Source organism: Lethenteron reissneri, chromosome 36, assembly GCF_015708825.2.
Source record: "Lethenteron reissneri isolate LAM-NWPU_2019-01 chromosome 36, ASM1570882v1, whole genome shotgun sequence".
Classification (NCBI taxonomy): Eukaryota; Metazoa; Chordata; class Hyperoartia; order Petromyzontiformes; family Petromyzontidae; genus Lethenteron; species Lethenteron reissneri.
In genome coordinates this window covers 3,220,631-3,508,988 of record NC_083814.1, presented here as the reverse complement: position 1 = coordinate 3,508,988, position 288,358 = coordinate 3,220,631, and the positions used below count along the sequence as shown (strand labels likewise).

Genomic DNA, 288,358 nt, shown 5'->3' with positions numbered 1-288,358 from the left:
AAATTCCCCCTGGATCCCGCCCACAAGGCGGGGCTTCTTTTCGATTTTTGCTGTGTCAGGATCTGTCCGTAGGCAGGTGTGTCCATGTGTGTGTTCGTACGTCCGTATGTCCTTGTGTGCATCACTCACGGTATTCCGTTGTCCCACTCCCTCCATAAAACCCACGAGCAAACAATCAGGTGTTACAAATTGCCTCGAGGTCGTCTCTCTGTCTGGGTGCAATATTATCTCTTGTCTGGCCTTCTTCATGAACCCAAAACACAGACGTTACAAATCGTCTCATAGGCGTCTTTGTTCGTGTTGCACAACCTGGAGGGAGGGGCAACACTCTCTCCGACCCGGCGCACAAAGAAATGGTTAAAAAGTTTTAAGTTAACATTTGTCCCTTACTATTTCACAGCCATGATTCTGTATGTAACCTAAGGTCTGTCGTTTCCCATCGTGGTGCTTGACTCAAGTGGGGGTGTTTCCCCGAGCGTATACACACTCCCATCCCGCGCTGCGGGGATACAAAGACGGCCGGGATCTCCCTTTCTCTCCGACCCTGGGTTTAACATCGTTTTTTATTATGTATTTATATTCGACCTGGTGGTGATTCATCCCGTTATCCTGGCTTTTCATAAGTTTTACTTTTGTCTTTTCATGCATATGCTTCGGGTCGAGTTGTATAGAAAGCATTAAAGTATGGAAATAACATTTCATATTGACTTAATGATGGTGATGGTTCAGTAGGCGTACTTGTGACCTGGTTTAATTGGAGTGGGTGTGAATATCAATAACTTTAGCCTACCCTGTTGTTAGGTTCCGACTTTAACGTTACTTTAATAGCAATACAGAATAATTGAGCTTTTTGTCTTAACTAGGCGAACGCGAACTTCTGGTGACCCCCGCAGCCGTGTTATTTAGCTGGGTCTGCCCGCCTTGAGAGATATACAACACTTTTTTTATCAGCTCTCCCCTGTCCCTCCAACCTTCTGCTCTGGGAATGTTATTCTTAATTTCAGGTCCAAGGCCTCTTTGGGTTTATCTTTGTTTCCTCAGCTGCAGGAGAACAAGGCGTGCTTCTACCTCCCTTTCTGTGTGCACGTGTTCTAATTAGCTCGGAATCCCTAAACACACAATCAGTGATGATTCCTGGCTTTCTGTGGTTGTGACTTAGACAAAGGCGCCTCTGCTTCCTTTCACTGCCTTTGCCTTGAAGCAAGGTTGCAAATTCTGTCATCCTAGCCCTCCTCTCGTTCATTACTTAACAACACCTGGTGTTTTGCAGTTTGGTGCGCTTTGGTGTGTTTCACTCATTAAAAAAAAACAAGTAAAAAGATAATATATAAAAATCATCAAATATTATTAATCTCAATTATGGAAGAAGGGTTAGGATACAACAATCCTAATGTGAAGCCTAACAATGGGACCTGGATGAGGTCACGTAATTGAATATTGCAGTCATTTTAAATATTGGTATCACTGTTTTGAAGCTTTCGTGACTGCAGGAATCCACACTCGTTGGTTCTTTCGGTAAAGTCACGTTTTTATTTGGTTTAATTTTTCTACCTACGTGATTTTACCGAAAGAACCAAAGTGTATTTGGTATCACTATTTCAGAAACCAAAATGCATTAAAAGTATGTACTTTAATACATTTGGGAGGTCCTTTGTGGTGATTTTCAGCAAATGTACGGTTCTTTGTATTTGTATTTCATTACACTCTTCTGTTTTGTGTGCGAGACTCTACAACCATGTTCGGTAAACAGGCCGTTATGGTGAAACGGTCATGTAGGGCAATTGGCAAACTTGCTACAGTATAAGCAATATACTATAAAACCAGGATTCAAATAAATAATGTTTTTGTTAAACAAACCACATTATATAGCTTTTGCAACAAAAAGGGGTCTGTGGGGGGCACGGCGGGGTCACTGTAAGTCGTGGGCTCGAACCGAACCCTAACGCCTGCTGCATATTTAGAGTTTCCATGTTCTCACCGTGGTTGCGTGGATTTTTCTCCGGATCCTCCGGTTTTTCCCTCCACATTTAGAAACATGCGTTTGGAGTATTCGGGGGTTTTAAATGACACGTGAAACGTCTCTTCGGTGACCTATCATTTGTGGCCAGGTCGCTTCTGAAAAATAAGCTTATTGCTCAGTGGGCCTTATCTGATCAAATAAAACATCTTTAAATAGTTTATGTGCTGCCATTGTACCGTTATTACTATTTTTTAAGAGGGTCCTGTCTAGTTTTTTGCATTAAGGAGAGGGTGGGTTATTTTTTTATTTTCCAAATTAAGCAAACTTGGACCATGACGCCAGCACACGATGCCCTGTTCACGTATTTCTGCGGTAAGACACCGGCAGTAATAACCAGGGCGGCCGTTGTATTAGAACGGTGACCTCTGCAACAAGCGAGTGATTCATCGAGTGATTCATCGTCGTCCGGCAATCATGCGCAACGGATGTAGAAGGCTTGCAAGTGCATAGACGATGTATTTACACTGCTGCAGTCTTTCACGTCATATGATCGTGGGTACAATTAGTTGATAATGTTATCACCTGAGATTATTTGTGTATGTTTTTATCCCCTTCCTTTCATGGCAAGTGCAGAGGTCAAACTGTAGATTTGTACTAACACGATAGTCAGGGATTTGTTACGGGGGGTTATCATACTAAGTAGTGCAGCGCCCTTCAAAACATTTGCAGTCCTTGGCAAGGTGAACAAGTGTGGATTAATTAGGTGCAATATATGTGAAACGAGTCATGTTCAGTGCGGTTTTATTGTGAACAAGGGCTCCAGAGATACCTTGCTTCTGATGCGAGTGGAATCGCCCCCCCCCCCCCCCGTGCCTCTAATTAACACGGTTGGCTACGTATGGTGCGAAATAAAGTAAGCATACATACGCAAACAATAACCGAAAAAACTCCAACCACCCCCCCCCCCCCCAAAAAACACAAAAAAAAACCGACAAAAAACACTAAACATCGAAAAACAAAGAAAACACAAAAAATCCCAAAAGAAACAAAAACCACTAAAAACCGAAATAAATCGACACCCCCCGCCCCAAAAAACTTTAAAAACAAACAAATATGAGCCTACGTTTGGTTCGTTGCAATTCCCATAGACAACCCACAAAGAGGCTGGATACAATACGCCTCACCCATTGTTTAATGCATTACTGGTAGTACAGTAATAATAACCGCATGTGCGTCATTGGGCGTGTCATTGCCAAACGAGTCGCCATTTGTAAATAAACCACTTGTGTACATAATGCTATTAAAAAGGCAATGGTGCAACCCTTTAATTGCTTACACCGCTGCTGGTAGAGGGACCTCCACACTAGAGGAAGCTCTCTAGAGGGTAGTTGGCCTATTCTTCTACACTGGCTAGATGTCCTGAAAGTGGTGGGAATGCTACACCTTACCCCACAAATGTGGTCTTGTATGTACGTTGAACTTCTTTCACACCGTACCTAGCCAACCGGGCTTATCGGAGGTGCGGGGAAGGACAACAAACTAAACACAAAAAGCAGTTCTAAGAAACGAGTTAGCAATCTAGATTAAAAGTGCCTAGCTCCAGTGGCTTCCTAATAGGAAGAGCATTCGAGATGGCCGCAGAAACGCATCTGAAAACGCGCGACGCGGTGACCGCCTTTGTTCGATGGAGAACCAAAAGCCACTGCGAGGATGACCGGAGTTCGTGTGATGGTTTATGCTCCTTGACGACATCAGCAAGGTATTGTGGTTCATTTGTGAAAAGCAATTGAACCACACTTACCATTTATACTGCTGGGATGTCAGAAGCGTGGGATAGGGGAAGTTAAGAAACATGCACTGTCGTTTTAGCCGCTGCGATGGGAGCCAAAGCATTGTACACGTGCAAATTTATCATGCATGTAAACTGTGTGCTGAGACATCTGTTCTTCAGGATGCCAGTTGGTGTCATGTGGCCCTTGTCACATTTTGATATTCGCAATGCCCCTTCACCACGCACACCAATATAAAACAACTATTTTCCGTTGTGTTACATTCATGGATCTAAATATCTACTTGATAGATGCAACATCCCTTTGTAACAATATTATCCTACACGATTGATTTAAAAATAAACCCATGTCCCATTGTTGACGTTACGACCTATTTTAATGGCAATTTGTTTAAGTTTTGAATTTGTGAGTTTTATATATATTGTCGATGTGCTGAGATAGTGCAGTTGTAGTCATATTTTATTTGAGCGATCAAATTCCTATAAGCAGCGCTGGTGCTGGGTGGATTTTTGCATCTCAGGATCATGAGAGATGGTGGCAGCAGTGGATTGACCATCGCTGCTAATGATTGATAATAAATGTGGTAATTTACAATGAAAGGGGGATATGGACTAAAATCCAATGCAGCATGACGTGCTCGGAGATATTTGCTTTTTTGGAAAAATACAGGTCCAAAGGTTACGTGTTGTAAAATGCGAAAGAGGCTGTTTGAATTTCACATCGGTAAATATGCTAATTATATCCACTCACAACAGTCATTGTTGATTTTAGGAATCCAGTAAACTTAGGGCACCACCTATGTGGGAGTGGGGCACCCACAATTTACTCTGAAAGTCACACGGTGGCGAGATGTTAACTACCTCACCTGAGATACAGGAGGTCGTGGGTTTGATCCTGACCCTGACGCCTGCTGTATATTTGGAGTTTACACATCTCTCTCCTCGTGGCCGCGTGTAGTTTTTTTCCGGGTCCTGTGTTTTTCCCTCCACATTTAGAATCAACGTCCGTTGAGAGTATATGGCTGCTCTAAATGTCTACGTGCTCAGCCGCATCGTTGATCTATCGCTTCTGCAAAGATTGTTATGCAGCTCAGTAGGTCTTATCCGATCAAATAAAATTGAGTTTAGTTTTATTTTAGTTTAAAGAGGGCCCAACAACGAGCCCGGTTTTTTTTGTCCCTCATGAATAAGAGGGCCCCCATGTGGCACTCTGCCCAGGGATTCCATCCCTGAGCCTCCAGAAATCTCTGGACAGCCCTGGGCACCCACACCAATATCTGTACCCTCATTGTAAAGCTCCTGTGTACTATACTCTTTGGTTCTTTCGGTAAAGTCACGTAGGTATAAAATAAAATAAATCACGACGTTTCGGGCTCAACACAAGCGTCCATCATCAGGTGTTTAATGTCACGTATAACCAAATATTCGTTGATTAAATGCAATTTTGTGTGTGTGTGGTGTCCACCTTCATGAAGTCCTGTCATGCCGAACCCGGGCTGTTGTTCCCGGGTTTTTTTGTTCACCACACCGTTCTGTGATGCGCGCTCTGTTCCGGGCTCACGTTGATTTGTAATAATAATAAAAAATAAATTGTGTAGATTCATTTTTGTGCGTGGAACTGTTTTAGTTTACAAATTATTTATTTATGAGGATCGTTATTCAGCAAATCTACGTAAAAAATTGTTGCAACAATGGTATTAAGCAGCAGTGTTGCTACTGTGTTGAATAATATGTTTTTCACATTGTTTGTAACTGGAATTGGAACCCGTAACTAATCTCGGTTCTTAAATGTAATGAGTTGATGGCCTCAGCCTGGTCACCGATAACTGCAAGATAAATAATATAAAAAATCGTCGTTACGTTTATTTTCGGTTACATTTCAGTTTGTAAAACACAAACAATTCCTTTGGTATTCGATTAAAGTGACTGTATATGCACTGCATTGAGTGACGAAGTACTGCCCCCTACTGCGCGTGGACCAGAAGTCACTTGAAGGAGATATCCGAAGTAGGTCTGTGATAGCCACTTTTGTGGGTAATTTTAATTCATGGAGTGAGTGCAGCTCCCTACACAAGTTCTCAATCGATTGTCTCATGATATGCCATCCACTAGCACAATCGCGATAATATTATGAGGGAAAGCACACAAAAAAGTTTCACACATACGTTGTGTGAATTAACTCACTATACATACTGTGAATCGGTGTTCATAGGTTAAGGCATGGAAAATCCCATGTAAGGAAATAATTTGCATATTTAAATATAATTCCCATAGGATATGCGCCTGACATGATCGAGATCCATGGAATACCAACGGAAGGTTTTGGAGAGTCGCTTAGCTTGAACGGAACTTCCATTGAACATTTTTGTAAGAGTACACAGCACCGTTTATATATCAATGGTGGCCAAACTTCTTGACCCGACTGTGCCATATCCCACAATGTCCACGTGGCCCAGCGCTACAAGACACACGTGCGGTAGGTCATGCGACCGGTTCGCTCGTGCTGGTTGGCTGTGGAATTTTTCATTTGGATAAACGTCGGGAGTGCCCCTGTGAGTACTCGTGCATTAACTCCGCTCAGATTCCTCCAGTTTCAAATCAAATCCGGCTTTGAAAGGGTTACAAATTAGCTGCGTCTCTTACTGGTAGGAATCTCCTGGTTCCACCAGCCCACAGGGGATTATTGTGTCCGTCCGTCCGTCGTGCATCCAAAAATGGGAGAGGTGGGGCTGGGTGGAGAGGGGAGGGTGGGGAGGGGCTGGGTGGGGAGGGTGGGGAGGGGCTGGGTGGGGAGGGGAGGGTGGGGAGGGGAGGGTGGGGAGGGTGGGGCTGGGTGGGAGGGGTGGGGCTGGTCACCCCGTGGTGCCCTTATAAAACTCAACGTTTAACCTACTCACGCCGGCTTGTGCCCGCCCTCACAGTCGGGCATATTTGCGGAATACACCACGCCGCCGTTGACCCTGGCCATTGACCGAGCAACCCAACGTTCCTACCAGCTCCCTCCGCAGGAATCTGTTTATCTTCACTTTGTCTGGGAGCTGCAGTTTTGGTTCACTTCCCGCATGCAGCATAGATGCACGTGAAGCGATATCAATGCTGGCAATGTTGTCCAAATTTGCTACCTTGTGTTTGGAAATGGTACTGTAAGGTCGTTGTTTTATTTTTCGATCAGCGTTCGCGTAACCGCCGGGCCACTCGGTAGCGTCCTCGGTTGGCCATATGGAGTTCTCGTCCAATTCCGCTGAAGCCAGTGGATAGCCATCACCAATACAGGTGACATTGTAGCGTGCCACAGCTGCGATTTGGATTTTGTCGCGATGACCCCATCGGTGGCGATTGCGATTGGCTGCACAGAGACCTTGCCCTGTCTGGGACCTGTCCAGCAAGGTCCACTGACGGGCATGGCAAACAGGCAGGTGAACAGACTCCAGGATCTGCGGTGCTTTACTGGTTTGGTGCCGATTTAGCTTTCCGTTCATCCCGCCAGCCGGTTCTCTGTCGAGCAGTCCTCGCGTCGCTGCTTGGACCGCAGTGGGTGTCGTGATGATTTAGCACGGTTTCGTTACGTACGGTGCGAAAGAAGTTCAACATACATGGTGGAAGACGTTGCGGCAAGGTGATTTTGGAGATCATCGTGTAGCGGGGGGGGGGGGCTTCGTTTGCCATTGCTCTTCTCCAGTAGCTCGCTAGTTGCAACTTCCCGTCCGATGTGACGGGGGAGAGCAATGTTGCCTCAGGACGTGAAGCCATGGAGAAGAGGAGTCGTCGGGTCGAAGAGTTCCCTAGATGATGCGCATCATCGTCGAGTGCAGCTGCACATTGAGTGCGATGAATCCCAAGTGCAGTTTCTACAACTCTCCAGCTCACTCCAGCCATCCCCACAGTGGGATTGTGAGTAATGTGGCCCGTACACGAAACAAAACTAAAATCCGAGTCACCTGCACGAGTGTACCTCGGAGCGCCTGTGTTTCACCCTGTTTGGCAATGATATCTCGCCACCTCGCCGCACAAAGAGATATCCAAGAGTCGTTGTCGGCACCGCGGAGTGATGATGCCTTTTTATTTTCGCACCAACAAAGGCCTACAACGTGATTCCACCAAGTCACGAGTCAGCACGCTCAGCTGCGCCCCTTCCCAGCATGCCACATGGGTTCTCACGTACATGTCAACTATAACCCCATATAAAATATCACTTAACACTCATTATTGTACGTAACCCATTTACCCATGAATTTACTGATTGTGCATCGCCTACGAGCGGATTATGAGCTACCAATTATACGAAGTTGTATCACCTCGTCCAGGTGGCTGCTGATCTTGTGTGCAACGATTATATCGTTTTTACAAGTTCATCTTGCGCCACTAATTTGACTTGTGCGTAAGAAGGACCTTCACTAGAGAGGGGCTTTAGAGAGTCCCTCTAGATCAGGAGTCGGGAGACATATTAACAAGAGCCATTTTTTTATTCGGTAAAAAATATATATATTTCAAGCGTGGCAATGCATCATTCGCTAAAGTCACGTAGATAAAATAATAATAAAAAAGTAAATAAAAATAATAAAATAAAAACCACGACGTTTCGATCACAGCACAAGCGCTCGTCATCAGGATGACGACCCCTTGTGTTGCGATCGAAACGTCAATCTACGTGACTTTCACCGAAATAACCAAATCATATTAATTTCTGCTGTCACGAAAGTTAAGTGGAGACGGTGGCTCTTAAATAAATAACGTCACGAAGCAGTCGTTAAGGAGCTGCATGCGGCTCTAGTGCCTCAGGTTGCCGACCCCTGCTTTCGATGGTATTTTGGCCTACTCTTCTACGCTGCCCAGACATCGTCAAAGAGGTTGGTGGCCGTCCATAAATGACGTCACGCGATTTTGGACGATTTTTGACACCCCCCACCCCCTTCGTCACACGACGTCACAAAAAGTCAGACCCCCCTCAAATATGACGTCACAAAGCTCTGCACCCCCCCCCACCCCAAAACAATAAAACCTGCTTCAAATCGCTTTCAACTATTGTCATTGTAGTGCGTATTTAATGTAGCGCTGCACTCTAATGTTGTAGGAGAAAACATTTATTAAAAAGTCTATTTAATTAAGTAGAACGTGTTGTCAATATTTATTTAAAGTTGCGCATTTCGATGTGACGTCACATTTCTCAAACCCTCCGCCCTCGTCACACATCGTCACAAATATCTGACCCCCCCCCCCCCCCCCCCAGGTGCGTGAGGTCATTTATGGACGGCCCCTTGAAGTACCCATAATTTTAACGAAATATTTAATAGCTTTGTTTTTATTTTACCAGGTAAGGCCCACTGAGCCATATGGCTCTTTTTCAGAAACGACATGACCACAAATGATAGTTAAACGAAGTGGCTTATCACGTGGAAATTTCTCGCAGCTAAATACTCCAAACGCGTGTTTCTAAATGTAGAGAGAAAAACCGAAGGACCCGGATAAAAATCCACACGACCACAGAGAGAACAGACAAACTCCAAATATACAGCAGGCGTCAGGGTCGGGCGAGGTAGTTAACATCTCTATACTAGGCGAGGTAGTTAACATCTCTATACTAGGCGAGGTAGTTAACATCTCTATACCAGGCGAGGTAGTTAACATCTCTATACTAGGCGAGGTAGTCAACATCTCTATACTAGGCGAGGTAGTTAACATCTCTATACCGGGCGAGGTAGTCAACATCTCTATACTAGGCGAGGTAGTTAACATCTCTATACTAGGCGAGGTAGTTAACATCTCTATACTAGGCGAGGTAGTTAACATCTCTATACTAGGCGAGGTAGTTAACATCTCTATACCGGGGGAGGTAGTTAACATCTCTATACTAGGCGAGGTAGTTAACATCTCTATACCGGGGGAGGTAGTTAACATCTCTATACTAGGCGAGGTAGTTAACATCTCTATACTAGGCGAGGTAGTCAACATCTCTATACTAGGCGAGGTAGTTAACATCTCTATATTAGGCGAGGTAGTCGACATCTCTATACTAGGCGAGGTAGTTAACATCTCTATACCGGGCGAGGTAGTTAACATCTCTATACCGGGGGAGGTAGTTAACATCTCTATACTAGGCGAGGTAGTTAACATCTCTATACCGGGGGAGGTAGTTAACATCTCTATACTAGGCGAGGTAGTTAACATCTCTATACCAGGCGAGGTAGTTAACATCTCTATACTAGGCGAGGTAGTTAACATCTCTATACTAGGCGAGGTAGTTAACATCTCTATACCGGGGGAGGTAGTTAACATCTCTATACCAGGCGAGGTAGTTAACATCTCTATACTAGGCGAGGTAGTTAACATCTCTATACTAGGCGAGGTAGTTAACATCTCTATACCGGGGGAGGTAGTTAACATCTCTATACTAGGCGAGGTAGTTAACATCTCTATACCGGGGGAGGTAGTTAACATCTCTATACTAGGCGAGGTAGTTAACATCTCTATACCAGGCGAGGTAGTTAACATCTCTATACTAGGCGAGGTAGTTAACATCTCTATACTAGGCGAGGTAGTTAACATCTCTATACTAGGCGAGGTAGTTAACATCTCTATACTAGGCGAGGTAGTTAACATCTCTATACCGGGGGAGGTAGTTAACATCTCTATACTAGGCGAGGTAGTTAACATCTCTATACTAGGCGAGGTAGTTAACATCTCTATACTAGGCGAGGTAGTTAACATCTCTATACCGGGCGAGGTAGTTAACATCTCTATACTAGGCGAGGTAGTTAACATCTCTATACCAGGCGAGGTAGTTAACATCTCTATACTAGGCGAGGTAGTCAACATCTCTATACTAGGCGAGGTAGTTAACATCTCTATACCGGGCGAGGTAGTTAACATCTCTATACCGGGCGAGGTAGTTAACATCTCTATACTAGGCGAGGTAGTCAACATCTCTATACCGGGCGAGGTAGTTAACATCTCTATACTAGGCGAGGTAGTTAACATCTCTATACCAGGCGAGGTAGTTAACATCTCTATACTAGGCGAGGTAGTCAACATCTCTATACTAGGCGAGGTAGTTAACATCTCTATACCGGGCGAGGTAGTTAACATCTCTATACTAGGCGAGGTAGTTAACATCTCTATACTAGGCGAGGTAGTTAACATCTCTATACCGGGGAGGTAGGTTAACATCTCTATACTAGGCGAGGTAGTTAACATCTCTATACTAGGCGAGGTAGTTAACATCTCTATACTAGGCGAGGTAGTTAACATCTCTATACTAGGCGAGGTAGTTAACATCTCTATACCGGGGGAGGTAGTTAACATCTCTATACTAGGCGAGGTAGTTAACATCTCTATACCGGGGGAGGTAGTTAACATCTCTATACCGGGCGAGGTAGTTAACATCTCTATACCAGGCGAGGTAGTTAACATCTCTATACCAGGCGAGGTAGTTAACATCTCTATACTAGGCGAGGTAGTTAACATCTCTATACTAGGCAAGGTAGTTAACATCTCTATACTAGGCGAGGTAGTTAACATCTCTATACTAGGCGAGGTAGTGAACATCTCTATACCGGGCGAGGTAGTTAACATCTCTATACCGGGCGAGGTAGTTAACATCTCTATACTAGGCGAGGTAGTTAACATCTCTATACCGGGCGAGGTAGTTAACATCTCGCCACCGTGGCACCCACGGTGCCCGTCGACTAGCTGTGGTGCAACCATTTATACTGCGAGATCGACAGAGACGGCGGGGATGTGTTAATAAACTTTCCCAATTGTTTCGACGACCGCACCAAGAGGTTGAACTGGTGACCTCTTGGATTGGAAGTCCGGTGCGCTAACTATTACACCATTGTGGCAGCAACTTTATATTGCTTGCAAAATTGCCATCAAATAATATTTTACATACCTCCTTTATCTTTATAATTAATTATGTGTTATTGGATAAAATATTGCATACCAGAGCTTCAAACCCATATGCACTGTTTATAAATCGTTTTTTATATCTCTGGTTGAGGAAAGACACTGAACAAAATGCACAACCTGGCCAGAGTATGCAAAATTATCTTCAAAAAATAAATAAAAATAAAAACCTGGCATAGAACGTGTTGATTCAAATGTGACATTTCAATTGAAATCATACAAACTTTATGCAACATATTATATAAGCATGAGGCTGAGTAAATGCTGTGCCCTAAACTAGAGCTGGGTTCATCTGATTTCGGTGAGAAAGATATTCAACAGACATAAATACACGACGTTTTAAAGTAATCGACTATAGGGACTCCTCTACTTACGATTCAGTTAGGTTCCAGAGGTCTGTTTGTAAGTCTATTTGTTCGTAAGTCCAACTTACTTCTGTCGATTCCAAACATGGTGTACGGCATGTACATTAAACACGGGGAATGGCTTTAGAAATTGTATAATCTCCTGTAGGTGCATATGGCACTGGTTCTTCATGCTCTGCAGATGTAGATGCCACCACCGCCATCGATTGCATGGCGGTTGAACGTACGTAAGTCGGTCCGAACAGGCAACTGGACATACGGACAGGGTTGTTCGGAAGTAGAGGAGTCCCTTACACTGTCGCCTCGACAGACCTGGTTTTCACCTGAAGACGGCTGCTTGCGTTGTGGCCGAAACGTCGTGAAAATTATTTTATTATGTTTTATTTTTATTATTTTATTACTTCCCTTCTACGTGACTTTACCGAAAGAACCAAGAAGATGAATCCCTTACACTATTCATCGAATTGCACAATGATAGTTGGGAGAACACGTGTCTCCACCTCTTCCCAACATTTTTTTAAAGGGTCCGAGTAAGATTATATAAAAAAAATTGCTTAATTGACAATGCACCCTAGCTCTGCACCGAACACAATATTAACAATAACATCACCACTCTACCTTGTTTTAAAACACTGGAGGGCACTCTTTACACACACGCCAATCATGTCAGCAGCGAGGACCAGCCCACCACTGTGAATCTTCTTTAATGGTTAACTTTGTGCCAAAGGGCTTCTCCCTGAGATGGAATGGCCCAACCATCATTGGACACAGAGACCGTCAATATAGCACTGATAAACAATGCCCGTTCAAAGTTAACACGAGGTTGCATAACACGACGAGTCAAAGATCGCAAGTCAAGTTTGACACTTTGTAAAGGTATTACTCTGCTTAATTCTGTCTGTGACTTTCACCAGATGAGGTTACTTCCACAACCAATAAAACATGTATTGCATTGATAAATTATTAATTTACGAACCCGATTACAAATAAATTGTGAAATGTATTGCGTTGCATTGAAACGTGGGATGTTTTAATATCCTAGTCCCACAGTTGAAACAATTGAGCAAGTTTGTGAAATCTGTACACTTGTGTCCACCCAACAGTATAAATTAGCACAACACGGTTAGCCGATCGGTAGATTGTGTGGGACGAGGTAAAGTGTGGGACTCCACCGAAGCTAATGATCAATTTTAGTTTTATGATTAATTTTATATGGAGTCGTTCGTGCAAATTACATCTCACAATCGATGTGGAACAACAGACAAGCTGGAATACTGCCAGGTGGTGAGCTGGCCATCACCAAAAGTTGCTCTGCCTTTTCTCTATACTGTATGCTGGAATAAGATATTTCATCCATTTAATGTTTATACATCTGGGAGGAAATCGAAGCACCCCTTAAGAAAAACCCATGCATGCGCGCAGAGCAACACTCTATCCCGTACAGGGAGAGACGACATGAGTCCACACTTTTACTACAATGCATTCAGTATGCATTCTCGCTGCAGTAGCAAGATGTGAACTCCCTCGCCTGGCATTGCATGGAGGTCGCGGATTCGATCTCGACCCTGACGATGCCTGTATATTTGGAGTTTGCATGTTCTTCCCGTGGTCGCGTGGACTTTTCTCCAGGTCCTCCGTTTTTTTCCCTCTAAATTTAGAAACATGCATTTAGTGTATTTGGCTGCTATAAATATCCACATCACAAGCCACTTCGTTTAGCTATCATTTGTGGCCAGGTCGCTTCTGCAAAGAGAGCTAAAAAGCTCAATGGCCTTGACCAGTAAAATAAGAATACTTGTATACTTTAGTTTATAGCTGGCACGCCAGGGTATTGCACCTTCATGACTATGGAAAGAAACCCTCAAAACATTTTGTCCAACCCACCAAACCTCGTCTCCACAAGTGTTTGGACTACTGGCGGGCGCCACCAACGCCCAGTCGTCTTCCAAAACATCTGGCCAGTGTGGAGGAGTAGGCCAAAATTTAACGAGGGCTCTCCGGAGCCTTCTGGCAGCAGTGGTGGAGGGTCTTGTGTGAGCAACGGTAGGAAACATACATTGAAGAGCAACGCCTTTTGTGCTCCATTAACTGAAATGCGCATGAATGAATTTTTTTCGAAGAGTCTGTTTACACTAACATTGTTGAGTTTCCTTTACAGCCACACAATTTTGCCCAATCTGGATCTCCGTTTCCATCGACTAGCATCTCACATGCCGATAATTGTGTCATTGTCAGAGGGAGGGGGTGTTGTTGAGACAGTGGTTGGGTGAAATGGAGTCCTATTTTGTGCATGGTGATGATCATTCCAAGTAAAATGTGAGTAACTTATTTTCTAATCTGGTGTAGGAAAACTGAAAAATGTAAAAAGAAACGTGGAGATGCGCGTGCTTGGTATCACAACACCGAATAGAAATATGGGTGCATGGCTTTGGGAAGATACGCAGGTCTAAGACATTATTCAAACTGCCAAAAAATCTGCGTGGCCTTGGGCAGGATACGCCGCTGGAATGAATGATGGCCGATGGTCAAGAATAGTGGCAGAGCGGTGGCCAAGGAACGGCGCGTGTTCGAGAGGACGTCTGCCGAGGAGATGGCGCGATGAAATTGTCTCGTTAACAGGCGCTCGGTGGATCACTACGGCGCGGCATAGCCAACAGATGGCGGTAGCTTGCGATCTTCATCGCAGCTGTGGATTATCCATTGCTGATGATGATGGTGTGGGACGATTATACATTTGCTACGGTATTGGTGATACGGTATTAGCATTGTTAATGAGCCACGAATGTAAGAACATTGTTTTATTCCTACATAATTAGAAAGCTTAATTATACAATGATTAAGAGAACATTGTATAACACACAGTACATTATGTGATGTTTTAAAAATCTATTTTTATTAGCCATGGACTATCCACTGCTGGTTGAAGGGCTCTACAATCCTCCAACATATCCCCAGAGCAGCCTCCACCCTCTCTCCCAATCCCGTGATGCAACAATCCAAGTCAGCCGCTGCACACGAGTTGATTTCATTGTAATTTCCTCATTTTCTGCCCTCTTGGGCCGTATTACTTCCTTGGTTTTCCCATCTCCATCGTTAGCATCGACCACCCGGGAATCCCATCTAGCGACGTGTCTTGCCCCAGCCCACTTACTATATTATTTATATAATAGTGTTTTTTTTTAAGAGCACGGTACAGAGCGTGAGCAACGGGGAGATGTGTGTGGGCGGGAGGGGGTGGGGTACAGATATTCCGCGAACGACAAGACCCAATCCACGTGCCCTTGGAGTAGGGGAAAGGTGTTTGGGAACGTGGTAGGGGAGGCGAAGATGAGGCAAGTGAGGCGGGGGCGGGGGGGAGTATAGAAAAATACCGAAAACAGAACCGAAAAATAAGATAGCATACACGCGCCGAGTGAGCCTGTCATGACCGTGGATCCTCTGGGTCCACTTTCTTTAAGCGTCAATACGACGCGTCTGGCTCGCGTTTGACCTACGATCCATTTGTTCCGATTCTTATCGGTGGAAATGCGAAGCCAGGATATCTTTTTCTGCACAATTTGCTTCTTTGCAATGCTTTTCCGTTTTCTTTGAGCGGTGGTCCACGTGCCTCACCCATACGTCGTAGCAGAGAATACGCGTAAAAAAATAAAGATTCACGGTTGAAATGGAACAAATGTTTAGCGTGAAAAGTGGCTTGGACAAAAAGGAAGGCGGCCAAATAAATGGAGAAAATTTTAACCATCTCAGATTTTGATCATAGCAAGTTGAGATCAAGATAAATCTGAGCAGAACAAGAGCCACGCCCACCAACGTTTTCTAAAGAGTTGAAGGCACCTCTTGGGAGGTAAGCGAGTGGAACACGGTATGAATACCTCTGTCATTATTGTAGGCATGTTCAGGGATCATGCCTACCATAGAGAGGAGGACGAGAGCGAGTTGGAATGCGTTTGGAAAACCGACTTTGGTGACGAAGAGCAAACGTGCCAGTGGATTATATTCACGAGGAATACTCATTTTCATTTCCTTTGTCAATCCACCGGCAAGATGAAGGGATATCTCTCGCTGTGTCGGGGGGTAGGAGGTTGCCCATAATTCACATGTTTTAGTCTGTGCGGGTTGGTGTTGGGTAGTGGTTCTTAACCTGGTGTGCACACACCCCCTGGGGGTGCGAGATGCCCTTCCTGGGGGTGCGAGGCATGGCCAGATGTTTTTTAAGGTAAATAATCGAAAACACATATTAAGCACGGGCACGTGAGTACAACTACAGTACTTTGTTTCAAGAAACCTATGTAGGTATTAACGTTATACAAAATGTTAACGATTGAGAACCAAAGGGGTGCAGGCTGCAGTAAAATGTTAAGAACCACTGGTGTCGAGGAAGAGGGGGCCCAAGACCGGTTCAGATTAAAATCACTCGCCACCGATGTTTGCCGTGGCTAAGGAAAAACAACACGTTACTGGGACTGGGTTCATTGCCGCGCACTGACAATTGCGCTGGCTCCGCCCCCTCCCCAACCACCCTCCACCCCAGCCGTTGATCCCGTGCACATGCGATAGAGGAGAGATATCGAGGAGGGAGGTGAGCGAGAGAGATAGAGAGAGATAGAGGAGAGATATCGAGGAGGGAGGTGAGCGAGAGAGATAGAGAGAGAGATAGAGGAGAGATATCGAGGAGAGAGGTGAGTGAGAGAGATAGAGACTTTTAACTTTAAAACAACTTTTATTGCCGCCAGCAGCAACAGCACTGGAGGGCAATTCGATACGAAACACACAGTCGCCAGCAACAAATAACACAAACACAATAAAAACACGCGCTGTGGTGCTAGATACGCCGTGCACAGCACAAAAAAGTCACGTGATCGTTGCGCTCGCCACGCAGACGAGCGAGCGCTTTAGAAAGTAAACATGAGGGTGCCGTTCATGCTGGTACAGAGAGAGGGCTTTTCCGGCCCCACAGTGTTCGAAGAAGACACGCACATGACCGGCATGTGTGTGGTATGCGTGCTCCAGCCGGAGCTGCGCCTTGAGCAGGCCCCTGAACACTGGAAGTACAGAGCAGCCGTCAGTGTCACCTTGCAGCATCTTTTTCCTCGTCTTGTACACCGCCAAAGTCACGTGGTGGTGGTCATCGTGCGCTCTTCAAGGGCACGTTCCTGCAGCCTCGGAGCTGTGGCCAAGGGGCTGGGCGCAGGAGACGCACAACTCCGGGAAGGAGGAGCAGGGGGGGGGGGAAGGCCGCCACCGTCCCCCAGCGCCTCCAGCTTCAGGCGCAACTCCTTCATGGCACGGAGCACGTCCCAACAGCTACTCCCTGGCGAGCATGGAGCGGAGTCCCGCGGTGCTGGCGATCTCAGCTGCAGTCTTCCACTTGCACTGATGCGCCTGCACGAGGTCGAAGACTGTCCGCAGCCCTGCTGATGTGATGCGTAGAGCCAGGGTCCTCTCTCCTCTGATCCCCTGGAAGAGGCCGTTGCAGAACAGGGGCTCATTCAGGAACTGCGCGAGGTCGTAGGGCGCACGCGTTCTCTCCACTCGAAGCTCCGCTACGCGTCCAAAAGACTCTGATGATAACCTGGCAGCCTCGTGTAGTCGACCAAGCTCAGGTCCATCAGGAAGAGCTCCTTTCCTTACACCTTCATTTTTCAGCAGGGCGAGGGCCGGCAACTTCCAGGGTAGCTCCTCCCGGTCGTACAGCAGCCGCCTGACGGCCATGAGCATTAAACTCATGACCCTGGCGGCGACGTCCACCAGGCCCTGGCCGCCCTCGCCCACCGGCAGGCAGAGAATGCCCGGCCTGAACCAGTGCATCCCATGCCAGACGAAGTTGCGCGTGTGAACGGTTGACTGGTGAAAAGCCAAATAGGAGGCTGGAGGGCCTTGGTCTTGTGCCACAGTACGGATGCTGCCAGGGTGTTAGCGACAAGCACTCGGCCCCTGAAGAACATCTGTGGAGCAAGGAGAAGTAGAGGGAGGGACACGGAAAGGAACATAGAGAAGAGGAGAGGTGAGAGAGGAAAATAGTGTGAAACAGAGATTAAAAAGAGCAAAACGGAAAGAGGCAAAACAGCTAGCAGTGGAGGGAGAGGGCAAGAGAGATGGAGACAGGAAGAAGCAGATCGAGGGTGAGAGGCGAGAGATAGAAGCAGGGAGAGATGGGACGGGAGGGGGGATGTGAGTAGGATACAGTGGAGGGAAAGAGAGGTTGAAGTGGGGACAAGAAGAGAGAAACAGGAACAATATCAGAAATATAGATGCATTGCGATATACAGCACATAGAAGGCAATGTGGTAAGAGGCAGGGCTCTATTTAAGTTTAATAGTCTTACTGGCTGGCTATCTAAGCTAATCTACTTTATCTAGTTTTATTTTACCAGGAAAGGCCATCTGAGCTATTTCGCAATTTTTCAGGAGCGACCTGGCCATTAATGACAGCCCAATGAAAAGTGGCCTATCAAGTGAAAATGTATAGCATCCAAATACTCGAAACACGTGTTTATAAATGTGGAGGAAAAAATCAGAGGACCCAGAGAAAAATCCACGTGATCACGGGGAGAACTTGCAAACTCCAAATATACGGATATCAGAGTCAGGATCGAACCCACTACCGCTTGTATATCAGGCGAGGTAGTTGACATCTCGCCACCACGGTACTTCATCTAGGGTGGATAAACGGACGAACGGACGGATGAGCGAGCGAATGGGAGGACAGTAACGTCAAAAGGTAAGGTGGGTTGCTAATCTGTAATAAATGCATAAAAAACGACTGCAAAAATGCTCACAAATATTCTGGTGTCATTTATTTTAACAATTAGGTTTATTTTTGGTCTGTTTAAATATTAAATTTTCTTTTTAGTGCAAACGCAAGGGTCATACTACACAGGCGTGACACGGACTTAAGTCGCCATAAATGTAGTCGTGCGTCACAGTGGAGTGCCATATATAAGCAGAAGAATTTCAATACACCACACAAATATCGTGGAGACCACCTAGCAGGAGAAGAGTGACCGTTGGCACACACTGAGAAGTGGAACATTTGAAAAGGAAAAATGTATGGTGACTTGAATTTTCATTCATTTTCAATTGACCGCATCTGTCAAGCAATGAAGACTCAACGAACAATTGCTGTGCTCTTGATGACAGTTGCAGTCGTATCTGCGGCTGGCAGTAAGTCTCACCACCATTATACCTATATTTTGTTATAATTTACACTACAATACTCAGCAGCATACACTGACGGCTCAGATTGCATTAAACGATGTATTGCTTAGGGATGCCTCATTTACAAAACAGTTTTTACATATTCCTCTCTTTTTTTTACCTTTTTTGTTGAAATATATTTTCGAAACTTTAAGGACAAATCGAAAACTGTACATTGTGAAGAGTATGATCAAAGAAAATAGCCATACAAATAATTTGAGATCTTAAATAAATAGCGAGGGGAGTGGTTATAAGGAATGCTTGCAGCAGCATCTTTTCTTGATTAGGGATTTACGCAGGTATTGTGTACAGATATGCAAGTGTATGTAATTGCATAGAAATGTTGAATTAAACAGGATGATTGAAATACATTATCTACAACTCCAGAAATTCACGTATCAACGAATTTAGTCACCTATTTTGCAAATAGCATCAATCTTCTTCTTCTTCTTCCTAGCCTTGTTCCCGCTGTGGCGCAGGGTCCGCTTTTCGGCATTGTCTTCTCCATTTGGCTCGGTCCAGGGCATCTTCAGGGGATGCGTTGACCGTCTTCATGTCTTCCTTTATTCGATCCATCCATCGCTTCTTCGGACGTCCGCGTGGACTGCGGCCCTCTGGCTCAATACGCATAGCATCAATCGTGGGAAAATATTTCACTTTGTTTTATTGTTGCACCTACATTTTATGTATCCAAGTAAATACGCAGAGAGTGGAAATTGAAAGTTGCGTTGTGTTTTAACGAGATTTTAAGGTTTTGCAAAGCGTTGGTTTAATGCTAAAATGCGTAAGATCCTTGGACCCGTGTCACGTTATCGTGGCTTTTATAAAAGTGATAAAACACGGAGCGGTCATTATTCCGGCAATTACCGGTGCTAAAGTTTATTGGCTTCATTTAAAGTAGAGAGCGGGATGGCAAAATTAAGGATATTTCACATTTCATAGAATCTACAATTACCCTTTGCTTTCCTTTCTTTTCATGACCAGGAAATTAGAGTTTGTTACTATTCAAATGCACTCGGATAAAGTACGATGCGCGATATTATGCATTGCAGTATGCTATAGGTTTATGTAAAATTATGTTTTGTACCTTGGTAAAAACTTACTTTTAGAGCCTTTGCCGTTATCCACTGGTTGCCAGTTACGACTGGGAGTTATGACGGCGGCATAGATGATGAAAAATACCTTGTTCACATAAATATTTATTGCGACGGTGGAGAAAGACTCACGTTGATAAGAAAGAGGGATAAGGAAAGCTGTGCTGCCACCAGAGGTGTCAAGTAAAAACAAAACATATATCTCCATAGAAATAAAAGGCAAAGTTGTGAATATGTGTGTCTGTTCAAAATGTTTAGCGTACTTCCCGACATGCAACAAACTGCAAATTTGCCATGCGGGTACTTTCCAGACTGTACACCATGCAAAAATTATAAGAATGCATATATTTTTTGCACGGCAAGTGAGCTGTGACGACACGTGACCCGCGCATGTGGAAGCGTAACGCATTGTAGTGTAGCGGTTAGCCCGCTGCACTACGAACCTGGCGACCCGAGTTCGATTCCCGCTCACGGCGACCACCACCACCACCGGTGACGATTATTTGAACCGGTCCTGGGCCTCCCCTAGGAAGGCTCAACCTCAAACGAGTAATTGGTGTGGTGTGTGAACATCGCCACTGTGGAGACAAAGGCGGCCGGGCGTGCTGGATCCAAGTCCCAGGCGAAGCCGGGGAGTACAGCTAGTATAATACTGTATAAAGTATATAATATATCCTTCTTTCATCATAAAGCAATATTTATTTACAAAAGTTGCTCATATTTGGCCATTATACCTTGCATCCATACTTTTATTGGTCACAAAGACGAATATGTTTAAGCCTGTGCTTCTCCTCGGTGTGTTTGCTGTTGTGTTAACGGTGCGTTCATGACATGCACATTGCGTATGTTTAGAATACATAGACCAATCGCTCTTCATTGCAAGGCCCGCGGGCCACTTGCGGCCCCTGGTGGCCTTTAGTGCGGCCCCTGACGTGCGGCCCCCAACAATACACAACACGTGTGAAAACACTGCTGGTATCACATTTACATGTACACTATATATGTATTACTCGACACTGGACAGATGTTCCATCTCAAGGGATTATACAGGTTTTTTTCTACAGTCTGTTCTCCTATAACACGGTAGTTGCGTTCCTGAAGAACACCGCGTTATGGAAAAATAAATACTATATAATATAGGGCTAAAGAACAGTCCGCAAAAATACATGAGATGCGCACGCAGGCTGAAAAAAATTAACCCGTAAAAACAAAGTTTTTCACTATAAATCCTTTATATGGGTGGCATCGGTTTTATTTTATTGTTCATTTCTGTTTTTCTTGAGTAAGAGTTTAATTTTTATCACATTAGTATTTTAAATTACATATAAGGAAAGTCGTATATAAGGATTATAAGGTTTTCAGTTTTTGTATGATTGTTTATATTGTACATTTTGTTGTTTTCTTGAATAATTTTCTGTGTTTAGGAAAAATATATGATTGTGCTAGTGACGTTTTTTTTTCCTTAAAAGTGGAAAATCTTGGAAAAAAAATTTCACGAAAATAAATTGTCACGCACAACGAGTCTGTGTGCAAAATGTCAGGTCGATTGGATCACGGGAAGTGGGTTAAAAAAACGACCGAAAGATTTGCACGGTCGTAAGCGCGCAAGCAAGCAAGTGAACTTAATATAAAGGATTTAAAAAGACTGAGGTGCGTGGGTAGCATCTAGAGGCACCCAGCAGCATCCCAATGCCTTGTGTGACCGTTTATTCCTACTCGCGCTGCAACGGAGTTCCATTCATTCAATCGCATTATATCCAATTCACATCCGCGCTATAAAAATGTGTTCCCGAATACATTCATCGCGTTATATCCAATTCGCGTTATGAAAGCACGCGGCGTTATAGAAGAACAGACTATCTTGATTTGAAGCTTTCGTGACTGCAGGAATCCATACTCTTTGGTTCTTTCGGTAAAGTCACGTAGGTATAAAATAAAATAAATCACGACATTTCGGGCGCTTTGAAAGCATGCTTTCCCAACTGATGACGGACGCTTGTGTTGCACCCGAAACATCGTGATTTATTTTATTTTATACCTAGGTGACTTTACCGAAAAAAAAATAGTAGAGAAGAACAAACTGTTTGTAAATAAAATAAATATGTTAAAATAAAATATGACTATAACTTGCGATAAACAATTTTAGTTTCTAATGGGATGATAAAATGGCACTATTCACACTTAGTATTTTCTCTCCCAAGCAGGGCTGTATACTGTAATATCAGTGTGCAGTCTGTTTTATTTCTGCTGTCATTCTTTAGGTATCTGGTTTATGCAAAAGTTACCCCTGAAGATATTTGACCAAACATCCCAATCAAAACTGAATTAAAACTGTATTGCTTACAATTAAGATCATTACATCACGCGCATCATTGTTTCCGGGCATCCCCTTTCCACCTTCGCCACCCTGCGCTGTCCAGAATGGTGACGTATGTTCATACAGCTTCCCATGACAGCTGTAGCATGGGGTGGCCTTCATCCAGTCAGTGGGCTGACAAAGGAGGGGGCAGTTTTAATATTTTCATATTAAGTCTCCTGATGGTAAAAGGGACATTCAAGACTTGGGACACATTTTGTAAAATGATCTCCTTATGAGTCATTAATTTAGCATGTGCGCTGGGGGCCAGAATTCGTCGAGTTGGAGCTCCCAGAATGCTGTCACCTTTGATTGGTACATTTAGCTACCCCAGCGGGGGTGGAGGGGGATACTGACTAGGGACGCGACATGGATGCTTATCCACAGCCCCCCTGGATATGATTACCGCTGCTCTATATCGGGAGTATAAAAGGTGATCTGGATTTGTTTTAGCAAAATAAAAATTGCAATGGACACAATGCCTGATATTTTTCTACACACTTGTATTTAACTTGCCCTGTTGTCTGTTTAAAGCAGGGGTCCTCAAACTTTTTAAACAGGGGGCCAGTTCACTGTCCCTCAGACCGTTGGAGGGCCGGACTATAGTTAAAAAAAACTATGAACAAATTCCTATGCACACTGCATATATCTTATTTTGAAGTGAAGAAACAAAACGGGAACAAATACAATATTTAAAATGAAGAACAAGTAAAGTTAAATCAACAAACTTGCCAGTATTTCAATGGGAACTATGGACCTGCTTTTGGCTAATGAGATGGTCAATGTCCGGTTCCATATTTGTCACTGCAAGTCGTAACAAGTGATGCAAGTGTGCATCCGTTAATCTAGATCTGGTTGGAGATTTCAAATGTTTCATTCTGGAAAAAGTCTGTTCACAGACATAAGTGCTGCCAAAGATGGTTGCCATTTTGAGTGCATGGTTCTTGAGATGAGGATATGTCTCAGGGGGGAGAGATGCATAGAAATTATGAAGGCTGCTTGACTTGAATGCGTCTTTCAGAGAGTCACAATTCTGCAGTTCAGCCAGTTCCATTTGGTAAATTGTATCCACATTTTCAATGTCAATAGAAAATGGGTTACGGAAAAGCTGTATGTCCTGTTCATGGAGATGAAGCTCTTTAAATCTAAATTGGAACTCCTTTTGCAATTTTTCCAGTGAATCCACACATGTTTTGTTTGGGAATGCAACCAATGGTTTTTCCGCTAACAGATTTTGAGTTGTGGGGAGATGGCAGAAGTTTTCCTCCTTCACTTGTTTGATGAGGAGGCCTAATTTTACTTCAAATGCTTTGACATGTGATTGCATATCACAGATGAGTTTCCCCTTTCCTTGAAGTTGCACATTGAAACTGTTGAGTAGCTCTGTTACATCTGTCAGAAAGGCAAGGTGCCATTTCCATTCTGCATCATTGAGCTCTGGTACTTCTTTGCTTTTTGAAAACAGAAAAGCTGTAATCTGTGGAAGTCATAGAAATGTTTCAAAACTCTCCCTCGACTCAGCCAACTGACTTCTGTGTGGTACAGAACATCTTCATAGTCAACATTTAGCTCAGACAGAAATTCCTGAAATTGTCTGTGGTTTAGTGCATGAGCTCTAATGAAGTTAACACAAGATTGCACAATTTTCATAACAGAGTCCCACTTCAGTGATTTACTACACAGCGCTTGTTGGTGGATGAGGCAGTGTATGGCTATTGGATGAGAATGGTTATGTTTGTCCATCTCTTGGTTAATGCGAGCAATTACTCCTTTCTTAGACCCCACCATGCTAGGAGCACCATCAGTTGTCACACTGGCTAGTTTAGCCCAGTTCAGCTCCAAACCATTCACAGTTTGGCAAACCTTTTCATAGATATCCTCTCCTGTAGTTGTTCCTTTGATGCTTTGCAGTGCAGCAAGCTCTTCTGTGACTTCGAAATAGTCATTCGTCCCACGAATAAAAATTAGAAGTTGTGCAGAATCACGAACATCATTGCTTTCGTCGAGTGCCAAGGAAAAATAGGAAAGTTTTTTTGTGGAGTTTTGCAAATGCTGATGCAAATTGTCTCCCATTTCTTCAATCCTCCGTGTAATTGTAGGTCCTGAAAGACTCACTGTACTAAATAAATCAGCCTTCTCTGGACACATCTCTTTGGCAACATAAAGAAGGCATTCTTTGACAAATTCTCCCTCCACGAATGGTCTGCCAGTGCACGCTATTAGCTTGGCAACTTGAAAACTTGCTCGCAGTGATGACATATTAAGCTGCTTCTGCTTCACAAAAGTATTTTGCTGAGTTGTTAATGTATTTTTCAGTTTAAATATTTTATCTTTTCTCACTTCTCCGACCAAACAATCATATTTATCTTTATGTTGAGTTTCATAGTGTCGACGTAAATTGTATTCTTTGAACACAGACACTATATTCTGGCATATCAGACACACAGCTCTTTCCTTGTACTGCATGAAAAAGTAATCACAAGTCCACTGTTCTTTGAATATCCTACACTCCGAGTCAACTTTTCTCTTTCTTGACATCATTGTTTCCTAGGGAGTCAAAATTGCTATTAGTAAAATACCAATATATATACAGCGCTACAAAAACAATATACCAGCAATAACTTTGCCCACACAGAGACATACAGATTGCACTGCCCATCAATGCAGTCTGATTGGGGGAACTCCGCTTTTACCCCAGGCTCACACTGGTGCGGGTGCCATTAAAAAGTTAATTACACCTGCAGTTTTGTTCACAGATCGCAGTGCGATCTGCGAACTCGCATAGGAATCTGATCGCGTAGGGGAGAAGACCCATGCGATCCGATTCCACTGCAGGAAAAAAGAAGGCACATGTGCCTTTTTTTTCAAATCTAATGCAAGTTCAGCCATACAAGCATATGGCTGAACTCGCACTGCTCAGAGATCGCAACAGTATGAACCGGGGCTTACACAACATACAACATATAACCTCATACAACTGAATAGCAATCAGAATATAAATGCACTTACTGTCATTTAAATTTGGTTTCCTACTCCTCGGCTGTCTGTCACTGACCAGCACGGGAAAACAGCAGGCAGCCCCTCCAGAGATCAGAGATCACTCTGTTATTACCCCTCTATCATTTACTCAGCGGTGCGTGTGCTGGGGATCTACATCCCCAGCACACAGGAATATCATTGGGAGTGGAGCCGAGGGACAAGTGAGGGAGCTGAGGGAGGGAGAGCCAGTCTAGCGCAGCCAGGGGAGGGCTGGCAGCCTTAGGCCTGGGGGGCAAGTCCAGTCAATTGGCCCATTGAACCATTCACCAGCGCAGCCCAATGAGTGCCCACCGCCGCAGCTCAATCAGTGCTCACCAGCGCAGCTCAATCAGTGCCCACCGCCGCAGCCAAATCAGTGCCCACCACCGCAGCTCAATCAGTGCCCACCGCCGCAGCTCAATCAGTGCCCACCACCGCAGCCCAATCAGTGCCCACCGCCGCAGCTCAATCAGTGCCCACCACCGCAGCTCAATCAGTGCCCACCACCGCAGCTCAATCAGTGCCCACCGCCGCAGCCCAATCAGTGCCCACCAGCGCAGCCCAATCAGTGCCCACCACCGCAGCTCAATCAGTGCCCACCACCGCAGCTCAATCAGTGCCCACCGCCGCAGCCCAATCAGTGCCCACCAGCGCAGCCCAATCAGTGCCCACCACCGCAGCTCAATCAGTGCCCACCGCCGCAGCCCAATCAGTGCCCACCAGCGCAGCCCAATCAGTGCCCACCACCGCAGCTCAATCAGTGCCCACCGCCGCAGCCCAATCAGTGCCCACCACCGCAGCCCAATCAGTGCCCACCGCCGCAGCTCAATCAGTGCCCACCACCGCAGCCCAATCAGTGCCCACCACCGCAGCTCAATCAGTGCCCACCAGCGCAGCTCAATCAGTGCCCACCGCCGCAGCTCAATCAGTGCCCACCACCGCAGCCCAATCAGTGCCCACCACCGCAGCCCAATCAGTGCCCACCGCCGCAGCTCAATCAGTGCCCACCACCGCAGCCCAATCAGTGCCCACCAGCGCAGCCCAATCAGTGCCCACCACCGCAGCTCAATCAGTGCCCACCGCCGCAGCCCAATCAGTGCCCACCAGCGCAGCCCAATCAGTGCCCACCACCGCAGCTCAGTCAGTGCCCACCGCCGCAGCTCAATCAGTGCCCACCAGCGCAGCCCAATCAGTGCCCACCACCGCAGCCCAATGAGTGCTCACAAGCGCAGCACAATTAGTGCTCACAAGCGCAGCCCAATCAGTGCCCACCACCGCAGCCCAATCAGTGCCCACCACCGCAGCTCAATCAGTGCCCACCACCGCAGCCCAATCAGTGCCCACCAGCGCAGCCCAATCAGTGCCCACCACCGCAGCCCAATGAGTGCTCACAAGCGCAGCACAATTAGTGCTCACAAGCGCAGCCCAATCAGTGCTCACAAGCGCAGCCCAATCAGTGCTCATCAGCGCAGCCCAATCAGTGCTCATCAGCGCAGCTCAATCAGTGCTCACCAGCGCAGCACAATTAGTGCTCACAAGCGCAGCCCAATTAGTGCTCACAAGCGCAGCCCAATTAGTGCTCACAAGCGCAGCCCAATCAGTGCTCATCAGCGCAGCCCAATCAGTGCTCATCAGCGCAGCCCAATGAGTGCTCATCAGCGCAGCCCTATGAGTGCTCACCAGCGCAGCACAATTAGTGCTCACATGCGCAGCCCAATTAGTGCTCACAAGCGCAGCCCAATTAGTGCTCACAAGCGCAGCCCAATCAGTGCTCATCAGCACAGCTCAATCAGTGCTCACCAGCGCAGCCCAATCAGTGCTCACCAGCGCAGCCCAATCAGTGCTCACAAGCGCAGCTCAATCAGTGCTCATCAGCGCAGCCCAATGAGTGCTCATCAGCGCAGCCCAATGAGTGCTCACCAGCGCAGCCCAATCAGTGCCCACCACCGCAGCCCAATGAGTGCTCACCAGCGCAGCACAATTAGTGCTCACAAGCGCAGCCCAATTAGTGCTCACAAGCGCAGCCCAATTAGTGCTCACAAGCGCAGCCCAATCAGTGCTCATCAGCGCAGCTCAATCAGTGCCCACCGCCGCAGCCCAATCAGTGCCCACCAGCGCAGCTCAATCAGTGCCCACCACCGCAGCTCAGTCAGTGCCCACCGCCGCAGCTCAATCAGTGCCCACCAGCGCAGCCCAATCAGTGCCCACCACCGCAGCCCAATGAGTGCTCACAAGCGCAGCACAATTAGTGCTCACAAGCGCAGCCCAATCAGTGCCCACCACCGCAGCCCAATCAGTGCCCACCACCGCAGCTCAATCAGTGCCCACCACCGCAGCCCAATCAGTGCCCACCAGCGCAGCCCAATCAGTGCCCACCACCGCAGCCCAATGAGTGCTCACAAGCGCAGCACAATTAGTGCTCACAAGCGCAGCCCAATTAGTGCTCACAAGCGCAGCCCAATCAGTGCTCATCAGCGCAGCCCAATCAGTGCTCATCAGCGCAGCTCAATCAGTGCTCACCAGCGCAGCACAATTAGTGCTCACAAGCGCAGCCCAATTAGTGCTCACAAGCGCAGCCCAATTAGTGCTCACAAGCGCAGCCCAATCAGTGCTCATCAGCGCAGCCCAATCAGTGCTCATCAGCGCAGCCCAATGAGTGCTCATCAGCGCAGCCCAATGAGTGCTCACCAGCGCAGCACAATTAGTGCTCACATGCGCAGCCCAATTAGTGCTCACAAGCGCAGCCCAATTAGTGCTCACAAGCGCAGCCCAATCAGTGCTCATCAGCGCAGCTCAATCAGTGCTCACCAGCGCAGCCCAATCAGTGCTCACCAGCGCAGCCCAATCAGTGCTCACAAGCGCAGCTCAATCAGTGCTCATCAGCGCAGCCCAATGAGTGCTCATCAGCGCAGCCCAATGAGTGCTCACCAGCGCAGCCCAATCAGTGCCCACCACCGCAGCCCAATCAGTGCCCACCACCGCAGCCCAATGAGTGCTCACCAGCGCAGCACAATTAGTGCTCACAAGCGCAGCCCAATTAGTGCTCACAAGCGCAGCCCAATTAGTGCTCACAAGCGCAGCCCAATCAGTGCTCATCAGCGCAGCCCAATCAGTGCTCATCAGCGCAGCCCAATGAGTGCTCACAAGCGCAGCTCAATCAGTGCTCACCAGCGCAGCCCAATCAGTGCTCATCAGCGCAGCCCAATCAGTGCTCACAAGCGCAGCTCAATCAGTGCTCACCAGCGCAGCCCAATCAGTGCTCATCAGCGCAGCCCAATGAGTGCTCACCAGCGCAGCTCAATTAGTGCTCATCAGCGCAGCCCAATGAGTGCTCACCAGCGCAGCACAATTAGTGCTCACAAGCGCAGCCCAATTAGTGCTCACAAGCGCAGCCCAATTAGTGACCATGGGCCGGATAAATGTCCTCGGCGGGCCGCATGTGGCCCGCGGGCCGTAGTTTGAGGACCCCTGGTTTAAAGTCTTTCAAATCTATGACGCTTATGTCTTCGGATCTACGGAGCCTAACGGGCTGAAATATTGTACACAGACTTCGTCTCGCGTAACAATTCAATATTTTATTTAAAGAACCGGTCCATGTCCCGCCGATCCTGGGCCTCTTCGTGTTTTTTGCTTAATTTTTTTTTATATATGAGAATTATCCGGACAATAATTAGCTATTATTATTGTCTGGATTGAGATCTTAGAATGAATATGTACAAATACAAATAATTTTTACAAGATTAAAATAAATTGTATAAAAACACTTAAACTATAAGTAAAGTAAATTTACAAAATACATTTTAAAGTTTTTTACAAATACATTTTAATTAATTCTGTGGTCAAAATTATTTAGATGCAATTGATTTTACAGATATTGGAATTCAAAGCATTCTTTCAACTCCGTTAAATCTGATATTAAATTTGGATATGGATAAATACATAAATAAAAGGACCAATGCTACTTTTATTTCTTTGATGGACTTAACATTGCACAAGCTTACCGTATGAAAATGACCAGAATTTACGTGCAAGTCTTATTTAAGTAAATGACAATGAGACTAAAACTTAAACATAAAATAATAATGTCTAACAAAATATTTTTAAAAGTATTTAACAAAAACGCTACAACTGCCTCCGCTCTCCCCCAACTAGATTGCCAATTTGAAAATATTAACAATTTTCAAAAATGTCTCCGTTGGCAACCAATTTCTTTCTTTTTCAATATTATTTTGAAATAACCATTAAAATAACAAATTTTAATAATTTTTTTCCGAAAATTAATTAGGTCGAAATATGTGTGTCAATGCAGCACATCAAATTGTATTAATTTATGTGGTCATAATAAAGTATTTTCTACGTTTGAGTGCAAATAAAAGTGTGTGTGCATTGAAACACTAGTTTTTTACCTAATTTATTTTGTTTTATCACGTAATCAATGCGGGGTCTTTGCACCATTGCCATCACCACCACGGTTCAATCATTTCTCCCACATTATTCCAGCAAATTTAGACGTTAAACCAAATTATTTGGTGATACTGCGTTGGCAGTGGTGCACAAAGCACACATAAAAGGCGCTTTTGATGAATGGCCTTTGCCACAAACGTCGCCTGCTATCCAATTTTCCTTTTCAAGCGGTAGTGTTATGGGCAAATGTTTTTTTTCTTTCACAGGTGTTAATAGTAACATCAGTACTGATTAAAAGTTGGCCCAAGGCCAACATCTGCACGACATCAACTGTTAAATCAATCAAAGCTTTGAAAGGCGTGAGGGATGTCAAATGGAAAACATAACATACACAAATAATGCAGCAACCCTATACAGTCCCTCCAGAAAAACGCGATTATGCGATCGCAAGATTCCATGCAAAATCAGCCAAAGTCCGCATATTTATGCTGGGGGCGCGTTTTTTCAAATACGCCGCACTTTCGCCGCATAAATTGCAGATTTCCGCGCGCAAAATATGCGGGCTTGCATGATTTCATAATCCCCGCATTTTCGTTGCAAAAAGTCGCATTTGAGAGGGAGGAGATGGTGGAGGGGGAGGAGATGGACACTGAGGGAGAGGGGATGGAGGATGAGGATGGTAAATGATTGGCCAGTGTTAGAGGCTACGTAGTTAGTTTTATTCAGGAGTTTATGCAACTTTACAGTTGTAAGATTGCACTTTATTGTTAGTAGTATGTAAATTTACATTACTGTAAGACTGTACTGTTACTGTATTGCTTACGTTACTGTGCACTGAAAACACTTATTTTAACAGAAGATGTCTGTTTTGTATAGCTACCTCTGTAAAACAGGAAGCACACATTTTATTTTTTAATATTTTATTTATTCATTTTTACAGAAGTTGTAGCATATTCATTTTGTAAAGCTACAGAACTTGTTCGACTCAATGTTTTGTAAGTTTGAGCCATCTGTTTGTTAAGGTCTGAAATAAAACAAGATGAGAACTTAAATATTCCCAGCACTTTCTGTGATGTAGTATGCTTGCTTATCATAGGAAGTAATAAGAAATGACTCTTTACATTAAAGTAGTAGCCTAGTGAATAGGGTGTTGGGGGAATCACTTTTTTTTCTCTTTTTCATCAAACCGCAGTTTTTGCAAGTTCCCGGAATTTTTGCAAGTTCCCGGAATTTTTGCAAGTTCCCGCAATTTAATCGCATAAAATTGCATAAATATCCCGCATATTCCATCGCATTTTTTAAGAAAACGTGCCGCATAATCAACGATTTTTGCCCGCAACAATCACCAAAAAACTCCGCGTTTTTCTGGAGGGACTGCCTATATGTATTATATGTTAAAAGTACTCTATATTTAGATCATAACACCTTGTTGATAAGTGTTTGAGAATGGGAAGGAATGTAATTACAAACCGATAATGCTGTAATGCAACAAACACGTCCATTTGTTAAATTTTACAAAAATATATTTATTTCAGAAGTTTGTTTTAGGAAAAACAAAAAGTATTTCGTCGTCATTTAACAATGCCTTGCTGATGAGTGTGTTTTAGCTGAGCATGGAATTCGAAGAGACGTCTTCATGTCAAATCGACTCAGTGACGCACACACGAGTTGCAAGTGCGGCCAATAGGACGGTTTTACTGTGTCTGTGTTAGGGGAATCGTAGAATTTTCGGCATTGACATTCACACTATCAGACAAGCATCTCTATGAGTGCAAAGGTGATGAGAAGAATAAAGCTAAGCCTACAAATGACTGAAAAAGGTTAATATTTGAGGTTTTTATTGGCACACTTATCCTTTACGATGACAGATAGTATGGTAAATTGTGTGGGTGAATGATAACCGTCATTGCAGAGAGGACTTATAAAAAATACTTTCCACGTAGCTTTAGCGCAAGATGAAAGTTGTATGTTTGTGTAAAGGAGAGCGCTCCATGCAATATGGGCAAAACTCAAATATATTAGGTATACAATCCCATTGCTTCGGATAAACTTAAGATTAATTAAACATCTGGGGATGGAGCACTGATAGCCTGTGCCGTAGCAAGGGCAGAGACGGTAAAGGGGCGTTACTGAATGTGAAGACACATTTTTGAAAAGGAAGCAAAGCAGTAGCGACTGGTAACTCAAACATTTGGTGGGAGAGTGTTGGCACCGCAGCAATAGCAGTGGGAAGGAAGGTGGGAAGGCAGGTAAGGACATTTATAAACCACACCCTTAAACCAGGTTCTCAAGTGCATCGGGTTGATATCTGGTCACCAATGATTTACAAGCAGAGTTTAATCTAGGGACATGCCGTGTTTTACTACGAATGTGTAATGTGACACTTTAATTTAATACATGGCACCACAGGTACTCTAAACTTCCAATTCATGTGCACGTATAAAGGTGTAGTGTAATAGCGCCGGCTGCTGGACAGCAGTGGCAACTGTGCGGACAGATGTATACTATAGTACACACGCCGGTGAGCGTGTGCTCGGGTGTGTTGGCAGGGCAGAGGAACTGGGGCAAGGGTCACGGAGGACCCTATCTGGAATCCCCTGGAACCCGCTTGTGGGTTCAAGAAGGGAGGCATGGCCAGGGCGGAGTTAGGCCACGTTGGGAGGATAAAAGGAGCCGAGAGCGGGAGCTCGAGGCTGCCGGTTCTGGGATTGGATTTGTCTCATCGTTGCTTACACTTACACCTCCGATTAGCACGGTTGGCTACACGCGGTGCAAATGAAGTTCAACATACATGCATGTCTACATGCCACTCAGTCTACATGCCACTCGGCATACATGCCACTTGATCTACATGCCACACAGTCTACATGCCATTCGGTCTACATGCCACTCACTCTACATACTGGTTGGTACATTATACATGCCGCACAGTCTACATGATAAACTTCAGCCCTGTCCAGTCTGCATTTCGAGCTATCCACTCCACTGAGACCATGGTCGTGGCTTGTATCAACAACCTCTGGACAGCTTACAATTCTGAATTGGCAGTAGCACTGGTCAGACTGGACATTTTTGCTGCTTTTTACACCATCAATCCACTGGCTTTTCTAGCGTTATCAAACATGAACAAGATATATCCGGCGTCATTCGGTCTCTGATCGGCATCCCACACGTAGCAATCTCAAGTTGCTGGGTATTGCATTCAACAAACACCTCACCTTTGAATCACATATCAACGAATTCATCTGATCATGCACTCACCACACCCAAGGTGTACGCGACATCAGAAATTGCATAGACTACTACGTCGCAACACCATAGCACGTAGTCCAGTTGTCACACGCCTTGACTATTGCAACTCTCTGCTGTAAATGATGGTCTAAGAAAACGTCTCCAGCGTCTCCAGAACATGATCGCTGGAGTCCTTTGCCTGGCCCCACCTCTCGTGAGCTCTTCAAACCTTTCGAAGGAGCTATACTGGTTATCAGTATATTAGAGAGTCAAGTTCAACGTTACCGGACCATCATTAATTCTATGCACATCTGGTATGGACCTGCTTCTGTGTGAAACAGACTCGGCTTAGGGCAGCAGAACGGAGATTTTCATTGGTAGCAATGGTGGTCTGGAATGGCCTGCCGACTGAAGTCTGCTCAGCCGTAAAATCGGTGCTTTAAAGATTAGACTAAAAACATGTATTTTCTCTTCTTCTTTGCTTAAATTAGTTTAATTTTCTCAGTGCCATTCGTGCTTCCGTCTCAGCTTTTTGTTGCATAAATCTTGGATTGTGCCATCAATCAATCTTGAATTGATCGATGCCACAATGCCACTCAATCCCAATGCGACTCAGTCGGCATGCCACTCAGTCGGCATGCCACTCAGTCTACCCAAAGTAATGTTAGCAAGTGACTGTAGAGAGAAAAAAAATTCGGGTACCATACACAAATTAATTATCAAAAATATTATTCTTAATTTACACGTGGAGACAAAACAGAGTTCGCTTACATATGCTCTTATGGTACTGTTTAAGACTCGCAGTGTTATGAACTATTTGTAAGACATTACAATGTTAGCGCTTTATTTTGGAGTACAACCACAAACACAACAGCTGCAATGTAGCTACAACCGTAACCACCACATTATAACCACAACCATAACCACAGCCACGGGCGCGTGCAAAGGGAAGCCGGCACGATCACGCGATTCCCACCAAACCAGAACGTTCCAAATGAGCCCGAGCCCCAAGTGAGGTTGACGCAACCATTGACAAACACAAAAACAAGTTTTGCCTCGTGCAGTACGTACATTGACAATAATAATAATAATCAGTAGCGGCTCGTGACATTTACAGTAGGAGGGACTGTTGTGAGTGACCTCTGAAAATTATGTGTTCTAATTAAGAAAAACCTCGTCTTGTTATTGGCCTTCCTGTGAAAGTGATATAACTGTCTTATCTACCAACGGTAGGCATTTATAAACAATGCGAACAAAACAACAAAGCACTAAAATGGTGTCCCCATGACCCTCAAGTCCACACTACACAACCACTTTGGCATTGCCAACAGCCTAAAGAAAAACCTCGTCTTGTTATAATGATCAGCTGACACGACTCAACAAATTAGCCAAGGCAACCAAGACACCGCATACTGTACAATAACAGCCACACACGTCGTACACCCACCTACACAAAAATATTCTGTTGCTTGATATTCAACTTCTCCTGCATAGTCATCCTTTCAAATTGAATATTCAGGAGTGACTCCACAGTGTTCGTTGCTAATTAATCGCTCGCTGCACCTGCTGCCATCGCCATTGCTGTTGTTTCCTCCTAGAGGGTGTAGGCCGTGGCCTGCTGTATTTTGCAGTGCAACCTCGCGTTGTGACGAACACATTACTGCCATGGGCACCTTTTTCACCGCCCTGAATGAGTCTCAAACGGCGTGGCAAAAATGCTAGAAGCAAATCGCAATGAAGGCAAATATCTCACTCGGACGCCTCCACAGCCGCCCCGAGACCTCCCCGAGGCATAAGTCAGACTGTGGTGTTGCAGCGGTTTCTAATATGAACAACTTAAAATGTTATCTTCATTAGGCAATTCACGTTGAAAGTATTGTTTTTTTCAACCCAACAAGACAATTTAGAGAAAAGTATTTTTGTAATGAGAAAAATAATTTCTCATCTCCAGCTGCTTCGTGGGGCGGCAACTCAACGCCTCAAGTGGACGAACCGCGCCTGACCACAAGTATTGTGGTTAATGCAGACGTGATTCTTCGTAAAAAGGTTTCAGTTTTGTTGCCAGAAAAAATGGGAAAACCCTTATTCTTATATTATGGTACTGGCAAAGGAGGTCAAATGCTGTAGATGCTTATCCCGAGCCCTCATTACTTTGATTGTGCATTGTCTTTGAGCTGTATGCCTTTTGGCGTCCTCTGGTCTAGCACCGTATGATACGAGGCTCAAATGAAATCTGTCTCTGGTGTGAACCAATCAGATTCAAGGACAATGCATATACCTACGTGACTTTACCGAAAGAACCAAAGAGTATGGATTCCTGCAGTCACGAAAGCTTCAAATCACCACAATGCATATCATATCAGAGTGTGTTTTTGGTTTGCATTCTGACCACAAGTATTGTGGTTAATGCAGACATGATTCCTTGTAAAAGGTATCAGTTTTGTTGCCAGAAAAAAGGGGACAACCCCTATTCTTGCAATGTATATTTGTTTTGTATATATTCGCAGACCTTTTACACAATGTCCTCAGCAGGAGACAGTTTTGGTTGTGTGCATGTTTCCCTCCGATGTACCGTTTGGGAGATCCAGAGAATGACAGATGACCGGAAACTTACGAATTTTATACAAATACTGCCTGCAGTCTATTTGTTTAGCAGTATACAGTCTGTGCACAGTTGTATGTACTAAACAAACGTTATCTACTTACATTTTCGATCAAGAAACGGAAACACCCTGTACTGCACTAACAAAATAACATGTATTTATCTAGGATTGCATCACTGAACCTCAAGAATACTTTTTTCAGGAGGGTCCTGCATTGAGATATTTGGACAATTCCATTAAAAGCAGAAGACTCAAACAAAGAGAAAGCACAAAGTCTCAAGAAATAGCCTGAAAATCCATTTTCTGTACTGTCTTGTCCTGGCAATCTTGAAACCCAGTGGGTTTGACATTTTTCACAAAACTGCGTAATACACCAAACTCATTGCATAAAAAATTCCATAGTGTCTCTAATTTTTATTTGTTCCGTGAGCCATATGTTCATTGTGTTTTTCCATGTTTATTCACATACGTTTTAGGTTTTGTTCAGTTTGCTTTGTCATTGCCCTCATTTCTCATTAATTGGTCATTTTGAATTTTCACTTTGATGTTACATTATTGTTGTGATTGTTTTTTTTTTACAGATACAACATTATCACCAGGATTACCAACAACATTCTCAACATCCCAAGGCTCCACAGTCTCAACATCACAAGGCCCAACAGTCTCAACATCACTCGGTTCAACAGTCTCAACATCACTCGGTTCAACAGTCTCAACATCACAAGGTCCAACAGTCTCAACATCACAAGGCCCAACAATCTCAACATCACAAAGTTCAACATTCTCAACATCACTCGGTTCAACAGTCTCAACATCACAAGGCCCAACAGTCTCAACATCACAAGGCCCAATAATCTCAACATCACAAGGTTCAACATTCTCAACATCACTCGGTTCAACAGTCTCAACATTACAAGGCACAACAGTCTCAACATCACAAGGTTCAACATTCTCAACATCACAAAGCCCAACATTCTCAACATCACAAGGCACAACATTCTCAACATCACTCGGTTCAACAGTCTCAACATCACTCGGCCCAACATTCTCAACATCACAAGGTTCAACATTCTCACCATCACTCGCTTCAACAGTCTCAACATCACAAGGCCCAACAGTCTCAACATCACTCGGTTCAACAGTCTCAACATCACTCGGTTCAACAGTCTCAACATCACAAGGCCCAACATTCTCAACATCACAAGGTTCAACAGTCTCAACATCACTCGGTTCAACAGTCACAACATTACAAGACCCAACAGTCTCAACATCACTTGGTTCAACAGTCTCAACATCACAAGGTTCAACAGTCTCAACATCACTCGGTTCAACATTCTCAACATCACAAGACCCAACATTCTCAACATCACAAGGTTCAACAGTCTCAACATCACTCGGTTCAACAGTCTCAACATCACTCGGTTCAACAGTCTCAACATCACTCGGCCCAACATTCTCAACATCACTCGGTTCAACAGTCTCAACATCACAAAGTCCAACATTCTCAACATCACAAGGTTCGACATTCTCACCATCACTCGGTTCAACAGTCTCAACATCACAAGACCCAACAGTCTCAACATCACTCGGTTCAACATTCTCAACATCACTCGGTTCAACAGTCTCAACATCACAAGGCCCTACATTCTCAACATCACAAGGTTCAACAGTCTCAACATCACTCGGTTCAACAGTCTCAACATCACAAGACCCAACATTCTCAACATCACAAGGTTCAACAGTCTCAACATCACTCGGTTCAACAGTCTCAACATCACTCAGTTCAACAGTCTCATCATCACTCGGTTCAACAATCACAACATTACAAGACCCAACAGTCTCAACATCACTTGGTTCAACAGTCTCAACATCACTCGGTTCAACATTCTCAACATCACAAGACCCAACATTCTCAACATCACAAGGTTCAACAGTCTCAACATCACTCGGTTCAACAGTCTCAACATCACTCAGTTCAACAGTCTCAACATCACTTGGTTCAACAGTCTCAACATCACAAGGCCCAACATTCTCATCATCACTCGGTTCAACAGTCTCAACATCACAAGGCCCAACAGTCTCAACATCACTTGGTTCAACAATCTCAACATCACTTGGTTCAACAATCTCAACATCACAAGGTTCAACAGTCTCAACATCACAAGGCCAAACAATCTCAACATCACAAGGTTCGACAGTCTCAACATCACTCGGTTCAACCTTCTCAACATCACAAGGCCCAACATTCTCAACATCACAAGGTTCAACAGTCTCAACATCACTCGGTTCAACATTCTCAACATCACTCGGTTCAACAATCTCAACATCACTCGGTTCAACAGTCTCAACATCACAAGGTCCAACATTCTCAACATCACAAGGCTCAACAGTCTCAACATCACTCGGTTCAACAGTTTCAACATCACTCGGTTCAACAGTCTCAACATCACAAGGCCCAACAGTCTCAACATCACAAGGCACAACAGTCTCAACATCACTCGGTTCAACAGTTTCAACATCACTTGGTTCAACAGTCTCAACATCACAAGGCCCAACAGTCTCAACATCACTCGGCTCAACAATGTCAACATCACTCGGCTCAACAGTCTCAACATCCCAAGGTTCAACAGTCTCAACATCACTCGGCTCAACAATCTCAACATCACGAGGTTCAACAGTCTCAACATCCCAAGGTTCAACAGTCTCTACATCACTCGGCTCAACAGTCTCAACATCACAAGGTTCAATAGTCTCAACATCACTCGGCTCAACATTCTCAACATCACTCGGTTCAACAGTCTCAACATCCCAAGGTTCAACAGTCTCAACATCACTCGGCTCAACAAGCTCAACATCACGAGGTTCAACAGTCTCAACATCCCAAGGTTCAACAGTCTCTACATCACTCGGCTCAACAGTCTCAACATCACAAGGTTCAATAGTCTCAACATCACTCGGCTCAACATTCTCAACATCACTCGGTTCAACAGTCTCAACATCACAAGGCACAACAGTCTCAACATCACAAGGTTCAACATTCTCAACATCACTCGGCACAACAGTCTCAACATCACAAGGTTCAATAGTTTCAACATCACTCGGTTCAACATTCTCAACATCACTAGGTTCAACATTCTCAACATCCCAAGGTTCAACAGTCTCAACATCACAAGGTTCAACAGTCTCAACATCGTTCGGTTCAACAGTCTCAACATCACAAGGCCCAACAGTCTCAACATCACTCGGCTCAACAATCTCAACATCACTCGGCTCAACAGTCTCAACATCCCAAGGTTCAACAGTCTCAACATCACTCGGCTCAACAAGCTCAACATCACTCGGCTCAACAAGCTCAACATCACTAGGTTCAACAGTCTCAACATCCCAAGGTTCAACAGTCTCAACATCACTCGGCTCAACAGTTTCAACATCACAAGGTTCAATAGTCTCAACATCACTCGGCTCAACATTCTCAACATCACTCGGTTCAACAGTCTCAACATCACAAGGCACAACAGTCTTAACATCACAAGGTTCAACATTCTCAACATCACTCGGCACAACAGTCTCAACATCACAAGGTTCAATAGTTTCAACATCACTCGGTTCAACATTCTCAACATCACTAGGTTCAACATTCTCAACATCCCAAGGCTCAACCATCTCAACATCACAAGGTCCAACATTCTCAACATCACAAGGCCCAACAGTCTCAACATCACTCGCACCATCACATGGGAGTACAAGTCAAGTTTCTTCAACAAAACCACCTGAAATAACATTTCCAGGTATAGCAATACAATACAGCACAGTATAGTCTTAACAGCAAGCTTATTAGCAGCACTTTAAAGCATTTCATAATCCCTTTTCAAACCTGAAGATTACCTCATAAAGTGAATGTGATTGAAAAAAAAGATCAAGTACCTTTTTGTATGGCTAAGGTGGCAATTCAAGAGCCAGGCAAACATGTGTGCAAATCAAAAATAAGATACAATATGTTCGCTAAAGAACTGTCTTGAACAGAAAATTATAGCAGGGATCCCACCTTACTTTGCCTGTCAACATGACATCACCATTCTTGCACACATTCTGTAGATTGTGGCATTTTTTTGTATCATCTAGGCAGCAAAAGCACAACAAAGGCATGCTGTTCAGACACCTCTTCCGAGATGTCTGAACAGCATGGAAGCATAGGTCAAATAACCCCCTCGAGGGGCCCTCTATATATACATATCTCCTTCTCCTGGAGGCCCTTCCGCCAGCCCTAGCCTGAGCAAGAAATTGCAGGGCTGCACATTTTCCGAAAATACTGCTCTAAAAGGGAATTGCAGGCACTATTCAAATTTAGGCTTTCAGCAAAGACACAACCCCACTGTAACCGATCTCGAGAATCAATGAAGTATTTAAAATTCCCACTGATCGTAATTTGATATATATTTAAACATGTTGCATTGTAGTATGTATTGCATATATGGTATAGGTTTATATCCCATTTCTCAGGGCACCCTAGGTATTTGTGTAGTTTTATTTTTTAAAGAACGAATGACTTTGAAAGAGGCATGGCAAGATGTTTTTCAAAACAGAGATGTTTTAAATACTGCAGGAAGTAACTGTAGTACATCAGCTTGGGGTATTCCCTCTTACTGAGCTGCATAAATGCCCAGATGTTGCAATAAGCACACATGGAACGTAAATATACTACAACTGTGGATAAGTACAATGTAATTTTTATACCTAATGTGCATAATCACATTGTGTTTTCTTGTTTTACCAGTGACATGTCCGAACATAGAATGTGTAAATGGAGGAACGGCGGATTGTAACACTGGTCAGTGCAAATGTTCAAATCAATTTAGTGGCCCAACATGTGAGGTTTACCAGAATGCATTTCAGGCCGGTAAGTCTCATGAGTGATTCATGTAATTTTACTTTAATAGAGCACCTACCTTCACTTTACTGATAAAGTCTGACAGCGAATAAACACTTACTATTTTTAAACGTATCCAACTTCAATAAAGTGGAACTCCTATTATCCATGGTGGTGATGTGGATCCTATTTTCTGCAAATTTAGGCCACTTGAATGCGGGATGGGGGGAAAAACCATGAATTGAGAATTAGGAGAATAGAACCATGGATAATAGGAGTTTCCATGGACCCTACCAATGACACGGATACTAGGGCGGATGAGTTTTACTGCAGCGGTGGCCGACCTGTAACAGATCAAGAGCCAAAAGGACCCATTAGTTCTGCAAAAAGCCAAGTGTACATTTATAATGGTATATATATTGCTTTCCCACCTGATGACGGACGCTTGTGTTGCGCCCGAAACGTCGTGATTTATTTTATTTTATACCTACGTGACTTTACCGAACCAAAGAGTATGGATTCCTGCAGTCTCGAAAGCTTGAAATCAACATTATATTGGCAGTTTTTGGCACAGCACGGGACACATTTATTATTTTTTGCTACGACTGTGATAGTACGTTCTACGTTGTGCTCATTTGATAGGGCCGCACGTGGTGGATTAAAGAGCCGCATGCGACTCGGGAGACGCCAGTTGGCCACCGCTGTTCTACTGTATTGCTTTAATATGATATCCTCATAGTAAAAATATATATGTTATTAAATGAAATGCGTATGTCATCATTGGAAAGTAAAATGTTTAAATTAGCCGTCTGTTTCAACCAAAAACATCGTTGAGACATGTTGCAATAAAAATACAATTATTCGTTCCTACTCCACAATGAACTTCGAACTTTTCTAACTTGACATCCTGCTTTAAAATATTACAATGTAAATATTACTAAGTAAATCACAGAGCTGAGTATTTAGCACTTGCAAAATTAAATAATAATATCCACACCTTCAACATAAATTATTATTATTTACCTTTAAGGTGTTTTAGTCCACGTTTGATATTTTGTTGGTTTTTATATGGAATTGGTCAAACACACCAATGTAGGATCCTCTTCAAAGAATCTTAAAGACTCAATGTTGATTTTTCTGGACAATTACTTTGGAAATCATTTAACCAATCAGGATTTCACCGACGTCATCGTTGCTTATCCTTGAAGAATCGTGCTATAGTTTGATTGGCAAAGTAATTTCAATCAAAGTTTTTTGCATACGCATGAAAGCAGCGAAGATTGGTAGTCTTCCAAGTTTGTACGGACATAAAGGGTGTGTGTATCATGAATGTGTGGTTATATATAATTTTACTTCATCGGCTTTTCACACTTACAGAGGGACCACTAAAATCTGCAAATATTACCATTCGAATAACAAATGAAGAATTTTCCATGGACTTGAAAAATAAAACACATCCTGTATACAAGGCATTTGAGAGAAAGTTTCTGAATTATGTAAGTACACATAGTTATTGCAAAGTTCAGTCAACAATATAAATCGTTTAATTGGTCCGATAAATATTTTAAACTCTCATTAATGATAGTAGCTTACGAACTTTTTAAAAATCACGAAATGCTTGAATTTGTACGTAACTAATCATTTGTTGTTGGTTTATTTGTAGATGAAAAACATTTATTCGCAGATTTTTGGATTCCAAAGGACAGAAATTATTGAAATTACGTAAGTTTGCTTTTTTTGCATACATCATGAGTTTCATATTTTCGGGCAGGAATGGGTATGTCCATAAAAATATCATCCATTATTAAATAATACATTGCAATCGGTGTGTGCTCGGTCTTTAAAGCCACATGCACACGGTGGGATACAGATGTTATGACACGAGTCTAATCTCTATAAACCTGAGAGCACGAGAGCGTTCCTGGTGTTCGCAAGAAAGAAAACAATGAGATGAAACTTCAGAGTGGTCGAGATAATTAAATAAAAAAATTTGATGCTGGAGCATACTTTTTATGGGTTATTACCACCCACAGCCAGCATTCATGTGCTAAGTGATGTCGACGTCACCGTGGGGCTTGTGCCAGGCTAAGTGCACTATGAGATTACGCGGTGCGTCGAAGGCACGCTGGCAGGATGCGGGACAAGGACCAGGTGATATGGGTGATGTCCTGTCTTTTGATGCCCTGTCCTGGCCCACGTTAGGGCTAACACGCACGCATAACTCTTTGTGCTACGGGGCCGTCCATAAATGACGTCACGCATCTGGAGGGGCGGGGTCAGACATTTGTGACGATGTGTGACGAGGGGGGGGGGGGTTGAGAAATATGACGTCACATCAAAATGCGCAACTTTAAATAAATACTGTATAAACAACACGTTCTACTTAATTAAATAGACTTTTTAATAAATGTTTTCTCCTACAACATCAGAGTGCAGCGCCACATTAAATACGCACTACAATGACAATAGTTTAAAGCGATTTGAAGCATGTTTTATTTGGGGGGGGGGGCAGAGCTTTGTGACGTCATATTTCAGGGGGGGTCTGACTTTTTGTGACGCCGTGTGACGAGGGGGGGGGTAAAAAATCGTCCAAAATCGCGTGACGTCATTTATGGACGGCCTCTACGGCGCTACAGCAGAGCGCCATAGCCGCTGCTTATGTGTTACAGAGGGGGGTCGCGTACATTCACATAGGGGTTAGAGGATCACAAAGGGATCATGTGTCGTACCGTACTGCATTTGTATGCAGTAACTGCAAGTAAGTCATTGCATGCTATCTATAATTTCCTGAGTGCACTCAATACACTTCCCACGCAGATGAAAAGGTCAAACATCCCAATAATGAACAGTTTATACAGTGATATTTAATCAACCTACTTATTATTACTGATGTTAATGATACGAAATAGGTTAACGGGTTCATTATTGTTGCTGCTCTATTCGTAAATAATATGGCCATTTTCTTCAAATACATTTATTTCCACTGGTATGTGTGTTTAATGCACTTGTTACAAATAAAAAAGGCCAACAGTATTAATGCTGCTATAATGCAGCATTAAATTACCACACTCGTATTGTATTTCATTGGTGCAATTGCGTTTTTACGAAGTTAATTATTCCTAGAAATTCTGCAGGCTAATCCGTGCTGTAAAAGTTAGATTTGTTCGTGCTGAAAACCATATTAACTTTGAATTTACTTACTGTATGTTGAAATGTCGTTGATGCAATATAATCTTAAGACACTTGTGGTATAAACTTTGGTTGTAAACTATACAACCTAACAATTGAATTGTGTTTGTGATGCTCACAGTAATGGAAGTACAGTGGTGGATCACAGAGTCACTTTTCAGTACTCTCACAGTCCTGATAACTCCCCGGTCCTGAACGACTTGCAAAACAGTATAGAAAAAGCATTCAGCAATACGACATGCATTCTCCAGGACAGCATTACAACTTCACCAGGTAAGCTGTGCATAGCATGTGTGCCTTATTTATGGACACGTGCAAAAACAACTTTTAAATAGTGTTCCATCATCTCAAAAGGGAAATTAGAGTGAGAGCAGAGCGTTGACTAGGACAATATCCTAAGAAGAGTGTCCCTTGCTTTTAGCATGGAATTAAGTGAGCCTGACTCTGCTGATGAGACACTTAATGTTGAAGCTAGTCCTTCCACATAAACATCTGGCAGTTCACCGGCAATGAGTCAAGCAAGCTTGACTGCTGATGATATAGTGAATATTGAAACTGGTCCAGAGTTTGTTTGTACTAAATTGATGCTCTTAAAAGTATTCGCTTCCAGAATGCCGTGGGGTCGATGGGTTGTGTAATTTTTTCGTGACGTGGCGAGGCAGATCTATAAAGTATAATAACACATACATTACATTTATAAAGAGTATTTCTACAAGGAAAAAAAATTGCTAGAGAAGACATTGTCTGCTTATCTAGGAGTATATGGAGTGGAGTGGTGTGTTTATTTATCAACTTATTTATTTATTTACTTTTTGCTTGAGAAAGGGAAACGGAAGAAAACTGGAAAGTCTTGAGATGTGGGCTGTGGCGTGAAATGGAGAAAATCATTTGGACTGAGAAAAAGAGTAATGAGGAAGTTCTAGAGTAGGTTAGGTCGGAGAGACATTTGTTTCAAACAATTAAAAAAAACATTCATTATTTGCATTGGACACGTTCTCAGAGGTGAGAGGTTGATGAAGGAGGTTGGAGAAGGATGTAGTAAACCATCTTCTTGGTTCTTTCGGTAAAGTCACGTAGAAGGGAAATAATAAAAATAACACATAATCAAATACAATTATCACGACGTTTCGGCCACAACACAAGCAGCCGTCCTTGTGTCGTGGCCGAAACGTCGTGACAATTTTATTTTATTATGATTTATTTTTATTATTCTATTATTTCCCTTCTACGTGAATTTACCGAAAGAACCAAGAAGATGAATCCCTGCAGTCACGAAAGCTTTAAATCGAGATGTAGTAAACGTCAAATACTGCTCGACAGCTTGAAGGCAGCAGGGGTAACGCACAGTGACGTGAGGAAGGAACCTCAAAATCAACCAGGTTGGAGTGTGAGACAGATACCTGTCACTGGGCATTGTCGAAGCAAATGGCAGTTTTCTTGGGCTCACACAAAACAGTGCATTGTGTAGAGTACTCTACAGTATGCGTAATTATTTTCACAGTGTTTGTTCTGTTTTTTATATGATTACTTCAATTGGCTACTTATTACTTTAATACAAGCACTGTCAATTACATTTCGCTGCATTAGATTGCACATGATTATTCTTGATGTGCTATGGCCAAACAAGGAAGCAATTGCACTGCTATACTTGTATCAATGATGCATTAAGGTATTGGAGTTTAGTTTTAACTATTCAGAAAAATAAGTCTTTATGCCAATATAGTTTTTACACAAGTTGATATTGTGTCAACTTTTCCGCCGAGGATCTTATCCCGAGTGTGCCATCAGTGCCATGACACTGGACGCAGAATCCATTGGGAACTCTCGCAGACCAATGCGAGCATTCGCGTTCATCGCACGACAAATAAGAATCAGTATTTTAAAATCTCAGAACTGAAATGTTGCCCAATTAAGTGCAGAAACAACATTTCAGTTTGAGCAATCAATGGAGAACTTGTGACCGACCACACAAACAGCTGTCTGATAGAGCGTGTGATTTTTACTTTTTATCAAGATTATTAATACTCCAATGTTGTCCACAACTTATTGTCGCAGGGGGGTTTTCACGTAATTGTCATTCATATGGCTGTAAGGATTTGGGAGAGTGGGCTGGTCATTGGTGACCTGGCTGAGACACACAACTCACCATTGCACAGGCGCTGTGCCTGGGGGTCAAAGCCAGGATCTCAGCGGCGCCATCTCGGCTCCTCGTGACCTCTGAATTATCTCACGCAAAGTTTAATTACATTTGAATAAGTGAACCAGATATTTTTTTATGCAGAAAAATTATAACTGATTGGCAAAAAAGCCAAATGTCAATCACATCATTCAAAGAACATTTTTGATTTTTTTTTATTAATAACAAAAAAACATAATTCCTTAAATTATAACATTTCAATGCAATTTATTAAATTATACCATAAGCTCCAAACTGGTTTTACTGCTATAATGTTGATGTTTTTACACGCGTTGTGAATGCATGTTATATCTTACAGAGGAAAACTGCATGGGATTTTATTTGGACGTAAATAAGACAGTTATAGCTGCAGACAATACAGTTGTCAACGGTAAGTCAATTTCTTCCTTTTTATGACTGAATGTGGCGACTGTTTTGTGGTTGTGATGCTCATGTCAGTGATAAAGAAATGCAATCTCGATCATATTGTTGACAGGTTTTCATGTTCAAACACCTGATGATGATTGCTTGTGTTGCAGTCGAAACGTCGTGAGAATTGTATTGTTTTATATTTGTATAATTTTATTATTTCCCTTCTACGTGACTTTATCGAAAGAAACAAGAATATGAATCCCTGCAGTCACGAAAGCTTTATATAAAAATTTAACAGTGTGGCTGTAAACCAAAAAACCACGTAATCAGTGACGTTGTGGGCAATGTCCCTTTTTCACAGTACATAGAGCCCAGTGAGATAGAGTGGATTATAACAGTTACAGACTGCACTTAACACCATGGGGCCTAATAAGAGTACTTTTTTAATGTTTTCTGATGACCACAACTTTTAAAATAGGCATATGAATAGTTACCTAATAGTAGCTATTGAGTCACAGACAAACCCTTCAATAATTTAAAGCATTACTACATATACTCATTGAATAAATTATAAAATGTTGCTGGAAACAAAGCATTATGGGCATATCCTCTGAATATATTTAAAGTCACACTTAAAACTTTTAATAAAATCAGGGAAAACAGTGCGGGGTGGTGCCTGTGGGTGGATGAACAATACATATTATCTCTTGCGATGTCCTTTGCATATTACCTTATCCCAGAAATAACCTAAGACGATTATGCGTACGCTCTCCTTGACGACTGATGTTCGTGTTGGGTCATTTCTAGGTGTGGCAGATTGGTGTCAATATGTTCAAATCAGTCAATACTATGAGTATTTTGCAAACGGCAACACTTCAGAGTGTATTTCTGAATGTATTGTAAACAACTCAAAATATCACACGTGTGGGCCTGGAACGTGCCAAATGCATGCAACTGGACCGGTGTGTGAGTAAGTATTCATGATTCCTTTAAGGCGAAGTGAAGCAGCAGAGACAGAAACGTAACTGCAACAAAAAAAACAGTCGTAAATGCTACGTACAACTTCACATGGATATTATGTACAACACCAACTCTTTGTCATCGCTTTCAACATCACACTTCCGATTAACACGCTTGGCAATGTACGGTACGAAAGAAATTCAACATATATACATTACGGCCTACTGAATAAACTATTTTTATATAATATGCAGTAGGGGGAATGTGACCTCGTGTATATTTTAGTTTAATCTTCCATATTTTTGTTCCATTAATAGTACACGTGTACTCCAACACATCTCCAAAGACTATTCAGGGCAACTGAATAACCTTTAAAAGCACTAATTAATTAAAAGCTATGTTAATACGATTTTAATTTATTAAAACATCTACGTGTTTAAAACGTGGGCTTTCGTGACCAACACTATGACTCATAAATGGTTTATTTAGAATTAGATCGTGTAGGTATAGTGTCAATGTGAGCTGATGATGCTGGCTGTAATAGCCAGCAAAACGCCGTTTAACCTTGTCAGAACTTTGTTTTCTTTTCAACACAACCGGTATGAATTTCGATTTAAAGATTTTGTGACTGCAGGGATTCATCTTCTTGGTTCTTTCGGTAAAGTCACGTAGAAGGGAAATAATAAAATAATAAAAATAAAACATAATAAAACAATGCTCACGACGTTTCGGCCACAACGCAAGCAGCCGTCCTCAGGTGAAGAACAGGTCTGTCGGAAAGACAGCGTCTGAATGAAACGCCACAAGGCTTGGAGCGTATATTTAAGCTGGGTTGGAGGGGGAAGAGCGCCTTGACAAAAGAATTTGCATATGCGTACGCTCTCCAACCCAGCTTAAATATACGCTCCAAGCCTGGTGGTGTTTTATTCAGACGCTGTCTTTCCGACAGACCTGTTCTTCACCTGAGGACGGCTGCTTGCGTTGTGGCCGAAACGTCGTGAGCATTGTTTTATTATGTTTTATTTTTATTATTTTATTATTTCCCTTCTACGTGACTTTACCGAAAGAACCAAGAAGAAGAAAAAAACAACCGGTATGCTGAAAGACAGAATCAATGTTGCACGTTTGCCCCCCCACACCCCCGTGAAAACTTCATTTGTTGGCTTAGTCAGGTGATACAGGGTTATACCTAAACGATCTAACTCAACAATGCAGACTTGATGCCTTGCAAAATCTATCCACTTGGTGTTTGAACATCTTAACACCTCCTCCTTTATTGCCAGAGAGGGTAAAATCTATTCTTATTATGAATCATCTAACTGTGACCATCTCAAGATATCGTACAAAATACCACCACGAGACACGCGATTACATCATGGGGAAGGACAATAAAAATAGGAAAATAATTATTTATTTAAGAATAGGTTTTTTTTATGGCCTTTGGACACATGAACAGAGGAGGAAGGTCTTCACCCTGGGCTGGAAGAGAGGGATCGAGTTAGCAGTGCGGGTGGCCAGAGCGAGAGAGTTCGAGACTGTGGGAACATCGTTTATAGTTTTGTAGTTTATCAGGGATAGAGAAATAAAAGCAAGAACGGAGCCTTGAAGACAGCCAGGGCATAGGGGATTCTCAGAAGAACCGCCTGTGAAGGATGAACATTTCGTTGGTGTGAAGTTGATCTGAGTTTTAATGGTTATCTTCTGTAAGTGTTATTTTACAAGCAATGGTTTTGGTTGATTGTCAATTCATTGCCATATTGTACTGCCTCCGTTAATTATTTGAACATCACTTGAATGCGTGAACTCTGTTTATTTCAGGTGTCCGGATGATTTTAAAGGAGCCCATTGTGAAGAGCCCGTAGATTCCACTACTATTCTTTTAATAATTGGCCTCGTCGTGCCACTCATTCTGCTGCTCATGGTCATCGTCACCATCATAGTCGTGGTCGTCAAGAGACGCAAACGCAGGAGGTCCCGTGCTTCTGGGTAAGGCGCCTTGTGTAACCACTTGCACGCACAAACACATTCCTGCGGAGGGAGCTGGTAGGAACGTTGGGTTGCTCGGTCAATGGCCAGGGTCAACGGCGGCGTGGTGTATTCCGCAAATATGCCCGACTGTGAGGGCGGGCACAAGCCGGCGTGAGTATGTTAAACGTTGAGTTTTATAAGGCACCACGGGGTGACCAGCCCCTCCCCACTCGGCCCCACCCCTCCCACCCCCCCCACCCAGCCCCCAGCCCCTCCCCACCCCCCACCCAGCCCCCCCCTCCCCACCCTCCCCACCCAGCCCCTCCCTCCCCACCCCACCCAGCCCCTCCCTTCACGACGGACGGACACAATAATCCCCTGTGGGCTGGTGTAACCAGGAGGTTCCAACCAGTATAACATTGGTGTTCACTTAAAAGTCATGACCCTGGGCTAAAATGTCTGGCATATGCACCTGGCTCTAATGAATTACCCAGTTGCAATCTCCAGAACTGTGCTGATTGATTAAATGCATACCCTGTGCAGGACAGGTGATACAGATTACAATTTTACACAGCCAAATGGAAAATCAGGCAGCGTTGCATCCTTCTGCAACCCAGCAGTATGAGTATGAAGAGAAAGAGAGATTTTTTAAAACGTTTCTTTTAAATGTAGTGCTTGGTGTGGATTTAATTTAATATGCAATGGTAATATAATTCCCTAAAAACTTGGATAAAACTGCATCTTTTTTAATTTGGTTACCTTAATTAATTAAAAATAATAACATGAATTATATGCTTACATTTTCAACATAACTCATTGGCAAAGCTGCAGATACAATTTACACGTTTCCAAAAATCCAGATAAGATTAATGTATGCCAGTAAGCACTTGGGCAGTTCCACATATTACACGAGCCAACCTCACAGGAAAAATCTACTAAATCATCCTAAAAATGCATATAGGGTGTTATGTTCAAGGTAATTATCTATAGTTTTGTCAAATATGGCTCGTTTATGGAAAAAAACAACGGTGTTTACACATGAACACGAAATGTAATGCACCATCCCAGAATGGGTGAAAAAGTCGGTTTATCTGAGTACGTCTGACACCACGGATTTTTACGAGCTGTTTTTTGTTTGCATTTTGACCACAAGTATTGTGGTTAATGTAGACATGATTCTTCGTAAAAAAAATTTCAGTTTTGTTGGCAGAAAAAAGGGGAAAACCCTATTCTCAGACATTTGGATGTAAAGACACACACATTTGCGATAAATATTAAAATCATACATGCTGTAATAAAATTTGGAAAATGTATTTCATTTGCTTATGAAATGTCATCAAATGCCGATGACCTTTGAGATAAATAGCGGAATCATGTAAATTGCAGACAATGTTCAACGACTCGGATAACTTCAAAATCATAACTTTGCATGCCTTTGGATTTATTACATTTTCAATAAATATACTATATTGATAAATAATTACTGTTTTTTTTTGTACTAAAGATCAGGACATGAAAAGTATAGTGAAGGACGTGACAACCCAAACTACATGGCGGATGATATCAACGGTACGTGTTACAGTGACACATGTTACAGTGACACATGTTAAAGTGTACTGTGTTACAGTGGTACGTGTTAAAGTGTACTGTGTCACAGTGGTACGTGTTAAAGTGTACTGTGTTACAGTGGTACGTGTTAAAGTGTACTGTGTTACAGTGGTACGTGTTAAAGTGTACTGTGTCACAGTGGTGCGTGTTAAAGTGTACTGTGTTAGTGGTACGTGTTAAAGTGTACTGTGTTACAGTGGTACGTGTTAAAGTGTACTGTGTCACAGTGGTGCGTGTTAAAGTGTAGTGTGTCACAGTGGTACGTGTTAAGGTGTGCTGTGTTACAGTGATACGTGTTCAAGTGTTATGTTAAAGTGGCAATGCAATCAACACAACCTGCTGACAATACCCGACCACACCAAATGCTGTTAAGATTAAGAAATTTAAAAAATCATAAAAGCAAAGTGGTTGTGACAATATCACCCCCTATTCTCTTTACAACTCCGTGGTGGTGTATGCTGGCTTAAGTACGGGCAGTGGGGTGCAGTTCATCATGTTAATTTCACAAATTTTCATGATATTTCTCTAAAACATAAATATATATTCGTTACATATTTGTTCCATTGCATTTAATGCTATCAACAATAATTATGGGAATGTCATCCAAGCAATGGAATTGACCTAAGAGGATGTCAAACCATAGAGACGGAGTGATGAAATCAGCTCGTGTGCAGGTGCTAGGTGGATCATCAGAGGATCAGGAGAGATGGTGACAGTGGTGGGGGCTTCATCTAACTGTGGCTTGATCATGACAGATGATGATGTTGAGCTTAAACTTTTTTTTATATATGTAACAATGTATTTGTCCGATCTGGTTCTGCAATACAGGGAGTCAGGGTGACATTGTTTTTTTTTGTATCGTCAATAATGCCCACCGCCCTCTACAAGCAGCCTAGTTGATAGTAGAGGATGTTGGGGAGCCGTCGTGCCGAGGTTAGCGCACCGCTCGACGAACGCGACGGGCCGAGTTCGATTCCCTGCTCGCGGCCAACGTTGTGGGCTTCAACTCAGCCTCAAATGAGTAGCTGGTGGGATTTGGTGCTGGCCACCCAACCCCATGGCGTGCCAAAACATCCGTTTATGTTTGCACCAGTCAGCTTTCATTAACCTGCTTACAAGCCCACACCAAAATATTCTTGGTTCTTTCGGTAAAGTCACGTAGAAGGGAAATAATAAAATTATAAAAATAAAACAATACAATTCTCACGACGTTTCGATTGCAACACAAGCAATCATCAGGTGTGAAAACCACAGCAAGAACATTTTTTTTTAGAATCAAAATTTTCTTACTGTGGTTTTCACACAAAAATAGTTGCGTGTAAGAATATCAATACTGGACTGAACTCCACTCGTCCGTGATGATGCGGGGGGCCAGTATTACGGATCCTATTATCCATGGGGTTATTTGCGATTTTACCCCACTCTTCTGCACGCGGGGGGGCGGGGGTACTCACAGATTCTCGCGGATAATAGGAAGAATAGGGCCGCTGAGTGTTTGCGAATAATATGAGTCGTGGGGTAATAGACTAAAGTATACGAGTTTTGTTCTAACAGGGTTATTCTCTACTCATGCATCACATTTCTTTCAAACAGATGATTTCGATTATCCGCTCGGAGCACTCCACCCCAGACTTACGGAGGTTAGCCAGGAAGAGGTAAGAAACAATCTGTGCATAACGTAACAATGCGCCGTGTATTTTTCCAGCGACTTCACCAATGGCTTTGTCGAAATACTTCTAATACAGACGCAATGCCAAAATTGCAGACAAAAGCAACAAATACACGTGCACTGTTTGACCAATCCTGTTGAGTCACATTTGTCTTAGCCATTACATTTATTGTGATTTGTTTGTGAATACTCCACTGTCCCATTCAACAATGGAGTGTATTTTCATGTAGAATATTGTGTTTTCACTGTGCCATGAGCTTACACTGCCTGCCCCCCTTCTCTATCAATGTATTGCTATCATCAAGGTCAGATGTAATTGTATTCGTACGTGGTGCATTGGTCACTTGGAAAAACCTGTGCCAGACTGGAGGCGACAAAGAAAACAGCACAATATCTTCCGTGACTCACTCAGTGTTAGTTTTTCAAGAAGGCCTCAATACATGCGGATGTGCATGTGAATCGTTATATCTTCAACATACAAACTATGTATAATAGATCATTGGCAGTGGGGCACAAGCACATAAAAATTCAACATTTACACTACTGCCTGATCAGGCTTCTGAGCATGAGATCAGTGGCTGCCCATCATTCTCGTCAAGGAGCATAAACCAAACTCCGGTCATTCTCACAGCAGCGGCTTCTGGCTGGCCATCGAACAAAGATGGTCATTGCATCGCACAGCACTTTCAGATGCGCTTCTGTGGCCGTCTGGAACGCACTTCCCTCCGATATTAGGAAGCGACTAAAGCTATGTACTTTTAAATCTTGATTTAAAATAATTTATTTAGAACTGCGTTTTGTGTTTATTTTGTTATCCTTCCCTCGCACCTCCGATTCGCACAGTTGGTTATGTATGGTGCGAAAGAAGTTCAACATATATACATCACAAAACGTCAACACATTCATCAGTAACACTGTCCTGCAAAGAACAGCATATAGGTGACATTTCTGGCAATGGACTTTCATAAATCTCACTCTGGTATGGGAGAAGGGCCATTGATTATTGGCGAATAGATGTATAACTGTCTTTCAGAAATACTAAATACACTATGCGTTATTGTGTATGTACGTATGCTCATGGTAGAGCATATAAGCGTGATCATGATTTTGGTATTGTAAACAACAGTGTTCTTAATGTTCCTTTACTATTTTTTTTTCTCAGATAATATTCAAGAGGCCTCAAGTGATTGAGGTGGCATTTTAGGGTGACATTTAACACACAGACAAACTTTGCGCGGCTTATAAAGTCCATTCCAATAGGAACTGATAATCACAACAGCTGAGACAATTTTACATCAAGAGATATACTTTGTAGTGAACTGTCAGTAGTCGACCTCATTAGAGTCTGCGATTGCATAACTCACACTCCTTACAGACATGAAAAATGGCAAAGCTCGATAATACATAACATTGATTTTTGGACTTAAGACATCTTTGTCATCATAAGACTTGATTGTTTAATCTACATTACCTCATGGTTTTATATTTCAACATGCAACGGAATATCTCATTATTTAATACGAACATTAGTTCAGTGCATTTGCCAATTGCTATTCAAAGAATTACTTCCAAACGGAAAACTTTTAGCATTTCTAATTACTTTCAAACATTCAATATATGACCGCAACATTAAGCCGGGATTATGGCAAATTCTTTGTCAGTAATTACAATCCAAATTCCTCTCACACTAATAATGTTACATAACAAAAGACTAACATCACGGGACAACAGTATACAACCAGTAAAATATACAAAACAAATGTTTAAATAGACAATTATTTATAGTACGAACAGTCCTCGACTTACGGACACAATTCGTACCTGGGACCCGTTTGTAAGTCGAACGGTTTGTAAGTCGAAAACACAGTATTCTACTTATTTAAATGCCCATACACACGCTCACTCCCAGCACACGCCTGACTCATTTACATCTCGCGTAAGATTACTCAGCTGAACAGAATAGTTCAATTTGTAAGTGAGAGTCCACGTTTTAAGTCATTGTTAAAAAAAAAAAACATGTCATGGAAGCTAGTTCGTAAGTGTGGGTGTTCGTAAGTCGATGACGGTATTACCTGCATATAAATTGATTAATCACGGTTCATATATCGGCAGTTCCCATATAGTGGGGTAAAGTTTGGGCAATCCAACCTCTTTCAACACATCTGGCCAGCGTGTAACTGGAAAAGAGTGAAATAACTCAGTGGGCTTTACCTGGCAAATAAAAGCTCTGTTCAGTTTTAGTTTAGGGAGGAATCCCTCCAGAGCTCCCTCGAATGGAGGCACCCTTTCCACCAGCAGAGCATATACTTGAGTCCAGGAAGCTGTCCCCCCACCTGGACGTATGTTGAACTTCTTTCGCAAGCAATCGCACAGGCCTGCGCCCCGACCTGCTGACGCACACGCTCTGTCGCGATTCACGTGGACAAGTGGGATTCATTCCGGACACTCCCGTGACACGTCCGGACGGCACCCACGTGGTCTGGTCAATGCGCCGAGTGACACCGATTTCCATTAAAAGTTCAGACGCGTCTTTTGCTGTAAGTCTTCATTCGCTCACGATATTTTTTGGGGGGGCGAGGGGGGGAATTGTATTTGATGTTTGTTTCTGATGTAATTGTCAAATTAAATGCTGACAGTACTTTAATATACCACCTGCAGGCAGGTATTGTGCGTGGTCGATGCAGTGCTTGATTGTTCAATGTATTTTTTGTAAGTCAGTGCACCTTTATAATTGATAACAATTTCGCTGGCATGTACGCTATTAAAATAACACCTGATATCAATGTGCACCGTTGTTTAAATCCCAGCAGTAAATGTGTAATAGGGCTACCGGAATATCACTTAACGTTTAACTCGCCAAAAGTTTACTTTATTTGTTTTATATATCGACTAAACATACGTTATTCTGTAAAACCACTTCGAACCAATCTATAAGTTTAGTTAATAAATAAACTGAACACATTTGTCAGTAGCACTGTAGACTTAAATGTATAATAATAGCGGATGTTCCAGACAACAGCCCTCCTTCATAGCACATGTTTACATGAATGTGCTGTGAATAAGGGCCGTTGCCTTCAATACAATTAACGGTGCTTGTGTGTGCACAACTTGCCAACGCATGCATCCCTAAATAATGTGTACATTTCGTTAACTTTATGTTACAGGATGTCGTTTTATCCCAATTATACTTTAAACTAAAACGGGACGGATTTATGTGTTGGGGCAGCAGGAACAACGCGTATTCTTGAGTCCAGAAAGTTGCCTCCCTCCCCCCCATCTCTACGTATCTTTAACTTCTTTCGCACCGTACATAACCAACTGTCCTCATCGGAGGTACGACCTCTCCCCCAAAGTTATTCTCCAATCCACTAAAATAATATCTCATTTTTGCGAGTTCCTATACATTGTCATTCAATGACCTAATAAAATGCAGCAGTAAATTACTGTGGCATGTAATTTATTTAATAAATAATATGGATTTAGGAAATCGTGCGGACTGCAATACGTAACCACTCCGTGCCCGATTGGCTGATAAGAACACTTTAATATATAGAGGACCGTTAGAGCTTTGGCAATTGTTGCTGCTACTTTTTGGCATTCGTCTGTGGTTCCTCCTCGCGCATCCGAGTTATTCCCTCTCGACGAGAGTGAGGGATAACCGTGCGTGTTCTAAATTGAAATGTAGTATCATCATTATTATTACCCCAGCTCATGCCACAACCAGAAGATCTCACGCACAGGTATGACAGTAGATCCTACACCCTCCCTCCCCCCACTCAATATTGTCTGTAATTAATCGTTAGTTGGGGGGGACATGCATCATGTTGTTAATTTTCAGTGTCAAAAGCTATAAAATATTTGGAATTTGTCTGTTTTCCCACCAAATATTTGACAAAAAACTGCCTTTTCTCCAACACGTAAATTCGTCTCAATAGGTTAAGATTTTTATTTTATCACAGTACACTGTTGATTCGTGTAGTAAAATATGCACTTTCCTCTTTTTTGTATGCTGTACGTAAATAAATAAACACGTGATCCTAAAAACAAGTCTCGCATATATTCATGTATACAAAGACAAAGGTTCCCCGTATAGCCTAGAAAAGATTGTTTGGACAAGTGTTGTAAGTTCGCACATGTTAAGCTCGGCACGGCACAACGAGGGAGTGGTTGGTCAGCACCATGCCTGGCCATCTTTGTCTCCCCAAGGCTGAAGTTTACACACTGTGCCGGGTACTCGTTTAAGGCTGAGTCTACCTAAGGGAGGCCCAAGACCAGGTCAGATATTTGTCACCAATGTTGGCTTTTGAGCGGAAAGTGAATTCCGGTCGCGGATTCATAGCGCGGTACACTGATCACTACCGCTCCCCACTTCGTAAGTGCAGTATGCACACACGCATATTCTCGATATGTTGGTCTCCTAGATGATGTACACTTCCTATACTTCATTGGGATGTAATGTATAGGTATATAAACACGTATTTTCTATGTTAAAGCTGGTAAAAAAAATACATCAATATGGAATACATATTGGTCAATGTAGTGTTTTGATACATGTTAACTCCACATTTACAGATTCCAGCTAATATGACAGTTAATGCACATCTTATCACAACAACCTCGGAAGTATGACACGGCAAATTGACAATCACATAGTGTTATTTGTCGACAGCATGCTTGGCAGTGATGGATATGTCAATGCAACTGCAATAACAATGAAGCCCAACATTAATCACATCTATCGAGTCTCTCTCGAGTTACCCCGAGTGGACGCCGTTCTGCCAGCAGTGGTATAAGCCAGCAATTGCAGCATGTACACTTGCCTCTTTATTTACTGTGTCACTGTGTCGGCGAGATGTTAACTCCCTCGCCTGGTACGGAGGTGGTTGTGGCTTCGTTCCCAATCCCGACCCTGACGCCTGTATATTTGGAATGTGCGTATTCTCTCCTCGTGGTCGCATTGATTTCTCTCTGGCTGCTGTACTTTTCCACATGATAAGCTATCACTTCGTGGTCGGGTGGCTTCTGAAAAAGAGCTTCATAATCTTTGGTTATTTCGGTAAAGTCACGTAGATGAAAAATATAAATATATATTTTTTCATCTACGTGACTTTACCGAAAGAACCAAAGAGTTTGCAGTCACGAAAACTTCAAATCTAGAATTAAGAGCTACATAGCTCGGTGGGCCTTAACATGGTCAATTAAACCATAGTTTAGTTTTACTTGCTGCAATTCTGCAAAGGTGAGCATGTTAGTGATTTAACAATGGTACTTATGTACATTATGCATAGTGTATGACTCTGATGGTTGTGGTTGTTCAATGACAATGACGTACTGATGTGTTTTTTTCAAGTCCAATCATCCGGCTGTGGCTAGCTACGTCAACAGGATTGCTCAGCGCGTCTCTGTTGAACTTGGGACAACCGCCACGTGGTGTAGTAATCTCCGTGCGTGATCTTCGATATTTGCTGGTGGTGGTGTCGAGGTCATATGAGGCCTGTTTGTTGTTGCCTTTTCATCTCAGTTAACCTTCAAACACAATGCACTTGCTAACATCGTATTGCTGTTAAACTCAGGGACTGGTTGGTCCGAGAGTGAGTCTCTGTGTGGTGTATAGTTGTCACCATTAATTCCGGCCATGATCAATCCACTGCTGAATTAAGTCCCCACCGTGTCATCGTCATCTCCATTCTGCATGGTCCAGTGAGGCAACAACCGATCTCCGTGGTGGTCATCCTCTTGAGGTGCGTTTTCTCATTTGGCGGTGAATAGTTACATCATATATTCTTAACACACGTAAAAATATATATTTCCTCTCAGGGTCAGAAGAATAAGAAAAAACCCAGTTATTAATCTTAGTTATCTTTTTTAAATTAATTGTAATTGTTTTGTAATTAATTAGACAAGTGTTTATGTAATAATGTAAGTGCTGAAATGCATTTCACTGCTGTTCATGATTTTTGACCTATGGCCTATATATGTGAGGGTTTCCCAGGATCACCCCCTGTAGCCAAGCTGTGAAATCTGGAAGTCTTCCCAGGAAGTAAAAGTCGTGATTTCTGTCATTTTCTTAAAAATACACCACTCACAGCAATACGCGCATTTACATGCAGCTCTTCCCTCCAATTATTGTAAGATACTCGTATTACCGTGATACGTACTGGTTTTATGTACTTTAGAGGTTTCAATCATAACATGGGCCATGTGTCCAATTGCTGGTGGTCTATACCTCAGACAGCGGCACAGAGGGATGACAAATGATATGTGTTACTTATCTTTTAATCTTTCTTTCTTTCGTATGGTTGATGTCGATGCAGAGACGACGACTACAATTTCACATCCAGGGTGGTCAAGCCCAGACCACGGCGTCAGGAGCAGCGCGGAGTGTTTCGCTGTGATGATGTCTCCTTCATGTTTGTGGATGGGGGCATTGCGTCGTTATATGTTGTTACGGTCTCTTCTGGATGGCCGCGTTCGCACACTGGAGAGTTTAAATTTTCCATTTGTGCATCAGGTATCTTTTAATAACAGGCCTATGTGACAGATGTATACGTCCGTTGGTTACATTCCACATCTAACTTCATTTGTCAGTTTCAAGGTAAAACTATCGTGTTTCTGTATTGTTTGTTGTTGTAACGTTATTGCCCCGTGCATTAACATACCGGACAGAACGCCAATGGTAAGATTGTGTTTCAGAGTGTTTGCTTTGCACAATTTACTTTACACGCAACAAAAAGGTTACTTACTCGACAGGATGAACGCCCTCCAAAATGTTCTTCTTTTTCTTTGTCGTAAAGGTATAAATAATCATTGCGCATTCACGGTTAACGATAAAAATTAGTCGCGTTACCTCTCACCAGCCATCCACTTGGACACCTGAGTACGGTAATACTATTAATAATATTACGGTGTTGCTCAGGGGAAGAAAACACACAAGGGTGTCACTTGTTGTCATGTCCGATGCCAGGCAGCTGTAAAACAATGACTGGTGTTTGTTTATGGTGCGTCGCTGCATTCTTAATTATTCCGGGTTTTTTCAAACCCCGAGATGTCTCCGTACCCAGCCGGCATTGCCGAGATTCTGAATTCGAGTCCAGCTCAACCCTGCCCGAGGTGTAGAGGATTGTGCATCACACTATGAACCTGGTTTTCCTGGGTTCGATTCCTGGCAATGGCCAACATCAGTGGTAAGTGACATCTGGATCAGTCCTGCGCAACCCCTTCACCAACCCGTACTGACCATTGTGGTGAAGTATGGTCAAACAACTCCAATGGCAGACATAGCCAGGGAATGTCTTCATCCAGAAGTGCATTGACAGAGGGCTGTAAAATGATGGTGTTATCATTAATATAATAATTAATCACTAAATCATATTTTAGATCAGTGGATTACATAAAACTAATATTGTTTCAACAACCGCATATAACTGCACACCCGTGTGCTATAGATATGTGTTCAATCAGTAGCACATAAACTGAATTAAATTGTCGCTTCACTTCACCAACTATTTGCCGGTTGATTAAATAAAACAATTTAAGCCGATATAATTGTTGCTGAGGCAAAGACTCAGCTGAATGGAAGGCCAGCCATTTGGAACATGTTTACATTGTTATCTTGGAAAGACTGCACAATACAGTTTGGGATGCAAATAGTAATAACATAATAATTCAAATTTATAAAGCGCATTCCATCCTAGGATCCCAATGCGCAATTCACGCAGGAAACAAAACAGAACCAGGGCAACCAACCAAACTAAAGAGGGAAGGCCACTTTAAAGAGATGGGGTTTCAAAGGATACTTAAGTATATCTAACGACTCTAATTTCCTGATTTCAAGTGGCAAGGCGTTCCATATCTTGGGCGCCACGCTAACAAAAGCCCCACAAAAAGAGCGCAACCTAGACCAATGACATAGATCATTGCAATGAAAATAGGATGTTGAATATCCATAATCTCTGGGCACGGCAATTGAAACAATGTGGACAAGTTTCTTAAATCCACCCCTCCACCCATCACCTCTGTCCACCCAGCAGTATTAATGGGTCCATAATTTAATCAATCGGCAGGTCACGTGTGGTGAGGTAAAGTGTGGGTTCTCCCACTTATTCTAAAACGTCTGCCCAGCGTTAAAAAGTAGGCCACATAACCCTCCAGAGGAGTTATCCAGAGCTCCCTCTTATTGCAGGCCCTTCCACACAATTAATTGTAAGGTTATATTCAGCTTTTTGGGAATAACAAACGCCAGTGTGCATTTGTAATGCGTTATTAATTATTATTATTTTTTTATGAAGATTGTGTTTCAATCAGCAGAGGGGTCCTGTCTCCAGATGTCCTCCGATGAAGACAAAGCTGAAGCTCCCTCGGACATGGAATCCACTGCCCTCTTCCTTTCACCACAGAGAAAAGGTGGTCACCTAAGCCACGACCGCCACGCAAGGGCCAAGCGCCGTCACAGCAAGTGGGTTACAATGGCAGCTGCTCACTGGAAACCTGTCCCACAGTTATCACCACAGCCACTCGAATTGATTGCGATGGCCCCATCAGAGTTGGCATAGCCAGAAATTTTACGTAAAAGCTAAGGACTCGTCAAACTGGAACACGGTGAATAATTCATCCGCGCCTCTGAAATGTGTTAGAAATTCACTGCACGATTGTGTGCGCTGCGTTATATTATTATAAGTAGTATGCATCTGTTAATTGAATCTGAGTGAGGCTGTGTGTCGGACATTTCTTGTCTGAGATGATACCTGCGGTCGTGCGTGGCGAAAGCTGAAAAGAGAAATGCTCAACACGCAGTCTGGCCCAGAAAGCCACACTTTGATTACATGCGGCCTAATTTAAGAATGTTTCGATCATACTTTACGTCGTCAAAATAATGTTTAGGTTATAGTATAACTTATATAGAGCAACCACACCCAGCAACATCACTGTGTTTAGTGGAGAAGCTGAAATGAGAATGGTTGTATGTATGTTTTATTCTTTATGAACCAATAGTGATATAGTCAAGGTCCATGTTTTGCCATTTCTTTGTCCTGTTATTTTAGTGGGCACTATTTTTGTCAATGGGCGTGCACATTTGAAATGTTATTGATGGTTTAAATTGGTGGACTTCTCCACAGATGTGGCTGTCGCCTGATTAAGCTGGTTGTAATTACTGGTGAAACGTCGTACTCAGTTTGTAAATGTTGTGGATTGGCTCTCTTAACACACCGGTGTGCTGTACTAGTGACGAATTGGCATGTTCTGTTTACGTGACAACCCTTACTAGTTGGCTGTGTCAGGTGGTGGCGTGTTTAACGACACATTTATGTATTTACACGACCTAACCCAAAAATCTCTATTCTGGGTTTAAATTGAGTTACAGGAATTTTGATTTGTTTTAGTTTTAAATACGGTAATACCTTTATATTCAAAGAACTAAAACATGTAACATTTGTATATTTAATTTAAAATGTTTGTGGTATAAATTTCTAACTATTTCACACTTTCTGTATTCGACGACTTAACCAAGATAGCCTTTTTAAACACGAGGAAATACTATTATATGGCCTTTTTCAGAGTCTTTAAAAGTTATATCATACGGTAATTTCTATTCTATTTGTCTTTTATCACCATCATCATGGCAGTACTTCCAGCATATCTATTGTTTTACTATTCTCTTCTCTATCCATATTATCATGTTCCACAGCTATTATGGATAAAAGAGATATCCTATATGTTCAAGTTTTATCTTTTTACATGATCTTAAGAGCAATAAAATAAACACATATCATGATGGCATTATTGCTGGACTTCTCTAACAAATACATTAATATGCATTGAATACTGGAAGATACAAGTCATTATAAGTTAGAGTTAGTGGCCGGTAATTGACTGTCCAGTGACACAAGATGGACAATGACTTAATTTAACAGCCGTGTTTTTGTGAAGGTGGTACACACGCAATCATTGGTTGTCTTTAATTCCGGGAATTATCTCAGCACACGCAATCAAAGGATTGTCGTCCTACGGTTATCCGTATCACCGGCATGATTGCGGTGGCACAGATGTCTGTGCGCGTTTACTGCACGGCTTTATAAAGAGCTGTAAAATAAAACAAAATAATTGGAAGGTCGAAACGGCGTTGGCAGTGGCGCGCAAGAGCAAAAAACGAAAACTAAGCGCGAAAACTCAGCACGTTCGTTGGGAGCAAGTGAAGAAGGGCCAACAGTAACAAAAAAATAGATAAAGTAACGTAATTTAGAAAATTATCAGCGTTTGCTTACACAATATAACGATGTCAAGAAACATCAAAATGTCGCCCTTTGCTAAGGAATCGTGGCACACTTGCCCATCTCCATTGGCAGCCCTGAGCCAGTGGTGGAAATTCCACAACCCCATGGCAGGGCCCAGTTGGTCCTAAGGATAACTAACAGTTACTTTTCGAACATCAACTCCCAGCCAGGATTTGGAACTGGCAACCTTCCAAATTTTAGACGATTTGCTCCATAACCACAGCGCCACTTGGCAAAACGTAATTGGAATGTATTACTGTAAGGAGATACATAATCTTCAAAACTGGTATTTTAGAGTTGGTTGACTTTCGTAAAATTTACTTCATGGTTTTTCACTGGTAATGGAACATGGGAGATACTCTGGACTAAATGTATCAATTGGCAGGGAGTTCTGGTAGTGCCTAATTGCTCAAGTAAAATATCCAAACGGCCATTGGTTTTTTTCCTTTCTTTCCATGACAGTTGACATTAACTGCAAATGATTGCATTAACTCATGGACTTGTTGTTTGCTGCTGTTATTAATGCAAGTTTAATTAAGGGGACATTGGTGTGGGGCAGCGATACAAGTTCCCTGTTCTTGTAGAACATTTGTGAAATCATTTAATACGTCTTACATTAATAATAGGGTTTTTCCCCTTTTTCTGGCAACAAAACTGAAACGTTTTTACAAGAATTCATGCCTGCATTAACCACAATACCTGCAGTCATTGTTGTTTAATACCGTTTTAAATACGTAATCAGTCAACATCAAAAGGAGCCTTTTATGTAACAACATTAATACTGCTCACGATGCCGTGGTGGGCGAGGAGTTAAGCATACTGCTCAATAAACCAAGGAATCTAATTTCGTTTCCTGGCCCCTGGTCCTGGCCCCGTTTAAAAAACGCACCCTGAACAAATGTCATGACCAACAGCCTTAGGAGACCTTCATGCAAAGGTGGATTGACAAGGGCTGTAGATTATTGCAATTATTAATTAACACTGCTCAAACACAACCGAGTAAAACTTTTACCTACTGTCTGCCCTGTTAGTTCCTGACTTTCAATTGAACACATACGGCGCACAACATCATTACTGTCTTGCCACGATGTGGGTAGTGGAGACAATGTTTTTTTTAATGTCAGTCCACCAATGCTCACATGAGCACTGGGTATTGTTCATCGTAAATTGTTGTTCACTTCCCACCAAGTCTTACAACATCGTGCGATGGTGCTCATTATACGGACCCCAGAGACTTAATGGTCTGACTCAATCTTTGCTGGGATTTTTACCTCACAATCTCATGATTGGGAGCCCTAAACCAAATTGTATCCTGTAATATAACCAGTCCAGATGAATGCCTTCTGTTAATTGGATGAAAAAAGTAATTTTTTGTCATCATCATCATCGTCATCATTACAAATCTCACAGAATTTAATTATTTTGTCTCGTGAGAAATTATTTTATTTATATGTGGTGATTAGAGATCGTGGTACAGTGTAATATTTTCCATATACGTGCACTGCGCAATAATTGTCGACAAAATGCACACCAAACGCCCAGCACCAGGTATATCACTAAAGGGTTTTCCAGGGCTCTGGCCATTCTGATAACCGTGGCCCACTCCATAACACAAACTTGGTGATATTGGGTGAATTCGGAGTCTTTTCACCCTGATATCTCTCGTTGTTAGTTTACAAAATCATTTTTTGGGGAATGTTTTATTGAAAATGTAGGATTAAGTAAAATTTTAAATGCATAAGCAAATTAAATACCATTGAAAAAGTTTAACTTAGAAAAAGAAACGTTTTGTTGCAGCATGGATTTCATACACGTTGAAGGTTGTTTGACATATTGACTTGATTGAGAATAGTCAATGTTTTTCATTGACAGCAGCAACGTTCTTTGGCTTTAGGCCACAACCCTTGTACCTCTTACTCCCTTCCCTGCCATCTCCACTCCTGATTTGCCTGCCTCTTCAATGTGTTATTTCCTACATTCACACGCTATCTTCTTTCTGAAATGTAGGTATGAATCATGTGCAAATATAGTTTAACACGTAGGCTTTCGCGACCAATGTTATTCATAATCAACGATTTTTGGGTTTAGATCGCGTTTATTTATAAATGTGTCGTAACCCTCCACCACCCGACACGGCCAATCAGTAAAAAATGTGTCACGTTGACAAAGACAAATAGTTCACTGCTTTAGCCCACCGGTGTGTTGAAGCAACAACATTCACAATTTGAGTACGACGTTTCGCTGGTAATTACAACCAGCATCATCGGGCAATTCGCCAGAATGGTGAGGCTCTCCTGTGTCTCCCGTTCTTATATAGAGCAGCAGCAGGATGACGTCATCATTAACTCATTAACTCATCAGGTGCAAAGATTCAAGGGGGGGAGTGATTGTAATTATATACTAGATTAGTAATCAGGCTATTGTTACGATGCGAGTTGTAGATTAGTAATCATTTGGAATGTGTTTTATTGTGATTATGCTACATTAGTAATCAGTTAGTGGTTGTTTCCCTTATAAGTAATTGTAATGTATCTTATTTAATAATACGCTTCCAGGCCGCACTAAGCCTGTAGCTGTCTGAGCGATTGAAGTTATTTCTGTTTCTCTCAATTTCAATCGATTCTCTAATTAGTCTTTGCCAGTAGTAACTAGTTTTACACAACACTTCCACGTTGTCAAAATCAATTGAGTGTCCCTGTTGGCATGCATGTTCTGCTACTGCCGACAGTTGTGTTTGTGATAGTTTAATATTTCTCTGGTGTTCTTTTAGTCTTACACTAACGTTACGCCCTGTCTGTCCAATATAGCATCTGCCACATACACAATTAATCCGATATACACCTTTTGTTGATAATTTAGGTAATTCGTCTTTAGTGCACGTTACTAGTTGTTGAATTTTGTGTACTGTACCAAATCTTACTGTAATGTTTTGCTTTTGCAAAACACGGGCTAATTTATCAGTTACTCCTGAGATAAATGGTATTTTTATTGTTTTAATAATCTGATCGCTTTCAGCAGTGTTGCTTTGCGATCGTGATTTGGCTTTTAGTGCTCTGTTAAACTGACTAACCTCTATGGGGAGGATACTTTTCTTAAAACCAGAAAATTGGAGAAGCTCCGCATTAAGCGGATGAAATTGATATCTTCATTGGCGTTCCTCAAAAGGTGCAGAGATTCGAAGGTAATACCAAACGCAGTTAAAATAACACATCACATAAAGTCTTCTAAGGCTAACAAAATACTACACAAAGCTAGCGAATTATTATTAATAGAGAGAATACAACACAACAGGAGTGAATTATCCAACATTTCTGAATCGCTAAAGCATTTACATTTAAATATAAGCAATAGTGTGTCCATGCATGATTGGAATATAATCGATACTATAACACAACAATCGGCTGATAATGTGTTTAATCTAACAAATGCTAACCAAATTAACAAATTTTCTAGACTTTACAATAAACAAATCCCTATTAAAAACGAACAATTTGAAAACAAAACCGTAATGAACTTGACTAACACTGATTTAACCACTGACATGATTTCTGTCCTTTCTAAAGGCCTTAACTTTGCCGTTACCCCACGCACAATTCCAGTGGATGAGATAATTGCTGAGGTAGAATCAGCAGTAAGACTCCTTCCACATAATGAGGCAGAGATGACTAGACACGAGGTTGCCAAAATTATTGAGAATAGTAAAGTACCTAAAGTAAATATTAGCTCGAACGAGGCAAAAGCCTTAAGAGAGCTTCGTCTAAACAAAGATATTCAAATCCTAGCAGCTGACAAGGGCCGCACTACAGTAGTGATGTCACGAGCCGATTATGATAATAAAATTAAAGATTTATTAGAGGAGAGTACCTACATTAAAATTAAACGAGATCCAACTAATACTTTGGAACGTAAGACTACTGCAATCATTGCAAATTCATTAATCCCAAAAAATGAGCAATTCCTAATGAAGCCAAGGGCTTCAAAACCACCTAGACTGTATGGGCTTCCAAAGATCCATAAAGTCGGCATCCCTTTACGACCTATAGTCAGTACAATTGGCTCTGCCACCTATAAATTAGCAAAATATGTAACTAAACAAATTCAGCCTTACATCGGTAGGACATCATCATTCATAAGAAATTCAGAACATCTTGTGAATATGATCAAAGATATTAAACTTAACCCTAATGATATTTTGGTGAGTTTTGATGTGATTTCGCTATTCACTAAGGTTCCAGTGAGCGAGTCGCTTAAATTACTTGATACACTGGTAAAGAATACAGGTTTACCAAAAGATATTCCGAAACTCGCAGACCATTGTTTAAATAACACTTACTTCTTATGGAGAGGCGAATTCTTTAAACAAAGGGAGGGAGCAGCAATGGGCTCTCCTTTATCTCCTGCTATAGCAAATTTGTACATGGAAAACTTTGAAACCAGAGCACTTGCCTCGAGCACATTAAAACCATCCTTTTGGTTTAGATATGTGGATGACACTTTGGTTGTCTGGCCACATGGTAAAGATACACTTAACGATTTTCTAAATCATCTCAATGCACAAAACCCCGCCATTCAGTTCACCATGGAAATGGAGGTGAATAACACACTCCCGTTCCTGGATATTTTACTTGGGCATGGCCCAAACGGTAAAATAACACACAGCGTTTACAGAAAGCCAACGCACACTGATGCCTATCTGAATGCAGATTCGCATCATCACCCAGCTCAGAAATCCTCTCTTATCAAGACGCTCATACATCGGGCTAAAACAGTGTCAGATGGTGAAAGTCTAGTGAGAGAGATTAAACATGTTAAAGAAGCACTAAGACAGAATGGCTACAATAATGCTCAAATTAACAGAGCACTAAAAGCCAAATCACGATCGCAAAGCAACACTGCTGAAAGCGATCAGATTATTAAAACAATAAAAATACCATTTATCTCAGGAGTAACTGATAAATTAGCCCGTGTTTTGCAAAAGCAAAACATTACAGTAAGATTTGGTACAGTACACAAAATTCAACAACTAGTAACGTGCACTAAAGACGAATTACCTAAATTATCAACAGAATGTGTATATCGGATTAATTGTGTATGTGGCAGATGCTATATTGGACAGACAGGGCGTAACGTTAGTGTAAGACTAAAAGAACACCAGAGAAATATTAAACTATCACAAACACAACTGTCGGCAGTAGCAGAACATGCATGCCAACAGGGACACTCAATTGATTTTGACAACGTGGAAGTGTTGTGTAAAACTAGTTACTACTGGCAAAGACTAATTAGAGAATCGATTGAAATTGAGAGAAACAGAAATAACTTCAATCGCTCAGACAGCTACAGGCTTAGTGCGGCCTGGAAGCGTATTATTAAATAAGATACATTACAATTACTTATAAGGGAAACAACCACTAACTGATTACTAATGTAGCATAATCACAATAAAACACATTCCAAATGATTACTAATCTACAACTCGCATCGTAACAATAGCCTGATTACTAATCTAGTATATAATTACAATCACTCCCCCCCTTGAATCTTTGCACCTGATGAGTTAATGAGTTAATGATGACGTCATCCTGCTGCTGCTCTATATAAGAACGGGAGACACAGGAGAGCCTCACCATTCTGGCGAATTGCCCGATGATGCTGGTTGTAATTACCAGCGAAACGTCGTACTCAAATTGTGAATGTTGTTGCTTCAACACACCGGTGGGCTAAAGCAGTGAACTATTTGTCTTTGTCAACGTGACACATTTTTTACTGATTGGCCGTGTCGGGTGGTGGAGGGTTACGACACATTTATAAATAAACGCGATCTAAACCCAAAAATCGTTGATTATGAATGTGCAAATATACACTGCCAGGTCAAACATCGAGGTGCCTAGCACGACCATTTGAATAATGTTAATGATAGATAGGCAGTATCCGATCAAGTTCGCGTGGTCTTTCCCAGACTCAAATAGAAAGAACTTTACAGCTGTAAATATTTATCCCAAACGTTAAGCCATGACGGGCAGATGCCAGGGTGCCATAAAATGTCCCACTGGCCAATTCAAACATTGCAGCCCATGGTCGTATTAGTTAAGCACAATTATCTTTCCTGCACAATCTGTTCATTCGTTCATGGTGCGCTTTTAAGATGTTTGGAAAGGGGCAATGCTCTGTACTAAAATAGATCAAGCGATGTCTCGTCGTGGCAATAGGGACATATTGCACGCTGGAAGTGGCGCCATTGCTTCGCTTTAAGGTTCTGTCTACTAATGAACATACCATGACCTTAGACAGCCTCTTAGAGGGCCCTCGCAGTACATGCCCCAGGCTGGAAAATATTCATATTGTTTGTAGAGTTTAATACATTTTATTTTCTCAGGTCCTTCAGTGATAAATTACAATCCACAGTGGGACGAAGGCCTCCCCATGACATGTCGGTCGTGGAGGTTGTTTGGCCGAATTTCATGGGGGGTTGGTTGACCCTGGGTGAGTGCCCAGAACTGGTCCAGATATCACGCGTCACTTATGTCAGCCGTGGCCAGGAATCTAACTTGGGTTGGTGGATGGACTGCCTTAAACACAGCGCCACGACTCCACCTCTTTCGGTGATCACAGATTACACTGCGTAACTTTTTTTTTGTTCCTGGGTAGTAAGTGTTATTTCCTAATTGCGTATGCCTCAAAAGTACAGAAAATGGCTATTATTCCACACAAACTTTGCCTTTGTGACCAGGACAGTGATATTTTGAAATTGACTTATTTTCCAGAACATTTCAGATAGATTCAGTGCTGAGTAAACTTGGAGTAACTTCTAGAACATTCTAGAACTTTCCAGTCATATAAATAGTATAAATACAGGGGCCTTAAGCCCACCACTTCAGTTTAGTTCCAGCTGGCTAAGTGGATACATATCTATATATTTCTAAGATGGCATCAAGAGGCTGCAAGCATCCGGCCGACACATTTTGCTGTCTGCGGCCAATTTATCAAGACAAGAGCGAAAAAGTACTCTGTGGAAACATCTGCTAAGATGTATGAGGCCTACAAGGCATATTTTGGCATGCCTGTTGGGGATCAAGACAAACCCTGGTCACCTCATTTCACTTGCGAGCAATGCAAAAAAACTCTGGAAGGTAAGATGGACAATTGTTGCTCGGAATTTTATGTTATAGAACGAGTAAAAAATTGTAAATTTGTAAAAGTTTTTCATTTTAAAATGTTTTACAATTTTCAATTTTATGGAAAACATATCATATATGAAAAATGTTGCGAGAATCTCTTACACATTAGTCATGGGTGAAATAAATATTTTTGTAGGATGGTACAGAGGGGAAAAGAGAGCCATGAAGTTCACTATCCAAATAATTTGGCGGGAACCCACTGACCACTAAAACAACTGCTACTTCTGCATTGTGGACCCTTCCAAACGTTGGACTGGCAAGAATGCACCTGCTATCACGTATCCGGACCTTTCTTCATCCATCGCCCCGGTGCCACACTGCCATGAGCTCCCCGTACCCACTCCTCCGGAGAGAGCAGCCGTCTTTAGAAGTGAGCGGCAAGTCAGAGAGCGAGGAAGACGTTGAAGATCGAGATGACAATTTCAGAGTTGGAGCTGAGGAGAGAAACTCATACTACCCCAACCAATAAGATCTCAACGACTTGATCAGAGATCTTGGTCTCACCAAGTCCAATGCCGAGCTTGTGACGTAGGCGCAAGCAGTGGAACTTGTTGGATGAAAGTGTGTAAGTCGCAGATCAGAGGAAGCGTCACCAACCTTTTTGCAGCTTCTTTACCCATCAAGATGGGCTCTGCTTCTGCCACAATGTGACCAGTCTGTTCGAGGCGATCAGAATTGCCTGTAACCAAAATGAGTGACGCCGCTTCATTGACAGCTCATCCAGGAGCCTCAAAGCCGTTCTGCTCCATAATGGTAACAAGTATCCGTCTCTTCCCCTGGCTCACTCGGTGCATCTCATAGAGGATTACAACAGCATCAAGACCTTGCCTGACGCCTTGAAGTATGATGAGTACGGCTGGGAGGTCATCGGAGACTTCAAAATGGTGAGATTCCTGATGGGTCTCCAAGGCGGTTTTACCATGTTCCCTATCTTTACCTTGGGGACAGCAGGGACACCAAGGCGCAGTACCACAGGAAGGACTGGCCACAGCGGACCGAGTTCTCTGTGGGTAGGAACAACGTAAAGTGGGAGCCACTGGTGGACCCCCGGAAGGTGCTGATGCCACCACTGCACATCAAATTGGGCCTTATGAAACAATTTGTCAGAGCTGTAGATAAGGAGTCAGCAGCCTTCAAGTACCTTCAAGACTTCTTCCCTAAGCTGTCTGAGGCAAAGGTCAAAGCTGGTATCTTCATCGGACCACGGATAAAGAAGATCGTGAAGTGCAATAAATTCCCAAAGAAGCTCACTAGGAAGGAGAAAGTGGCTTGGAACAGCTTTGTCGGAGTGGTTTGTGGTTTCCTGGGCAATCACAAGGTCAAAAACCATGTGGAGCTGGTTGAGACTCTGGTGAAGAACTACGGCACAATGGGATGTCCCTCAAAATCCATATCCTTGATGCTCATCTTGATAAATTCAAGGAGAACGTGGGCGCATACTCGGAGGAGCAAGGCGAGCGCTACCACCAGGATATACTGGACTTTGAACGCCGCTACCAAGGACAGTATAACGAGAACATGATGGGAGACTACATTTGGGGGCTGATTCGTGAAAGTGATTTACAGTATAATCGTAAATCTCGAAAAACGACTCAATTATAAATGTTTTGTGGTCATTTTTTTGTATTACTTTAGTATAAATACATGTTAATTTTGATGCATATGTTCTTTTTTTCTGACTTTATGTGAACGAAAAGACACAAATTCGCCCGTTTTCTCATTGAAAATAGGTAAATTTCAAAATATCACTGTCCTGGTCACAAAAGCAAAATTTGTGGGGAATAATAGCCATTTTCTATACTTTTTAGACATAAGCAATTATGAAATAACACTACCCAGGAACAAAAAATGTGTTAGTGTTATTATACAGTGTGTGTCATCACCATTACATTCATTCAATCACAAAGGCACGACACAAACATTTAGAAGTTAGTAAGGGTTTAAATTATTATATATATATATAAAAATTACCAGGTAAGGCTTACTCAACTATATAGCTCTTTTTCAGAAGCGGTCTGGCTACAGATGATAGCTCAACGAAGTGGCTTACCACGTGGAAATGTATATAGCAGCCTAATACTTTCAAACGCATTTTTATCAATGTGGAGGGGGAAACCCGAGGAAAGATCCATGTGACCACGGGGAGAGAGACATGCAAACTCCAAATATACAGCCTTCAGGGTCGGGATTGAATCCACGACTTTCTGTTTACCAGGTGAGGTAATACACACATCGCCATTGTCAGTACGGAGCAGTCATGAGGCCCCATGTCGAGTAGCCTCGGGATCCCGTAAGGGGAATGCAAAAGGCGTCTTTCCTCCCTTTCCAAAATCTTTGGGGCAGCTGCTACCCCTTCTCACTGTCGTTACGATATTCTTGGCCATCATAAGAGATCTTTACTCTTTGGTGCTTTCGGTAAAATCACGTAGGAATAAAATAAAATAAAATCACGACGTTTCGTGATTAAATTTTATTTAATACCTACGTGACTTTACCGAAAGAACCAAAAAAATCCTGCAGTCACGAAAACTTCAAATCTAGATAAGAGATATTGGAGCACGTACTGGAGGAGATGTGACTCATCGCTTGCTTACCAAGCGTGGTAAAGCAGTGCCCTCCACAGGGCAATGGCAGTTATAGCGACGTCCCACTGCCGGAAACGTTTTCAGTTCTCGCACATCTCGTACTTTTCTTTCAGCCACAGCAAAATGTTTACTTCGGCGTCTTTTTTTAATGGCACTTAGAGCTCTGCCAGTCTGTTCGAGTCTCCAACAAGCTCTCTACGATGCCGAATGTTTACGTTTACATAGAGCCCTGAACTCCGTTTTAAACGCGGTCTTTTCACCAGGGGGAACTCGTCACACACGCTGCCGTGACAAGTTCACAGCGTTAGGATAGCAGTATATTGCTGACCAGCTCTTTTTATCCGTTACCCTTTCATCCGTGACTCGTAATATCTGGGTCTGTGAAAACTGCTGTTGCCCATGTTTCTGCAATTTTCCACGATTACTGAAGTTAATTGAGGAGTGGCGTCATCTCATGCGACAAGTTAATTCCGTTAACTACAATTATCTGTAATGTTTTCCCGCGGATAACTGGACTAAAAACTGCTAATAACCCCATTGATAACTGGATACGTTACATTGGTTCCCAACATCAGAATAGGTGGGAGGTCTTCCCCTGTACAGGGTAGTCCAGATGTCTTGTAACGTCCCCCCCCCCCAATTAATCTACCCCTAACATTTTTTCCTATTACATATTCATTCCATTTAAATAAACCCGACTTTAAAAATACTATATTTTAAAAAATAAAATCGGGGTCACAAGACATCTGGACCCGCCTGAACAAGTACTTATATTTTGCTAATGACACTGAGTACGCCATTCTGGCATTATATATTAATTAAAATAAGTGCTACATAGTAAATATCTCATATTTTTTCACAAATCAATTGCTGTATGATGATGATGATGACAATAATACTAATATGGAATGGCGCTGACTAACATCAGTGAAGAGTGATATCTCAACCGGTATTGAGCGCCCCTTCTATTGTAGTGAAGTATGGTCAAACAAAGCTCAACCCCCCTTGGCTGACATGGTATTGGCGGGTGGGGGGGGGGTCTTCATCCAACAGTGGATTGGCCAGTTAAAGAGTGCCCCAGGATCAATGCAGATGTCACTGACCATTGATGCGAGCTGTGGCCAGGAGTCGAACTCAGGTGATAGAGCATTTGCGTGAACCAATACAGCACGGCCCCCATTAATACATTATCGTGGAACTGTAAGAGTGTTCTTAATGCAGTACAGGGACTCCTCAAACCTGTCCGTTTGTCCAGTTGCCTGTTTGGACCGAGAATCGGAAGTTCAACCGCCGCGCAATAGATGGCGGTGGTGACATCTACATCTGCAGAACGTGAAGAATCAGTGGCATTTTTGATTTGAAGCTTTCGTGACTGCAGGAATCCATACTCTTTGGTTCTTTCGGTAAAGTCACGTAGGTAGAAATTAAACAAAATAAATCACAACATAAATGTGATTTATTTTGTTTCATCAGTGGCATCTACATTTGCAAACACGAAAAACCAGTGGCATCTACAGGAGATTATACAACTTTTAAAGCCATTCCCCGTGTTTAGGGTACATGCCGTACAGCATGTTTGGAATCGACAGGAGTGAAGTTGGACTTACGAATAAATCGACTTATGAACAACCCTCTGGAACATAACTCGTTCGTAAGTAAAGTCTCTGTTCTATGTAGACTTACCACTAGAGGGCAGGATTGTTACATGTTGACTTCTTAAACACGTAGTCTTAGTTCTTTCGGTAAAGTCACGTAGGTAAAAAATGAAATTAAAATTAATAAAAAATAAAAACAATACACGTATCTATGGGACCCTGTTGCCTTTATGAAGCAAGGCTGTAATATAATATATATTGGGGGGGGACACATCCCCCCCCAATATTCAAATATGCTCGAAAATATGCTCAAAATGTCCCCCCCAATATATTGCTATAAAAAATAGTTGCTATGCTATGTAAATAAAAACAACAATTTGCCCAACATTGGCCACAATATCTGGACTTGTTTTCATTTTAATCAATGCATAGATTTCTGTTTATATGATTGTGGTTACTTTATTCATACCTAATCTCTGCCATTACATACAATGAAACAAGAAATGGTAAAAAAAGTTAAAGCAGAGCAATGTAATACAATACACTATTGGACATTATTGTAAAAAAAAAAATGAAAAGTCCATCCCATGTGTTAGTGAATTTTTTAATATTTTAGGCAGGAAATTAATTTTCAAATTCAGATCTTTTTCTGGGTTGGGACCCCCAGACATCCTGTAAGATTTGGTCCCCCCCCAATGTTGACTCCATGGCTACCGCCTTGTTATGAAGACATTGAATGATATTAAAACAAGGCTTTGCCCTTTCTGGCATAAGTACAGATGTTACGATGTTCTTACACCAAATAGGCACATGTTACCAGGCGTTAAGTCATTTGTAAAAATGCAAATAAATAAGAGGGTGGGGAGGGGAGGGGGGGGAGGGGCTGGGTGGGGAGGGGAGGGTGGGGAGGGGCTGGGTGGGGAGGGGAGGGTGGGGAGGGGCTGGGTGGGGAGGGTGGGGCTGGGTGGGGGGTGGGAGGGGTGGGGCTGGGTGGGGAGGGGCTGGTCACCCCGTGGTGCCCTTATAAAACTCAACGTTTAACCTACTCACGCCGGCTTGTGCCCGCCCTCACAGTCGGGCATATTTGCGGAATACACCACGCCGCCGTTGACCCTGGCCATTGACCGAGGAACACAACGTTTCTACCAGTTCCCTCCGCAGGAATGTGTTTCTATGCTCCCCATCTTCACCGTGTAAAAAATACATTAACTGCTAAAACCTGTCGCCTCTACTATTCATTACGAAGTGCGTGTTTATCTGCAGACAATCGCATCATAAAGCAAATGTATCGCATGTTTTATTGCCAAGTGACGAGACGGATGTTCACAATGAACTTAACAGTGATTTAATTGACATGATGATACAGATAAAATCGCACGCGGTAAGTAATCGTTAACATTTCTTGTGTAAATGAAATCTGTTTTAAATACACTTCGTCTCTCAATTCATTAGAATAACTAAAGTTTAACACAAAATCTTTTGCGACCAATATTACAAAGTCTTTCGCGACAAATATTATTCACAATAAAAGGGTTTTTTTTAGGTTAGATCGCGTAAATATAAATTTGTTGTAAACTCACCACCAGCCGACACAGACTATTAGTAAGGGTTGTCGCGTAAACAAGCACACTGCTGTTTTGGCGAGTAAACCCACAACATTTTCAATTTGAGCACGATGTTTCGCTGGTAATTATAACCAGCTTCATCGGGCGATTTGCCAGAATTATGAATAACTTAAAGGGTTACAATCATGCTCACTTTAAATCAATAGTCACGAACAGAGATACATATTAAAAAGTCAGCATATTATGCCCATAATAGTGAACAGTAGCAGGACAGTCAGATAACGTACCGGTTTAATTGTTACTTGGAATAATCAGTAGAGTCACCATTGCCCTCATGCTGCCTTGTGCCTCAGGGTCTTTACGTAGACAAATCCTCCCAAATGTTTCATGCAGGTGTCATGACAAAAAATAACGGCGACAAACCAAGCAACCCCTTAGGACCCCAAGAAGCCCAATGGGAACGGGATTCATTAAAAATAAGGGAGCATCAAATACCAGCTCATACTCAAATCCCAATGAACATAAGCGAATTAACATTTTCAATTCAGCTCTCTCACCTACCGCTTGACTGTATCTCTCATCGTTACCTATATAAAAGACACCTGGGAGCCAGAAATCTTTCTGATTGAGAGGGGGTCAAATACTTATTTCCCTCGTTAAAATGCAAATCAATTTACAACATTTTTGACATGCGTTTTTCTGGATTTTGTTGTTGTTATTCTGTCTTTCACTGTTCAAATAAACCTACCATTAAAATTATAGACTGATAATTTCTTTGTCAGTGGGAAAACGTACAAAATCAGAAGGGGATCAAATACTTTTTTCCCTCACTGTACATTTATCTTATCTCTCTCTATTGTCCAGATATCGTCTGCCATCTCCCGAGGATTTCTCAAATTGAAAGGAGCGGGGGGAGGGGGGTCCCAAATATAATTTCATATGATGGCCCCCATTGGGATAGAACCACCGCTCCAAAAACAACAACAAATGTGTGACGAAATGAAAAGGAGCTGAGAGTCCAGAGATTGAAGTGACTCAGTTATTGAATGGTCTTACAATCATCCAATGTTCCTGTTTAAGATGGATAGTGGTGGTGGTTTTGTCTGAATGATAGTGAAACAATTCGTAATAAAGTTTTGGGTTAGATCGCGTTATTTATAAATTGTCGTAACCCTCCACCACCCGACACGGCCTATCAGCAAAAAAGTGTCACGTTGACAAAAGACAAACAGTTCACTACTTTAGCCCACCGGTGTGTTGAAGAGTGAAACAATTGTCTGACTTTCTAAAGCAGCATATTAGGGAGGGGGCAATCTTGGAGTATATCCAGGAAATGTGATGGACGTTTCCAGATTTTAAAGACAAGTCGCCATCTGCGTCACGAGGTCATTAGGAGGGGTGTTTTATTAAATCTATTTACTCCACCCTGCATATGTGAACAAGGGTCAGTTTAGTTGTAAAACGAGTCATAAACACTTTTATTGTTTGTTTTGTGCAATGACAGTTTTAATAATTCGTACCTGGTTCGGTGAGTGCAACGCAGTTTGGTCAATGCCAAAGGCAAAATTTGCATGCCTCTGTATGCATGTTGACCTCTTCACACGTCATACCATACAATGTCATGAGAGGGAGACCTCAGTCATCATCTGTACAACATTATAATATCGTGCATGTATGTTTCCATACATTTGCCGTTTCTATGACTGGAGTTCTTTTGCACAGACTTCGCCTCGGAAGAGAATGTTTTTATCACACTTGTGTCCACAGCAATACTACTTACTGTCATGCCCTTCAATTGTTTTTTCAGATTTTGTTAACTTTCAATGATCCCTGGAAATTATATATCAGTTTATCATTCATAATAGAGGTTTTTGGGTTAGATCGCGTAAATATATAAATGTGTCGTTAAAACCCGCCACCACCCGACACAGCCAACGAGTAAGGGTTGTCACGTAAACAGAACGTGCCAATTCGTCACTAGTACAGCACACCGGTGTGTTAGAGAGCCAAGCCACAACATTAACAAACTGAGTACGACGTTTCGCCAGTAATTACAACTAGCTTCATCAGGCGATAGCCAAGATTTGTGGATAAGTCTTACTGTTTCGTTCCTGATATCGAGGCGTCGATGTGTTAACCACCCTTCTGCGCTCTTGCACAATGTGGGGGGGGGGGCGGGATTACTGTGATTGTGCATTATGCGAGCCCTTTGAACTGTCTCTAATTAGTCTTGGCCAGCAGTAGCTAGTTTTGCACACAACTTCAACTTTATCAAAATCAATTGAGTGTCCTTGTTGGCACGCGTTTTCTGCTACTGCTGACAGTTGCATTTGGGAGAATTTAATATTCCTCTGATGCTCTTTAAGTCTCGTGCTGATCATTCGTCCTGTTTGGCCAACATAACATTTACCACACGTGCAGTTAATCCTGTACACACCTTCTGTTGATAGCTTCGGATATGCATCTTTTGTACCAGATATTAAATTCTGTATTTTATGTACCGTGCCAAATCTGACTCTGATGTTTTGTTTTTCCAAACATCTGGCTAGTAGTTTATCAGTTACTCCCGCAATGTACGGTATTTTGATCGTTTTAATTACTTGGGCAGTTTCAATGCTCTTATTATTTGATTTGGTTTTGGAATTCAATGCCCTGTTGATTTGTGCATCATTGTAACCGTTCATTTGCAGCGCTTCTTTAACATGTTGAATTTCACTTCTCAGACTGTCACCATCTGACACTTTCTTAGCTCGACGAATGAGCGTCTTGATAAAAACAAATTTCTGTGCGGGGTGATGGTGTGACTGCATTCAGATAGGCGTCAGTATGCGTTTTCTTTCGGTAAACACTTTGTGTTATTTTACCATTTTTACCACCGTCCGAGCAGAATATCAAGAAATGGTAGAGTTCTATCAGCTTCCACTTCCATGGTGAACTGGATGGATGGGTTTTGCGAGTTGAGATTATTTAGAAATGCGTTCAGTCTATCTTTGCCACGTGGCCAGACCACCAATGTTCCATCCACATATCTAAACCAAGCAGATGGTTGTAGTGTGCTTGAAGCTATTGCTTTTGTTTCAAAATCTCCCATGTACAAATTCGCTATCAATGGAGACAAAGGAGAGCCCATTGCTGCCCCTACCTTTTGTTTATAGAAGTCAACTTTGCCACAAGAAGTAGGTGTTCTTTAGACAGTGTTCAGCTCGTCTTGGGATATCTTTGGCTAAACCTTTGTTCGTTACCAGTGTCGAGTAATTTATTTGACTCGTTGACCGGAACCCTGGTGAACAGTGAAGTGAGAATATCATTACGATTAAGCTTAATATATTTAATTATATTTACGAGATGTTCAATGTTTTGATGAATGAAGAGGTCCTACCGATGTAGGGCTGTATTTGTTTCGTTACGTATTGTGCAAATTTGTACGTGGCAGAGCCTATTGTACTAACAATGGGTCTTAATGGGACATCAGGTTTGTGAATTTTTGGTAGCCCATAAAGTCTTGGTGGTTTTGATGCCCTTGGTTTGATCAGGTATTTCTCTTCCTCGGGTTGTGGCAGGTTTTAACGACACATTTATATATGTACGCGCTCTAATCCAAAAACCTCTATTATGGATGATATTGGTTGCGAAAGCCTACGTGTTAAGTTTGTCATTGTTTGCAAATCTGTAGTGAGTTCGACTGAGTCGCAGACAGACTTGGAGGCAACACATTTATTCAACTCGAACACACGGGGTAACTTTCGCCTGAACAACATAACAACCAATGGTGGTGACCACCAGGCTAACTACACTAATTACAACGTAACTGCTACTGCAGACCGGGACCAACAGCTTGGGTCCAGGTCCACGTGTTGGAGACTCGTTGAACGTAGAACGTAGACGAAGGTTTCTTCCAGGATGAACAACAACCCTGGTCCCTCTCGGCACCCGGCTAATATTCTCTGCGGTGTGGCCGACTCCGCCCTTGGCCACGACCACCTTCTAGAATCCTCATGAAAGATCTCGGTCCCAACCACGTGACCACCCCTGGCCCCCATTTGGGGCCCCTTTGTAAACTTAACTGGTCACGTGTCCTCAACCAGAGTGCCATGGCTTCGAGTAACCTCATCCTTCGTCCGGCACCCACACACCCTGTCCTGTAGGGTTGGCACTGCACGCGAAGCGTGGTGCCATCTCGCACTATCAATCAGCACTCACCGGGCCCCTCTAGGGCCGGTACTACACCCACACCATTGTGGTATCCGCGATGTCATTACACCGCATGCCGTGCCTCTCTAGGGTCGGCACTGCACGTTGACATCCCACGATGTCAATACAAATGTTTACAGTATAATCACCGTCGATGTAACCAATTCAAACAGTTGAGAATAGACTATCCTATACTAAACTTTTTTTGTATTTTACCAGGTAAGTCCCACTGAACTACAGGGTGACCCAAAAAAAACGGGCCCCGTGCACACGGGCCTATTAGAGTTGGGGCCCGTTTTTTTTGGGTCACCCTGTATATAGCTCTTTTTCAGAAGTGACCTGGCCACAAATGATAGCGCAACAAAGTGGCTTATCATGTGGAAATTATAACAGCCAAATACTCTACACGCATATTTTTAAATATGGAACACCAGAGGACCCAACGAAAAATCCACGCGACTACGGGGAGAACATGCGAACTCCAAATATATAGCAGGCGTCCTGTATACCGGGAGAGGTAGTTAACATCATACCATCAAGGCTACTTGCCTGTTCTATTGACAGAGAGCAAATACATTGTCTGACGTTTTGTGACGCCGTGTGACGAAGGGGGGGGGGGGGTCAAAAATCGTCCAAAATCGCGTGACGTCATTTATGGACGGCCCCCTATGTGTTCAATCTCAGTGTGACGTTACTTATCTCTATTGTCTGTCCATGTTCCTTTTAATACGAGGAATAATAACAATGCTGGTTAGATGTTACGTGTTTTGGCCTCGACATATAAGTCACTGAAAATTCAACCTTCAAGTTTAATTTCAAATTCTAAGAATTGTTAAACAATTGCAGACTTTACCAATTGCATCCAAGCATACAATTTCATTATCAGCAGCCATTGCCTTTCCACTGCTGGATGAAGGCCCTCCCCGTGCCGTCGCCATCTCTCACGGGCCAGTGCTGCTACCATACATCTCACTCCTGCACATGAAATGACCGTGGTGGCTCTTGGGATGCGTTATCTGCAATTAGTGCTATTCCATCACCAGTCTCATCATTAATCCGCCATCATCTCATCAAGCAGTGCGTCCTGCCCAAGCCAATTGACTTTTATTTGATAATTGTTTTTTTACCCTTCTATCTGGCAACAAAACTGACACCTTTTTACAAGGAGTCATGTTTGCATAGACCACAATACCTGCAGTCATAATGCAAACAAAAAACATAACTCTGATAATGTGCACTGTCCTTGAAGTTGATTGGTCCACACCCGAGACAGCTTTCCTTAGAGCCTAGTCTCTCGGGTGTGGACCAATCAACTTCAAGGACAGTGCACATTATCAGAATTATGTTTTTTGTTTGCATTATGACTGCAGGTATTGTGGTCTATGCAAACATGACTTCTTGTAAAAAGGTGTCAGTTTTGTTGCCAGATAGAAGGGTAAAAAAATAATTATCATATTTTACTGGCAAATGAGGTTCCAAAGGTGACTTTTATTTGTCAACAAAACTTATATCATTTGTGTTTGTTCAATGACCCACATGTTCCTTTTCCTGTCTCTCAGTTTAACTTCAAGCATGCACCCCGCAAGCCAGGATGAACTTTGTGCACTTTTCAGATTTTGTTCCATTTTATTTATCACTATCTATGTTTCTGATCCAAGTCATAGCCAATAGTGCTGATTGAACACATGCAAGATGTCAGGGAAATTAAAGTCCATATGCGAAATATATTTCCCACCGCAAGTCACACTAATCTCTGTGCCATGTTATGACAATTGCATAACAGATCCATCAACTAGACTTTTAAACTCCCTGTGCCCGAGACCCTAATCTTTGGCGATAGTGGTCCAAAACAGCATAATTAATTTGCATAACGTTTCTCCAATAAAATATGATGGTGGACCAGAAAAAGAAAGGTATTTGTCGGTTTTTATCACACGAACCTGTTATACCCGCGAGAGTAACCAATGGTCACTGCAACATTATAAAATTAACATACAAGGCGCTCCACATTTACTCGGAAATACCTGTCAAATGTAACATTGTGTACGATACACTGAGCAGGCGTGCATCAGGCCTCCATTAGCCACGTGTCTGGTGAGCATGCGAGTGAAAGGGGCGTCCACACGAGTCGTGTTTGGTAAGGGAACGCTATTGTTTCATGTCATACAACATAACACTTGTGAATGCTTACTCTTCAGTCCCCTCCAATAGGCCCTGGACATCCATCACACCCCTTTTATATAACCACCTCCTCATTCCTTATGGAGCCTTCCAGATGGTTCTTCAAATCTCCACCATCTCCTCTTCTGCCTCAACTTTCTTCTGCCCGGTTGTGCACAGATGTCATTCATTAATTATTTTACTTCAGGTGTCCTTACGTGACCCCTACGCAAGGTTACTCGACGAATATCATATTTCAATGTGCCATTTTCCGTCAACTGATGTAACCAAGTTTGGACTCAGGCATTCCTTTTTGACCTCAATGTAAAACTAAAACTCTAACCAAAGCCATTAATGGATATGTAACGGACACTCTCCTCACAGGGAAAGGTTTTAGTCAATTTATGCCACCTCCATCACACACAGCTCCCTCTTACATCCGCAGCGCTCTCCTCCAATCACGGTCCCTTCTCCCATTCCCTTCCCTTCCCCTCATGCCTGTAACCTCATTCTCTGCCAGCAATCACAGATTGTCACAACCAATCACAGATCGTCACAACCATTCACAGATTGTCACAACCAATCACAGATCGTCACAACTAATCACAGATTGTCACAACTAGTCACAGATCGTCACAACCAATCACAGAACGTCACAACCAATCACAGATTGTCACAACCAATCACAGATCGTCACAACTAATCACAGATTGTCACAACCAATCACAGATCGTCACAACTAATCACAGATTGTCACAACCAATCACAAATCGTCATACCACGGGGTTACTCCCGATCAAGTAGGTGGCTGCAATGAAGAAAGGGGAGGCTGCCTGCAGAGATGGTACTGCCCCAGAATTCCTCCAGGGCTTAGGCCATCGGGGACTCCAATGGCTGACAAAAACTGTACACAAAAACCATGAAAACTGAATGCAATACAAAAGCATGGCGGGAGGCGATGGTTATTGCCATTCCCAAACTGGAAAGCCAACCAACGACCCAGGAAGCTATAGGCCAATATCACTCCAGTGCACGACTGATAAATTCCTGGAATGCATCATTATCATCATCATCCTCCGGAGAATCAGCCCCCTTGTCGAGTCGGTAATCCGTGAAGAACAAGCGCGGGATTCCAGCCTGGATATAGTTGCTGTGACTAAGTTTTGGCCCCTTGAGACGCACATTGAGGCCAGATTCCAGAAGAAATCCGAGACCGGCGCAGCCTCTGTGGACTTGTCATCAGCCTAAAACTCTCTGGATTGAGGGCTTGATGTTGAAGCTTGCAAGGATCATTTACTGCCTCGAAACAATACGCCTGCAATGGATGGTGAGCAATAGGCGACTGCGTGTCTATATGGGCAACAAATCCAGCTCACCCCGATTCCTCAACAATGGATTGCCCACAAGGCTCAGTGCTCGCGCCAACGCCCTTCAATGTCTATACGACAACATGCCACCAACCCGGTCACACAGATTTGTACGTGCGGATGACATTGCCCTGGCAGCGCAAGCAGCCGCTTTCAACAACATCAAATCCACTCTGAACCAAGACCCTAAACACCATGGGGGAATATATCCGGAAATGTAGGCTCAAGCCACAACCCCAAAGTCACTGCATTTTATCTTGATAATGAGAGCCAAGCACATTCTGAAAGTGACCTTCTGCGGCAAAACTGTGCGACACGCTCCCACTCCAACCTATCTCGGAGTGAAGCTGGACTGTACACTAACCTTCAATGACCACCTGAAAAAGGTAGCTGCCAAGACCAAAACAAGGGTCAACCTGGCCCAGAAACTGGCAAGCACAAGCTGGGGAGCATCAGTACCAGTGCTATGGACATCAACGATGGCCCTTGTATACTCTGTAGCCGAGTACTGTGCACCAGTATGTACCTAATGTAGTCCCACTCGATTTGTTAATGTTCAACTAAACACTGCGATGCGGTGCATCACTGGACCCAAACACCCTGGCTGCCGGTGCTGTCACAAATCTCTCCCCCACCCATCCACTGCAATTCTGCAACCCTCCGAGAAGTTCTGCGAATCGAGGAAAACAATCGACCCCTTCCCAATAAATCAGGACGTCAATAATATCACTCGTCATGGCTTGAAGTCACGCAAGCCCTTTTGGACCCATGCGCTTAACATTCAACAATGCTAATTCAACCCCGATGAAGCTTGGAGAACTGAACAGAGTTCAAAATAACTGACAAATACCCTTTGAAAGACCCATAGCAGAAGATCCCTGGGGTTTGATCTTCCACGAAGCTCATGGTCCACCCTAGACCACATCCACTGCACAAACCATGGCAGATGCGGATACCTGATGCACAAATGGTAAGTAAAAAAAACTCCCAAGTGTGCGACTGTGGTCATCAAGAACAGACCGTACAACATACAGTGATTCAATGCCCCGATCCACAAATACGAAGGAAACGTCACAGCGATGATACACTCCGCTACTCCTGACCCGATTATCTGGCTTGAACACTTGAATGTGAAATTGTAGCTATTGCTCTGCATCAACATCAGCAGCTATACAAAAGAAGAAGAATTAAATTGTGGGATTTTGGGGATTTGACCTATGACACTGGCATATTAGTGATTTCCTGTTATAATTGTTTAATGTCCGCAGCAGCCATTTCTCTAATTGCAAAAATAACTGGTAGGCTGTGGGAACATAACTGTGAGCATTAGGAGGCAAGTACACTCTTATGTAATATATCTGCATTTACAAACTTCCCATAACAGAACAAACAATTTGGCCGAGCCCTATGAATCGTGCTCTTAATAAAAAAAATATTGTGGTAACCGTGTAGAAACCATTTTGTCAATCCACTGCTGGATGAGGGCCTCTCCACACCGTGCTGGCCATGAAAGAATATTTGTCCATACTTCACCACGCTGGTCAGTGCGAGTTAGGGAAATAGGGGGGGTGCGGGCAATGGATTTTATTGCACTGCTCGACTACAGCTGCCTTCTGTGCATGGTGCTCACCTAAAAGAGCATTCTCCAAGCCCCATCCTGCTTAGTTCCTGCATATATAATGAGACCGGGTGCACTCTGGATGATTTGGTTATATGGAATCCATAAACATCTGTAATATCTATAATTTTTTAAAATCTATCGGGCACCTAGAATGGTCTAGATATACAGTATCAGCAATATATTACTTTGGCATAAGGCAAAAGAGTGCTTATTTCACAACTGGAATGAATCAGACTAACATTCGTATTATCTTGTCCTGTACTATTGTTTAAGGTTCGTTGGTTTGTTCCTATTATTGTACAAGTCTGTAACCTATTGACTTAGTTTCATTAATCAGATATGTTACTTCTACAAAGATTTCCACTCAACCATGCGCGGATGCTTTGCATGTCTATAACAATGGCCCGCTGTAGCAGACACATTTAAAAAGTAGACAAACTCTAAATTATATACACCATTTTTATTCAAAACTATTAACTATTTTTTATTGTACCAGATAAGTCCCACTTAGCTTTTTAGCTCTTTTTCAGAAGCGACCTGGCCACAAATGATAACTCAACGAAGTGGCTTATCGTGTGGAAATGTATAGCAGACAAATACTCGAAACGCACGTTTCTAAATGTGAAGGGGAAAAACCGGAGGACCCGGAAAAGAAATTATCTGCGACCACGGGAAGAGAGACACGCAAACTCCAAATATACATCAGGTATCAGGGGCTGGATCGAACCCACGACCTCCTCCATACCAGGCGAGGTAGTTAACATCTCACCACCGTGGCACCCGAGCACAGGAACAGCATTTTACGAAATAGTCGTTTTGAGACAAATACCGTATTCGCAATACTCTTTATGTGAATGTTAACAATTACGCTTCATTAATGGATTTGCCATAGGTATTATTTGTACATATTTACAGAGTATATTTCTATTATGTAATCGCAAATAAAATGTAAGGGTGCAGCCCTGAACTTTCTAGCTCACCGCTCAGGACACCAACTCAAGAAAATGCTAAATAGCTTACAAGTGTTACAATAGTAATCAGATTCATCTACCTGCCAAGGATGGTGTTTTCAGCCCCTGCAGAAGACCGTTTGGTAATTATTATTCACAAAGCTTGGTACAGCCAAACGGTGTGTAACCACCAACTGAGTGTCCCCATATCAGTTATTGGCTTTTTGATGTTAAGGATTTTCATTCTAATAAATAATCTCAAAGCACTCCTTTAAACTCAATGTCTTATTGTACTCTTTTGCAAAAAAAACCTAGAAAATTCAAAACCAATAAAAATGAGTAGCAGAACATTTACAAATGCGCTCTTGTAAGACAGTGTATTACCAAACTCATTACTTTAATATGTATTTCAATTGAGAGTACAGTACTGCATTGATAAGGATGAACAACATTTTGCCATCACGAGACTTAACATCTCGTGTTTAACAAACTCGGGCATCAGAGACAAATGTGTTACGCACTAAATATTTTTGGGATTTATTTGAGTTGAGAGTATAGCTTATTATGACCATGATTGCCATCCTATATATAAAAAACTATATTTCAGTGTTGTGTTGAAAAGCAAGTGAAGAAAATATGCAGGAAAGCCTTTGCGCATAATTGACTGCTTTTTAAAGATGAACCTTGCACTGCAGCACAACGTCATCAACACACGTGGTTGGTGGGCAGGCTATATAAAGCCAGTTGGAATTTGACAATGTAAGAACATTTTACTTGCCCGTGGAATGGTAAACATATTTTTTTAAGGGTACAGGCAAAGAAGCTATGTAACGTTAATACGACTTTACTTGTAAAGTAAAAAACGTATTCTTGGTAAGACGACAATGGAGTTTTATTCTCTTGTTCTCGAACATTATATTATATTGTGCAGTTTTGCATTCTTCTAAGAGTTTGTTTAGCTCAGTTATGTGCAAATGTAAAAAAAAGCAATTCGAAATTAAATGTTCTAACCATTTTTTCCTTCTTGTGATTATTTCATAATACAAAATGGTTAACATTATGTTGTTGTTTCTCGGTGTTATACGATTGTACTTTATCATATGCTATCATTTTAAAATGTTGTTTTGTGTGTGTGGACTAGTTTAACGGGACTTTTCTCACTTTCAGGCATCAAACATGAAGAACCAATGGGCAATGATCGCCATCCTCATCCTGACTGCATATGTCATGAAATCTCAAACTCAAACCAGTGAGTTTCAACATTAGCTGTAGGCAATGTTTGTTTAAAGTTTCAGTCTGCTTTTTTAAGTGCAATGTTATTCAGAACATGTCTATTAGCGCTGGGTCATTTTCACAATTTCTAGCCTGGAGTCACAAATTAATTCTGAAAATGGATGCCGTTCGTGAATATTATTGGTGTAATCTTGACCCTTCTCATCCTCTTTATTCCCAATCTTCTCTCTGGCTCTCTTTCTGTCCATCCATCTCCCTGTGCACAATCCCGTTTTCGGTCTTTCTCCCTCCGTTGCACCCCCTCCACTGGAATCAACTTCCCCTGCACAATGAGCAGTCCTCCCTCCTTAACCTCCTTCCGTCCCTCTCTTAAAGCCTCACCTACTTCTCCGTCGCCCTTTCGCTTCCTCTCCCCTCGCCCCTGCACTCCTTCCCGTCCCTCCCCTACTCTTTCGTGATCCCTTAGCACCCTCTCTATCACGGCCACTCATTCCTCAAGCCCTTGTAAGCCCCTAGCATCTACATAATTCTGTGATGGTCATCGTTTAAAAAAACGATGTCAAGTGCCTCGAGTGAAGGCGCTCTCTAGATAAAAAATTAGATTAGAATCGTGGAATTGTGGACAGGTTTGGGGTGGGGACAGCAGCTTATGTAACCATTTCACTGGTGATTGTGGGCAATACCGACCCACTGATATTGACACCGATTCCAGCTGGCCGACACTCTATCACAGAAATCACCACTAAATTATATGATATGGGTAACGGCCACAGGGAGTAAGAACTGCATCGGCATCAGAATTATTATCAATTTCTCTCAGAGCATCACGGACAGAAAGCTCACCGCCATGATCAGAAATCTTGATTTAAAGCTTTTGTGACTGCAGGAATTCATATTATTTGCGTATTTCGGTAAAGTCACGTAGATAGAATAATAAACAATATATCACGACGTTTCGATCGCAACACAAGCAATCGTCATCAGGTGAAAAAATATAGCGGGAGAGCTGCTGAGGCAGGAAAAAATAAGACCTAAAGAATATGATCAGAAATGTTCTATATTGGTGGAATCTTTCATTGGTGGAATCTTCCCTGTTAGAATTCCGTTAGAATTCCATTAGAATGAATGAAAATGTTAACATGGGGTTTGCCCATATACGAAGCACCATGTATGTATGCTAACCTTATTTTGCACTATACGTAGCCAACGGTGATAATGGGAGGTGTGGGGATCGTGCTGTGTGGAAATCGTAGGAACTGAATATATATCAATCCCGGAGGACTCTCCCAGCCGTATTGTCTATCGTGCAACAGTAGTACAGTTTGAGACAGCTGCTGCGTTATGTCTTAGCTTGTCTGCAATTATATCACTGTTAACAATTGCCATTTCCTCGACAGTAAACTCTGGAGCAGTTTATTTAGCCTGTACATGTAACTATTATACAGATAAGGTTTACGTGGTTATTAGTATACCTGATTCAAAATGTGTCCCTTTTGCCACATGCATCATTTCATTAATGAATACTTTGTTTTAAAATAATATTATAACAGTTTATAAGACAATACTACATACCATTTGTACATATGTTGAACTTCTTTCGCACCGTACGTAGCCAACCGTGCTAATCAGAGGCGCATTTCTCCCATGTTCGTTTATTTTATTTTAACGCCCTACATTTGTTTACGATGACTAAAGTTAGTTTTTTAAATGGTGTGCCAGATGAATTAGTTCTGTCTGCTGGTTTAACATTTACATATTTCTGCAATCTGGCCAAGAGCATCTTGTAAATGATGAGGCGCTCAATGGTTTCCGCTGTTAAATTAAATATACTGGCTTGCAAAAAAAGATCATTACCCTTGATCACTCAAATAGTTTTATATGGTGGAGCAGCAGTGCAGTGGTTAGTGCACTGCGTCATAAACCTGGTTTACTGAGTTCAATTCCCAGCCACAGTAAACTCCATTTGAACCGGTCCTGGACCAAACCACATAATTGATCAACTTGGTAAAGTATGGTCAAACGACGGACACGGTATGGTGAGGCCTCCATTCAGCAGTGGGTTGATAACGACTGAAAATTATTACTCGTAAAAATGTTGAATAGATATTGGTATACATTTTTCGTAATTTTGATTACTGCTTTGGGGCTAGATTTTAATTAAACGTAAGAACAATCGTTGACCGCGAAACGTAAAACGTAGGATTTTTTGTAGAAAATACAACGATCCATATTTGTTTTAGGGGTAGTGCCAAAAGGCTAAATTCTGGTCGGTAACCCTCCACCATCCGACTAGGTTGTCATGTTTACAGTAATATTATTTATATGTGTTAATGAAAAGACTTTTCATTACTGAATTTAACATCAACATAAATCAGCATGGTTTTGAGCTTCATCAGGTAGTTTACTTGGAAATTCAGAGTTATTGGGCTTTAAGTACCTGCTGAGACATCACGAACTGCCAAATAATTGTTATTTGCATCTATTTGTAATCTGTACCTGGCTATCTTTTAAGGTGTGAATTATTTAGAAGACTTTCAAATAAGTACATTTCAAAGCAGTCAATTTCAAAGGACTTAGTATATAACTCTCTGCTCTATCAAAGTTGTTTTATATGAGAATTGCCTCTCTTATTACATGTTGCCCTGATGAGAATGGGTCCGTTCATTGTTTTCGTCATGTTATTTATTTGTGTGACTCATCATAATCTACAGCCCTTTGTAAATCCACTGCTTCATTGACCAAACCTCCCAATTCCCATGCCAGTCAATGGGGATTTTTTTTTAACATTGAGTTTTACCATACTTCACCACGCTGGTCAATGCGGGTTGGTGAAATAGAGGCCCAGGATGAGTCAATATGTCACTCACCACTGAAGTGAGGCATAGGCAGGAATTCAACTCAGGTCATCTCCACGACCTTCATTGTCATTCTAGATTTGAAGTTTTCGTGACTGCAAGGATCCATACTCTTTGGGTTTTTCGGTAAAGTCACGTAGGTGAAAAATAAATGCATTTCATTTAAAATAAATTAAAAAGAAAACAACTAAATTAATTTAATTTAGTTGTTTACTTTTTTATGTATTTTATTTTATTTTTTCCTACGTGACTTACATGTCATGTAAAGGTTTTATTCCGGCAGTGGGTTATAAAACATTGTTTCTGTTAATTTGTTTTTCTAAATGGTAGATTTTGAGAAGCCCATCTGAAAGCTTACCAAATAGTGCGAATATGATTACTTATACAAGATTACTTAATTTATCCATGTTCTTATTCAACAGGCACACCAGCACTGCCCGAAGCTACTGAAGACACAACAGACGAGACATATCCCACAGACGCATCATCAACAGAAGGCTCTTCATCATCAGATGCTATCTCAGACAGTACTGCATTCACATCAGACTTCCAATCGTTTTCCTCAACATCACCTGACATTGGATCAGAAACTACGTTAGATGTCAGCACATCACCAACAGAAAGCACACCATTAAGTGCTTCAGAATCATCACCATCTGCAAACACAGCCACTACTGATTACGTTTCAGCTACATCTCCCCTATCAGATTCCACTGGATCTGTGAGTGCATCAGATCCAAATGCTTCAGAATCATCACCATCTGCAAACACAGCCACTACTGATTACGTTTCAGCTACATCACCACTATCAGATTTCACTGGATCTGTGAGTGCATCAGATCCAAATGCTTCAGAATCATCACCATCAGTAAACACAGCCACTACTGATTACGTTTCAGCTACATCACCACTATCAGATTCCACTGGATCTGTGAGTGCATCAGATCCAAATGCTTCAGAATCATCACCATCTGCAAACACAGCCACTACTGATTACGTTTCAGCTACATCGCCACTATCAGATTCCACTGGATCTGTAAGTACATCAGATCCAAATGCTTCAGAATCATCACCATCTGCAAACACAGCAACTACTGATTACGTTTCAGCTACATCACCACTATCAGATTCCACTGGATCTGTGAGTGCATCAGATCCAAATGCTTCAGAATCATCACCATCTGCAAACACAGCAACTACTGATTACGTTTCAGCTACATCACCACTATCAGATTCCACTGGACCTGTGAGTGCATCAGATCCAAATGCTTCAGAGTCATCACCATCTGCAAACACAGCCACTACTGATTACGTTTCAGCTACATCACCACTATCAGATCCCACTGGATCTGTGAGTGCATCAGATCCAAATGCTTCAGAATCATCACCATCTGCAAACACAGCCACTACTGATTACGTTTCAGCTACATCGCCACTATCAGATTCCACTGGATCTGTGAGTGCATCAGATCCAAATGCTTCAGAATCATCACCATCAGTAAACACAGCCACTACTGATTACGTTTCAGCTACATCACCACTATCAGATCCCACTGGATCTGTGAGTGCATCAGATCCAAATGCTTCAGAATCATCACCATCTGCAAACACAGCCACTACTGATTACGTTTCAGCTACATCACCACTATCAGATCCCACTGGATCTGTAAGTGCATCAGATCCAAATGCTTCAGAATCATCACCATCTGCAAACACAGCAACTACTGATTACGTTTCAGATACATCACCACTATCAGATTCCACTGGATCTGTAAGTGCATCAGATCCAAACGCTTCAGAATCATCACCATCTGCAAACACAGCCACTACTGCTTACGCGTCACCTACATCACCACTGTCAGGGGCCACTCTGCCTGTAGGTCCAGCAGGCCCAAGCACTTCACCATCAGCAAACACGGCACAATCAGCGGCGACAAATGCCTCCTCCCTCACACATACAACATCCCCAACAAATGCACTAAGTACGCCCCCACCGACAGTCCCTTCTACTAAAACGACTGGCGCCACCACACCTACAACTACAAAACAAACCACAGGTAAATGCAATATCTTATTTGACAATGTTAATTCCTCTGGCCTCATTCCACCACACATTTGCAAGAGTTTCTGCTTCAGAAACCAAATTGCCTTTACATTTTGTCCCATCCAAGCCTGTGGCATAACTCACAGACTGTATTAAATTAGTTTTAAAAAACGCATGAATGCTAATAATCAAAGCGAGGTTAAGTTGCTTTTGTAAAAAATGCGGCCACTTTATATGTGAACGATTTCCAAATATATTGATAAAGATGGTTATTCACTGCGATGGTAGAATTTAGAGTAAGTAAAAGCCTACATTCATCACTGCAGAGCAGCAGAGAGGCTGAAAATTGCATTTCAAAGTTACAAAAACTCATTTTGCGTAAATCAACAGTATTCTTAACTGCTTGATTGTTGCAAAATCAATGATTTATATGTTTAAGATATGTTTACGCTCTTTCGTTTATACAGCAATCACTAGATACCTTTGCAATTATTTACATATATTATAAATGCCGTATTTAAATGTGTCATTAAAGAAGTGACAATGGTTTGAACTCACTTATCTATGAGAATTTTTTTTTCCAGACCCGTGCATAGAATGTAAAAATGGAGGAACACCAGAATGTATGACTAACACTTGTCAATGTCAAGCCCCATTTGCTGGAAAATATTGTGAGAACATTCAACCAAGTAAGTAAATAATTTTAGTGATACAGAAAATGAAACAATTTCCAAACAACTTACAGTAATTGTCAGGAAGCACTTGTGTTACAGTAATGTTTTGTTTTGTAATTATTCCTGGTGTTTAAGTATTAACTGGAATAAAGGGTGGCTGCATGAAGTGACCCACTTGTAATAACACAGACCAAAATCACACTTTAGCAGTTCACTTTTTGTATAATTGTGAGGAAAGACAGCTAATCCGGTCATTTCTGATTCTGTGTTTTTATTATCACAGAATATGTAGAGCCTTTGAAATAGAATTTGCGTGTGCTTCAAGTGCTGCATTTAATTATGAATGACTACATGTTGATGTGAACAGTGCAAACGGGATTGTTATTTAGTTTAATATGTAGCCTTTCGCGACCGATATCATCCATTAGAGTTTTTTGGGTTAGACCCAAAAATATATATAACCCAAAAAACCTCTATTAGGAATTGTTATTTATAAGACTGTTGTCCAGAAGCCTAAATGACTGGTGAAGAGTTGTTAGCTAAAACGTAGGGTCTGTTTACTTTCTCGTGTATTGCATACATCACATATGTTTTGTTTATTACAGATATTACCACTGTCAAAACAGCAAATGTCAGCGTACAAATAACTAATTTTAATTATACATCCCAATATGGTAATCAAGATTCATCCGAATATAAAGAATTTGTAGAATTATTTAAAAATTTGGTAAGTATGACATGTAAATGTTTAATATTTGATGTACTATTTAAAGAACATGCACGATTTAAGTGATTCAATAGCTAAATTTTCTGCAAAAATTTATCACTGAGCCTTGTGAGGTTGTACTGAAAATAATGTTGATAAGTGAACGTATTTTTGTATTGTTTTGTATGTGGGAGAAAACCAGTGCTCTTATAATTAATCTAAGCATATTTAATATAAAACACTTTGCATTTATTTACCCTCAGTTTTTAACTTCATGATATACAGTACTTAAGCACCATTGGCCAGTTGCATCGACTACCTTAATTCTGATTTAGATAGGAATCTAAATATATTTTTCACTGAATTTGTTAATTTCATGCACCTGACTACATGTTTCTTGACAAAACTTAAGAAAAGTCCCTAAATAAAAGATGAAATCCTGTCTGGTACGAAATGCTTTCCTTGGGTGTACTATCAGTTAGTCACAGTGGAAGGTGCAGCATGTGCTTCCATAGGAAAATATAAATGATTTGTTATGCTTTGTGTGTTTATGGTATCATGTTTGATACAACAAAAATAACACCCTTTTTGACATACTCTTTGGGTCTTTCGGAAAAAGGCACATAGATAGAAAAATAATAGATCACAACGTTTCGATCCACCACAGGCAATCGTCTTCAGGTGAAATACCCAAAGAGTATGAATTCCTGCAGTCACGAAAGCTTTAAATCAAGACCTTTTTGACATTTAAGAAGTCTTCCTTCGCCCTAAGATAACTTGAAATATTTCCTACAATTTGGTAAAATAATTATCGTGGAAATATATTAACAATAAGGATATATGACGTGAGTTGATTTTGAAAGCAGTCAGAAAAAAAATTTAAACACTGAATTACATTGTCAGTGGGGTGTTTTTATCGTATTTTTGGGGAGTGGTGGCACAGTGGTTAGTGTGCTGTGCTGTGATTGAGCAATCATTGGCAGGATGTTATTAACCAGGTAAAACCTGAACTGTTTATGGTTGTTACATCATATCTGCCGGATACTAGTCTATTTTTCCAAGTTAATTTCCCCCCACATCCCCAGCGTTTGGCATTGTTGCTGCATTGGCACTCGTGCACCGCCCGTGCCTTCTGGTGTTGTTGTTACACTTGGGCTACTCCCATCCCCAAACCCTTATAAACAGTTTGCCTTTAGAGGCTGACTCCTTTGCCTGATAACGACCGCTTGTGTTGCGATCAAAACGTCGTGATTTGTTTTAGTTAATTTTATTTATAATTACGTGACTTTACCGAAAGAACCAAAGAGTATGAGTTTAATTGTTACGACTGAGATCTGTATTGTTGTTTCATATTTTAGATGGAGCCCATCTACAAGGAAATTATTGGATATAAAGACATCAACGTTCTAGATATAAGGTAAATTTTTCTTTTTTAATACGTATACATATTCAGCATTTGCTTATCTTCACAGTAATTGTCAAAACACTGCATTGGCATACATTCACCTTAACTAATCTTTCCCATTCAGAACAAATATTTATACGTGATTCATCTTAATGAACTTCCACGTGTCTGTCAAGGCAATGGCTGCGTACACCATAGCGAGATTTGAGGGAGACCATATTGTCCGGCTTGTCACCTTTGATTATTTCAAACGCTTCTGTTATTTGCTGCTAAAGATCACTCAGGTTTTTCAGGTTTTTTTTACAAATACTTGAATCTTTTCACATAACCCCAACATTCATCCACTCTGCTGTGGAGTTACAATGCTTTTTATAGAGGATGTAGTCCCTCTGGATGCCGCGTGTTGTGCAGTGAACTGATCCTAAATCAAGGGGACACGGTTCTAGGCGGTGTATCACGCCAACAAGCACTCACACATCTTTCGGGTGTCGTTGTCGTTACTTTTATACCCTCATGATTCACATGGAGGTATACATGTGCCAAACAGAGAATTCTTCAAACACATTGCATGCAAATATTGTACATACAAAGCAGTCGTGTCTTGCCACATGAGATGTTTTGGTATCTGTATATCAACATATATGTACAGTATTACGTTGATCTTCATTGAAACCTCCTTTGCCAGTAGTAAAATATGATCATTGGTTTTATACCCTTTTATCTGGCAACAAAACTGACACCTTTTTTACAAGGCGTCATGTTTGCATTGACCACAATACCTGCAGTCGGAATGCAAACAAAAAACACATATCAATTTCAATTATCATATTTTGCTACTGGCAAAGGAGGTTCCAATGGTGTAAATGCTTACCCCGAGCTCTCATACTCTGATGGTGCATTGTCTTTGAGTTGTGCGCCTTTTGGTGTCATCTGGTCCAACCAATGTGAGACTAGGCTCTAAGGAAAGCTGTCTCAGGTGTGGACCAATCAATTTCAAGGACAGTGCACATACATTATCAGAGTTGTGTTTTTTGTTTTCATTCCGACTGCAGGTATTGTGGTCAATGCAAACATGACTCCTTGTAAAAAAAGGTGTCAATTTTGTTGCCAGATAAAAGGGTAAAAAACCAATTATCATATTTTGCTACTGGCAAATGAGGTTCCAATGGTGTAAATGCTTACCCTGAGCTCTCATACTCTGATGGTGCATTGTCTTTGAGTTGTGCGCCTTTTGGCGTCATCTGGTCCAACACCATGTGAGACTAGGCTCTAAGGAAAGCTGTCTCAGGTGTGGACCAATCAATTTCATGGACAGTGCATACATTATCAGAGTTGTGTTTTTGTTTGCATTCCGATTGCAGGTATTGTGGTCAATGCAAACATGACTCCTTGTAAAAAAGGTGTCAGTTTTGTTGCCAGATAGAAGGGTAAAAAAACAATTATCATACGTTGATCTTCTTTTGCAACGTATGTAGCCAACCGTGCTCATCGGAGGTGTGGGGGAAGGACAACAAAATAAACACGAAAAGCAATTATAAAGAAATTAGTTTTCAATCTAAATTTAAAAGTGTATAGCTCCCAGTGTCTCCCAAATATCGGAAAAAGAGCATTCCAGACAGCCACAGAAGCGCATTTGAAAGCACGTGATGCAGTGGTCGTGTTTGTAACATATTCCTGAATGCATTCTAAAAATATGCCGCAATACATATTTACGGTCTGGATGATAGATTTTAAACAAAACTGAGTAAAAACATAATTCTCTTCTGTATAGGCTGACAAGGACTGTGCTGTATTTTACAACATCTTTCGGGAATGTGTGATGATGAGTTATTAATTGTGTCACGTGTGCATTTTGTCCATAATTAATGTTAACAGACCGGGAAGTGTATTTGTGAACCATACAGTGCTATTTCAGTATAGTAATGACGTGGATGTCATTGAAACATTAAACAACGTGGACCTTGAAATCAAAAAATTATTAAGTGAACAAAACTGTATCAGCAATACAAGCACGACTGAAAGAGGTACGTAATAAATACATCTAAAACGCACAAACTAATCCATGAGGCTAAGGCGTATTTCAGCATTGCCAAGGTCCGGGTTCAAAACGTGGACTCCCCACTGAAGGCCAAATTAAACACATTCCTGCGGAGGGAGCTGGTAGGAACGTTGGGTTGCTCGGTCAATGGCCAGGGTCAACGGCGGCGTGGTGTATTCCGCAAATATGGCCAACTGTGAGGGCGGGCACAAGCCGGCGTGAGTAGGTTAAACGTTGAGTTTTATAAGGGCGGACTGGTACCGGTCCGTGGCCTGTTAGGAACTGGGCCGCACAGCAGCAGGAGGCTAGCGGTGAGTCAGCGCGTGGCCTGCCCATTATTTTATTGACCACTTCCGTCCGCGCCTCTTTCCCGCACTGCGCACTTGTCTCTTGCACAGTATTGGTAAGCCCACAAGCTGACCCCTAGTAGCCAGAATAAGTAAAAAACAAACGTCGCTGGAGAACTTCTTTGAGAAGGGGAAAAGACCCAATGATGAACCCCCCCCCCCCCCCCCAGTCCGTGAAAACAATGTTCTTCCACAAAACCGGTCCCTGGTGCCAAAAAGGTTGGGGACCGCTGCTTTATAAGCAGCCTGCATCAGCAGCTTTCCTGCTACCTTATATAACCTCTTGTTGCAGCAGTTCTTTCTCACCTGATGACGGTTGCTTGTGTTGCGATCGAAACGTCGTGATTTATTTTTTTCTACCGATGTGATTTTAGATTTGCAGTTTTCGTGACTGCAAGAATTCATACTCTTTGGTTTTTTCCGTAAAGTCACGTAGGTAAAAAATTAAATAAAAAAACAACTAAATTAAATCACGACGTTTTGGAGGCAACACAAGCTTGCGTCTTCAGGTGGAACCGTCACAGCAAAATTACTGTATCCAGTAATTTGTGACTTTACCGAAAGAACCAAAGAGTATATGTAATGCTCGTAGAATGCATACCTATTAAAATGCTAAATACATCGAATGAGTGATCCAGTTTCTCATGTTGTTTGTTGTAATACACAGCCAACTGCAATGGATTTATATTGAATGCGGAGAATACCACAGTAATAGACGGAGACGACCTTGGTAAGTGTTTTGTTTGGCGAAAATGATTCATTGTAGTTATTAGGCATACAGTATTTGCATTCATTAACGTAATGAACATTAAAAATTTAATTATCGGTCAAATAAAAATGGTACTTTGGCATTTCGCGAATGCACAAGTGTGTACAGTATTCATACATGTCAACCAATTCGGTTTACCCGTATTCTTGTACAAGCAAATTAAGTTTTCAGGTTTCAATACCGGCAATGTTCTTTTCTATTTGTTTGTGTTTCTCCCTTGTGATGGGACTTTGTAGGATGAACGTTGAAATTTATAAGGGCACGGGGTAACGCATAAGGTCTAAGTTGGTCTGTAATAAGGTAGGCACTGATAAGGGGTTGACAGGTGTGAGTATTGTTCATCATATGAACATCACATGATGAAGATACAACTAGTTCACAACGCTTTATAATGTCCACTTTAGTTTCCATCGTAATAGTGTGCCTCTTCTTACTAGCACCCTCAACACTTTCACCACTCTTACGCTTTGGAGACATGATGGGGGTTAGTTTAACACGTAGGCTCTCGCGACCAATATCATCCATAATAGAGTTTTTTTGGGTTAGATCGCGTAAATATATGTGTCGTTAAACCCGCCACCTACAGACACAGCCAAGCAGTAAGGTGTGTCACGTAAACAGAATAGCACACCGGTGTGCTGTACGAGTAACGAATTGGCATGCTCGATTTACGTGACAAACCTTACTAACTCACTTTTTTGCTCGTCCAAGGACGGGTGTATATTGCAGTAAATCAGAAATGTTACATAAAAAAATTGTTCAGCTCATGATTATTAATGAGGGGGGGGGGGGTTGCCCCATGTGGAGTGACGTCACACGCTGATGGTTATTGGGGAGGGGTGCGGCATGTGGAGTGACGTCACTCCCTCATGGTGATTGTGGAGGGGTGCGGCATGTGGAGTGACGTAACCCGCTCATAATTATTAATGAGGGGAGGGGTGCGGCATGTGGAGTACGCGACCCTCTTGTGCGTGATTGTAAATGTCCACTCGGGCATGAAAATTAATGAAGGGGGTGGGGGGCCTCTTTTGTACTGACGTCACGCACGGATGCAGCACTGCGCTGCGTAGATTTATTTTTTACCGTCACTTTCTGTAAAGAAACGTCATTTGAAACGATGTGGGTAATTGGCCGTGTCGGGTGGTGGCGGGTTTAACGACACATTTACATATTTACGCGATCTAACCCAAAAAACCTCTTATGGATGATGGGGGTTGATAATGTTCGTGAAAAGCGCAGAGAACGTCGTAGTGAACCGCAGAGCGGACAACACAACAACAGAGAATGACCGCTGCCTAGGCAGAAATGCTGGAAATTCTGGGTAATGAATGGGAATGCTGGGTAATGAATGGGAATGCTGGGTAATGAATGGGAATGCTGGGTAATTAATGGGAATGATGGGTAATGAATGGGAATGCTGGGTAATGAATGGGAATGATGGGTAATGAATGGGAATTCTGGGAAATTAATGGGAATGCTGGGTAATTAATGGGAATGCTGGGTCATGAATGGGAATCCTTGATTTTCAATGTATCCTCAATTATCCACAATATATTAAATTTAGGATAAACTAAATACAAGTCGTAGATGAATGAGTTTTCACTTAATGCGAATTTTCAGCAACGCATTTACCGTTAAAACAAGGAATTATAAGTAGGCAATTTAGTTGCGTGAATTTTTGAGCATTTTGATTGCGTGACTAATGGCTCTGGTGTGGACCTGACTTAAGAGCGCATGACCCTACTATCAACAGGGGTGGGTGGATTGTTGACAATGTTGTCTCTTGTAGACTAGAACATTTATTTAAAGGATTGAAAATACTACTTTAATATATGCATTCTTATTGTTTATAGACAATGACATATTGGTTTTTGTAATTTTGTTATTCAAATGTTGTTAATCGTAGTGAACTCGTGCATCTGTAAAATACATATTGGATTACTAAAAAAGTGTACTTTATATTAAAAGCATGCTAAAATATTCGTCATCTCCAGATATAAATGGCATTTGTATCAACTTGACTGACTCAAGCAAAATAGATTTTGAAGTTTTCCCCATCAGTGGAAGTTACATTTGTATAAATGAGTGTCACGCGAACTACAGCACATTATTCTGCCAAAATGGTGGACAATGCGAGATCACTGAAGAGAAGCCACGTACTCCAGTATGCTAGTAAGTACACACACATGAAGTTCACAATTACCACGTGCGTATTGTGAGAATACTGTATACATTTTAACTGCTTATCTAATCGGTCATTTTGAGTGGATTGCTATGGTCTTTGATCAAATGAGATACGGTTAGCCTCTATGTATTCACCCTCTTGGTTGCAACTGTTATTAATGTTGTCCATCAGCTGCATTTCTTTCCCTATAATCTAGTATAAAAGCCCGGCGTTCCGTTTGGTCCGTCAACTAAATTATAAGAGAACCGTTCTGAAGGCCTCAGTCGAAAGTGGACCCCCACCCACAGATGTTGGCATACACACCGTACATACAAAAGAGTCCAGTTTTATTTTGTAGGCATATATACCAACATCTGTCCCCCCCCCCCCCCACACTTTTCAGACATGTCTCAGCCTGACTGGTCGATTTGGTTTGGAGACTGACTAATCCCACGACCAATATGATCAATCTAAATTATTGTTTCATCCATTATGCAGATATATATTTTCCATCTATTGAGCATTTATTTAAAGTTTTGATAGTTGCGGTCATGGATGGAGGGTGCAATAAAATAAATGTCTAATGAACTTTGAGGTACAACGCAGTAGTATCTGCACACGTGGTGGTGGGGGGGAAGAGGACGTCAGTGGGGGCGACGGGCTGAGCGCGAAGCACCGACAAAGCCCTCCTCCTGCAGGACAAAAAATCCTACTGTTATATTTTGACCTATTTCGTTAAGATTGCTGTTGTGTGTTACTTTTCTTCTTCTTGTTTCTTTCGGTAAAGTCACGTGACTTTACCGAAAGAAACAAGAAGATGAATCCCTGCAGTCACGAAAGCTTTAAATCGAAATGTGTTACTTTTGTTTTACAAATACTTGTTCTCATACAGTTGGCTGGTAATTGTTTTGTAATTATCAATGCTCATCTTGATAGTCATGGCAATTACCACCAAATGTGGTCAAGTATGATCTTTTTGTATTCATAGGCCATAGGCATCATTTTAGAGACATGAATTCTAGTTATTTTGCCCGATCATGTCACTGTTATTTTAGTAATGTTTAATGTTATTTCAGAATACAAATTTTACGCACTTAATTTTGTAAACACTTTTGAGAAATGTTATCAACTTTGGTAGAGAATGCTGCAATACATTCCTCAAACAAAATTCAACAATGAAACACAGCCACACAGCGCCGGTGTAGCTCACAGCGTAACTTACGAATTATAATGTTTATTTGTGTTTGCGTGACAAAGTGGTCAGAGCACGCAGCTTACAATCAGAAGGCTGTGAATTTATAATCCTTCTGTCCGTGGTGTCAATAAGATTTGCACTCTGTGGGAAGTAGGCAGTGGTTCTTCTATGGAGTGACTCACCCCTGGAAGGATTGTCGAATTTCCACAACGAGATAAAGGCTATAAACATTAGATTAGTACCACCTCACTGCATGTTTGAGGGGAAAACCACCACTATCTTTATGCGTGCAAATGCTTTAAAACCATAGAGATCGTTTGGGAGTCCCTCTGTTCTTCTTGAGATGTCTGCTGCACTGCCAACAGCTATAACGCTATTTCAAGGGCAGTTGTATTCATCAGGTTCACCATATGCCATGATTATTATTATAAGTCAAATGTTTAAAATGTGAATTCATTTTGCATACATTTTTAACAAGGAGAATGGTTTTTATTTCAGTTGCCGAGATTTTTACATTGGTATAAATTGTGAAAAAATTGACGCCGGTCTGGTTGCTGGGATCACCGTACCACTCGTTGTGTTGCTCATGGCCACCATTATTTTGACTGTGGTGATGATCAAGAGAAGCAAGAAAAAAAAAGCTTCTAAAGCCAGGTAAGAAACGAACGCCAGCACTGGCTAGAGCAGTGTTCTTCACTACTTCTCAGAAGGTGGTCCACTTTCACTGACGAGACATCACCACCATTGGAACCTCATTTGCCAGTAGAAAAATATGATAATTGGTTTTTTACCCTTTTATCTGGCAACAAAACTGACACCTTTTTTACGAGGAGTCATGTTTGCATAGACCACAATACCTGCAGTCATAATAACAATCAACTTCAAGGACAGTGCATACATTATCAGAGTTATGTTTTTTTTTGTTTGCATTATGACTGCAGGTAGTGTGGTCTATGCAATGACTCCTCGTAAAAAGGTGTCAGTTTTGTTGCCAGATAAAAGGGTAAAAAACCAATTATCATATGAGACATCACCATGTGTGAGGGCCGCCACACTGCACGTCAAGGGGCGGCAGTGAAGTCAACCAATGGCTGCCAGTGGCCCGCGGGCCTTGGCATTGAAGAACACTGGGCTAGAAGATGACCACGCTCATCGGTTTAAAAAGCAATAAGCACGTTTTATATTTGCTACGTGGTCCATACATATAACTAGGACATAATTCAGGCTTGGTATGTCCAGGTCAGCAATGTCTAAGAAAAGTTTCAACTCCCGGCACACCACATTGATGATTATTATAATACATCTCGCTATGGCTGTGGCTTCAAGTCGCGTGCCTACCACCGACAGCATAACATATTCAGCTAAATAGATTAAGCCCTGCGATAAAAAAAAAACACAAATACATTCTGCACATAATGTCCAAATGCCTCCATAGCAACAAATACACTGACACAGATATTTCAAACATGTCCATGTGACTAGATTGTTGTGATGTTGAATGTGTTGAGTGCCACGGCGTTCTCGCGGTTAGCACAAAGGGTCAGTGGGTGCGTGTGGTGTTTACAAGCATTGTTAACCTTGGTGCATTTGTTTATGATGGCCCTACAAATCGTTCTGCAGTCAGTCGTGCCAATCGCCCATTGATAGAGATGAGATTACTTGCACGACTGGCAACCAATAAACATCAATGGTATAGTGCAAGGCCCTAATCAGGTATATGCCATACATTGGGCTCTTTTGAGCTTTGCCACAATTCTTGAAGCATGATTAGGCATCATATTGGAACTTTGTACGCCAATATTCCTGTTCACGTTTAGTGGCGCAATGAGTTCTACAACGTAATAGAACTTTGAACACTTGCTAATGCAATTTACATTGGGCTGAAAGTTAAAAATAATGTTTATAGGTGTTATTCACCAGCACAGTCATGTACATTTTTTTAAAGGGAAATATAATTCATTTAACATGCTTGAGGGAATATCATGAAAAGAGTCTTCCCTACGAAAACAAGTGCCAAGCTAGAACATGAATGTCTATATATCGATATATTATTCAATACAAAACGTGCTATTCTGAAGAGAGGCATGTTTAACTTTGGCATAGTTCAAATATACTGTGTTATTTTCAATAAACACTCCACAAAAAAAAGGAACAAGATATACATTGTTTCCATGACATCATTTTCTGGTGCCATTCAAGACCTCATGGCCTATAATTCTGAATGCCTAAAGTGTTGTCAAAAGCGACGCATTTCTCACGAGACCTCCCCATTAGATTACCCATTTCCTCATCGTATTCAAGCAACCCACGTGGGTAGTGATTCATTCTGTTTCATGAGGCAAAAACAAAAGTGATTAAATATAACAGGAATATGTATTTGTTTAATTTATATGTAGCTGTAATTGTTAATTTACTAAATAATTTTATCAAAATGTATATTTTACAATGGGGAATATGATTTTGCTTCTTCCTAATTATATGTAAAATCACATTTTACATTGCTACCCTTGGCGAGTTTTATATCATCGGACAAATGTTCAATGTAGTGACACTTACATCTTCTTATGCTGTTCCCTTCCTCATTTGTGAATTAATACAAACACCTACGTGTTCTCTTGTGCGATGCATTACGATGACAACGGGTGTGACACTATGTATGTATGTATGTTGAACGTCCTTTTCACCGTACGTAGCCAACCATGTTTATCGGAGGTGGGGGTGAAGGACAACAAAATAAACACAACAACAAGCAGATATTTACTTATAAAATGTGGTCACGTCTGGTGTTTAGCCGTATTTTGAAAATAACGCTCAGTTCAATTGTGCTAAAAGTACGTCATCGTTGCCTCTGCAATTAATTGTGTTGTTTAACTTCGTTCATAGCGAGTGTGTTTGTAATACTCCGCCGCTTTATATTTTTTGACAGCGTCAGAAACTACGAATACGCTGATGAACATTGGAAAGGAGAAAATGATGACTCGCCAGGTTCCCACGACAACCCACTCTACGATCCCTCCTCAGACAAAATAGGTATGTGGTATGATGGGACCTTCCCTGCCATCACACCTGTTAGCGTGACTGAATGTGATCAGGAGGTGATCGTATTGTTTGTGCTGTACACTCGTTTCTACATCTGCCTGATGCTAGTAACTTTGCAAGTCTTCGTGGATTAGCACGGTTGGCTACGTGTGGTGCGAAAGAAGTTCTACATACATACATGACATCCATCACATCGGTTCAGTTGCTTTTATTTGCAACTGGGTGAGAGCCCTCGGATTGCGTTTTGTGGTATTGTTCGGCATGATGTCTGTGACGTTTGTCTCCACGTGCTGGCAGCTTCGTCACAAAGAGACTTCAGATAATTGGCATCGTGTCATAGCGCACCGACATATCCATTCAGAACATATTTTGGCATTCTTTTTACTTACAATTAATGTTCTCTTAGTAAAAAAAAAATACTGCATATCTCATTTACAGACGGATGGTTAGCATGTATGAGCTGAGGGTACACTTGCTGGTGAATCAGTAACAGTTCTCAAGAAAGCGACTCTTTCTTCCTGTAAATTTATTACGATTTACAACAATCGTAACAAAAATGTAAAGTACACGTAACGCTACTACTTTGCACACGAAAGATGCTAATCGTATAAATAAGGGTTGATTATAAATTGCATATGGTCAATCAGCAGTGTGTGGTGGATTAAAGTGTGGGTAGTCACACTTTTTCCAAGATGTCTGGCCAGCTTAGAAGATTATGCTAAATATTACTGGTAGGGACCCTCCTGGTTACACCAGCCCACATGGGAATTATTGTGTCCGTCGTGCAGGGAGGGGCTGGGTGGGGAGGGAGGGTGGGAGGGCTGGGTGGGGAGGATGGGGCTGGGTGGGGAGGGGAGGGTGGGGCTGGGTGGGCTGGGTGGGAAGGGGCTGGTCACCCCGTGGTGCCCTTATAAAACTCAACGTTTAACCTACTCACGGCCGGCTTGTGCCCACCCTCACAGTCGGGCATATTTGCGGAATACACCACGCCGCCGTTGACCCTGGCCATTGACCGAGCAACCCAACGTTCCTACCAGCTCCCTTCCGCAGGAATGTGTTATCTGTGGGGACACTCAAGAGCTGTCTTTGGTGTAGGCCCTTCCACTAGAAGTGGCATGAGCAAAAAATAGCAGGGCTGCACCTCTACCCTTTACATAGCTCAGTTATGCTTAACTTAATGATGCAGAGGAAGACGTGTCCTACCTTGTTCGTATGTATATATGTTGAACTCATCTCGCACCGTACATCGCCAACCGTGCCAATCGGCAAGGAAAACAAACTCAACACAAAAATCAGTTCTAAAGAAATGAGTTTTCAATCTAGATTGAAAAGTGCATAGCTCCAGTGGCTTCCTAGTATCGGAAGGAAGAGCGTTCCAGACGACCCCAGAAGCGCATCTGAAAAGGCGCGATGCGGTGACCGTCTTTGTTCGATGGCCAGCCAGAAGCTGCTGCTGCGAGGAAGACCGGAGTTCGCGTGACGGTTTATGTTCCTTATTTCCCATAGATATCAAAAGCTGTCCCTTGGGCCTCAAGCTCACATCTATGGATTAAACTCAGTGTTCGTTCCCCAGAGGGGGTACACAATATTTACATGCAGTATGTCCCACCTCCAGTGCCTGTCGAGTTGTTTTAATGGCCACGACAGATGTTCTTAGCGCCCATCCAACTGGCAGGGGATCGCCATGCAGTTGCATTGAAGCCACAATGGTTGAAGTGGCAGCCATTAAACTTCTTTTATTCACTCGTGCCACGTTATTTTTTCTCTCTCTCTGCAACGCTGGGTATGTTATTAAGGCTAATTTTAATAACATAATATACGGGTGGGACATTGAGCTCTGGGTCCGCGAAATATGTGCGTGCTAAAAATTGTGTCATTGATTTTAGTATGATTGGAAGAATAAACTGCTTTTTTTTTACTTGAAAGCTACAACCAACAGTCAGGCACAATGAAATACGTGATGCATGGATATAGGAAAAAAGTTGTAGTATAGCGTACCGTACATGTTTTACATGCAAGCTGTGTCTGTAGAGGTGTATGTCCATCCCTGCCATCGATCGCCTCTCCGTGCCGTTTGGATCCTGAGGGTTATTATTCCATTCTTGGGTTTGACGAGCATAGACGTGGGAGCACATTGCAGTATAATTACACGACAATGACGTTTGCTGCACTATCCTATACTGCCCACAACGTAGTCCTGCAGCAGTCTGTAAGTCCTGTCTCCAGGCTCAGGCCTGCTTAGCTTCCAAGATCCGGCAAGACAGGCACACTCCGGGTGGTTTGATCACAGGCACGCTTTCTGCACAGAATAGCCTACTCTGCTATGACAATATTTCGGAACATATATTTCGCCTTGGGTGACTAAACATTATTTTTAAAGGCAAGCTGACCCACATATCCTTATTGTGCATACCTCTCATGCGCTGCAGTTGTTGATTGGAACTCACAGACTGAATCAATTTGTAAATACACGTCCTCGATAGAGCCCCTATGCAATGCCTTATTTCTTACATGATCTTAAAGGTTGTAAACCTTATTGCATTGTATTGGCCATGCATTCGTGTATATACCATTGTTTATTAGGCTAATATTCTGCTGTAAGAGAATGCATTTGCACACGTAAAGCTTTATTTTGTATATACAATAATAATGCAAATGATTTGCCCTTCTAAATGTCTAAAATAGTGTTTAATAATATCCATAGCAAATTCGTAGTTTCAAGTGTGCACAAATATAATAGTTTTTTTGGTGTTAGATGGCGTAAATATAAATGTGTCGTTAAACGCGCCACCACCCGACACAGCCGATTATTAAGATTTGTCACGTAAACAGAGCATGCCAATTCGTTACTAGTGCAGCAACACCGGTGTGTTGGAGAGCAAATCTACAGCATTTACAATCTGAGTGTACGACGTTTCGCCAGCATCATCAGGCGGCAGCCAAATTTGGTGGTGGCGGGTTTAACGTCACATTCATATTTACGCCATCTAACCCCAAAAACCATGTATTATGGATGATATTGGTCGCGAAAGCCTACGTGTGAAACTGTACACAAATACATTGTGGTTTTAAGTGAACATCACAGAAACCACTAATTTACAATGCTACGGTGACCATCGCATAGTCAAAAGTTTCTCCTCACATTCAACGTGGCAAAATTTAGCTCTAGCACACTTGAAGACGCACTTCGTCATGGATAATGAAACTGCGTGGGTTCATGCCGTCGTGTTGTGGAGCCCTCCGATGCGTTTTCGGGTCTCGTTTGGTGCGGCGTGTCGATGCTCCTTCAGAAAACGTTTTACCTTACGATCTTTTTTGGCCCACATTCCGGGGAGCTACTTAGTTAAGTTCTTGATAACATCATGCCGAACAAAAATACGGTCACAACCTCAAAAAAAATCTGCATGGGTTGTTTATTTGTAAAAAATGCGCGTGGAAAAGTGAAAGGCTAACCATTGCTCGCAAATGGGTTCAGTAGCTCTTGGACACGCAACCCTTTTGTTGTGGCACGCTAATGTTGTTTCTCCAGCATTCAGCGTTCACACTTGTTCTCAAGTTTATATCCAGGTGGAGTTCAAGGCCATAGCCATGCATTGTAAAATGAATGACACTAACAGTCTTTTAACACTGCATTTTATAAGGCAGTCATTTGCGTGATAAAGTCCAGCAACAGATGAAGTCCACATATAATCTTTACTGTTAATAGTCATTGCCCTTCCTAAAGTGGAGGGAAATGCTATTCGAGGTACATTCACTGTGCGTGTCCAAGTACATGTATTGTTTCATGTTGATATGAATCAGGTTACCCGAGTTTGTTTCCCGGCCATAGCTAACATTATCGGTTATATCTGAACCGGCCTGACACCCACCCCCTTTGGTGGACCCACAATGACCACCATGGAGAAGTATGTTTGAACGACCCCCAATCACATGGAGGCCTTTGTCCAGCATTGCATTGACACAAAGATGCAATTTGTTTTGTATAGCTACCTTAACAGAGTCGCGTGCATTTATATCCTCGAGTACAGGGGTTGCAAGTGAGGTTCTTCTCCCGTCATATGGTTCGCTGCAGAAATGGCAAACTTATTGCAGGGTAGCAGCAAGTTGTCAAAGGTGCACAGAAATTTTTCGTTGGGGCCGTACGCCGAGGAGATCGGACATTCTCCTATGGCTCGCTGCTCCGACCAGGGAGGCCGACGAACAGCGTTCGGTCTACCAGCGTGGAAATAATCCAGACAATCGATCGTGTGCATCCGATTCGATAACACTGCCAGATGCACCGTATAGATTGTACAAAAAACACAACTCCTTTTTTTAATGTACAATCACTATGTGATTAAGGCAATACATTCCGCTTCACTTTGTCCATCAAGCACCAAATGCAATGCATAGTTTCGATTATTTTACGCGTTGGGAAACAGAGCTAAACAACACTGCATAGAGTACTGCCCTGTATTTTCTGTCGATATGCAATGAAAGAGTCAGCTTGTGATTTAGATAGGAGAGTAGCCATGGGTGTCTTTGAAGCGTTGGAATTCGAGGTGATTTACCGGAGAATGAATGAGACCCATGCAAGTTTTGTGTTGTAGGTATCTTAAGATTCGAGGATATCGGTCCAACATAAACACTTTGTATAGGTGTGGGACTAAGTTATGTGTGTATGTATTAAATATTAACTTGGCCCACTGAATTGCCCTCCGCGATGGTATGTATGTTAAACTTATTTCGCACTATATGTAGCCAACCGTGCTAATCGGAGGGGGGCAAAAAACTAAAAACAAAAAGCAGTTCTAAAGAAATGAATTTTCAATCTACATGAAAAATGCAATGCTCCAGTGGCTTCCTAATAGCGGAAGGAAGAGCGTTCTAGACGGCCGCAGAAGCGCATTTGAAAGCGCGCGATGCAGTGACCGTCTTTGTTCGATGTTGGCTGAACATCAATCAGTGTCATATATGCTATGGAATGTTATTAATATTGATTTTCTGGTGGTGTTGTAATGCAGAAGACGTCATTCCACCTGGAGTCTTTAAACCCACCCTTGAAAATGTCACCCAAGAAGTGGTAAGTTATGCAGTGTTAATTACCTGTTGAACCCAGGAGTTGGTTTCGTACAAGGAAAACTAGATCAAGTAATTTACTTGTGTTCTATATAAATCTACTTTACTGACTATATTAATCCAGTACTCTGCATTTAAATTGTAGACATAGTAGTATAGTCTTTTTAACACGTGTTGTGATTTTTGTTATTTTTGCAGATAACATTCCAAAGACCTGAGATAACCATACTTTAAAATAGCTGTGGGCAATACGTGGATCGCAAAATACTTTTGTGGCTCTCAGGACAAATCACAACAAACATCTCTCCCATCCAATTACTAACCAGGCTCGGTCCTACTTAGCTTCAGAGATCGGACGAGATCGGGCACATTCAGGGTGATATTGGGTGTGCCCCGGTGGCAAAAAGTTAACTACCTCGCCTGGTATACAAGAGGTCATGGATTTTATTCCAACCCTGACGCCTGCTGAATATTTGGAGTTTGCATGTCTCTCTCCCCGTGGTCGCGTGGATTTTTCTCCTGGTTCCTCCGGTTTTTCCCTCCACATTTAGAAACATGTCTTTAGAGTTCGGTGTCTTGACCATCGTTGCTTGAAATGTAAATGAACACTCAAACACTGACGGCTGTGTTCCATCGATTTGCAATGGCGATTACGTTCGATAGCATAAAGGACAGATACCGCGAGAACAAACCAATAATTGTGCTGTGAAGGGACTACAAAACGAAGAAACATTCCCCAAATGTTATTCACCTTCCATGTGCCCCCCTTAAAGTACAGGGACTCCTCTACTTACGAACGAGTTAGGCTCCAGAGGTCTAAATTTCGATTTAAAGCTTTCGTGACTGCAGGGATTCATCTTCTTGGTTCTTTCGGTAAAATCACGTAGAAGAGAAATAATAAAAATAAAACATAATAAAATACAATTCTCACGACGTTTCGGCCACAACGCAAGCAGAAAGACAGCTGTCTTTCCGACAGACCTGTTCTTCACCTGAGGACGGCTGCTTGCGTTGTGGCCGAAACGTCGTGAGAATTGTATTTTATTATGTTTTATTTTTATTATTTTATTATTTCCCTTCTACGTGACTCCAGAGGTCTGTTCGTAAGTCGATTTGTTCATGAGTCCAACTTCACTCCTGTCGATTCCAAACGTGCTGTATTAGCGTGTACACTAAACACAGGGAATGGCTTTAAAAGTTGCATAATCTTCTGTAGATGCAGATGCCACTGGTTATTCATGTTCTGCAGATGTAGATGCCACCACAGCCATCTATCACGCTGCGGTTGAACTTACTACCCTCTGTCCAAACAGGCAAATGCACATGCGGACAGGTTTATTCGTTCTTGATTTGAAGCTTTAGTGACTGCAGGAATCCATACTCTTTGGTTCTTTCGTATCTCTGAAAGTCGTAAATTGAATGTTCTTAAGCAGAGGAGTCCCTGTACTGTGAAATGTCGGTGGTAAACGGTGGCAATTTATTAACTAAACATTGATTGGTTTACACGGGAGATATTATTTACATAAAAACATGATATGCACTAAAGTGGTTATTTTTCACTTGTCACATTGATGATTTTAACACATAATTTAGAATGGCTGCACTTTTCTGACAACAAGATTTACACTTTAACCAATTCACCGAGTTTACGTCATATATTTTTTTCAATGTAATATATACGTGAATCATAAAGAGTCAATTATTCACATTGTTTTTGTTTCTTCATTTAAAGAAAAAAATATAGTGGTTTACAAAAATCATATTATTTATATATATAGGGTGCTTAACAATGTTAACACTCATATGGGACGATCGTTTTTTATAGAAATATAATGGATAAAACACTCTAGCATGATAACAAATGTATGTTAATAGCTTCAAAAAGTCAAAGAGTCTCCACTCGTTCGCCATCATTGTCAACGCGTGCCTGGAATCTTCTCCACGTGGTCTCCAGAGGCCGGAGGCACATTTCTTGTGATGTTGTTGCAAATTCTCAGAAGTGTTAAAAAAAATTAAGCATCCTGTATTATGTATGTATGTATCGCGTAAATACATTTACATTGGTTTAGGTCTACAATTGACAATAGTTTAGCTCGAGAGGTATATAGAACAATTTGCTTTCTTACTGCTGAGTTAAACCAACTATAAAGACACACTACCACTGCCTAACTGCGTAATGCAACTTGGTTGGTCACTGCAAGCGTGTTGGGAATAACCCATCATGCAACTGTACATGCAATGGATGCTGACAAATGATCTGAGACCTTTGTGCCAGTATCCAAAATGATGAAAAATAAGAATAGGTTTTACAATTTCTGTCAATAAAACAGGTGTTAAGATGTGCAAACAACAAATAGATAGCTTTTGCAAGGCATGAAGTCTGCATTAACCACAGGTACTTGTGGTGAACGTGCAAACAAACATGCTCTGATAACAATATAGGCATTGTCTTTGAAACTGATTGGCCTACACCAGAGACAGCCTTCTTCATGACCTCGTCTCACCACCGGTGTTAGACCAGAGAACGCCAAAAGGCGACCAGTACACAGACAATGCATGCATCAGAACACTCACAGCTATATCAATGGGATAGCTTTTGAAACATGTACCTGCAAACTACTCAATTTGGATTACACACCGCGACGTCGCGCGAACACTTGGCAGGACCCTCCTGAAAAAGTCTTGGGACTCCATGAGGCCTGCCTGGATAAATGCAACCGTAACAATAATAATGATAATGGCTGATAAAGATGTAACCCTACGAACACTGCGCACATGCAGTACAGTAAAAAGGTTACATTGAGTCTCGCATGGCCCTGCTGGAGATGTTTGATGGATCCATAATACAGTTTCTTTGGGTTATCGCGTAAATATATAAATGTGTTGTTACCACCACCACCCGACACAGCCAATTGGTAAGGTTTGTCACGTAAACAGAACATGCCAATTCATTAATTGAGCACTCAAAGCACATTTCCACCTGAGCAGAGAGACACTTTGACATTTTTACTTACCATAATAGTATAAATATGAAGCTGTATTCAACAACTGCACGATGACATGTAATATTTAACATTTTGACTTACAATTTTCGTGACTGCAGGAATTCATATTCTTGGTTCTTTCGGTAAAGTCACGTAGATAGAAAATAAAGTAAAAATAATAAAATAAACATTAAAAATAAAATTCAAATAATAATAAAAGCAAAAGGCGAGGAGCCGGAGGGGGCAGGGGGCAGGTGACTTTACTGAAAGAACCAAGAATATATTTTACATCATTTCAAATTATTTCAAGTCTAGGTTGCAACTTCTGGACCGAAAGAGTGACCAACGTAGAAGTAAGAAAAAGGTTGCCCATAGAAGACAACTTGATGATGATGCAGGCCAGTGGGGGGGGGGGGGGTGGCACGTGCTCCCCTGATGATCTGATCGAATTTAGGGATTTCGATCGGATCATTGGGGTTTATTAGTAATAAATCGGCATTTTGCGACCCCCAGCGCCACTGTGTAGCATATTATTACGTGCCTGGGACTATGAGATGATAGGACAATAGTCTGAGTCCATAATTGGCAATAAGTAACGGCAAAGCGGTTATAAGCGACTCACAGAATTGTGCGTAGTTGCGTATACAGTCCACGACTTCCCTGAAGGCATTCACCTTCAGCGAGCGCTGATGCTGATCACACAACGCGGTTCGAATTCGACCCTCAATCGATGGCTGCGCCATCGCCACACACGCATTAAATAATTAGCAAGGGACAAGTCCTTACTTACTAACAACTCCTCGATAATTTTTCATTGCTGACTCCGCCATTGATGCAGGCAGTGATGAGAAGGAAACTGGCACCATTTGGACACACAAGTAGGATGGACAACAACAAGATCATTCAAAGTGTGTTGTGGTTCGGAAAAATGGAAGGAATCGGAATGAGAAGAAGAGCTAACGGAGAATGGCTTGATGACGACGACAGAGATTGGTGCTCGAAAGATGTGGCAACTACGACTTGAGAATATTGGCACAAGACAGAGGAAAGTGGAAACAAATGACGAAAGCGCAGTGTACACCTACGGGCTATCCGCCCATGGACCGTGATGATGATGAGGTTGCAATTTCACAGGTGGATGATACTGCATATTAGCAGTTGCTCAGCGGTAGAGTGAATGGCTCGCAATCGGAAGGAGGCGAGTTCATATCCTGGTTAGGGGGTTTGACTCACCTCATCATCAACCCTTGGTCCAATAAGATGAGTGCCGCTTCGTGAGGAAGTCAACAGTGGTTGTCCGTGCCATAGGAACGTGGAATTTCCACCAATAACTCAGAGCTGTGAGGGGAAGATGAGCACCAATGTCTAAATGCTCATTTGCACAGAAAGTCACTTTAACGACTTGAACATTCGAGTCACGGTTATTGGATCAGTTGGTCCTTAGACATATTTTTATTATCCCCGTTAAGAAGTCAATTAATAAAAAGGTATTCGCATGGTCACAATATTAATACATTCCGAAGATTGTTCAAACATAGTAAATGCACTAAAGGTTACTTCCACTGCCGTGTACATTGTATGTGTTTGTAGCAGCATTGCATTAATTGCCTAACTGAAACTTTGAACAGTGCACACAGCCGATGGAGTTGCATGCACCCGTCATTTAATGTCATTTGGGGTAAAGTAAAGATCACTAAAATAATGAGCCAAGAATGCCTGTTTGTGTGTAACGCGCGTGACGTCACTCCACGTTGACCAGACCCCCTCAATAATAATCATGAATTGGTCCTATTCTTTGGTTCTTTCGGTAAAGTCACGTAGATAGAAAATAAAATAAAATAAATAATTAAAGCTCACGACGTTTCGATCGCAACACAAGCGGTCGTCATCAGGCGGAGAGAAAAGGGGGGTAAGCAACAAGGGGTGGGGTCCTCCACATGGACCCCCCTCCCCTCATTAATAATCATGAGTGGGTGACGTCACTCCTCATGGATCACCCCCACCCCACTCATTAATAATCATGCGCAGGGGACGTCCTCCAAATGGACCCCCCCCCCTCATTAATACTCATGAGCAGGTGACGTCACTCCACATGGGGGGGCGAGGCGCCTCCTCCCCCCTTCTCGGCGTCAACTTACAACCCTCACTAAAAAGGCAGAACCCTCGCGTCACGTGATCTCCGTAACGCTGTTGAGACATAGAAGTAAAAAGGACGTCGTGATGAACAAGGGATTATAACCTTAAAATGAAATAGGTCTGTGTCACCGCGCCCTTACAAATTGCACACGCATTAATGCAATGAATATCATGTCGCGGTCTGCTTTTCGCTTGCAAGTTTCAGATTAATAGCTGTCGTGGCCAACAGCTTTGTCACTGCTTCCTGTAAACCTGCTCACAATGCTCGTATAAATGTAAGATTGTAGTTGTTGCTCTGCATCTACATCACCCCATACGAAGGAAGAAAAATGCGCAAATGCCTGATGATTGCACTGCAAGTGCCATAGGCCCTGCCCGAGCAGCCTCGGGTGTATATTTGCGATTACTTAGGAATGCGTTAAATTTAACAATCACCAACTTATCGACGGCCAAGATATGCCCCCCATTAGGTGTGCAAAGTCTCATTCCAATTGCACCTATATACAAGTACTTGGATCGAGGATATTCAATCAACGCTAGCCCAACGTTGCCCCAAGTTGGCCCAACGTTTGCATGTTTACTGGGTCGCTAGCTCTGGCTGTGGATGTTGCACCGTTTTGTAGCACCGCAGATCGACACGAAAGAGGAATTATTTTGCCGATTACCTGAGGCGCTCACGTTAGCGATTGCTCTCAGACAAGTGAAACTGCCAGGCTGCTTCTATCTTTTGATTGATCCGATTGCTTTCCTCTGTTGCTGTACTTTGTCTCTTATTTATTTTGTTATGTTTGGTGACAAAGGTCGCTAATATCAACGAGGCTTATCCTGGCCTCTTGAGTTCTCCCACCTGAATAAACAAAATATTCTTAAACACTTGAACTTGTGCATGAGAACACTGATAAAGAATGGTTGTTTTGTCACCTGCAGCAAACTTAACCATAATGTACGATTTATTCGAGGTGACATTTATAACGGCTTTGAAAGTTAAGCTACACTGGGCACGTCTGATTTATAGTGTTTTCAAATTAGTTTTGTTTAGCTCACCGATGTCTTCTCGGGTGTTGTTCGGCACAGTGTCTGACGTTTCTCCCCACGTGCTGGTGCCTTCTTCAGGAACACGAGGTACAGCACAACTGCCAAGCCTCACGCGGTAGCGTTTGTTCAAACAGGCATGAAACCATTCGCCCCCTTTCACGATTAAATGAACTGTCACGAATTAGGGCCATGGCTGAGTTAGAGAACCAATTATTTTGGTTGCCATTATAGTGCATATAGAAGTCGGCATTATGCAAACGGTTACTAACAAGCTCCGTGATAAGAAGGCTCAGCTAATCGAGTTTCTCACCTTTCTGAAGAGATGCCGCGACTCTAAGGTAATACCAAACGCATTTGCACTAACATCTGCTGCTGTAACTTCTTCTAATGCTAAACGAATTCTGTCTAGAACTAGCTTAGCTCTTATCTCAGAGAAAATCAGACTTACGCGCACCGATCTAGATCAGTTAGACAAGACACTCTACAAATCACACTTATCTTTGAGTGCAACAATGTCCACATCGGATTGGGAACATGTAGACAAAATGACTGCCTCCTCTGCTGCCGCTATGTCGACCAAATGTAAGGACAACTTGATTTCCAAATTCAACCGCCTTTCAAACAAGAAACCGGACCCACACATTGAAAAGTTAGACATTAACAAAGTCGTAATTAATCGCAGTAACAGTTCTATTTCTGAAGGTCTGAAATCCGTTTAGCTAAAGGACTAAACTTTGCAGTCACACCTAGACACATACCAGTTAATGATATAATTGCTAGAGTAGATGTAGCTCTCAAGGGCCTGAGTCACATCGCTGCAGACGTAGCAAGATCTGAAATCTCTGCAACCCTCAAAAACGCTAAGCTGCCAGCTAGCAACATCAGCAAAGATGAGCGTTTTGAATTAGCTCAATTGAAAAAGAGGGATGACATTGTCATCCTCTCAGCCGACAAAGGCAATGCCACTGTCATCATGGTCAAAATAGAATACAACAACAAAATTCAAGAACTACTCAACGGTGGTAGCTATACAAAAATAAAAAGAGACCCCACCAACAGCCTCGTCTCTAAAACCAAGCAAATAATTTCTGTTTCAACCGCATTAATTGATCAGACCAAACAGTTCTTGTTGAAACCTTCTGCAGCCAGGCCACCAAGATTATACGGCTTGCCAAAGATACATAAAGAAGATACACCTCTTCGTCCCATTGTCTCTACTATCAACTCCCCCACCTATAAACTGGCTCGTTTTTTGTCTGAAATCCTACGGCCTTTCACTGGAAAAACCACCTCTGCGGTACTAAACTCTACTGACCTGGTATCGACAATCAAGGGGATTGCCCTGTCCCCAGACGACCTGCTTGTCAGTTTTGATGTGGTTTCCTTGTTCACCAAGGTTCCTGTACCTGACACCATCGCAATCATTGAAGACTTGGTTCATCAAGGACTGAATGCTGAGGTACCTCCCCTGGTGAGACACTGCTTAACCAATACATACTTCACCTGGAATGGAACTTTCTACAGGCAAACTGAGGGCACCCCAATGGGCTCCCCCCTATCTCCGGTTGTAGCCAACGTCTTCATGGAGAAATTTGAGACTGACGCCATCCAGACTGCCACTCTACGCCCGACCTTGTGGAAGAGGTACGTAGATGACACTTTTGTCATCTGGCCACATGGCCGGCCTGCTCTAGACCAATTTCTCGACCACATCAATTCCATACATCCAGCCATCAGATTCACCATGGAAGTCGAAAAAGATGGCAAGCTACCCTTTTTGGATGTCCTAATTAAAAGGAGACCTAATGGTTCAATGAGCCACTCTGTCTACAGGAAAGCCACCCATACGGATGCTTACCTGAAACCGGATTCCCACCACCATCCATCCCAGAAGAATTCCCTTATCAAGACTCTATACCATAGAGCCCAATGCATTTCCGACCAGGAACACATTGCCAGTGAACTCAAACATGTACGCCAAGCTCTTAAGGCTAATGGTTACTCCGACTACACAATCCGCAAAGCCATCACTCCAACCATCAAGAAGGATCCTGTTGAGGAGCCTTTCAAGACCATCACCTTACCCTACATTGCTGGGGTCACAAAAAAGATCTCCAAAATCCTGATTAAACACAAGATCCAGGTCCAATTCAACACAGTACATAAAATCCGTGATCTGGTCCCATCTGTAAAAGATGTGGTTCCAGACATACAGTACCCTGGCGTCTACAAACTAAGTTTCCTCTGTGGTAGCAGTTACATTGGAGAAACCAAACGACATGTCTCGGACCGCATCCGTGAACATAAAGCAGACTTGAAACACGGTAGGACAAACACCTCAGCCGTGGCAGATCACTGTTACAATTCAGTGGGCTCACATGACATTGACTTCTCCAAGACAGAGGTTCTCTGCAAGCCATCTGGCTACCATGAGAGATTCATTCATGAGGCGATCCACATATACAAACACAGAGACAATTTCAACCGAGAAGATGGATTCTGGCTTAGCAATCATTGGAAGGACGTAATAAACCATTTCGGATCTTAACTGATTGTGTTCACGTTTACGGTGACTTTCAGACCGCGTTCCACTCACTGGCATTGTATTCTCCGCAGGGAATGGATTCTTTGCTCCGCTGCAAGTTTCCTCCCACTACTCACCCATTGACACGATGGTCAATGGTACAGTGTATAATAACAAATAGTATAACATTTATATGCGTAATACAATGTTCAAAGTAATATATAGTATCGTAATTGTATAGTAAACATATAGCAGTGTGATACACATTAGGGTGGGTAGAATAATACATAGTGTTATATTAAAATGTATAAGGTATAGGGTGGTTTATAGCAATACAGTATATAATTTAATGTTGGGTTTGTCTATGGCAGTATATAGTACGGTGTAGACTCGTGTGATGTAAGAGAATAAAGTTTAGATGGAAGCATATTATATAATTTTTACGACGTAGAATTGTAATGTATTACTTACTGTTAGTAACTCAGCTTATTGTAGAGTATAGTTAGTATACTGATGATGCTGTGTAGTTTATACTTGGGTTGTTTACGTGTTGGTTTTAGTTACTGCAGCTACATACTATTAACACTCCTTTCCTTTATTAATGCTACCCCTATCCCCTCCCTTTGATGCTGCTAATCCTGCATAATGCATGAGCATAATTAGTACTATTCACATACCTGCATTTCCCATATCCCCTCCCTTTGATGCTGCTAGTCCTGCATAATGCACAGGCATATGTAGTACTAATCACATTCCTGCATTTTCCATAAATATGCTAAATTCCTATTGATATGCAAATTATTTTGTCGAAGCGCCCTTTCCCCCCCTTCCAACCCAGCTTATATATATGCTCCAAGCTCGTGTGCTGTTTCATTCAGACGCTGTCTCCCCGACAGACCTGGTTTTCACCTGAGGACGGCTGCTTGCGTTGTGGCCGAAACGTCGTGAGAATTATTTTATTATGTTTTATTTTTATTATTTTATTACTTCCCTTCTACGTGACTTTACCGAAAGAATCAAGAAGACAAACGGTTACTGTGTACTCCCTATATACAAATGTAGATAATGTGTCAATCCACTGCTGGATGAGGACCTCTTCATGCTGGAGATTACTTAACCACACTTCGCCACGATGGCAAGTGCAGCCTAGCGAAGACATGGAGCATATAAATGGGGGTAGAGAAGTGCAGTAAAACTAATGGACCCTGCTGCACTGCCCTCTGCTATGAGCCAATGCCCAACAACGTACCACATATTCAACGAACACGAATATAAATTAGTCAATTCTAACACGGACAATTCAACGCACGGATTGTGAATATAAGAATTAATTTAAAATCGATTAGGCATCGTTACATCCCGAGAGTTTAGGAGGGGGGGGGATTTACCTTTATTTCTATTTTCATTTTACGCGCAATTAATATTTTCAGGAGCAAGCTGGAGTCTCGGTGTTCAATGCTCATACGATCTAAAGCACCCTCCCCCAGTGGCGTGTGGCAATCTAGAAGTAAATTGGTCTCTCAACGTTGACGCCTGCTGCCACGGCTGTCTGCTTGGTGACGATCTTTTTATTTTTTTACGAAGCCCCAGTCCCCAATAAAATTTGCAAAATCGAAATGTAACGCGGTTTGTCCCAAGCGTCGTGCACGCTTAACGTGCTTAGAAGAGTGGCCGGGTGACTCACCGACTCAATGCCACGGTAGAGAGTACACAGGAGAACTCCTCTTATCTGCAACCATATTACCCACGACTCCTTTAGGCCCACTAAAACACCTATTACACGTAATTTTTTTCACAGGTCAGCCTTGTGGAAAATGAATCCTATTCGCGATTTTTACCCCGCAGATGAGAGGAGTAACACTTACAGATAACGGATTCAAGGATCCGCAAAAGTGGTCCCCCCATATCGCCAGCAGATAAGAAGAGTTATCTGTTCTGTCTCCATATAACATTTTCAAATGTTTTAGCACATCAAGCAAGGAAACTCTGGACCGGTTTCGACCTTTTGGATCTCATCAGCAGTCGGGTTTATTAAACAAATGCTGTCTTGGCTATGATATGTTATTGGCAAGAGTCCTTCATTTAAACTACGGGTCCATCTTTAACGAAAAACGCAATGTTATACACAAACTCTTGATTTGAAGCTTTCGTGACTGCTGGAATCCATACTCGTTGGTTCTTTCGGTGGAAAATGTTGGGTTAAAGCATTTACTGCACATGTATAAACAGAACTGTGTTCTGTCTTCAGGTAAAAATAAATGTACGTATTATTCCATCAGCCTGTTGGCTTTCCAGACCAATGATAGCGTGACAGAGCACTGAGTCGCACTTCTGAGATCTTGGGCTCGAACCTAAGTAAGCAAAACATGATTATCCCCATCTTCTCAAGTGTAGTATTCTTTATTTTAATACATTAGGGTATGGCCGTTATCTGCTTCCACCCTCGCACTGCCTGACTGTGAAATTCCCTCCTTATCGTCTCTTTCCCCAAGGGCTTATTCAATTCAAGAACCGTGTTACAACTTGGGGATAGCAGCGCTGTCGCTGCCTGCTTGACATTTTAGGATTTTGGACCTGTGCTCCACAATTTTTGTGTAAAAGAAATAATACCGCGTTGATTATCTCAGGCCAATTACAAATGACAGAAACGACGGCAGGCATACCCTTTTCATTTTGCCTGTGTGCTGTTATGCATCGTTCCCGTGTGACCTCTTGTGGTCTAAAATGAAGTGAAACATCCTACGCATATATTAGTCAAGGTCATAAAGTGTGGACTTGGCCACTGATATGGGTATTAAATATATGAAAAGTTTCGCATTTCTTTTTTGAGAGAAGTCAAGAGACCACGATGAGTCTCATTTGCGAGGGTCACCTGGGTCACCAAAATGAAAATATCAATAAACTAAAAAGTTGACAACAATGATGCGGATACAAGTTAGAGCAAAAAAAAGCAACCGTGTTACAGAATACGTTGACAATAGTTGCTGCGTGCACTGCGTAGCTGACGCGAAGAGAAAATCTTACGAAAGCAATTCAGAGACGATGACTGGATTACCTTCAGAATAAAATTGAGTTGCACATCGAAACTCCAAACGTTGTCATAACAACTTTGTAACCATTCGATGTTTTTCAAAACAGTTGCATTATCTAAACATACAAATGCTCAAGAAAAGGGTAGTGTCACCCACTTATCACCTATCTTAAGATAGTACTATCTCACCTAGAGGTAGTCATCAGCGCATTGACGTCAATGGAGGCGCTGTATACACGACACAATGACCTTGTTATTGCCATAGGCATGGGGTCACTTCTAGGTTTGCTTTCTGGCAAAGTGCATGTTGCATATTCTAAATGAAGATACGAGGGCGATCCATGTCGTTGGCGCCACGCTTATTTTTAAATGCCAGTAAAATGCAACAATTTGTACGTTATACAGGCCTCCTCCATTAGACACATGGCTGGTGGTCAAGCAACCGCAACAAACAAAAAACAAAAACATGAACAAGAAAACATTTTATTTTGATACTGGCAAAAAGGTACCATTTTGTAATGTCAAGCACCTAGTGACCGAACGATACTGTTAAAGTTGTAATGGCTAATTGTTACATATGAAGTATGGGAATTGACGGCAGGAACTTCTTGACGGGTAACACACTTTTATTAAATCCTTTAGGTATCACAATACAACGTGTGGTCTTTCTTCTTCCGACGACACACTCCACTAATCTCGTGTAAGCTCTAGGCCTCTGGCTACACCCGATACACTTGACTCGTGTAGACCCTATGCCTCTGGCTACACACAATATACTCGACTCGTGTAAGCCCTATGCCTCTGGCTACACAATACACTCGACTCGTGTAGACCCTATGCCCTGGCTACACACAATGCATTCGGCTCGTGTAGACCTTATGCCTAAGGCTACACACACTACACTCGCCTCTGGGTTACACAGAGTCCCGGTCCCCTTAGGACAGCGGGGCTAGGTACCGCAGGGCTCTAAGTCTTCATCCCCGTCTTCATTCTTCGCTGGTTACACACTGCCCTTACGCCTGTGTGCATCCCCTTTTATAGCCCCTGCTCACGAGAGACGGAGCTGATGCGGACGTCGACGCGAGCGTCGTTCCTTAATGACCAATCACGACGCACTCTCTCTACGATCCGTTTTCCCCAGCGCGTGTTAACATTACTCTACCAATCACACTGCGCTGCCCCCTGATCACTCCCTCTCAGCGCGTCACCGGCCCACAGCCAATCGGTACCCCGTAACCTACGACCCCGCGCTGACCCCTGATCCTCCACCGTCAGCGCGCGTCACCACCTACACAGCCAATCATTACGCGCTGGCATACGATCCCTAATCCCAGCGCGTATCACCTCTACATCACCCCCTCCCACATAGCTTGCAGCCGGCCCGGCTGTTAACCTACAACACAACATAACGCAACGCAGTAATAAAGAACTCCACATCCCAGTGTGCCCCGTAACACAACAACAACAACATAACACAACCTTAAATACGAAGCAATATACAGCCCGACGAACAACACAATAAAAGCGAACACCGTAAAACGAACGCGCCAAGTGTCACTGTGACCCACGCAGTGCCGAGGCGCTCCGGCTGCCTCGACTCCGCACGTGGTAGGTTACACAAAGTAGCGCGACCTAGCGCGAGTCCGTCTGGCCGGTCCGTCGTATGGAACAGGACGTTGGCGACCGTCCGGTGTCTCCGGCAGCTCTAGACGGCACGAATCGGGCCTGGAAGGACCGGCCCCGCCGTGAAGATCCGGCCGCCGGTGGTCGGCAGCAGTCAGTTCCGAGACACCTGGGAGCGGATCAGGCGGAGACATGTGAGGAGCAGGCAAGGACAATTCCCCCTCAGGGTCGTCGGTCACGTCACATGCTCGGCCCTCACGACACAAGGGGAGGCCATACGGAGGCGAGAACGGTTTCAGTCGGGAGGGGTGGACGTACCAACGGCGTTTCCCCCATTTTATCTGAACGCACTGGGGGCGTGCAACCCGCACGACCTCCACGGGTCCCCGCCACGGCTTCAACAATTTAGGCGACGTGGCCAAAGGTGCCTGAGGGCAATGCAGCCAGGCCTTGTCACCTGGTTCCCAATTGTGCACGGACACCTTCCGTGCCCGCAACCGCTCGTTCGCAATTTGGCGAGCCCGCGAATTAAGCCGTGCGGCCTCCCTTGCCTCTGTCAGTTTATGAATATTAAATTTAATATGCTCTGCCAATTTAGAATTAGTTCGTGGTGCGGGCAGACCCAGCTGCGTTTCCATGGGCGGGTCGGCTTCCCGACCGTACATTAGATAAAACGGGGAAAACCCCGTAGCTGCATGGGGGGCCATTCTATACGCGGCAAGGACCCCAGGGACCTGCAGGTCCCAATCAACATGCGACTCACACACCTGCTGGCACAGCATAGAGGTCAATGTCCTGTTAAGCCTCTCCACCATCCCGTCCGTCTGCGGGTGGTATGGGGAGGTACGCACCTTTTTGGTACCCAACAGGTCGCACACCTCTTGCAGTAATTTACTCGAAAAATTTTTCCCTTGGTCAGTCAGCAAGCGTTCGGGAGCCCCCTTGTCCAGGACGTAGCCCTGGACAAAGGCGTCCGTCACAGCCGCCGCCGACTGGTTGGCGAGTGGCCACGCCATAGGCCACCGGGTAAAATATTCGACCCCCACCAACAGGTACTTATTACCCCTAGGCGTGACCGGAAAGGGCCCCAGAATATCGAGTGCAACGAGCTCATTAGTGCGCGAGACCTGAATAGATTGCAGCGGTGGATTAGCTGCCACGGGCGGTGGTTTCCGTCTGGCGCACTCAACACAACCCTTCAGAATATTCACCACGTCACCCCCCATTCCCGGCCAATAATAGTCACGCTGAAGCAGGGCAAGCGTTTTGTTAACTCCCAAATGCAAGAGGCGTTCGTGTGCGGCCAAGACAACCTTCCCCCTCACAGCAGAAGGCACCACAATCGCATGCCGCCGGGACAAACTGTCCCATCTCATCAACAGGCCCTGCTTAAGCTCGTAGGAGCCAGTTCGGTCGTGGCTACCTTCGGAACCCTCCGTCTTTCGGTGCAATGCCAGCAGGGAGCTGTCCGCCATTTGGAGACGGCCCCACTCAATCAACGACAGTGAGAGCAGCGAGTCCTGACCCCCTGGGGTAGCGGGACCATCCCCAATTGGTGTGCTCGCGGTCGCAACCAACGCCTCCCTACCTTCCGTAACCGGAGGTTTACAGCGCGCCGATCCCGATAAGCACGCACATTTGTGACAAGGCAACAACCGCGACAGGGCATCGGCATTCGTGTGTCGCAACCCTTTACGGTACGTAGTCGTGAACTGATAGTCCTGGAGGACGTCCAACCACCGCGACAATTGGCCCGAGGGCTGGGCAACCCGTAATGAATACTGGAGCGCCGCATGGTCCGTCCGGACCGTGAAATGACGACCATAGAGATATGGCCTGAATTGTTGTACAAAAAAAACAATGGCAAGTAGTTCACGACGGGTGACGCAGTAGCGCTGCTCTGCCGGCGACAACACCCTGCTACCATAGGCGACCACCCGTTCGACCCCTCCAACGACTTGGGACAGCACTCCCCCAATGCCCGTGTTGCTAGCATCCGTGTCTAGCAAGAAGGGACTCTCAAAGTCCGGATAGCGCAAGGGTGGGGCCCTTACCAAGGCGTCCCGGAGGGAGCAGAATGCAGCCTCCTCCTCCGGTCCCCACCGGAACTTCACTCCTTTTGCCGTTAAAGCGTGCAAGGGCTTTGCAATGGTGGCGAAGTGCTCAACGAATCGGCGATAATACGAAGCAAAACCGATGAAACTGCGCACGTCTGACACTGACGTGGGCGTCGGCCACGAACTGACACAGTCCGTCTTCGCAGGATCGGTAGAAATCCCCGAAGAGTCGACAATGTGACCCAAGTACCTCACGGATTTACGAAAAAGATGGCATTTGGCCGGTTTAAACTTTAATTTAGCCGATCGCATTCGCAAGAACACCCCTCTCAATCGCTGGAGGTGTTCTTCGAACGTTTTACCGAAAACAATGACATCGTCAAGGTAAATGAGGCACGTCTCCCACTCCAAGCCCGACAAAACCAATTCCATAAGACGCTGAAACGTCGCAGGAGAGGAGTGAAGTCCCATGGGTAACCGGTTAAACTGAAACAGGCCCCCTGGAGTCCGGAATGCAGTCTTAGGCTTAGACTCCTCGTCGAGTGGCAACTGCCAAAATCCGGACAATAAATCAAGAGTCGAAAAGTATCGCGCACCGGACAATGCGTCGAGAGACTCGTCCATCCTGGGGAGCGGATACGCGTCGGCCACCGAGATCTTATTCAGGCGGCGGAAATCGACGCAAAATCGCAGGGACCCGTCCTGCTTTTTAACGAGCACAATAGGTGCTCCCCAAGGACTGGAAGAAGGCGAAATAATGTCGGCTTCCAGCATATCGTTAACTGCCGACTGAACATGTTCCTTCTCAGCAGGACTCAGTCGGAAGGGATTTTGCCTGACCGGTGCCGCATCGCCCGTTTCAATGTGGTGGCGTAGCAGGTCCGTGCATCCGATATCATACTTATGTTTACTGAAGACATCCGAAAATTCAATCAGCAACCCGCGCAACGCACCCAACTGTACCGCTGACAAATCGTCAGAGTCCGCGCACAGCATATCAATCCAATCTAGGTCCTCCTTCGATGGTACGCTATTCGTGGGGCTCGGATCAGCCTGCGCAACCAGCCTCTCCTCCGCAGGGACCCGTGCCGCGTGAGCCAGCACGGTGCCCTGCTGAATGACGGCCGGCCGCGCCCCAGCGTTTAAAACCATGACAAACGGATCCCTGTCTGCCCCAACCAAAGTGTGAGCCACCGATAAATCGAGACCTCCAACAGCCCTATTAGAAGGACCCAAAAGCATGGCCTGTTCCGAGGCCTCCTTCCCCCATGGCTTCCGTAACCGGAGGGGAATCAACATTTGTGAACCCGGGGGCACGTGCACGGTCTGTGTTGCTAACGCCTGAATGGTAGCGCACGCCGTCCGAATTACATTAGGGCTCGTCAAAAATGAAATACGGCGACCCGATGGTAGTTCAATGCAACGCTGATCAATGAGAATTTTGATGGGCATTTTCGCCAAAAAATCAGTGCCCAATAGGCAAGGAACCGCCAGGGAAGATGAAACGAAAACGGGTCCCGACAATTTGATATCACCAATGCAAATGGACGCCCTAATCTGACCGATAATGCCCAACGATCCCCCGTTAGCGGCGTAAAATGGCACATCCACCGGAAGAAGCGGACGACATTGTACCGGGAGAATATTATAAATGAGATCCGAAATAATAGTCGCCGATGCCCCCGTGTCCACTAACACCCTGACCTCGACCCCATCAATCGATCCGGTAACGACGGATGAACCCGCTGAGGCAGCCACTATTCTGTGCCCCAATTCCGACCATTTAATGTCTCCCCGGTCCCGGCCGAACCCCCCTCTCCGAACTGAATCCCCGAACTCTACTCGGCTCTCCCTCGTCGCAACGCGACGACCCATACGTGTCGAGTATGCGGGCCAAGCATGTGAGGTGCCGCGACTTGCCGGGGTTTGCAGTAATGACTTGGGGCCTTGGTCGTCGTCCAGCCGAGGTCCCATGGCGCGCTGACGTGGGGCGCGGCAACCGGAGGCCACGTGGCCACGAAGGCCGCAGTTATAGCAGGTGATGACAGTAGTCGGAGATCTCGGTTGCTCCAGCTTGCGGGCCGCTCGCAGAGGCGAACGACCCCCCGACCTCCAGTCCCCCGCTCGTCCCGCGATGAACGCGTCCTCTCGTGGGCTGACGACTTGGGGCACGGTGTCAACCGGACCCGGAGTTGAGGCCACGGCAGCGTTGCAGACGACCCCCTGCTTTCGTTGAAGGACCTCGTGCGCTTGCATGCTCGTGGCGACCCGTAATGAAGAAATATCGGTCTCGTCGGCCGTGTTGATGGGGACCCCCAGGTCCTGCGCCAACTTGAGCAGCTGCTCCAAAACCATCGCATCTTGGCCCTCCTCGTCCATACGAGGGAACGCGGCGTCAGCGAGAGCGAGCAACGCCGTGCGGTAGGCGAGCACGGTCTCCGTGTCCGCCTTCCGTCTTGCGTAGAAATGATGGCGGCACGCCGAGGGAGGACCGTAGACTTTGGCCATGAGAGCCAGCGCATCCTTGAGCGTGGAGCGGTCCGACCTGCGTGCGGACGTGAAGGCCGCGAGCGCGTTGTCGTCCAGCATGGCAGGCAGTGCCCGCAGTGCCGTAGCGTCGGACCAGGCGGACATCTCTTGATGCGCCAAAAATCTGCGCTGAAATTGGCTCCAATCCCCGCCTTCCGCCTTGAATGCTGACAACGTGGGAAGGCGCTGCTGAAAGATAAAGTCGTCCTCCTCCTCGTGCTTCCTCTCTGCCCCCCCGTCGGTGTGTAAGATGGCGGCCCCAGTGGCGGGTGTGTGATGGCGGTCCGCCGCGCGCGTTGGTGACGTCAGCGGGCGCGCATGGAGAACCGCTGCCACGTGGTGATGGCCGTTCCCGCCAAAAGTTGGAGCGGATGAAATGGCGGGAATCGCCAAATCGTTTTGGCGGGAATCTGCAGGGCGACCCTGTAGTACGTCGGCCGCCGTCCCCGCTCCTCCCGACGAGCTGATCTCCGCCAAGATGGACGTGGCGGCGAGCAGCAGCTCCGCCAGACGGGAGTGTGCCTCGCGAAGCACGGTGTCAGTCCCCCGTCGCTCGTCCGGCGCCGTCGGTGGATCCTGCCCCGTGGGCAGCTCCTCTTCCTCACCCCCTGATGCCAGCTGGCCCGCGTCGTCGAGGTTGTCCCCGTGGTCAATCCCGTGGGTCCGACGGCTCCTCCTTGTATCCATGCTTGGAGGACCGTTTCACTTCTGACGCCAGTTGAAGTATGGGAATTGACGGCAGGAACTTCTTGACGGGTAACACACTTTTATTAAATCCTTTAGGTATCACAATACAACGTGTGGTCTTTCTTCTTCCGACGACACACTCCACTAATCTCGTGTAAGCTCTAGGCCTCTGGCTACACCCGATACACTTGACTCGTGTAGACCCTATGCCTCTGGCTACACACAATATACTCGACTCGTGTAAGCCCTATGCCTCTGGCTACACAATACACTCGACTCGTGTAGACCCTATGCCCTGGCTACACACAATGCATTCGGCTCGTGTAGACCTTATGCCTAAGGCTACACACACTACACTCGCCTCTGGGTTACACAGAGTCCCGGTCCCCTTAGGACAGCGGGGCTAGGTACCGCAGGGCTCTAAGTCTTCATCCCCGTCTTCATTCTTCGCTGGTTACACACTGCCCTTACGCCTGTGTGCATCCCCTTTTATAGCCCCTGCTCACGAGAGACGGAGCTGATGCGGACGTCGACGCGAGCGTCGTTCCTTAATGACCAATCACGACGCACTCTCTCTACGATCCGTTTTCCCCAGCGCGTGTTAACATTACTCTACCAATCACACTGCGCTGCCCCCTGATCACTCCCTCTCAGCGCGTCACCGGCCCACAGCCAATCGGTACCCCGTAACCTACGACCCCGCGCTGACCCCTGATCCTCCACCGTCAGCGCGCGTCACCACCTACACAGCCAATCATTACGCGCTGGCATACGATCCCTAATCCCAGCGCGTATCACCTCTACACATAAAATACTTTTTTAAATAGGATAAGGAGGAAGTCGAGGGGAAAAGAGATGACGGCTGGGAATTCCGAAGTGGAGTGGTGCCGATGTGAAGACGCAGAGAAGTGTTGTGACGCCGCGGTATGTTGGTTTAACACTGTATGGATTATACAAAAACATTTAGACTTCAACCTGCGTGGAGGAATCAAATTAGTGTTTTGTCTATGCTTCTGCCTTTTCCATTGGCAGTTAAAAAAACACACGTCTTTTATAACTGCTTCGTGTGTTTAGTTTGTTATCCTTTCCCCTGCACCTCCGATTAGCACGGTTGACTACGTACGGTGCGAAACAAGTTCAACATACATACATACATTACACAAACTTGAGCTCATTGCACATTATGCCAGGGCTTTAGTGCAAAAAGCTTCAAATTATTGATTCGTAAAATTATTTATTTACAAACTGATGGGGGGTTTCCTTGCCAAACGCCTGCTGTTTGTCTCAAAACAAGACGTTAAAACCTCTAACTCGTCAAAAACACACATCAAGGCGCTGCATCACAAACAAAAAACGTCATGAAACGCACAAGTCAGGAGTGCCCCCTGCGCAAACAAAGGTGGGGTGGTGTTCATCTCTCCCACTGGTGACGCAGAGTCGATGGTGACGAATCCACATTCTTACGGTGGGGCGCCCAGTCTTGTCTATAAAACAGCCACTGTTGACATACTAAAAAAACCTAGTATTAATTTTAACGACGTCGGAGGGATGATTGGCTGGATTGACTCCCCACCGAAAATCCGAACTTCCAACAGTTCAATTGTGAGTCTATTTCTTAGACAAGGCGCCAGCAGACCAAATATTTATTTGGTGCCAAATAAATATTACATTCTCCTGATTATATCTGGATTCGTATTCACAACCTCCAATTTCAACTAGGCGATGGCATTTGTTCTGTCGAGGTGACGTTCGAAACGTGCGACAGGTGGCCTCATCATAACCGGAACACTCAAACCGACACCAATTCCCTGGTTCCCGGTTCTGACGGGCATCCTGCCACCAAATAGCCACGGAGACGTGAAAAATGCACGGGAGTTTACACGGCGTTTGTTGCGAACGACAACCGCCTACCCATGAATCCAGATCTCAACAATGTACCTCGACCCCGACTACTCAAGTCCCGATCCCACTTCTGGGATCGCGCTTATGCCACCATCGTAGAATCTCGCCCAGATGTGGAAGAACGCTGGCGAGCAGAGTGCAACAATGCAGACGTCCAGAACGAACACGTCATTCGATGACCCAAACATCACCCACTTGCCACTGGTGTAATCAGTAATCGCACCAGAACATCAATGGTGTCAATGGGCACATGTGATTTATAAGTGGAAATATTAAATACAAGCCACCTGCATTATGGATAAAACACTGTAGTTTGTACCCTTGAAGCCCTATCGTAGCTTGCAAATATCGACATTGGCATTAAGCTCCTGAATATATTTTGCAATATGCAATAATATATTTACAATGTTGCACTCGCTACATTGTGCAACAAAATCTCCCCATACAGTATATGTCAAATCCAAATAGGAGATGGTTTATTTATACATTAATACGACAGGAGTGTTTCTCTTACTCCAGCCAAACGAATTCGTTGACCGCCACACTGAAAATCTTCATTTAAACGTTTTAAATACGCAGGCGTGTGCAATTATGTTCCACTGTATCAGAAGGCATCTCATATTTTAACTCAGCTCCGTCTTACATACCACCCCACCCATCATCATTGATGTGAAGCGCCTTGAGATTTTATGAAAGGTATACGGTGGCGAGATGTTAACTACCTCGCCTGGTATACAGAAAGTCGTGGGTCTGATCTCGATCCTGACGCGGGTCTGATCTCGACCCTGACGCCTCTATATTTGGAGTTTGCATGTTCTCCCCGTGGTCTTGTGTATATTTCTCCAGGTCATCCGGTTTTTCGCTCCACATTGAGGAACATGCGCTTAGAGTATTTGGCTGTGTGACATTTCCACGCGATAAACCACTTATTCTTGGTTCTTTCGGTAAAGTCACGTAGAAGAGAAATAATAAAATAACACAAATAAAACATAATAAAGTTCTCACGACGTTTCGGCCACAACGCAAGCAGCCGTCCTCAGGTGAAGAAACAGAGCTGTCGGAAAGACAGCATCCTAAGCTTGGCAGCGTATTTTAAGCTGGGTGTAAGGAGGAGAGCGCCTTGACAAAAAAATTAACTTCGTTGAGCTAGCGTTTGTGGCCAGGTGGTTTCTGAAAAATTAACCCGTAAAAACAAAGTTTTTCACTATAAATCCTTTACATGCGTGGCGGCTAGAGTCCTCTCGTCCTCTGGCTTGAGATGGCTGCCAACCAATGGATCAGATGATTGCCTGCCACCATTAAGCAATTGGTAATTAAATATAATTTATTTTTTCCTAAAAAGTGTAAAAAATGTTAATTTTTTTTTCACGAACAACGAGTCTGTGTGCAAAATGTCAGCTCGATTGGATCACGGGAAGTGGGTTAAAACACGACCGAAAGATTTGCACGGTCGTAAGCGCGCAAGCAAGCAAGTGAACTTAATATAAAGGATTTAAAAAGAACTATACAGCTCAGTCGTCCTTACCTGGTAAAGTAAAAAATAGTTCAATAGTTTAGTTTCAATAAGCTGTAAATATTATGAGTATTATACCTCTGCAATGTGGGTTTGGGCTGCGTTGCACGTTGTTTGGCATGATGCCTCACGTTTTACTCCTGGTCCTGGGAGCTTGTTTAGTTTTAAATGTTTGTATTTTGACTAAATTATTTTATTTTATTTCTAACTACGTGACTTTACCGAAAGAACCAAAGAGTATGGATCCCTGCAATCACGAAAGCTTAAAATCAAGATTTTTACAAAATGTTTATTGCTGTCAAATTGTGTCAAAACAATGTAAACAGATAATAAATGTAAATTAACGGGGATCTTTCTAAATTTTTTACAGGTTTCTTAGGTTTTATTCGAAAATATTCAGTGAAAACCTTTCAGCCATTACCTTTGAAATGGTTCATACAATCAATATCTATAAAAAGCCGTCACTATAAATTGCTTTCACAACACGGTATTTAAGTTATACATGGTTAACATGACATAGTAAAAATAATTTGCCTCCCATTAGAGTAGACCAAGCCTGTGAGATTCCAATGAAATACTGCGGGAACATCGACACATACATTGCATCATCGCAGAAAAAAATAGATTTTTGGATATGTACCATGCAGCAAAAAAATCTGAATAAATAACATGTTTTACTTTGGCTCATCCCGTTCTAAAAATGAATTGTGCTTTAAAAGGAAAGTGTTGCAATGTTGGTCACACCATAAACCTTGATCTTTTATGACGGGTGATAAAAGTATTTTTATGAAACATTAATCAAAATCCACAGACCTTTTAATTGCTTTGATGACGAAATAACCTCACCCTCGTCACAATGTCCAATGGTGGTGTGAAAATAGCAATGCCATGATCCTTGTTCATGTGTGTTGCTATCGACAACAGGATATTTTTGGGATTACGCAGTGCAATAAATTGTCGTGGTCTGGATCGCACCCAAATGCTTACCGCTTGGCCAAATGTTTCATCGACGTGGCTTAACATTTTCACTTTTATGCCGGTTACTCGCAGATGCGTATTTAAACTGACTGATACCATAGTAGCAGTTTCCGTACCATCATGTTATCATGCTGAGGTTCAAGTCGTGGATGCACCTAAATTTTCTTAAATTCAATTGTGATAATAAAAACAAATTTAAACACGCTTTAATTAAATGTACCGTACGAGTAATGGCAGAACTCCACGACTCCAGGAAGTGGCCCAGCAGCTTGTCACAGCGTAAGGGACCGTGGTGATTTAAAGGTAACGTGAGTTGAGCGTGGACAATTAGACCCGTAAAAATTATCGTTTTTTATTTTTAATGATAGAATGTAGTATTGTCATTAGTATGACATACCTATACCAAGTTTGCAGTCGATACGACATTGGGAAGACGGTTGAAATTGAGTTACAAGATTTGAGGATACGACAACAGACAGAGTGAGTTAAATAAAAGCGTGTAAAATGTAAAAAAATATATGTTTTGGATTTTTTTTTATGATAGAATATAGTCTTGTCATCAGTATGACATAAGTATATCAAGTTTGCAGTCGATAGCACATTGGGAAGTGGGTAAAAATTGAGTAACAATATTTTTTGAGGATACGACAGACGGAGTGAGTTAAATAAAAGCGTGTAGTAAAACGAATATTATGGAGTTGGGCTTTTCACATCAAGTGCGTAAATTGGATGCTTCGAGTATGGCCAAAGAGGGGACTCTAATTCGGTATTCCTCTGAGGTCACAAACCCGAGTGTTATCCTCGACTCCCGTTTATCATTTGAGGCCCATGTACACAATGTAACCAAAGTCTCGTTTTTACACTTAAAACTAAACTATAAACTCTTATTTTACCAGATAAGGCCGAGTGAGCTATATAACTCTTCTTTATTAGCGACCTGGCCACAAATGATAGCCCAAAGAAGTGGATTTATCATGTGAACATGTATAGCAGCCAAATACTCTAAACGCATGTTTCTAAATGTGGAGGCGAAAAACGAAGTGCCTGGAAAAATCCAGGCGACCACGGAGGGAATATGCAAACTCAAAATATACAGGGTTCATGGTCGGGATCGCACCCACGACCTCCTGTATACCAAGCAAGGTAGTTAACATGTGGCCACCATGACGCCCAGATATCGACTACGACCTAAGCCGTCCCTTCCTGATCCTGAGAGGCTTGTGCATGCATTTATTTCAAGGCGGGATTACTGTAATGCCTTGCTTGCTGATCTAAATCGTGTCACTATATTACTGCTTTTCTTTCTTTCCTTCCTGTACTATCTCCCTGTAAAGTACAGAATCACGTTTAAAGCCTTGACTTAGTTGTTCTGCCAAACATCTCATCGATCTGCTTATTTTATATTTTCCACTGAAAATCCTCAGATTTTTGATTAATAAAGTCAAACTTATTCTAGGATCATGTTTAGCCTGATGTTACATACTACAACAATACATTGATTAAGTGTGTTTACTTAATCGGACAGGATCAATCCACTGCTGGATGAAGGCCTCCCCAAGCTGTCAAATCACCAATGAATAATTAACCCAATTTATAACACGCGCACATTTCGCAAATCTGATTAAATGTTCGATCGAGAACTCGGAGACAGATCCAGAACTCAAAGTCCCTCTTGTATGGGTGGGAGCCTGAACGGGTGAGAGCCTGGACCAGGTGGGAGCCTGAACCAGGTGAGAGTCTGAACGAGTGAGAGCCTGGACCAGGTGAGAGCCTGAACGGGTGAGAGCCTGAACCAGGTGAGAGCCTGGACCAGGTGAGAGCCTGGACCAGGTGAGAGCCTGAACCAGGTGAGAGCCTGAACCAGGTGAGAGCCTGAACCAGGTGAGAGCCTGGACCAGGTGAGAGCGTGATTGGGTGAGAGCCTGAACGGGTGCGAGCCTGGACCAGGTGAGAGCGTGAACCAAGTGAGAGCCTGGACCAGGTCAGAGCTTGAACCAGGTGAGAGCTTGAACCAGGTGGGAGCCTGAACCGGTGGGGGCCTGAACGGGTGAGGGCCTGAACGGGTGAGGGCCTGGACGGGTGAGAGCCTTGAGCTGTCGCTTGGAGGTGGATGGTGCTTGGATGCTGCGTATGTGCAGCGGAAGAGAGTTCCTGGATGAGGAAGGATGACGACGAAGAAGCAGTGGATGAGGATTGGTTGCCTTCAGGTTGGCAGCTAAAGGTGGCAAGGAACTTACCGCAGGTGATATCTTCCTTGGAGGAGCCGCAGCTGGGGGCTTGGTGCGTGCAAAAAACGGCTGGTGATGGTGGAGCACAGTGGCAGGGGGTTGATGGCGGTGGGTTTCCCCTGGTTGAAGTGGGCATAGACCAGGGGTCAGCAACCTGCAGCTCCGGGAGGCCCATGCGGCTTTCTACGGGCTGCTTCGTGACGTAATATGCTTGTGTATGTTTCTCAGTCATCTCAATCAACCCATGGCATCTGCTGGATCTGTCCTGTGACCTCCAGCGGGTGTTCGACACTTCACGTGACCTTAGTGCCACTTGGCACCGCCACCTCGTGGCGAAAGGCGGTTGATGTCGTCGTTGTCGTCCTTTGTATTCGCATTTATTTACGAACCTTTCGGACCATTAGCATATGAGCTGATTCCTGATGGATATCCAGGATTCATTGCGAAAGGAATTTGACGTTTTAAATATAAAAAAATGTCTATTTTAAGTTAGACTTGTCCAATTACACACTCTACAAATAACATTAAGGCGATAGAAAATAAGGAACGTCTCCCTTGTGTAAAATGATCAAAATTCCGTCGCAATGTCTAAAAGGGTGGGGAACCTTTTTTCTGCCAAGGGCCATTTGGATATTTATATAACATCATTCGCGGGCCATACAAAATTATCAACTTAAAAATGATCCTGTTATATTTGGTCAAACATTTAATCAACTCACCCCTAATGCGATGGCTGGAACTGCTTCTCTTTGGCGAGGCGTGTGATGTTAGCTGGTATTGATGATGTTGCTACTCGCAACTGCTTTTCAAGGTTTGCTCCTAGAGATTTGTTGAATTTCGAGTCCCGCCTGCTGTTGCCTTGGGGGCCGTCCATAAATGACGTCACGCACCTGGGGGGGGGGGGTCAGACATTTGTGATGTGTAACGATGGGGGGGGGGGGGGTTTGAGAAATGTGACGTCACATCAAAATGCGCAACTTTAAATAAATATAGACAACACGTTCTATTTAATTAAATAGACATTTTAGTAAATGTTTTCTCCTACAACATCAGAGTACAGCGCTACATTCAATACGCACTACAATGACAATAGTTTAAAGCGATAGGAAGCATGTTTTATCTTAAAAATGGAAATATGTGTTTTTATGGGGGCAGAGCGTTGTGACGTCATATTTGAGGGGGGAGTCTGACTTTTTTTGACGCCATGTGACGAGGGGGGGGGGGGTCAAAAATCGTCCAAAATCGCGTGATGTCATTTATGGACGGCCCCTTGGCAGGGCCAGACCAAATTATTTCTCGGGCCTTATACGGCCCGCGGGTTGACGTTCCCCACCCCTGTACTAAATAGACCTGAGAACTTCAACATAATACTGACGTCACATTGAATCACCGCTTTGAGCAACATCAGAGTGGCTTCGGATGAGTGGACAAGAAGCGCCACCTTGAGCTGTTTCATCGCAGGTGACACGAATCGGTGGTAATTAATTATAATTATAGAGCAGAGTAGGAAAGGCGGACCAATATATGAACAAACACTTAAATGTGACTATCGTTTTAGTGGGAAAAGAACGGATATTACACAGTAACATGATAACAAATGTTTGTCAATAGCTTCAAAAAGTCTCCACTTGTTCGCCATCATTGTCAACGCGTGCCTGGAATCGTCTACAGGTGGTCTCCAGAGCCCGGAGGCACATTTCTTGTGGTATTGTTACACATTCTCAGAAGTGTTAAAAGCATTTTTAAGGACCCCGTATATCTGGAATCAGGGGCGGCCCGTCCATAGAGGCGAACTCGGTGGTCACCTCGGGCGCCAAGTTAAGTGGGACACCAAATTCGAGGGAAAAAAAACTACAAAATATACAAATAAAATAATGAAGATCTAATTATTTCAATTCCCATGTGCGTACAGAGGGGATATGAATTATAATTAATTTCTCAACATTTCTGAGAATGTTTTGGTTGGACAGACGGAAGGACGGGCGGACAAACCGAATAATTATGCCCCTATTTAAAAAACAAATACGCTTAAAAAAACATAAACGGAACATATGGTCAAAATGTTTCCCAGTTTACCAAAAACCTCAGCCTAGATCTGCCCTTAGGGGTGGGCGGGCGCCGATTGTGTAGTGCGCCAGTTGCTGGAAGCTCGTCTCGAGCCGCCCCTGCCCCGGAATGAGCCCAATATCGTCAGATTTCAGAAGCTAAGCCAGTTTCTTGAATGAGCGACCACGATGCATAAAACAGGTGCTATATGCCGCTGCGGGGCGATGTTGTGAGCAGCAGAGGGCAGCGCAGTAAAATCCATCGTTGTGGTGTACTTCCATGCTCCCGCGTCTCGGCCCCACATCCGCCTGGAGCAAGCCTTGGGGTGGTGCAGTAATTATCACACATGCGCTACGAACCCCCAACAATCTGAGAAAGATTCCCAGCCGTGGATAAAATGTAATCGATGATTTCTGCAACGTAACGCATCTGCGTGGAGGTTTCAGTTGTTACAGTATTCCCCTGTTTGCATGTGCTTTTTTCTGAGTACTCTGCTCCCCCCCCCCCCACAAGCCATTCATGGCACCGAAATGTTCAATCATTCCAATAGAGCACACGCCTGAACAATAGCCTTCAGACTCAATGAGACGTTCCTGGATAAGCACAGGACATTATTAATACCGGATTGTGTCAAGTACACATCCAATAGATTATCACCAACGTTAGTGTTTAAAATAGCTCATAATTTCATAAACACTAATTAGTTGATAATTTGACCTACTTTGCCAGTACCAATATATAAGAATAGGGTTTTTCCCATTTTTTCTGCCAACAAAACTGAAACCTTTTTACGAGGAATCATGTCTGCATTAACCACAATACTTGTGGTCAAAATGGCAAAGGCGGTCTAATGATGTAGATGCTCATCCCGAGCCCTTTTTACTTTGATATTGCATTGTCTTTGAGCTGTACGCCTTTTGGCGTCATCTGGTCTCGCACCAATTGAGGCCAGGCTCAAAGGAAAGCCGTCTCTAGTGTGGACCAATCAGTTTCAAGGACAATGCATATATTATCAGTGTTTTTTTTGCTTTTTGACCACAAGTATTGTGGTTAATGCAGACATGATTCCTCGTAAAAAGGTTTCAGTTTTATTGCCAGAAAAAAGGGGGAAAACCTTATTCTTATAGTTGATAATTGGGTAGCAAAGAAATTATGTAAACAATACAACTAAGCGATTCATAACATATCATACTCTATTATTTAAGCAAAGCGAACCATGAACTTAATCACAGTTTTGACAAGTTCCTTATTACAAGTCTGAAACATAGGCAAATACTGCCCCCTGCCGATAATCTTTTGTAGTGATAATTAACACAATGGACGTCTCTCAGAATAACATATTCCTGCGGAATATGGGTTGCTCGGTCAATGGCCAGGGTCAACGGCGGCGTGGTGTATTCCGCAAATATGCCCGACTGTGAAGGCGGACACAAGCCGGCGTGAGTAGGTTAAACGTTGAGTTTTATAAGGGCACCACGGGGTGACCAGCCCCTCCCCACCCAGCCCCACCCAGCCCCTCCCCACCCTCCTCTCCCCACCCAGCCCCACCCACCCCACCCAGCCCCTCCCTCCCCACCCAGCCCCTCCCTCCCCACCCAGCCCCTCCCTCCCCACCCAGCCCCTCCCTCCCCACCCAGCCCCTCCCTGCACGACGGACGGACGGACACAATAATCCCCTATGGGCTGGTGTAACCAGGAGGTTCCTACCAGTATAAGTAATTCTGTACGTATACAAAAATCATTATATGGAGAGACATATCTGAGAGCATCGGTGTCTCCACGTATTAATGCAATACAACATGCGTTAGTCCATCAGCTTATTGACTTTCCAGACCAATGTTATCAAGTGGCATTTAAGCAGGCATGTTCTGGACCGGTTCTGACCGTGTGGGTCTCATCAGCAGTCCGAAGTGTAATCGAAATTCCGCCAGAATGTCAGATGTTATTGGCAAGCGCACTCAATATGAAATGTGACACCCCTTTAAATGCACAAAAACACCGCCATACACCAACACTTTGCGTTGCTTTGGAGCATTACTGGAGGTCACTTAAAATGGGTTAAACCTCTGACAGAAATGTTCATTCGCGGCAATGGATGACTAATCTGCGGTAGATGGACAGGAAGGGTGAATATGGGATTTGTATGCGTAAAAGTGGGTAAGGGAGACCTAAAAGTTGAAGACGCGAGATCATGGGCCAGATTGTGTTCGGGTTGGAGATTGTAGTGGTTGGCGCTGCAGAGTGTAGCGACAGAGCTGAAAAGTTGGGGTTGCAATAAAAGGTTTCATTGGACAATCATATGAACAAATGAGGTCAGTAAAACAAGTGTCAACAAATGAGTTGAATATCACGTGTAGAGTATGCGAATTCTCAAATGATAACTTAGCATTAAACGCCTCCAATAAAATCGAATCAATATTTATCCGATTCCCCCCCCCCCCCCCTTTTCCCCTGTCATCTTGCCACCGCTCTCCCAGCTGGCCTCAGCTCTCAACAAAAAATATTTTTTTACCAGACACTTGTGACGATGTGTGACGAGTGGGGGGGCGGTTGAGAAATGTGACGTCACATCAAAATGCGCAACTTTAAATACATATGGACAACACGTTCTACTTAATTAAATAGACTTTTTGATAAATGTTTTCTCCTACAACATCACAGTGCAGCGGCACATTAAATACGCACTACAATGACAATAGTTTAAAGCGATTTGAAGAATGTTTTATTCTGGGGGGTGTGGGAGGCAGAGCTTTGTGACGTCATATTTGAGGGGTGTCTGACATTTTGTGACGCCGTGTGACGAGGGGGGTGGGGTCAAAAATCGTCTAAAATCGCGTGACGTCATTTATGGACGGCCTCTAGGTCGACTCAGCCTCAAATTAGTACCTTGTCCGATGTGTAAACATTAGGGAGACAAAGGGGGTCGGGCGTAGGGTTGCCACTTCCCCCAATAGTATGTTAAGGCTATACGGGGGATCTTTGTCTTTGTCCGCGAGTGAGGAGCGTATCAACAATTACATCATCATCATTACACTCACATCACCCCCTCCCCGGCCGTTCAACTCATTCTTGAACGCAGAGCCACGTTAACAACAATACTTGCCACATGTTTATAATCTGTCCTCAATGATCTCTGGTTGGTAATCACTTAATGGGGGTTTCACAGCATGAGCACACGATGGCTTTAAACTGCACTCGCCCTCAGTGGCGTAGTTCCGACATCATCAACTCAGGGGTGCGACAATCGGTAAGGTGGGGACCCCAATATTGTGATTTGTCTCGCACGGCCGCACCCGTGAGGCTTTTCTTACCTAACCACATCATCGTTACGCTCACGGTCTTGGAAATGTAACGCTGCAGCGGCGCTCAGTCGTCGCAAAAATAAGCGTTGTTGTTGTTGTTGTTCTATTACACTGTTGTTGAAACATATACAGGGACTCTTCTACTTACGAACGAGTTAGGTTCCAGACGTCTGTTCGTAAGTCGATTTGTTCGTAAGGCCAACTTTACTCCTGTCGATTCCAAACGTGTTGTACGGCGTGTACACTCAACACGGGGAATGGCTTTAACAGTTGTATAATCTCCTGTAGATGGAGATGTCGCTGGTTCTTCGTGTTTTCCAAGTGTAGATGCCACCGCCGCCATCTATTACGACATACGGGACAGGTTTGTTCGTATCTTTGAATGTTTGTAAGTCGAGTGTTCGTAAGTAGAGGAGTTAATGTATCATGGGAGTTGTCCAGGGGGTCCCGAATTCGTCGCTTTGACCACCAGGATGGAGGGGGTACTAGGCACCCCTGCCCCCACACTCGTTACGCGACTGCTAACCGTGCTTGCAATATTAAAGGACCCAGAGTGTGCTGGTTGAACAGTGTTAGGCTTTAACATTGCGGTGTTTGTATCCGCATGTTCAGATCCTAGGGTTAAACACACAGTAGCAGTTGTAATTGTAATAATGTATGGTCCAGTAAAAGTCAGAGCACACTATTTACAGGCCAAGCAAACAGTGTTGTATTATCAATTAACCCAGGTTGCTCTCTGTGTAGACACATACATTGTGTGTACACACAGGGGTGCCACGGTGGTGAGATGTTTACTACTTCTCCCCGTGGTCGCGTGTATTTTTTCTTGTTCCTCGGGGTTTCCCCTCCACATTTAGAAACACGCGTTTAGAGCTTTAAGCTGCATTAGGCTGCTATTTCCACAGGATATGCCACTCGTTTGTGGTCAGGTCACTTCTGAAAAGAGATCTATAGCTCAGTGGGCCTTATTTGATGAATGGAATATTGAACAAAATTGAATAAGTCACTCCCAACTCCTTCTAGCCACCCTCTGTACCAGCGTGGACGGCACCCTCATGTTTACCTTCTGAAGCGCTCGCTCATCACCGTGGCTCATCACCGTGGCGTGCGCGATGACCACCACAATCATGTGACTTTTCTTTCGTGTTGTGCGCGGTGCTTTTAGCGCCACATCGCGTGCATTTGTAGCATTAAATTTAATTTGTTTACTGGTGACTGTGTATTTCATATCGAAATCGCCTCCAGTGCTGCTGTTGCTGCTGGCGGCAATAAAAGTTGTTTAAAAGTAAAAAGTCTAGCCACTTCTTGTATCCTCTTCACCGTCCTTTCTGGAACTTTCCTGACTCTCCACCAATCCCCTTTCGTGTCTCCAAACCATTTACCAACCGGTAAAATACAAACATAGTTTAGTTTCGAAGTTTAATTGGTTGTTACTGCATTGGTCAGACATCCGAAAGAGACCAGTTTTCAAAGTGCAAACCTAGTAAACATGGAATGGTACAGATACATTGGGAGGCTGATTGATGCCTGTGTGCGGTCAAAGGATGCCTCCCTATTGGTCAACCATATTATGTATGCGGATGATCTGGTAATTGCTGTCCACTCTGAGAAGTAGTTGGAGATGCTACTAATGAACCTGGAACATGCTACTAAGATATGGGGTATTACCATGAGCACCACAAAAACATAGCACCTGCCTGGGTATTTTATCTCATCGAATGCCCCCTCCACTCTCGATTAGTAATTCGATAGTTGTGCAGAAGTTCCTGTACCTAGGCAGTGTGTTTATAATCAGCCCCGGTTTGACAGCCGAGGTCTCTCTGAATCAGTCATACATTTTCATCAGCTGTGTAGCTCACTGGTATATCGTTCCACACGAAGCTCCAGGTCTTCTCCGCCAGTCATGCCCTCCGTTCTCTATGCATGTGGAACGTGAACCCCTCTGGAGAATCCGCGCCGGGTTGAAACATTCAGGCTGGGCTGCCAATGATCCATCCTGGATTGATCCAGGCTCGATTGTGTGAGGAGCTCACAAATCTTTTAACAATCTGGACAATTACCATAGGTGAGCTCCTTCGGCAGGAAAGCCTTTGTTGACTGGGTCTCTGACAATTTATGGCCACATTATTGTGGCTTCGAAGTCTTTGGTGTCTCGTTAATCTTTGAAGTACACATTAACAAGATCGTTTAGGGCTTCCTTTATTTGATCTTGTATAGCCTGGCTACGCCCCCATCCTTTCACCATTGGACACAGAGAAGCTGGTTCGTACATTTTCTTTCTGTCGTATTGAATTTTGTTATTTGCCATTTTTTTCGGCATCCCCACTTCAACTGTTAATTCGCCTAAACCGCGGCTGTCCGAATTCTTACGCGCAGCACGCCTGTTGCTGAACGTACGAACCCCTGTGCTTGCATCTCTCGATCTTTTTTGGCTGCCGGTCGGGTTTCAAGATTATTCTCGTCACCCACAAGGCTCCCAACTGCTCCCTCACACATATATATATACAGCGCCTCCTCCCATATGTTGCAACGAGAGAGTAGTACTTCGGTCTTCTGAGTCTGGTCTGTTGTGTGTGCCGAGATCGCGTCTCTGTACGATGATAGGTGACCGGGCCTTTGTCTCGTGTGGTCCCCAGGCTGTGGAATTCACGTCCACCAGACCTTCGCTCCCTCCCTCACTCGTATTCAAATGATTTTTTTCCTATTACTTGAATCCTTTGTTTTGTAGGGTAGGGTTATTTTGGACAGCGCCTCTTAATCTTTTGGTGAAAGGCGCTTTAGAAGTGTAAATTATTATTGTTAGCCCGCAGGTACAAGCCATCGAATTCCCAAGCAGCTTCTGCTGCTTGGGAATTCGATGGCTGGGGGGGAGGGTCGAAACGAGCATGGCTGGGCTAGAGAAGGGGTGAGATGATGCGGTCCAGGAGGATGTGAAGCCGAGTGGACTTGCCGGTGACTGGTAACAGTGGCGTCAAGACAGGCCTCTGTGGAGGAGCCTCGTGACGGACGACGCTACTGGGCAGCGGGGGGCAGAGGAGCGACGCTCACAATGAGCGGAGCGCCGGGCGGCTTAAACACAGCAAAGTAAAGCCGTTGTTTCTATACACCTTTCTTTTGTGCCGCCTGGCTAGTTGTGAGTTGAAATACGTCTCAGGAGCAAACTCTTCTGGGGTTGACAAATTGAGTACCGTTTTGGGGAAATCAAAAGTAGTCATCTTGAGAATACACTCAGTCCCAGTCATTAAAAAAATTCAACATTTACACTACTACCTGATCAGGCTTCTGAGCATGAGATGAGTGGCTGCCCATCATTCTCGTCAAGGAGCATAAACCATCATCACGCGAACTCCGGCCATCCTCGCACCAGCAACTTTTGGCTATCCATTAAACAAAGATGGTCATTGCATTACGCGCTTTCAGATGTGCTTCTGCGACCGTCTGGGACACTCTTCTCTCCGATATTAAGAAGCCACTAGAACTATGCACTTTTAAATATAGATTGAAAACTAATTTCTTTAGAACTGCTTTTTGTGTTAAGTTTGTTGTCAGTTCCCCCGCACCTCCGATTAGCACGGTTGGCTACGTAAAAGAAGCTCAACATCCATACATCACTGAATTTAACAAAAAACAAGTTTGATTGTTTTACAACCTTTAGATTCTAACCTGAGCCCCACAAGACCAAGGCTGAGGTGGAGACCAGTGTCAAGGTCGGTTCCCTCCAGCCAACTTCTGGTACAGACGCCATATCCCTGAGGCCAAGGTCAAGTACGAGAGCTTGGGGGAAATGTCCTCAAGCTGGCCTCGAGGTGAAGGACTGCGCTCAAAGATCCAAAACTGCTTTCTATGATTATAACGTCCCCGTATATGCCCTGATGCATTGTTTTTCGTTTGACCCTCGGGTATTTGAGCGAGACACTTATGCACGTTTGGATATTGTTGGATACATTTTTAATTATTAACATGACAGTTGCCGCCTATTCCACAGACCAAACCAGGACATATTTATTATCGCCTAGGATCAGGGTTTGGCAAACTTGCGGATGCGTAGCCAGATGCGGCTTTTTGGCTCTTCGGCTGCCGGTTGAGGGCAGCCGTTAAAAAAATAATCTTAAACGTAATTTAACGCAAAAATAATAAGCACCTTAGAAAATGACAGGGAGTAGGTCACTGTGGAATGTCTTTGTGAGGACCAAATTACAACAGTCAAACTGTTGTTGTTAAGGAATAACTAAGGGGGGAGGGGAACTAAATTTCCGCAATTTATTCCATCCCCTATTTTGTTTATTTAAGTCAGAATAAGTTTGTCATCTGCTGTGTACCTGCTGCTGTGTTTGTGTACAAATAGCTCTCTACGTGCGAGGTGGCTCTCGAACAATTTTGGTGAAAGACAAAAATAAATAACTCTCCTACTTCTTTGAAAGGTTGCCAACCCCTGGTCTCGGTCTATCAAAACTGTGGCAGTATAATGTTCTGGAGTTCAACGCAAAACTACGTACCAGTTCTTGGTAAATCACTGCCACCCGAACACAGATGCCAATTTCTGGGCTCTACAGGTCAAACCCTCAAGGTGAGGTCAAAGCCGGACATTTGGCAACCATAATTCAGGTGAAATATTTTTGCTGACATGTGCAACATGAAGTCAGATATTATTAAATTGTAACATAGCTTAGTGAAGCTGAGATTAAAATATCTGATGAATAAACAACATTCCCCTTGATACATGTAAAACATATGGGTACACGACTCACACGTTTTAGTCTATTGTCAGTTCCGTGGTTAAGTTCTCTGGGGAAAATCAACAACGGTGCTTTTCAAGCAAGTCATGTAAACATCACAGAATCTGCCAAGTGTTCTCAATAAATGGCCCAATGTGTGGTGTAGAATTTCTAAAGATGCTAGTCACTAAGCAGGTTTTTACTTCCTCATCCATTGCAGTGGGGCAAACACTCTTTTGTAAAAGGTATAAGCGCAGCCCTGCAATGGTTTGCTCTTGCCATTTGGAGGTGGAACGGTCTCCACTTGAGGAAGCTGTAGAGAGCGCCTTAGAAAAAAAAAATTGCCTACTTTTCCTTTTCTACACTGGCTAGATGTTCCATATGAAGAGGTGGGAGAAACCACAATCTACCTCACCACGAGTAACCTGCTGATCGATGTCTTAACTGTGGTGTGTTCGTTCATACTTCTGGGTGGACCGATGCGGGCAGATGTAAGACACAAGTACATTGTTGCCACAGCCTCGTCGGGAGATTGAACCGACCACCACTGGATTACCAGTCCAGCCCAGTGTGGGAGTCATTGTGCAACATCAGCAGCATCGGGCATGGAGCCTGAGAAAAAAACATCTCTGTTTGTCATCACTTTGTAAAAAAAAAGGTACAGCAGGTTGAAAAAGTTTAAGATTATCTAAAAATGTATCTGCGGTTTAGAGATGTAATGAGGGTTTGTAAAACAGCTCATAGCATGAAAATACCATTTTGACAATAGTTGCATTTTATTGACAAAACCGCAGAAAGGATAAGGATCACAATAATCCATGGTTAATCAGCTGCTGGATGAAGGCCTCTCCAAGACACCACGCCTTTAACGATCCTACGATGTAACAATCCACTTAGCACCTGCACACAAACTGATTATCATTACATTACCATGACATCATATTGCCATACCCAAGAATAGAATACGTGTACAATCATTCGGTATAAACTTTACATACATTTTATGTGAAAATGGGAGCCATGAAAAGACGGGGGAACATTTCATCGAGAATGGACCCATGTGGGATTCAGCTAGAATTTGGCAACAGGCCGACATATTTTTCTGGGAAATTAGATGACCAAGCAAACCGCATCTAACTGGCGTGTGTGGGAAGGTTTTGAAAAATATTCTGTAATAATGTAGTTTTCATGCCAGGATGATTTGAGAAAACAGTACAGGGACTGAATATTCGACTTATGAACTTTCAGAAATACGAACAAACGTGTCCGTATGTCAAGTAGATGCCACATGTAGAACCAGTGACATCTACATCTGCAGAATATGAAGAACCAGTGGTATTTACGGGAGATTCTGCAACGTTTAAAGCCATTATCCGTGTTTAGTGTACATGCCGTACAACATGCTTGGAATCGACAGGAGTAAAGTTAGACTTACGAACAAATCGACTTACGAACATACCTCTACAGAGACTCCTCTACTTACGAACATATTCTTAAGTAGAGGAGTTCATGTAGAGGAAAGAAGTTAAATAAAACAAGTGCGTGTGAGGGTCTGTCTTGGAAAGTGCCTCCTGAATGGAGGGTATTCTTTGCAGTGGTGGTTGGATGCCTGTAACCCAGCACTGTAGAGGTGAAGGGTGGGCATTGAGGTGCCATACAACTGGGTTGCCAAGAGAAGGTGGCACACCAAAAATGTGAACTCCACTTGCTCCATCTGTATGCGATAGAGCAATAGTTCTTAACCTTTGCTGCAGCCTTGCACCCTTTTGGTTCTCAATCGTAAAATAAACTACTTAAAAAAAGTTTTTTTCTAAAACAACTTCGTTTAACTCACGGTCGAGAAATACGTCAATGGCGCCTGAGGCACGCGGCGCCTGCGTTTTGTGCGAGCCGATTCCACAGTTTTGGGACCGCGGCGTTTTTGACCTACACACAAAAATATATAATTAATAAGGCGTCCATACAAAAATTGTAATTGCTTGAAAGGAGGCAATTAATTGATGAATTGATGCCGATTTTCACACAGGCGTGCATTGTCACCGGATCTGAGTACGTGTGCAAAATTTAGAATTGATTTGACAGCAGAAATTAAACTTTTGATTACAATATTTGACCACGACAAACAAGTGAAGTTAAATAAAACCGTTGAAAAATGTACAATGTTAACAAACACATAGGTTTGATGAAACATGGTAGTTGTACTTACGTGCTTAATTTGTGTTTTCGATTATTTACCTTCTAAAAAATAAATCTGGCCATGTCTCGCAACACCAGAGAGGGCATCTCGCACCTCCAGGGGGTGCGTGCACCCCAGGTTAAGAACCACTGCGATAGAGCATTGCACCCTCGCATGTGCGGGGTTTCTCTGCATGCTCTGATCTTTTTACACATGTAAACACTCATTAATTGACTGATTACGCCTTAATATATAGAGGATCACAGAGCTTGGGGTGAAGGGGGGAGAGGATTTTGGCAGTGGCTCATTGCCTGGATGCTTGCCTGTGGTTCCTTTTGCCTCTCGAGTCGTTCTCTTCAAGTGCGAGTGATGCACAAATGGAAAATCGAAAACTTTCCAGCAGTGTGCGACTGTGATCATCTACAGCAGAGCACGCACAATGTCCGATCCACAACTACGAAGGAGACATCAATAACGTTCCTGGACATCGCTTAAAGTCACGCAAGCCCTTTTGGACCGATGCAGTTAGCCTTCATCAATGCGAGTTCAATCCCAATGAATCTCGAAGAGCTGAATGGAGTTCAAAAGAACTCACAAACACCTTGTGAAAGGCCTAATGCAGAATATCCCTGGGTTTGATCTTCCACGAAGCTCATGGTCCACCCTAAACCACATCCATTGCACAAACCATGACAAATGCGGATACCTGATGCCAGGGGCGGTTTCTTCATTAGGGCGATTGGGCGACGCACCACCAATGTCATTCAACCACAGAGTCACGCTAGCCGTCACTGTGCCTCTGGATATAGTCCAATCAGCGTCATGTCACGTTCTGTGGAGTACCACCTCTTTTTGGGCGATTTCACTCCGGCTGAGAATCGCCCCGAGTGGCCCCATAGACTTACATTCAAAGATGTTTTTTTTCGAACGGGGGCGCTGCAATGCATTCTCTATGGCTTCCGGGAGGGCTCGCCCTAACGTGCTTACAGTCATCATACGTATGCACGTTTCATCCAACAATATAATTTGTCGCCACCTAGTGAAATCTTTAATAAAAGAAACTTGAGTGGATTGTATATTAATAGTGAGTATAGAAACAAACAAGATGTATTGTAAGAGTCACTTTATTTTTCATTAATATTAAAGAAGTGAAGTTGCCTTTACATGCTTAAGCTGTTAATTTATCCATTGCATGGGTGGACCTTATCCTTATCAATCATCCAGACATTTGCCCCCCCTGAGAGATTTTGCAGGATCCGCCACTGCCCGATGCACAAATGGAAAATTTAAAACTGCCCTGTGTGCGGCTGTGGTTATCCTGAACAGACCACGTATAACAGTATGATGACACAATGCCCCGATACGCAAATACGAAGGAGACATCATCACAGCGATGCACTCCGTTGCTGCTGACGCGGTTATCTGGTCTTAACAACCTGAATGTGAAATTGTAGTTGTTGTCGCTGCATCTACATCGGCAGCCATACGAAAGAAGAAGAGTGTGAGTGAATGCTGTGCGGTGTGTTACAAGGTTCAATTATTGGTATTGTCATTGAGCCACCTTGACCGAATTTGCTCCAAAGAGAACCACGAGCGCAGGTAAATAGATGGCAACAGTCGCGCTCGAGACAAAACCACGGTCACCTCTAATTTCTGAATGTTTATTTAGCCCTTTCACAATTTCACGGGGCAAATATTCAAGGAAGGCAGAAGAAGAGGTGGGTGGGCGACGTGGTGCGATCGGACACGGTGGCCCGAGGAGCAGAAAGAGAGACGGCGCAGGACAGAGCAGCGTGGAGATGGTTGGCAAGGACAGCGGACCAGCCCACGTGAGTGGGACAGACGCGTGGAAGAAGAAGCAATATTCAAGTCAAGGTAAAACAAAAAACTTTGGACGTGTAAGCTGTTTATTCGGGTTAGGCCATGTAATGATTTCACCAAAATCGTGTCATTAAGACCCTCTACTGCCCGAGCCAGCCAAACAAAATTTAACCTGGCAATTGTTTAATTGATTAACGTGGCAATTGTTTAACCTGACACTTTGTATTGTTTTAGCTCACGGGTAATCTGAAGAACAATTCTTACAACGAAATTATCGCAATTAAAGACGACGTTTCGTTTGAAACTATGTCAACATAAGACTCAGGAAGTTAGGATAACAGTCCAGACAGTCAGAATAACGGCGTTACACGATAATGAAACAGGAGTAACCAATCCGATTTAAACAATATGTTAACGTTACAAATTAATGTATGTACTTTGTCATCATTAATTAGGGACAGTGATTAACATTATATGCATTTTATATAATAACTACTTGTGAATATACTAGCCCACAAGAGGATAGCATTGTTTTGCTCAGTGTCCGGTTCAATTTACCTTTACAACACTTTGCACTCCTAGCGCGGTTTTGCATTGTTTGTTGTTTTAACGTCCTGACCCGCCTCCTTACTGGACACATGTGAAAAGAGCTTTATAGCTCACCGGATTCCTCCAGTATAAAATAACAATTCTAATGATGATGATACTCATACTCTTTGGTTATTTCGGTAAAGTCACGTAGGTATAACATTTATTTTATACTTATAAAATTATAAATTTTACACCTACGTCATGTAGGTATGAAATTTAATTTATTTTATACTTATAAAATTATAAATTTTACACCTACGTGACTTTACCGAAAGAACCAAAGAGTATGGATCCTTGCAGTCACGAAAACTTCAAATCGAGATTGATGATGATATTCCTATAGTAGTAGGTTTTTACCCTTTTAAACTGGTACAAAACTGACACCTATATTCAAGGCATCATGTTTGCAATAACCACAACACTACTTGTGTCAGTTTTGTACCAGTTTAAAATGGTAAAAACCTACTACTATATTTTGCCACTGGTAAAAGAGATCTCATAGTGATGATACTCCTCTGTGCGCGGGGGGGGGGGGCATGATCAATGGGCGTGCTTACCATTCAAGGCGTGGCCACGCGTTAGCTCCCATCAATGCGATTGGTCCAATAAGACGAGGGGGCGGGGCGGTGGGGTGTTTGTAGGCGGGGCAACGAGCCCCCTCCCCCTTCCCGCACGTCACTTGGCGTGGCACCGCTTCAGGTGACCCACAACCGCGTGGAACTTCCAGACAGCTGCGGCTCGCTGCCTCCTGTGCAAGGTGGGTGAGTGAATGAATGGGGACTTGTTCTGTCATTGTGAGTGCCACTCTGCCTGTGGTTGATTTGGAGGGGAATACAACATGGGGGAAAGGGCTCTTCATCCGACAGTGTTTTGCTCATGTCTGTTATTGATGACGGAATAAAAAGCGTGAACTCGAAGGACGCATTTGCGCTGAATGATGTTCGATACGCGCTTTAAACTTCTGCAAATGTTAAGAATAAACAACTTTAAACTGATTGTTTAAGGGTTAGGCACGCGGTATATCTCCGGTGAAGTTTACTTGGGAGTGACTTTAATATAGATTTTTTTTATTTAAACTTTTATATTGAAAGGCAGTGCACTGCCGTCATAGGGATTCTCAATTTAACTTTCAAGTATTTTATTTAATTGAAGCTTCAATCGCGTCTCAGACAGTACAGGGACGTGTGTATGTTTGTTGGACTTATTTTGCACTGTATGTATCCTACCCTGCTAATTAATCGGAGGTGCCTGAAGACAGAGGTGTTGGAAGTAGGGTCATTCATTAAACGTCGCCTATTACGGGCTTTGATTTCTTCTGCAGAGGGCAGTGCTATTGGCGAATGTGTTATTTGTGTATTGTCTTTGCGGATCACTGCCACTTAAGTTGCGTAGGTTCTTTTTATTGAATTTTCGTTCAACATGACTAAGGGTATTACATTGCTTAGACGTGTATGTGGATTCTTAATACTGTGTGCGAGTCTGAGTCTCGTGTGATTTGTACGTGCCCGGTCACAATCAACATATTTAGTGTTGAGTTTAGCTGTCCGTCTCGTGGGTTAAAAAAAAATAATCCACAAGATTTTAATTGTCCAGAAAGTAGACTTTTATTTTGGTTGAGAGTTGGTGTTAAGTTCATTGTGCGACAGTCTGTAGGGAGATGCTGCACAATCACTCGCTCAGAAGTGGAGTGTAAATTAGTCCAGTAAGAAAAGTAGTCCAACAACAACCAATTAAAACATCTAAAATATATACAGAGTATGGGTTAGCATTTACCCAGTCCTGTAACACATTTCGATTATAAATAAATCATGAATAGTTTGCATAAGCAGAGTTAAGCTGGCCCAAACTAATGCCCCTGAACTGCCAAGTGCTCATCCATATAAGCAATGTGATCCCTCTATCTTTCGACATGACACGAAATATGAGCGTCATTGTGGAGCATTTAACAATGTTTAATTAGGCAGAAATACGCGTCCTTCACGTATTTGCCCCTCCACGTTAAAAAAATAAGAGAAGTACAGTATTGTATTACACATCCCCATTAGCCACACAACTATTTTATACTGGTAGGAACCTCCTGGTTACACCAGCTCACAGAGGATAATTATATACCGTCCGTCGTGCATCCAAAAATGGGAGGGGTGGGGCTGGGTGGAGAGGGGAGGGGCTGGGTGGGGAGGGTGGGGCTGGGTGGGGGGTGGGAGGGGTGGGGCTGGGTGGGGAGGGGCTGGTCACCCCGTGGTGCCCTTATAAAACTCAATGTTTAACCTACTCACGCCGGCTTGTGCCCGCCCTCACAGTCGGCCATATTTGCGGAATACACCACGCCGCCGTTGACCCTGGCCATTGACCGAGCAACCCAACGTTCCTACCAGCTCCCTCCGCAGGAATGTGTTTTATATTTTACCAGGTAAGGCCCACTGAACTTTGTAGCTCTCTGTGGTGCCAATGCCTCGCAGCCACTCTGCAAGCACCACGACCCTCCCTGGCCCCCACACTGAGTAGACACACGCAGCGCACACACAGCGCACACACGTAGTGTCCTGTAGGGGAACGTATTCCTGGCACAACGGGTTTTAATCCGAAGGGTCCCTATGAGGAATGTCCCACGGTTTCCCAGTGCCAGGGGATTGGCCGACCCTCGCAGGACAAGTTGCAATGCGATGCCCCTGAGTTGGCTTAATAGTGTATGGGCGCAAAAAGTTTTACCGTGCCAGCCACAATGAATTATTCACGACATCGGAGAAGCTGCCGTTGAATAAGCGAGAAGGGCAGACCATGAGATCAGGGAATCGCAGCTGCCACGACCCTCCCTCCCCCGACCCCCATACCGAATACACACTCACAGAGAGGGCGCTAGCGCGGGGGGCTGTAGTCACTCGGTCGGTGGGGGCCCGGCGGGAGCCAACCGACGCGGTGGAATGGGGAACTGGCGGACGTCGCGCTCCACCTGCCTAGCGAGGGCGGTGGGGTGGACGTCGGGCCCCACATCTCTTTCAGAAACGACCTGGCCACAAATGATAGCTCAATGAAGTGGCTTATCACGTGAAAAATTATAGCAGCCAAATACTCTAATCACACGTTGATTCTAAGCGTGGAGGGAAAAACCGGAGGACCCGGAGATAAATCCACGTGACCACGGGGAGAGAGACATGAAAACTACAAATATATACACGTCAGGGTGGGTTTCAAACCCATGGCCTCTTGTATACTAGGCGATGTAGTTAACATCTCGCTTCCGTGGCGCCCTACACGTTTTTTACACCGGCAGACCCTAGACTCTGCTGGTACAGATGCTGGGTGTTGACACTGGTCGAGGATTTTCTTGTGTTGAACCTATACTGGTGAAATTATGCTCTCTCAGAAGACTGTTGCTGATGGGATGTATAAAAAACACTTTTATTTCCATTGACAGATATGTGAAGGAAAGTGTATTGTCTAATTATTTATTTGGTACATTTTAAAAGTGGGGTTTTGCTGTTCAGCTTTTGTGGATAACCTGATTATGCATTTAAAGCCTTTCTGCTGGTTCTATCAGCTGACAACATTTACAACAAGAATTCCTCTAATTACACTGTAGGGATAAACCCAATTTTATTTTCAATCTTTTTTTTTATTAGAAGAAATACTGTAAATCACCACTTGCAACTGGGAAATAATGGCCAAATCAAAGTGACCTCGCTTCAAACAATGAGCAGCAAATCGCTTCTATCGGTGGCACTGAGCCAGGAATAGACATTCTATATTCCCACTGTGGGGGAGCTCACATTTGCTTAAGATGATCAATGTTTACCTATGGATGAGAGAAACCCCACATTAGAGACATAATTTGACTGTTAAGAAAGTAAGTAGGCTTGGGAAGGAACATGACCCTATAAGTATAAAGGATGATTGCCTGCGCCACGGTGGCGAGATGCTATGTTCCACGCCTGGTATGCAGAAGTTACTCTTTGGTTCTTTCAGTAAAGTCACGTAGAAAGAAAAAATAAATTAAATAATAGCATACGAGGTTTCGATTGCAACGCATGCAATCAACAGGTAAAAATGAAAGAGAACAAACCTAGTAAACTTAGAAATAGAATGAAATACAACACAGAGAGTCGGCTAACATAAGTCAACACCTGACCTGCAGAAGGTCGCTCGTGGGTTCGTTCCCCGACCCTGACGCTTTTATATTTGGAGTTTGAATGCTCACTCCGTGGCCGCGTTGATTTTTTTTCACCGAGTCTTCCAGTTTTCCCCTCCATATTTAGAAACATACATTGAGATTATTTTGCTACTATCAATTTCCACATGATAAGCCACTTTGTTGAGCTGTCATTTGTGGCCAGGTTGCTTCTGAAAAATGAGTAAATACCTGAGTGGGCTTTACTTGGTAAGATTACAAATAGTTTTGTTTTATTTGTATATTGTTAAGTGATTTTTTTTCACCTTTCCTGTACTTTGCACTCTTATCGTGTTTTTGTGTGTTTTTGTATTGTTTGTTGTAACATTCTGAACTGCCCCTACTGGACATCAGTGAAAAGAGCTTTATAGCTCATCGGATTTCTCCAGTATGAATACATATTCTGATTATTCTTTGGTTCTTTCGGTTTAGTCATGTAGACAGAAAAAAATTATAATAAAATAAAGTGAATAAAAATTAAAATTCAAAAAATTCAATTAAAAATGTATAAATACACTAATGTAGACTGTAGCCTGCTTCTTAATTGGAGTGAGTGTACTGGCAGTCTATAATGTAGACTGCAGCCTGGTTCCTAACATCGGTGAGTGTACTGGCAATCTATAATGTGGACTGTAGCCTGGTTATTAAGTTTGGTGAGTGTACTGGCAGGGCTTGATGTGGGACAGCAGTTACATGTATCTTTTGAGCAATCATTGGAAGGACGTTATTAACCAGGTCAAGCCTTAACTGGTTGTTGATGTTTCCATCCTACCTGTTATTTTCATTAGTAATTTCCGACTCTCTGAGTTATGTTACCAATTTACATTACCAACTTTAATGTCTTTACATTAACGGGCTAAATGTCTCACTAACAAAGCCAATGTTGCCCCTTTCCCTCAAAGTGGCGGTGGCTCTCATTTTAGCAGACTATAACTGGCTGTGATGTTGTTGTGTGTATCTCTCTCTATGTGTCTCTCTCTATGTGTCTCTCTGTGTGTGTCTCTCTCTATGTGTCTCTCTGTGTGTGTCTCTCTACATGTGTCTCTCTGTGTGTGTGTCTCTGTGTGTATATCTCTCTGTGTCTCTCTGTGTGTATCTCTCTCTGTGCATGGGTGTGCCTCTCGGTGTGTGTCTCTCTCTCTCTCTCCTTCCCTCCATGTGGTGTTGTCCCCCGTTTGTTTCCCTCGTTTTCTAACGAGCTGGATGTCTCACTAGCACAGCCACCATTGCATTGGTTCGTTTACGTTGACATGCTAATCTCTCACAATACAATGGCCACCCCCCACGTCCACATTTACTAACACAGCCACCGTTAGCTGTGTTAGTAAATGGCGGCTTGCTATTCTTTTCCACCTCCATGTGGCCACTGCGCTGTCCGAGCTCTCGCCGAGCTTCAACTTTCTTACATTGACATGCTAATCTCTCACAATACAATGGTGACCCCCCACCGCTCCGTAGTAACTCCCCCACAGCTCCGTAGTAACTCCCCCACATTGTCATTAGCTGCCCCGCCCATCTCTAAACCATTTGTAAACAGCTCTTTGATTGGTGTAGACCTCCTGCAGGTTATGGTGACCTCTCCAACATTAACATTAGCTGCCCCGCCCATCTCTAAACCTTTATAAACAGCCTGCCTCGGCAGATTTACCCCACTTTTTTCACCTGAAGACGATTGCTTGTGTTGCGATCGAAACGTCGTGATATTGTTTTTATTTTTTTTATTTTTTCTATCTACGTGGCTTTACTGAAAGACCCAAAGAATATTTAGCTTTTTTTTTCGACTGAGTTGAACGTTTGACCAGAAAAGCCTTGTGATTTGTTTGGTGAATTTAGCATAGTTTGGTCGTAGTAAGAAAATTATACGAAGATATATATCATCGCCCCCCAGTAGGCAGACTCGTGCCCCTGTATGCAAGCCAGTGGCCTCCAAGTACAGAAAATGAATTTAAAATCTGACAGGCAGCAATTGTCTTAGTATCCGAAACTGTGTACGTAAAAAGATCAAGTATTCGCGCGTGTTTGAGTAAGATCGCAACTCTGGGTGCACAGCGGTGGGTGTTGGAGGTTACATCATGGCCACCATGATGTCATTGCTGCATGCGCTTCAGCCGCTTTGTGGCTGAGTTAAGTGTGTTTTATTAATTCTCTACGTAGGCTTTCATGGTCAAAGGTATGATTCATCATTTGGGTATTATGAGTCGTTTTTGGTTTCCTTTGGGTTAGGCCAGGGGTCAGTAATCAAAACAAGAAGAAGAGTTATTTTTACATTATGAGACCTCCTTTGCCAGTAGCAAGATACAGTGATCCCTCGTTTATCGCAGTTAATGGGGACCGGAACCCCTCGCGATAGGTTAAAATCCGCCAAGTAGGATTGGCCCCCTAGGAATTTCCGTATATGTGTGTGTGGGTACCAGAATGTTTAGAATATGTATATTTATACTTTATATATATATATATTTTACTTAAATCTATTTAATTATAAAACCTTAATATTATACATTCACTCTCTCTCTCTCATACGATACGTATTATGGTGTTCTACACTCACCAATGACAGTAGTATCTTGAGACTTGACTCCAGTAATGACGTCGACGACGACAACGATGACAATGACGACGATGACAGACCTGTGCAGTTCGATGAATGTGATGATGAATGATGATGATGATGGTGTTACTGCACAGGTATAATGAGGCCTTTAAATCAGTTCGAAAAATCCGCGATGCACTGAGGCCGCGAAACTTGAACCGCGAAGTGGCGAGGGATTACTGTATAGTAATAGGTTTTTACCCTTTTAACTGGCAACAAAACTGACACCTTTATACAAGGGATCATGTTTGCATTAACCACAACACTTGCGGTCAAAATGCAAACAAAAAGACAACTCTGATAATGTATGCACTGTCCTTGAAATTGATTGGTCCACACCCGGAGACAGCTTTTCTTAGAGCCCAGTCTCACATGGTGTTGGACCAGATGACGCCAAAAGGCGCACAACTCAAAGACAATGCAAATAAACCTCTATTTTAAGGGCCACAATGCATGTGCACACGAGACGGTGGTCCTTAATAAATAACGTCACGAAGCAGAACTTAAACAGCCGCATGCGGCCCCAGAGCCGCAGGTTGCTAAGCCCTGGGCTAGGCTGTGTAAAAATGTGCGACGTAAACCGGTGTTCTGAAGCAGTAAGAGATGTGACACGTTTGATTAAAGTGACACTTTTAATAATTGGCTGTTGTCGGGCGGGTCGAACCCAAAAATAAACCAATTGTGAATAATGGCATTGTTGTTCATTATATTTAGAATGAATGTAAACGTTGTCAATGTGGTGTGGTTATTCATTTAAATCATCAACGTTGTTTTTTTTTTACTTTGACAATCGACGTAATAGTGGTCTCGACAACACCTAGATGTGTGCTTTTGCAATTGTGGCACCTAAACTCTGGAACTCGTTGCCATTCGAGGTCAGGACTGCTGAGACACTTTACAAATCTTAAAATTTCGACTAAAAATGTCTGTTTAAATGGCTTTCTCTCTCTTTAGATATTTTCAAACGTCTTTCTCATATCTTATTTCCTTGGTTGATGTTAAACTATTTCTGCCTTTTCATGCATAGCACCCTGAAAAACAATTGTTTAAGGGTGCAGATACATTTAAATTTGTATTATAATTATGATTCTCTGCTAACTTACACAAATCTTATGCGTAACTCTCATATGGAATCGGCGTTAGGACACGTCTGGAATTACGTAATTTCTCGAATTCCGTAAGTGGGCCATCCTGTACTTCACCCACAGGTGCTGTCACATTGTGCCTGCAGGGACAGCTGCCGCCTGGGGTGCACTATCACGTGTTTGAGATGCGATATACAGTCATTATCAGTGTTCTTCTTTAGGCACCTTGGTGTGTGATTTCCATTACATCTTCTCTTCAAGAATCATAAAACCGTCATCATGCAAACTCCGATCATCCTCACAGCGGCTTTTGGCTAACCATCGAACAAAGACGCAGTCACCGCATCGCGGGCTTTCAGGTGCACTTCTGCAGCTGTTTGGAACGCTCTTCCTACCGATATTAGGAAGTCACTGGGAGCTACGCACTTTTAAATCATCTAGATTGGCAAACTAATGTCTTAAGAACTGCTTTTTGTGTTTAGTTTGTCGTGCTTCCCCCGCACCTCCTCTTAGCACGGTTGGCTACGTACGGTGCGAAAGAAGTTCATCATACGTACATACATGCATCATATTCAGCCTTTCAAAAGCACGCCAATCTGCTTTTGCCTGCCTCTTTATTGCTTTGTAAGAATGGTTAATGCAGATATGATTCCTTGTAAAAGGTTTAAGTTTGGTGTTTTAACATCTTAACACCTGTTTTGTTGCCAGAAAAAAAGGGAAAACTTATTCTCATATTTTGATGCTGGCAAAGGAGGTCCCATGATATGTATACCTGTTAAGAGTGGTTATAATGGCTGTTAAGAAAGTGGCGTGGCCTTTGGCAGGTCAGATCGTCGGAAGGGATGATGGCTGCTGCCGAAACTACCGCCAAAGTGCCAGACAAAGTAGGGAACACATCTGAGAAGGACATCCACGATGGAGATGGAGCGATGAAATCGGATTACGCGCCGGAGGACTCGTTTGCACGGGGTAATTAACCCCATTGGAAATGGGGTTCGTTGGTAATATTAAATTTATGGATGTATGTGCGCGTGTTGGGCGCCCCAGTGCGGTAATCTTGGGATTTAACGTAATAACTGATAAACATGTATTTCCAGGAGCAACCATGGAGGTGGAAGAAAGTAAGTGCCATGATTAAAAAAAGAGCTCTTTAATCGGAAAAGCGTCTTAAGTTGCAGCATGGAGTTCTAAGCCATTGAGCAAATTTATCCAAAATTAACCCACTTCACAACGGTGGGCTGCTGCTTGCCTGTTGCACAAGGAGAGATGGAAGAGCAGCATACTTGTAATTACTGTGGGAGACAGGAAGAGCGACGTGTGACTATATGGATCATTGACCCTTAAGAATAGTATGTGGGCCTGGGCAGGACACGTCGTCGCCAACCACAGGGACCACACCTCGCTATCCACCATAGCTCGGGGCAGTAGAAATAGTCTTGGCATTGGTCCTGATACATGGTATGAAACAATTTCGTTACCTCAATACAGAAGAATGCAAAAGTCCCTCATGATAGTCATGTTTAAGGGACTTATGATGATGATAACGATTGGAACCTCATTTGCCAGCAACAAAATATGATAATTGTTTTTTTACCCTTTTATCTGGCAACAAAACTGGCACCTTTTTTTACAAGGAGTCATGTTTGCATTGACCACAATACCTGCAGTCGGAATGCAATGTTAGACCAGATGACGCCAAAATGCGCCTTTTGGCGTCATCTGGTCCAACACAATGTGAGACTAGGTTCTAAAGAAAGCTGTCTCGGGTGTGGACCAATCAATTTCAAGGACAGTGCATACATTATCAGAGTTATGTTTTTTGTTTGCATTCTGACTGCAGGTATTGTGGTCAATGCAAACATGACTCCTTGTAAAAAAAGGTGTCAATTTTGTTGCCAGATAAAAGGGTAAAAAAACAATTATCATGATAACGATTAATAGAATCATGCATCACGATTTCATTTGAGTTAATGATCATGAATTCACAATCTATTGCAAAGTAATCTAAATGGATGCTATCGATGAGGGTGACGGGTTATCATTGCTTATGGGGGAATTTGTTTGCCATTGTTGGTTCTGCCTATTGTCAGCGCGCTGGTTTTCCCCAAATTGTGTTTTGGGCGTCACCGAGAGCCATTTGAACCGGTCTATGGTCACACATTTCAGTCGGCTCAAAATAATGTTTTTAAAGGTTTGGTTCTGGTTAACCGTTTGTGAATACCGGTTTGAACTGGTTTAAATAGCATATCTTTCTCCCGAGTAGCCTGCAATGTAGCATCAGACTACGTGGGAGAGCAGTTGTGCAAATATGCGTGGTAGCTTACATTGCAGACTCCATGGGAGAGGTCTACTTGGCAAAAAAAAATTCCACTCGTAAATTTTAATGCGCGGTGTTGCATGCGATGTGGAGATAACGTAGGATACAATTTTCATTTATAAGAGTCGAAACGTGACCGCATCTCAGGGCACCGTGCAAATAGTACGAACGTGCATGGAGATAATTTAAAGTGTCAAACTTTTTATTGGAGGGGAGGGGGAATGAGGCGTGGAACGCCCCAGGTGAGGACAATGATGGAACGGCTTTTGAAAAGGCGAGACTAGAATAGTTTCATAAAGTTACATACTAAAGGCGGCGGTGGCGGTGGAGAACAAGACAAAGAACAAGACAAAGAAGAAGACGAAGAAGCTGGACTGGAACGTGGGAAGTGAAAAATGGCCGTACGGAGCCGCCAGAGGAGAGGTAATGGGAGACGGCGACAGAAGAGGAGCAATCTCCAATTTAGCGGAATTTGGGGGGTGTCGACAGAAGGCTCCGATTGTTAAAGAAGGACGTGGACGCGAGCAGATTGAGATGAGGTGGGGTCCTTTTTGTTTTTACATCGGACCCTTAACGCTTCGGCCAATTGCACAACGTCGTGTTTTTAGCGAAGGGTTTGAGATGTAAACAAAGGAAACCCGAGTGTCAAAATTTAACCCACTCAGCGACTTGTGTGTTTCACCCTGCAACCTCTTCTCGACAGAATGCAAACGCAATGCTGTACTGTGTATCGTATTTCATACGATGTTGGCAATACTGGCGTGTGTGGCTATGGTATGTTCTTGCAAGAGCAATAATAGCCAAGTACCGTTTAAGACGATAACAGCATAGCTTGGCAGTGAGTGGACTGTCATGCGTTTTGGCCATGAAATGGTGGTTTTAATCTGTTTGCTAAGCGTCCCCAAATAATGTAACGTGTGAAATGTTAATGCATTTTTTATGACTCCCATTCCTCCAAAGCAGGGGGCTAAGCCACTTAACCACGGCGATCGAATCGTATTATTATTATTGTGTTTTAAAAGGTGGCGGTCGCAAATGTCTTGGCGCGGCGAATTTGAGTCTCAGCCTGGATGAACTTTAGGGTGTAATTAACCAATTTAATTAATGCCCGATCCACAAATATGAAGGAGACATCACAGCGATTCACTCCATTGCTGCTGACGCGGTTGTCTGGGCTTGACCACCTGGATGTGACATTGTAGTCGTTGTTCAGCATCTACGTCAGCAGCCGTACGACAATAAGAAGATTAAGGACCTACTTCTTAGAGCGATGGTTCTCAGTGGTGGTCCCCGGCACCACAGGTGGTGGATCCGCGACCCTCCTCCAGGTGGTCCCCGTGGGGCTGTGATCTGGATGAAAGTTGATCCAGACAATTATGACAACGCTTATTATACATTTTGGTTCGGACATTTTTAAAAATTAAATGTCATAAGTAAAATACTAATTAATGAATTTAAGGTAAACTACTCTGATTTAACTACTCTAACCCTAAGATCTAAATGCCCCCCAAACAAATATCCTACGGCGGCATTGAAAAAAAAACATGTTTTCTGTTCCGGTTAATATGAATAATTTCATATTACTGGTATTTGGAGAGATAAGTGATTGCGTTTTTTCACCAGGCGTGTGGGTCTTGGATGGTCCGCGGAATTTTTTTACACCGGCTGAGTGGTCGGCGGGCCGAAAGAGTTTGAAAATCACTGCCGTAGAGGAATGAAATTGCATCCGGGTTGCGGGTTTGTGCTTGGATGTTATCCTGCACGGAGAGGCGTTCAATTCACCCGACGGTAATACACTTCTGCCTAAACAATGAACGAGCAAAGCCGCAGTGCTCCTACCAAATGCTAACCCACGTGGATGAGGGACTGGATTTATTTCAGTAACTAAAGTGCCGTGCGACCCTCCCCCTCCTCCCTCCCCCCCACACTGTTGTGATTTTTTTTTCCTGATGGTAGTGCAGTGGTGATTAATTGGTAATTACTTTGCACACCTTACCATTGTGTGTGGGTAAAGAAAACATTCTCAATCAATATTGTCGGCCACAACGTGCAGAATAGAAACGTAGACAATGAAAGAGAACGTGTAACAAATGCACGGAGAGGTGCACGCTTGGAATTATGATAACACTAAAGTGTAAACATTTTTTATTTTACCAGGTATGTCCCACTGAGCTATTTAGCTCTTTTTCAGAAGCGACCTGGCCACAAATGATACCCAACGAAGTGGCTTATCATGTGAAAACTTTAGCAGCCAAATACTCTAAACGCGTGTTTATTCTAAAATGTGGAGGGAAAAACCAAAGGACGCAGAGAAAAATGTACGAGACCACGGGGAGAACATGCAAACTCCAAATATGCAGGCGTCAGGGTCAGGATCGAACCCACGACTCCCTGTATACCAGGCGCCACTATGGCTACATTTCCTTATAATAACCAGATCCTCTTGTCATCTGTAGCAAGAAGAGCAAGAAGGAAGCTGAACTTTCCGCACGCGATGGATTTGGACCAACTGCCATCTGGTGCCGCCCACCAGAGTCTTATCAGTGCCAGCGACGATGAGAACATGGTGGGTACGACGCACCCAGCATGGTACGGCTGTGAACCTTTGGCAGTGTCTTGATGCGTGAGTGACGTCAGCAAAACCTTGTTCTTACTCCTAATTACCGTCTGCACTGGTCAGTCGGGTAACTTGAACCTGCACTTAAATTGCAAACGTATCAGCAGAGCAATAGACTTTAGTGGCATTGTGCTAATAGACGATTATTGCCAGTCTTTGCAGTGGCTATAGCACTGTTCGGCGAACTGCTTTGTGTGTAGTGCCGTTTTCACATCGACGGCTTCAAACACACGATAATGTCTAATCCCAGCGCTATGTACAAAGTGTTCTATTGTACCTGGTGCTTTTCGTATCCATACCAGGGTGGATGAAACGTGCTTTATGTGGCATAATGAAAAGCTAAGGGTGTGCATTTATTACGTATTCTTATTGTGTACATATCCATCCTTTGATATTTTGTATTGGCAGAGCAGATTGAGTTTTGTTTCATAAAGAGATGAATATAAGTTTGACACATGGGGTGGAGTGGTCAGTGCCACACGCTTTGAACTCGGCGACCTGAGTTTGATTCCCGGCCACGGGTCAACATGTTCCGATAAAATTTGAACAGGTCCTGGGCACCAGTCTTCACCAGCCCTCGCTGACCCACATGGTGAAGTATGGTCAAACAACCCCCCACCCTAATTGCTGATATACATTGGGACCTCCGTTCAGCAGTGCACTGATGAAAAGGGCTGTACAATTATTCGTTAAGTATTTTGAGTGAAAAGTAATGAAGAAAGGTGCAATTTTAGACTCGCCCCCCCCCCCTGCCATAAGAACATGGAACTTTCACTCATGGCTCTGAGCTCTGAATGAGAAGTGAGAACCACCGGCTCAGTGGTCATTTGAGCAGGAAATCACTGTGTTTGATTTTGTAACTGAATGAGCATTATAATAGGGGTTTCCCCTTTTTTCTGGCAACAAAACTGAAACCTTTTTACAAGGAATCGTGTCTGCATTAACCACAATACTTGTGATCAAAATGCAAACAAAAAACACATTCTGATAATATATGCATTGTCCTTAACTGATTGGTCCACACCAGAGACAGCTTTCTTTTGAGCCTCTGAGCCTCGTCTCAGTTGGTGCTAGACCAGAGGACGCGAAAAGGCATACAGCTCAAAGACAATGCACTATCAAAGTAATGAGGGCTCGGGGTAAGCATCCACATCATTAGACCTCCTTTTGCCAGTACCAAAGTATAATAAGGGGAAAATCCTGTTATTATACTTTGGTACTGGCAAAGGAGGTCTAATGATGAATGAGCATTATGGCAGTGGCATCAGAAAGCAAAGACCTTTGTATAAAAAAATATGTGGCTTACATTTTTGCATTCGTGATAATTTCCAATTTATTAATTTTATTATTGAAGAAGTTATCTACACTATGGGGACCTCATTTGCCAGTAAAAATATGATAATTGGTTCTTTACCCTTCTATCTGGCAACAAAACTGACACCTTTTTACAAGGAGTCATGTTTGCATAGACCGCAATACCTGCAGTCATAAATACAAACAAAAGACATAACTCTGATAATGTGCACTGTCCTTGAAGTTGATTGGTCCACACCCGAGACAGCTTTCTTTAGAACCTAGTCTCACATGGTGTTGGACCAGATGACGACCAAAAGACGCATTTTGGCGCCTTTTGGCGTCATCTGGTCTAACATTGCATTCCGACTGCAGGTATTGTGGTCAATGCAAATATGACTCCTTGTAAAAAGGTGTCAGTTTTGTTGCCAGATAGAAGGGTAAAGAACCAATTATCATATTTTTACTGGCAAATGAGGTCCCCATAGTGTAGATGCTTGCCCCGAGCTCTCATACTCTGATGGTGCATTGTCTTTGAGTTGTGCGCCTTTTGGCGTCTTCTGGTCCAACCCATGTGAGACTAGGCTCGAAGGAAAGCTGTCTCGGGTGTGGACCAATCAACTTCAAGGACAGTGCACATTATCAGAGTTATGTCTTTTGTTTGTATTTATGACTGCAGGTATTGCGGTCTATGCAAACATGACTCCTTGTAAAAAGGTGTCAGTTTTGTTGCCAGATAGAAGGGTAAAGAACCAATTATCATATTTTTACTGGCAAATGAGGTCCCCATAGTGTAGATGCTTGCCCCGAGCTCTCATACTCTGATGGTGCATTGTCTTTGAGTTGTGCGCCTTTTGGCGTCTTCTGGTCCAACCCATGTGAGACTAGGCTCGAAGGAAAGCTGTCTCGGGTGTGGACCAATCAACTTCAAGGACAGTGCACATTATCAGAGTTATGTCTTTTGTTTGTATTTATGACTGCAGGTATTGCGGTCTATGCAAACATGACTCCTTGTAAAAAGGTGTCAGTTTTGTTGCCAGATAGAAGGGTAAAGAACCAATTATCATATTTTTACTGGCAAATGAGGTCCCCATAGTGTAGATGCTTGCCCCGAGCTCTCATACTCTGATGGTGCATTGTCTTTGAGTTGTGCGCCTTTTGGCGTCTTCTGGTCCAACCCATGTGAGACTAGGCTCGAAGGAAAGCTGTCTCGGGTGTGGACCAATCAACTTCAAGGACAGTGCACATTATCAGAGTTATGTCTTTTGTTTGTATTTATGACTGCAGGTATTGCGGTCTATGCAAACATGACTCCTTGTAAAAAGGTGTCAGTTTTGTTGCCAGATAGAAGGGTAAAGAACCAATTATCATTGAAGAAGTTTTTCAATAAATGTTTACCCTCCCACTTAAATTCCAATGGTAACATCAGCATCGGTTCAGAAGAATGCTCCAACTTGGGAACTTTCGCAATCGCTGCCTTGTCACCTTGGGTGAGACTTGGCGCTGGAACGTGATGTCACACGGGTGTTTCCGAGGTCTCTTCCAAACGCCTCTCTATCCACGCGCCAGGGGCATTCCTTCGCATGCCCTGCAGCGGGTGTCCATTGCTCAGCAAGCAAAACATCGTAAAGCATTCTCAGAGCTGAATCGAGGCAAGTTAAATAAAAAGGTATTATATATATAATTGTTGTGCAGTCACCGGTGACTGAGCTAAAACCTTCAAAACATTCAATCTTGATTTGAAGCTTTCGTGACTGCAAGAATCCATACTCTTTGGTTCTTTCAGTAAAGTCGCGTAGGTATCACGACGTTTCAAAACATTGCACTGGAGAACCCAGTTTCAACTCTTGTGCCTGAAACACAGGATCACGCGCAGTTGCTGGTGCAGCCCCACTAACTACCAAAACAAATGATTGATTTAAGAATGACGTTAATACAAAAAATGTATTTGCTTTTTAAATGCCGCACCATTTCTTGTTTATAACGGGAGGCACCTGTGACTTAAATTTGACTTTTAACATGCAAAGGTGCATTATAGATATACCATCTACACGGTATATCTACTGTGGAGTGATATTAGTTGTAGGGCTCTTGTCATCTGGCGTTGTCAGAGTTCTGTGGCTGCATTTAATATTGTTCTTGGTAAATAATTAACGCTTGCGTGAGGTTTGGGGGGGCTAGGGGGGGCATATGGGTACATTGCCGGTGAATTGGTGTGCTGATAAAACGTTATTTTAGAAAATATTTTACGGCACATGTTACAGTGTAACGCGGGAGATAGTGCCAACCTCCTCAGATGTTAATGGACTTCAGTCCTTCAGCTGCCCGAGCAGCTGAAGGTTTTTTTGTGATCGGCTGCAAGTAATAACTCATTACGCCTCATGGCCTCATTTAAACTCGGCCACCCTAGTGCATTGGTCCATGGGGTGTGCACAAATGCGCTCATCAGAAGGGAGGGAAATTGATACAAATGTTTTTTTTAAAGCAGAGTTCCTCGGAATTTTTTTTTTGCAAATGTAATCAACTGCCTGACTCAAATTAGAGGGACGAAGTCGGTGTGGCATGGGCTAAAGAAGAGATGGGCTGATGTGTAGGGCAGGAGGACCGGGAGATGTGTAGACCTATTGGAGACTTGTACCCAGGGGTGTTAAGATCACCCTTTGTGTAGGAGGCTTACGGGCAGTTGGAGACAGCCCCCCTTATGATTATACTAGGTACTATATACTTTTTGCTTTTTTCGATAAAGTCACGTAGGTAAAAAATTTAATAAATTTAAATGAAAACAACTAAATTAAATCACGACGTTTCTGAAGCAACACAAGTCTCCGTCTTCAGGTGGAACCGCCACAGCAAAATTGCAGTAGTGAATAAAAACTTCAAATCTAGAAATAAATACGAGGTACTCATTTGAGGCTGAGTCGATCTAGGGGAGGCCCATGACTGGCTCAGATAATCGTAACCGGTATTGGTCGTGAGCGGGAATCGAACTCGAGTCGCCGGGTTCGTAGCGCAGCGCGCTAACCACTACACCACCGCTCCCCCCACACACACATGCGCGCGTCCATAGGTACACATACATGCGCTTGCTGCAGACACACACAACTTTCAGGGTGCGTACGGCAGTAAACGACTCAAATAATAAAGCAGCAATGCTGCGCGAAGAACGCCTTACACCTGCAACACATTTGTATGGCACTTTACTCGCGGAGGGTTGGTGGGGGGGATGCGTGACGTCAGCAGGCACACTGCGTGACGCTTCTGCATGCGGGTCACAAGACAGATGTGACGTCACAGCTCACTTGCGGTGCAAAATATATGCATTCTTGCGCCCCCCCTCCCCCCCAAAAAATACAAAAGTCTATTTTAAGTATTTTTGCATGGTGTAAAGTCTGGAAAGTACCCACATGTCAAATTTCAAGTTTGTTGCATGTCGGTAAGTATGCTAAACATTTAGCATACTTTGAACAGACACACATTCACAAATTTCCCTCATATATATAGAGAGATTACGCAGTATACATTACACGGTTATGATCAGCAACATTATATACTTTTGACACAAATGGCAAAATGCTTCCGTTGTCCCCTCTGTTAGTCACAATTGGCACACGGACACTGCCGCGTGGACAAGTCTAGATTTTAGCAGATTGTCACATTCCTGAGGCTTGCCACACCTCGCTACTGGGCTCCAGAGCAGCCCTGTGCTTAAAGTGAACAACAGTTGAGATCGAGGTGTGCCCACCCACTTTGGGCAACCTGTCAGGAACAGCCAGTTCTATTTGTTTCTTTACATATTTAATTATTTTTATTTTTTTTAACACTACAACTAAATAAAAAAAATATCAGGTAAAGCCCACTGAGCTATCTAGCTTTTTTCATAAGCGACCTGGCCACAATTGATAGCCCAATGAAGTGGCTTATCACGTGGAAATTTACACCAGCCAAATACACGAAACGCACGTTTCTAAATGTGGAGGAAAAACCGGTGGATCTGGAGAAAAATCCACGCGACCACTGAGAGAGAGGCATGCAAACTCGAAATATACAGCAGCAGGCATCAGGGTCGGAATCAAACCCGCAACCTCCTGCATACCAGGCGAGGTAGTTAACATCTTGCCACCATGGCACACTCTCCGCTTGACCGAACGCCATGCACGTAATCACGGTTTGCTCCTCGGCTCTGATCTAGGAAGCAGGGAAAACCAACCAGGCGAGAGTACGAGAAAGAGGGAGGAAGAGGAGGGAAGGAAAGTGAGGATGGCGGAATTAAATCGTGCAATTGAGATAAGGAAAAAAATCCGTTTCTGGAAGGAATTAATGAAAGGGGGGGTGGTGGTGATGCTGGCCGAGCCATCTCTCATTCTTTTTGTTGTATTGTTATTTTCATTTCAACTCAACGTGAACCCCCGGTATAGAGCACCGATCACAACAAGAAGTGGGGGGCTGCGCAAAAATTACACGAACAAAAGCCCCGAGATCTGGCGCGGCAGGGCTTCTCGTGAAGAGGGGGGTAGATTGTGCTGCTCACTGCCTCACTCAGGTTGGGGGGCGCTCTAGGAGAGAAGTGAACATTTATATTGGGGGGGTGGCGGGGGGTGGAAAGGTAAGGAGGGAAATCTGTCGGGCCAGTGGCAACGCAGAAGGCCGTGCTCAGCCCACTTACGAGCTCTCGGATTAGCAGAAGTTGGTGCCCTCATGCATAATGTAAACGTACCACTAAATCAGAATTTTGACATTAGTCAACCACGGGGTCCTATGTGAGACGAAACGTTAACCGAAAAACTGTTAACCGATGTCAATGTTAACCGAGGCATGACTATAATAAAGAAAAATTCGATGGCACACCAAAGGCATCCGTTGTAACACCCGTGCAAGTGCTCGGGTGTGTACGCCCTCTGTTCCTCGAAAAGTTTCTATTTGTTTTTTGTAGCGAGGCGCAATTTTTTTTGCAGGTGAAAGTAATAATACACGCCAGTCAAGAGTTTTGACATCGTCGCCGCATTACTTTAGGCAGCAGCAGGACCTTGACAACGGTATATCTGTTTCATCCTTTGTAGGAGTCATCAGTATAGTATGGCGATGTCATCCAGTCGAACGGAAATTCGGTTTTAACATGAACACAGCACTGACGTTTGGCACAACCCTTGGGCATCGATCGAAACTCCGTTCTCATGTGGCAGAAAAATACTTTGTGACCTGTACCGGGCGTCCGGGTGCATTAGCTAGCTGCTGAAGCGCTTCCTTGGACAAACCCATCAGAGCGCAGTAATAAACCTCTGCTTGGTTCCTGAGCTCTACTGGGATTTTAAGAAAGCACCGCTTTGTGCTGTGGCTCTAAGCCCCGAGGGTCGGCTGGAGTGTCGCGTTGCCTCGAGTGCTCTTAGCAGCCGCAGCCTCTCTGTGTGGTTCTTGTTCTCCACTCGACTCGTCTGAATGTTGACCAACCCCAACTCCCACTCACCGACTCTACTCTGGTGATTTCAGTGACTTGCCATGGCTGGGGGTGATGACTCAATGCCAGAATCGATTCTGCTTTGTCGGGTTTGTCCTGTCCCAGTTGGTCACATATGTTCTTCTGCAGTGTTTTTTTTATTGTTCATAACCTAAAGGTGATGTCTTTTTTTAAATTTAGTTGGCACTCTGTCGTGAATATTTCCGTTGAGTCAAATGATATTTGATCCGTGCCATCAGTACTTCTGTGTCAGCTTGGATTGATTTATTGATTAATTTTCTTTTATTGACACATACACACACAGTTTAATTTACATGCCCAGTATCTGTTGGCACGGTTGGCTACGTACAGTGCGAAAGAAGTTCAACACACATATATTGCAGGTGTTCGATAGAACGTTGCACCTCAAGACCGTGAGAGATGGCGACGGTTTGGGGAGGCCCAAATCCAGCAGTGGATAGATCACTACTGCTGATATGTACGTTGAACTTCTTTCGCGCCATACGTAGCCAACCGCGCTAATGGGAGGTGCTGGAAAATTAAAGAGTAGCATCGGCAAAGGGCTTTGTTTGTATTGTTTGCAGTCGGATAGCATAACCTGCATCTCATTCAACTTAATTTCATTGATGAATGGCTCTTAAAGAACAAAGAGGACATTCATAAGCCTTTAAGGTTTCTATTGATAAAGTCACAACTGAACATTGTTCACATGAAAGGAAACTGTGGGAGATATACTCTCTACTTGATGCAGGCTGACCCCAGCGAAAAGTAGCGATTCATTCCCGCAGACCTTCTGATATTTAACCTGCAGAAAACAACACCGTTTCATCTTCTTGGTTCTTTTGGTAAAGTCACGTAGAAGGGAAATAATAAAATAATAGAAATAAAACATATTAAAATACAATTCTCACGACGTTTCGGCCACAACGCAAGCAGCCGTCCTCAGGTGAATAACAGGGCTGTCAGAAAGACAGCGTCCGGACGCCCTGTTCTTCACCTGAGGACGGCTGCTTGCGTTGTGGCCGAAACGTCGTGAGAATTGTATTTTATGTTTAATTTTTATTATTTTATTATTTCCCTTGTACGTGACTTTACCGAAAGAACCAAGAAGATGAATCCCTGCAGTCACGATAGCTTTAAATCGAAACACTGTTTTAGTTATCATACGCATACCTATCCACAATAGAGGTTTTTTTTTGGGTTAGATCACGTAAATATAAATGCGTCGTTAAACCCGCTACCATCCGACTCGGCAAATTAGTGAGGTTTGTCACGAAAACAAAACGTGCCAATTAGTTACTATTTCAGCACACTGGTGTGTTGGAGGGTAAACCCACAACATAATAACGATTTTTTTGGTTAGATCGCATAAGTATAAATGTGTCGTAATCTTGCACCACCCGACAGAGCCAGTAAGGTTTGTCACGTAAGCGAGTAGCACCCATATCCGGTTCCCCTGAAGCTCGTCTGGTAACCTGCTAGTTAGGAGCTCCCCGATGTTGTTGGTGAAGGTGAGGGTACAAGAGAAGTATAGTACAATAATAGGTGTTTTTACCCTGCCCCCCCCTCTGCCACTCAATAATAAAAGCCAAGACCTGGTGTCACACGTACGTACGTAGATAAGAAAGAAGAAATCGGTTACTGTTTAGAAGTCACAGACGGAAATACGTCCTTTGGGTAATGTGGAGTAAAATGGTGAGCCTGCTGTTTGGCAGTTAAAGTTCACAACAATGTCCTCCTCCAGGTTTCCCAAAAATAAATGTCTAAATTCGTTGAAATCTCTCACCTATCTTCTTCTAACCTATAAAAGTAATTTTTTTGTCTGTCTATCTGTCTGTGTGTGTTCACGCGCTTGCGAGGGATTTGGCTCTCAAACGGTGGGGTTTACGCTTAAATAAAATTTGCCAGGTACCACGCCGTAAGCCCCCCGGTTGGCAAGCGCTATTCCTTTTTCACGTCCGTCACCTTTAAATTAGTTTAATTAGCGATTTTGTGCGATTCATAGTTATTTATTTATAGTTTTGCCGCTCAGCGCGGGGCAAAGCACGCAATTGCGCATGCACTGACCGCTGACAGGAGCTGCCCCGAGCAACACACCATCACTAAAACAAATCATTCACGTTAACAATGCTTAAACAATATACACACAACTGCTGAGGTTAATTCTTCACAGTCTTATGTCCTCTTCTCCCCCCCCACCCCAATGCATGCAGTTACTGATATAAAGTCCGTAGATATTAATATTATAGCGCTTACATAGCATTATTGCAGCGCGGGTGGGGAGAGCGGCTCAGCCCCCAGCCTGGCAATGTGTCACCTCCGGCTGGGCAATCTAGGCGAGGCCGCGGGCTCTGCATGGGACTAGGCCTCACCACGGCAATGTAAAGTACAATTGTATTGAATATTTTGCTAAGAACTCAGGTTCATTGTTTACTATTATGAAACTAATATGTTGGCAAATATTATAATAATAATGTATGTGTGCAGAAAACTAATTTTTCATTATTAGGTTGATAAATATTTTCTTTTTTAGTTGTGTTTTTATGATGCTGTGACGGTGTACTGCCAGTTTGTGCTGTGGCCTGCTGCCTGCTGATTAATTAACGGCAGTGCACTGGCACTCTATTATCTACACTGCTAATTTTGCTTTTGCCCATTATGAGTCAGTCTATAATCTGTTGCTTGCTTCTTTACCTCACTCAGTGTACTGCCAGCCTTTCATGTCGACTGTATCCTGCTTTTTTAGCTGCTGACCGTATTGCCAGCTTTTTATGTGGACTTCAGCAACGCTTTTGTCATTGAGTCGGCGTACTGGCAGTCTATAATCTAGACTGTAGCCTGCTTCTCAACTTACCTGTGCGTACTGCTGCTCTTTAATGTAGACTTATTTAAGCTTATTTCTTCAATGCATTTATATTGTTTCGATTGATCACGTCACGCTATTTACTGATGCGTAGTACTGCAATGCTGATTAATATGTTATACTGCTAAATACGTTGGACTTTCTTAGATACAGCTCATTGCATTTCGTCTATCGTTTTGTTACATTCGTGGGAACATCGCCCATTTACATTTTTCCGTACCGCACCTTTACTTTCCACCAAAGCGGGGAGCACGCAGGGAGGGTCAATGCCCCAAATATTGTTGAAAAATTACAAATCTGCAGAGAGAGAAAATTGCTCGAGCTGTGGCATCATCGGGGATTGCTGTGTAAGTCGATGTGTGTGTGAGTCGACGTGTGTGTGTGTTGGAGTCCATATGTGTGTGTGTTTAGGTCCATGTGTGTGTGTGTTAGTCGATGTGTGTGCATGGCTCCATGTGAGTGTGTAAGTCAATGTGTGTGTGTGTCTATGTGTGTCAGTCGATGTGTGTGTGTGTGCGAGTCCATATGTGTGTGTAAGTCCATATGTGTGTGTGTTTAGGTCCATGTGTGTGTGTGTTAGTCGATGTGTGTGCATGGCTCCATGTGAGTGTGTAAGTCAATGTGTGTGTGTGTCTATGTGTGTCAGTCGATGTGTGTGTGCGAGTCCATATGTGTGTGTGGAAGTCGATGTGTGTGTGTGTGAGTCGATATGTGTGTGTAACTCCATGTGTGTGTATCTAAAGTCTATGTGTGTGTGAGTCCATATGTGTATGTGTGTGTGTCGGCCAATGTGTGTGTGAGTCGATGCATGTGTGTGTGTAAGTTCATGTTTGTGTGCTTAGGTCGATGTGTGTGTATGTGAGTCGCTGTATGTGTGTATGTCGATTTGTTTGTGTAACTCTATGTGTGTGTATCTAAAGTGAATATCTGTGGGTGTGAGTCTATATGTGTGTGTGTGTAAGTCGATGTGTTTGTGTGTGTGGGTCTGTGTGTGTCTTTTTCGCCTGGGCAATGCCGGGTACTTCCCGCTAGTACTAATTATGGGTGTGTTCCTTGCAAATACCCAAGAGATTCAGAGGTGAATAAGGTACCAGTCAATACATTAATTCAAAGGTTGGTGTTTGACATATGAAGCCATCATGGTCAAGCTTTGGGCTTAAATTTACCTTACAATAGGAATACCCCATTTGATAATTGGTTCTTTACCCTTCTATCTGGCAACAAAACTGACACCTTTTTGCAAGGAGTCATGTTTGCATAGACCGCAATACCTGCAGTCATAATACAAACAAAAGAACATAACTCTGATAATGTGCACTGTCCTTGAAGTTGCACATTATCAGAGTTATGTTCTTTTGTTTGTATTATGACTGCAGGTATTGCGGTCTATGCAAACATGACTCCTTGCAAAAAGGTGTCAGTTTTGTTGCCAGATAGAAGGGTAAAGAACCAATTATCATATTTTTACTGGCAAATGAGGTCCCCATAGAATACCCCATTTATTTAGACGGTACTAGCTATGCACGTGGCCTGCAGTCCAGCACCGTAGCAGGTGAGGGTTGGTGCATCCACACAAATGTTGTGAAACCACCTTTCCGTGGGCGTCGAGGTACCATTCACACCTCTGATTAGCACGGTTGGCTATGTATGGTGCGAAACAAGTTCAACACACATACACACATAAGCCTGGCTTTCCAGGAGAAGGGGGTACGGCAAGTGTGGACTTGTGGGAATAGAGCATTGCCCCCTCGCACAACGTGGGTATTCCCCAACAGGTGCTCTGGTTTCCTGCCACCGGAATTAATTGACCATCCCCTTCGCCCTCCCCCCACCCTGTGCCGCGCACAGACCTTGTTCGGCTTCCGCCGCGTGTGCTGGCGGCAGGCGCTGGTGGTACTGGGAGCCGTGCTGTCCTGTGGCTTCCTGTTGCTGCTGCTCTACTGGCACCCGCGCTGGCGCGTGCGCTTGCAGTGCGTGCCCTGCTCGCTGGCCGAGGCCGACGTTCTGCTCCTCCGCACGACCGTGAGCACCGTCGCACGCGTGTCCATCTGTGTCGCGTGTCCGTCCATCTATCTGTCACGTGTCCATCTATCTGTCGTGTGTCCGCCAATCTGTGTTGCGTGTCTGTGTTTCGTGTGTCCATCCGACTCTCTTATCTGTCTGTCCGTCTCGCGTGTTTGTCCGTCTGTTTCGCGTATCTGTCCATCTCAGGTATCTGTCTGTTTCACTTGTCTGGCCGTCTTGCGTGTTCCTCCATCTATTTAACGTGTCTATCCATCTCGCTAGCCTGTCTGGTGGAGCAGCGGGTTTTACACACCACCTTCTGGTAACTCTTCTCGCCCAGCATCTGTTTCTTTACTCCTGAATTGACGTTGCAGTTGGATTTGATGCCTTACCAATTGCCACATTGATTAGAGCGTTTAACACTCAGTCGATTCACGACTGACATCCTGGCCTATCGTCTCACCTGGGTTGATAAAACGAGTACCAATTTGTTTGAAGTCGGCAAGTGGTTAGCTGATAAAGACACTTGGTTTTCTGCCATGGGAATTAGGAATTTCTACCATTGGCTCAGGGCTGCAAATGGAAACGAGTGCTCATTTTCCCAGTCTATAAACACCTTTTAAATTTTGACTTTCAGATTAATGTGAAGAGTCCAACGAATTGGCAGCGTTGGAAAATAAAATATATATGACCTATGTGACTGTGGAAGGTGTATGTTACTTTCATGGATGAAAAGTTTGGCCCCACGTAAAAATAAGTTTGGCTAATAATTTTATATAAATACACGATAGTTTGACAGTTGATCCTTATGGCGGTATCCCGGGGTACCAAATAATACAAAATGGCCGAGGCAATTAAATATTTTATTTCTGGGACACTATTTTTCCTAGGTGTGAACTTAACTCCGTGACTGGGGTACCAATCAATCCAAAGTCAGTGCTACTCCACGATGTCGAAACGCCAAACATTAACATAAAAAAATCCGTTACCGAAAAATTCAACTCTGAATAGTGCATCGTGTTCGGCTCGTCGAGATGAGTCGATTGCCGCATCGCCGACCATCAACAGACTAAAAATGACTGCATCACGGACATTATGCGAGAGCCGGGGTATTGCCATAAGGTTGTTGATTTACAGCCTGGGGTGTCAATAGTGTCGTTTAAAAGAGACGTAAAAATATTATTCTTCCCCTCTGCACAAGTACATAGAAATGATGTCTTGCAGGTGCCATGTTATATATTTTGTTCATGAAAAGTTTGGGGACTGTTTTCGGTGGTCAAACACAAATGAAAGAACTCACCACATTAGCCAAGAAGCAAGACCTTACAGCAGCAAAACGTGGACTGTAATGGGCTGACGTTTCAGGCAATGGCCCTTCTTCAGAGCAGAGGCAGAAAGAGAGGGTAGAGATATTTGACCGACTTGTAGTTGGAGATGGCAGCTTACACTTCGCTGGCCCTGAAACCACGGGGACATTAAAAAAAAAAGCCTAACACATGTAGGCCTTCCAGACCAATGTTGGCTGTCACCTGATGAGGCTGGTTGTAATTAATTATAAATATTGTGGGTTTACTCTCCAATACGCCGGTGTCCTGAACTAGTAACTAATTGGCATGTTTTGGTTATGTAACAAAGCTTACTAATTGGCTGCGTCGGTTGTAGCGGGTTTAACGACACATTTATATTTACGCGATCTAAACCAAAAAAAAAACTTTATTATGGAAAAAAAATACATTTTTAAAACGAAGAACGTTCTGTGTAATCTCGCATTTTACGTGCAGGATGAGTTTCAGACGTGGTCGAGGCAAAAGGTGGATTGGCTGAAGCTGCGTGAGAATTCCCACTTGGGTGGCGGTGGGGATGAGGCCTTGCGTGGCGACTTCGCGTTGGTCGCTAGCGGAAAGTCGCAAATATTCTCGTCCCTGCACCAGCCCGAAATGAAGGTGAGTGCTGATGGTGTCTGTCATGGTGGCGAGATGTTAACTACCACGTCTGGTATACAGGAGGTCATGGGTTCGGTCCCAACCCTTGACGCCTGTATATTTGAAGTTTGCGTGTCTCTCTCCCCTTGGTCGCGTGGATTTTTCTCCGGGTCCTCCGGATTTCCCCTCCACATCAACGAGCCATCATTCAAGTGACACGAGTGGGGCTGCGTGCCGCCCGCAGTGACTTGTGCCCCACGCGTTTCACCGTGTTCCTTCCTCGGTGCTCGCATCACACACCCTCCTGTCTCACTCACTTAGCTTGTGAGTTTTTTTCTAATTTTCCATTTCCGCCCTGCAAATTTCAACTTTCAACCATCTAAATGACAGCGGTTTTCGGCTGGAATATTAAAGGTGTGTGCGTGCGCACGTGCATATTGGGAGCGGTAGTGTGGCGGTTAGCGTGCTACGCTACGAAGTTCGATTCCCGCTCATGGCCACCAACACCAGTGATGATTATTTAAACCGGTCCTGGGCCTCCCTGTTGTCGACTCGGCTTCAAATGAATACCTGGTGTTGTGTGTAATCATTGCCACGAGTCGTACAAAGGCAGCCAGGCGTGATGCTGGCCACCCACCCCCTCGTGCGCCGTGCCGGCCTTCGTAGGTGCTCGCTAACAGCACTTGCCTCAACAGTCTGTTATGGTTACACGGTGGATCTTCGTCCATGTGTGTGATGTACTAAGCCCTCCATTGCAATTGTAATGCAATGTACTATTATACTCCCCGTCTTCAACCAGCACCGACCAGGGTGGTGAAGTATGGTCAAATAACCCCCACGGACCCGCATGCCATGGGGAAGCCCTCATCCAGCAGTGGCTTGACAGAAGGGCTGTACACGTCTGCAAACTCACATCCCAGGAAACAGGGAATGTTGGGCCAACGGTTCCAGCCGCGTGCGAACGTTGACCCAACGTTGCTGAGACGAACGTGACAACATTACCAGGTGGCTCAGCGGTTGAGCGAGCGGTTCGCAATTGGTGGCGAGTTCAACTCCGCATCATCCCTCCGGGGTCAATGTAGTGAGTACCAGTTTGTGGGGAAGACAACCAGTGGCTGTCCTATGGAGAGACTCGCCTCCTCCATAGGAATGTGGAACTTCCACCACCAAGACTGGGCTATGAACAGGGGATGAGCACTGCCTCAGTGTGAGTGTGCGCACCTCATTTAAGCATTGTGGCTTTGTAAACTGGCCTATGAACCCAATGAAGCTGAGTTCGATTGCCGGCCACAGAAAGATGACGTTTGTGGCGAGTGATCTCCGAACCGGTCTCCCCCCTCCCACACCACCTTCACCAAACCTGGTGAAGTATGGTAAAGCAACCCCTGTGACCTTACACGGCGTGGGGAGACCTTCATCCAGTGGTGGATTGGCACCGGTCTGTAAGTCAGAATCTTTATTTATCCTGGAGGAATCCGATGAGATATAAAGCTCTCTTTCACCGATGTCCTATTATATTAATTATTATAAGTCAATATTATTTTAATATTTAATGTGGACATGTAAACACCGCTGGTTGGTGCCGTAAACACAAGGCATGTCGTGGCTGTGACGGCAGAGGAGAACACAAGAAACACCCTTTGCGTGTTTCTTTTGTCAGACGCGAGACCTTGTGTCCAATTTGTGCGATCAAATTCGACTTCCCCCGCCCCCCCGAACCTTCCTCCCCCCCCAGTTCTTGTTAGTTTGGTTTGTTACAGTTTCATTTGGGAGTGTGCTGACAGAGAATAGCTTATTAGGTGCAGTCATTGTGGGTGTGATGACACTGTGGGTGTCATCACACCCGCAAAAGATCCCCGCCCCGTATAGCCTTAACAGACTGTTGGGGCAAGTGCTGTTCGCGAGTAGCACCTGAAGGCCGGCACGGCCCACGAGGGGGTGGGTGGCCAGCACCCCGCCTCGTCAACTTTGTCTCCCCAGTGGCGATGATTACACATCGCACTAGGTAATCATTTTAAGCTGAGTCGACATAGGAGAGGCCCATGACCGGTTCAGATATTTGTCACTGGCCGCCCCCCACTGGGTCTATATAACAAAAACAACAACAACCGCCATTCGCCACTAATTGGCAATGACGTCACCACGGCGCTTGTGCTAGGCTATGTGCACTTAAGGCCACGTGAAGTGGGTCTATACAGGTAGTCCCCGACTTACGATGGAGTTGCGTTACGACGACCCCATCGTAAGTCGAAAATATCGTGAGTCGAAAATGGCCTAGCCTACCCAGGAGTCTTAAAGAATGGTGATAATTTAGCGAAGAAGAGCAATTTACAGTACCGTACTGTATAAACTATATGCATATAGTACATCCCGGCATCGTCCCAACGTACAGTACGCTGCTGCGTTTGCCTGCCGCGCGAAATGTAAATATATAACAATTTTATCATATCGCTATCGCCATCGTAAGATCGAAATATCTTAAGTTGGACCATCGTAAGTCGGGGACTACCTGTATATATACACACACGTGTGCATTTTCTTTGAATGCTTACCATCATGTTATCCACAATTATAGCACTATCAAAGGTAATTTAAGACCGCAAGTCACAGAGAACATTGGTTTGCTTTGCCAGGTGTTACGTTGAGATCACTTGATGTCATTCTCCGTATGTATACAAAAATATGCGTGAGAAAACACTTTGAAACGCGGCAAAGAAAACACGAATATAATTGCAAATGGTGTCATCGTTGCTCAATGTATGAAACTATTTTTATTTTACCAGGTAAGGCCCCACTGGAGCTACGTAGCTCTTTTTCAGAAGTGACCTGGCTACAAATGATAGCTCAACGAAGTGGCTTATCACGTGGAAATTTATAGCAGCCAAATAGTCCAAATGCATGTTGATTCTAAATGTGGAGGGAAAAACCGGAGGACCTGGATAAAAAAAAAACCTACACGACCACGGGGAGAACATGCAAACTCCAAATATACAGCAGGGTTGGGATGGAACCCATGGCCACCTATATACCAGGCGAGGTAGTTAACATCCAGCCACCGTGGCGCCCAATGTATAATTAAGAACATAAAAGCAGTCCATCACATATACGAATGATGAAAGTAGCACTACAAGGCACCACTCCTATTACATTCGTTCAACATAGTCCTATGTATCACTGTCTTAACAAACTGTACGAGCAATGTTAACGTTGTCGGGAAGCAATAAAGAATAATTAATTATGTTAACTTAGCATGGGTTACTATTCTTTACCAGGCGGCAACAATTCATGAATTATTTAGTCTTACCAATACTTCGACACTGGTTCGTGTGCGTCAAAGATGGTAGGACTGTTGGAGGGGTGGGATTAGTTTGGATATCAAACGATGCTGACTGTGGCTGGGAATCGTGGCCAGGAATCATAGCACACTTTACAAAGACAAAGATCACCCAGTATAGCCTTAACAGACTGCTGGGGCAAGTGCTGTTAGTGAGAACATATGAAGGCCGGCATGGCACACGAGAGGGGGTGGGTGGCCAGCGTGTCCTGGGCCAGCCAAGGACACGCTGGCGGGACTATGTCGCTCGGCTGGCCTGGGAACACCTGGGAATTCCCCAGGAAGAGCTAGAGGCTGTCGCCAGGGAAAGGGAGGTCTGGACCGCCTTGCTCGACATGCTGCAGCCGCAACCCTTGCCAGGACAGGCGGATTGAGAAACGAACGAAAGATTGAATACGCATTCTGTTTTAAATTATTGTTTGTGATATTCACGGTGATCCATTTACTTATTTCTAATTACCCTGTGACTTTCTTCTCAACAGGTGATTAAAAATTCTGGAAGGGGTATGGCTTCACATCTTCTAGAGGAGGGAGTTAAAATATGTAATACTTGTATGGAGATTGATGGGAGACGTGTAGAGGTGTTGACATAAAACGTTTTCTCCATAATAACTTCTTCCCGATTATTTTAGCGGGTATCTATAAATCGATTGCCTGGTATTACAATATAGGCTCGTACTAAAACTGCGCCTGTTTTACTGGTGTCTCCACAGATCCGTTACTTTAATCATCAGAAGATTCGCTACGTTTGGAACGTGAAGATGGAGAAATTTGAAAGACTGGGGTAAGGGTCGCGAGATAACCACACGTGCCATTCATGTAATCAGTATACCGCCATTGAGAAAAGTATTCAGAAAATGAACATTGTTTAGAAACGATCCAGGGAATTGTATTGTTGGCATAGAATCATGGCCCTCTATCAATTTGAATGCAAAGAACTACCAGGCCGTACGTCGGCTGCTGCCATGTAGGCAAAGGAGGCCGAGAAGAAGTTGGATTTATTTTCTTTACCAAAGCCTTATTTAACTCTTAACAACTATCACTGATATTATTTCCCGCACCTTCGACTAGGACGGTTAGCTACGTAGGGTGCAAAAGAAGTTCAACATACTAAATTTGCATTCCAGAGGTCACCGCTTCAATTTAGATCGCCCAGCACATGAGTTGAATCAACAGGGCAAGTTTATTATATTCCTTTCCCCAATTGCCTCTGTCCAGCCAGCAGCAGTGTATATGTAAATGGGTGGGATAAAGTGTGGATTCTCTTCCATGCTAACCAGGACATCTGGTTAGCATGGGACAGTAGGTCAAATACTCTCTAAAAGGTCTCTCCAATGCTCGAGACGCCGGTTATTAGCAGCAAGAGCAGTTTATGCAAATGGGAAAATGTCAAAACTGGGTGGTTTTTAACTTTTGCCGACAAAACTGGATCCCAAATGTCAAAACTGGGTGCACCCTGGGTGGCCAAAAACTTGAATTTTGGACACTCAGGGTGCACCCAGTTTTGACATTTGTCAAATACACTTGATAATTGTATACTAGCACAGTGTGCCAGCACCCCATTCATCCAAACACTTGGTATTTGTATACTGGCACACTGTGCCAGCACCCCATTCATCTAAACACTTGGTATTAGTATGCTGGCACAGTGTGCCAGCACCATATAACTACACACACTTGATATTTGTACGCTGGCACAGTGTGCCAGCACCCCAACGACCAACATTTCAAGCTACGGCTCGGACTCGGAAGTGAGCTCGGGGCGGGCTTGCGACCAGGCGGGCGCACTGCCACCTTGCGTGATGACCTAGACTAGTGACTCGCGTCAATACCAAACTTTTGGATTGTTGGTTGATGCTACGCGCTACTGTACATGCAAGCTGGCACACTGTACCAGTATACAAATGGCAAGTTCGTGTATGTTCGCGAGCTGAAAGTGTTACTGTAGTTGCAAGCTGGCACACTGTGCCAGTATACATATGGCAAGTAAGTGTTACTGTAGTAGCGAGCTGGCACACTGTGCCAGTATACAAACGGCAAGTAAGCGAGCTGGGACACTGTGCCAGTATGCAAACGGGAAGTTTGTGGTGCAAGGTATGGAACATGAGCCACGAGAAACATCATTTGGAACGTTCTAAATCTGTGGCGACATATGGATGAATAACGCAAGGACCTAAACGTGTACAAAATGATACATTAAATCGTACACCTTCTTCACCCAGTTTTGACATTTGTCCACATTGAACATCACCCAGTTTTGTCATATCAAAAAGCACCACCCTGTTTTGCCTGTCGTTTTCCAAGACCACCCAGTTTTGACATTTGGGATCCAGTTTTGTCGGCAAAAGTTAAAAACCACCCAGTTTTGACATTTTCCCTTATGCGAATGCTGTCGCAAGAGGCCATACGTTTGGGGCAACGGTCCTTCGCTGACTACGCGTGATGAATGAATGATTGCTCTCCAAGAGCTCCCTATAGTTGGAGGCCCTTTCCTCTCGCAGTGGTGTGAGCAAGCAATTGCAGGGCTGCACCTTGACATTTTTACCTTTTTTATGTACTTGGCCTTGTCTGCCAGGCAAGTGCAGTTGTCATCTGAACTTTCCGCCAAGGAGTCTTTCAAGGTGGAGAATCCCTGCGTGCTATTCGCTCGTCTAAAGTTGTATGATAATTCGTTTGATTCTAAACAACGTTGTAGAAATATGCTTGGTTCTTTCGGTAAAGTCACGTAGAAGGGAAATAATAAAATAATAAAGATATGAAACAATAAAAATTCCCACGATGTTTCGACTGCAACACAAGCAATCATCAGGTGTGAAATCCACAGCAAGAAAATTTGAAAAAAGTGGCGGTTTTTCTTAACGTCAGCACCACGAACAGCGATTTAGCAGTTGGTCAGATGGACGAGTCCATGGAAAAACTGCCACTTTTTTCAAATTTTCTTGCTGTGGATTTCACACCTGATGATGATTGCTTGTGTTGCAGACAAAACGTCGTGAGAATTGTTATTGTTTTATATTTTTATTATTTTATTATTTCCCTTCTACGTGACTTTACCGAAAGAACCAAGAATATGAATCCCTGCAGTCACGAAAGTTTTAAATAAAAATTTAACGTTGTACAATTTACGATGCTCGTGACAAAAGAACACGTGCTTGTCGTTAACATGACTAATAACAGTGGCGAATATTTGAACAGGTCCTGGCCTCCCCTAGGTCAACTCAGCCACAAATGAGTAGCTGGTGCGATGTGTAAACATCACCACTGGCGAGACAAAGGCGGCCGGGCGCGATGCTGGCCACCCACCCTCGTGCGCCGTGCCTGCCTTCATAGGCGCTCGCTAACAGCATTTTCTCTAGCAGTCTATATGGGAAACATTTGTCTTTGTCTGTATATATAATATGTATTTTTATTTACGCAGTGGACTGGAGAATACCCTCACCTGTACAGAGATCCACGATCAATTTGGGAAGGGCCTCGATCAGTCACAAAGAGATTTGAGGTATCTGTTGAATTGCTTTGTATCTGTCACTGAATTCCAGTTAATTTTAACTCACAATAACCATGAGTGTCATTGTGCAGAATATAAAGAACAAAATAAGCAAGCATGATATATCCGCTGCTGAATTGTTAATTGTGAGGTTGCCTAATTTGTGGAACTGTCCCTTTTATTATAAATATCCCTCAGGTCTGCCTTGCAAGGCAAGAGACTTTAGTCTCAATGAACTTTCACTTAGCTATATATTTAAAGGATGTATCGACATGAATGTTACATGTGCCATTTGTTGACTGATGTAAATTACAGTAATACCTCGTTATTTGGGTATTTGATCATTCATAATTGGGGATAATTCGACACGGCTGCAATTTCAGCATATATACAGAAATTCGCCATGAGCCGAATTGTCCTACTGAATGGGCAAATATCGGCATGCACGTGGAGCGACGCCGCACACCACGACCAGAACAACGACTCGGTCTGGTGGCGGCGCGCGTGGTGAGCGTTAGTGCAGACCTGTCGCTTTGGACTTGTTTGTGCACTCTGTGCAAGCCAACCACCTCGGAAATGTCGCCTACACCGATATCAAGAAGTAATAGAAAGGGACTAAAGTATAATTCCCTTAGTCTGCGAGACAAATCTATAGTTGTGGATATAATTGATGCAGGGTGTGTGTCAATGCGTATGGTGCATGAAGAGTTTGAAAAACAAATTTGAAAAAATTGTATTGGGGCAGGAGGCACTGGGCAGTACCGTTGTACACAATTCGGAATATTGGATAATTCGGCAAGGCCAGAGCCCCATATGTGTTCAATTAACAGGGGTTTGCTGTACACATTTGTGATCGTGAAATTGTCTCCCGGGTGCGGTGTGGCGTTGTTGAGGCTGACGTTGCATGTTGCTCTCCATTCCTAGGAAACTTGTCTATGGCCTAAATCTCATCGACATCCCAGTACCCCCCATTTGGAAGTTACTCTTTAAAGAGGCAAGTACTCTCGGCGCATCGGCGAGAGAATTGCACCACCAGAAGAGGTCAATTTCAAGGGAGAAAATTACCGGATTAGTTTTACGTGGTGTTGTAAATTAAAAATACATGATCTTTAAAATAATGTATTCCATCTGAAAAGTAATAAATAAAAGTGTACATTTTTTTGTTAACTACATTTCGGAAGCATTATATCTGGATAAACACGGTGCCAAGGTGGATAATTTGGATGATCGTATATTTTTTCACGTCGTTTGGTTAAGATGGCGATTGTGGCATTGCGACTGAATAGCCTGTGGCTTTCTCCCCAAAGTGTGCGCAGATTGCGAATGATGAGATCTCGCGGTGTTTCCTTTCTGGCCAGGTGCTCAACCCGTTCTACATTTTCCAAGTGTTCAGTGTGTGCCTGTGGTTTGCGGAGTCCTACATGGAGTACTCGTACGCCATCATCGTCATGACTCTCATATCTGTGGGCCTCTCCGTCTACACCGTGCGCAAGGTGACGAGATGGGCAGAGTGGCAACTCTGCTGGGGGAAGGCGGTATGCACGTCAAGTTTGAGGACATTGATGTTTCACATTTATTCCAAAAGAAAAAGTAATGGCCAGTGGAAATGCAAATCCCCACTGCACATTCAGTTATAAATTACGCTTTGTTTACACACGAGAGCCTCGGTGAGTTTTTGCAGTAGGTGCTTGTCAAATTTTTTTTTTTACTTGCAATGATTGCTATGTATCTTCCAACTCAGAACAATTTGAGATACATTTTTCACCTTTGGACCATGACCGCCGGCACACGATGGCCTAGTCTTGCGAACGACAAGCGGCGAACGCGGTACCGCTTGGCCGCATCACTGCCGTGTAATTTGACATATATGTACAGTAAAACCTTGGATTGCGAGTAACTTGGTCTGCGAGTGTTTCGCAAGAAATTTAAATAAATATTCATTTGATAAACGGCTTTGTCTGCCGAGCGTCACGTGATCACAACTCGTATACGAGTGCTTTGATATACGAGCGCTTTGGATTACAAACACGTCTCTGGAACGAATTATGCTCGCAATCCAAGGTTTTACTGTATGTTGAATTTCTTTCGCACCGTACGTAGCCAACCGCGCTCATCGGAGGTGCGGGGGAAGGACAACAAATGGAACACAAAAACCAGTTGTAAAGAAATGAGATTTCAATCTACATTTAAAAATGCAAAGCTCCAGTGGCTTCCTAATATCAGAAGGAAGAGCATTCTAGACGGCCGCAGGAGCGCATCTGAACACGTGCGATGCACTTGGCCGTTTTTGTTCAATGGCCGAAGCAAAAGCCGCTATTTCTCTCCTTCCCCTCCTCCTCCTAGCAAGCAGTGGCACTGAACAAGATGGTCAAAGAGCACAGCAACCTTCCTGTGACGATACTCGGAAGAGACGGAAGTAAGGCCTTGCTTTGTGTGCAGTGCAATGGAACTGAGGTGATTGTTCGTATTTTTTCGTGTGCCGTTTTAAACATAATAATTCTCAGTTTTAAAGTGATCGTGCTGTCGGCATGGTGTTACGAGAAGAGGAATCCATTCGCAGCTTCATCAGAGCAGTGCAAAATATCAACACAGTCTGCAAATTTGTACTTTTTAGCTGGGCAGCGGTGGCGATAATGGGTGCCTGTAAACCCCGCAAGGTGGAGATAGCGAGGAGGGTTTGTGGATCGGACAAATGGGGAAAAAAGTTTGTGAGACTTCCTTCTCTTGGGCATGAAGGTGTAATACCCCCTGGCCTGCCAGCAGAAACATCGTCGTCATCACAATCCATGGGCAGATAGCTCCGTTGGTGTCCACCTGCACATTTCGTCATTTGTTTCCACCCTCCTCCTGTCTTGTGTTAATTAGCTCACGCAGTGCCACATCTTTCTGGCAGGATGCAGTACAGCAAATTGTGGACTGATATGATCTGTCCCTTCTGTATTGGGTGGAATGTTGCCCCCTCGCATGCGCGGGTTTTATGGGGTGCTCTGGTTTCCTCCCACTTGTAGTACTAGCACAAATTGGTGTGAACACATCGTGATGTACCGGAGAACTGCAGAGAACATTGTTTTTGTTGTTGTCAGCTCACTGCCTGGCAGCCTTCCAGCTTGGTCTGTTGTTCCACAGCGATGGTCAGATGAAACCCCGTGTTTTCGATTAGCAAAGAAGTTCAACGTACAGGGACTCCTCTACTTGCGAGCATTCGACTTGTGAACCTTCATAGATACGAACAAACCTGTCCGTATGTCCAGTTGCCTGTTCGGACCGAGAGTTTTAAGTTCAACCACTGCGCAATAGATGATGGTGGTGGCGGCATCTACATCTGCAGAACGTGAAGAACCAGTGGCATCTACATCTACAGGAGATGATGCAACTTTTAAAGCCATTTCCAATGTTTAGTGTACACGCCGTACAACATGTTTGGTAATCGACAAGAGTAAAGTTGAACAAATCGACTTAAGAACAGACCTGGAACCTACCTCGTTCGTAAGTAGAGGAGTCCCTGTACGTACATACTTAGAATTTGTAGATACTTTCAGGTGTATATTTTCGTATTATTTTATTCTTTGTTTCTTTCGGTTAAGTCACGTCAAGAAACAAAGAATAATTCCTGCAGTCACGAAAGCTCCAAAATTAAGATCGTATTATTTTATCCACACACACCCAGGAACACATTTTGCCAACGGGCCCTGCTATGAGAGAAACGTAATTATTAACGTGACAGTCAAGCAGATATTTGACATTCTCAGAGTTGGAAAATAGCCAAACTAAGTGAAATATCAAGATGAAATATGAGCGGGCCTAAGCCCATCAACTCATTGCAGTTGCCAAACCGGTTTGATCGTGGGCTTGCCGCCTGGATTCTCTACATACGGTGCGAAATAAGTTCAACATACATGCATCCACACATACATACGTTGCACGTCTAGTTTTGACACGGTTATAGTGAGACCTTGAGTTGACGTTCCCTGGATAGGCAAGATGGGTACCTCGCCTGGTGTACAGATAGTCGTGGGTTCGACCCTGATGCCTGCTGTATATTTGGAGTTTGCATGTCTCTCTCCCCATGGTCTCATGGATTTTCCTCCGGATCCTCTAGTTTTTTCTCACCACACTTAGAAACAGAGTATTTGGTTGCTTTTAATGTCCACGTGATAAGTCACTTGTTTGAGTTATCATTTGTGGCCAGGTCGCTTCTGAAAAAAAGCTATTAAGCTCAGTCGGCCTTACCTGGTAAAATAAAAAGTTGTTTTGTTTTAGATTCAGGATAGCGCATACTGTTTTATCTATCTGATATTGCCTACAAATGTCAGTTGGCACAATACGTGGACATATAATCTGTTTGGGAACGCACTGGCGAACTAGTTGATGTGTAAATAAATGAATCTGCTTTCACAAAACAGGACGTTGCATGCCCGCCAGGGCAAATATCGTGTTGCTTTTCCCGTCATCAAGAAATAAAATGAGCAATTTCCTTACTATCCGTAGAGATAAGACGATTAAGCTGGTGGAGTCTAGTGCTTTGTTAAATACAAGTAAAATTGTCTCCATGCTCAGAGGGGTATTGGATGGTACTTACCTAATTTGCTTGCCCTGAATTTGTGGTGAACAAAATTTGTATTTGCACCACAAAGTGGTACTTAGACTGTACATTTTTTTATTTTTACCAGATAAGGCCCAATGAGCTATATAAATATTTTTCAGAAACGACCTGGCCACAAATAACAGCTCAACGAAGTGGCTTATCATCATGTGGAAATTTAAAGCAGCCAAATACTCTAAAAACGTGTGATGTTGATTCTCTATGTGGAGGGAGAAACCGGAACGCCCGGAGAAAAATCTGCGCGACCACAGTAAGAGAGGCACGCAAACTCCAAATATACAGCAGACATTAGGGTCGGGATAAAACCCACGATCTCCTGTATACCAGACGAGGGAGTTAACATCTCACCACCGTGGCACCCTTAGGCACCCTTATGTTAATCGAACCTCACGGGATGATGGGCTGAGTAGATTTCTTCTAATTGTGTTTTGAACCGCCAGTCCAAGTACTTAACCTTAAACATAGTTTACGTGGCCAGACAAATAACAAGATAAGATGGGCCCTACTCTGCGGCGCGGGAGTGACCGTAGCTCGTGTGCATGCCTCCCTCAGCCAGCAGAGACACGACCTCCACCGAGGTGGTGCCGGGGGACGTGATAACATTCCCCAGCAACGGGGGGATAATGCCGTGCGACGCCGTCCTCGTGTCCGGCTCCTGCGTCGTCAACGAGAGCATGCTCACAGGTAAAGCTGCGGCGGCCTGGGCCCCTCCGGCCCCGTGCGACTCGGCACAGTCGCGCACCGCCTGCGCACACACGTGTCAGGTCCTTGCAAGGAGGCAAAGCCCCCGTTCCTCGCCGGTTTCCGACGCTTTCAATCGCAGTTACCGCTGCTCGAGAAGGTAGCGATGTTATTTGGCAGTTTGGTAGTCAAGAAACCCTAATCGTGAACTGCCATCCAAAGACTCATTAAGGTCTCCAAATCTGATCACATCATCCGAAACCTCGTTGCCATTGAGCACGTAGAAGTAGAACTCTTGCTGTACCACTCTCTGCCGCATAGCTCGTAACACCCTACGACAATCTGTGCGTGCATGCTGACCTGCCCATCCAAGCACAGTGCAGGCTCGGACCTGCGTAGTATGGTGCGAGATCTGACGAGAGAGCGCCGGGAAGGGCGGGTGGGGCGTGCATGGCTGGGGGGGTGCGGGCAGGGGGGCCGGGGGGGAGGTGCGGCGTTCCCCCCGCGATCGGCTCCCCGCGGAACCCCCCGCGCCCGCCGTGTCGCCGTTCTCTTCCGCTGTCGTCGCCCTGATGACTCCTTTGCCGCGCGCCACCTCCAGGCGAGAGTGTCCCCGTGACCAAGTCGACGCTGCCGCGCCGCGAGGGCGACGCGCCGTGGGTGAGCGCGGGCGCCGAGGATTTCCGCCGCTTCGTTCTCTTCTGCGGCACGCGGCTCATCCAGACGCGCCCCGGCGCCGCCGACAAGGTGCTGGCCGTGGCGGTGCACACAGGTAAAGCCGGCACCAAAATGCTCCTCCGCTCCTTCACCCTATCGGATTAGATTTGTTTTTTTTATCTTAAACCAATGAAAAAAAAAATCGCCAGCGTTATCCTATTGACCGTGTGCCACTCGCGGTTGCTAATCGACGGAGAAAAAAATAAATCCACGTTCCAGGCAGGCTACGCGATGTGTAACCAACTTCATGGGGGGGGGGGGGGGGATTAGAAAGATTTTTTTTGTCGTTGATATTTTTCACCAGTTTTATCCCAATTTGTTACGTCTTGAGATGGAGCCTCCATTCAGACTTCTTGCGGACCAGTGCAGCCCTCTATGTTAGAGAGCAGCTCACGGGAGCGGATATCACACGCGCTACCTCTTGAGATTCCTTAACGGAGGGACGTCTGGCCATTAGAACCTAACCTGCCCTTCGTCGTGTGACGGTCAAACACTGTCTCTGGTGTAGGCCAATCAGTTTCAAAGACGATGCATATATTATCACAGCATGTTTGTTTGCACGTTCACCACAAGTACGTGTGGTTAATGCAGACTTCATGCCTTGCCAAAGCTATCTATTTGAACATTTTAACACCTACTGTTGTATTGCCAGAAAGGGTTTAAACCTGGTCAAACACATACATTTGGTTTTTATTTTCACAGCTGGCATTTATTAAAATTAAGTGCAGGACAAAATTAAATGTGATTTTTTTTTTTTTATCCAATCATTGGGGGGCTGGGATGAGACTACGAGGTGCCTGGTTAATTCATACATTCATACTTGTTCCCGAGGGAGGTACTTGAGTGGTACAGGGGTTCATAAGGGCCATGTCAGAGACACTGAGCTGGTTCTGCTGAGACCCTGGGTTCATATCCATGTGTTGGCCACCTGTGATGGTATAACCAGATTCTTCACTGTAGGGAGTTCATGGTCTCAACGAGCACCTGAAACAAACCAAAACTAAACGGAGTGGTGCACCGCTTGCTAGCCGTGACAATTCTGAGTGGACATGATTGTGTCTCGTGACTTGTCCGCCGATGGAGCGGCTCGGTCACCGTGTAAATTGACCAGACACGTGTAACCCTGTAGATGAGCGTGGATGTGCCGTGCCGGTTCGTGTGGAGTCGTCTGACCCATGCCCTGCCCACCCCCCCCCCCCCCCACAACTCCCTCCTCCCAAGGCTTCTCCACCAGCAAGGGGAAGCTGGTGCGCTCCATTCTCTACCCCAAGCCCACCGACTTCAAGCTCTTCCGCGACGCCTTCCGCTTCCTCATGTCGCTCATCGCCGTAGCGCTCGTGGGAATGATCTACGCCGTGGTCGTCTTCTCGCTCAGTGGGGTGCGCTCGCCGCTCCTGCGTGCACGATAGCCGCTCCTGCGTGCACGATAGCCGCTCCTGCGTGCACCATAGCCACGTCGCGTTGGGGCCGAGTGGGGATAGAGCGCGGTGCTGGGCCCAGTGAGATGTTGCACACTGGGGTGGGATGTCAACTACCTCGCCTGGTATACAAGACATTGTGGGTTCAATCCCAACCCTGACGCTGCTGTATATTTGGAGTTTACATTAATCTCCCCGTAGTAACGTGGATTTTTTTTTTTCCGGCTCCTCTGGTTTTTCCCTCCACATTCAGAATCAAGGTGTGTTTAGAGTATTTGGCGGCCATAAGTTTCCATGTGATAATCCACTTCGTTGAGCTATCATTTGTGTGTATCTTTTTTTTCTATCTACGTGGCTATTTACGTGGATTTACCGAAAGACTCAAGAATATATGTATGTGTGTTGAACTTCTTTCGCACCGTATATAGGCAACCAAACGGAGGTGCAGGGGAAAGACAACAAACTAAACACAAAAAGCAGTTCTAAAGAAATTAGTTTGCAATCCCCGGACTTGCCAACCGCAGATTCCTGTATACACGGTAAATTCTTTGTACACCAATTTACCAACTGCGGCCTGGAAATTTGAGTATCCGCGGGTAAGCACGGGTCCTCAACACGCGTTTCTCCATCGTACCACAGCGCCACCTGTGCTGGTTGTAATTACTGGCGAAACGTTGTACTCGAATTGTAAATGTTGTGGGTTTTACTTTCTAACACATCCGTGTGCTGAACTAGTAACGAATTTGCATGTTTAGTATACGTCATAAACCTTACTCATTGGTTGTGTCGGGTGGTGGCAGGTTTAATGACACATTTATATTTAGACGATCTAACCCAAAAATCTCTTATGGATAATATTGATCGCGAAAGCCTACGTGTTAAGCCAGCGGTCCATCTGTTTTGTTGCTGACCCATGCTTACCCACGGATAATAAACATGTCCAGGCTGTCTAGCTCTTTTTCAGCAGCGACCTGGCCACAAATTGAAAACACATTCCTTTAATTTGCTTTTTGTGTTTAGTTTGTTGTCCTTCCCTCGCACCTCTGATTTTAGCATGGTTTGGCTACGTACGGTACGAAAGAAGTTCAACACCGAGTCTTGAGACTAGGTGAAGCTTTCCTGAGTAAACAAGGTCAATAATAGTACATTGCCAATGAACAATGCCATGTTTTTCCTTTCTTTCATACCGCATTTGAAAAGTAATGGACGAATTTAAAACTCTGTTAGGTTTGAAAAGCCATTGGATGGTTAACCGATGGTTAACATTTGTATCTCCTGCAAAAGAGTGTGTGGGGCAATGATCGGTAATGTGAGTGATAGATCACACATCTACACAGTCACAATAGAGACCCATACACTCGCATGAATACCCGTAGACACACACAGCGATCCGTCGAGTCACACTGGGACCCATTCTATACAATACAATGCGACGCGCGCATCGGATTGCACTTCACCGTGGCCACAATTTGGTGACTCCTGAATTCCCCACTCGTGGTGGAAATATCCGGAACCTCCCCCACGCGCAGGACAATGCCAGCGGTCGTTTCCGATGAACATTTGCCCCACCCGATGATCATCGTTCCCACCGCAGACCGAGGCCGGCGAGGTCGTGAAGAAGGCCCTGGACATCATCACGATCGCGGTGCCTCCCGCGCTGCCGGCCGCCATGACGGCGGGCATCATGTACGCGCAGCGGCGGCTCCGCAAGGTCAACATCTTCTGCATTAGCCCGCAGCGCATCAACGTGTGCGGCCAGATCAACCTCGTCGGCTTTGACAAGGTGCGGCTCCCCGTGGCGCTCAGGGAGTGGGGCGGCACTCGCCCGGTGTACAGGAGGTTGTGGGTACGATCCCGACCCTGACGCCTGTATATTTGGAGTTTGCATGTTATCCCCGTGGTCGTGTGGATTTTTCTCCAGGTCCTCCGGTTTTTCCGCTCCACACTTCTAAACATGTGCTGAGAGCATTTGACTACTATAAATTTCCACATGATGATAAGCCACTTCGTTGAGCTATCATTTGTGGCCAGGTCGCTACGTAGCTCAGTGGTTGTTAATGAATGGAGGTGGTCATGACAATGTTCATGATGCTGGCGAAGATGATCATGGTGGTGGTGATGATGATGATGATGGACCAGTGTATGGTGGTTCTTTCTGTGTATTTTAACACTTTATGATGGAACTTTGTCCTGTGGACGTCTGTGTACTGGCAACATTTTATATTGAGACCCCTGTGGATGGAGATGTATTGGGACTCGTGTGTGTGTGTGTGTGCGTGTGCAATGAAGACAGGGACACTGACGGAGGATGGGCTCGACTTGTGGGGACTTCTCAGGGTCTCCGAGAACAGGCAAGCCCAACTTCGCTCCGTATTCACCATTCGCTATTCAACCTGCCCTCTGACTCGGCTCCCGTGCATTCGCCGGCCATGCTGCTCTCCATGTCTAAGCCGAATTCGAGATAATGAGTGGAGAGCTGTGTCTGGAATTACGCGATGGAGCAGTGGCGTAGTGGTTTGTGCACGGCGCTACGTACCCGGAAAACTGAGTTTGAATTCAAGCCACAGCTAACATCAGCGGGGAGTGACATCTGAACCGGTTCTGAGCCACCGCTTTGCGAACCCGCACACCGACCATCGTGGTGAAGTCTGGTCAAACAGCCCCCCATGGCCGACACGGCATGGGGAGCCCTTCATCCCGTAGTGCATGTGTTGTATCGTAGACGGAGGTACTCGGAGACGGAGGTTGAGTTAGGGGCTTCCGCCAGGGTTTATTAACACTTATCACTATCCCTGGTTCCCTCTTTACCCCTTCCACTATCCCCGTTCCTCCAGTGACCCCGCTTACGTTACGGGGTCTCCCTTATATACCCTCGGAGGGGTGATGTCACGTGCACTGCCCAGCGCGTGCGACCCCACGTCCCGTGAGGTCACCGCACCGGACAGCGCACACGACGCCACCACTCTCCTCTACTCCTCTACATCACCCCCCCCCGTGAAAAAAAAACAGCCGACCCGGCTGCAATCAACCCGCAAGCGGGGCCCCACACCGGACCGAAGACCGAATAATCACGAGTTCGTGTGCCTGAAGGTAAACCCGGCTGCTAGAAAACTCAACCTTAGGGCAGCACGGCCCTTCAAGCAGAACAGTAACAACAAAAAACAAAACAAATAGAGCCCGAAGGCCTCATCCGCCGGATAGCGCCGAACGGGCGCCAGGGGCTAGGCCCGCTGAACGGCCATCAGGGCCGTCACCGGAGCCGCATCCCCCTCGAGCGGGTATGCGCTGCTGGCCCGCTCCCTCGTGCGGTGTCCGCCACCCGTGCAGGTGGGCCGTCAGCGGGCAACAGGCCCACCGCCGTGGCCTCCGGTGCCTGGGGGGTCTCTGTCGGCCTCACTCGGGAGGGGCCTGGGGGCACACACACAGGATCGGACGTCACCTCCGTCAACGAGACCCGGCCGGTCAGGCACGCCGGATACATCATCAGCCGGCCGCTCCGGAATTGGGGGTGGATCCCCCAGGGTAGATGGAACATAACGTTTGAGCCGGGACGGGTGCACTATCCACTGCCTGCGACCGAATCGAATCCGGACGCATTGCGGCCGGCGGACCTCCACAACCTCCACGGGTCCCTGCCAAGGGCGATGCAATTTGGCCAATGTGCCAACGGGGACCTGGGGACAATGCAGCCACGCTTTTTGACCCGCTACCCACGGGAGGCCAGCTGCCTGGTGTTTTGGCAGCCGCTCATTAGCCGCCTGCCGGCTTGCGGAATTCTCGGCAGCGGCCTGTCGCGCCTCGCGCAGCCGGTCAAGTGCGACCTTCAAAGGGGTCGGCACCGCCGACCCCTTCTTGGAGGAGCCAACGTCCATCTGGACGTGCACCGGGGGCTCCGGTTCCCTACCGTACATCAAATAAAAAGGCGAAAATCCCGTGGAGGCATGAGGGGCCAACCGATACGCCGCCAAGACCCCCGGGACGAATAGGTCCCAGTCTGACTGGGACGTGTTCACCTGGTGGCACAGCATGGACGTAAGGGTGCGGTTCAAGCGCTCTACCATCCCGTCTGACTGGGGGTGGTAGGGCGAGGTGCGGACTTTCTTGGTGCCAAGGAGGTCACACACCTCCTTGAGCAACCTAGACGAGAAATTCCGCCCCTGGTCAGTCAACAATTGTTCCGGCGCGCCCTTGTCAAACACGTATCCCTGGACGAAGGCCTCGGTGATAGAAGAGGCCAACTGATCGACCAAAGGCCATGCCATGGGCCAACGTGTGAGGTACTCAACGCCCACCAAGAGGTATTTGTGGCCCCGTTGGGATGCAGGGAATGGCCCCAAAATGTCGAGCGCCACGAGCTCATTAACGCGAGAAACCCGGATGGACTGCAGCGGGGCCCGGTCCTGGACAACTGGGGCCTTCCTCCGCGCGCAGTCGTGGCAACCCTTCAAAATCAGTGCTACCCCTACGGTGCTACCCCTACGGCAGCCCCGCTAGATGCATGATTTTCGCCTTTTTATTTGATGTACGGTAGGGACCTGGAGCCCCCGGTGCACGTCCAGATGGACGTTGGCTCCTCCAAGAAGGGGTCGGCGGTGCCGACCCCTTTGAAGGTCGCACTTGACCGGCTGCGCGAGGCGCGACAGGCCGCTGCCGAGAATTCCGCAAGCCGGCAGGCGGCTAATGAGCGGCTGCCAAAACACCAGGCAGCTGGCCTCCCGTGGGTAGCGGGTCAAAAAGCGTGGCTGCATTGTCCCCAGGTCCCCGTTGGCACATCGGCACTTTCTGACAGGGGAGGCACCATGATCACTTAGGTGGTCCTCCCAGGGCGAGGCTCATCCATTGCACTGCGGGTGGGTTGACCCCTGCGATTTCCCCAAATGCGAGAAACCCGGATGGACTGCAGCGGGGCCCGGTCCTGGACAACTGGGGCCTTCCTCCGCGCGCAGTCGTGGCAACCCTTCAAAATCAGTGCTACGTCACCCTCAACACCCGGCCAGTAATAGTCCCGCTTAAGGGTCAATAAGGTCTTGTGGTAGCCAAGGTGCATAAGCTTCTCGTGAATGGCTCGGGTTAATTTACCACGCAGGCTAGTGGGCACAACCACACAATAGCGTTCCAATTGGGCATCCCAACGCATGAGTAGTCCGTCATGCACGGCGATCGCCGGGGCAGCCGACGAAGCTAAGCTCCGGGCGTTATGTCCGACACGGCGCCGTAGCTTCAGCAGAGAGGAATCCTCCATCTGCAAGCCGGACCATACCTCCCGGGGAAGTCCAAGGCCGAAATCTGCGGTCGACGCCGCACCTGGAGGGGTGTCCGCCTCGGCCGACGCGACCAACTGGGCCGCGGCGTCCCCTGGGGCCTTGCAACGGCTAGAGCCCAGGGCGCAAGCACACCCGCCGCCTGCCGGCAATCGGGATAAACCGTCCGCATTTCCATGCTGTGTCCCCTTCCTATGGATTACATCAAAAGGGTAATCCTGGAGCACTTCGAGCCAGCGAGACAGCTGACCCGAGGGCTGACTAATCTTCAGCGAATATTGCAGGGCCGCGTGGTCGGTTCGGACCGTAAACAGCCTACCGTACAAATATGGTCTATACAACTGAACAAAATAAACTATGGCCAAAAGCTCCCTCCGGGTCACACAATATCGCTGTTCCGTCGAGGACAGAACGCGACTGCCATAGGCTACCACCCTCTCAACCCCGTCGACCACCTGGGCCAGGACAGCCCCAATTCCCGTGTCGCTGGCATCGGTATCGAGCAGGAAGGGTTTCGTAAAATCCGGGTACCCCAAGGGCGGCGCATCCGCCAAGGCCGTGCGAAGCGCCGCAAAAGCCGCATCCTCCTCTGCGCCCCAGTGAAACCTTTGTCCTTTGGCGGAAAGGGCGTGCAGTGGCTTCGCAATTGTCGCAAAATCGCGGACAAACCGGCGATAGTACGATGCGAATCCAACGAAGCTACGCACCTCCGCGACAGATGTGGGAGTCGGCCACGTCCGGACACAAGCCGTTTTATCCGGGTCCGTGGCGACACCTGACGTGCTAACAATGTGTCCCAAATACCTCACCGATGGTTGTAGCAAGTGGCATTTCTGGGGTTTGAATTTCAAGCCAGCAGCACGCACTTTGACGAACACCGCCTCAAGGCGTTGCAAGTGCTCGCCAAACGTACGGCCAAAAACAATAACGTCATCCAAGTAGATTAGACAAGACTCCCACTGCAGCCCCGCCAAGACCATCTCCATGAGACGCTGGAAGGTGGCCGGGGCCGAATGGAGACCCATAGGAAGCCGATTGAACTCGAACAACCCCTGGGGCGTGCGGAACGCTGTTTTGGGTCTAGAGGCCTCATCCAGTGGCAATTGCCAGAAGCCGGAGAGCAAATCTAAAGTCGAAAAGAACCGCGCGCCCGAGAGGGCATCCAAGGAATCATCCATGCGAGGCAATGGATATGCATCAGCCACCGAGATCTTGTTCAATCTACGAAAATCGACGCAGAACCGGAGACTCCCGTCCCGTTTCTTGACTAGCACAATGGGGGCACCCCAAGGGCTAGTAGATGGGGAGATGATGTCCGCCGCCAACATTTCCTCGACAGCCGAGCGGACATGATCTTTTTCCGCTGGGCTAAAGCGGTGGGAATTAAGTCGAATAGGGGCCGCGTCGCCCGTGTCTATGTGGTGGTCCAAAAGAGTAGTGCGACCCAGATCAAACTTACTTTGGCTGAACACATCGGTGAACCGCTCGATGAGGTCGCGGAGTTGCCGACGTTCCCCGAAGGACAACGAGGCATTCTCGTCGCACAACGTGGCAATCCATGATGCGTCGGGGTCCCTCGTGCGCATCACGCCCGCCACGACCCCTCCATCCGGGGCAGCGCTCTCGGGTGGAGGAGCCGGGGTTGCGTGTGCCAGGACGGCGCCGGCCGGGACTACGACCGGCAAGGGTCCCGAATTGAGGACCTGCAAAAAAAGGTCCTGGCCCCCCGACACGGCTGTCAAGGCGCCCACCAACCCCTTCGTTCTTGAAAAGTAGCTTGACGGGGACAGGAGGATACCCGTCTCCGTGGAGCCCATTTCGAGCGGTTTGCGCAACCTAAGGGGTATCAGGATTTGTGACGCCGGTGGTACGGTCACCGGCACTTTATTCAAGGCCCGTACACCGGCGACCAAGGGAGACAGGACGGTAGGTGATTGTAGGAATTGCAGCCGCCTCCCTGACGGCATTTCCACACAGCCCTGGTCAACAAGAATTCGGATGGGCATCCTAGACAAAAAGTCGGTCCCCAAGAGGCATGGCACTGCCAAGGTCCTGGAGACCAAAATCGGCCCGGCCAATTCAATCTCGTCAACCCGAACCGACGCTACAACGTGGCCCAAGATGCCCAAACTGCCGCCGTTCGCGGCGACACAAGCCCCGCGAACCGGCCTTAATGGACCCACGCTGCGGGGTAGCAGCCCAAAAATGGCCTCAGAAATAATGGTGGCCGACGCCCCCGTATCCACCAGGAGGCGAACGTGCACCCCTTGCACATATCCTGCCACCGCTGAGGAGCCGGCAGCTGCCGCCACCATCCTATGCACAAGCGCATCCCAGTGGCGGGTCTGTCTGGGCCATTGAGGGGGTGATGACGATGGTGCACCCGACCCTTCGAGGACAACCCCATGACGATGGGCCCTAGCCCCGCTAGATGCATGAGGTGAAGGGAGCGGCCACGCAGATGATGCGTCGCGACTCGCCTGGGGCCCCGAACCCGATGCCAAGGAGGGTCTGGGAGAAGGTGGAGTCCCTTTTCCAAAGGCCCCCGGGGCATTCCGGCAGCCCCGCTCAATGTGGCCCCGCTGACCACAGCGGAAGCAGGCCACCGTGTCCGCCTCCTGTGGACGGGAAGGTCCCGGCCGCCCCCGCTGCTCCGGACGGCGACCACCCGTCCCCCTTCCCCGACGATCGGGCATCGCCAGGGCCGCGAGGGTGTCCACCCCCTGAGAGGTGGCCCCCCCGTCCGGCGCCAGGACCCCCGCACACGCCGCCATCTGAGGCCGTTGGCGGAGGGAGAGGTGCGCCTGAATGTTTTCTGCGACCGCCAAGGATGTGATCTGCCGATCATTGTTGATCGACAGAGCAATTCCTAGCTCCCTTGCCAGGTCAAGCAGCTTCCCCAAGGCCATAGAATCAAGTGCCCTGCCGTACAGGTCAGGGTATGCAGCCTGCGCCAGGGCCAGGAGCGAGCAGCGGAAGGCCAGCGGCAGTTCCCCCTCCTCCCGCCGCCGCAATGAAAACTTTAGCTGCGCGGTGGACGGCGGCTCAAAAACGTTGGCCATTTGGATATAGGCCGCCGGGAGTGTAGCCCGATTGGCCGGATGGATGGACTTGAAGGCCTGCAGAGCCCTTTCGTCCAAGCAGGTCGGAAGCGCCGGCAAGGCCTCCTCCATGGACCAGCCGACCGACATGTATGCCGCGTCGAACCGGTCCTGGAAGGCCGACCAGTCGCCCCCTTGCGCGACAAACGGCGCAACGTCGGGTAACCTGCGCTGCCATTGGCCGCGCGGCGCCGCGAGGTGTGGAAGCCAAGCGGCACCTGCGGGCCACCCAGCGGATGCGACGTGTTGCGGCGGTGGCAGCATTGCGGCCCCCATGGGCCACGCCGTAGACGCAGCGAAGTGTGGCTGAGTTGCGGCCCCCATGGGCCACGCCGTAGATGCAGCGAGGTGTGAAGGCGCCTGCGCTTTCGCGACCCACTTGTCAGCGGCGACGTACGAAGCCACGGCGTCGTCCCGCGACGCGGCGAGGGACCACGGCGTTGCAGCCTCAACGGGCCACGCCGAAGACGCGGCGGTGTAATTCGGGCCTGCAGCGGCCCCCGCGGCCCACCCCGCCGGCGCAGCGAGGTGCGGGACAGCGGCCGCAGCCGCGGCAACCTCTCGCGACGCGGCGAGGCACCACGGCGTTGCAGCCTCCATGGGCCACGCCGAAGACGCGGCGGAATAACACGCAGCCGCGGCGTCATCCATGAGAAGGGACGCAGGCACGGCGAGGTGCAGAGCCGCGGCATCGCTGGTGTCCGGCCCCGTGAGCGCAGCGACAGGTTGAGCCGCGGCAGCACCCGCGGCCCATTCCGGCGGCACAGCGATGTACGGGGCAGCAGCAGCCGCCGCTGCCCACCCCGGCGGCCCGGCGAGGACGGCACGCGCGTACTTACCCTGGGCCCCCCCGGCGGGCGCCGCTTGATGTAGAGCCGCGTCGTCGCCGGCGGCTGGTCTCGCAGGAGCGGCGTGCCGAGAAATCCCGGCCGCGTCGGTGGAGAGACGCGGCGTCGCGGTCGCCATGGCAGCCGTAGCAGCGGCCGCATATGGCTCCCGAGCCAACATGGCCGCCGCGGATTGCGTCGCAGCCAACATGGCGGCCATTTCCGGTGGAGCGGTCGCTGGGGCCCCCCCGGCGGGCGCAGCTTGATGTAGAGCCGCGTCGTCGCCGGCGGCTGGTCTCGCAGGAGCGGCGTGCCGAGAAATCCCGGCCGCGTCGGTGGAGAGACGCGGCGTCGCGGTCGCCATGGCAGCCGTAGCAGCGGCCGCATATGGCTCCCGAGCCAACATGGCCGCCGCGGATTGCGTCGCAGCCAACATGGCGGCCATTTCTGGTGGAGCGGTCGCTGGGAAAACTGCGGCGCTTTCAACGTTGGCAGTTGACAGTTGCTCCCGTCCTGCGTGCGGGGCGGTTGGCTGCGTCCGCGCCTCCACCTCGGCCAACCTGGCGGTCAGCTGCCCCACCGCCTGCAGGAGCTGCTGCAGCAGAGCTGCGGGGACGCTCTCCGTCTCTGGCGGCGGCGGTGAGCTGGCACTCCCCGCAGCCGACTCCTCCCGCTCCGGCCCGCTCGTCTCCACGGGGACCGTCACCGGGGTCCCGGGCTCCGGGGTCACTGCTGGAGCCTCCTCTCCGCCTTCGGCACCCTCCAAGTCATGTGCCGGTGGGTTCCTACGCCGTGCGCCCGCTTTATACATGTTGGCGACGGTGTAAACTTCTGACACCAGTTGTTGTATCGTAGACGGAGGTACTCGGAGACGGAGGTTGAGTTAGGGGCTTCCGCCAGGGTTTATTAACACTTATCACTATCCCTGGTTCCCTCTTTACCCCTTCCACTATCCCCGTTCCTCCAGTGACCCCGCTTACGTTACGGGGTCTCCCTTATATACCCTCGGAGGGGTGATGTCACGTTCACTGCCCAGCGCGTGCGACCCCACGTCCCGTGAGGTCACCGCACCGGACAGCGCACACGACGCCACCACTCTCCTCTACTCCTCTACACATGGACAAATAATACGTAGCAATTGCATATTACATAGTCATGGCATTCAAATCGTTTTGCGCACTAACTTGGTTTTGTATTACCATTTGCACATGTTAATAACCAATCCACGTTTGCAAATGTTACCAGAGTCATTCACCTAATCACATGGGTAGAGTTTGTGGGGGAGGGGGGTATGGGGGGAGCAAATGCCCCTCCCAAAACTGGACACCTTTATTAATTTATTTTCAGTAGTTTACAATTAAGATAAAAATGATTATATCCATCCGGGATTCTTAATGTGAGGGACAAAGCGAAACCCCTGCCCACCCCCCCCCCCCCCCCAAATATAGAAGTCAAACTCCGCCAATGCATAATCAGTTAACATTTCACCAATTCACATGTACGACATGTTTGAAACTCGTGTAAACTCGCGCTACGAAGAAGGGGCCCCACTGGCCTATCGTGTCCGTTCTCCTATTGAAGGCCACGCGTAGCGCTGCTGTTGGCGAACGCCCGGGTGGTTTTGGCGCAAACTACTCGCACCGACTCTTCGGCACTGGGCACTTGGTTGCGGGACACTGCTTGACAGCCGAAGTCACGTGACGTCGGGGCGGCGTGCCCTCTCTCTCTGTGCACGCGCGCAGCTTCTGCGCCATGGATCCCTACAAACGGGGCCGCGCCCTGCCGCGGGACGCACTCTTCGACGCCATGGCAACGTGCCACTCGCTGGCGCTCATTGACGGAGCAATCCAGGGCGATCCTCTGGACGTGCGCATGTTCGAGGCCACGCAATGGGTATCCCCCCTCCCCACCCTTCATCCCGGGGTCTTTGGGGATCATCATTAACTCTGCCGCTCGGGGTCCCTTTAATCACCGGCACACTGGTCTGTCACACAGTACTAATTGTCCTTTACCTTGCATGCCTCTGCAAATGTGCACACGTTGGTAACATACAACGTTCCAAAATCCATGCAGCAAAAACCCGCCCTTCTGCCAGCCACTTAGCCAAATCCCCCCTTAGCTAATTTACGCATTTAGTTTTCGCATCATTCTGAGCTTGTAGTGTGTGGTAAGTACGTGTCATTTTACATCTAAGTTTAAGTTTGTGAGTCGTGAGATAGCTTCGGGAGTAGAATGACGAATTTATTAAACCATTTTTCTTTTAGCAGGTAAGGCCCCACTGAGCTGTCTAGTTATTTTTACGAAGCGACCTTGGCCACGATTGGTAGCTCAACGAAGTGGCTAATGATTGGGAAATGTATAGAATCCAAACACTCTAAACGCATGTTGATTCTAAATGCGGAGAGAAAAATCTACATGACCACGGAGAGAGAGAGACACGCAAACTCCAAACATACAGGCGTCAAAATTCGGGATCGAACTCATGACCTCCCGTATACCAGGCGAGGTACTTAACATCTGGTGGTCACCACTGGAACGGCGAGTGTCTTGGGACGTCCGGCAAAAGAAGCACTGCAGTGTTTGGAGCGTTTGTCTCGGAAATTCGACGGGCGTCTTAAACCTTCCGTCCGCGTCAAGCGAGCCCATCGTCCAGGATCAATCAAACGATTGTTCGCGAGTCGTCATTTCATGAGAAACCACCACAGTAGTTGCCCTCTGTGAATAGACTGGTACCCTCTGCCTTCGGAATGTGGAGTTTCCATGGCTGGCTCAGGGCCGCCAATGGAGATGAGCTTTGTTATGAGCAGAGAGACTCTTCAACTGTTTGAGATACAACCGTGGTTTAGGCCGTTGCTCCGAATTATACACCTAACCGGGACTTTTGGCAACACCTTTACCACCTCTCTTGCCTACGGGGCCATGCTGATTTGTTGGGAACCTTTGTCAAGTGTCACTGCTGTTGCCCTTCCCCGTCTTCCTCTCAAACAGGTCATGGAGGAGACGGATGAAGAGGTGTCGGTCGGCAAGCTCAAGTTCCGCCCCATTTGTGTCCTGTCTCCACCAGTGGTCGAGACATCGGTGACCATCACACTCACACACTCACTCTCAGCTGGGCTTTGTTAATCGCCCTGAGCCCTCTGCTTGCTCAGTAGGGATGTTCCCCCGAGTTTTTGGATTCATCCGAAGAAATCTTTAAATCAGGCTTAGGTACGATATTTTTAATTATGCGAAAAAATAGATTGTTTTGGATTGATCCGAGAGTATGACGTCACAGGATATGACATCACTCATCGCCCTTGACTATCGTGTTTTCCCCTCCCAAGAGCGTTGTCACATCACACAGTGACGTCACTTTTGTCAGCACAAAGGCTTGTTCAATTAAGAAATTAAAGGATCCGAAAATGCAAAATTTTCCTTATGAATATGAAAATCCAAAACGTGCTTTTTTTTCTTTTAAGTCTGAATACTCATGCCGATTGCTTAGCATCAATAGGTATACTTTTACACAGCGCTCGCTTGTAGTATTCAACAAAAAGCAGTCGGGTTTATTGATGATCCAGCGCTCACTGATTAACCGGCTCACCAGCTGTCAGTCGCCTTGTGATGCTGGGAAACATCCTGCTCCCCAGCGCTGCACCCTCCTCTCCAGCACTGCTCCCTGCTGCCCAGCGCTACACCCTGCTCTCCAGCGCTGCTCCCTGCTCCCCAGCGCTGCACCCTGCTCCCCAGCGCTGCACCCTCCTCCCCAGCGCTGCACCCTGCTGCCCAGTGCTGCACCCTGCTCCCCAGCACTGCACCCTCCTCCCCAGCGCTGCACCCTGCTGCCCAGTGCTGCACCCTGCTCCCCAGCACTGCACCCTCCTCCCCAGCGCTGCACCCTGCTCCCCAGCGCTGCACCCTGCTGCCCAGCGCTGCACCCTCCTCCCCAGCACTGCACTCTCCTCCCCAGCGCTGCACCCTCCTCCTCAGCGCTGCACCCTCCTCCTCAGCGCTGCAGCCTGCTCCTCCACGCTGCACCCTCCTCCCCAGCGCTGCACCCTCCTCCTCAGCGCTGCAGCCTGCTCCTCCACGCTGCACCCTCCTCCCCAGCGCTGCACCCTGCTCCCCAGTGCTGCACCCTCCTCCTCAGCGCTGCAGCCTGCTCCTCCACGCTGCACCCTCCTCCCCAGCGCTGCACCCTGCTCCACAGCGCTGCACCCTGCTCCCCAGCGCTGCACCCTGCTCCTCAGTGCTGCATCCTTTTCCCCAGTGCTGCACCCTGCTCCCCAGCGCTGCGGCACGGTGACGCGTGGCGTGCCCACGTGCCTCCCGCAGGAGCCCGCCACGAGCCTGGCTGTGCTGAAGCAGTTCACCTTCTCCTCGTCGCTGCAGCGCATGTCCGTGATGGCGCGGCTGGCCTCCGGCGAGGCCTGCGCTTTCATGAAGGGCGCTCCCGAGAAGGTGGCCGCCCTGTGCCTCCCCGACACTGGTACGCCACGCGCCAGAGGCATTCCCGCAACAGAATCAGAAAATGTTAATTATCCTGGAGGAATTTGATCAGCTATGAGGCTCTTCTTCACGGATGTCCAGTTGGGGCACGGGGTCAGAACGTGACAACAACAAGCAAATATAAAAACACGATAGGAGTGCAAAGTATGGGAAAGGTAAATAAATCTAATAAAACTCAGCTACTTTATCTTACCAGGTAAAGCCCATTGAGCTATTAACTTATTTTTCAAAAGCGACCTGGCCACAAATGATAGCTCAACAAAGTGGCTTATAACGTGTAAATGTAAATAATAAGCTAAACAACAACCCGGTCACTAAAATTTCGATTTAAAGCTTTTGTGACTGCAGGGATTCATATTCTTGGTTCTTACAGTCACGTAGAAGGGAAACAATAAAATAATAAAAATAAAACAATAAAATTCTCACGACGTTTTGATTACAACACAAGCAATCATCAGCAGGTGTGAAAACCACAACTTTTTAATTTATTTTCTTGCTGTGATTTTCACACCTGATGATGATTGCTTGTGTTGCAATCGAAACCTCGTGAGAATTTTATTGTTATATTTGTATTATTTTATTATTTCCCTTCTACGTGACTTTACCGAAAGAATCAAGAATATGAATCCCTGCAGTCACGAAAGCTTTAAATCAAAATGTAACGTTGTACAATTTACGATGCTCGTGACAAAAGAACACGAGAATATGAATCCGGTCACTGCTGACAGCCTTACAAGCGACCAAACAAACCCCGAAGAATATTCTTCTTCTGTTGATCGGTTTTTATCCGTCATTTATGTTTCTGACGCTCGGATGCGTTTGGTCCGCGTTGCACGCACGCACCGCGTCGTTCGCACACGCACACCGCTAAACCTTGCCGCCCCCCCCCCCCCCCCTCGTGCGCTTCGCAGTGCCATGCGATTTTGAGAAGGAGCTGCACAAATACGCAGCTCAAGGGTACCGCGTCATCGGCTTCGCCTCCCGGCAGCTCGGAGAGAACGAGCTCGGCATGGAGAGGTGAGCCCGGCAAGGATACAGCGGGGTGTTGCGGTGGGACATAGCCACCTATCATCATAAGGCATCAGGTCTGCATTAACCACACTTGCTTTGATAACGTATGCATTGTCCTGGACACTGCTTGGTGTTACAAGAGAGACCACCCTCCTTTCATGGCCTCGTTTCACCAGTGTTGGACCAAAGGATGGCAAAAGGTGAATGGCATAAAGGCAATGAAAATATGAAAGCATGAATAGCTCAGGTCAAGCAGTTAAATATACGGGGGACCCATTTTGCCATCGTCTTGATACTGGAAAAAAGTGTCTCGATAAATTAACTCTCTTACTTTTCTGGGTTTTACGCAGGTACAGCATTGCATTGTGGTGCAGCCCTTGTAGCATTGGCGAAGAGAGGGTGGGGGTCGGCCTGGGGGGGGGCTCAGCCCCCCCCACACACACGAGATATTGGCTTAATCACAGGCGGTTGCCTGGATTCGAAACTGAGATCTCGGTAGTTGACAGCTCGGTGCTCTTGAGCTCTGAGCACCACACAGCCACCTCGGGCAACATCATTATTTTAAACGTGAGTCCGCGTTGTTGCGAGGCGAACCAATCGCATTCGAGGCCTGGCGTTGTGAAACCCGGCGGTGAATCGGTCGCGCGTCCTGACGCGACGTGTCCTCGCTTGGCCATCTCCGGCCGCCCGCAGGGACAAGGTGGAATGTGGCCTCACGTTCCTCGGCCTCATGATCCTGGAGAACAAACTGAAGCCCGAGACGCAGGCCGCCCTGGAGGAGCTGCGGAAGGCACGCATTCGCACTGTCATGATCACAGGTCTGCGCACCGTCGCTCACTCACAGCAGCGTTTGCCGCACGTGGTGTCGATACCGTCGCAAACGAAACCTTGCCACAGCGAGCAAATCGTGGGCTAAAAAAAACGAAACCGAGCCATTTGTATTTGACCAGGTAAGGCCCGCTGAGCAATAGATCTCTTTTTCAGAAGCGACCTGGCCACAAATGATAGCTCAACGAAGTGGCTACTTTGGTGTTGAAACATCTGAACACCTCCTGTTTTATTACCAGAAAGGGTAAAATCCTCTTCTTAATCTTTTTTGTTCACAGGGGATAACATGCTGACTGCCGTGACGGTGGCGCGTACCTGCGGGATGGTGCCACCGCTCCATGACGTTGTCTCGGTGATGGACAGGGAGTCGCCCAAACACCGGCGCCCGGACATTGTCTACGCGAAGATGGAGAAAGCGATCGGCGCTTGGGACACGAACGTACGGGGGGACACCCCATAGCCCCCTGCCACTTGTCGCTCATATTTCAACGCTAACAACTTTCTCATTCTGAATAATACGTCGTTGTCATCGTTGTCGTCGTTGTCAGCTGTTATCTGTCACCTCCTGGATGAGGGGCTCCCAATGCCGTCGTCGTGTTCATCGCTCCGTCTCCGCACGGTTGACGTCCTCTCAGGCGTTGTTCCCTCTCCTGACTGTCTCCAGGTCGTCTCAAACCACCACCCATCGTTCCTTCTAACGACGTCCCCTTTCCCAAGCCCACTCTTTTTTAACAATCCATGCACTCCCTCTCCTGTCTCATAGCAATTCCAAGAACTATTGAGACCACTCACACCACCTTATTAACTGGCCACGCTATCTGTATCAGCACACAGCCTGTTGCAAATACCTGCTCAGATTTACAAATAATAGTGTCATTTTGAACCTGAGCCCCATGTCCTTTTCCTCAACTTTCCTGCCACATTCTATACTGAACTTTCGAGTTGTTTACCATATTCCATGCAATTATTTGATTTCTCCAAACGCGCATAATCCACTCAAAGCCCAGACATGCTTTGTAGCGTTGTGATTAAACTAGAATCTCAAGCGCAGTCACCAATGACTGCACAGAAAAGCAAAAAAAACGTACCACGTTTCATTTGTTTCTGCGAGAAAGTGCTGTCCCTCGACGAGAGGTCCCTTGAAGGGATTTCAGAGGTTCTGGTATCCGCTTCTGCAGCCATTCTTTGACACGGAGGGCTGCGCTGCTCTTTTGCACGAGGTTCGAATGGATTCTCACACCTCGCGACGCCGCGGCGCCAATAGTGCAGTCGGGGGGGATAAAATTGGGGGAGGGGGGACTGATAACAAATGTATTAATTTTACAAGACACAGACTGGACACTTGATCACACGCCGTGACCTCGCTTTCTTGGACCCCCCCCCCCCCCCCCCCCCACTCTGGTCCTCTCACAGGACGTGCATTTGACTGTGAACGAGTCAACCAAGCCGACCGCTACCTTCCACTTTGCCATGACGGGCACCACTTATGCCGTGCTGCTGCAGCACTACCCAGAGCTGCTGCAGAAGGTGAACGCCTACACTCGCCAACAACAACAACAACAGCCGCCAATCGCCACTAAGTGGCGGTGACGTCACCATGGCGTTTGTGCCAGGCTATGTGCACTTTAAAGCCACGTGAAGTGTCGAACGCCCACTGGCAGCAGGTCACGGGACAGACCCAGGTGGCCATGGGTGGACTCGCTGAGATGACTGGCCGATGCCCCAGCTGTGCCCCCTACTGTGCCTACGCTCACCACTACTTCATTCGCCAACGAGTGCGTGGTTCTAATTTTGAAGGTTTCATTGTTAATATTCCGGACGTGGCTTGCTCATCCCTTCATCCTCTCTCCAGGGTAGATGAAAAAATAAGTATCACTTTACACCATTGGAACCTCCTTTGCCAGTAGCAAAATATGATAATTGTTTTTTTACCCTTTTATCTGCAACAAAACTGACACCTTTTTTTACAAGGAGTCATGTTTGCATTGACCACAATACCTGCGGTCGGAATGCAAACAAAAAACACAACTCTGATAATGTATGCACTGTCCTTAAAATTGATTGGTCCACACCCGAGACAGCTTTTCTTAGAGCCTCGTCTCACATGGTGTTGGACCAGTGCATACATTATCAGAGTTGTGTTTTTTGTTTGCAGGTATTGTGGTCAATGCAAACATGACTCCTTGTAAAAAAAGGTGTCAGTTTTGTTACCAGATAAAAGGGTAAAAAAACAATTATCAAGTATAACTTTGTGGGAAGCCGTCGTTTTTCCTGCAATGATGATGTGGCGATGACTTTGATCGATCTGTGCTTCTGCAGATAGTGATGAACGGGACGGTGTTTGCCAGGATGTCTCCTGGCCAGAAGGCGAGCCTTATCGAAGAGCTCCAGAAACTTAAGTGAGTCCCGCAGTTGCCAGCACTAAGACACTGGTGTGCACTTGAGTGTGCTCGTGGGCACGGCGATGCATTGAATCCCTCGAGACGGTGATGGATGGGTCATGGTCGAAGCGTTTATGAAAGTGAATTTCACGCGCGGTATGACCCGAAAACACGTCGGAGAGTCGTGTGTGTCGTCTCGCGCGTGTCGTCTCGCGCCTTGTCGCGCCGTGCTCATGGCCGTTCTCTCTGTTTTCCTGCAGCTACTATGTTGGCATGTGTGGCGACGGAGCAAACGATTGTGGGGTAAGTAATTTTATCTACTTACATGTGTGTGTATATATATTAGAACAGGGGCAATTGCTGCTGGAATCATATTCGATTCTTGTAATTCCACCCTGAATGATTTCTGTAGTCATCGCGATTCTCGTAAGAACGATCCCCATGTGAAAGTCTCATCCATTTGTGTCGGGTTCCGGTTGGCCACTCGGCCGCGGAATAATCTTTCGGTGGAATGGGATTCGACAGCGATTCCAATTGTGGCTTCAGCTTTAGCTAATCCCAGGGTTCACAGAGTCTTGAGACTGTCGTTGATGAGTGAAGCACGTTATTATGAGTAGTATTGTAATTTCACTTCCTCGCTACCCCACTAATAGTACAGGAGAACCCCTCTAAACGACGGTAATTGGTTCCACGAAACCGATCTTTAAGCAAGCATAGGGAATACATGTAAAAGGCTTAATTCGTTCCGATAACAAACTCCTTGGTTCTTTCGGTAAAGTCACGGAGGTATAAATAAAATAAATAATTTCTACCTCCGTGACTTTACCGAAAGAACCAAAGAGTATGGATTCCTGCAGTCACGAAAGCTTCAAATCAAGATCGTTCCGATAACATCGAAAGTTACCTTTTTCACCCCAAAAAAGTACTTTAAACAATGGATATTAATACACGAAGATACTAACAACATAAACATAATATTAAAAGAAACATGGTTAATCAATGCATTAATATTTAGTCTACCTACAACAGCCCGTCATTAACAGCGGAATGTTCGGTAAGTGGACCCATTGGGCTCTATGGAGGCCCGTCGTTAAGCGATTAGTCGTGAACAGCGGTGGTCGTTAAGAGGAGTTCTGCTGCATAAAGGTGCAACCCTGTAATTACTTGCTCATGCTGGCAGAAGCGCTTCCACTAGAGGAAGCTCCGGAGGGAGCTCACGTGTAGCGTCTACCACTTCAGCTCCGTCTAGAGGGATGCTTGGCCTACTCTTCCACACTCGCGAGATGCCTTTGAGGAGGTGCGAGTACCAACACACTACCCCACCACACACGATCTGCCAATGAACAAACTGTGGTGCACCCATTTATACGGCAGGGTGGACAGACACTTTCCCGTTGTTTCAACTGCCACGCCGAGAGGTCAGACTGACGACTTCGGCTGCCTGCTGAAGTCGTGATAGACGCAGCACATGGGGGGGGGGGGGGGCGTGGTAGACACAGCACGTGGGAGGGGGGGAGCGTGGTAGAAGCAGCACGTGGGATAGGAAGCATGGTAACGCAGCACGTGGGACGGGGGGGAGCGTGGTGGACGCAGCACGTGGGGCAGGAAGCGTGGTAGACGCAGCACGTGGGGAGGGGGAGCGTGGTAGATGCAGCACGTGGGAGGGGGAGCGTGGTAGACGCAGCACGTGGGAGGGGGAGCGTGGTAGACGCAGCACGTGGGGCAGGAAGCGTGGTAGACGCAGCACGTGGGGAGGGGGAGCGGGGTAGACGCAGCACGTGGGAGGGGGAGCGTGGTAGACGCAGCACGTGGGAGGGGGAGCGTGGTAGACGCAGCACGTGGGGAGGGGGAAGCGTGGTGGACGCGGCACGTGGGAGGGGGGAGCGTGGTAGACGCAGCACGTGGGATGGGGGGGAGCGTGGTAGACGCAGCACGTGGGAGGGGGAGCGTGGTAGACGCAGCACGTGGGGAGGGGGAGCGTGGTGGACGCAGCACGTGGGAGGGGGGAGCGTGGTGGACGCAGCACGTGGGGCAGGAAGCATGGTAGACGCAGCACGTGGGAGGGGGGAGCGTGGTAGACGCAGCACGTGGGAGGGGGGAGCGTGGTAGACGCAGCACGTGGGGCAGGAAGCGTGGTAGACGCAGCACGTGGGGCAGGAAGCGTGGTAGACGCAGCACGTGGGACAGGGGAAGCGTGGTGGACGCAGCACGTGGGAGGGGGGAGCGTGGTGGACGCAGCACGTGGGACTGTTGTGCACGCAGGCACTGAAGATGGCCCACGCCGGCATCTCGCTGTCGGAGCAGGAGGCCTCGGTGGCGTCCCCCTTCACGTCCAAGATCCCCAACATCGAGTGTGTGCTGCACCTCATCAAGTACGAGCACCACCACCACCACCAGCGGCCGGCGTGCACGCGGGGCTCACGTCGACACTCGCGTGTACATCACATCCCTCCTTCACCACGGCCAGTCTCTCAAGCCTCTGATGCATGTTCAGCTCATGCGGATTCTCGGCCCCAAACACTTGAATCCTTAAGCTCGACGCACAATTACGACTCGGTCACCCACATCCCGACGCACAGTTTGCTTCGTTCATTGTTCACATTGCCGTGCAATAGTTACCCCATGTATCGTGCTCACATTTCGACGGTGTGTGACGGTGTACATTTGTTTGCATTCCGGGCGAACGTGGCTTCATTAACCCCCCCCCCCTCCCTTAACATTGCATGTATTGCAGGGAGGGTCGAGCAGCCTTGGTGACCTCCTTCTGTGTGTTTAAGTACATGGCCCTGTACAGCATGATTCAGTACATCAGTGTGCTCATCCTGTACTGGGTAAATTCACCGCACAAACCACCGCTCATCAGCATTCCCTTGCGACGCCGTGCCATGTTCGGTTCCACGTGTCCTGCATCTGCTCTGCTGCTGCTGCGTTGCCCAGAGCTCGCTTCTCTTTTTAAATCCTTTATATTAAGTTCGCTTGCTTGCTTAGGACCGTGCAAATCTTTCGGTCGTTTTTTAACCCACTTCCAGTGATCCAATCGAGCTGACATTTTGCACACAGACTCGTTGTGCGAGACAATTAATGTTCGTGAAAATTTGTTTCCAAAATTTAACATTTTGTAGGCAAAAAAAATTATTTTACATTTATTCAAATAGAACTCATTCATGGCTTTGGCTGAACGTCACAGTGTAGGAGCCCAGAGCGTGACACCTCCACAGGCCGTGGCGGAGTAGCGCAGTTGGTAGCGCCCTCGCTTCCCATGCCAAAGGTCACGGGATCGATCCCGCGTCCTCCACAAGCGAATATATTTTTAAATCCTTTATTAAATCCTTTATATTAAGTTCGCTTGCTTGCTTAGGACCGTGCAAATCTTTCGGTCGTTTTTTAACCCACTTCCCGTGATCCAATCGAGCTGACATTTTCCACACAGACTCGTTGTGCGTGACAATTAATGTTCGTGACATTTTTTTTCCAAAATTTTACACTTTTTAGGACAAAAATATTATATTTAATTACCAATTGCTTAATGGTGCAATGCAATCATCTGACCCATAGGTGGCAGCCATCTCAAGCCAGAGGACGGGAGGACTCTAGCCGCCACGCATATAAAGGATTTATAGTGAAAAACTTTTTTTTTACTGGTTATACTTATTTCTCCTGGCTTACCGGGGGCTCCTCCGTGTGTGGTCGGGGCATTTCTTGGTTGATAACCACTCGGCTGGCTTCTCTCTGCACGTTCGGTGACTGTCTCGCTGTTGGTGGAAACGCTCATCGTGGACAAATCGCCGATTGGCTTCCGGTGTTTATCTTGGCAGCGGGTGGCTACGAACCCTCTGTGGGCTGTGAATGCCTTGGGGGAGAGCCCCCCATTACCGTAAAAAGACAACACATGAAGGAGATGCATTGCTTTGTATTTTCCCGTTCACGTATTGTCCAACAACAACGTTCATGATTATTTTGAGTTGATGTATAACGATATCGTTTTGCGTCAAAACTTGGACCCTGTGGTAGCGTCAAGAGAGGGGGGGGGGTCCCTTGCCTGTAAGATCGGCAGTTCACCTTCATTGATTCAAACAAGCCTGACTGATAGTTTATGAGACACTGCATGTTGAAACCGGTCCAGTTTTGCTTGTCTTGAATCAATGCTGCTGAAACTATGCACTCTCCCAGTAGGCCATGCGGCTGATGGCTTGTGAAGTAGACCTTGTATTGTCTGCTTATTTGTTTCATTCCGGCAATCAGTAATGTTATATGTTGTCTGCAGTCATCAGCGCAGGCTATTTAGAACACGCGGAAGATCGTATCACCGCGCGTTTCCACCAGCACGCCGAGAGAGAGGTCGTTGTGCATGAATCTTTTAGCCTTTCTTAAAAATATATATATATTTTCTAACGTCTATTCTTTATTCTTTGTCGGGACAGTCGAATGCTTAAGGGAGTATGGAGACACTTTTACTAATGCCTGACGCTACTTGTGCATCTCACGGCGAGTGTGGTGCTTCCATATTTCGGCCAGGGGGCCCAGCGGGTTCCAGTAATGACGCGCCGGCACATTTTCCTCGCCTGAATATCGTACTAGGCCCCTGTGTTTTTAACAGGGAGGCGGATGTTGCTTCACTGGGCGACTGAGCACCATCGTTTGTTTTCCCGTAGAAACTTGCTGGCTTCTCCAACTACGAGTTTCTCTATCAGGACCTGGTGATCACCACCGTCATCGCCGTCACCAGTGAGTGTTGCATCATCCACTTCAAATTTTATGGGGGGGGGGGGGGGGGCAGGGTTTGCAAACAACATATCAGGGATAGCTGCCTCTGGGGGTTCCCTTTGTCCCGTGTGCAATCGGACATTGGAAGAGTTAGAGTGAGATGTGATGAGAGGCGCTTTGAGTTGCCGAGGAATGCGAGTGGCCCCACAGAGCGGTGTTCTTCATCGCAAGGTCCGCAGGGGCGGACCTTGCAATTGTGGCCGAAACGTCGTGACAATTGTATTTTATTATGTTTTATTTTTATTATTTTATTATTTCCCTTCTACGTGACTTTACCGAAAGAACCAAGAAGATGAATATATACATATATTTTTAAATATGAAAAATATAATATATAGATATATATTAAAAAAATCTATATAATGTACATTTTAAAAATATAGATATAAAAAAGAGTGAATACTATATATAAATACACGCACACAAAAATGCAAATCATCACGTAAAACCCCCTTGCATGTTGTGCCCCAGTGAGCCTGAACCGGGCTCACCCGAGCCTGGCCGCGTACCGCCCGCCCCAGCAGCTGGTGTCGCCGCCCTTCCTGCTGTCCGTGGTGCTGCACGTGGTGCTGACGCTGGCCTGCCAGGTGCTGGGCTACCTGCTGATGCAGCGGCAGCCGTGGTACTCGGACGTGGCCTACAGGTGTGATCCCACGGGGGGGGCGGGGGGGGGGAATTCTCTGGAGGTGACGGGGTGAGAAGAGGGGCACATGAGGACGCGTTGGAAGTGGTGGTGTTGTTGGTGGTGGTGGAGGAGGTGTTGGTGGAGGTATTGGTGTTGGTGGAGGTGGTGGTGGCAGCGGTGGTGGAGGTGGGGGCTGCGCCGGTGGTGGCAGTGGAGGTGTTGGTGGTGGAGGTGGTAGCGGTGGAGGTGGAGGAGGTGGTGGCGGTGGAGGTGGTGGTGGCACGTTAGGGGGGGAGAGATTCCCCCATTGCGGAGGTGGATTTCTGGCCAAGACCCAGCAGCCTCTCTCTCTTTCTCTCTGCAATTATTTATTTTTTTTAATGCAAAAAATGCATGAAAAGTACAAATTACCAGACGAAATATCATTTGGAGGTAAATGAGCGATACTAATAAATAAGAATAAAATATTCAGGTTTCCCTTGCTTTATGTGGGAGATGCATTCCAAAAAGGGTGCACAAAGCGAAACCGCACACGGAGACACAGCACACACACACAGCAGTACCCACAGTACACACAGCACACACACAGTAGTACACACAGCACACACACACAGTGCACGCAGTACAAACACAGTGCACGTGCAGTAGACAGTACACACACAGTACAAACGCAGTACGCGCACGCAAGTACACACAACATACACAGTACACACACAGTATACTAACAGAATACAAACATTACGCACACAGTACATACACACAGCAGTACACACACAATATTGTCCCACGTCCAACTGCTTAGGACACATGAGTGAATCAAAACCACATAGAGCCCATTTTGGGTAATAATGTGAGCCACATTTATGCGAAATCGCACAAACTGAACGTGCATCGAGCGAGGGAAACCTGCACAATGCGCACAGTTACCCAACATCTCCAGTCGCAACTCCAGAGGCGTAGAGCCAGGTCCGGGTTTAACTCGCATGCTCCATGAGACAGATGAGAGCAGCCTCAGCTGTCTCTTTAAAGTGCATTTGCTGCTGCTGCTGCTGTATGTGTGGAGGGATGCGATTCCAAACGGTCGGAGCAGCCACGGAGAAACGGCACTCTGCTTGGCACCGTCTTGGTTTTGGCGACTAGCGAGTGAGTTGGATGGAAATGACCAATTGTTTTGAGGTGTGTAATTTCGACACCAATTTACAAACTAGAAACGTGTTGGAGTGACATATTTAATTTACTATGTACTCCAGATACGCTTGTTAACTCGGCGGTGTAAACAGGGTTACACCACGGTCAGTCGGCATCTTGCGTGTGTGGTGGGGTCAAGTGTGAGTACTGCCAATGTATGTACGTCGAACTTCTTTCACACCGTACGTAGCCAACCGTGCTAATCGGAGGTGCAAGGGAATAGTGGAATAGTAGACTAAACACCCTTTGGTGGCGAACCTCTAGAGCAAAAAAATCCACAGACTACCTGCTGGATCTCCTCTCTGTTTCGAAGAACAAATGTGACCTCAGGTTTTCGCTCATTTACCATCTTCACATTCCTTATTGATACTGAAGGGCCTTTGCTATTGATGCCCCCAGGGTCTGGAATGCCAATAAACTCAAACTTGAATCACTACCTGTGAAGATCTTCACTCAAAACTGCTCTAGAGGAGTTGTACACCCCTAGCTGCCACTGCTATTCAGTGGCCTAAAATCAAATGTTTCGCTCCGGATGACCGCTGCAAAGTATGATCTGTGTTTTGATTTAGTGTGCTGATCTTTAAAGGTGCATTGAAAAATGTTGATACTCCTACAGATGCTCCTGCTGTTGTGGAGTGACTCATGCAGCCAGTTATGGCTGCAGGGTCTGGTGGTACATGTTGTTTATGTCGTTTATTGTAAAAGTTTGGTCACAGTTCCTATGATCCACCCGATTCAAGAGCCGAATGGTTCACAGGGATATACCAAATAAATGAAAACTGAAACTGAAGTAGTTCTCATCCGGGGGTACGCGTACCCCTGAGAGGGGTGTGTGGCAATGTCCCAGTTTTGTACGCGAGGTGATTTATTAATGTGTGAAATTATATCACACATGAGAGTCATTGGTGAATAATCAAGTATAAATCTGCCCACATAAAATAATTACGATAACATTTAAATCCAGATGGTAAGCTAGAACGATATAAAAGACCTTTATAAACTCATTGATCGTACACAATGTGGTGTCCAAGAGTAGCCAGCGAGCGCGAACAGATAACTTCACGCATGAAGAGCGTCCGTTGCAGGTCCTAGCTAGTTAGGATACCTCACAAAATGGACAATCGGTTAAAATGTTGAGATTCATTATCCATACGTTTATTTCTCAGAACCGTTTTGGGTCAGGCAAGTGGGGTATACTCGATTTCAACAAGGGGGGGGGAGGGGGTACAAGAGCCCACACAAGGTTGATAGCCACTGCTCTGGAGCTCCAAGCGTTGGCGTGCGCGACCGATTGCGGGGCTGCCGCCCGTACCTTTCACTTCGCTTGACACGACTTGCGATGCGGAACCACGTTGTGGGCGCGGTGCGCAGCTACTGCGGGGTGCCCAACTCGACGGAGCCCGGCGGGCCGGGCAACACGACGAGCGCCCCCGCGGACGACGCACCGCCCTGGTCCGAGTTCGCCAGCTACGACAACTACACCGTGTGGTTCCTCTCCGTCTTCAACTGCATCACCGCGGCCTTCGTCTTCTCCAAGGGCCGGCCCTTCCGCCGGCCCATCTACACCAACTGTGAGTGCGCCACGTTGCCTGGCGAGTGACGGGAGCGAGCGTCTCTGCGGAAACTCTCGCCCCGCCTGGGAATCCCTTGGCACACGAGGGATTGGTCCCTTGGTCAGAACCTCAGGGGCGTCGCCACGGTGGCGAGATGTTAACTACCTCGCCTGGTATGCAGGAGGTCGTGGGTTCTATCCCGACCCTGACAACGCCTGCTGCTGCTTTATATTTGGAGTTTGTGTGTGTCTCTCATCATCATCACAGTGGGTAGGAGATGTTAACTACCTCGCCTGGTATGCAGGAGGGTCGTGGGTTCTATCCCGACCCTGACAATGCCTGCTGCTGCTTTATACTTGGAGTTTGTGTGTGTCTCTCATCATCATCACAGTGGGTAGGAGATGTTAACTACCTCGCCTGGTATGCAGGAGGTCGTAGGTTCGATTCCGACCTTAACGCCTGCTGTATATTTGGAGTTTGCGTGTTCTCCCCGTGGTTGTGGATTTTTCTCTGGGTCCTCCGGTTTTTCCCTACACATTTATAAACATGTTTTTAGATTATTTGGCTGCTATATATTTCCACGTGATGTTGGGCCACTTCATTGAGCTATAATCTGTGGCCATGTCGCTTCTGAAAAAGAGCTACATATTTCAATGGGCCTTACCTGCTATTTTTTTCATATAAACAACTAATAATTAACTGTCCTACAGCCCAGATCAGTGCGTGCAGCGCATGTGCGTGTTAGTGTACATACGATACAATATAAAGTACGGTGTGTATGTGTGGGCTGTGTGCTGTGTTCTCCAGCTAGCCGGGGTTTTACTGAACTGTATAACTTCAGTGCAATTAAATCTGGTTTCCATAATCACCATGACCATACGAAGTGCAGTCTGCTTCACAGTGCACATTAAAGATGCCCCCCGCTGAGTTCATTCTCCAGCGTCGGCCATAGTGAGGCCCCGGCGTCGCGGTCCAAATTCGCCAAATGAGAAAGTTGGACCGCAATTTGCTTCATCGGGATTGCACATGGTAATCATCGGCCCTGTATTGGTAGGCCCATTGGTCCAGAGATCACTCTTGAAAGTGTCACCATTCTGGCCTCGTTCAGTTCTGACCTGCTTAAACGAAATATGAAACTATTCCCTCGTTTTGCATTAAGGATGTTAGCAAATGCAGCCTGGAGTGTTAACAGCCTTTTGAGGAAATCCATTCAGGTGGCAGCATGGGCAGTGCATTGGCCTCATGATCAGGAGGTTGTGAGTTCAAACTCTGATCAGGGCTTGACTCAATGTGTTGGTTTTTCGCCCTGGCTAAGAACCCTGGTGTAGGCTAAATGCTCATTTAAGCTCAGAGACACTTTGCTTTATCCCAAGTTGTGGACTGCATTGTTTTTTTTTGTTGGTGACAAAATGCATTGTTAAAGGACGCAACATTGCCCTCTACTGTGAAGACTTGGCAGCACCGTGCTGAAAATAATTATTGAGATTCTAAACTAAAAACGAAACTATTTAAATTTAACCAGATAAGGCCCACTGAGCTATTTAGCTCTTTTTTTAGAAGTGACCTGACCACAATTGATAGGTCAACGAAGCGGCTTATAACGTGGAAATTTATAGCAGCCAAACACTAAACGCATATTTCTAAATGTGGAGGTCCTGAAGAACTATCCATGTGGCCACGGGGAGAGAGACACGCAAACTCCAAATATACAGCAGCAGGCGTCCGGGTCGGGATTGAACCCACGACCTCCGCAGCGAGACTTTAAATGGGTGAACAACCATAATCATAATACAATTGATCATCCTTCATGACCACAGCACATTACAGGAGTGGCTGATAATGGTCAGAGCTGCAGTAGACTCGCACAGTCGTCACAGGTGCTGTGTGAGTGGTGGTGGTTGTGCAGCAGCAGCAGTGTTAACGGACGTCGCTTTGTCCTGCCAGATGTGTTTGTGATCGTCCTGATGCTACAGCTAGGAGTTACCTTCTTCCTCCTCTTCATAAACGTGGAGTCCATTTACACGACCATGGAGGTACGGTGTCACGTGCGGCCACGAAACCAGCGCCACGCTGTGCAACACCGCACACAGCACCCACCACATCACAGAGCGCGCCACTGCATGACGCACCACACCACACCATCCACAGAACCACACCACATCAGATCACACAAGTACATCACATATAGTACTGCAAACTCAGAGCACACACAGAGCACCACGCACACAGTGCACAACCACGCACAGCCGCCCCACGTTCAGAGCACCACGCCAAAGACGAAGATCCCCCCCGTAGTTTAGCCTGACCAGACTGTTGAAGCAAGTGCTGTTAGCGAGCACCTATGAAGGCCGGCACGGCACACGAGGGAGTGGGTGCCAACACCACGCCCGACCGCCTTTGTCTCCCAAGTGGCGATGTTTACACACCGCACCAAGTACTCATATGAGGCTGAGTCGACCTAGGGGAGGCCCAGGACCGGTTCAGATAATCGACACCAGACACCACCACGTGGCACCATGCCACAAACACCACACCACCGCACATATAACCACACCAATGCATGCGAATGTATCTACAGGGAATCCTCGACTTACGAACATTCGACTTAGGAACTTCCAGAGATACGAACAAACCTGTCCGTATGTCCAGTTGCCTGTTCGGACCGAGAGTCGAAGTTCAACCGCCGAGCAATGGATGGCGGTGGTGGTAACTGCAGAACATGAAGAACCAGTGGCGCCTACATCTGCAGGAGATTATACAACTTTTAATGCCATTCCCCGTGTTTAACGTGCAAGTGGTACAACATGTTTGTAATCGACAGGAGTAAAGTGGGACAAATCGACTTACGAGCAGACCTGGAACCTTACTCGTTCATAAGTAGACGAGTCCCTGTATGTTGAACATCTTTCACACCGTGTGTAGCCAACCGTGATAATTGGGAGTTACGTGAATAATGTCACAAAGCAGTCCTTACAGAGCCATGGCTTGCTGACCCATGATCTAGACTGACATCAGATTGGAAACCAAGGGAGGGAGCGTGAGACAGAGCGATGAAATCGACTCGCGTGAAGGTGCCAGATGGATCTCAGCATCACAGGGACTGTGAGAGATGTCGACGGCTTTGGGGGACCTCGATCCAGCAATGGACGGATAATGTCTGACGACGACGATGGTGAATTCATTCGCGACATGCAACTCGCGGATCCTGTCACCGTGCGCTGTGTGTAGCTGGTGTGCACCTCCCTGCTCTGGCGATGGCACATCGTCCTCATCACCGCCGTTCACTTCATCCTCTCCGTCCTCGTCGAGGTGAGCCACTGTGGCGGGGGGCGGGAGGGGCGGCCGCTTCCTCACGAGATTGCCCAAACGGTCTGTGGCCTTACTCGGGAGTGGGTCCCTTCCACTTCGGAGTGGGTGCTTCAAAATTTGGTTGTTTTTGAAGTTTGTTCCAGTTATCCCAGCAATAGATTCATGCTGTAATTTTGTAGACTTTTTATTTCTTTCTTTCTCTAAACCATGTGTAAAATAAACAGATTGAATGTGGCGTGAGTCCCAACTGAGTTGCAGACGTTGTCTTGGGAGCAACACGTTTTATTAAACTCTTAGCACAACATACTCCAAGCTATTGACACAACAAACTCTCGGGTAGTGACCACCCAACTAACCACGCTACGGCGGAACTAGACACGGTTCCACTATCCCGGTCCTGCCCACAAGCTGGGTCCCGGACCGCGTGGCTGGAGGCTTCTTCAAGCTTGACGTGGATCTCCTGCCACTCCAACAGTAAAAGCCCCAAGCCCCTCACAGGGTCCCCCCCTTATATCGGGCCGGGCTGGGGCTGGCTCCGCCTCTCGCCCCGCCCACCTTCTCGATCTCTCTCGCCCTTGCCCGAAGGCTCTCGAGAGTTCTTCTTGGACCATGTGACCACCCATTGGCCCCCTCCACCGGTGGCCCCCCTCCAGTATCATCCGGTCACATGCCCCAAGGTCAGCCAGAGTATCATGCACCCAACGTAACCCGAGCTGGCTGACACTCCCTCGCTCTCTCAACGGGAGCCCGCACCGCACATTGTGCGTGGTGCCACCGCGCTTAACCAGCGCTCACCCAAGCCCCCACTAGGGCTGGTACTACACACCGTGTCCGGGGTGTACACACAACAGTAGACATCCCGCCGTGGCCTCGCAGGCCCGGCACCACACAGTGACATTCCCAGTCACTACACATGTAACAGGGCGGGCAGGGGGTGGTCATTGGGGACCGGGTTAAGACCATCGACTCCCTGGACTTGAGAAGAGCCCAGTCTCATCATGGACAGTTGTCCAGAATTGAACCAAGGATATCAACAGTGCCAGTTTTAGTCTTCTGCTACTGCTATAATTTCCACGTGATAAGCCACTTTGTTGAGCAATAATTGTGGCCAGGTCGCTTTTGTAAAAGAGCTACATAGCTCAGTGGGCCTTACCTGAATTAAATTAAAAAGGTTTAGTTTAATAGTTAGTTTCTTAGCACCCTGCTGGCCTGTGATTTGTAACTTTTATCATTGCCTGTGTAGTATCGATAGTTAAATGTGTAATGTTGTGTGGTGTTATCTTGGTGTGGTCTGGGACTGTGTTGTTGTATTTGCCACCATGCCCAAGCTTGACAAATCAGATGTACAATGATTTAATTATTCACATTTAGTGATTTGCATATCATTTTCTCTATTTTGGCACTCATTTCGTTTTTTTTTTATTGTTTGCTGTTGTAACACGCTGACCCACCCATAGTGGGACATTTGTGAAGAAGAGCTTCATAGCTCATCGGATTCCTCCTCCAGTCTAAATAAAGATTCTGTGTTCCTTGGTTTTTTTTCGGTAAAGTCACGTAGGTTAAAAAAGAAAACAAATACATTTAATCACTGATTTAATCACTGATTTAATGGATTAGTTTTCTTTCTTAACCTACGTGACTTTACCGAAAAAAAACAAAGAGTATGGATCCTTGCAGTCACGAAAGCTTCAAATCTAGAATTCTGTGTTCTGATTGTGAGCCCACCTGGCCTCCTTGCCCTCCCGTCTCGCAGGATGCACTTATTGAGAACCGCTCGATGTGGCGGAGCCTGCGCCGTTGCCTGCGCGTCAAGTCCAAGGCGCGCTACAACACGCTGGCGGAGCAGCTCGCTCAAGACCCCTCGTGGCCGCCGCTGGACCTCGGCCTCTCGGCGTCCGCGCCGAACAACGGCCACCAGCCGCCGAGGCCCAAAGGGGCTGCCACCCTCGGCTACCGCCAAGGTGCAGACGGCCCCAACTCCCGAGAGGCCGGTGACTGCACCTTCCCCTCCCGCCGGCATTTGAGGGTTTCCGGGACGGGACGTCAAACCTCCTCGCGGGGGCCGAGTGCCGCCGAGCGTCTCCAGGCCGAAGCGGAGGGCGCTCCAAATGGCCACGACAACGAGGCCTACGCTCCCACGCTGGAGCTGGACGCTGTGGCGTTTGAAGACGAGGTGGCGGGCGACGAGAGAGGTGAGGGGCGGCACGCGGGTGGGGAGCAAGCGAACTCGGGGAGTTGCGTCAACCCGGGTTTTGAGTCCGACGACAGCTCGGGACCTGAGTCGGGCCAAGCTGCCAGTTGATGCCTGACCCAGTCCTCTACAAGGACACGATTTAAGGTGTGTGTGTGTCTGTGTAAGAGTTGTTTTATATGTAGTGCTTTGTTTTTTAACCCGATTTTACTACATTTCTGCAGATCAGTGTGAAAAGTCACACGATGCACTCTAAATGCACATGTACGCCTGTCGACTACTGCATATGGTGAATAGGTTAGGTTGTAGTGCTTCTACAATTTACAATGCACGGCACAATTCTAAATATATGTGAAACTGTCTAAGTGCAACAAAGTTGTAACAACGTGTGTGTGTGTGCGGGCTTGCAAGGCATACAGAGTTGTCTTTCGCACGTTGCCGCGTCACCGAGCTGCCTCTTCATTGTGCAATACGGCAGCAAAGAGAAATGCGCATCGTGAAGTTTCGCCTTACATTTTATAATTTTAAACGGGCTTTACTGCGTGTGTGACTTGGTCACCAGTTGCTGCTTAAGTCTCCCAACGTCCACAAAGGCCGGGTGGATCGGGTGGATCGGGTGGAAGGTGGTGGGCGACTTGAGCAACAGCTGTTTAACAGTTACCCGTGTATTCGCACCCCAAATGACGTTAGAAGCATGTATTTTAATCACGGCTGTGGAAAAATCCTGACATCTACGTAGCTTGACCTGTTTTTGAACCTACTTTATTTGCTACTTTACTGATCGCAATATGATTACCGCCCATTAAGCAGCAATGTTCTCTTTTGGATACAATTATTTTGAACATGTCATAACATATCCGGCCTCGTGGCTCGGTGGTAGTGCGAGCGGCTCACAATCGGGGGGTGGGGTTGACTGCCCATCATCTCCCTGGGGTCGATAAAACGAGCACCACTTTGTGGGGAGGTCGACGACGGTCGTTGCAGGACGTTGTGTGCAAGCGTCGTTGCAGGACGTTGTGTGTGCCGGCGTCGTGGTCAAAACTTGGCAAATTTGAACCGTGACACCGGTGCCTGATGACCTACTCTTCTTGGGAAGACGTCGCAGGATCTCTCACGTCCACACTGTGAAGCAGTGGATATGGATTTGTATGGTGAAATAATCCACCAGTACTAACCAGGGTGGCCTGCTGGAATCGGTGGACCACTCCCAATGGGGGGACTGGCGGTCCAGTTGAAGGCCCGTTTGTTCGCGTAATGTTGTTCCATTTATTACGTGTAATTATTCAACGTCTTAATTATAACGAATCCAAAATTCGTTTAATACAGAGATGGCATTAACTTTTTGTTTACGCTCCACGTGCATGGAAATGGAATGCTGTGGAGAATGGGGTCATCTTTTTTACCCGCCATAGGAATGTGGAATTACCACCACTGACTTGATGCCACCAACAGATATGGGCAACCACCCTACTACGATCGTTTGGGCAGAGTCGCTATGATTTTGCATGGACACAAATTTTTAAAAAGGGCAGGTGAGTGAAATCTGAAATCATTTTGCTGTCAATTACTGGAGGAAAACTCCACGTGTTTCCCCAGCATTAGACTTCCTCTTGAGACCCTTCTCTGAGTGCTCAGAGGACAGTGAAACGCATAGATAATCGGGGAATGTGTATTTTTAAAACATATAGTCTATGGACTCAACACACAGCCGTCCTTTGTAATGTTTGCAGTGATCATTTGACTTTTGCTCAAGTGCACATGCTGCCGGAACAAAATCCAAACTATTTTACCAAATGATGATGACGATGTATTACAAAGTTAAATGGTGTCTTTAATCTGCTTGTGTTCCATGCACAGGCAAACTGACATAAATAATGCATGACATTCTTAGGACCATGATTATTTTTATACCAAATTAACCGTATGAAATGAAATTCAATTCCGTTTGTGAAATGAAATTCAAATCTCATGAATGTGTACATATGAAATAACTTGAATTGTGGGAATTTTAAGCACAGCCGTCTTTTATTCTCCTGGGTGGTGCAGATGCCTTGTGACCCCCATTTAATTCTCTAAAACTTTATATATATTTTTAAGTAAGGTTTATTTAAAGAAGAAATTAATATGCAAAAGGATTAAAAAATTTAGGGGTCAATTAATTGGGGGTCACAAGACGTCTGGAAGAACCCCTGTACAGCATGTTTGTCCTCGTGTCAGCGGCAGTATGCGTCTGTACGTTGAGCCTGGCTCTGGGGTATTTAAATTGAATTTCGTGAACACAAGTTTTATATTTAAAACCAACATTTTAACGGTTGTTGTTGCTTTCGTTGAATGATTTTTTTTAGCTCGACTTCACATCTGAAATGTATGGAAATATTACATTCGTTAAAAAGGTGTGCCATTTTTTTGGATCGTAATGAAATAAAGTTTTAGTTTATGAAATAAGTGTACGTTGTGTTTTAAATGTTTGTTTGTATTTTCCCATACTTCATAATGGATGTTCTCAGTGTTTGTCACACGAGGAGAGTGAAAGGTAAAACATTGTAGTGCTATTACATTGTAGCCCTTTTTTTACTTCATATTAAATTAAGATTATAGTGGAGTTGGTGATGCTGCTGCTTAATTGGCAGTGGCGCACGAGCACACCAAAAAACAAACCACTTGTCAATAGCACTGCCTTCACTGAACAAAAAATGTACGATATGGGTGACGTTTCAGCCAATGCCCCTTCTTCATAGCACATAAATAGGCCAAATTCGCACCTCCGATTAGCATAGTTGGCTACGTACGGTGTGAAAGAAGTTAAACATGCATACAAACGTCACGTTACATTTATCTTAAGTCCAGTGTTATTGACAAAATGTTGTGTATGTATAAACATGTATACATCCTACTTTTGCTAAATGTTTAGTGTAGACAGCACGCTCGTTTGTAATACCCAGTTGGTCACATCGACTGTATAACTTAAACATCAGCTCAAATTCAAAGCGCGTGTTTATTCGGAATTGAAGAGACGGCAGGCGTGTTGAAAAACGTGATGGGATTTAATCGTGGCACACAATGCACGCTTACAAAACGTGTTATTCACACGGGTGTACAAGTCGCGCGAGCAACCGGTGAACGTGACATTGCGATTGGTTTAGCTCGTTTTTCTTATTGCTGTTTTACAATTTATGGAGACTAAAAAATTACAACGGAAAAAAATTGACGACAAATTATATTATTTGAAACTGATATATTGGCTGGAGTAGGAGCTTAAAAGTAACACATGCCCGATTGTACGCTCGTTGTTTTCTCAAATAAAACTAAAGACATTTATTTACAAAGACAAATGTGAACGATAATAGAACCCAAAATGTACCAAATTGATTAATATTATGGTCGACTATACAAAGGCTTTAAAGCCCTCTTAAAAGTAATTGCAAGGATTGCTTTAATTTAGTTTCGATACGCCTAACACCAGAATGGATTTCAAAGATACACTCCTGTTAGCAATGGGCAACTTGTATGCCCAACATCAGCTCAATCTAGAAAACAGTGCTGAATCTCAGCGCAAGAATGAGACTATTAAAATAAAATACCCAAACGGTTTTTTCATTCGTGTCTGCTTGGTTTTAGAAGCTAAAGGTGACCATGTGCGATTTCCACTGCATGGGGACCGACTGAAAATCATCTGCTTGAACTCTCAGAAAATGTAACAAGATGCATCATGCCCTGAAACCACACAGCCATAATAATATAAAGTACCATTGTGTGTGTGATGTCTGACCTCCGGTATCAACTTTAAAATCATAAAAAAAAACTATTTAAATGTTGTACAACTGCCACGTTGCTGCACATGCCAACAGACGTTCCACATGTGCAGCACAAATTTCGATTGAAGCGCGCTTTACTACCTGGAATCGATTTGTTCCAATTGCTGCGGTGGAATGGATTAAACAGCTTTGGCACAATGAAATCTAAAGGCTTCTTTCTGTGGCCTCCCCAATTGTTACAGAAACACACACACACCAAGAGTACTTTACTCGCAATTCCAAAACTTCGAATTAAAATCTTGGCGGCTCTGGGTTAAAGTCAGCCCAATGATCCTGAGGTCAAGAAAATAAGTACCACTGTGGAGACAAAACCCTCGACGTAGAAATATGAAAATTTCCACCACTTGCTCTGTTGCTAACAGAGATGAGCACCGTCGATTGCTGGCTTGAGCCGGTCGCTCAATTCAGGGCGAGCTCTTGCAAATGAGGCTATCCTGGAGCTCACCGGAGTTGTCACCTGGTGAAATAAATCAAACTTGAAACAAGCGCAGTGAGACCTTTTGAATTGACAAAAAAAAACGCAGGCAAGGCTTGCAATGGAACACGTCGCATTTACGAGTGCTTCTCAACAGGAATTTTCAGTCGCCTCTGCATGGCAAAAAAAAAACCATGGGACCCCAAACTTTTCGCAGAAATTGTATAATTTTCACAAGTGTTTCGTGCAAATGTTGCATTAATTGCCGAACGCATCGGTATTTATTTGCATAATCTGATCCTAGATGGTACTTGTGAATTTACAAAGTCAAAATGTTGTAGCTTATATTATCTCAAACAAAACATCGGTACAATAGCTCCGTTAAGGAGCTAAACGCTTTTACAAGGTGCATTTTGCTTAACAAATGAGCCAACTTTAGCTGTAAGCAGCTCATTTACTTGTGAACTGCTCCAACCTTTTGGAGGCTGTATACTACAAGGTTACTTTCATGGCTAATTTCACCTTTAATTTTACACACGGTGGTCTGTGTGTGACGATTTGCGAACATACGCAAGGCAGCGAATGGAATGAATGTTTACGTGCATGTGTATCCGTACATGTGCAGCATCAGGATGCGCTCCCGTGCGATGCCAACGTGGGCGATGGATCCCATGGGGCAACAGCGGCGGTGGCGACAACAAATATACTACCACGTCCGTGTTCTTTGGCAACACTAAGAGCTCGTGTGAGCGTGTCGGAGCTTGTTAAAATTGTGTTCGTATACTCTTAAATAGCGGGAAAATTACATCAATTCCAACAAACTAATATACAATTACTTAACCATCTGTCAATACACACTGCATAACTAGGCTGATTACACTGATATATGTATATATATCCTGCTTTGCCACTTTATTCAATTGTACAGGTTTTAAAAATAAATTCATCCACACACATTTAAAAACATCAGTTATTGGTGTAACCAATTTTTTTTGTCAAAATTTGACTTACTTTGCCTTTAGTTAAAAGCGCTTATGTACAGAGTACACAGAACACACAACAGCTGCGCAGAAGGATTACGCTAAATAGACGATTAGGCTTGAACTACAAAGCAAGACCAAGAAGGTAAAAAAAGTGGATAAACGCGGTGCAGAGCTAAACGAACGTGCCATGAACAAGGAGCCGCCACACAGGTGTCGAGGACACGTGCGGGAAGCTCGGTTGTGTCCTGTCCAATGTAACACGCGAGTCTTGGGACATAAAAAATAAACCAACACCTGGAATGAATGTGTGTGGCTGTGCGTGCGCGAGTCTCCAGCCATCAAACGGAAGCTCTTCTGGCCCCTGTTGTGGGTGCCCGAGTCACGCCAATGCCGGACTTGGCTTCGCTCAATGTTTAGCCAAAAGCAGGACGACAACGAATGCACCACCACGTAGTTCTTGCCCCCCCCCCCCCCGCAAACCGCACCGGTTTGGGCACTCAATCTCGCTGCTGAATGCGGGGCTCTCCATACCGTGCGGGTCACGAGGGCTATTTTACCACGATTCCCGTACAGGACACGGTATCCAATGTGGTACAAACCACAGACTTAACTCCTTACAACAGACAAGATGGTGGTAGTGCCTTATGTTTGGAAACTTAACAGCAATGTGACGATTAGACAACTTGACATTCACGATGATACAGATATATTGCCTATAACACTCATGACCTATAGCAGCTATAGTAAAATGTATACATTTCAAACATTTAAAAAGTCACGGTATATCTTATTTCAGTTTTAAGTTTTGATCATAAACATTTGAATGCAGTGTACTTTAGAAATTTTATAGGACCTGGGGTACATTTGTGGTGGAAAATTGGCAGTTTCTCTCTATTTGGTGAGAAGGTGGGGCAAGATAGCCACTATTTTTTGCTGGTCTTGCCATTTTGTCCATCATAAATAGGTGTAAACTGCCTTTATTTGGCCACCGACACATCAATAAGGCCCCTAATGTCAACTTAAGCATGTAACGAGATAACATGTAACGGAGGACATTGGTGAATGATGAAAGGAGGAGCGCTGACGGGTGACGAGATGATTTGATTAACCCGCTCTGAACTGCTGAGTTTTGTTCATTAGGCAAGTCAATATACAGCTACCGCCACGTGCAATGCATGGACGCCACGGTGAGCACAGAGTTTAACTCTCGAGGCATGTAACAACTCAATCCCTGTCAGATGTTGCAGGTCATCGCAATACTCAAGAACAATGGAATTATTTTCGTTGCATTTTTTCTCGTCCGTAATAAAATTTGTTTCATCCATCTCGTGCGTTGTCTTATTCCAAACGTAACATGAGCATATACATTTCATGATTTGGAAAAATATACATATATATTCTGACCGGCACGATCCGAGGAATGTTTCACAATGGGGGTGGAGCAGTGTTGCAATGGTTCATGAACTGCGCTATTAATCCCGGTTACCAGAGTTTGATTCCTGGCCACGAGTGACATCGTTCTGGGCAAACCATTCACCAACCCACACTGATCAGCTGAGTCAGGTGTCACGACAGACACAGCATGGGCAGGCCTTCACCCAGCAGTGGATTGACAAAAGGCTGTGATTATCATTGTGAGAGAATCAGTGTTAACTGTTACATGCTTACCAAACCACACGCGGTGAACCCGACTGACCCTTGCGTGCTCAATCTTGCATTGCCAGCATGGTTGGTCGGGACTGCCATACAGGATCGGCTATGAAAACATGCTTACACGTTCTCCAACCAGTCTGCAAACCTCTTCAGTTGTACACCTAAGTAAAGTGGCTATACATATGAATGACCAAGGTATAATGGGAAGAGAGGGTAGTTAAGGGTTTGAGACTGTGAAACCCACAAGCCAAACCCTTTCGCTTAGAATTACCAACACGCAGCATGAAAACACGTGGCGTAGTTGAGCGAATAAACTATTTGGTCAGACAAATTGGCCTGCGTACAATCCCTTTGTGATGCTAAAATGACTGCATTATGTTACTGCGACACATGACAATTGAACCAGCAATTAATATTAAATATAACATCATTATTATTATTTCACGATTGAAGAAATACATGACCAAAATTAGTGTTTTTTTTCCTTAATAAAATCTGGTAATTATTCCTGCTGAGACTAAGGTCGATTGTGACTTAAGACGTGAAAAACAGTCGAGAGGGAAAGCTACAGGCATCAGAAGAGACACCACGGCTGCTCTAAGGGCAGTGCAGAAGGCCATGCTTTCGACATACAGCGGACAAAGTACGTGTGACTCAGTCTAACTGGTGCATGTGGGACAGTCACCCACACACACAACGTTCCCACAAAGAAAGCCACATCCTCTTAACTACATTATCACTGTGGGTTCAAAGGAACAATTACCCACCAACACTTGACTGCCCGTGTGCCCTCATGGCCCACAATGCCGTTTCTGGAAATGGGAGTTTCTTTTGTAAAGCAAATAACCACCCACGAATGAACGACAGGGAGTGGGGGGGTATATTTAAAACAAATTAAAGAAGGTACGGATACAATTAACATTTTCGTGCACTTCCTACACAAGCCCCAAGTCTCAGGGGCATGTTATCACATTCTTCGGCCAGTAAAATTAGGCCAGGTAGCCCTTACAAAACTAAATCATTTTGTAGGTGAAAGGGTTGATTTAAAAACAAAAAGGCATATTCACCTCACTATGAGGTGCAGGTCACGTACGTTTGGCTGCATGAAACAAATGTATACTAACAAAAAATATAAAAACACCAAACCCCACTACATAACTTTGAAATGCTTCAGTAAAAAAAAAATCAGGATACTTCAGTTTTGGAGCACAGGTAAACATGTAAAATGAAGGTAAATTTTTTTAACTGTTACATATAAGAGATTCCTTTATCATCTAAAAATAAACACTCATCTGCAGGACATGTATAATTTTAATGAATTATAGAGCCCCATTATTGTTATTGCTATGGTAAAGTTGGCCAAAGGCTGGTTGGGTTTTCAAGGCAAGCACAAAAACATCCGACAAGCTTTTGCAGAAAAAGCTCGCATGTCCTCGGAGAAACCAAATAGTCCGAAGCGCACAATTATGTACAAGAGGGACATTCTGGAAACATAACCGGATTAGATTTCCTATGCTTACCAGCAGCAAATGTGGTTTTACCGGTCTCTCAATAACGCGTCGAGCCTTTCACTCAGAATGAGTCCCGAGTAAGTAATATAGTCACAACTAGGTTCAGGATTGCATTCTGCCTTGTTTTCCCACAACTAATGCCAAGTTCTGGGCCATTAAATCCACACCAGTCCTTTTTTAAGCACTGGGCAATAAGCATTTTTGACACAGAGTATGTGTGTAGGAAATCTCTCTCTGGCGGTCGGGTAATACATTTTTGTACCGTTTTTCGGGAAAAGTGATGTGTGCATCCAGCACGGTGGCCACAGGGTTGGTGGCTCACACACATGGACGGAAAAGTGCCAATCTGCTGGGCCGTCACGATGCCAGTGAATTGCGGTACAGCAAATCGGTAGCCTGACCCATCTGTGTTGAGAATCATTCCCTCTTCACACGGTAGATTTCCTATGGGTACTCCAATGTATTACCACATGCAAAAACCATCATTAAAAAGCAACTGGTCAAACATATCGATGCAAAAGAGCCGATTCAACAAGCCTTGACACTCCGCCAAGGCTTTTATGGATAAAAAAAGACGCCATCCATATATCTTTTTGTAATTACTCACCAAAAGTAATTTCGTCTACACTCGGCTAAAAACATCAATTGTAACAAATGTCCTACTGCCAAGTTACAAGGAGTGACCTGTCCGGTTGAGCTGCCGACGAGGATGTTTTATCCGACCGGCCTGACGCTGCACATCGTCGCCACTCTACATCTCGGCGCCACGTCTCCCTCCGCCGGGGTGCCGTGCCGCCCTGTCGTCCTCGTCCTCGTACACCTCCTCCTCCACCTCCTCCTCCTCATCGCCGCCGCCGCCGCCGCCGCCGCCGCCATCGGCACCGCGCCTCGCGTGCCGAGCAGCATTGGCGGCGCCGGCGGCAGCTGCGGGCCCCACGTGGCCCTGCTTGTCGCCATCTTCGTCCTCCTCCTCCTAAGGACAAAGAGGAAACGGATTCCCACTGCTGTGAGGTTTTCCCCGTGAGACGATGCGCTCTCTTTGTACGAGGTTGACGAGCAGCCACGCCAAGGACACGTCGATACACCCGTGACAGACGAAAAAAGCTGGCAGTAAGTGCATCAAATCGTGCGCAGAAGAATCAATTTGGATCATACGAGTTTGTATGTAATTTTCAATCATACGTTTTAGAGTATTTGGCTGCTATAAATTTGCACGTGAAAAGCCACTTCATTAGGCTATAATTTGTGGCCAGGTCACTTCAGAAAAATAGCTTTAGAGCTCAGTGGACCTCACCTGGTAAATTGATTCAATGCAGGAGCTACATTCACCACTGGAAACACAACTGACCAATTTTGCGTATCGAATGTTAACAATCAAGTCGTAAAGGGGCACGAATGTCTTCGTGTCCGTTTAAAACGGACATAAAACTATTGTGCCAGGAACGATCGGTCAGCAGTGCAGTGGTTTCAAAAGCACAAGGTTTCAAGATGAGAGCTGGGCAAGACTCAATCCAATCCAATGAGCAGCATCTGGTGAGTCGATCAAGGATGTCAAAAAGTTGCCTTGATAATGGGAGCTCCACTTAAATCATAAATAATTTAGTCTGGCACGGTGGCTCACACCCAGTTTGCGCCACTTGCACAACACTCTTTAAAAAACAAAGTCCCAACGATCGCAACATAGGACCGTCCCAAAAGGGTCTTGGCGACTCCACGTGAGGAATTCCCAGATAAACAAATCAAACATCACTAGTGATGTCATCGCATCCCCCACCCCCCGCGTCACTCACGTTGCCGTGGTCGTAGTGCTCCTCAACCTCCACGGCGTCGTCCGGGCCTACGTCCCTGCCCGTGTCGTCCCCGGGGCCCTCGACCCGGCGGCGGCCGCCGTCCTGAAGGGTGAGCACAGGGAGGGCGGCCACACGTCAGTGCCCACATCACGGACGCCCCTCCGCGTGGCCCCAGTGGCACAGGAGCGGGGGAGAGGGGGCGTCTATTCGAGGGGTGTGTATCGATCATCGAATGGAGCACTTAAAGTGCGCTGTCACCCTGGCCGGCTTGAAAACGAGGAAACATTTCTGTCTCGGATGGAGAGAGATCTTAAAGCGTTAGGCATATGATCCCCTTCAAGTTGTCGACCAATTAGCCTCCACTTTAAGCGGCAGACAAAGGCTAGCAGCAAGTGGTACAGAGTGCATCGATAGCATAGGGCTTGCCTGCTCCTCCTGGTATTCCTGCTCATTCTCCTCCTGTTGGTCAGGCTTTCCAGCCACCTGCAAGATAAAGACAAGATCCCCTGTGTAGTCCTCAACAGACTGTTGGGGCAAGTGCTGTTTGTGAACACCTATCAATCGGTGGTGTGGCCAGTACCATGCCCAGCTACTTTTGCCCCCCTAGTGTAGGTGTTTTACACACCACACCAAGTACTACTTATTTCAAACCGAGTCGATCCCAGGAAGGCCCAGGTCAAGTTCTGATATAATTTGCCACTCATCTTAGCCATGGTCAGGAATCAAACTCAGGTCTCCAGGTTCGTAACGCAGTGCACTGCACATTGTGCCACCGCTCCTCACAAAGACGCATATACACAGACAGTGGAGCAGACTCATTCACACTGATTTAAATAAAAAACCAGGTGGTTCAGCGAGAGCACCAACATGGCACTGCTGAGACCTTGGGTTGGGATCCAGGCAGTGCTGCCTGTAATTAAACTATATTGTCAAGTATATGGAATTGATGGTCTGAGCTTGGTTACCAATGACTGTACAAAAACAACCCAAGATGTGAAATGTGCTTCTAATTTTCAGAGTTGGTCCTGATAATTAAACAAAAATATTGGTTTCATTGTCATGCAATGCAACATTACCCTCCGTAGCAAATTATTTGGTGATGCTGTGTTGGCAGTATATGAGCACATTTAACACAAACTCAACACATTCTCTATTTACGTGTTACATGCCATTACTTGAAACATTGCCTTTGTTTATATTTTAAAGCCAGTGTCATTGACGAATGTGCTGTGTTCTCTGAAACGGGGCAAGCGGGATAGTGTTGCTCTGTACTATGAGGATCAGAGGTCATTTTCAAGGGATCTCAGAATTAGTTCTGCGATATTCGCCTCCGCAGGCCGTCCGCTAGCACAGAGCTGCACCGTCTCTCTCTCGAAGGTTCTGGATTCACCTCATATCTGTACGTATGTTGAACTTATTTGCCACCGTATGTAGCCAACCGTGACAATCGGAGGTGCGGGGGTCAAGACAACACACTAAACAACAAGGAGCAGTTCTAATGAAATTAGTTTTCAATCTAGATTTAAAAGTACATATCTCCAGTCATGACGTAACAGCGATAGCACAATGGCAATACATAGAGGAATAAATCCACCAGAAAACACGAAATACAGATGCGGGCCTTACGACGAGCTGGTCGTCCTCATCCGGCTGAATTCCGTCCGCGTCGCCCGCGCCCGCCGCCGCCTCGGGACCCAGGATGACGGCGCCGGCGCCGTGCCGCCCCACGTCGGAGCGCACCCTCTGCTGCAGAGCGCGCTCCGCATCCTCGAACTCGTCACGCCCGTTCCTGCCGCCGCCGCCGGGCGCCACCCCCGCGTGCCGCCCCTCCCCGCCGCCGTTAGCGCCGTCCACGAACCGCTCGGCGGCGTCGTGCGTGTCCACTGCCGCCCCCCCCCTCGCGCCCATCGCCGCCGCCCCGACGGCGACGCGCTGAGCCCTCTCCTGCAGAGCCTGCTCCGCCTCAAACTCGTCCTCGCCCTGGTTGTTGGGGTCGTTAGCCGGGTTCTGATCCTCTTCGTCTTCCTGCTCCTCTTCTTCCTCTTCCTGTTGCGGCTGCTGCTGCTGATGCGGCTGCTGCTGATGCGGCTGCTGCTGATGCTGCTGCTGATGCTGCTGCTGCTGATGCGGCTGCTCGACATGTTCATCGTGGTGTTCATTTTGATTCTCCACCCGTGCTGCTGATGGAGCCGGCTGGGTATCAAGCGCCAATCAATCATATATGGATAGTGTTAATATAACATATTTAATGGAAAAACACACCAATAATGGGACTTCACTGTTATAAAATCCACGACACTGCACTGCAATCAAATGAACATAGGATGTGTGTACGTATGTTCAACTTCTTTCCCAACGTACGTAGCCAACTGTGCTCATCGGAGGTGCGGGGGGAAGGACACAAAACTCAACACAAAAAGCAGATCTAAGATCTGTAGCGTGCAGTAATCTCTGTACTATCACAGAACGTCCATGAAATATGGCCCTTCCTGCTGAATTAAAATCTAAATCTAAACCATCGATGTGGAACTTTGAGTGCTATCCCCTCGTATGCATGAATTTTCTCCAGGGACTCCCTGTTTCCTCATACATGCCAACCACGCATCAATGGAATCATCTAAACATCCCAAAATCAGCAACCTCCTTATAAAAATAAATGTGAGACTCAGTGAGGCTTTCCTGGATAGTTCAAATGGCATTATCATTGTTTTGGTTGTGTAATCAATTAATAGCCTTGGAATTCCCGCAAAGCCAGGATCGCGACTGCATAGGATCATCTACATCAGAACAAATTGCTTAATTCAGGCAGTACCTCACTATTAACCAATATCGGGATATTGTATTTCAGCGATACCCACAATACCAATAGGTGTTGAGTCACCACACCACAATAAGTGTCCAGATCTAGTATCAGGGTCACAAGCATGGCCAGCACCACACACTGCAGCAGTGTATAACCACAGGCTTAAAACTAGAAACACACACAATGCATGGACAAGGGGCGGAAGACGCGGCAACGTACAATCAAGGGCTGGTGCTGCTGAAGCTCGGGTTTGAGAGGTGCTAAGTTGGCCCGGGCTGCTTCCTGCTCCTCCGCCACGGAGTCTGCACACAAGGAAACACAGGGAGCTTTGTCATGCAGATTATGTTCCCTCCACCCAACAGGGGCAGAGCACAGACACGGGCCAAGAGGAAGCAATGGTCACACGCACTCTTCAACCGTGAGCACTTGGTACATTCTGGAACAGTAAAGCACAAAGCAGCAATCAGGCCTTTAAAATGACAATACTTAAATATAGTATAATTTGGATAAAAAAAATATATTTTTCCCAACTATGTTATAGGCGTGCAAGTCATGAGATAAATAATTAATTCTGAAACTCGCACAGCAGCGCACCGCCCCCCCCACCCATGTGTAATTAGCACCAGTGTATCAGTGGCATCCACGGGGTTTGAATGCCATTCCAATGCTCAACTGAGCAGCAAGACACTTTGATGAAATAGATGCAATTATCAGAATAGTTAAGTCCATCACCGAAAGGGTTTCAGCAGAGCTCTGACTGTACCGAATACAGTGGCAAAGCTAGTCAAGCATACTCAGTTCTACACCGAGCAACAATCGAGTTATTCGCAGAAATTCCCACAGGTTTTCAGTCCACCGTTGCCGTAGATACAAGGGAAGTGTTACCCACAGACACCTCGCAGTGACCTGTGCTCTGACCTTGAGGCTTGTGTTCATCTGCGGCTTCAGGGTTCTTCTCAGACTCATTTTTCTCTGGTTCCTCCTCTTCCGCTCCGTCCTTCCCATGCACCCCCTGGTCAAACATTGCCTGCTGCCTACAAAAATAAACGATACACACATGCCCCAGTTAGCCTTACAAACCCCATATAGGTACGTGCGGTGCAGGTAGTAACCACGCCCAGCTGCCTCTGTTTCCACAGCGCTGGTGTTTTCTTGAGACCAGGTACTCACTAAAGGCTTAGTTGACTTAAGGAAGACCCAGGATGGACGGTTTGAACTGCCATCATTTGTCATCGATGTGCATGGACAGGAATGAAACCCACGGTGGGGATCATAGCAGAGTGGGCTCACAACAAGCACAGCCACACGTACACTCTCACTTCACGTGGCTCATACCACGCACACACAGCTACGCGCACACTCACCACTTTAAATGGCTCGTACTACGACAACACAACTACGCGCACACTCACCACTTCATGTGGCCTTTATCACACACGCACAGCCACACATACACTCTTCCTTCACGTAGAAGGGTGGTTTAGGTTTAACTTGTACTCTTTGTTCTAGATCATTAAAAAACATGGGGGCGGGCGGACGAGTGAGCGAGCAAGCCAGTGAAAGTGACTGAGTGAGTGGATGAGCGAGTGAGCATTGAGTGGGTGAGTGAGAGTGGGTGAGTAAGCAAGTGAGTGAGTGAGTTTGTGAGTGACCAAGTGAACGAGAAAGCACACCAATAAGTAAGTGTGGGTGGGTGAGTGAAAGCGAGCGAGCGAGCGCAGAGTGGGTGAGCGACCTGATTCGGGCCTGCCTCAGGCTCTCGTCGCGTTGCTGCACCGCCTCCTGCTGGCGCAGCGCTGCCTGCCGCGCCTCCTGCTGCGCCAAGCGCTGCCGGTAGATCAGCTCTTGCTGCTCGGCGAGCCGGCGCGCCGCCTCCTCGCGTTCCTTCGCCATTCGCTGCTGCTCCAGCTGCGTCTCGTAGTGGCTCTTCACTTTGCTGATCGGCGTCTAAGAGGTCAGGGCCAAGAGGTCACCGTGGATGATGCTGCCATATCTCACCACAATGCATTGCGAGTTCAACCACCCATGAATCCCGGAGATCTGAATGGAGTTCAAAAGAACTCGCAAACACCTTGTTGTGAAAGACCCAACGCAGAAGACCCCTGGGTTTGATCTTCCACAAAGCTCATGGTCCACCACACATCGCATCCACTCACAAACCATGGCAGTAGATGCAGATACTTGATGCACAAGTGGAAAATTAGAAACTCTCCAGCAGTGCGCGACTGTGGTCATCCAGAACTGACCATACAACGTATAATGATGCAATGCCCAATCCACAAATACAAAGGAGACATCACAGCGATACACTCCGCTGCTCTTGACGCAGTTGTCTGGCTTGACCACCTGAATGTGAAATTGTAGTTGTTGCTCTGCATCTACATCGGCCGTACGAAAGAAGAAGACCACATTGTTTACTTCCTTCTTGCACTTGTTATACAGCCGACATAATATTTCTATAAAGTCTACACATGCAGGTTCTGCATGTGTACATTTACTGACTATGCTTGGTTATGCATGTAAGCAATCTAGATTTGAAGAGTATCCATGTAAGCCTCGCTGAATCTCATGACTCTTTTTCAGGAGGGTCCTGCTCAGTGTTTGCAGTAATGTGCAACGATGTGCAACGATCACCAAGCGCTTCATAATTGAGCGATTAAAGATTAAGTTTTAAAAAGTTGGCAAATTTGTACCTAGACGCTGGCACACAATATCCTACTGTTCTTCAAGTGACGTCACGTGACCTTTAACGTGCACTCTGAAGACGACCGAGCGTACTCGAACCGCAAGCCTCTGCGACGCATGGTGAATGGGCCACCGCTGGGTCGTGTCCGTGACTCAGAATTACATTTCACCAGAATGAGAAAAGAGACGGTTTGTGAAACAGTTCACGATTCCAATAGGGACAATTCATTAAATTGCGTAAGGGGGTAAATCATAACATCAGCTCTGGACAAATAACTCGGCCCTCCTGAACTCAGCGGGGCGATGAGAAAATAATTCTGGACAAAGTTGCTGAATCAGACGTTAATGTATATTACCTGTTGGCCAGGCAGCTGGTTCTCCTGAGGTTGGATTTGATTGTCCTGCTGCTGCTGCTGCATAAGGCGATCTCTCTCAATGCGCGCCTGTCGCTGTTTGTCTAACAACTCCTGCACATACACAAACACCAAGATAAATCACCCGTGTAGGTTACACAGACTGTTGGGGAAAAGTCCTCCTGGCGAACACCAATGAAGGCCGGCCGGCACAGCCCACAAGGGGCTGCTGTGGCCAGCACCACGCCCGACCACATTCGTGCCTATGTATACACACCACCCCAAGTACTTATTTAAGGCTGAATCGACTTGGGGGAGGCGCAGGACAGGTTCTGATATTTTTCAATAATGTTAGCAATGGCTGAGAATTGAACTCAGGTAACAAATATACAATATACAGTAAATGGTGAAGTGGGCTAACCACTGTACCACTGCTGCACACGCTTGCGTGTGCACACAAACACACGCGTGTGCACACACATAGGATATTCATGATTCCAGGATCGTTAGAAGGGGGAGCACGACAGGGGCTGGTCATGGCTACAATGGGCACGCTTATATTGATGTTCACCTAGAGCACTGGCCCCAAAATTTCACAAGGATACGTAAAAAAGCTTTGTCTTGTATCTATGTGTGTGTATGCTTACACACACAATGTGGGGAGCGGTAGTGTAGTGGTTAGCGCACTGCGCTACGAACCCGGCGACCCGAGTTCGAATTATCTGAACTGGTCCTGGGCCTCCCCTAGGTCGACTCAGCCTCAAATGAGTAGCTGGTGCAGTGTGTAAACATTGTTGAGGGAGACAAAGGTGGTCGGGCATGGTGCTGGCCATCCATCCCGTCGTGTACCGTGCCGACCTTCATAGGTGCTCCCGAACAGCACCTGCCCCAACAGTCTGTTAAGGCTATACAGGGGATCTTTGTCTGTGTGCACACAGACACTTGGGTAACTGTGCATTTACCTGTCGTTCTTTTCTCTCCACTTCAAGCATTTGTTTTGTTTTCTCATCCAAATGTGACTCATCCTGATGTGTACACACAAACAAATATGCGTGTGTCCATGTCCATATACACGAGCAATGCATAGCCTTTAAATCATTAACTTAAAACCTTTTCCATAAATGTCCTGCTTCACAATTAAGATATAAGTTGTTAATAGTAGGACCCTTTAAAAATTGCAACAACTTTCATAACATCAACTGCTATATATGTACAGCAGTGGATTGATAATTATATATATTAATAATACATATTAATTGCCCACAGGCTGACCCACTGGTAATGCATGCCCACCGCTAGGATAGTCAACCGGTCTAACAGTAAATAACAATAACTGCCATTCACCACTAAGTGGTGGAGACATCACCACGGCGCATGTGCCAGGAGTGGAGCACCCTGAGGCCACGTGAAGTGTCAAAGGCTGGCCGACAGGTCACGGGACAGACCCAAGTGTTACAGGTTGACTGACAGCTGACCGCCAGATGCACCGTCTGTCCTCTCCACTGCCACCTCGCTGCATTTTAGCTGCCATGCCCTCCGCTCTAGTGAGCGTTGCGCCTCCTCCCTCCGTTGTTATTGTTGGATGGCGATTGCCTCCAACTGCCCAGTAGCGACATTCGACAAACTTTCTCCACCACCATTATTGTTACCGTCACAGGAGATGCGAGTTTGGGGATTGTTTCCTTACGTCAGGTTGCCGTCGGTCCCTCTGCACCGCCTCTGCGGCCACCGCCTTGCGCCCCGAGTCGGCTGCCTGCACGCCCTGCGCCCCTTGCATGAGGCTCGGCATCTTATTCAGAGTCTCCTTCAGCTGCTGGTACTCGCGCACTTCTACCTGTGCTCAGGCACCACATGCACGCAAGGAACATGACGGGGATCCTCCCCACTCAGTATTACAGCGTATTAAGAGCACCTGTATGTATGTTGAAAACCTTTCGCATCCATAGGTAGCCAACCGTGCTAATAAGGCAAGCATGGCAAGCAACGTGTGGCAGATCACCATGCCTAGCTTCATCTGTCTCAACAGTGGCCGTATTTATGCACCATACCAGGAACTCAATAAAGTAATCGTAATTCACGGTATGCACAAGATAGGTCCAGATACTCTTTGCCATGGATGTACACCGCCAAGGAATTGAACCTCGGGTGCTGGGATGTGAGTGGCACGTGTGAACCAATGCACCACCACTTTTTGCAAAAAAATAAAAAAAATCCCCCATATAGCCTTAACAGACTGTTGGGGCAAGTGCTGTTCGTGAGCAACTATGAAAGCTGGTACAGCACACCAGGGGGTGGGTGGCTAACATGCCCGGCTGTGTTTGTCTCCCTAGTGGCGATGTTTACACACCACACCAGCTATTCATTTGAGGCTGAGTCGGCCTAGGTGATGCCCAGAACCAGTTCAGATAATTGTCACTGGTGTTGGCCGTGAGCAGCAATCAAACTCGGGTTGCTGGGTTTGTAGCTAACCGCTACCCCACCGCTCCCCACTTGTTGCACACACAAACACAGACACTTAAGTGTACAGCTCTTTTATCAGTCGACTGCTGGATGACGAGGTCCTCCCTACACAGTGTGGGTCGTGGTGGACATTTGACCAAACTTCACCATGTTGGTGAGTGTGGGATCATGAAGGCGCGCAGCGGAAGTACAACACAAAAACGCATTTTCCTGAAATGCCCTCTGCTGTCCACAACGTAGTCCTGCACACACAAGACAACTAAAAATACAACTGCACAATGTTTACCCGATTCAGGCCAACTATAAAAACTATAACCTATTTTTATTTCACTAGGTAAGGCCCAATGAGCTATACAGCTCTTTTTCAGAAGCGACCTGGCCACAAATGATCGCTTAACGAAGTGGCTTATCATGTGGAAAAGTATAGCAGCCAAATACTCTAAACGCATGTTTTTAAATGTGGATGGAAAAACCGGAGGACCCGGAGAAAAAACCATGCGACCACGGGGAGAACATTAAAACTTTAAATATAGAGGTGTCAGGGTTGGGATCGAACCCACGAACTCTCTGTATACCAGGCGAGGGAGTTAACAGCTCGCCACCGTGGTGCCCAACACCATCACAGTCCTGTTAGCGAGCACCTATTTTGGCTTGTCCACTAGCATGTGATGGGAGCAGTGGCCACATCACCAGCAGCAAATGACCCCACTTTGCTGATGTCGTATTTGAAATACAAAAATAAATAACAAGGTGCCCTTTCCACACGTGCGACGTTGCTCACCTGCGCTTTGGCCAGTTGCGACTGATGCTGCTGGAGGGTGTCCTTGAGCTGTTCATGCTGCTCCAGCAGATTGTTGTGATTTTGCTACGAGGGGAAAGAGAAACATGCATGCACACATGCACATACTTATTTTTTTTTAAGACAAAGATCCCCCTCGTTAACAGCCTATACAGGCTGTTTGGACAAGTGCTGTTAGCGAGCAGGGTGCACGACAAAGGGGTGGGTGGCCAGCACCACGCTCAGCCGCCTTCATACCCCCCATTGCTGATGATTACACACCTCACCTGGTACTCATTTAAGGTTGAGTTAACCTTGGGGAGGCCCAGGACCAGTTAAGATAATCAGGACTGTTAGCTGAGGCCAGACGACTGGGTTCTAACACAGTGTGCTAACCACTACATTACCACTTTCCATTTACAGACACAAAGACCCCCCATGTAGCCATTAATAAACTTTTGGGGGAAATTATGTTGGCGAGCACCTACGAAGGCCAGCATGGAGCACGAGAGGGTGGGTGGCCAACACCACGCCCGGCAACCCTCATCTCCCCAGGTCCCATGTTCACATACCACACCAGGTACTAATTGAAGGCCGAGTCAACCTAGGATATGCCCAGGAAGGGTTCAGATATTCCTCACCATTATTGGTCACGAGCAGGAATCAAAACCCTCAATGGGTTCGTAGCGCGGCACGCTATCCACTTCACTCGAATTCCCCGCACGATACGTTTACACGCGTACATACATACTCAGGCACATATTTGGGCTCTGTTGCAGGCAACATGACAGAGTGGAATGGGGCTTATCACCAGTGGGTGTGGCACACGTTAAAAGTGAGACAGTGCGCATAACATTCTTTTGAAGGTGTGCCTACAGAGGTCAGAGGTGTGGACATGCAGCGTTTCTTTAACTGGGGGGTTAACCTCAGAGGTAAATGCAGAAAACTGTCAATCTAATGGCTCCACAGTGCCAGATCATTAACACACATTCTAAAATCACAACAAATTACATTTATTATCAGGCCCCAATATTGTACAATGCAGGCTTCCACTCTCATCCACTCTACCCCTCTGGCTTCTCTGTATGTGCAATGAAGAATGGCCAGTGACTGAAACATCGCCTATTATATATTTTAATTTTAAGGCCACAGTGTTACTGATGAATGCGTCCAGTTTTTATATTAAAATAGCATCTAAACACAACCGCATCTCAAGGGATTTGTTTATTTTAATTTGTAAATCTGGATCCGTGCATGCAATATAGAAAGTGTAAAGGATAAAAGTGTTGCGGCGCAACTTACGACACAAGAGGCAGGTCTTGGTCGGGGCTCACGCCGCGTTTATAAAGGGCTTACGCTTAACAGGGGTGACAGGCTTACGCCTAACAAGAACCCCCTCGCCTAGAACTCCCCAGAGGACAGGGAACTGGGAATCCTACAACCCCAGCTAACTCGGCTCTCCTCCCTGCACCGGCCTGGGGCTCAACCGACTTCGGCCGGTCGGGTGGAGTGGCTTCCCTTAGCCTCGTGTGAGGATCACCTACCCCGGGTCCCAACTCGTACCCTCGACGACCCCCGGTTACGTCCCGGGTCTCCCTTTAAATACCCCCCGGGGGACATGACGTCACCGTCCCCCAAGGTCCGCCTGACGTCACGTTCTGCGACGCCACTCTCTCCGAGGGCGAGTGTGACGTGACGCCACCCACTAGTCCTCTTCAAAAGGACGAACAATTCGCAATGGGAATTTCACTATCACGAGACGTTGTGTTTATATTCGTTGTGTTTAATTAGTTGTCCTTCTCCGATTAGCACCGTTGTCTAAGGTGCGAAAGAAGTTCAACATGCAGTACATTAGCTTACAGCATGCAATCAACTGCTCGATCACACCAGTGTACCTTACACGCTTTTATTTAACTCACTCTGGCTGTTGTTGTTGTTGTCGTATCCTCAAATCTTGTAACTCAATTTTAACCCACTTCCCAATGTGGTATCGACTGCAAACTTGGTATACTTATGTCTTACTGATGACAATACTATATGCTATCATAAAAATATATATATTTTTTTTTAAGCAATCTTTTTACACACTTTCTATTAACTCACTGTCTGTTGTTGTTGTCGTATCCTCAAATCTTGTAACTCAATCTTAACCCACTTCCCAATGTGGTATAGACTGCAAACTTGGTATATTTATGTCATACTGATGACAATACTATATTCTATCAAAAAAATACAAATAATATGTTATGTTTCGGCTTGGGTCTAATTGTCCACGCTCAACTGACGTTGGCTGTAAATCACCACGGTCCCTTACGTTATGGCAAGCTTCGGGGCCACTTCCTGGAGTCGTGGAGTTTTGCCATTACTAATACGGTACATTTCATTAAAGCGTGTTTAAATTTTTTTTTTTAAATATTACTTATTTGTATTTGCTTACCAACCCTTACTGTAGTGCATGCAGTGTCTGACCAGAGTCAGTGGCAAGATGTTAACTACTTCACCTGGTAAACAGGAGATCGTAGGTTCGATACCCCCACCCTGACACCTGTATATTTGGAGTTTGCATGCTCTCTCCCCGTGGTCACATGGATTTTTCTCCGGGTAATTCCCTCCACATTTAGAAACAACGTGCGTTTAGAGTATTTGGCTCCTAGAAATCTCCACATGATAAGCCACTTCATGAAGCTATCATTTGTGGCTGGCTCGCTTCTGAGCCACCATTTTGTGGGCAGGCTATATAGCACAGTGGGCCTTACCCGAGTAAAAAAAAAAAAAAAAATTTGTCACCTGGGTCTCTTGCAGATGATTGTGCACGTCCTGGTGAGCCTTGCGCAGCTGCTTGCCTTCCTCCCGCAGCTTGTACATGTTTTCTACATGGCGACACGGGCAAAGAGCCGCTCGTTAAAAACGCAACGGCACGAGCAAGCACCTGTGTGTGAAACCCGCCGTGCCCCCTGCAGCATGCCAAGGACATAAACAAGCAGCAAGCGCAGTGCGAAAAAGGGAGCTTTATTATTCAAACGCAAAGCACAAAACGGTCGATTGTCGGGGACACATTCAAGCAATTTTGTCACATGGCCACGGTACCATCTCAACGTCACGCGAGGCCTTGTGCAGATGAGGGGAAGAGGGGCGCTCAGGAAAGACAGCGAGAGGCAAAGACAGCAAGAAGAAAGATACACACAGGGGGGCAGAGAAACAAATACCCACAGAGGCACATAGAGAGACAAACAACAGAGACAACAGGCACATATAATTTTTTTTGGGGGGGGGAGCCCTAAATAAATGGATCGCATGTGCACAAAGCACATGTAAACACGTAGATGGCACCATGTGGCCACCAGCAGCCACTCATGTGTCTACTCCTTTGCTAAAATTACATCTGGGCTCCATCAAACCAGCCTCCAAGGAGCAAAATCCATCCGGGGATTCAGTATATGAAATGCAGCGGGGAGGGAAACGCACTTCCTGATGCAAACGCTGCTTGACATCTGAAGCTCTGTGTCCAGCATAGGGTAGTGGTGAGGGGGACACTGCAACCACTCCACCTTTGTTTGCTAAGTGCCAGTGTTTGTTGACACACCCTCGTACCACACACTCACTTCCAGATGTCAGGTGCGGGAGTGTAAAAGTACCAAGTAGAGAGAGCTGTAAATAGAATGGGATAGAGAGCGCTGAACACAAGTTATGGAAGAGAAAAGTGCTAAGTGCTCTGTGTCGAGGGGCCCACGTGCTGTGGTGTAGGGTGCCGGACATAGCATAGCAACGGCAAACTGGGCGGAGGGTTCCAAGTAACAGGACTGCGAGACGCAAAGTGCTGCATCAAGATGTTTTTGCACCCTGTGTGTAATGTGCCGCATACGTGCTGCTATGTACGTGGAATGGTTTCTGAGTGGCAGGTGCTGAGTAAAGGACAGTGAATGGATGGTACTGGCAGTGGAAGGGAATATCAGCCGGTCAGTCAGTTTATCATGGGTAAGGTCCATAATATATTGAAGGCATAGGTAATGTGAGACCCATGAGCCAGGGGATAGGGGTGGTATCACATTGTATTTACTCGACTGCTTCGTATTCAATTGGCAGTACAGCAGGTGGCACTTTGCCTTCAAACTTCAAACCGGGTGACCCGAGTTTTTATTTACTTGGTACGAGCACACGAACGAACGCTCTCAAACGGGGAAGCTTTTTTTTCAGAGTGCCGCAGTTCCCTGGCTCAAAAATGTTGGGAGGAGCCGCCTGCCTAGGCTCAATTATACACTCCGTCGCCGATGGCGCTCAGCCCAGACAACAACAAGTCCACCGTGGAAGATGTCAAGCGTTAGACAATTCATTTAGACATGGGTGGAATGGTTGGGGGGGCAGGACAAGATGAGGCTCACGGTGTAGGGAGCTGATCTCGGTGTCCTTGTCTTGCTGCAGCTGCCCCAGCTCCTCTTGGTGCCGCTGCAGCGCTCGCTCGTGCGTCTCCTGCAGCACCGTGTGCTGCTCGTGGATGTCTGTGTACTGCTGCTTCAGCTCCTCGTGCTGCGACTGTTGTGGTTTACGCATACAATACATGTTTTGTCGTGGCGTTATATAAGCAGAACCCTTGTTCTTTTTCTATGCGTATCATGCATGTATGTTTAGTCCACCGGCTATATTGGCATTAATTCTAGATTTGAAGCTTTCGTGACTGCAAGGATTCATACTCTTAGGTTTTTTCGGTAAAGTCACGTAGGTGAAAATAAATAAAATAAAAATTAGAGAAATAATAATAGAAATAAAAATATAAATCGCGATGTTTCGGAGGCAACACAAGTCTCCGTCATCAGGTGGGACCGTCACAGCTAGATTTACTGTATCAAGTGAGGCAAAATACCAAGATACAAGTTCTTAAATACAAGTTAAGGGGGGAGGAGGGGGAGGGGCCAATGAATGGAATGTGTTGGGGGGGGGCTAAAAGAGAACAATAGGTGCACATTTTGTTGTTTTATATTGGCATTCCAGATGAGCAAGCACACAAAGGTGTGGAGGTTTGTATCCTCGGCCACTGGAACCCAATAGTTCCAGGTCTGGCCCAGCAGCATCACCAAGGCCTAGGTAAGTGTGCCCTCTGTGGGCCTCAATCACTGCTCTACAATTGGCCACCGCCAGCCTTTTTACCCTCCGTGCCAACTGCAGCTGGGGATGGAGGTCAGGAAGGGTTTGTTTAAACAAAACGTTTGCTTTAAACTTAGATCAATGTTTACATGCATGCGATTAGACTCCATTAGGATCCAGGCTCGCCAGACCCTGGCTATTTGAATTCCCACCGAGCCGGACCAAGTCAGAAAATAGTTTTAAAAAAATCTATAAATGTATTTAAAATTCCAGAGCATAGCAAATACCACACAATTATTTACATACGACATCATTTACAATGTTAAGACATAATAAGATGCACCACAAAATTCTATATTAAATGTACTTTAAATGAAACTGGATTAAATGTTCTTATATTGTAATACGTTAGCGGCAAGGGAGGAGCTGTAGAGGATGGTGGGAAGAGGTTATGGGGAGGGCCGAGTAGTGGGGGATGAGGGAGGAGTGGGGAGAGCAGCATACCCTCGGGTACCTTGGCTATAACGACCAGTACAAGCACAGTACACACATACGTACCGTACTTTTTTTTTGGTCTTTACAATCACACCCAACGCGTATACACTACACAAACTCATATTTATTACATACCGGCTCGACAAACACACTGTACAGGGATTTCGTTTTTTTCCCCCGCATTCATTTTAAATGCAGTCGTGGCTGACCAGACTTCATCTATCCGGACCAGGACCCCTCCTCTCTTCGTCCGGCTGGATGGGGCTTTACCGTGCTGCTAGTTAAAAATCTGGTCATTTTACCATCTTCTGCCATGCATTTTGACTGCGGACAGTGGCTGGAAAGTTGAACCAAGCGAGTTACATCACGGCGCGCGCCACTTGCTTGCCCGATCACCCAGAGCTATCGCGAGTGGTTCCAGGATCGGCCAGTGTGAAAGTGGCAGCGCCATGGTTATTCAACCGTACCAGGCAGCCGGGCCTGCCCCATCCTTCCTTGTTGATTGGTTTGGCTCAGGCGAACTACCGTAGGAATATGGCACTTAGCCTGGTCCGGCCTGGTTCAAGTAACCAAGCCAGCAGTTCTCAGTGGTCATGGAAACACGGCACGCTTGTTGACGTTTCACCAAACAATGCATGATGCATGGTTTCCGTTCTTATCATCCGATGCCAGCGGCTGGTTGCCTTAAACAGCTTTAACATGAAACGCTTAAAATAGAGCGTGCTGAGCTACACGACAAACAATTAGTGGAGCAGATAAGTAAATGTATTTTTTCAGGAATTATTTAAATGTTGATAGTCATGAAACTCGCGAGAGATATGAGAGATATTCAAAATCGTGTCTCTTTTCAGAAGAAAAGAGTGAGCCACTTGAAAATGACCATCACTTATTTATATTTTCACGACACAATTGGCCGAGTTGTCCAGTTTGGAAGATTACAGACCAGCATGGTAAAGTAGGGACAAATAGCCTCCTCGACGCCCATGGCACAGAGAAGCCCTCATCCAGCAGCGGATTGGCAAAGGGCTGTCCGTGTATGCGAGCTGAAGGTGTGCAGTGCCGGTTTGTTAGTCTCGCTTTCTCACCAGTCTGAGATGGCTCACCTTGAGGATCTGGTGCTGGGCATTGAGCGAGTTGTATCTGTTCAATGATTCTTGCTGTTGAAAACAACATGTGGATACACGCGCACGCGCACACACACGGTGGTAAGCACGAGTAGAACACACAAATAAAACCTAATATTAAAATAATAACGTACATCCAAACCACTACAGACAGTCCCAGGATTGCGGAAGACCCTTACGGAAATGTTCCCATAAATCATGTGAAATAAAATTCGGTACCTGGAAATGTTTGCGTTAGTTACGTAAGCGCAAGTAGTATAGCGCGTTTAGGTTGCGGATGAATACCGCGGAGTGAGGCGTCAGGCTGCCCGCCACTCGAACTTTACTAGGATCAAGGTAAATGAAATTTATCGTGATTACGGGGGAACATTTTACAGTTTCCGACATACGGAAAATTCGGGTTACCGATGGCTCTCGGGAACCGTACCCTTCCGTAACCCGGGGACTGTCTGTACTTTGTGGGAAGTCAACTCAACAATGGTTGCCCTTTGGAGGGACTGGCCACACCATGGGAATGTGGAATTTCCACTAACGAGATGAAAGCCACCCCAATGCTTTACTTTAAGCAGAGAGAAGCTTCAAAAATAATCATGACATTTGTCCCTAAAGCCACACGATGGTTCCTTATTTTTAAGCATGAATAAATAAATGGACCAATTAGAACCGAAACAACAAAACAAATTACAGCTCGCTCGCCAACATTGTAATGTGTGGTATAAAACCAGAACACGTGGTCATATATTTTGCACTTCAAAAGAAGTACATTCAGTTTTACTTGTGCGTGTACTTATCTGGGTATAATGTCAAGTTTAGCACCATTGTGACCCACACTTCCAGACTCTGATGTTTAGCGGTCATGCATAACTAATGCATTTTACCAACGTTTCATTTTATAGACAAGACAAAGATCCCCCGTATAGCCTGAAAAGACTTTTGGGGCAAGTGCTGTGAGCGAGTACCTAAGAAATGCCAGCACAGCAGACAAAGGGGGGGGGGGGGGTGGCCAGCACTATGCCTGGCCACCTTTGTCTCCCTAGTGGGAATGTGTACACATCACACCTGGTACTATTGTGAGGCTGAGTCGATCTAGGGGAGGCCCAGCAACAGTTCAGATAATCGTCTCTGATGCCAGCCATGAATGGGAGTCACGCTCGAGTTGCTGGGTTCCTCGTGCAGTGAGCCAACCACTGCACCACCACTCCCCGCATTCCCATTATAAGGACAGTCGCATTCACACTCACACGTGTGCTGAACTCTCTCCTTGCCTGATTATATCCCTGCCTCACGCCAATCCTCAAGCAACCTTTACAGGATCCACCTCCGCTACCCGTGGGTCAGGCTGTCCACAAGTGTGAATGTACTCCACACCACCAGCTGGGATGTGGCTCTTCTGCTGTGCACTGTATGACACCACAGCTAAACTTGCTGTAAAAGCAAAACCGAGTTTCCAAGAGAATGATTGCACTGCTCTCTAACAGCACTTGCCCCAACAGTCTGTTGAAGGCTACATGGGGGATCTTTGTTTTTTAGTGTGCCCTGGTGAAGATAAAACATGCTTCAGCATATTGTTCAGTACTGATGTAATTAAAAAAACACTAGGCAATATATTTTCAAAACACGGTTTACCAAACCATCGTTAATAGCCGTATGTGTGTACGCTGGTTTACTAAACCATCGTTAATAGCCATATGTGTGTACGCTGGTTTACTAAACCATCGTTAATAGCCGTATGTGTGTACGCTGGTTTACTAAACCATCATTAATAGCCATGTGTGTGCGCTGGTTTACTAAACCATCGTTAATAGCCATATGTGTGTACACTGGTTTACTAAACCATCGTTAATAGCCATGTGTGTGTACGCTGGTTTACTAAACCATCGTTAATAGCCATGTGTGTGTACGCTGGTTTACTAAACCATCGTTGATAGCCATATGTGTGTGCGCTGATTTACTAAACCATTGTTAATAGCCATATGTGTGTGCGCTGGTTTACCAAACCATCGTTAATAGCCATATGTATATTGAACTTCTTTCACAAAAATACGTAGCCAACCGTGCTAATCGGAGGTTTTGGGGGGAGGACAACAAAAAGCAGTTCTAAAGAAATGCGTTTTCAATTTAGAGACAATAATTATGATTTAGGAATGTGATATGATGGTTTAAAGCCCTCTGTTAATTCACTGCTGGATGAAGGTCTTCCCGCACCGTTGTCAGTCATGGAGGATGTTTGACCACTACTTCCCCACATTGGTCAGTGGGGGTTTGTGAAGGTGGGAGCCCAAGACCGAATTATATATCACTCACCACTAAAGTGAACCATGGCTGGGAATCAAACTCAGGTCCTCTGGGTGTCATAGCAAAGTGGGCTCACCACTGTGCCCACCACTCCACCCTCATATAAACATAATGACAGGAAAAATACATGATATAATCAATGCTTAGTTTGGCCCAACCTTCCATACAACTGGTGCTTATATACAACTAGAAAGCAGCCACGAAATTAATCACTAAAGCAGCAGGGGATGTTGGAGGCGAGTGGTCGGTGTGTGACACTATGGGTGCAGTACCTTATCCTTGCTCAGATTCTCCTGCACCTCCAGCTTGTAGAGCAGAAAATCTGCATTGCAAACAGAAAAAAAACCTCAATCAGATAATCCTTGGCACAAATAACACGCCCGCTAAGGCTGCAATCTCTGAGCTTTACTGCAGCAGTTTTGTAACCTTGGGTAAGTGATGCCGTAATGGACCGGAGCTATGCTCTCTAATCCGAGTGACTGGCGATCCACTCTGCATTCACAAAGGTTGAAATCCAGCACTACGGCATTTCAATGACCCCACTTACCTGCCCACTGGCCTGGTGTGGTGCTCGGGTAGAGTGCTTGATGCACAAGCACAACTCTGTGAGTTCAATTCAAGTTCAGGGGTAAATGCAACCCAGCATCCCTTGGGGGTCATGAAATTGAATACAGATTTGTTTGTAGTCCTATACAAACATGTGACCCTGTAATGAGATTGTGGAAGTTCTGCCACTGGTTCAGGGTCACCAAGCGACTTGATTGTTGGCCTGTTGCTCGTTTGAGTAGAGAGACTCTGTCTTGCCCAGTTGCACCTGCCGTTACGAGCGACACCTTTCCTTAGATGAATGTTGGGGCAAGTTCTGTTAGTGAGTGCCTACGAAGGTCAGAACGGCACGAGGGGATGATGACCAGCACCACGCCCGACCGTCTTTGTCTCTCCAGTAGTGATGCTTGCACACTGCACCAGGTACTCATTTAAGGCTGTAACCGCAGTGTTGGGTTTGCTATCATTTGTCACTGTTGATCAGCGAACCAGTCATGTGCAAAGTAGGTAGAAACCAGCACCTCCAGCAGACATGGCAATTACATGTGTCAAACGAGGACAAACCATTTGAGGAAGGGGGCAAGGTGGGGACAGTCTTAAAGAATAAGAAAAATGTTCACGGTTGTAAACGTCCAGCCTGGACATCTGCGGTTAAATGTTCCCCATGCATTTGGCTCGTGCCGTGAGTGCCAATAGCCGCCTGCACGGTGCTGCCAAATTCATCAAAGGCGGTCGTCTGCTGCCACACGTCGTGTTCCGTGCATGCGTCACGAGTCGCGCTATCTGCGGCGGTGGTGCCCCCCCACCCCCATGGCATGCCTGGCCCATCCCGTGTGTTCTTTATTCTTCGTTTGACGATCGGTCTCCGGTAACCAGACAAATGCCTGTGTGGGCCAGGAAGCAAGCAGTATGGTGCGCGTATTTATGCACGAGTACCGACGGGCCCATTTGCTCTGGGTGTGTCTCACTTCCAAAACTGGATAACAACTTGCTGTGCAAACCATTACTCAGACCGTCTCATGTTTGAGCATCGGTGGCCTAGCGCTGCGTTCTAAGCGACGTGCGTGCCGCCCCTCCGTGCGTGTTGCAGCCTGTCCCACACGTGCCTTGCTGCATGCACAAAACATTGAGATACATGTCATGATTTCTCAATTCATCGGCAAATCTTTTTTTACGGTTACGATAAATACATCGAGTGACGTGTACAAATGTATGCTGCATGTTTATTTGAACAAGATGGAACAAATAGGAGACAGTGGAAACGGCACAGGAAATGCAGGCATTATAAATGAGACAGTACAAACAATATAGCACATGACAAAATAAAACCGATGCTTCAGTTGAATCTTGACCACAATCATGGCAATTCATTGGAATGAGACAGGGATAATAAGGGAAGGAGAGTTCAGTCGAGCGGATCGGTACATGCCTACTTCCCATGCTACGCGGCCCTCGTGCCCAAGTATGCTCTGTGCATCACGCTTTGCAATTTGAACTTGCTAAGCCGTGATAATTGTTTTTTACCCTTCTATTTGGCAACAAAACTGACACCTTTTTTACAAGGAGTCATGTTTGCATTGACCACAATACCTGCAGTCGGAATGCAAACAAAAAACATAACTATAATCAATTTCAAGGACAGTGCATACATTATAATGTATGCACTGTCCTTGAAATTGATTGGTCCACACCCGAGACAGCTTTCTTTAGAGCCTAGTCTCACATGGTGTTGGACCAGATGACGCCAAAAGGTGCACAACTCAAGGACAATGAACCATCAGAGTATGAGAGCTGGAGGTAAGCATTCACACCATTTGGAACCTCATTTGCCAGTAACAAAATATGATCATTGGTTTTTTACCCTTTTATCTGGCAACAAAACTGACACCTTTTTTACAAGGAGTCATTAAAAAAAGATGCCAGTTTTTTTGCCAGATAAAAAGGTAAAAAAACAATTATCATATTTTGTTACTGGCAAATGAGGTTCCACTGGTTGCCAAGCCGTGTTATTTGTTTTTTGCTGCAAACACTACGCACTGTATGCATCATGTGCACTGTAGCCATTTGCCCCTAAGTGACGGTGCTGTCGCCACAGCGCATGTGCCAAGCTAGGTGCACTTTGAGTGCACTGTACAGACACACGCATACACACCTTCCTTGGTCTTCTTGTGGTCACCCCTCTCCCTCTGCAGGGACTTCTCCAGCCTGGAGCGATGCTCGTAAACCACTGCGGGAGAGACACATATCGGTTCACATAGCCCACTCAACCTCTGTGCATCGTTTAGCCAGGCCCGTGAAAACACGTGTGCATCTCAATCACATCAAAGCCACAACAAACATCAACATCTTGGGCACGATTTCTGATAAATATTAAGTCATGAACATGTGCCCAAATCACCCGAAATGTGCCTGATCTCATCATATTTCAGGAACTATGCAGGATTTGAGCCCGAACAGTGGAGTGGTCACCACCATGAATAAAACAGGTGTTATAGCCTGCGAGGGGATACATGTACACAATGCCATAAACACAGCTATGACCACAAATGTGTATTCTTTGAGAGAAAACGTCTGAGTGATTTGTTCCTGCTTAAACTTATCTGCGATGTCCTCTTTAACCACAGCTGTTTTTCATACCTTGATACTGCCAAAAAAGGTCCCATGATATGCATTCCTCTACGAACATTTAAGTACAACTTTTCTCTCTTTCAAAAGTTACACACTCAAAAAACTAACCTTGGGAAAAAAAGGCAATAACGTCGCCTTGCAAGCAATGACGTGTTTCTCTTTTTGGATCATGTCATCATTCCTATTGCCACGCGAAATGTTTTCATTTCAAGAAACCCAATGCACACGCCGTTGCCCAGGGTTTAAAAATCACAATGACCATTTCTATGGTGCAAGTCTTACACGATGCAATGAAGCTCTTCAAGAAATATGCTGGGGAAAAAACTTGGAAGCAATCGGCTTGCCAAGTTTTTTTTTAAAGAAACCGGCTGCAATAGCTCAGCTTCCTCGTGAAGCGCAGGTTTGAAATACAGCCCTATGACAATCCATAATTTGTCCATGGCGGTAGCCCATCTAAGCGCCTGGAGTGGCTTCAACTATGAATGTAATTGATGGAATAATTACATCCCTACTGGGTAAGCATCCGTGAACTAGGAGCTATTTAGTCGTAGAGTTGCGTACTCCTTCAAGCCAGCATGTCAGATCCCTAAAGAATAAAATACCTGCGAGCACAGTCATAACTCCCTGTGCAGTCCTCCCACGCGTGTTATCTCCAGGGATATATTAAGAGCTTTCTGCCGCTTGTTTAATTTAAACGAGTTTCGAATTAAATTAATCCCCCAGGGGCAGGCAGTCTCTACATCTCCAACACATTCCTTTGCAAGAATGTCACATGTACAAAGTGAACCCAAACACACCCCCAGTGTGAGCAGACAGCGGGCGTCTTTGCTTGTGTTTCATACCGCTCGACTTCCCGAAACGAGGTCACCGGCTACACAAAACCAATACGATGCTGAAAAATGGCATCATCCATCATCATGCTACACTTTCAGCTCAAGGTCCACCGTAATTAAATCACATAAGGGCAGTTCCACGATTTTGGATGTAGCATTTCGGACACTTTTTAAGGATGTGGGTGGTGGGAAGAGCGGGTGGCTCAGTGGATAGTGCACCGAGCTATTTTAACCCAGCGACCCAAATTGGATGCCCGGCCACGATTAATGTAAGTGGCGAGCGATATCTGAACTGTTTGTCCTGGGTGTCCACTTCACCAACCCGTGCGCTGACCAGCGTGGTGAAGTATGGTCAAACAAACCCCAATAACGATATAGTGCTGGCTGGCCTTCATCCAGCAGTGGATTAACAAAAGGGCAATACCAATAGTAGTATTGCTATTCAATATGGGCATAATTATGAGCATAACCATGAAGTGATTTTGAAATGAGCAAAGTATTTCAACCGATTAGGACCGTGAATTTGTTCATCTTTTTGGAAAAATGCTCATAAATGCCATGGTATAAAACATAGGAATTTTCCATCCACACGGTCATATTCCATGTAATGAGTCATATATTTTAATATACAGATATCGTGAACTGAAAAACAACATATTACATGTATTATGAGCATATATGAGAAAAGAACTCGCACATTTGTCAATAACACTACCTTATAGAGAAAAAGAATGTAATACTTAAAAATAAAAAGTATATAATACTATGAAGGTCAAATGGGCCTTTTTCACAGCTGAGTTTTTATTTATTCATTTGTGCACCACTGCCAAAGCACAATCACCAAATAGTAAGGAATACTCAGAAGATTTTGAAATTTTCACTGAGGTCTCATTTGTAGAAATGCCCTTCGCAATCAAACGAAAAATATGACATTGTGCGATATGGTGGTGGGTTTAACGACATTAATATTGATGCGATCTAACCCAAAAAAAACGTTATTGTGGATAATATAACACTGTAGTCCATCAGCCTATGGGCCTTGTGGATCAATGTATTCCACCACATTTGTTTAAAGATAAACTCCGGACCAGTTTAAACATTCCAAGTCTCATCTGCAGAGTACTGCCTGTTGGAGAGTCCACATTTTACTATTGAGACTCAGAAAGTTTTAAACTGGACCATAGTTTGCATGATTAAATAAATATTTCCGGAAAACATTGCTCCATATTGGCCCACGTCGGTGTGTATAGTATAGTTTGCAATGTATGGATATTTTAATAAAAGCTGCGAAAAAAATCATGTTGGGGAGTGCAATAAAAATGTAGTTTCCATTTTCTCCCAAAGAACACCAGCCGGGAAGTAGATATAAACCCACATCTCTCATTGCCTACCCACTGTTGCTTAAATACTATATAATCAAATAATGTACCATCTGTCAATAATGGATGAGCATCTGCCAATGGAGAACTGCACTGTGATAGTGAGCTTGAATCCCAATGGAAAAGCCACGAGCTCAAATTCAGTTCCATCATCCTCTCGGGGGTTTGCTATGGGAGGTCAACAGTGATCGGCTTACAAATAAGACTTGGCCCCAGCAAGGTAATATGGAATTATCGAGAATGGGGTTTGGGGTAGCCAGTGGTCATGAGCCATGGCGAATGCTCATTTGCAGGGCCGCTAAAAGGGCACCACGATGGTGAGATGTGAACTACCTCGCCTAGTATACAGGAAGTTGTGGGTTCGATCCCAGCCCTGACGCCTGTATATTTGGAGTTTGCATGTTCTCCCCGTGGTCACGTGGATTTTTCTCCACATCCTCTGATTCACCTCTGTTATTTACCATGAAAGATGAGACATTGCTCAGGTTTTTCACAAAGAATGTTTATATGCTAAAACATATTCTCCAGATGTCATATTATGGATATAATGACATAATTATGGATATGCAATTACCCTTTGCTTTATAATAGTCGTGTAAACATGCAGAGTGATGGTAATAGCGAGGTATGTATTATGCTCTGTTTTGTATACAGGGTGTATATAAGAAACTGTAAATGTGTTTGAATTACAGTATGCAGTATGTCAACAGTATATATTATTAAAGAAGGCCCATTGACCAAATTTGCTTTGCGTTTTACAATACGGTACTATAACTTGATTGTTGTGGCGAGATGTTAACTGCCTCGCCTGGTATACAGGAAGGGCACGGGTTTGATGCCGACCCTGACGCTTGCTGCATATTTGGAGTTTGCGGTGTCTCTTTCCCCATGGTCGCATGGATTTTTGTCCGGGTCCTCCGGTTTTTCCCTCCACATTTAAAATCAAGATCACGCGTTTAGAGTATTTGGCTGCTATACATTACCACGTGATAAGCCACTTCATTGGGCTATCATTTGTGGCCAAGTCACTTCTGATAAAGCTCAGTGGGCTATATCTGGTAAATAAAAAAAATAGTTAAAAGCTTTATAGTTTAACACGTTTTTGAAGGCCCAGGGAAAATCGTGGCCTCCTCTGAGGCCAACCTCGGCTCATTGTGAGGCCCCCTAGGACACGAGGCCTGGCACAGACTGCCTCACCTGCTGCCCCTTCACTACGGCCCAGCTCAACCATAGAGTTGGGCCCTCAACACTTTGACCTGGGACCTGATAAAGGTGAAGGAATAAGGATGGGACATGGTACGGTGAGACCTTACTGGGAATTACCTTCCAGGAGCTGCACCCTGCACCCCCCCCACGACCCACCATAGACACACACACACACACCTTGCAGACTTTTCCAAGAAACCAGGAGAAACGTGATCAAGCCTCCAGCAGCGGCATGATATAGTAATTGATGCCAGCACTGCTCAAACGCCACACATGTTTTATATTCCAAGATCACGCCCGTTTTGAAGCCGGCTTTATAAAGAAATTGGTTCCTAAGGAATAACAGGTTTCAAAAAAAGGAAGGTTTCGTTTATGTGAATGAGAGCACATTCATGCATAACAGAGCAAGGACTGTGTTTTGCATTTTATTTGGCAAAATGTGGTGCAGCATTGCACGTGTTGCAAGAATGATATTGACTTTGATGTTTTTGGATGAAGAAACTAATACAACTTTTTTTTTAATGTTGATATACATCACGAGATCTATACTGTTGCCTGTTGCTGCATAAGGCAGGTTGGTGCAATGTGTTAGATGGGTCATCTTGTGTAAGTGTAACGTGTGCGTGCAGCTCACTCACTTGTATTACAACCAATACATTACCATGTCATTCCCCAATTACCAAATATCTGTATTTAATTATGTATCAGCCACAGACGTTTTATCTAACGCATTGAAAACGACCCAATAAACGAAGCGAGCAATTTAACTATGTAGAACGTACAAGCTTCATCGGGTGCCATAGTGGTGAGATGTTAACTACCTTGCCTGGTATGCAGGAGGTCCTGAGTTCGATCCCGATGTTGGCGCCTGTACAATTGTAGTTTGCGTATTGTATCCCCGTGTTGTGTGGGGTTTTCTCCGGTCCCTCCACATTTAGAAGCAACATACATTTAGAGTATTTGGCTGCTATACATTTCCACATGATGATGATACACCACTTTGTTGAGCTATCATTGTCAGCTGGGTCGCTTCTAAAAAATAGCAATACAGCTCAACTGGCCATACATGGTAAAATTAAAGGCTTAGTTTTAGTTTAGTTATAAAAAACTATTTAATTTCTTTCAGTGGGACAAGTTGTGACCTGTTTAGTTCAAGAAATTGGGAAACAGACATCACGAAGCACATTGGGATGCAATGAATGGCAGCCAAAATGTCAGCTTCCTTGTCCAAAAGAAATGCAATTTCACTGAGGGAAGTTGCTGTTTCCACAAGTGCCCCGATGCCAAAGCAGGCAGGGCATTACACAACGGTAAACGCTGCCTGCCTTCACCATTCATCTGCCAAGTAAGCACAGACCCAGCACACAACTCACCGACGTTTGCAAAAAGTCCCGCCGATAATGTTAAAAAAGTTAAAATTATTTGGCAGATACAATCTTCTTCCAACTTAGCCATCTCCATGCAGCTAAATGTCAAGGGGCAGAGATAATAAATTTGTATGCAAAAAAGAAAAACATATTAGTCACCAATTATTTTTTATAATTATTTATATTTATGCAAAATTCCCATGAGGGAATTGGCCAAAAATATAAATGCAGAACTCTCCTTAAAAAGAGTATTGAGACTCAATGAGGATTCCAGGCTAAATTATATTAAGACTATGAATTATAATACCCCACTCATAATGGGAACACTCCACGTTTAACCACTTTGAAGGAAATAAACAGTGGTCACCCAATGTAGAGTGTGACCACTTTCAAAAAAATGCTGAATTTCCATCACCGGCTTCAGACCAATGATGCACATCAGCACCAACGAATACTCACGAGACCCAAGAAAAACTCCACATTCCTACCTCATCAGCCCATCTCTGCCTTCCCAAATGATTCTCCCAGTATACGATGGTTTTCCTATTTCTGTTCACCTATAAACAAATGAGATATCTGGAAATGTCGTGTGCCCTCCTTAACCCGCGTGTTTTTCCTCTTGCCGTCAGATTTTCTAAGGACTCCCATATGCGCATCTCTAAAGCCATGCTAAGCATCTGTGCCACCACCACTTACCGACAAGGTAATCTCGAAAAAAACAACATCCATCTTCACCAGACAGGCAATGCACCACACCTGCAGCTACAGGCAAAGTCCGTGTCAGTGAAAGAGGAATTAAAATAAGGTCGGTGCTAGTGTATTTTTTTTCTTCAGAATTCCACAACATGTCACTGTACTCGGTTACAAACGTAAACATAATCATTTATCATGGTATGGCAACACAGCTCTGCAGATGAGAGATTGACTTACAGGCGAAGGCCTGATTTTGACTCAAACAAGCCCCAGGTCTTCCTTGGAAAGCAATGCACTCTATTTCGAGGTTTAGATGCACTCAGATATTTACACGGGCTTGCAGCCAAAATTAATTTCTACTTTGCACAAAATTAAACCGAGGTTGTGTATGGAAAGACTGGCTTGTGTCAAAGGAATGTGGAATATACAATGCTGGTTCATGGCCTAAAACAGAAACAAGTGCAACCCCAATGATTGATTGTCCAAATACAGGACACCAACTTTAACACCGATTTCTAAGAAACATCGGTACGTGTTCATTTTAATAATTGACTGGGAAGCATTGGCATGCATAGTATGGTACAGTTAGAGATACATAACGTAAAAAGTAATTTAAAAATAACTGGATCCAGAAAACCAATTTTCGCAAAAGCTCGGTCGGCAGAATAAGTTACCATCATTAACATTTTCTAATTACATTTCAGAAGTGGTATATTAAGCACACAATGTCAAGGCATGAGCACGGGGCTTGTGCTTTTGATTAATCGCAGAAGCCGAGTGCGCTTAAATTAGTGCTGTTGTGCCATTTTTTATTTTCACTCACATCAGAATAATGGTAATAACCAATCAGTGGAACATTTATTTACATAGAGGAGTTGGCAAAACGGCAGTGTTAATGCTCATCACCAGCACTTTAATTCTCCCACTTCTCATCCAATAAATGTGGCTTTAATTTTACCAGGCTAAACTCATTAGCTAATGAACCCTTAGCTTTAATGTATCCAGCAGCAGCTATCGCCAAACCGCACAGGGCACACAGAAAGCCTAAAAGCCTCAGGGCACGATAATAAACGAGCACGCTGTGCATGTGATTTATGCCGCACAGACATTTGCTGCACTACCAATGGCTATTTCTGCTGTTATTTTTAACTCGTGGGTTACGGTGGTATAATGCCTTGTTTAGATTCACACACGTAAAAAAACCAGCGGATTCTATGGAAAGAAACCCTGAAGGCAGCTCGTGCAGGCTAGTTTCACGACGGCTGGGGAACAATCGCCCGCAATTCCCAGGGGGTCACTTTCATTTCATCATCACTTTAGCGGCGCGTCAGGGAGACCGATTACGAGCGCAGACGGTGATGAAACTAAATATAATGACAACGTGCACAAGTCAAAACATTGTCCCTTTTTTAGAAGATGTATATACAACACATACACTGGGCTTGGGCAATGTTCAGTTTGATGTCTTTGGCCGCTGTTGAATTACACGCAACTGGAGCCTTTTCCTTTTCAACTCTGTGCACAAACTCTCGTCCTATAATGGATCCATTCAACTGAGCCCATGAAGGCCACATTTTTATAGGCAAGAAAAAAATGTCCGTGTTCAACATGAAGTAACCGTGTTGTGGGAATAAGATTTGATCGCAAAAATAGTCAAGGCAGTGTTTTTGTCTGTTCCATTAAGTGGTGCTCATCTCCAATGGCGTGCCTGATCCAGAGATGGAAATTCCACATTCCAGGAGCAGGGGCCAGTCTATCCACACAGTCACTCATGCTGGCTTCCAACAAAGGTGCATTCCATTTGGTTAACACGCGTGAGGTCACATGTAAGTAAAGCCGCAAACTGAATTTTTAACTTCACCCGCACATTCTCAGAATATCAAGCGGCTGCTTGCGTTGTGGCCGAAACGTCGTGAGAATAATTTTATTATGTTTTATTTTTATTATTTTATTACTTCCCTTCTACGTGACTTTACCGAAAGAACCAAGAAGATGAATCCCTGCAGTCACGAAAGCTTTAAATCAAAATTTAATATCAAGCTTTGTTAGAAAATAAAATTTGCTCAGCGCACTGTACTTCAATATCTGGAAACATTTTTAACATTGTAGCTCATTGACTAAACACAAAATAAATCTATGTTGCGGCACTCATCTCTGGCCGTAGTTCAGTGATGGAAACTCCACATTCCAATGGCGAGCACATGTGTCGGTAGCAGAAAAACTTGAGAAACAGGTCAATGTAAACCGTGCCGGCTTGGACATCCAGCATTCTTGCTTCACCACCGAACAAACCACCGTCATACGGCATTCTCATGCCGACTCTCAAAGCCTTCACTCGTGCCGCGAAGTTGAATGCAAATTTGACGCTAATCATCCGAAATCTAATCTCCTGCTGCAATCACGGACACAGGTTTGGCTTTCATGTGTTTGTTGCGCGTTTGGCAACATGACCCACGTGCTCCTAAGAACGTGCATCTGATAGCGCAAGCAGCCGAGTGCGAACCTCTTTTAACTTTTTCCCCATTAAAATGTAGTTGCGTCGAAGAATTAATGAGGTTTGCACGTGTGAGATTTTACAGGACACGGATAATCCAAGACCACACACAAGTTCTTCAGTGTAAAATAAATTGACACGTTAGTTGTAATAAAAATTCTGAAGGAACTGAAAATACTGTGCAATTGTATCAATCTTCAGCGAGCAATGCATTGTCCCAAAAGGCCATTTTTTTACGTATTCAAAACTAAATATATCTGAATCAAGTTAAAACATGTAATGATTTGTGCGCCTCAAACGGTGATTTCGTGAACTGAGAATGTGGAATTTCCCCCACTGGCTCAGAGACACTAGAGGTGGTAAGGGCTGCCCCATTGCATGCTCGAGCAGACACTATGATTGTATTTTGACAACGGGTAATAAGTTACAAAATCACACCTTTTAAAGCCACAATAAAATGTAAATAAGACCCCTAACGGATCCATAGGCCCCCTATTGCCCCTGGCTGTTGTGACATTAACGTAGCACAATGGAAAACTGATCATTTGTGTACCGGTGATTCCAATTCATGAGCTCATGTCACTGTATTTCACACAGTGACATCTTCCCACACAATCGGTACGTGGCAGATTGGCTAGAGTTGTATAGCCAGGGTCTGGCTTTCGATAAAAGAGTGCATTGTATAAATGCAACACATGTGCTTGATTAATAGGTCGTGGTAAAGAGAAACAGGATGTCTTTAGGTGCTTAATTCATTCTAATTGTACAATTGTACTGACTGTTGTATTGTTATAGACATGGCATACATCAGCATGCAAGGTGCATGCATCGTAACATATTGGTATACATCGAATAAATGTATATGAACGTGCATTCGATGACCTTCATATATGGTGTGTGGCGTGTGTGTATGTGGCTGCTGTGTGTCAATGTAATATTCACATCAACACTGTCATGAGAGAATGTTATACTGGTAGGAACCCACTTGTTCCACCAGCCCACAGGGGATTATTGTGTCCGTCCGTCCATCGTGCAGGGAGGGGCTGGGTGGGGAGGAATGGGCTGGGTTGGGAGTTGAGGGTGGGGTGGGGCTGGGTGGGGAGGGGAAGGTGGGGAGGGGCTGGGTGAGGAGGGTGGGGAGGGGCTGGGTGGGGAGGGTCGGGTGGGGAGGGGCGGGGTGGGGAGGGGCTGGTCACCCCGTGGTGCCCTTATAAAACTCAACGTTTAACCTACTCACGCCGGCTTGTGCCCGCCCTCACAGTCGGGCATATTTGCGGAATACACCACGCCGCCGTTGACCCTGGCCATTGACCGAGCAACCCAACGTTCCTGCCAGCTCCCTCCGCAGGAATGTGTTTTCCATGAATGGCACAGCATTTTGCCCAATCATTTTGATCAAGCATTTGCATAACGTGATTATGCAACATCTGACAACCGGACGATACACATAAAACTGAAATTGTTTACGGAAGCAAGTCAAACACATGTGGGGTGTTTTTAAACAACGCAGATGTTTTAATGAACAAAAATGTATTAGATGAAATTAAGTACTGTATGGAACGTCAGCCTAAACTTGAAATCGTTTTGGATGTAAGACGGCGTTACTGATGAACATTGATGCACGCTTTGATAAAACAAACTCTTCGGTTATACCAACGACAAAGAATCGCATTCAAAGATGATTAACATAAAAAAAAATGAACGCTCCTTCCCTGTCATCGACACAAAATGTATGTATGTAGAACTTCTTTTGCACCGTACAAAGCCAACCGTGCTAATCGGAGGTGCAGACATGAGGCAGATATCCTCATAATGGATTACCACCCCCTCTACCCCTTGTCTCCCCTTGCATTGTCCCCTCTTCAATTTCCAGTTGGTAAAAAAAGAGACAAAACACCTCTAAAACCAACTGATGTTTTCAGTCATAACGCGTTACACAGACAAATAACGTGTATTGGTTGTAAACAACATGATCTTAACATTGGCAGAGATCCGGTTAGCAAGCCCCTGCCTGTTCTCGGTGGCGAAATGTTAACTCCCTTACCTGGGGTATGCAGGAGGTCGTGGGCTCGATCCCAACCCTGACGCCTGTATATTTAGAGTTTGCATGTTTCTCTCTACGTGGTCGCGTGGATGTTTTCTCCAGGTCCTCCGGTTTTCCCCTCCTAATTTTGAAACATGCGTTTAGAGTATTTGGCTGCGATAAATGTCCACGTGATAATCCACTTTGTTGGGCTATCATTTGTGGCCAGGTCGCTTCTGAAAAAGAGCTACAGTATATAGCTCAGTGGGCCTTACCTGGTAAAATTAATGTTTTTTGTTTAGTTTAGAATACAGGACTCGAAACCAGCAGAAAGTCACCCCATGACAGTACCGTTCGTCCTAAGCAATCAAAATAACACGAGCACGAACTGATGCCTTACTCCTTTCCGTGAAACATTAACTCCCCTGCAGCTCAATGGGCTCAAGTGTTGGCAAAAATAGGCCTTTGAAATTCGTTGCTGAAACTAAGTGTGAATTGGATTAAGCTGTGCATACACCAGATCACGTGAAATATTACACGGATGAAGTCGCATGCATTTCAAAGTCTACACCGACCCCTTGGCTCAATTCACTTTGGTGAAACTGTACATCGCAGCTCAACTACATTAACAGTTCAAACCCCGTTTAGAGGATGACGAAGCCTACCATCCCTCTGGAATCAACATAAAATGCGTACTTGCTTTGTGTCAAGTCAACAGTGGCCAGCCATACGGACTTAAAGCTTTCGTGACTGGAGGAATTCATATTCTTTGGGTCTTTCGGTAAAGTCACGTAGATAGGTTGGAAAAAAACCTCTCAATGTGACTTTACCGAAAGACCCAAAGAATAAGTGGCCATACTATAGGAAGAAATTATTTATCATGGGAATGTGAAATTTCCACCGCTGGTTTAGGCCACCAACAAAGATGAGTGCTACTTCCATACTTAAGCTGTAAGACATGTCATTAATAAATTCTGACTTAAAGCATTCGTGACTGCAGGAATTCATAGTCTTTGGGTCTTTCGGTAAAGTCACATAGATAGGTTTATTTGAACCTATCTACGTGTTAGGTTTATTTGACTTTTCCCGAAAGAATATGAATTAAGAAAAAAAAAGTTATGCATTAACCTATTGGCATTAGGTTTGTGTGGTGGCTGAGAAAACGTTGCACACAAGACCACGGGATGCCAACAGCTACCGCCAAATACACACACTCATTGTGAGGCTGTGGAGAGAGACAATTTCTGCGGAAGCTGCTGTTGTTTACCCTACACACACACAAACTCGGACAGGGTCGGCGGGTGCAAACCTGTGCACGCACAAGCGCTCCCTCCCCACAGCTGAATACGCAACAACACTGGGGGTACACTCACACAGCTGGGCCACACGAGAGCCCCCCCCCCCCATCAAAAAAAGATGGATAGTTCAGCTGCAAGTGGGCCTTGGAGTGCAGGGTTTTCTCCCTCCTTTTACCGTCCGGTTCGACCACTTTGGCAGCTTCAATCGGAGTGGGTGGGTTCACAGCAGAGCCGAGCTCACGTTTCAGGAGCTGCCTTCAGGAGGATCGGCTTTCACGACGAATCTCCTCCAGAGCAACTACTTAAATTGACAAGTGGTTGTTAGGTCATTATACCATAAGCTTTACCTGTCCCAACCACTATCCAAAATCCACAGTTGGACGTTAATACGGGTCAATTACATGACAGCATTGGACATTCACGAACAAAACGAAAACTGTGGCCCGTAGGAGATTGCTTCTGTATGGAATAAAAAAAATAGACCGAGAATGCGAAAACCCGACATAAAAAATAAAATCTTCCAACTTTCTGTGCTCAGCTCTGCAAGAAGAGCTACTACCCAAACGTAAACCCACTTTGGCGTGGTCTCTTGCAAGCAGTGGCGTAGCTATCGTGTGCAGGCTGTGCAACTGCACCAGGCCGAGTGGCCGGAGGGGGCCCCCCACACACACCAGGCTACGAGGACGAGGAAGGGGAAATTAGACAGGCGGTCCCATTTAACTCCTTGCAGCGTGGGCCATGCCTGCCACACTACACCACTGCTTGTAACGCAGCATTGACGGATTTGACGCTACGTGTACACCACTGCCCATTAATTTTCTTCATTCATATTTGAATTCGGCTACCGTCCAATGTATAACATCAACGTAAACACTACTCGCCACACCCATCACTGCGTCGGGGCACCAATTCACACTCGCATGTGCAATGTGCAGTATAAAATCAGCATGCAACGTTCAACACAGAGTTGAGAAAGCCACACAACAATGTCCACACAATGGGATGATATGTGGTGACTGTCAAGCCCAAGGCTATAAAATGTTCTTATAAAGTACCAAACTTTTAAAATAGCCACATTAACCCGAAGCCACAGCTATGCCGCCACTATTGGCTGTAACATATTGAAAGGCAATTCTGCAGCAGTTTATCAAGCTCAGCAAGTTGAATGCATTTTTTTTATACAACACTGTAACGGCTTCGTGGTCTACAAATTGACAAGAGTGAATAAGGTACAAGAGTAAGCAATTTTCTATTTCCAAATCACAGCTGATGTGCCAAAACGTATTCACATACGCACACTCAAACCAATTCTCGGTAATCGCCAGGCCATTAATCCTGACGGTGATACGATGCTAAAAGCAAGCAAGAGGTGAGGTCCAAGAATAATTCACGATCCATATTACCCAGCCTCTGAAAAGATTGTGAGAGAGACACCGAATCATGCAGTTCAAAAACGCTATAGTTGATACACGTACCACTTTATTGATATTTGGGATTATACTGTGAATTTAAAACGACCTTGTAAAATAATTGACTGATGCATATTTTAAACTGTATACACATTATAGTGGGGTCGAACAATGGTCCGCACACTGCTATAAATACAGCGACCCGAGTTCAATTCCCAGCCACAGCCAATATCTGAACCGGTCTTTATTTTATCCCCTTCATCAACTCGAATTTACCAGCGTATAGTAAAAAAACCCACAAATGAATGACATGGGAACGTCTTCATCCATCCAGAAGTGTATGAACAAAGCTCTGTAAGTTAGTATCACTACTATAGAGTACATACAGCAGCTGTGTCGGGCAAGCGTTCTTCTTCTTTCGTATGGCATTTTTGGGGATTGCCACAGATTACAAATTGATGTCGAGATTTGATATCTATTCGACTGCTTCAGGAGTGGCCGCGTGGATTTGATTGAGATCGCCGCTGAGCGATCTGATTGGGCAGTCGTTCACGATGTGTTGCAGGGTCTGAGATGTCGTACCACCACAGTCACAGACTGGACTCTCGTTAATTTTCCAATTCTGCAGAAAGTGTCTCAAACATCTTCCATGGAGTGTCCGGATCCGATTCAAGGACCAAATCTTGCTCGGTAGGTCAGATCCGGATTGAAGGATTGTAGGATCGCTGATGATGGATTTCTGGTAAGTATTGATTTGTATTGGTAAGTATTGATTGGATGGCTTGACATGTACTGCCTGGGAGGTGCGGTATAAATCATACATTATGATGCACAATATTTTTTGCATAGTAACACTACTCCCTCTGTTAGTATTGCACTTGCGTTTAACTCCAGCATTCTGGCTAATATATAACAACAAACACCACATTGCAGTACTGTACAGTCAGCATAATAGCTGAGTTACAAATGAACCAATCAGCACGAATAGCATGCCCTTCCTGCAATCAACAGACCACTGGTTGGGAATACATTTTCTATAGGAATGCCAAAACTTATGAAGCATTGCTGTGAACTGCATATTGCTGTTAATAGCATATTACTAGTGGTACGGGAAATTCCTGTTGTTGCACAAAGAATAGAAGCTACAAAGGTGTAAACGCAAGCTAAAAACAGCTACAATACTTCCGGGGAAAAAAAACTCGTAAACACAAAGCTTTCGTGACTGCAGGAATTCATATTCTTTCAAAGAATATCGTAAACACAAATTTTTTTTTTTCAGATTCCAAAGAACACAGGATGAGATGTTACTATCCTTTGTGCAAGCACTTCCAAGAGTTCATGAACAGTGAGCCTGGTGAAATTTGGGGAGCGCATCGTCAGTAGTGACCCTTTGGTTCCTAGGGTGTTTCGGCCTTTCATACTATACACCCTCCCCAAAGGCGGCCAGCGACAGGGTGATCAATCCTACGCTTGCGTCCCATTCCCAATTAGTCATAGGAGTTGCCTTGTTGTTGGTAGCCAACATCCCATGGGACTATGCATGGCAGGGGCGTCCTCCTCCCTGAGTCAAGCATATAATACTGCACATAACCTGCACATATGCTATGTATATACAAAGGCAGAAAACAATGTTTAATGTTCAGTGTGACCCAAGCCTATAATACTGGTTTCATACAATGGCCCTCATTTTCAGCACAATGGTATCAAATGTAGACATGTGTGTCAAGACAATTTCGTCACTTGGGTGACGACGGCTCCAGGTGGCTTATGTTGACGATTCACAGCAAACATTGCAGGCTTATCCAATGGCGACATAATTATGTGGGGGGGGGGGGGGGGTGACCAGTGGCACAATTATGCCTTGTCAACCCGTACTGGGCAGCATGGTAAAGTATGGTCAAAACATTCCATGACTGACGACACAGCATAAGGTGGCCTTCTGCCCCCTCCCCAAAAGTGTATTGATAAACGGCTGTGACTTTCTAACGTATTATATCTCTGCTACTAAGATGGGCCATTGCCCGAAATGGCACATTTAAAATAAGATATACGGTTCCTTTTCGGGGCAGTTATTTGAGGATTTGTGTTTAGGTTAATATTTACTTTTTAAAGACAAATTGCCTGGAATCACGAAAATACCCAAGAAAAACTACTTCTCATTGCCAGTTTGGGTCTCCAACAGCAGAGCAAAGTATCTACTCTAACATCGGGCAAGGATTAGAGTCACCACCCACCGAGCTGTCTGCCTAACGAGCTTATTGTACACAATGGAAATAGAGAGATTGATGGGAGGCTGGGGAGAACCCGATTTCTAGACCGCGAGGCATCAGCAGTAACGGGGAACATCTTTCCAGCGGTGACTGTGATTTACAAGTCGGCATTTGTGCTCAATGTTTACCACAGCAGCAACCAACAGATGAATGTCCGCAAACACTGCACGCAGCCAAATCCATGGGTGAAGAATGCACGAGACAAAAAAGGCAAATCAAACCATACCCACCACCCAAAACAAGCATTGTACGGGTAGGCAACCACAGCTAATCGACATTACCAGTCTGTGGTGGAAACTCAATATTCTCACACCTTTAGGGCTACACCTTAACCTTTTGTCATATATATGTAAATCTCAATGTGCAGCCCTGAAATAACTTTCTCATGCCACTACATGGTGCTACAGGGTGCTCGAGAGGAGGGTATTTGACCTACTCTTCCACAATCCAATTGACGCATACCTACTTATACATACGTGTCACCTACGCTATCGAACAACTTACCCACTGCATTGACTCTGGGATATTTAATATTTTTTATAACACTGTGCTCAGTCTATCCCAGACTGCGATCTCAACGGACATCTTTACCGAGTCAAGCGCTCGTATGCACATGGACACGTGTGCAGATCCATAAACATGGGGCCGCCAAAATGTGTTTTGGATGCCCTGGGCAACATACCAGTCGAGGCAACCTCTGATCTGGGTCGCAGGGAAAAAAAACCTTTCCCCACTTAACCCAAAACTTGTGGGTAAATTGCAATTGTGTCGTTCGTGATTAATTGCAACTATAATGGCATTGTAGTTTCGGTCAACGCTACTTTAAATTGTAAATACAACCATAACACAGGTTTTTTTGGGGGGTTAGATCGCTTAAATATACGTGTCGTTAAACCCGCCACCACCAATTAGTAAGGTTTGTCACGTAAACAGAACATGCCAATTCGTTACTAGTACAGCAACACCGGTGTGTTGGAGAGCAAAGCCACAAACTGTAAAAACAATTTAGCCACACACAAAAATCTTCCTGCAACCGCTCCTATACAACCATAACTTCACCACAACATGTCAGCACGCATAACCCTGCAGTCGTAGTTAGTCGCCACGATCATGAACTCTTACCTACCACCACCACCACCACCACCCACCCACCCAGTCAGTGGCGTGTGGCACCTACCTTGAAGCTGAGCAGCCAGGGACTCCTGCTGCTGCTGATACTTCTGCGCCAGACTCTCAGCTCGCCGCGTCTTGCCGTGCAGCTCGCTGTACATGATGGCCCCATAGACGAAGGCGGCCACGGTGAGCAGCAGAAAGGCGCTCTGAAGGAAACCTTTGCGACGGCTGCACATGCTACTGCCCATGTCACGCATTAAGCGATGCGTTCGTACGATGCAGCCCGCGCCACGCAGAGCGCACCAAAGCTTCGCTCAACGCTCACCTAAGCCCCCTTTGGAGTTACCCACCAGACAATTGACCCGCGTTATAAACAAGTTACCTACTAATTACCACACCTGACAACGCAACCCACCAAATACGAGCCCTAGCCCAAAAATAACCCACTTACCAATGAACCAACATACCAACTTTCCCCGCCTTCAAAAGGACTCACCAAATGAACCCAAAATCAACAATCGCATAACCAATTAATCTACCATGTAAGCAACTCACCGACCAACTATCACACCTAACTTCAACATAATTCACCTACCGACGAACAAAATGTTCAAAACAAAGTCCTTGCTAAACTTAACCGACCTTCAAAGCAAAGTTCCTCAAAACATCAAATTCCAAACGCAAGACCACAAAGCAAAACGCAACGTAACCCGCTCACTCACTCCCAATCGCTTCCCCGAGCAAATTCACTCCCTCTCACCACACCACCAATCGAGCTTCCCAACTCACACCCGTTCAAGGACTCCCCTTGCAACCCCAAGCGACCCTATAGAACAGAGACCCCAATAAAACTTAATTCACTCTCACCGCGAACGCTACGCAGCTGACGTCTCAATGCATCCGTGCGTGCGCTTATTCCTCAGACAGTCTCCCCGTCGCTACCCCGCGAACTGGTCGCATATCTGAGCGAACGCCGCCAGCGGAGGCTCGCGGAGGGAGACTCCGATGTGTGCAAGGCCCAAGCCTCGGCCTGGTCTAGCCGATCCGCCGGATACAGCGTCGCTTGCGCCCCGAGAAGACCCGACTCCCCCTCCCACCCTCGCCACGTTGCTGCAACGGCGGCGAGGCTCGATGGACGCTCGAAGCTCCTTCCCCGGGTGTTACGAGGAGAGCGGCGAAGCGTGCAATGGGTGCGAGCGAGCTGCAAGTCGGCAACGACGACGAGAGCCGAACACAGCGTCCTGAGCGGGACGCGCGGCTTCAATGGCGGAGCGACTCGTGTCATGCCGCAAGGCATGTCGGGAGCGCGGGGCACGTTCCCCTTCGTGGAGGGGGGGGGCATTGACAGACATGGAGCACGAGACACATTGGCAGTGCTGTACCAGTGCACAGACTGCTCTTACATAGTGGCGCATTGCAGACTGCTCTTACATAGTGGGGCATTGCAGAGTGCTCTTACATAGTGGGGCATTGCAGAGTGCTGTACCACAGTGCACAGACTGCTCTTACATAGTGGCGCATTGCAGACTGCTCTTACATAGTGGGGCATTGCAGACTGCTCTTACATAGTGGGGCATTGCAGAGTGCTGTACCAGTGCACAGACTGCTCTTACATAGTGGCGCATTGCAGACTGCTCTTACATAGTGGGGCATTGCAGAGTGCTCTTACATAGTGGGGCATTGCAGAGTGCTGTACCACAGTGCACAGACTGCTCTTACATAGTGGCGCATTGCAGACTGCTCTTACATAGTGGGGCATTGCAGACTGCTCTTACATAGTGGGGCATTGCAGAGTGCTGTACCAGTGCACAGACTGCTCTTACATAGTGGCGCATTGCAGACTGCTCTTACATAGTGGGGCATTGCAGAGTGCTCTTACATAGTGGGGCATTGCAGAGTGCTGTACCACAGTGCACAGACTGCTCTTACATAGTGGCGCATTGCAGACTGCTCTTACATAGTGGGGCATTGCAGACTGCTCTTACATAGTGGGGCATTGCAGAGTGCTGTACCAGTGCACAGACTGCTCTTACATAGTGGCGCATTGCAGACTGCTCTTACATAGTGGGGCATTGCAGAGTGCTCTTACATAGTGGGGCATTGCAGAGTGCTGTACCACAGTGCACAGACTGCTCTTACATAGTGGCGCATTGCAGACTGCTCTTACATAGTGGCGCATTGCAGACTGCTCTTACATAGTGGGGCATTGCAGAGTGCTGTACCAGTGCACAGACTGCTCTTACATAGTGGCGCATTGCAGACTGCTCTTACATAGTGGGGCATTGCAGAGTGCTCTTACATAGTGGGGCATTGCAGAGTGCTGTACCACAGTGCACAGACTGCTCTTACATAGTGGCGCATTGCAGACTGCTCTTACATAGTGGGGCATTGCAGAGTGCTGTACCAGTGCACAGACTGCTCTTACATAGTGGATCATTGCAGACTGCTCTTACATAGTGGGGCATTGCACAGACTGCTGTTACACAGTGGGGCATTGCACAGACTGCTGTTACATAGTGGAGAAATGCAGACTGCTCTTACATAGTGGGGCATTGCACAGACTGCTGTTACATAGTGGAGCATTGCACAGACTGCTGTTACACAGTTGGGCATTGCACAGACTGCTCTTACATAGTGGGGCATTGCACAGACTACTCTTACATAGTGTGGCATTGCACAGACTGCTCTTACATAGTGGGGCATTGCACAGACTGCTGTTACATAGTGGGGCATTGCACAGACTACTCTTACATAGTGGGGCATTGCACAGACTGCTCTTACATAGTGGGGCATTGCACAGACTGCTGTTACATAGTGGGGCATTGCACAGACTACTCTTACATAGTGGGGCATTGCACAGACTACTCTTACATAGTGGGGCATTGCACACGCTGCTCTTACATAGTGGGGCATTGCACAGACTGCTGTTACACAGTTGGGCATTGCAGACTGCTCTTACATAGTGGGGCATTGCAGACTGCTCTTACATAGTGGGGCATTGCACAGACTACTCTTACATAGTTGGGCATTGCACACACTGCTCTTACATAGTGGGGCATTGCAGACTGCTCTTACATAGTGGGGCATTGCACAGACTACTCTTACATAGTGGGGCATTGCACAGACTGCTCTTACATAGTGGGGCATTGCACAGACTGCTCTTACATAGTGGGGCATTACACAGACTGCTCTTACATAGTGGGGCATTGCACAGACTACTCTTACATAGTGGGGCATTGCACAGACTGCTCTTACATAGTGGGGCATTGCACAGACTGCTCTTACATAGTGGGGCATTGCACAGACTGCTCTTACATAGTGGGGCATTGCACAGACTGCTCTTACATAGTGGGGCATTGCACAGACTGCTCTTACATAGTGGGGCATTGCACAGACTGCTCTTACATAGTGGGGCATTGCACAGACTGCTCTTACATAGTGGGGCATTGCACAGACTACTCTTACATAGTGGGGCATTGCACAGACTACTCTTACATAGTGGGGCATTGCAGACTGCTCTTACATAGTTGGGCATTGCACAGACTACTCTTACATAGTGGGGCATTGCACAGACTGCTCTTACATAGTGGGGCATTGCACAGACTACTCTTACATAGTGGGGCATTGCACAGACTGATCTTACATAGTGGGGCATTGCAGACTGCTCTTACATAGTGGGGCATTGCACAGACTACTCTTACATAGTGGGGCATTGCACAGACTACTCTTACATAGTGGGGCATTGCAGACTGCTCTTACATAGTTGGGCATTGCACAGACTACTCTTACATAGTGCGGCATTGCACAAACTACTCTTACATAGTGGGGCATTGCACACACTGCTCTTACATAGTGGGGCATTGCACAGACTACTCTTACATAGTGGGGCATTGCACAGACTACTCTTACATAGTGGGGCATTGCACACACTGCTCTTACATAGTGGGGCATTGCACAGACTATTCTTACATAGTGGGGCATTGCACAGACTACTCTTACATAGTGGGGCATTGCACAGACTGCTCTTACATAGTGGGGCATTGCACAGACTGCTCTTACAGTGGGGCATTGCAGGCTGCTCTTACATAGTGGGGCATTGCAGACTGCTCTTACATAGTGGGGCATTGCACAGACTGCTCTTACACAGTGGGGCATTGCACAGACTGCTGTTACATAGTGGGGCATTGCAGGCTGCTCTTACATAGTGGGGCATTGCACAGACTGCTCTTACACAGTGGGGCATTGCAGTGCTCTTTACATAGTGGAACATTGCAGACTGCTGTACTAAAGCGGAGCATTGCAGACTTCTTGACCTAGTGAAGCGTTTTAGTTTTCAGCACCAGTGGTGCACTGCATACTCCAGTCCCAGTGGTGCATTGCAGACTGTAGTACCAGAGGAACAAAGCATGGTACATAGCCTAGTCCCGGAGCAGAGCACTGGAGAACCTCGGGTTCCCCAGAGGCACATTACAGACCGTAGCCCCAGGGTACAGAGTGGACACGGCTCCAATAATGGCGCATGGCACAGGCTAGAGTTGAATACTATATGGGGCTGAAAACTGGACCACAATCGTGAGATGGAAATCTCTTGGGATGCGTCAACGGCAGAATGCATGGAGAACTTCTTTCGTACCGTACACAGCCAACCGTGTTGCAGACTACTCTGCAGCCAGTGGTAAATGGTTCCCCCCTCATGCTGTGCAGATTAATGTTGCCGTAAGGGCATTTACAATTGAACCAATGAATGGTGCAGATCCGGTAGTGTATATTTTGAAAGAATGAGTTGGTGTCCAAATGACCAAACACTCGTTAAAACAAGGTACAAATTACAATGTGCACGTGTCAAATAGGGGACTATACTTTAATATGTAAAATAATGACGAATCACAAGCAATTGTGTTCTACTTTACATGTTTCACCTTTTAAAAAAATGGTACACATGCAAAACAAAATAGCTAACTTTAAGGAAAAAAGTAGCAGTAATCTGCAAACATAGCACTTGATTAGACTGCTTCAGCCACTACTTTCTCAAGTATATCAACGCATTCAAACAAAATACAATTCACTCTTTTGGGTATTTTCTGTATTTTCTAACAAAACCGGGTTCTCTTCGTTTGCCCCTTGTAGCCGACTGCGACCAAGGGCGAGGAAAAAATTAAATTGTGAACTTGAAATGCAGCTTTAGCTCCCAAGTGACATACACATTTAAATCACAATAAACTGGTATCTAGATGTGCAGGGTAATTATTAAACAAGCATCAACAGACGCATAACCTTGATCTGTTACCAGCGGCATTTTTAGGGCAAGACCACACGCTTGCATGTGGCACAGCTACCAAACCTCGCGATGACCTCTAGTGGCTTACTTGATGTCCCGAATTTAAACGTGCATGCAGTTTAGTTCTTAACAATCTATGGATATCGCAAAGCTTTCTATTATTGCATGATCGTTTTCGTGTGAGCAGATCGCTCAAACTATTCCAAATGGCATCCGAACAGAACATTATATTGTGTTCTTAATTCATGACTCATCGTTACAGAAGCCAAACGAAGCAACGTCTGAAATTATTTCAGAATAACAATTCTAGTTTAACGCATCATTTAATAGGATGCTTGATCTCGGATGGTACAAACTCTGGACAATTAACCATCAGTATTACACGCCTGCTAATATTTTCCTTCAGAAATTTATATCCATTGTAATTTTGTAGGAACCAGTATTTAACATTGACAAGCAACCTATTATGGTTATGGCCAACAACCAAACGCTTATGGCAGTTAGGACTGTCCAAGCAACTTAATTAAACCTTAGAAACCAGCACAATTCACAGCCCACATCTACTCGACATATAATAAAGGATAAGGGGGAGGGGAGCGGAGTTATTATTGAGTTTATTTCAGAAACCTGCAACTGCACATTTTGGATATTACCAAAATACAGGCGGCATTTTCGTTACGTTGTCAACAAATTAATAACAATGAGCAACTACAGAAACTCATATTTACAAGTAAAAAAAATAACCACTTAACAAAAAGCACGCACACACAAGTACTTTATATGCAAAGGGACTACAGGAGCAGGCTTCAGGATAAAAATGTTCTAATCACGGCTGCGAGACTCCGTCTCCTGTGCACAAGCACGTGTCTCCACCGAGCCAGGCAGGACCGCCTCATGGTGCCCAACGAATCAATTTCCACGTCAGCAACGTCTAATAATTTTTTTAAAGGGGTCCATAAAGAGAGCGGGGCAAAAAAAGTTTATAACGCCATTCATCAGTGACAAAAACATCCACCCTTTGGAACGTGTTATGGCCAGATGCTGTTGGGTTAAGATGCCAATGTATCAGGACTAAAAATTATCAACCCGATGTATCACAATGAACGGTTATTTGGGGTATTTTTTTTACATAAAGCGTGAAACGTCCATTATGATATGCAATTTCAGACAATGAAAAATCTTGAAATGTTTATTTTACAGTAGAATTATGAGCCATAAATGGGCCCATGCAGTATAGCTAAAAACCAGTCAGGATAACCATTTTTTCCCAATATTCTAAAAGGCACTGCACAAATCAATTGAGGCCCTAAGCTTAAATATGGAAAGAGGTTCCCACCCCCCTTTGGGACTTTTCAAGCAGCCAGATGGTGACAAGGGCTGCGGTGTACTCTTGGTGGTGTGGGGGGCGCATTGAGTGGGATTGTGGGGTGGATGGTTTTGCGTTGGTAGAATGGTGCGTATGACTCCATGCCAGGCCTCAGCATCGTGGCACTGCCAGACCCGAGTCCCCATCCACCCCTCTCAGTCCTGAGCGCGAGTGTGAGCACGCAAAATGTCCATTTTATAACTTTTAGCGAAATATGGAGAAAAACATACATTAATTTCAGTTGTCAAAAGTCATCTTCTTGCCCTTGAACTCCTGGATGCCATCCTTCCTTCCTGAAAAACAATGTCAGGCATAATAGGTTTAGTTCAACTGCAAAACCCAATAAACTTACAACTACGTTAAAACCACTACTAAAGTGCCAGCTGGCTGGACGTATTACAGTAAATTAGAAACGCACATCTAAAAATGGATTGGTTCAACTACATTGCAATCGACTATAGACCAAGACTATGATATACACCAGACTTACCACTGCTACCACCACGACCTCCTCTGAAACCACCGCCTCCACGGCCCCCCCTGAAGCCACCACCGCGGCCCCCACCAAATCCACCACCCCCACGACCGCCAAAGCCTCCACCGCGACCGCCAAAGCCTCCACCACCCCTGCCGCCAAAGCCACCACCACGGCCTCCACCACCACGGCTGGGCGTCGAGCCCTTGGGACGGGCGAAGTCCACGTAGATCTGGCTGCCGTCAATTTCCACACCCTTCATGGCGTTCAGCGCAGACTTGGCCTCGTCCGAAGAGCTGAAGTCCACATAGGCGTACCTAGAGCAGCGACAAACACACACTGGTCAACTCGGATGAAAAGGCCCTCAAAACAAACCAAAAGCAAGATATCCGTGAGCAGACACTTGGATTATAAACATCCTCTTAAAGAATGATGCATTCTAGGTTAGCTCTATGAGGAACCTTTCCAAAACAAAATGTTACGCATGTCAGATAATGCATACCCAAGAACGCAAAAGTAAAACACGGCTAATGGGTCTGTGGCACAGCACCATGGCGGCAGACAGCCACAGGACATTAAGAAAGAGGTCCGACTGACGCTGCCGTGGTGATTTTGTGCTGAGCGTTCGTCTCCTTCTCCTGCGAAACCAGAGCTGCCATCACCGGGCAAGTGGGGTCTCCACGTGCCCAGTTACAGCCCGGTGCTCAAAAAGGAGAAGGGAAGCACACAGGTAATGACTGAATAAAGCACAAAGCTTATTCTGATTTTACTAACTATAAGGGCGGCATGTAGTGACAATAAAGGTCCCGATTACACAGGGAATCAAGGCTCCACACACCACCAGTGGGGAAAGAGGATAAACAGAGCAAACAGCAGTGAACACGTACCCCTTGGACTGGCCCGAGTCCCTGTCGGTGACGATACGTGCAGCCGTGGCTCCCTCAAACGAGTCCATGAGCGTGTCCTCAGAGGTGTCCTCGCCCAAGCCTCGCACGAACAGCGTGTTGGTCGCTTCACCTGCATCCCACCCAGCACAGTGTCAACCATTACCAACATGCCTGTGTACAGACGCGTGTGTGTGTTGATCAGCCTTTGTGGAGGCTGCTCATAATTTGCATTACTAAGCAGCTGGAAAAACTGCTCCTCCAGCAACATCAAGGTGGAGCGACGCTCAAAATGATAAAAGCGGCAAACTACATCAAGTTGGCAGTGCGGAGCAGAGGCAACTGTACATCTGCCAGCCGTTTAGTTAACCCACTACCAAGCAAGCCATTGATACTTTTTGTAGCCGGGGTTTCGGCACAGGGCCTCCCATGGGTAAAGGGGCTCCCTGTTTCCTGCCCTGGTCACTGCTCTTAGCCACCACTGGACAATCTCCGGTCAATGGGACTGACCGGGATCATGGCGGGCGGCTGGCTCGGAGTATACAGCTAGTTTTAGCTACACAGGCGTTAAAACGCCCAAAATCTCACCAGTGCCAACAGGCCTAAACAAGCATGTTCATCAATATAGAAAAGCCCAAGCCTCAGGATTTAAAAAAAAGGGTCTTTTGCAATGAGATGTTTGTCCATTTCACCTGACACGAAGCCAATGGGAGAAACCAGCCATCATAATGTATTATAGACCACATGCCAATTTTATGGCCCAGAAGAAAATGAATCAAGTAAACACTGCCATACACCATTCTATTAACAAACCTGCCCTCTGCATTGAACTATACATTTCCATTAACATTTTACAAATTATCTCCTGCATTGAGAAAGCAGTGTCCTGTGGTCCGATTGACAGCTTGTGGTCTGAACAAGCGTGAAAGCGCAATAGCCGGTGAGCGAGTCAGGATAGGACTACAACGCTGTGCGGGTTCTCACTGGGGGCGGGGGCGCCACGCGGTGTGCTGAACTCCAGGCGGATGGCACGGCCCTCCACCTCGGCACCGCTGTGCGCCTTCATCGCCGCCTTGGCATCGTCAATGCTCGCAAAGTCCACAAATGCCATCCTGCCACATCACGGGGACACATGCAAGGACCCCGGTCAAGCGGGAAGAACGCCACATCATGCCTGTTGCAGCCTACTGAATACCTCATAACACAATCGCGTTCTAAGGGAAGACTCGACACATTAAGCATCAGTAGCCTACCAACTGGGAAACAAGTGGAATATTTGCTTGCATCTTGGAAGGAAACGATTTCACCAACTGGACATGAGAATGACCACATTTAAAAACAATAAATTACTGGATCAGTACGACTAACAGCTCAAGCACAACGGCATAATCTGCATTACACACCTTCAACCACGTGCAATGTGCACCGCATTACTAGTACACAATGCCAGCAGCAGTGCACTAAATATGGGATATTACAATGATGTTGATCAGGAGGGGGATGGATGTCACGACAGGTGTCTGAAGGGAGACTCACCCACGGGGCTTGCCAGTTTCGCGGTCCATTAGCACACGCACCGCCTCGGCGTTCTCAAACACCGATCGCAGAGAGTCCTCGTCCGCTTGGAAGGACAGGTTCCGCACCATGAGCGTGTTGCTCTCGGGGCCCTGTGGCTTTGCTGAGAGAGGATAGACACAACACCATAGTTATAGCTATGACCAAATAAGGCAGCAAAATGTGGGTCTTTTACACAACACCATCCCCCTATACTGGGAAACTGGTAGTGTTGATTTAAAGTAATACAATCAACTTGGATGATGCGTTCAGGAAGTTAATTTTGACCTGTAATGAGTTGAGCACTAAAATGGCGAGCTGAGATACAACCTCAAATTCATGAACCTGCGCTTGGGAGGCAAATTGCGTCCAAGCATGGAAGCCACTGGGCAACCTTTGCCACGGTAAAAAGACGTTGCTATGATAGACATACACGTTGTGTAGACGGGGTTACGGCACAGGGCCTCCCATGGGTAAAGGGGCTCCCTGTTTCCTGCCCCGGACATTGATCTTAGCCACCACTGGACAATCTACAGTCAAGGGTGTTAGACTGCGACTGTGGCGGGTGGCTATCTCAACAATTGTAATTTTCATCAAGTAGTTACAACGTTTTACTAGAGGTTTGTACAGGCCCTATGGCACAGCACCAACCGATTCCGTTTAACAGTGTCTGACATATGCAATGTTTAATGTACTGCAACATTGTCCCTGCAAAGTGCTCCGGAATCAACTGTGAATACATCAAACTCGTGTTGGATGCAACAGTCCAGGTACAACTGCCAAGTATGGGATTTTAATAGTTGTGCATCTTCCTTCCACTCTCCAATAACGGGGTACCCCATACAGCTGGGACAGCCGTGACATTTGCATAAACTCTTGAAACGGCTACGTTACAGCGCACTGGACTACGTGACACGTGTGCGCGTGGCTCCACGCTGGAAGGGGGGGGGGGGTTGGCGCATTGCGTTACCTCCGAAGCTGGCCTGCTGCTGCCCCGCGCCCTTGTTGCTCTTATCCCCGACATAGTCGAGGAGGACCGCGCGCCCGTCCACGTCGGCACCCTGGTACTCCTTCATGGCCGCCTCGGCATCCTCCTCCGAGGGGAACTCCACGTACGCGATCCTGCGACGGGCAGCCACAAACAAGCTCGATCTACTTTCCAAAGTACATCAAGCCATTTTTGTACATCCACTGCTGGATGACCATACATTACCACACTGGTTAGTGGGGGCTGAAGACACATTTTGCTGAATTTGCCTCTCCTGACAACATAGCCCCATAGATAGGAGCCTACACTACCTCATGTTTTAGGCATGTGGTCACCCCATCCAACTTCCCAGGATCCACCCTGCTCAGCTTCCAATAAGTGACAATATTGGGTGCATCCCAGCTGAATTGACCATATGGCTTTACGACGCTCCATTTCCCAGCATGGCGATTTACATCGATAATGAGCTCTGATACTTCTCAAAGTTCAACTCAATAAATTATTCTGCCAAGTTGCACTCTTGTAGCCGGGGTTTCGGCACAGGGCATCCCATGGGTGAAAGGGGGCTCCCTGTTTCCTGCCCTGGTCGCTGCTCTTAGCCACCACTGGACAATCTCCAGTCAATGGGACTGACCGGGACTGTGGCGGGCGGCTGGCTTGGGAACAGTAGTTTGTATCAACGGTCACTGGACTGTGGGTCTGTGCAGGCCCCATGACAGGATTGTTTCACATCCTGCATAACTGTAGCGTCTCAATTGTCCATAACTTATTTTGGCAGGCAGCTGGCTCAGCGAGCCAATGGGGCCATGCCTACAAAACCTTGGATTACACCAATGCGTGTTACAGAGCACTGCCCAAAGTGGACTTGAATTAAAAAGGTACATTATGCCCGTTCCTTACCCGCGGCTCTTCCCGTTGGGGCCCAGTGGAATCCGCACTTCAACAGCTCCCTCAAAAGCCTCCGTCAGACTTTCCACCGTCGAAGTCCATGCGATGTTCTTCACAAATAGAGTCTTGGCGTCACGTTCTGTAAACAAAACACATGTGGTTAACTTCCAAGAAAATGATCAAGACAAAGTGTCAATAAAAAATGACCAGCCCAATGCAACCAGTTAAGCACCAATGGCTGAATGCAATTTGCAATCATTTTGATATCAATTACAACTAGGTAGTGGACCAACTAGCCTCCCCCATTCTTTGCCACTCCATATTATGGTACAAAATGTGTGGAATCTGTGCAGTAATAGGTCACATTGCAGTATTTAGAAGTCTCATTCGCACAGTTGCTAAGAGAAAGTCAAGAACACCACAGTATAATACCTTTCTTATCGCCAGTATCAACTTTCTGTTTTTTGGATGCAGAGGCGGTCTTGTCCTCCTCCTTCTTTCGCTTCTCTGCCTTGGCCTTGGGTGGAGGTTCTGTACGACAGAGCAACAGCAGAAGTGCACTTTACACAACACAATTTGACTTCCACAACTCATTTGGCAATGTGCCCAAGTAATGCGTAACGAAACGACGATACCATCTGTGCTATAAATTCAATGCGGCATCCGTTGCTAAATGTGGCACAGCACCATGGCGGCAGGCAGCCACAGGACATTAAGAAAGAGGTCCGACTGACGCTGCCGTGGTGATTTTGTGCTGAGCGTTCGTCTCCTTCTCCTGCGAAACCAGAGCTGCCATCACCGGGCAAGTGGGGTCTCCACGTGCCTAGTTACAGCCCGGTGCTCAAAAAGGAGAAGGGAATAACTGAATAAAGCGCAAAGCCTATTCTGATCTGCGTAATCAGGAACTGTCGGCTCAGTACAAGTTTGTCCATTCCCCAGCATGGCATGCAGCCACCACATGGCTGATACACAAGCTAGCCAAAAAAATTTGGTGGTTCAATATTAAAGCTTCAATGATTTAGCTATTTTTGTACCACTGCAGCATTTAACTCACCATCAGCATCTTCGTCATCCTCTTCATCGTCGTCATCCTCATCATCATCATCCTCTTCCTCAGACTCTTCCTTTGCCTTAGCACCCTTGGCTTTAGGCGCAGGGGTCACATCCATCTCCTCCTCGGACTCCTCCTCCGAATCCTCATCATCTTCATCCTCCTCGTCGTCATCGGATTCTGCCGGCTTGCCCTTTGCTGGGGTGGCCTTAGCTGGGGTGGCCTTGCCGGGAGTGGTCTTGCCGGGAGTGGCCTTGGCAGCAGCTGCTTTCTTGGCCACTGGCTTCTCATCTTCATCATCTGTGCAAGAGGCAAAGGTCATACCCATCAGGACCCCGAAGTAACTCTTGGCACAGCTACACGAGTAAAGTTTATAAATTAATTACCTGCACTATTAATATTTTAGAATACTTTCTAACGCGGTTATTTGTGACCAGAACAATCAACTCACTCCTTACAAGAGCTTGGCTCTATTTCGGGTATTTTTTGGAATGTAAATTCAACAAAATACCACTTCTTACTTTCATTAAAACACCACAATAAAAGCCAACAGTAAAGCCAACGTAACGCATGAACATCAAGGGTGAGAATAAAGATGCCAAAAGATGCATGCCACGGTCCACCATTTCAGATAGAAGTTCAATGCTTGCATTAACCTTGCACGCCATCTAGTGGACAAAGGTAACAGCACAAGCCAAAATTGAGGCGCCATTGCAAAATGTCTTCAACTGCAAGTCCCATATCTTCCTATCCCCCTCTGCACCGATGAGGAATTGCAGTGTTAAGCAAAGTATTCGGCAGTCATTATACTGCAGTCACACAAATTAAGAACGGCCAACCAGAGATTTTGTTATGCCCTCCCTTTGCGTGCATTAAGTGGAAACCATCTTTACAAGGCATGCATGTGCATGCATATAATATGAAGGCTTGGAACGCACAAAATGGTGTAGTTGGTGCAAGGCTGAGCAGGGAGATGCATAGACTTGCAAATGGATTGATTGCATGCGCATAACTACCTTCAGAGTCCTCATCTTCGTCATCAGCTGGTGCTTTCTTGGCAGGTGTTGCTTTGGCAGGAGTGGCCTTTGCGGGAGTGGCCTTTGCGGGAGTGGCCTTGGCTGCTGTTTTAGCAGGCGTCTTCTTTGGTGGCGGTGGTGCCTCCTCCTCAGATTCCTCCTCCTCATCATCATCATCCTCCTCATCTGCGGGTGCATATAGGTTGTCAATGGCAGACCAGTCAACAGTAAATGGCCACTACCGTGGAAAAAAGGCACCAATGATGCGAGTACTTTAAGTAAATTCCTAAGGAAGGTGTGATGGTCAGATATGCCTGATGCACTCATAGCAGGGAGCATTAACTCTTGCACACTTACCAGACTCCTCTTCAGAGCTCTCGGCCTTCTTGGGTGCTGCCTTCTTGGCAGCCGGCTTGTTGTTTGCCACGGCCTTGCTGTTGGCGGCAGGCTTGCCCTTCTTGGCAGGAACCACCTGAAAGAGCAAGTCATAAAAACACACATCTAATGGTTCTGCCTCCTTGTTATCAGTTCTATTCATCATTTCAAGTGCACAACGTCAAATTGCCCACTGAAATTACATCACCATTCTTTATGCAATTCCCTTTTGTTAATGCACAAATGAAACCCTCCCCACACGATGCCCTTCACAGAGATTGTTTGATCATCGTAAACCATGCTGGTAAACAAAGCTTCTAGATAGGGGGGTTCACAGGAGCAGTTCGTACATCATTTACCACTGACACCAGGAATTTGAACGATTGCTACCAAACAGGCCTCAGCTATGGGAAACGAAAAATAACTTGAGCCAGCAGTGCTCAAAACACCGAATAGATTGGGATTAACATAATTGTGCAATAGCCTCAAAGTGATACGTACCACCTCCTCCTCGCTGTCGTCCTCAGACGCCTGCTTCACCGTCACCTTGGCTGCAGCCTTTTTCGGCAGAGGTGTTGCCTTCTTCACAGGGACCTGCACAGCGCAGTGGTTTTGTATGTCAAGGTCGCATTGGTCGTGCTAAAATGTCTGCATATATCAAACCTAGCACCGTCAGTGTAAGAATCGACTTTAATTGATCAAATCAACCGCTACATGTTCATGCATAGACAGGCCAGCTTGGTGGCACGGTCACGTGGGCAGCACTTTCACATTTGTGAATGGTAAGCAGGCACATCAGTAAGTTCCATCATCAATAGTCAGAATTAAGTCCCTTGAACTACTCATCACACGTGCCTCCAATTCGATTTGCAAGATACCACCCTGTGTATACTGCACAAGCAGCCAATATGAATTGCCCATGTGATTTAACACCAAAAATGCAAGGTAGGAAATACAAATGCGGAAAATATTACATCTCAAAAGAACATTTACAATCCATTTCACCAAAAATGCACCAAGGCTTACATTCATTCGGTTAACTTAAAAAAAACTTTTAATGCAATTTGTCACCAACTCAAGCTGTGGCATAGGGCTGCTTCCACGTGGGCTCTTACCTCTGGCTCGGAGTCATCCTCCTCCTCGCTCGACTCATCCACCTGTTTGGGCGGAGGTGGCGCCTTCTTCTGAGGTTTGCCATTCTTCACAGCAGTTGCCTGCAAGGCACACGCGAGTGACGGCGGTTAAATCACTCATTCTACAGGGATGGAACTCCCCAGTTATTGGGGACACTATGGGGGACCGTACGCTGGGAAAGAAGCCAACGTAGGTGTCTAAATGTAATAATCCCACGTGTCCCTCCCATGCGCCTCAAACAAATGTAAAGCATCTTCTTGGTTCTTTCGGTAAAGTGACGTAGAAGGGAAATAATAAAAGTAGTAATAATACATAATAAAATACAAAGTTTTATTATTTATTATTTCCCTTCTACGTGACTTTACCGAAAGAAACCAGATGAATCCCTGTAGTCACGAAAGCTTTAAATCGAAAAATTTAAAGCAATATTGTATTTCGGCGATTAGTCACTGTTACAACCGCGTTAAAAAATTGTTACTGTATTCCAAACACTTTACTTTTAAAATAAATAGGCAAGTGCAAATAACGCATTTTTGTGAATCTCAAGTAAAAAAAATAAAAAAGTTAAGCATCTAGCAACATACACTTAACTTCCGACAACTTACCCAGGCAAAAATAGTTTGCCCGTACATAAACTAATAAAATTAAAGGCTAAACAGTTTTTCGTAAAAACGAAACTTTTTACAAAAAAAAAATCTAAATATTAGTCTTGCTTTTTAGTTTAAAATTTGTAAATACTTATACTGTTAAAACTATACTTGAAAGGTTATCGGCTTTCATGAATGAGTACATCGGGGTACAGTACACTTAGCGAGCACATGTTTCGCCAATGCACTGTACAAGCACGTGGCCAAAAAGTCCAACTTGCGTTAAAACTGCACGAACAGTACAAAGTATCTCCAAAGACAAGCACTAACAATATTTATCAAGCAAGTTCATTAAAAATGTCAGTTACTTAAGATTTAAGTGCTAAAAAGTCTAAGTTCGCAACCGATAACGTGGTGGGGGTCTTCTCCCGTAAGCCGCCATTTGCTCTGCACGTGTTCTTCCAGGGGGGCCGTGCTCGCCACGTGTCCGCCACGCCGCTCATATTTCAACCCCGTTATGTCTAAACTAGCGCCGTAAATCCAAAAACCAAGGCCGATAACCGTACAACTCGAGCAAATCATCAGCCCCGTCAATGTAGCGTTCGCGTGCCGTTACAGCGCCACGTGTCCCAGGATCCGAACCCGCGTTGAGGCCTCACCCACGTGGAGGGGACGGGGGGTTTAGCGCTTAAACGTCGCGAACAGCGCGGCCGACGGCTCAAGCCACGTCTAGCACTCTGCAACTGCGCGTGAACCAGAACGAACTCGCTGCGAGGCCGCGTTCAATCGACACGGAGCGAGCGTTGCGATTTCACTTCGCTTGCGCGATGCAGGCCTAGGCCTACCCCCCCACCCACTCCACCCTTGCCGCCACGCATCAAACTTCCCAACGCCGCCAGCCCACCGCCGCCGCCGCCACGACCGAGCACGCGAATACAACGAAAACGTAACAAAACACGACGTCGAACAATTAACATTCATCTCGGCAAACGCGACAGTCGAACCAAGGCTCCTTTCGTTTGCGCGAAAACAGAAATGGCGGCAATGGCGTCTGTCCGCCCCCCCTCCCCTCGCGGTAGCCCCGCGTCTCTCCGCTCTTCTCCTTCTACAGCAGCAGCACAGCTGCACAGCGGACATCTCACCTTGGCTGCCTTCACCATGTTGGAAGTATTGTGTTGAAGAAGACGACGGGAGAGTTATTCTGTGGGTCTCTTGTGTGGAGGGGAGCGTTGACTAAACGCGCCTACTGCTTCGAGTGCGGGGGGAAAGGAGAGCGTCAGTCCACGTGACGGCCTTATAAAGGGGCGGGTGCAGCAGACGACGATGCGTGATTACGTCACGGGCAGAAGTTAACCAATCACAAGCGCGTTGCCTGAGAAAGAAGTGACGTCACCGGGCGTGCGTAATGACGTAGGAAGGCGATTACGTATGGATTTTTTTTTTACGCGCGCGCGCCAAACGGATGCGTTCGCAGGGGAAAGCGTGCTGCGTGATGACGTCACGTAGTTTTGCGGCAATGGAAATCGGTGGAAAAGTTACGACGTGGTTACGTCACGCGTGCGTAATGACGTCGGCATATATTAGCTTAGCTGTTTTACGCGGGAAAGCCCATCATGAATAATACAGGGTTTTTTGGGTTACATCACGTATTATGTAGAAATATACATACGTGACTTTACCGAAAGAACCAATAAGTATAGCAATTCCTGCAGAAAATAAAACAAAATAAATTGTGATTTAATTTAAATAAAATAAATTGTAATTTAATTTAAGCAAAAGAAAATAAATTGTGATTTAATTTAAATAAAACAAAATAAATTGTGATTTAATTTAAATAAAACTAAATAAATTGTGATTTAATTTAAATAAAACAATAAATAGTGATTTAATACATTTTTAATTTATTTTATTTTATACCCCACGTGACTTTACCGATTGAACCAAAGAGTAATATTCAGTATATCGATGCATCGATTATTGCTGAAATAACAGCAACAGTACTTGCCCCGAAAGTTTTGTTAAGGCGCATATATACAGCGGGATCTTAGTCTTAGACCCATCAGCTGTGTCGGGTTTCAATTGATTCAGTGCTGGTGAACTGCCGATCAAACCCACTCTTTATCTTATTAGTGCCCTATGTTATTATCTATCTAATTATCTATCTCATTATCTATCTTGTTACAGACCAATGCAGACCTTATTGGTCACCCCGTGCCCCTTATACATCTCAACGTTCATCCTACAAAGCTCCATCACAAGGGAGAAACACAAACAATAAAAAAAAAAATTTATGTATAAATTTTGATCATTGGTGTCTATTATATTGCTTATGCTATGCTGTATGTGGCATTGCATGCTGATGCTTGCTTGATATGTATGGGTTGACATCTATGCTTTATGATGTGCGGAGAGATGAACATATGAAGGAGACACTACTTATTTACTATATTTAAATGTCTCCACAACAACGCTTACGGTTTTGTTTCCTTCTACTTATATGACTTAATTTTTCATCCTAACACCTATAGCTTCCCAGCGTAGAAGATACGGGGTGTTGAGGATGTCATTGATTAATATCGACGATCATCATCTACGCACTGCTAGATGAAGAGAGGTATTTTAACCAAGTCCGAAGAATTGTAAGTGCATATAAGAATGTTTTAACATTTCTGGCAATAAAACAGTTGTGTCAAGATGTTCCAACACAAAACAGAAACCTTTTGCAAGGAATCATGTCTGCATTGACCACAACAATATTGTGTTGAACATGCAAACAACAACATACGCTGGTAATATTTGATGCATTGTCTTTGAAACTGATTGGTCTACACCAGAGACAACCTACTTTAGAGCCTTAGTCTCACTGCCAGTATTAGACCAGATAACCCCTAAGTGGAGATGGAGCGATTAAATGAGCTCGTGTTAGTAGAATCAGGGTGGATTAGGGCATCATAAGGCCGTGGGACGATGGGGGAACACCTTCATCCAGCAGTGGATTGGCCATGGCTGATAATGAGCACCTATTGAACAAGTCTGGTCGCTTAGCAAATATAAAGTCCCCTTTTAATGGAAACCTTGTCGATAGTTTTGTTGTTAAGCAAATCTATATCCCCCATGGGTTTCATTGTTTAATTAGATTACCATATAGTATCTGACCTGAGTAAAAGAAAGGGGGAAAAACTCTTTTACTTGCTAATGTATTTGTTTTCAGAGTGTTACTTCATACGAAACAGCTGCTGCTGGGGTGGCCAGCTATAGATAGGGACATTGTACGGCGCACAACAGCTGTGAAGGAGATTAAAAGACACCTCCGATTACCCAAAGCCACCCTAACCAGCCTGCTGAAATATGGCCACACTCCGACATGGCATGGAGAGATATCTTCATCCAGCAGTTGATTGACACAGGACTATCATTTGTTATTATATCGTAAATATTATTTTTAATTTTACCATGTAAGGCCCCCTGAGCTATATAGCTTTTTTTCAGAAGTGACCTGGCCACAAATAATAGCTGAACAAAGTAGTTTATCACGTGGAAATGTATAGCTGCCAAATACTCTAAACGCGTGGTG

At 45.2% G+C, this 288,358-nt stretch overlaps 4 protein-coding genes, 1 non-coding gene and 1 pseudogene across 12 annotated transcripts; 3 read left to right on the top strand and 3 right to left on the bottom strand.

The window, feature by feature from the left end:
* The first annotated feature begins 86,968 nt into the window (after nucleotides 1–86,968).
* LOC133351221 (mucin-2-like) lies at nucleotides 86,969–111,441 on the top strand. Its single transcript, XM_061566297.1, has 13 exons — nucleotides 86,969–87,083; nucleotides 87,378–87,459; nucleotides 90,721–92,355; nucleotides 92,927–93,031; nucleotides 93,622–93,743; nucleotides 95,081–95,139; nucleotides 97,003–97,151; nucleotides 98,180–98,242; nucleotides 100,276–100,453; nucleotides 102,139–102,294; nucleotides 104,567–104,670; nucleotides 109,683–109,741; nucleotides 109,936–111,441. Exons 2-13 carry the CDS (start codon nucleotides 87,387–87,389, stop codon nucleotides 109,969–109,971), a joined length of 2,739 nt encoding a protein of 912 aa, XP_061422281.1. The 5' UTR covers nucleotides 86,969–87,083; nucleotides 87,378–87,386; the 3' UTR covers nucleotides 109,972–111,441.
* Nucleotides 111,442–150,306: 38,865 nt separating this feature from the next.
* Nucleotides 150,307–224,527, top strand: ATP13A4 (ATPase 13A4). Of its 4 annotated transcripts, none has more exons than XM_061565897.1 (31): nucleotides 150,307–150,372; nucleotides 162,229–162,338; nucleotides 173,846–174,019; nucleotides 175,783–175,944; nucleotides 179,971–180,041; nucleotides 182,676–182,756; nucleotides 183,669–183,738; nucleotides 184,103–184,237; nucleotides 185,088–185,160; nucleotides 187,900–188,031; nucleotides 188,630–188,800; nucleotides 189,967–190,124; nucleotides 191,758–191,946; nucleotides 192,453–192,514; nucleotides 201,095–201,245; nucleotides 202,341–202,430; nucleotides 203,667–203,820; nucleotides 204,752–204,857; nucleotides 205,545–205,669; nucleotides 205,958–206,118; nucleotides 207,093–207,206; nucleotides 207,999–208,078; nucleotides 208,321–208,363; nucleotides 210,323–210,432; nucleotides 210,795–210,891; nucleotides 212,713–212,785; nucleotides 213,296–213,467; nucleotides 216,009–216,208; nucleotides 218,135–218,223; nucleotides 219,419–219,499; nucleotides 221,253–224,527. In XM_061565897.1, the coding sequence occupies exons 2-31, from the start codon at nucleotides 162,267–162,269 to the stop codon at nucleotides 221,799–221,801; spliced, it is 3,945 nt and encodes a 1,314-aa protein (XP_061421881.1). In that variant the 5' UTR covers nucleotides 150,307–150,372; nucleotides 162,229–162,266; the 3' UTR covers nucleotides 221,802–224,527. The 4 variants fall into 4 exon arrangements, with proteins under 4 accessions (XP_061421881.1, XP_061421882.1, XP_061421880.1 ...); XM_061565898.1 differs by having other exon boundaries at nucleotides 150,338–150,376; XM_061565896.1 differs by lacking the exon at nucleotides 150,307–150,372 and adding an exon at nucleotides 160,129–160,195 and having other exon boundaries at nucleotides 210,323–210,411.
* LOC133351285 (U1 spliceosomal RNA) lies at nucleotides 194,950–195,058 on the top strand (annotated as a pseudogene).
* A 188-nt stretch (nucleotides 224,528–224,715) lies between the features above and the next one.
* Nucleotides 224,716–270,466, bottom strand: LOC133351022 (Golgi integral membrane protein 4-like). 5 transcript variants are annotated; one of them, XM_061565899.1, is made up of 17 exons: nucleotides 269,253–270,466; nucleotides 252,628–252,702; nucleotides 250,202–250,251; nucleotides 247,614–247,667; nucleotides 245,316–245,466; nucleotides 243,724–243,806; nucleotides 240,940–241,023; nucleotides 239,386–239,532; nucleotides 238,661–238,723; nucleotides 237,702–237,812; nucleotides 236,396–236,607; nucleotides 235,579–235,694; nucleotides 234,880–234,962; nucleotides 233,484–234,050; nucleotides 232,284–232,340; nucleotides 231,858–231,959; nucleotides 224,716–231,040 (listed from the first exon to the last, which is right to left on the bottom strand). In XM_061565899.1, the coding sequence occupies exons 1-17, from the start codon at nucleotides 269,443–269,445 to the stop codon at nucleotides 230,819–230,821; spliced, it is 2,370 nt and encodes a 789-aa protein (XP_061421883.1). In that variant the 5' UTR covers nucleotides 269,446–270,466; the 3' UTR covers nucleotides 224,716–230,818. The 5 variants fall into 5 exon arrangements, with proteins under 5 accessions (XP_061421883.1, XP_061421884.1, XP_061421886.1 ...); XM_061565900.1 differs by lacking the exon at nucleotides 232,284–232,340; XM_061565902.1 differs by lacking the exon at nucleotides 237,702–237,812.
* A 3,569-nt stretch (nucleotides 270,467–274,035) lies between these two features.
* LOC133351024 (nucleolin-like) lies at nucleotides 274,036–286,108 on the bottom strand. The gene is made up of 14 exons (XM_061565905.1): nucleotides 285,927–286,108; nucleotides 284,179–284,277; nucleotides 283,565–283,657; nucleotides 283,046–283,160; nucleotides 282,689–282,874; nucleotides 281,676–281,972; nucleotides 281,054–281,152; nucleotides 280,634–280,760; nucleotides 279,716–279,867; nucleotides 278,728–278,869; nucleotides 278,176–278,303; nucleotides 277,195–277,324; nucleotides 276,323–276,624; nucleotides 274,036–276,125 (listed from the first exon to the last, which is right to left on the bottom strand). The coding sequence occupies exons 1-14, from the start codon at nucleotides 285,942–285,944 to the stop codon at nucleotides 276,070–276,072; spliced, it is 1,944 nt and encodes a 647-aa protein (XP_061421889.1). The 5' UTR covers nucleotides 285,945–286,108; the 3' UTR covers nucleotides 274,036–276,069.
* LOC133351286 (small nucleolar RNA SNORD82) lies at nucleotides 283,854–283,919 on the bottom strand. Its single transcript, XR_009756169.1, has one exon. It is a non-coding gene; the product is annotated as a small nucleolar RNA SNORD82 (small nucleolar RNA).
* Nucleotides 286,109–288,358: the final 2,250 nt, after the last annotated feature.

Excerpts from the sequence above, each read along its gene's own strand:
- LOC133351022 (XM_061565899.1), bottom strand. The coding sequence starts at position 269,445 with ATGCGTGACATGGGCAGTAGCATGTGCAGCCGTCGCAAAGGTTTCCTT. Across the intron at positions 245,467-247,613 it reads CCCAGCACCAGATCCTCAAG|TCGCAGCACGAGGAGCTGAA; the intron begins GTGAGCCATCTC and ends AAACCACAACAG. Across the intron at positions 231,960-232,283 it reads AGGAATACCAGGAGGAGCAG|GACGGCGGCCGCCGCCGGGT; the intron begins GCAAGCCCTATG and ends CTCACCCTTCAG.
- LOC133351024 (XM_061565905.1), bottom strand. Across the intron at positions 283,658-284,178 it reads AGGATGACTCCGAGCCAGAG|GTCCCTGTGAAGAAGGCAAC; the intron begins GTAAGAGCCCAC and ends TGCGCTGTGCAG. Across the intron at positions 281,973-282,688 it reads CGAAGATGAGGACTCTGAAG|ATGATGAAGATGAGAAGCCA; the intron begins GTAGTTATGCGC and ends CCTCTTGCACAG.
- ATP13A4 (XM_061565895.1), top strand. The coding sequence starts at position 160,168 with ATGGCCGTACGGAGCCGCCAGAGGAGAG. Across the intron at positions 202,431-203,666 it reads CACCAGTGGTCGAGACATCG|GAGCCCGCCACGAGCCTGGC; the intron begins GTGACCATCACA and ends TGCCTCCCGCAG. Across the intron at positions 210,892-212,712 it reads GTGTGCTCATCCTGTACTGG|AAACTTGCTGGCTTCTCCAA; the intron begins GTAAATTCACCG and ends GTTTTCCCGTAG.
- LOC133351221 (XM_061566297.1), top strand. The coding sequence starts at position 87,387 with ATGAAGAACCAATGGGCAATGATCGCCATCCTCATCCTGACTGCATAT. Across the intron at positions 93,032-93,621 it reads TTGTGAGAACATTCAACCAA|ATATTACCACTGTCAAAACA; the intron begins GTAAGTAAATAA and ends TGTTTATTACAG. Across the intron at positions 95,140-97,002 it reads ATCAACGTTCTAGATATAAG|ACCGGGAAGTGTATTTGTGA; the intron begins GTAAATTTTTCT and ends TAATGTTAACAG.